Source organism: Apodemus sylvaticus, chromosome 3 (assembly GCF_947179515.1).
Source record: "Apodemus sylvaticus chromosome 3, mApoSyl1.1, whole genome shotgun sequence".
Taxonomy (NCBI): Eukaryota; Metazoa; Chordata; class Mammalia; order Rodentia; family Muridae; genus Apodemus; species Apodemus sylvaticus.
This window is the reverse complement of record NC_067474.1, coordinates 124,358,863-124,623,472: the sequence shown is the minus strand read 5'-3', so window position 1 is coordinate 124,623,472 and position 264,610 is coordinate 124,358,863. Positions and strand designations below refer to the sequence as shown.

The 264,610-nt window shown below is 42.1% G+C and overlaps 2 protein-coding genes and 1 non-coding gene across 9 annotated transcripts; 2 read left to right on the top strand and 1 right to left on the bottom strand.

Moving 5' to 3' along the window:
- Positions 1-37,670: 37,670 nt before the first annotated feature.
- Osbpl9 (oxysterol binding protein like 9) lies at positions 37,671-178,428 on the top strand. 6 transcript variants are annotated; one of them, XM_052176986.1, is made up of 25 exons: positions 37,671-37,813; positions 67,357-67,407; positions 83,036-83,114; positions 108,202-108,278; positions 132,950-133,018; positions 138,513-138,608; positions 139,875-139,922; positions 141,139-141,168; positions 142,334-142,384; positions 147,967-148,005; positions 153,359-153,449; positions 154,395-154,499; positions 157,758-157,917; positions 167,475-167,587; positions 167,690-167,808; positions 168,334-168,419; positions 171,744-171,915; positions 173,328-173,412; positions 174,076-174,186; positions 174,543-174,606; positions 174,712-174,852; positions 176,012-176,090; positions 177,183-177,274; positions 177,879-178,014; positions 178,178-178,428. In XM_052176986.1, exons 1-25 carry the CDS (start codon positions 37,703-37,705, stop codon positions 178,250-178,252), a joined length of 2,280 nt encoding a protein of 759 aa, XP_052032946.1. In that variant the 5' UTR covers positions 37,671-37,702; the 3' UTR covers positions 178,253-178,428. The 6 variants fall into 6 exon arrangements, with proteins under 6 accessions (XP_052032946.1, XP_052032948.1, XP_052032947.1 ...); XM_052176988.1 differs by lacking the exon at positions 132,950-133,018; XM_052176987.1 differs by lacking the exon at positions 147,967-148,005.
- A 957-nt stretch (positions 178,429-179,385) lies between these two features.
- Nrdc (nardilysin convertase) lies at positions 179,386-242,424 on the bottom strand. 2 transcript variants are annotated; one of them, XM_052176981.1, is made up of 33 exons: positions 241,903-242,424; positions 225,062-225,383; positions 222,142-222,275; positions 221,228-221,297; positions 221,003-221,084; positions 219,808-219,961; positions 217,305-217,378; positions 213,523-213,618; positions 212,214-212,336; positions 207,739-207,796; positions 206,901-206,974; positions 205,331-205,400; positions 202,627-202,704; positions 201,007-201,127; positions 200,872-200,930; positions 200,549-200,603; positions 198,025-198,129; positions 196,334-196,457; positions 193,517-193,603; positions 192,651-192,770; positions 191,347-191,398; positions 189,275-189,425; positions 186,254-186,381; positions 185,378-185,540; positions 184,527-184,558; positions 184,188-184,326; positions 182,357-182,404; positions 182,037-182,089; positions 181,627-181,710; positions 180,719-180,809; positions 180,404-180,520; positions 179,681-179,770; positions 179,386-179,602 (listed from the first exon to the last, which is right to left on the bottom strand). In XM_052176981.1, exons 1-33 carry the CDS (start codon positions 242,232-242,234, stop codon positions 179,408-179,410), a joined length of 3,681 nt encoding a protein of 1,226 aa, XP_052032941.1. In that variant the 5' UTR covers positions 242,235-242,424; the 3' UTR covers positions 179,386-179,407. The 2 variants fall into 2 exon arrangements, with proteins under 2 accessions (XP_052032941.1, XP_052032942.1); XM_052176982.1 differs by lacking the exons at positions 221,228-221,297; positions 222,142-222,275 and having other exon boundaries at positions 241,903-242,423.
- Positions 242,425-244,555: 2,131 nt separating this feature from the next.
- On the top strand, positions 244,556-244,667 carry LOC127681865 (U6 spliceosomal RNA). Its single transcript, XR_007977214.1, has one exon. It is a non-coding gene; the product is annotated as a U6 spliceosomal RNA (small nuclear RNA).
- The last annotated feature ends 19,943 nt before the right edge of the window (positions 244,668-264,610 follow it).

Sequence of the window (264,610 nt, the reverse complement as noted above, 5' to 3'; positions counted from 1 at the left end):
AAACCTCACATCAGCACACACCCAACACTGGAGCTGGCCGTTGTCAGTTCCTCTTACTCAGGGCCCAACTCTGATGACACAGCTGCTTCTCAGGAAACCCATGGGCTTGGGCTTGCCTTCCTAATTTTTTATTTTTATATCAGCCCAGACTGGCTTTGAACTCCTGATTCTTACTATGTCTTTGCTTCCTGAGTACAGAAATTATAGAGTGTGTTCTCTCTCTCTCTCTCTCTCTCTCTCTCTCTCTCTCTGTGTGTGTGTGTGTGTGTGTGTGTGTATGGGGGTGGTGGGATGGATACAGTTAGATGTACATTGCCCATGTGTTTACTTACAATGAAGATCGGACCCTCAGATGTCCTTACTCAGATGTTGAGATGTTGTCTTTGCTTTTTGAGACAGACTTTCTCATTGTAACCTGGGTCTTGCTGATTAGGCTAGACTGGGGAGCCAGCAGGCCCCAGGGACACTCTTATCTCTGCCTCACAGTGCTGTAATAGCAAATACATGCCACCATATTGACCTTTTACATGGGCACTGGGAATTGAACTCATGTCGTCCTAAAGCATGGCAAGTACTTTACTGACTGAGCATTTTACTGTCCTGCCCTTTCTGTGGCAGGGCTTTACTCTGTGACCTTAGCTGGCCTCAAGCTCATAATGATCCTCTTGGCTCAGATTTTTGAGTTTTGGGATTACAGGCACACACTATCAAGACTGTACAGTGGGGTACAGATGGTAGGCACACAATATTAGGACTACACAGTGGGATCCTATTTCAAAAATGAGAGCGGAGGGGGGGGCACGGAATGAGAGCGGGAGGAAGCAAGGGAGAGGGGGAAAGAGGGAGGGAGGAAGAAAGAGAGAGAGAGAGAGAGAGAGAGAGAGAGAGAGAGAGAGAGAGAGAGTTCCAAAAATACATTGCAGTGATATAATGACCATTTTGAATTAATAGCACTTAAAAAAGAGCAGGTGGCCACTGGTTAAGTGCACTTGCTGCTTTTGCAGAATGACGACCTGGGTTCAATTCCCAACACCCACATGGAAGCTTACAGCTGTCTGTAACTCCAGTCCTAGGGGATCCAGTGCCCTCTCCTGTCCTCCAGTGACACTGTATGCATGTGGTACAGAGTCAAAAATATAGGCAAAATATCCATACACATAAAACAAAAATAAATAAACTCTGAAAAGAAAGAAAAACAAGAGTAGGTGCAAGATCATTCCCGTCTCATTCTTTTTCCAAAGCAGGAATGACATCTCGGTGTGACCAATGTCTTCTCTATACAAAAGGAAAGTAACAGTCTTACTATCACGGACACCAGGCTAAAGCAGAGGCAATCTGTACACACAGACCTTGTCACAGTAATCTTTATCTTCTAATCACCTCCGTATCCAAATTGCTATCCTACTCTGAGCTCCTTCACCTTGCCTCAGTTTATAACTCACTGTCACTTGTCTAATTCAGTGCATGTGATTGATTGAATAACTAATTCATTGCTTGTTGGGACCAGGAGGAATTGTTTTCAATGTTTGAGTTCCGTGGAGCCCAGACTGAGAATTACCTTCAATGCTCCAATGCTCCTGCCTCAGACTCCCGAATGCTAGAATCTCAGGTGTGCACTGGCCCACCTAGCTTCCCACTGTTTGCCGTTTCTAAAGAAGGACTCTTGTATTAATATACTTTTTGAAAAATCATCTATATTAACTTTTTAAAGATACTTACATATTTCATGCATGTGCTGGTTAATTTTTGTCAACTTGACATAAACTAAAATCACCTGGGAAGAGGGAGCCTCAACAGAAGTATTGCCCCCACCAGATTGGCCTGTGGGCATGTCTGTGGGTATTTTCTTGGTTAATGATAGATGCAAGAGAACCTAGCCCACTGTAGGTGGTGCCACCCAGGAGAGGTGGTCTTGGGTTGTATAAGAAAGCAGGCTGAGCCATCTGTGGAGTGTGAATCAGTAAGCAGTATTCTTCCAAGGTTTGTGTCTCAGGTTCCTGCCTTGACTTGATGATTGACGACGGTAACCTATCAGCCAAATAAGCTCTTTCCTCCTTAAGTTGTTTTGGTTGTGGTGTTTTATAGCAACAAAAAGGATGCTGAGATAAGGGTAAAAAAAATTTAATAAATACATGCTTTTCCCCTGTTAATCTGTCTAAACATGTTGATTGAATTTTCGGGTTAAAAAATAAAAAATCATAAACCTACCTAAAATTAAAAGGGATGATGCTCAGGGCTAGAGGACTTGGTGAGCATGTACGTGACCCTGGTTTGCCAAGCAAAGAACCAGTACGTTGTAAAACATCCAGAAAGGGGAGAGATTAAAATTCCTCTTCCCACCCTCAACACTTTCCAAAGTCTTCCTCTTTCCCTCAGTGTCTCAGTGTTCAATGGGTCTTGGTGAATGAGTTTATCACCCCCTCTTAATAGTGGGGTCCCAGAAGAAGTCATAGTGGCTCAGATGAAGTGGATTCTACTTCAATGGTCATAGTTAAGCCACTGAAGGATAAGGATTGATACAAAAGCCAAAAGACAGATTGAAAATCAGTATATGTTAGATGCCCATGTGGCTTCCTGAAAACTTCACTCCATATTCATGGATGATGCTGTATCATTATTTCCACTTTGCTCTAGGTGTGCCAGCTACTTTATGTCATCTTGACACAACTGGGGTCATCTGAGAGGAGGGAACCTCGATTAAGAAAATATGTCCATAAGATTGAGATGTAAGCAGACAAGCCAATAGGGCATTCTTAATTATGGGGGAGGGCCCAGTCCACTGAGGGTGGGGTTACCCCTGGGCTGGTATTCCTGGGTTTTATCAGAAAGCAGGATGAGCAAGCCCTACAGAGCAGGCCAGTATGCTGCACCCATCCATGGCTTCTGCAGTAGCCCTGCCTCCAAGTTCCTGTCCAAACTTCCTTCAGTGATGAACAGTGATGTGGAAGTGGAAGCCAAATAAACCCTTTCCTCCACAAGTTGTTTTGGTGATGGTGTTTGTCACAGCAACAGTAACTCTAACTGGGACATCTAGTAAGTGTTGTACTTGAGATCTGATCCTAAATCTGTCTGATTTCAAAGCTATCTTTCCTCTGGAAGAGATGAAGAAAAGTGTTATGTAGAAAAAATGCACTATAATAATAGCTACTAAAAAAAGATTTTAAAAAATGAATGGTATTTAAGAAAGAAAAAATAGCTACTACTTAGCAGCCATATGCCAGGCATTGTTCTGAAGGCTGTGCATGCTCTCTCTCCCCACATTCTCTAACAGCCCCGTGATGATAGCCTATTTTTTCCCATTAAAGATGAAGAAACTGACATTCAGAATCTTGCTCAAGAGCCCAGTTTATGAGTAAGAGAACAAGCCAGGTCTGCATCCAGGTCTATGCCACACTGAAGTCTGTACTTTCAAGCCCTGGATTATATAACTTCCCTTGAGGCCATGTATGTGAAAAGCCCATTATAACCTAAGAAGTGTGTACTTAATAATAAGTCAATCGAGTGATGTTCTACAATTTCTGTATAATTTGAACGATGTCTATCTTTCCTGTGTTCTGTGGCTATTGAGTTGACCATTGTATCCCAGTGTCTAACACAGAGAAAATTGCTCAAGATCACTGCTGAACGAGTGCAGAGATGCATGGTTATGCCTTGTGTCTAAGCCATAACATTCTCAACCTTACAATTGAAGGAATAGCTCCTATTCACTCACTTGACAAATGTTGACTGAGTCCAACAACATTTCATGTAGAAAGAACTGTACAGCTTTAGCCTTGAGCTCCATGGTAGAAGAGATTAAAACATAATTTCAAAGTTCACAATCTTAATTATTTTTTAGGGTCAAGAATACTTATATAAGTCATACCTGACATAATTTAAGTCATTTTAAAACAAGGAGCTTCTCTTGGGGCCAGAAAGATGGTCAACAGTTAGGAGCATGTGCTGCTCTTCCAGAGGACCTATGTTTATTCTCCAAAGCCCACTTGTCTAGGGGATGTGATACCTCTTCTGACCTCTGCAGGCTCTTCCACACACATGGTACATACACATACATGGAGACGCATACATAGGAACTAAAGTAAGTATTTGAAAATAATAGCTTCTCCTTAGGAAAACATTGTCATATAATTAATAAAATCCTACTTAAAAAACACCATGCTTTTCTTCTTAATCTTAATCTTACTATCAGAAAAGGCCTAGGCTAGAATGCTTAACTAGTCATTTATTTTTACTTCTACTTATTGCAGATAGGGAAACTGAGGCCCATAGAAGGAAGTGACCCATTAATGGACACTTAGTTCAAAGTTGCAAATCTGATACTAGAGGCAGGTCTTCTGCAAACATTTATTGAGCATCTGCTTTGTATCAGGCACCTGGCACACAGACAGGAATCTGACAGGTCGCCTTCAGGGACCTGTGACCCCCAGGGGATTCAGGAAGTCTGGTGGAAGAGACCTTCCAGTATGCAACTGAGCAGTAACCAGAGGAGAGGAGAAGCATCCGGGCAGAGGGCAGCGCGGGGTGATGAGATTCCACAAGTCATAGGCTACTAAGCATCAGGGAGGGCTTCGGAGAAAGCAAAACTGAAGAACCTAGAGGGCAGGAAGGGGAGGCGTGGGTGTTCTGAACTGAAAGGTTGCACATCAAAAGACCAGAGAGGAAGAGGATGCGGGGGGAGAGGAGAGCAGTGCTTTAGCTGAGGTTGGAGGCTGCCAGCTCTTCTTTACCTGCTAAATCTTCCCTCTAAATTGACCAAATATTTATCTTCATAGAGCATTCTAACAAAAGTAATGTGTTCAGGAGCTGGCTCATCTAACTGATAAATGGACGCAATCTTCCCCGAACCTGTGCAGATATAGAAAGACAAGGAGGTCCTCCCATATCTGCACCTGCAAAAGATTGGGCTTGAGGCCTCATCTCCTCCGCCAGCTTCAGAAATATGTTTAACATCTTTGAGACTCGGTTTTTCATCAATAGAAAGGTATTACCTAACTTACAGAGTTTCTGGAAGATTTTTTAAAAATAGTACTGCAACACAGGGAAAGGGTCAATAAACTACTGGAGGTCATATTTTGCCTATATAAATGTATATATACATATAATATGCAAGAATGGTATATAACATTAGCAATAACATAACATCAGAGAGATACATAGCATTAGAGGCAAAATAATATGGATACATTTGATTTGAAGGTAAAAGTTGCTCTTTTTCCAGTGGAGAAAAAAAATCCATTATAAGCTTGAATAACTAGATAAAAATACAATTTGCTATATTTATTCAATACTGTTAGATTGTGTTCTACAGAGAATTTTTAAGACAACCACTCTTTCTTTGTGTATATGTATGTCTTTCTCTCTTCTCCTTTTCCTCTCATTCTCTCTCCTCCCCTCCCCTAGTCTTCCTTAGTGACCCAAGCTGACCTCAAAATCATGATCCTTCTACCTCTGCTCCCTGAGTTCTAGAATTACTGGTATACTCCACTGTGCCTAGCTTATGTCTACTGTTAATTTTCCATGGAAAATTCTAGACACTGTAGAAGATCCTGACCTTTTTAAAGATATATTTATTTATCTTATGTATATGAGTACCTGCTGTTGCTGTGTTCAGACACACCAGAAGAGGGCATCAGATTCCCATTACAGATGGTTGTGAGCCACCATGTGGTTGCTGGGAATTGAACTCAAGACCCTGGAAGAGCAGTCAGTGCTCTTAACCTCTGAGCCATTTCTCCAGCCCTGATCCTGACTTCTTATACAGAATTCTAATAAAAATTAAAAATTTTTTGAGATGGGGGTTTACTTTAGTTTAAGGTAGCCTGGAGTTTACTATCTTGTCTATGCCAACATCAAATTTGCAGGAAATCCTCCTGCTTCAACTTTTGGAGAGCATGGATCACAGGAGTATACCACCATGCCTGGCTTAAAATTTAAACTTTGATTTTAACCCTTTTATTTTTGCATGTATTTTAAAATGGGGAGAGTAGGGGGTGTCATTTGAATACTGTATGTGTAGGAGTTGATTCTCTCCTTCCTCCATGGGGGTTCAGGGGATTGAACTCAGGTCATCAGGCTTAATAGCAAGCACATTTGAAATGACCAGCAATGACCTGAAATTTAAATTATGAAGAAGATTCAAGCCGGGATTAGGCTGCATTGAGCAGAGGAATTCTGGGTCTAATTCTGAAGCTTCTCCACAGATCTGCCCTAAGTGCTTAGCTCTCTAGGGTTAATGACTTTGCCTCTAGTGATGTACCCAGCTTCTGAATGGGATCTGAGTGGGGCAATCCACTTTAGGTTGGTGCCTTCATCTCTAAAAACAGGACTTCATTGAAACTCTCTGAGGTAAACCATGTGTTGGTAGGGTGACTGGGGCAGGAATCATGAGTTCAAAGCCAACCTGGACTACATTCCAAGAAACCAATACCAAACCAAAAGAAAACCTTGCAAAGAAAATAAGAATACAATAATGCCTATCAAATAATGGATCAACACAATTAATTAAAACTATAAAAAATAATTTTTAGGCTGTTGAGATGGCTCAAAAGATAAAGACACAGCCACCAAGCCTGATGATCTGAGTTCAATTCTGGGAACAAGAGAATGAACTTTTACAAGCTGTCCTCTGACCACTAGACTCTTGCCAATGTATATGTATAACCCCCACATTACTTACATAAATGCGATAAAAAGAATCAATTATCACACTCGTGAGTACTCCTAAGCAGTCACTTCATCAGCTAAGCATTCCCAGTGCCGGGGCTTGTCATTTCTGATGCAGCATTTCCTAGGGGACAGCAATTAAGTTGCAGGCTACACAGTGGCTCCTGCCTTCAACCCCCACATTCAGGAGGCAAAGGCGGGCAGATAGATCGCTGTGAATGCAAGGCCAGCCTGGTCTATAGAGTAAATTCTATGCCAGGGCTAGATAGTGAAACTATCTCAAAAACCAACCAAACAAAAGCTCCCCCCAAAATAACAAAGTGCACATCAAATAACACTGTCTGATTATACTAGACAAGATGCTGGACGCTCACTAAAAAGAGAATGCCTGGCCTATGCTGTCCAGACACACATCTCCAGACACCAGGACAGGAAGTGTGAGCAAAGCTCCACTCCAGCTCTCATGGAGGGGCTCGCTGTTCAACAGGGGCGGGGCAGGGGTAAAGTACTTGCTTTTCTTATTTTCTATTGCCTGATTTTTTTTTTTGTAAAATCACATATCTTGCAACATATAGAAAGTACAAAGGAAACAAAAACACCGCAAAGTTGATGATCTCTTCCCAGAGAGGACTATTGTTAACATATTTTTTTTTTTTGAGACAGGATTTCTCTGTATAGCCCTGTCTGTCCTGGAACTCACTCTGTAGACCAGGCTGGCCTCGAACTCAGAAATCTGCCTGCCTCTGCCTCCCAGAGTGCTGGGATTACAGGCGTGTGGCACCACTGCCCGGCTATGGTTAACATTTTAAAAATGTAACTACATACTTTCCCTTTCTCTTCCCTCTTGTGAAACACCTCTTACTCCTCTGGAAGTCATGGTCTCTTATTCTTTAGTTGTTGTACGTTGTTAATGGTTTTACTGATATTTTTTCCGTGCTGGGGATCAAATCTCATGGCCAAAGCAAGCTCTTTATACCAATTTATAACTCCAGATGTCAGTCTTTTAAAAAAAGGTGAGTTTTTTTCCTATGTATACTAGGACATCTCCCTCTCCCTCACAACTTCAGGTCCTCAGTTTCCCTAGTAAGCACTTAACTCACTAAGCCATTGTCCCAGCCCTAATTTTTTTTTAACTAGAGCAGAACATTTGTTTTATTGAAATAGATGAACTAGAAATGTATAGCTTAACAATGTGTGTGTGTGAGTGAGTGTGTGTGTGTGTGTGTGTGTGTGTGTGTGTGTGTGTGTGATATGCTGGGGATTGATTCCAGGTCATTATACATCCCAGGCAAGTGCCTCTGGTAGTGAACTATACCCTCAATATCATTTAATGATTTCCCTCATGGTGAAGATTGAAGGAATATAGACACATATAAACACTTACTGGGACTTAAAGAGAAAAAGAAATGTTAAGGCAAATTATTCAGATGACTGAATTGCAATTAGTAAATGACATATTAATTAATTAATGACATATTAATCCCAAAATTTCAGTGTACCCTACTCTCACATCCTTCACTCTGTTTTTCTTTTTCAATAAAATAATCAGATCAGAAAGACTACACTGAACAAGAAGAGAGGTGGGAGCAGCTACGCCTCTTTCTTGGTGTGCGTTTATGTTTGTATGACATGTGTAGGTAGTTATGTGTGTGCATGAATTTATGTGCACACTACTATTTGAAACAGGGTCTCTCACTGAACGTAGAACTCATGAATTCAGCTAGACTGACTGGTTAATGAGCTTCAGAGATGTGCCTGTCTCCAAACAACCCCCACCCCTAGTTACATTGTTTCTGGGTGCCCCCAAACTCTGGTCCTCATGCATACTTGCACAACAAGAGCCTTACTAACTGAGCAAACTGTCCAGACCCTCTAACTCATCCTAGGTTTGTCAATATGACACAAGCTAGGCTATCTGGGAAGAGGAACCTCAACTGAGAAAATGCCTCCATTAGATTGGCCTAAAGGGAAGCCTGTGGAACATTTTCTGAATTAGGGATTGATGTGGGAGGACCCAGTCCATTGTGGGTGGGGCTGCCCCTGGGCTGTTGGTTTGGGGATGTGTAAGAAAGCTAACTGAGCAAGGCAGGAGGAGCAAGCCAACAATCACCGCTCCTCCACAGCCTCTGCTCCACTTCCTGCCTCCATTTCTTTCAGTGATGGACTGTGATATTTAAGTGTAAGATGAAATAAACTGTTTCCTCCCCAAGTTGCCTCTGCCTCCTGAGTGCCAGGATTAAAGGCATGCATCACCACTGCCTAGCGGACAACTTTTTTTTTTTCTTTTTTAAACAGAGTTCCTCCCTTCTTCCCTCTACTGACTCATTTATTTGTGAGACTAAATATGTACTGGGTGATAAAAATAATAAAATCTCTTCCTTCGTGGAGTTTATATGCTGACTGAAGAGTAAGATGACAAAGTTTAAGCAAAATAATGTGGAGATACAATGTATAATATAATAGCAGGGAAATTATAATTTTATGAAGAAAATTAAGAGGTGCTAAGGCGTTAGTTGAGCCAGGGTAGCCAGCCTCTGTGCTGAAACAGCATGTGATGAGGAGGCCAGTTGAGGAGAGCGAGGCATGTTCTAAGTGGGCTGCAGCTGCAGAATAGCACAGAGAAGGCACGGGAATGAGGGCTGTGCTCCAGAGCACAGAGTTCCCAGGCATCCTCCCCATTCACTTTCCACTGCAGCCTCATGGAAGGCAGGAAGATCACCCGTCTTATACAAGCTGACAATTGAGTGGGTCAGGGGCAAGGCTTAGCTTCCGAGCCCTGGCCTGGCACGTGCAAGACGCTGGGCTTGACTGACCACAAACATAAATTTTAAAACAAAAGAAGAAAATCAGAGAGATTAGTAAATGACACACAGCCACCCACTGAGCAAATGACAGAATCAGAACATGAATTCTCACACACCCAAGGCCCCACTCTCGTCTCCTCACCCCTGCAGCCTCCAGAGACAGCCTCGCCATCAGTTTGTACTTGAGCTCTGCAAAGGCCAGCTGGACCAGGTCCCTTTGGTCCGGGCATCTGTCCAGGGCGATTCTTCCCCAGGCTCAGCATGTCCAAGTGTCCCTGATTCACAGATGGTCTCAATTGCTTATCAGTCGGAGGCCTGAGCAGCAGGGTGTTCCTCAGTCCTGCTGGGCTGTCCCCAGTGTGTCTATGCCAGCTGGGCACAAAGGCCCTTTGTGTAAGAATGTCTCTCCAGCCAAGTTTTCATAGACAAGTCTGAGAGCTAACAGAATTAACATTCACATGCGAACATACCTTGTGACTCCTGCATCATTCAGACCCTCATTGGAATTCCAGTTTCTTTCCCCCCAGATTTTATATCTCCACAATGGTGGCTGCTGTGGTCATTAGTTTTCCCTCCATATCTGTCTGTGTTGTCAGTATGATGATTGTCCCATTTTCTCTGTCAACACTCCTGCCTATGGTCATGTGCCAGGCCCTGGGAAAGTTCTGGATTTCTGCATGCCCATGTTGTTCCAGCGGTCACTGGTGTTACTGTCTGCAGCCACACGACACTTGGCAGCTTCGAATGCATTACGAAGAAACAAGACCTGGGCTTGACAAGATTCTCTGCCACCATGCATTGTAGAACTTTAGGGAAATGACCTTACCTCCCTGGGACTCGGTTTCCCCATCTCTACAAAGCAGGGTGTCTTCTAAGGGCTCCACGGCCTCTCAGTTCTGTGATGCTCTGTAGCCTAGAGTACTCTGCTCTGTGGCCTGGAGTACTCTAAGGAGTATAAAGCAAGGGCCTGTATCTCACCTGCCTCTCGGGGACATTTGGACTAGATGACCAATCCAGATCCTTTTGCTTTTGACATTAAAAGCATGTCAGATGTACTTTCATGAAGGCTGCCAAGCTGGAAGGCCTCTAGCTTACTTGGCTTGTGGGGGTGGAGGCAGTGGAGGACAGCCAAAGCCGTGCAAGGAAAATGAGTTTTGAAATCCTATGGTGCTGGATTCAAAGTCTCCATTTGCCACTTCAGCAGCCACATGCCCTCTTCTGCGTCTTGGGGCGTTGGGAAAATAGAGAACTACTTTGGAGAGGCTTTGGAGAAGCTTGGGAGGCATCGTGCCTAGGGAACACCTGTGCTTAGTTTTTGTCACTTAAGGTATCAGGTACAGTTGAGCTAGAGCAGGGCAGGGAGGAATGCAGGAAGTTTGGGGTTTGTTTATATTTTTTCCTTCTCTTTGGTGAGGTTTTGTTTTTATTTTTTTTTTCTTTCTTTTGGTTCTCAAAAAGATGTAGCCCTGTTGACCTTGAACTTGCTAAGCAGCTGAGACTAGCTTTAAACTCCTGATCTTCCTTCCTCTACCTACTCAGTAAAGGGATTACAGATGTTCTGCTTTTTATAATTAAAATCATGAAATCATGACTGGGCAATGGTGACACATGCCTTTAATCCCAGCACTTGGGAAGCAGAGGTTTCTGAGTTTGTGGCCAGCCTGGTCTATGGAGTGAGTTCCAGGACAGCTAAGGTTATACAGAGAAACCCTATCTTGAAAAAAGCAACAACAACAACAACAAAAAACAAAACAAAATAAAATAAAATCATAAGTTTGTTATAGAAAAAAATTAAAGGTAAAACCATCTGTCTGTCCTTTATTACCTTATCAAAATGCAAATTATTACCATTTGCATTTTGGTATATTTTCTTCTATTATTCTTCCTATGCATAGACATATACTACACAATGACAAAGTATACCTTATATATATAATTTTGTACATTTCTATATAACATTAGATATATTTAAATATTTAGGCTAAACACTATTCTATAACATTAAAACTTCTTATTATTTATTCACTTATTTGGGTCTCATATAACCCAGACCCATCTCAAACTTGCTATGTTTTCAAGGATAACTAGAATTCTTAAGCCTTCTCTGCCCTCTTCCTAAGTTCTGGAATCACGAGCAGGCACCAACACGCTCAGCTTTTTCTATGAACTTAATCGAGAACTTCCAGCGTGTGCCAAAAGCTCGGTCCGGTACAGCTATCGTAGCTGAAAGTGATGCGGCTCCAACGTCTTCAGACTTCTCAGGACCCCTTTGTAAAGCTCTCACAGTGTATCCGCTGAACCTGTACTTTGCATCCCAAATTATCTACCTGAGCTCAACTCCTTCCTGGCAGGATTTTCCAAAATGTAACCAACACCCTTCTATTCACACCCTACTCTTTCATCTACTCTTCGGCCTCCAGTAGTCAGGTTTCCAGCCCCATCCCTCTGCTGAGCCAGCTACTGGCCTTCCTAGCTGTGAAATGGAAGACACTAGCCAGATTGTGCCTTTGTCTCCTGACTGCTTTTCTATACTGCTGTGGTGGAGAGCAAACCAGGGCATCATGCATGCTGGGCAAGTGTCCCGCCCCTGAGTTATATCCCCAGCCCTCCCATCTGCTTCCCCCGCCCCTTTCCATTTTATTTATATTTTATGAGGTTTTTGTTTTTTATTAGCTTGCAAATCCCAACTGCTGTTGACACTCACTGCTTAACCTTGGGGGAAAAAACAAACAAATCCTGAATGACATATGATTATATGTCCAAAAAGTTGATTAAAAAAATAAAGTTATTAAAAACTTAGGCACAGTAGCATACATCTGTAATCCCAGTCCTTTGAAGGCATAGGAAAGATTCAGAAATCAAAGGTTATCCTCAGATACATAGTGAATTTGAGGATACCATTCAGGGTTAGAGGATAGGAAAACGGGGGATACACTGAAAGGTGTCAGAGTATAAAGGTTGGGGGAGGTTAATGGAGAGGAAACTCCATCTACTGGTTGAAGGCTTTCTTGTGAGGTTGCTTTAGGGTTCCCCCACTCTCCTGCAAGTAGCCTTTCGTCCATACTCTAGAAGCAAGCCCAATAAACTCACTCATTCCCCAGTGGAATACACTTTAGTTTGTAGTTAGAGTCTATAAGGAGGGGACAGATGTTGTTTGTGTTTCCCTAGGTAAAGGATTATCCCAAGGCCTTCAACAGGAACATTGTGAAATGTATATCAGAAGAGACTGGGTGAATCTGGGCATGGTGCCAGACGTTGGGAGGTAGAGTCCAGTCATACAGAGTTCAAGGTCAGCCTGTGTTGCAAGAAACCTTGTCTCAAAACCAGACTAGGTCTGGTGGCTTATGCCTTAATTCTACCAAGGCAGGTGAATTCAAGATTAAGACCAGCCATGGGTACAAAGAGAGACCCTGCCTCAAACAAAACAGCCTGGTGCAGAGGCACACACCTTCTCAGGAGGCAGAAGCAGGTGGACCTCTGTGAGTTGGAGGCCAGCCTGATCTACAGCTAGAGGACAGCCAAGGAACACTGAGAAACCCTCTCTCAAAAAACAAAATCAAATCAAACCAAACCAAATCAACTAACCAACCAAACACCAAAAAGAGATTGCAGGGAAATAAAAGTAGTGGAGAAACTATCCAAGTCCCTGTAGTGTACACATGCGAGCCAGTAGGTGGGGTGGGGTGAGGGGCCCATGATGTGGGAGATTTATCATAGCACAGTCTGCATATATTCATATTCCCAGCAGTGGTGATGCTGGGAATTTCACAGTTATCCATCTGGCCTCAAACTTGCTAAATAGCTGAAACTAGCCTTGAACTGCATACAGATCCTTTTTCTTCCTCCTCCTCCTCCTCTTCTTCCTCCTCCTGCTCCTCCTTCTCCTCCTCCTTCTCCTTTTCCTTCTCCCCCCTCCCTCCTCCTCCTCTTTCCAAGTGCTACTGAAATTACAGGCAAAAGTCACCACACTATTCTAAATATATTTTGAAGACATAACCAGTTAGACTTGCTGATAGATTAGAGGGAAAAGAACAAAATTAAGGAATTAAAGATAATTCTCACACTAAAAAAAAAAAAAAAAAAATCAGTGGGTGAATGATCAGCTTAAGACAGGGAAGTCCAGAGGCCTAGAGGGCACCTCAGCTGTGTTTTCAACAAAAGTGTGGACGAACTGAACATCTGGCTTATAGATCAGTCTCTCAGAATCAGGATAGAACAAGTCAGTGCCTAAATCTTCCCAGTTCTGACTACTTTAACAGTATTGGGTCCCTGTAAACTGAGGAGAGGCTTCAGAAGAGGGAGACCCCACTATCTGTCTTCTCCAACTGCAGAACCAGTTCCTCAGCATGAATCTCTGATCTCTCTCTCTCTCAGTCTCTCTCTCTCTCTCTCTCTCTCTCTCTCTCTGTGTGTGTGTGTGTGTGTGTGTGTATAATTACATAAGATAAGCTTTTGACCTCAACAATTAGGTTTTGGTCCTTTAAGGGGAAGACTGCACCAACAATTTCTTAGGGCATTATTATTATTATTATTATTATTGTTATTGTTATTGTATGTGTTAAGAATCCAGTCCTTTCATTCTAACGTCCTACCCTGGGCTCCTCCCTAGGCAGCCACAGGATTTGAAGTAAGGAGAGAATCAGAGAAACATGTGGTCATGGAGTTCACAAAGTGTAAGCCAGTTGACACAGGCCAGACCCAGAGCCTGTCCAGCCTACAGCTGCTGTACTCCAGTCACAAGCTTGTCCTCCTCCAATCGTCTTGGAGCTAGAGGATAAAAGCCAAGTCCTTTCCTGACGCCAAGGTACACTTCAGAAACATTTATCAGTAAAACCCATGGGCATTTCCCTCCTTCCACATTGGACAAGTGGAGCTCTGCCCCTGGGGAAGCGCCTGCAGGCCCCTGCATGTTCTCCTTGCCTATGGCTGGAGGGATGAGATGTTGGGTCCCAGCCAGGCCAAGCAGGGAGGTGGCCCAGGAGCCAGTGGTCAGAAGCTGTGACCACACTGGGCTCACTGAAAGGTTAGTCAGGAAAGGGGCCACCAACCTGTCCTCAGTGAACAGGTTCCTCCACAGCAAATCAGGAGGTCGAGGGTCTTTGCCAGACACGAAGCACTTTTCTCCCTGTATTCTGATCTTTGCTGCCCCGATGCCATAACCCTCACTCTTCACCAACATTCCAACAGGCTCTTAGACGGCTTCCTATCTCTAGACTCAAATCTGAGCAGTCTCATAAGCTGATTTTCTTTTTCATTTTAGGAATTTTGAGATAGTATAGTCCAGGCTGGACTACAACTCTGTGTAGCTCAGGCTGGCCTCCAAGCCAGCTTCCCGAGTGCTGGGTTAGAATGATATGTCTAAGAACTGTCATACTTGCCTTTTACTTTAATTTTTATTTTTTACCTAGATAAAGTCTTCCCATTATGTCTGGCCTGTGTAACTCCATGCTGGGATTAGCACATGAGCCGGTACTCCAGCTCACAATCTAGCCTTACATGTGTGCTCCAGTGCTTTGCCAAAAATACAGGTCAGACCGCGTCTCTCCTTGCTTACCACTTCACTAGCTGCCTACTGCTTCCTGAAAGAGAGCAGGCTTCACAGCCTCCTGAGCTAGCCCCTCTCTCCTACCCCTCATTTCTAACCTCACCACACACTTGCCAAGTCTCCTAAGATGCCTCTGTAGGTCTGTCAGTCCTGATAAACTATCCATCTACCTATCTATGTCTATCTATCTATCTATCTATCTATCTATCTATCTATCTATCTATCTATCTAATATGAGTGTTCTGTATTCTCCTTGAAGCCTGCTGCCCTGCCCCTGACCAGGTCCATCCATCCCGTCTTCTTCACTATCTCTTCACATCGACATTCCTCAGTATGCTATTATCATAGGTCAAAAAAATTGAGTCTCAGAAAGCAGAAGGGGCTTGTCTACTTTTTCGAGGTGGAATATGGACTCAAATCTCAAAGTCCAGATCCTTTGGTGAGTGCCTTATTCACTCTTTTCTCCCCAATCACACACTCAAACACACACGGACACACAAAAGACAGAAGCTGTGTCACTGGACCTCTGTGTGAGCAAGTAGGCTCCACTGCCACTGTCACCGGAGACGTGGCTCAGCGGGTAGAGTGCTTGCTGTGGCTTTGCTCCTCAGCACCGGGGACAAACTGGACACAGTGACAAACGCCTGTAATCTCTGCACCAAGGAGGCAGAGTGTGGTGGGTTAGACAGCTATGCAGGAAGTTCAAGGTCAGCCTGGCAGTCTGAAACTAAGCTAACAAAGAAAGCCTATGTCATAAGTTAGTAGCCCTGCCGTAGTTCCTAGGTGTCCCTGAGACAGTCCAGGGAGAAGTTTGAATGAGGTGAACTCTGAGATCTCCAAGTGCTTGGATTTTCTGGAGCAGAGGGCTGACTAAACATTGATCACACCTGCTAAGTACAACGCCATGCACATCTTGTCTTTTTTATACTCTCATAATTTTTCAACCTCTATATTCTTTCACTAGAGAAGAAATCCAAAGACAGACAACCCAAGGCCACAGCTGGGAATATGAACTGTGGATCTTCTAGTTCTAATTGGGTCACAAAGAGGGAAATTTAGCCTGACCTCCTTTGGAGCTTGTGACTGAGAAGGAACAGAGGTGCCCTGGTCCGGGACAGCTTACCCCCATCTTCGAATTCCTCCCGGAAGTAGACTTGCCGTCTCTTCCCCCGTGTCCTGAAGGTGCAGGTAGTGAGCAGCAGCAGAGGCAGCAGCGACAGGCTCTTCATCTTTACAGTCCTGCAGAGAGGTCTCGGAGAGGTGCTACCCAGCCAGGTGCTTTGTGCTGCCTCCTACCTTGACCCCGGGATTCAGGCTGAGATCACCTGCTCCAGCACTTGGCCGCCTCCCATTCGTGGGCCTGGGTCAAGGCAATGAAAGCTGCAGCCAATGGTTGGGGACCACGAGCTGAGATTGTTAGAGGAGCTCTGACTTAGTGTCAAGGGAGCCACAGGGCAGGGTTCCCCAGAGACTGGGGGAGTGGCAGGACCAGCTGAGGCTGGCCTCTCGAGAGTCCTGTGAGCCTGCTCCACTGTGGAGTAGTTGAACTCAAAGTGTTCTCAACATGATTCCTTCTCTTATCCCTCCCTCCCTCCCTCTCTCCCTCCCTCTCTCTCTCCCTCCCTCCATCCATCCATCCATCCATCCATCCACTCACCTACCCACCATCCACTGGGCCAATGGAGAAACTATGATAGCAGTGTGGTGCCTGTTTATTTGAACAAAAGCATGCAAGCCCCAAGGTGCCCCCAGGAAGCATGAATCCAGGATCTCAAGGGCAGTGTCCTGAGGAAAGTAACTGTGGCTGAGCAGAAGAAGAAAGGGCTGGGCCAGGGCAGGGCATGAACAGGGCCAAAGAGAGGGGAAAACATGTCAATTAATCTTGCTCCTATGCAACCACTGCTATGCAGTCACCGCTATTTACCTGGTTGTGAGAAAAATGAGGCCAAGGGAAGGGAAAGGCACCGTTACTTATTGACCACCATACAGTGTGCTGAGCACTGAAGCCAGGCCCTCAACATGCACAGAATCCTTCAGCTCTCACACAGACGCATAGCAACATGGTATTCTGCTTACTCTACAGACGGACAAACTGAGGCTCTGACAGACAAGCGGCTCGCCAACATCACAGGGCGGTAGAGCAAGAGTCAGAGCTCAGGCCTTCTGGGTCCAGTGCTTTGGACACACTTCATTTATTTATTTAGTTGTATTCACCAAAGTGCTATTGCGTGTGAGGCAGAGCTGGGCATCAAAGCCACAGGAGAACATGGGAATCAGCCTACACGCATGGAGCCAAGAAATCATCACTGGTCCATTATAAAGCCGTGGAGAGAGTGATGTCATCAGGCGCTTGCTTGAAGCAGTCTCAGCCCAGAGTGTTGCTGTTTTAAATTTTATTTTCTTATTTAATGTGTGTGAGTATTTTGCCTGCATATATGTATGTCTGTGTGCCATGTGTGTGCCTGGTGCTCCGCGAGAGCCAAGAAGGTGCTTGATCCCCTGGAACCGGGGTCACAGACAGATGGCAGGTAACAGGAAATTAAGACCTCTGGAAGAGCAGCAAGAAGTTTTAACTGCTGAGCCATCTTTCCAGGCCCCCACCCCCACCCAGTTGATTTTTTTTTAACTATGGAGCTAGGGGTGACTTTGAACTCCTTATTCTCTTGCCTCTGCCTCCTGATCACTGGGATTATAAGCATGAGCCGGCATGTCCAGTATAAGAGTTATATTTAAAAATATCTCTGGGATCATGGCATAGTGGTATATGCCTATAACTTCTAGGGCAGAGGCAGGTGGATCTCTGTGAGTCCTGGGTCAGTCAGGGGTACATAGAAAGACCCAATCCAAAAGAAATTCTTTGGAGTTGGAGAGATGGCTTGCAGCAAGTTTAACCACCTGAGGACCCATGGAAAAGTTGGGCTGTGCACTGACCTCCAGGCATGTGCACTCGCTCACACACACACACACACACACACACACATACGGAAATAAAAGCTAATAAAAAATAAACCACAGGTCAGGCATGAAGGAACACACCTGCAAGTCCATCACTTATGAGACTGAAGCAAGAGAATATGGAATTTGGGGCTACCCTGGGCTACATAATAAACCCTACATGCAAAGAGAACATTGATTACTATATACTAAGTTGGGAATGTCAAATACATGATTAAAATTTCTTAGAACTGGTGGCACAAGCCTGTAATTCCAGCACTCATAAGGCAGAAACAGAATTTGCTGCATGTTCAAGACCAGCCCAGGGTACATAGCAAAACTGGATTCTAAACTAAAAATAACACAAAAGTAACAGTGACTGGAGATGTAGCTCAGTGGGTGGAGTATCTGTCTAGCACGCATTGCCCTGGGTTTGATGCCTGGTACCATATAAATGGAATGTGGTGGTATAGCTGCAACCCAGAACTTGGGATGTGGAGGCCGGAGGGTAAGACGTTCAAGGTCATCCTTGTCTATGTGTGAATTCTAGAATAACTTGGGATCCATGGGACCCTGTCTCAAAATAAATTAAAATTTATAAACTGGAACTCAGAAAGCATCTTGGCTGTAAATTATACATCTGAGGGATATAAGGGGTACTGTAGGCCAAAAAGCTAGATGAAAGAGAGAAGAGATTGGCTAAGAACTCTGCCAAGTTCCCAGCTCTGCATCAGCCCAGACCTGAGGACTTCAGAGCCTAAGCATTTAATCAGCCTTTCAAATTTTGCTACAGTCTGATAGAGCTGAGACATACAGTTCCCAGGAGGACGAAGGATTCAGAGACTGAGGCAGAGGGAACTATGCAGAACCACATTGGTCTAATCCTGGAATGCCAGCTGGGTGTTTCTCAGTTTGGTTCCTCAAGGCCAGAGCTTTTCAGTCTGTATTAGTGACATTTATGCAATACAGTTTCCTTCATTGCAAGGTCCCCTCTACACTGTGGGATGTTTAGCTGCTTTTCTTAGCAGATGACAATTACCACTTTCCCCAACAGTTGTAACTACTAAAAATGTTTCTACACATTGCCAGATGTCCTGTGTGTGTGTGTGAGTGTGTGTGTGGGTGTGTGGGTGTGTGTGTGTGTATGCGTGCGCGCACGTACAAATACACAAACTGGACTTCCACAGAGAACTATTGTTCTAGACACCAATGAGATTCAGGGATTGAAAAAGGCTGTGATATTATGTGTATAATTGATGCCCTCTCAACACTAATCACATTCTTCCTTCACAATGATTACTTCAATGTTTATAATGTATTAGTCTTAGTAAGAAATTATCAGGTCTCAATTCTGATAAGGTAGGATTGCTGTATGACTGGTAACTTTTCAGTGGGCCGTTGCTTCTAGAGAGATGGTAAAGCTGGGCATGGGCTCCTCCAGGACAAGGCCTGCTCTACCTTTTTTGTTTTTATATGTTCAGCTCCTGGCACAATGAGTGTAAACTGAATGGGTGGATTTTTAACCTGTAAAATATGCACAATTATATTTCTTTTTAAGGTATGCTGGGATCAGAAATATGTTGGGTCTCTGATATGGAATGGATGACAAGCATCTTTACTAATAAAGTATCTGCTCTAGACTTTCGGTGGGAGTCCTACAGACTGATAAAATGTGTAGACTCTGTCTTCAGATCTGTTTCTTTTCTTCATTCTTTCCCTCTTCCCTACCCCTTCCTCCCCTTTTCTCTTCCCCTTTCCTTCCTCATTTCCTTACTTCCTCCCTTTCTCCTTTAGAGCCCAGGTAGACTTCGAACTCACCATGGAAACGAGGCTGGCCTTGAGCCTTTGCCTCCATCCTTTGGTCTTCACTGTCACACCTGGCTTCAGTAGGATTTTCCATATGGGGAATCCATGTTCTAATTGCAGAACCTATGGAGGTTTTGTCAATCTCCAATAATACAGCTTTGTGAACATGCTCTAGTCTGCTAAGCTCTAACAAAAGAGTAGTTTTTAAGGATTGGAAATTTATTTCCCAGCTGAACAGCATGGCATATGCCTGTAAGATACACAGGAAACTGGGGCAAGAGGATTACTTCCTTTTGGAAGGAAGAAATGGAGGGAAGAAGGGAGGGAGGGAGAGAGAGATCCTTATTTCTCAAGGTTCCCAGAAGTGAATGAGCAAGGCACCATCCAGCTCGCCATTGACGAGGGCTGCCCTCTGTATACGGAAGGCAGAAGGAGGTAAAAGAGTTGACCGTTAGTCAGGAAAGCCTAGGTCCCAGAGAGAGATGCTGTCTTTAAAAATCAAAGTGGACAGTTTCTGAGGACCACCACCAGAGACTGACTTCTGACCTCTGCACCTGTGATCATGTGCACCTACATTTATATGTGCACGCCCTAGGAACATGCATATATGATTGTACACATATATGATTGCATTGGCATAAATATAATACAGGTTGGATTCATTCTTAGATACTCGTTGTTAGCATATTCATTTTTCTTCCCTTTAAAGAAAGGAATTGAAATCAGAACATTCTCTTCCCCCTGTAACTACTAAGTGCCATTGGCAACATGCCTAATGGATAAGTCATCTGTGGACTAACTACTCATCTCACCCAGTTCTCATTTCTCGCTCTCTTTCTCCCTTTCTCTCTTTTTTAATTTTTTTTTATTTATTGAAAAGGGAAGTAAAGAGAAATAAAAACACTTTGTGATAAAATTAAAGATTTACATGGAAATCTCCCTTTCTCTCTTGATTTTTATTTTTATTTTGATCTTTTGATACAGGGTTTCTCTACCTAGCCTTGGCTGTTTTGGAACTCATGCTCTAAACCAGGCTGGCACCAAACTCAGAGATCCACCTGCGTCTGCTTCCTGAGTGCTGGAATCAAAGTGCACCACCACACCCAACTGACAGTTTCAGTTTTGAACAGCTGCTATAAGGAGTTTTTGAGACACTCAGGAGCTACATGAGGACAGCGACCAAGTCTGATTTACTCCCCACTCTGAAACTAGAACAGTCTGCACAAAAAAATACCCTCAATAAGATCAGCGCCAGGACACAGTATACACTTGATAAATATCCTATTTATATCATCAGACCACCTAGGGAATAGTTCAGCACTTACTGTGACAGGGCAAAGGATCCTCCATCTTGTCTCAACTGCAGCCATCTTTGATTTAGGCTGAAACTGCCCCCCCCCCACCCCATGTAGAGTAAATGAGCCTTGCCATCAGACAGAAGAACTGGTAAGGGTGAGTGAGCTCAGAGCCCAGGAATTTTAGACTAGAGATTGGCAGGAGTCGAACCACTCCCTACTCATTTCTGTACCTGCTCTGGAACATGTAACCACAACACCTCACCAAGAGGACCATGGGCAGTCAGCCACATATTGCAATACCTGGACTCCTTCCCCATGCAAATAGAGCATCTCAAACCGGGCCAATAGGAAACAACTACCCCTAAATCCTACCCTTCTTCTCAATGTTTATATAATCCCTGTCCATATGGATTAAAGCACATAAGTTATTTCACTGAAGATTGTCTGAGAGTGACTGTCTTTACTCAGCTGTAACTCTTGGGGAAAGAGTTCTCTCTCCTGAAGCATTCACCACTGGACCTTGGCCCGGCTTGGCTTGCCAAAGCTCATGCAGTCACTGCTCCACCTCTGCTCCTACTGCTGCTTTGGTAGCAAAAGACAGGGATCCTGGCTGCCTGCCCAACACAGACCATCTAAGCCTCTTTGCTTCTCTTCTAAGAACTGTAACATTCCTGTTATCATCGATCAGACGAGAGCCCCATAGAGTCTATTCATCCCCAGCCCCACTTTGCCCTCAGTCTGATTTGGTGACTTCTGACACCCCAAGGAGGAAGCAGACAGACAATGCCCCTCCCCCACCTTTCTACCTCTGCCATGAAAAGTCCCATGGGAAAGTACCCAACCCTGTTCTAGAAACTCAGGTCAAGTTAACTGCATGGTTTTGGCTTCTGTTAAACTGATTGCTTGCTTTACTTCCTCTGCAACTGTCAACCAGGATGTAGTTTTTCCTGTGTTCTTTGCCTTTAAAAACTCTCTGTAAAATGCATTCAGGGCTGCTATGTGAGAAATGTTGCTCTCCGGGTAGTCAGCAGCTTAATACAGACCCTCGACTGTATGTCATGGACTTCAGCCTTGGTGAGTGGTTGTTGGGTCTCTACCCCACAACAATACATAATAGATATTTAAAAATTGCAGTGTATGATACAGACCCTGAATGCCACAGGAATTCAGGAAGACTGTGATCAGTGAGTTCACATGCCCTTTGGTTTTTCATTTGTCCAGTTGTCTGTTTCACTTAATTCCAGCCATAATCTGTAAGTTCATGGGCAGAAAAGGGAAGTGTTGGAGACCATCAGTTTTATTCTCTAGTATGGTGTAGTTATATAGACTGGGAGCTGCACCAGCATGGCCCTGAATCTCCAGGTCCTCTGCAGATTTAATTACAAAGCTACAAAGTGAGGACATAAATTATGCACTATGGCCCATGTTTTGGAAATCACTGTGTAGTCCTGGAAATTAGATAGGAGGTAAGATCCTTGTAATTGATACTCTTCCACTCAGGCAGAACGGTGAGATTTTTTCCCCTCTATCTTGAGGTAATGTGCCTGCAATTCTACAAGGCTAACTGGGCATTTAAACTTGACCGAGGCCTCCATCTTTAGCTTCCCTCTGTGGATATACAGGGTCCTCTCACTTTGCCACATCTAGAAGAAGAGGCTGCTTCCAGGGTGCACCAGAGGGAGTCTGAATCTTTGCATCTCTCCTGAGCTGTTCTTTTTGCCTGGAATGTTTCCTCTTTGTTCATTCTGGGAAGCCCAGAAAGACTGCCTATTCTTAGTAGTTCTGCTACAAATGTTAGTTTTTCTTCTTTAAGCCAGCCAAGATTTTATGCCTGAAAACTTAGTGTAAACACTACTTCCTTTGGAATTCTTTCCCACTTTCCCTAAAAAGAAGAATCCTCTAGATCTCCCTAGAAAGAATCCACGTGGATTGAACACTAATTATGCAGAAGAAGCACAGTGCTGAGTCCTTTGCACATATCATGCTACCCCAGGGAAAGTTGCACAGATTTTTCTGTGTCTTCAGGGTCTAAGTCAAGAATCTACTGGCTGGAGAGATGGCTCAGCAGTTATGAGCACTTGCTGCTCTTATAGAGGATTTGGCTTTGCTTCCCAGGACCCACACGCCAATTCATGACAACCTGTAAGTCCAGTTCCAATGAATTCAGTGACCGATTCTTCTGGCCTTGCAAGCACCAAGCATGCATGTGGCATAGATACATACATGCAAGCATCTACACATACACATAAAAAATAAATAATAAAAAAAGAATCTACTGTCTAGCCAGGTATGGGGCACATTCCTGTAGTTCCTCGACTTAAATTTTTTCTCATTATAAATATAATGACTCTTTCAGAAAATTCAGAAGTCACTGAAAGAATATAAGGAAAAAGAAGCAATTAGCCAAGATCTGACTATAGCTATTAGGTATATATCCTTACAGTTGTCTATAGGATAAATATATAAATTAAAAAATAAAGTTGGAATCATATATATTTAGTTTTTATAACAAAATATATTGTTTGATTTTGTAACCTTTTAATTTTTAATTTTAATGCATGAGTGTTTTGCCTGCTTGTATGACTGTGTACTACAGCATGGGTGATATTTGTAGAGGTCAGAAGAAGGAGTGGTGGGACTGGTGTTATAGATGATTGTGAACTGCTACGAGGGTATTGGGACTTGAACCTGAGTCTTCTGGAAGAACAACTAGTGCTCTTAACTGCAGAGCTATCTCTCTAGTCCCTATATCATTAAAAAAAACCCAGGTCCTTATATCTTAGGAATTTTTCTTTTGCTTTTTAGTGTGTTTTTTAGTACTCGGGGATGAGACACAGGGTGGGTACATATTGGGCTTGCATTCTACCCAGAATGTGCCTTCAGCCCTCAAGCATCATTTTAAGTCTCTCTCTCTCTCTCTCTCTCTCTCTCTCTCTCTCTCTCTCTCTGTATATATATATATATATATATATATATATATATATATATATATATATGTGTGTGTGTGTGTGTGTGTGTGTGTGTGTGTGTGTGCGCGTGTATACATATATATACATATATATTATATGAGGTTATTATGACTGCTGGACATTCTTATATTTTCAGACTTTTGTTAGTACAGCAGGATCCCTGCACACACATCTCAGGTAACTTCGTTGGTAAAAGACTCCTAGAAGTTCCTGATGTGATTTGCTGTAGTAGCTGGGACACACCCTTCTGCTCGTGTGAGTGAAGATCCTGGAACATTGGCATCCACAGTCATTTCTAGGGCTGTGGCTATAGCTCGGTGACACGGCACTTGCATGGCATGTTCAGGGCCTTCCTGTTCAATCCCTAGCTCTGAAAAGTAAAAGCAAAATTGCAATTCATGTCTACACATTAAGTTTAGCTTCTCTGTCTTCTGCTTAGGTCTCTGAGGAAATTTGAGAGGCACCCAGGATTCTTTTGTCTATGTCGATTGGCAGCTTCCTTTATGGACAGTGAGACCCTGCCCCACAGCTCTCCACCTAACCTCAACCCCTGCCATGGTGTAGCTTATGTCAACTTCCGCATAAATGGAGTGCCCAGCAGTACATGGTGTCCTACCCTCCAAGTTTTGCATCATCTCTACCATGCTACATGCCAGTACTCAACTTCTGATGTCATCTGTACTTTTCTCGACTCAGAAACCCCAAACTTCTTTTCTCTGATCACAATCTCTAGTCTCCCTCTGTCTTATATCCACTACACCTCTCTTTAATTCCATGTGAGATCCAACCCCACCTCTCAGTTCTTTCATCTGTCCTTCTCCTCTGCTACCACCAGCCTAGATTTAATGGTCTATCATCTCAATGAAGACTTTCCTTTTCCCTAGTCTTCTTAACCCTGGAAATCCTTCTAGCTTTGGTAATAGTCCAGGGTCAAGTTGCTGAAAACTGTTGGTGAAAAACCCCAAAAGATGTAGCTTAGTTGGTAGAGCTCTTGTCTTGTATTCATGAGGCCTTTGGTTCAACCCCTAGCAATGCATAGAGTTCAAATGATAGTTCATGCAACTGCAAGAGGATCAGAAGTTCAAGGTCATCCTCAGCTACACAGTGAATGCAAAGCCAGCCTGGACTATGTGAGATGCTGTCTTTAAAAAAATATTCCACCTCCTCAGAAATCAGTACTACTGATAGTTTCTACATACAGCAGAGCTTCACCATTAATTACCTTGAAGCTAGCACCACTTCAATAACATTTCATTTGTTTAATATGTAAGTGTGTGTGTGTGTGTGTGTGTGTGTGTGTGTGTGTGTGTGTGTGTGTGTAGGTCACAGGACAACTTTAGGAATCAGTTCTGTCTTTTCACAATGTGGGTCTTAGGGATACAACTCAGGTCTTCAGACTTGGTGGCAAGAGCCTTTACTGGCTCCCATTTTTATAATCCACCATTTTAAAGCTTGCTTGGCAGATCTTCCCACCCACCTACCCACATACATATCCTGTTAATAATTTTCTAATTCACTATGAAATACAGTTAACAGAGGAGGAACCTGTTTCATTTCTTGCATTTGATCTCGGAAGTTTTTTCCCCCTAGGTCTTGGCTTCACCCAAATTCTCATTCTTCTCTATCCTAACTGCCTGGTTTTGATGTTTCTCTCTGACTAGTCACCTTCTGTCATCCTCACTGCACTTTGGGCTCTATTCTGTCCCAGACTTTTCATTCAGATCCCATATGACCTCTATGCTTCCCCTTAGCTACCGCCTTTGAATGGAAACTCCCAAGTCTGGGTCTGTAACTCTTGTTTCCTCCCTAAGTTCCAAACAGAATATCCACTTGTTGGCTCAATGCCTACCATGTCATCTGATGGTATCATCTGAGTGTGCCACATCCTTCAAATTCAACACATTCAGCTTTACATATATCAGGAAAACTCCATTTTTCCTGTTCTCAGCCCAGAAATCTGGGGTCTAGTTGATTCTTGACTTTCCCTAACTCATTAACACATCTCCTCTCCTTCCTTCTCCCCTTCCTTCTCTCTCTCTTCCTCCTTCTGTTATTCAGAATTTGTCATGTCTCACAGGTTCTGGTCCTGATGCCATCTAAAACATTTCTGGGGACTGGAGGTCATAGAAGACATGCCTAACAAGTGAAAGTCTCTGGGTTCAATCCCCAGCATCAGACAATAAAATGAATTAATAATGATAATGATCATAATCACTCATATCTTATCATGTAGCATACTCCGTGACTAGCACCTGCACTAGGAATGAGCTCATCTTAATGAGTCCTTAGACGGTTTGAAATGACCATTATCCGTGTGTAATTTGTGGTGGAACATTGGCACAGGTGTGGGTGTTCCACAGAAACCTCAAAGAAGAACCGATGTTTGAAGTTGTTACCAGTGGTTGGAGTCCTGGTCAGGTGTTTTATGTTCTTGGCCTGTTGTCCAAAGAATTGGAAATAAGAACTCACACAGATTTGCAAAAGAATCAAGAAAACTTTATTTCAAAAAGAAATGATAGTATAGATCAAAGAGGGTTATATTGCCAAGATTGACAATGGGCCAAAGGAATGGAAATATTCAAGGGCCTCAATTATTGTGTGGGGCTTTTATGGGGTTCAAGAGGTGAAAGAGTTTGGATAATTAAGGGCATAGTGAGAGTGATTTTCTGTTTTCAATGACAGATTAGGTTCTATAACCATGTTTCTGTGTATATTCCTTCCATGATGCATCCAGTACGAATCAGATGCATACCCAGTTATGCAGAAGCATAATATGGTAAATAAGAGATTCTCACTAAAATTTGAGGACCGTTTGCCTTGCTGTGCATGCACCCCAAAGTGGTTCAGGCTGGATTGGCCTTCCAGTCTTCTACCTGGATGTATTGGGATCCAGGTAGAAGTGTAACTGCCCAAGTTCACTTATTATGAGGGTGGGGAAATTCAGCTGTTTTTCCAGAGAGAGGTGTTATCTCAGAGAGGGTCTGTGCATAGTATGTGCAAGGTACTGGAGCTGAGCTGCTGGGTGCAGTACTAGAAGAGAGGAGCTTTGCACAACCCAAAGAAACCGAAAAACAGGTTACTACATTCCCCATTCTTGCCTGCCTCTAAGTGGGACTTGTACAGTCCCTGAGTTAGCAGGTAGAATCTCACAGGGAAACACAGAGGAGCCCCATCCAGAGCGGTGTTCATAGTCACTTGGCTCTGTTGGCCATTCCCAGGTGGTGTGCTTCCTATAAGAATATAGGAATAGGCCAGGGGCCTTATGCATGGGCTGATGCGTGGGTGCAGGGCTGCCATCCCAGCCCTTAGGAGGTAGAGGTAGGAGGTGAGCCTCTCTTACATAGTGAGTTTGAGCCCAGACTGAGATACATGAGATACTGTCTCAAAAAAGAATAATAGCTGAACAATAAAAATGAGTTTTTAAAGTGTACGGCTGGAGTGCAGGGGCAGAGGGTCAATCCCACATAAGAAAGGAGGAGGCTTATGAAAAGCCCAGGTTAGCTGAGATGTGGGTCTCCAAGTGAACACCAGAAGGAACCAAAAGTGAGTTCATCCCTTTCCTGTTCTTTCTTAGCAATCTTTAGCCCCACATCGTCATAGCCGTATCTTCCTAAGCCAGACATTTCACTCCTGTTCAGTGAGAGGAATGGCTGTTAAGAACCAGTCCTTGCCGTTTGCAGACAAAATCAGATGTCTCATTTTGCCTTCCTCAGATTTAATCCCTCTTCATTTCCTTTGCACTCAGTTAAGGGCAGTTGCATTTTTGTACGTTTCTGGTTTTGTTTTTGTTTTTCTTAAGAAAGAAGCATTCTGGAAATGTTTTATTTGATGGCCAACAAATACTAATTAAGAAACACAACACCAATAGCAGCAATAACTAAAGACAGTTGGTGGCACGTTCAAGAGGAGAAGGGCGCAAACCAACAACAGATTGCATTGTGGGATAATCTGCACCTACACTGAGGGCTGGGGAAAAGGCAGGCACACACACACACACACACACACACACACACATACATGCATGCATGGTCGCACACGCGCGCGCGCACACACACACAGACACACAGACACACATTTCTAAACATCTGGGTACAGGAAGGAAACTTCCTGTTGAGAAACATAAGACATTTTTGGCCTTCCTTTAAAAAAAAAACCTGTAGGAGTTGGAGTGTTCAAAGAACACTGCATAGCACAATAAGACAAAGGTTTATTTTAGCTAGGAATGGTGGTATATAACTATAGTTTCAGCACTCAGGGTGGTGGGGTGGGGGTGCTGAAACAGGAAAATTGTCTCTGGATGGAGACCAGCCTGAGCTATATAGGGAAATCCTGTCTTATACAAAGAACCTCAAACAACATACATACACAGGTACCACCACCACCAAATTATCAGCTACTTAACTGATTATCCAGACACACAAATGAGACACCGAATTCCGTTGCTTAAGAGAATTAAAGCTTTGTATTAAAAACCTATAATCTGTTCTTGGAAGATGGCAGCCTCTGGATGAGGAGCTTAGGGTCACCCTTCACTTCCTGTCAACCTGGACTATGGAAGACACAGACTCAAAATTAATCCTGCAGAATAAATATATAGTAGCATATCTTTATCATTCTCTGTCCCTACTGTGATCGTCCAATTATAGAGTCGTGTTATTCACTTGGCGTTTGGTTGACACAGGGTCTACTTTGTAGCCCTGGTTGGCTTAGAACTTGCTTTGTGGCATTCTTCTTGCACTTCTTGTGGGCACAAAGGCTACAACGAGCACGTGCTGCCGCCTCTGTGCTTGGCTTCACCTCCAGTCTGCTCCCCTTTGTTCTAGCTTCAGCTTTGCTGCCAGGGTTATCTTTAAAAAAATCTCATCTTCAGGAGCTAGAGAGATGGCTCAGTGGTTAACAGTATTTGCTCCACAATCATGAGGACTGGAGTTTCAGCAGCCATGTGACAAGCCTGGTACCCAGTGCATGCCCGTAACCCCAGCGCCATGGGGGTGGATACGGGAAGATGGCCAGGGTTTGCTGGTTTACAACCTAGTCAAGAAAACATAAGCCTCCACTTCAGGGGAAACCCCACTTCGAAAGGGACAGGTAGAGTGAGAGAGGAGGAATCAAGGTCTCTTCTGACCTCTGTGCACACACAGGCACACTCCCCCCATACATGTGTCCTTACAGAGACACAGAGTCTCTGCTTCTTACAGAGACACACACGTGAGAGTCTCTGCAAGTTCCCCGCTGGCAGGTTAATGATGCAGGCGAGGTAAGAATGAACGTCCGTTCAGCCTGACTTAGCTGGTTTTGGACCAACTGTCTGGAGTCTATCAACCGGTGATTTAATTTAGTCATATTTAAGCAGAGTACAACTTTGGAAAAAAGTTTCGTGATGACAATGAACTCAACCTCATATATACAACAAAGCTTAAGACATGCTTACATTGAAACTCTTTTTTGTTGTTGTTGTTGTTGTTGTTGTTGTTGTTGTTGTTGTTTTTGGGGTTTTTTTTTGGATTTGGTTTTTTTTGAGACAGGGTTTCTCTGTATAGCTCGGGCTGTCCTGGAGCTCACTCTGTAGACCAGGCTGGCCTCGAACTCAGAAATCTGCCTGCCTCTGCCTCCCAGAGTGCTGGGATTACAGGTGTGCACCACCAAGACCCGGCTACATTGAAACTCTTTACAAAGTACTTATGTCCTCTTCCATAAAGATGGGTTCTGCTGACTCAGAGATAAGGCTCAGGATAAGGGTCTGGGGTAATGACTGAGGTAAACACAATGCCTGCAGGAGACAGAATTAGCCTGGCTGTAACACAACACTGAAGTCACTTAGGCGTGACATCTCTTGTGAGGATGGGTTTTATGGATTAAGAAGGAATGCTCAAGATTCAGGGATGGGGAGAAAGTCTGGGATAAAAAAACCAAAAACATACTATTCTGAGGCATTTGGCTGAAGCCTGGCCCTACAGATAGCAAAACATCACCAGGTTGTAAACTGCTTCCATTCCCAGAATTCTGGGTGGAAAAATAGGAAAACAGGCCTGAAGAGATAAGCCTGCATGTTTAACATTCCTGAATTCTCCCGTGCTTACCTGTGTGCGCAAGGACCTCTTGCCTTCTACTCTCTCTCTCTCTCTCTCTCTCTCTCTCTCTCTCACACACACACACACACACACACACACACACACACACACACACTTTTAAAACATCTTATTCTGGATTCAGATGTTTTTGTACAGGCTTGCAATCCCATTACTTGGGTGACTGAGGCAGGAGGTTCATAAATTCAAGGCCAGCCTGAACTATACAGCAAGAACTCCATCTTAACAAAACAACAACAACAACAAAAAACAAATAATTACATTTTGACTAGTAGTGTACATCAGTGGTAGAGTGGGTGCTTAGCACACACAATCCCTGAGTACAATTCCAGCACCAGTTACTGATCCTCTAAGTGGTAGGATGTCTTAGTCCCAATTCCTGTCCTCAGCAAGTTTATAGGGGATAATGGTTAGCATTATGTCTTCTTTTATCTGAGTCCTTTTCTGTTTCCTCTATACTTCAGTGGCCTTTTCTTTCCAGGGAAGGCCTGAAACAGAAGACTGTAGGAACAAGAACAGCACGTCTCTGCCTGCCGTGTTTAATTTTAGCTAATGAGTGCAGAATGTAGACAAAGTGCTGTGAGCTGGACTTTGTCTCAGTAGTCAAGCCTTTCCTCCGGCCTTTTGCTGTTGACTTATCTTTTCACGAGGGAAGCTAAGGAGAGCTTTCTGATGCCTGGCAACCCCGGGGAATGCTAAGACAGACTAAGAGGTTGATGATACTGTCCATATTATGTCTAAGGCAATTAAAAATTATCTCTAATTATGTGTATACGTGTGTCTGAGCACAAACTCACAGAGGTTTGTTTGTGTGAGTGCAGTGTCAAGAAAGGCCAGAAAACAACATCAGCTACCCTGGCGCTGGGATTAAAGGCAGTTAGTTGTGAGACCTGGGAACTGAACTTGGTCTTAATCACTGAGATAGCTTTCCAGCCTTATAAAGCATTTTACTTACGATTTGGAAATATAGATGTTAACTCTTGTTGACTTTTTAGAGAGGGGAAGTTACCATGAAGCCCAGGCTAGCCCTCCACTTGGGGCAGTCCTGCTGCCCCTGCCTCCCAATGCCTCCTTTGATCATAGACATTACCAGCATTAGAGCCACTACACTGTGCACAGTAATTCTGTTGTTTTAGTTTTGTCTGCTTTTTCGAGACACAGTGTCTCACCCACACTGACCTTGAACTAGATCTGTAATCTTCTTTAACTTAAATGTCTGATCCTCCTGCCTCCAGCTCCTAAATGCTGGGATTACAGGTACACACCCTTATGCTCCTCGGTGCTGTTCTAGGGATTGAACCTAGGGCTTTGCGTATGCGAGGCAAGCACTCACACATACTTTGTTTTCTTATTGATGCTCTCTTCCCATTGCTCTTCGCCACTCTCTGCCTTGAATCCTTCTGGAAGTAGTCCCATTTCGATTTTTCATGTCACATGCTACCCTCCTTTCCCCTCCCTCTTCCTGCCATGGTCCCCTTTCTAGTTACATAACCCACAGCCATACTCATAGACATGTACACATGTGTATAAAAATTAAAATATAGGATCTACACATGAGGGTAAGCATGTGGTATTCGTGTTCTGAGTCTGGATTATCTCTTTTAACGACAGTTTCTAGATCCACCCACTTTGCTAAAACTTTCATTTTCCCTCATATTTATTATTTAGTGTATGTATATGTGTGTGTTAGTGTGTGTGTGTGTGTGTCCATGCCAGGGCATGTGTGTAGAGGTCATAGAACAACTTGTGGGGCTGGAGAGATGGCTCAGTGTTTAAGAGCACTGACTGCTCTCCCAGAGGCCCTGAATTCAAATCGCAGCAACCACATGGTGGCTCACAACCATATGTAATGGGATTTGATGCCCTCTTCTGGTGTGCCCTGCAAAGACAGCTACAGTGTACTTATAATAAATAAATAAGTCTTTAAAAAGGAAAGAAGGAACAACTTGTGGGAGTCTATCCTACAGACCCTAAGTTTCAGCTCAGGTTGTCAGGCCTGGTAACAAGCACCTTTACCTGCTGAGTCAGCTCTTCAACCCTCATTTTTTTTTTTTTTTTTTGTATAGCAAAATAAAATTACATTGTGTATAAGTACAACATTATTCAGTATTCATTTGTATCTATTGATGGACATGTAGGCTTACTCATTTTCTTCATATTGTAAATAATGCATCAATAAAATGGGTATGCAAGTGTCTCTGCAGAGGAATTTAGGGTCTTTTAGGTGTATGTCCATGAGCAGCATAGCTGGTCCTGTGGTGAGTCTATTATTTCTTTATAGCAGGGGTGGAGGGGTGGAGGAGTGGGGGAGTGGGAGTGGGGGAGGGGGTCTCACTCACTGAAGTTGGCCTAGAATGGGCTGAATATACCAGGTCAGTCTCCAACTCAGAGACAGCTGTCTTCGGGGGTGGGGGGGCACACCAGAAGAGGGCATCAGATTCCATTACAGATGGTTGTGAGCCACCATGTGGCTGCTGGGATTTGAACTCAGGACCTCTGGCAGAGCAGTCAGTGCTCTTAACTGCTAAGCCATCCCTCCAGCCCTCGTTTGTTTTCTTGATGATAGTCATTTTTCCTGAGGTGAGGGGGAATCTCAATGTAGTTTTAGCTTGCATCTCACAATAGGGATGCTTTCTGAGAAATGGGTCATTAGGCTATTTCATCACTGTTCAAACATACTTATACCAACCTCCACGGCATTGGACACACCTGAATTACACACTACAGACTATATGTCAGTTACTTTTCTAGTCACGGTGAACAAACACTTGATAAGAAGCAGCTCGAGGGAGGAAGCACTGCTTTTGGTTCATGGTTTGAAAGGCTATAGTCCAGGGCGGTGGGAAGGCAGAGAGGATATGTGGCTAGGTCTCCTCAACCTGTTCATGGACCATAGAGTGTTCATCTGGAACTGAGGCTGGCTGTGACTCATAAGGTCTGTGATTCAGTGATCCACTTCCTGAGTTAGGCCTTATCTTCCGAATGTTTCACAGCTAGCTGGGACGGAGTGTTCAAAGACAATCCTGTGGATAGTGTTTCACTCCTAAACCACAACAGAGCATTTAAGCCAGGGTAAAAATATCAGTATCATTGTCTTCTACCGTAAAGTCTTCAGAGATGCTACACATAGAGTTGTCAAGTCCCAAGAGAGCTGTGTTTTCTTCTGGAATCCTTCTTGGAGGACCTGCCTGAGGCTGATTTAGTTAACTCCCACCGTTTTTTTTTTTGTTTGTTTGTTTGTTTGTTTTTTTTTTTTAAGTCAAGATTTTACTATGTAACTGAAACTGGTTGGAACAAACTTTTCAGCCACAGCTGGCCTTGAATTTACAGCAATCCTCCGGCTTCTTCCCTAAGTCCCACCAACGCTGGTATTATAGTCATAAACGACCACACCCAACTTTTAGTTTTTACTAGGTAGGCATGCCCTCTAAAATAAGGACTGGGAAATATACTGAGCACATAAACCGGTGCTGTGGTTGTTTACCACTGTCGAGCCTTACTCCATCTATGTGATTGCGTAAGCCACACTTTCAAAGCCCTGGCAGTGGACGTTCACTTACACTAGCATTGTCACGAACCCAGCAGCATGTCTGTACTATGCCATTAGGATAGTCCTAACACTACTGGCTAATAGGAGCTCCCTAATTTAGCTCTGTTGTAATCTCAAGGGACCACCACCCTGCATGCTATCTGCTGTCAGGTGGTGCAGGACTGTGCTGCTAGGCTGTGGCTTCACAGTCCACATCCTTAAATACTGAGCTCTAAGCGTCCCCTCATCCAGAGGAGGACAGAAACACTCCTGTAACTTCCAAACCTCTGTGGCACCTTGGTCATACTCTCCCATCTCCCCTCTGTTGGCATGAATGGGTATGGGTGCGTCCAGATCCTGGCAACCCTTTCGCTTGGGCTTGGAGTCCCAGGCTTACCATGGGCTTGACCACTACTAATTTCTCCTTTTTCCCATTCTGGAAACTATTTCTCCATTTTTCCCTATTCTGGAAACAAGCAAAGTAATATTTCCTGGTAGCTTTATCGGTGTTTCTATCTGAGACAGGGTCTCGCACTGAAATACAGGCTAGCTTGGAACTCAGTGATTCTACTGCCTTAGCCTCTCAGGGATCTTCAATCTTAAGAGAAAACATTAAAATAAAAAAGCCAACCACAGAAACAAAAACCAAAGAAAACTCCTACACAACCCAATCTCTTCTAGAAAGTATTCTCTTTTTAGCTCCTTCTAATATTTGCCAAGCTGACACTACCCATCCATTGATATTCTATCATATACTAGCTTATTAAATTCTCAGCAAAGCAGGGCTGGATAGGGTTTCTTTTTCTAAAAAAAAATTACATTGTAGTTATTTGTGTGTATTTGTATATGTGGGCACAAGTGTGTGCCACTATATATATATGGAAGTCTGCGGACAGTTTTCGGGAGTTAGTTCTGTCTTTTATCATGTGGGTCCCAGGGGTCACACTCAGGTCTTCATTGCTTGGTGGCAAATGCCTTTACCCACTGAGCCCTCTGTTTTTTTCAAGACAGGGTTTCTCTGTGTAGCCCTGGGTGTCCTGGAACTTACTTGGCAGACCAGGCTGGCCTCGAACTCACAGAGATCCTACCTGCCTCTGCTTCCCAAGTGCTGAGATGAAAAGCATGCTTCCTCCCATCTCACACGATCCCACCCCACCTACCTCCGCCACACTGAGCTCCCAGGCCCCACATTTTCTTTTTTTAAGACATGGTACTGAATTTATATCTTGCTAATTGGGCCAGACTAGCTGACCAGCAAGGCCCAGGGAACTTCCTGCCCCGTCTTCCCAGCACTGGGATTACAGATCTGCACCCAGACTTTTGTGGGTGCGTGGGATCTGAACTCAGGTCCCCATGCTTATGCAGCAAGCCCTGCAGCGGCGGAGGCATCTCTGGAGTCAGCACTGGGTGACTTTCCTGTTTACTCTCTTAGTATTTGCTTCCATCACAGAAAATCCCAGACCTTGAATGGAGTCTGGATATGGCTATGTGATCCATAACCACTTATAGCCCAGTTGTAGGCTGCCAGTGGTTTGTCCTTTCTGCCTCTGTCTCCTCCTACTTTTCCTTTACCTCACTGCTCCACTCAGTGAGTTTCTGTTTCTTCAACCTGCCTGGCTCACTCCCAACATCTGTTCTGTTCACTAGTCATTTTCCCTGGGAGGTTCTTCCCCTCACTCCATTACTTTCTTCAGGTCTTTGCTTCTGTCAAAAGTTAAAGAATGAAGATTGGGAAGATGACTAAGAGGGTAAGTGCTTGCCACACAACCAAGGGGACCTGATTTCAGATCCACAAAACCACAGAAAGCTGGATGGGATATTGTGTATCTGTATTCTTAGCTGTCAGTAGTCAGGAGAATCCTCACAAGCTCTTAGGCCAACCAGCCCGGTGTCTTAGTTTGGGTTTCCATTGCTGTGAAGAGACACCATGACCCAGGCAACTCTTATAAAGGCCAACATTAATTGGGACTGGCTTACAGTTTCAGAGGTTCAGTCTGTTATCATCATGACAGGAAGCAGGCAGACATAGTGCTGGAGGAGCTGAAAGTTCTACAGCCTTAACCAAAGGCAGCCAGAAGGAGATTATCTTTTGCATGAAACCAGGAGGAGACTGGAATTACACAATGGGCTGAGCTTGAGCATAGGAGACTTCAAAGCCCACCCCACAGTGACACATTACCTCCAACAAAGTCAAACCTACTCCAACAAGGTCACACCTCCTAATAGTGCCATTCGCTGTAGGCCAAGCAATCACACACATGAGTCTATGGAAGCCCACAGCTGGTATACACAGCTGGTATACACAGAGGTAAAAATTGAGACTGCCTAAAACAAGGTGGAAGGTGAGGACCAGCATGGATGGCTGTCCTTCGACTCTTGTGAGTGCTCTGTGTGTGTGTGTGTGTGTTTAATTATACAAAAAAATTGTGTATTTATACTTACATGACTTGAACACAGAAGCTAAACTGTCTAGAGGGGAAAATGACACTAATGGGAGGGGAGGGGCAAGAAAGGGACGAGTAGGACCTACGAGAGGTAATACACTCAACCAATACACAATCTATACATGTATAAAGCTTTGAGAAAGTTCCCTTCTCATTCAGGCCCAACCCCTCTTCCCTTTATTTTTTTCCCCGTAGAACTAAGCAATTTGTAACTCACACACCAGAGATTTTGTTGTTTAGCCTTGCCTTCCTCTCTCCCTTCTGCAAATGTTCTCAAAACCTCCCAAGTGTGCATAGAGCAAAACAGCATGTGTTTACGTGCAGGCCCCTGATTCTGGGAGTCAAGTTTAGAGACTCACATATGCTGGACAATCACTCTGCCACTGAGCTATATCCTAACTATGGTTATTAAGTGAATGGTTGTGTGACAAATACATAAATGGAGAGTGGGGGTGGTTGGTGTCCTTTGAGGTGTAAAGAATGACCTATGTGTTTTCTTAAGTGAAGGCAGGTCTGATAGCTATTCTTGTTGCCAGCTTACTACATCTGGAATTAACTAAAAGCCATAAAAGGCTGGCTTCTTCTAGATTTATTTATTTATTGTATGTGAGTACACTGTTAGTCTTCAGACACACCAGAAGAGGGAATCAGATCTCATTACAAATGGTTATAAGCCACTATGTGGTTGCTGGGAATTGAACTCAGGACCTCTGCAAGGTCAGTGCTTAACCAATGAGCCATCTCTCCAGCCTTTGCAAACACTAGGCTCTTAAAAATAGAATTCTTTTGCCTGGTGTGGTGACTCTCACCTTTAATTCAAGCCCAGAGGCAGGCGGATCTCTGTGAATTCAAGGCCAGCCTGGTCTACACATAGCAAATACTAGAACAGCCAAGGCTTCAAAGAGATTCTGACTCCAAAAAGCAAAACAAAACAAACCAACAAAACTTATGTTATAATTTTTTAAAAAGTTATATGTAGCCCACACTACTCTTGAATTCATTATGTAGCCAAAGATGATCTTGAACTTACAAAAAAGATTTAGTTTTAACTATATGTACTTTAGTGAGTATGTCTAAGTGGGAGGATATTTGCTCAGAAGTGCAGGTACCATCAGTTCTGATGCCCTGGAGTTACAGACAGTTGTGAGTGTCTCTACCCTTCAGATCCTCTTGAAGATGTTTTTCTCTTTTGTTCTCTCAGTCTCTCTCTCTCCCTCTCCCTCCCCCATTCCTCTTTTCTCCCTCTCTCCTTTTCGACAGTCTCACTTAGCTGAGTCTGGCTTTGAACTACTGATTCTCTGCTCTCCCAAGTGCTGGGATTACAGGTATCCACCATCACGCATGACTTGGATAAATACTCTTAATATTCACGCTCGCTTTCTCCGTTTTCTGCCTCCATAACAGCCCGTCCTGTATAATAGGCAAAGAGAGAAAGAAACAAAGAATGCTCGACTGGGATTGCTAGGGGCGTGGGTCCACCGGTTGCCCTGAGAAGCCGCACCTGGCCCCGCCCACTCACTCCCTGGTCCCGCCTTAGCTCTCGGAGGCCCCGCCCCCTGCATGCCGAATGCCATATAGGCGACTGACGTCAGGCCGTTTGTTGTCATTGGCGGCTCCCAAGATGGCGTCCATCGTGGAAGGGCCGCTGAGCAAATGGACTAACGTGATGAAGGGATGGCAGTATCGTTGGTTCGTGCTGGACTACAATGCAGGGCTGCTCTCCTACTACACGGTGAGTGGCTGATGCCGCGCTGCCGGGTCGGCGAGCTACGGGGAGCCGGGGCGGGGGTGCTCAGCTGTGGAGACCGCCGTACGCGAGGTTCCCTTGTGGAGGAGGGCTTTGCGTGCGGTTAGCCAATGACCAGGAGGGAGATGCGGACCCAGCCAGTGAGCAGCGCGGGCTGGCTGATTAATGGGCCGGGGGCGAGCCGGGTGCCTCAGGGAGTGGTTCTGGGACTAGGTAGGGTCTGCGCCGAGGCGAGGTACGGGTGGGCGTAGTCCCGGTGTGGCAGGTCAGCCGGGCAGTCCACACAGTGCGTCTCTGCTGTCCCCAGCCCGGGCACTGGCCGCACCCCTTAGCGTCCCTCCAGGGCTTGAAGAGCGCTGCCTTCTCCGAGCAGTGGTCAGAGGAACCTGGCCAGGTCCAAAGGTGACCCTCGTCAACACTATGGGCTCTGAAATCCCGCCAGTCTGTCCAGCTAGGCTGTCCTACTCTGGGGATGTACCCCTCTTTCAAGCGGGGCGCGGGTGTAACGGACTCCGCAACTTTTGAGAACAGAGGATTCCCTCTGCGCGAGTCTTCTGGTTACGGAGATGTAGAAAGAAATGGTGCGGTTGCCCTGAAAGTTGTGTTCTGGGGAGAACCGATTTCACTGTTGTTGGCGCGAGTTGGTGCCCCAGGGTAGGTAGATGAAGTGCTGTGGAGCCTATGTTCTGATTGCCTCTTCCACCCCCTTCGCATTGGAGAGGGAAGGTGGGCGGTGTTGGAGAAATTACTAACGGGGCTACTTTCTTTGAGCTATTGTTAATAATAGTCCGTGAGAAGAAGAAAAGCACTCAGGACAGAATATAGAATGTCTTGAAGGCTTTAGAAAATGATAGAAGAAAAAGGGAGAAATAAGGCTATGAGAGAAGAGTTAGTGTTGTGCAAAGTAGGGTTACATAGTTATTCATTCATTTAAAAAATATCTTTGGCTGGTCGGTGATGGCTTGCCTTTGATCCCAGCCCTTGGGAGGCAGAGGCAGGCGGATTTCTGAGTTCGAGGTCAGCCTGGAGTGAGTTCCAGGACAGCCAGGGCTACACAGAGAAACCCTGTCTCGAAAAAAACCAAAAAAAAAAAACAAAAACAAAAACAACAAAAAAAAAAACATTGAGTTCCTGTTCAGCGGGGTCTCTATTCCTGCAAGAATCGACAGCTGTGTAGATGCTGTCTCTGTTCTCAAGAGCTTTTAGTGTAGTCTAGTGGGCACCTTAATGCATTTCCTCTTAATAAATTTGCAAGGTAAGGTATTCATTATCCCCATTTAATGTTCCCATTTTACAGTTTTGGAATCTGAGGCTCCAGGCTTTTAAGTAATTAGCTCAAGATCGCATAGGCAGCTGTAAGTGGTGGAGTCAGGATTCCCATTAAATTTCTCTTTTACTACAGGAAGGAGAAAAGTACATGCTGTTAGGTGGGTCTGCAAGAGTACAAGAGTTGATCACCTTTATTATTCTTTGGATATGAACTTCTGTTCTCTGTGTCTTTGTTATTGTTGTTGTTGTTGTTATTATTATTATTATTTTGATGGAGCCCAGGGCCTCACACATGCTAGGTCAGCACTTTCCCAATGACCCACATTCCTAGCCTCTCTTCTACATAATTTTTAAAGGATCAACTTTTAATGAGACACAAACATATTGTTCAAAGCTGAATACAGTGGCCCATATATGTAGCCTCTTAATTTTATCACCAAGCCAGATTAGGGTGCCTAGGGTGCCTAATGAGACCTTGTCTCAAAACATACACACACACACACACACCACACATCATATTAAGATTATGTCAGATGGAACAGGAGCAACTACACATTTTATCCTGAAAAACTGAAGAATTGTGAAATACCATGACTAAGATAAATAAAGAAAAATATCAAGTTTCACTAAATGTGATAATCAGCAAATCTCGTGGAGCCTAGCCAGCATATTCATGATGGAGTTATTTCAAATAGTAGCACTATAGCATTAAGTTACTCTTCAAATCCCAAATTTGTGTGGTCTGAATCTAGGGCCATCCTAAAGAGGTCCCAAGTTAAGATTCTAGGGAGCTCTTAGCCCAGATAAAATGTCTCTTTTCCTTGTTTTCTTTCTTTCCTGTTTTTTTTTTCTTTTTAAAAATCTTTTCTGTCTGTCTCCTTGTCCTTGTAGTGTGTTCGGACTCCTTGTCCTTCTGACTAAATAGAAGTTTTTCATAGACTTCTTTTTTCTTCCTTAATATCTACCTTCCAAGATTAGATTCTATAAAACAGTATCCTTGTTAGAGGAGGATGGATCGTTTTTCTCCATGATGGCTGTTTTAAAACATTTCTCTTGTTGTTTACTTACAGGGGATTGTGCTATCTTGTAAAGCTAGAATGATAATCACAAGGAGAGAGTAGGAGTCGGATCGAATGTAGGCAGTGAGTTCTGTCACAGATTGAGTGCATTAGTGTTCTGATGGGTCTGTCTATATTAATGATTTGCATGTGGCTAATTTTTACAGCCACACCATCTAGTAAGAATATCTGAACTGGTTGTGCCGATTTTTTTCTAATGCATTTAATTTTCAAAGGATAAAACACTCAGACAATTTACATACAAACCCAGCAGAGCTGCTGTTAGTCAGTCATGGTGCCACTGAGTGTTCCTAGTTTCTCTTGTCTTCTCCACAAGGAAGAAGGCTCTGACCCTTTTTTTTTTTAAATATATGTTTTTTTTTTAAGATTTATTTATTTATTATATGTAAGTACACTGTAGCTGTCTTTTAGACACACCAGAAGAGGGTGTCAGATCTTGTTACAGATGGTTGTGAGCCACCATGTGGTTACTGGGATTTGAACTCAGGACCTTCAGAAGAGCAGTCAGTGCTCTTAACCACTGAGCCATCTCTCCAGCCCAGGCTCTGACCCTTTATCCATGTTTAAATTTCTTATCTGTAATGGAGTCTGCATTTCTTGTGGACACAAGAACTTCTCTGCATCTGTATCAGGAACTTCAAATCAATTCGTCCTCCATGACATCGACACTTGGTTCTTCATAAAACGTGAATTTACCGAGAGCTTTTCTAAGTCAGTCTCAACATAGAGTTTCAGGGCATACAGCCCTTGCTCCTTGATTCCCTCTAAGTCAAGGAGGTTTGTACTGGCAGTGCTAGTGTATAACCCTCCAGGCACCTACGCTTGCAAGCACTGAGCTGGCTGCAGAGCCCTGAGCCTGGTTTAGTTTCCCACAGGGCGCAGGGTTGTGCCAAGTGGCTGTTTCAAGGCCAGTGTTGGAAGCTGGGGTAGTGTGCGAAGGCCAAGGGCAGGCAACAGACATAGGCGGAAAGGCCATGAGCTGACATGGCCACACCAACCCAGGACGTACTTGCCAGTTGTGCCACATTTAATCAGGGTAGCAAATAATCACTTTGTTCCTTGTTTCCAAAATTACTTGAGATGTAGTCTGGCTCTGTGGTTGTTGATTCCTTCCAGGTTGTTCCAGAACATTCTAAATTATTAAACTAGATTGCCCTTGCTTTAGCGTCATCCTCTACTGAGAATCAGTGTGAAATCTCAGACCTGAGCCCAGGGAGAGTCACCGAGATTGAACTGAAATAGGTTCAGCTAAGCCTTTTTTCAGCCTAGAACTTAACAAAAATTTACCAAACTCTGGAGATGGATGGATGATTTTTTTTTAAATGAACAATTAAATTTTTTATTTGTGCATGTCTTTGTGTTTCTTTGCAGGCAGGTTTTATGCCACAACACTTGTGTGGAAGTGAGTTCTCTCCCTCCACCATGTGGTCCCAGGGGTAGAACTCAGGCTGTCAGTCTTGGTGGCAAGTGCCTTGACCAACTGAGCCATCTCCCTAGCCTGGGATGATCTTTTACTTTATTCTTTTCATTTGTTTCATAGTCTTTTTGCCAGACTTGTGGTTGAACCCTCAGCCTTGTATGTGCTAGGCAAACAGACTAATACATCCCCAGCCCAATGTTTTGCTTTTGAAGGAACACTTACTGTATTGTTACAGGGACTCTTTTTCAGGTCTGACTAATTGTGTGTGTGTGTGTGTGTGTGTGTGATTTTTGGGCCCTGGCTAACTTGGAATTCACAGAGATCCACCTACCTCTGCCTCCAGAATGCTAGGATTAAAGGCATACACCACCACCACATAGCCTTAAATCTGCCTCTTAATCATAATCATTAGTTACAATGTATTCCAGTGCTAGTCCACTCAGGAGACATTTTTGTAGGGCTGACTTTGTAATGGTGCAGTTAGTGGATATGCTTGGGAGTACAAGTGTTGGTTCCTTCATGGAAGAACCTCTGATCTAGCAGAGCAGACACCCAGATATAAAGCAGTATGACAAGTGGCTGAAGACATAGCTTAGAGAATAAAGTGCTTGCTGGACAATCACAACCAGAATTCAGATCCCCACATCTTATGTAAAACCTGATCAGGCATAATGGCTGCTCTAATTCTGGCACCCTGGAGTCAGATGGGGAATCCACTGGGCAAGCTAGCTAGCTAGAGTAGGAAGAATTAGTGAGCTCTGGATTCAGCAAGAGAATGATCAAGGAAGACACCCAGTGTTGACTTTGGGCCTCCACACACATGAACACAGACGTGTCCCCAAACATGTGAATACATGTACACATAGTGCACACACAACACACAAGTGCACACATATACACAAAATCATTGTGACAAGATCAGCAATAGAAATAGAAATCTGCAGAAGTGTTGCCCAGAAAAGACCAGAAGGACATTTGAACCAAGGCTTAAGAGACGAAGGTTGAGAAAAGAAAAAAAGGCTATTTTAGGCAATAGGAAAGCTTCAGAGCATGAGATGTATTAGGAAGGCTTACAAATTTCTAAGCAATAATAATGTAAAGATGTATTTGAAAGGTGGTAGGAGATTGAATTCTAGCAGGTATTTGGAGTTATAGGTTAGGGCTGGACTTACTGGGTGATAGCACAAAATTGTTTCACTGTTTTTTTATTGTGTTTCTATGGTACATGTATGTGCCCGCCTGGGTATGTGCCACTGTGAACACATGTGGAGGCCAGAGGACTGATGGTGTCTTCCTTGTTGAGTTCCTCCTTATTTATTTATTTAATTTTTAAAATTCTATGTGCATAGGTGTTTTGACTGTATGTATGTCTGTGTATCATGTGTGTGCCTGGTGCCCTGGAGGCCAGAAGAAGGAGTCAGATTCCCTGGGACTGAAATCTGAACCTCCATTTGGGCGCTGGGAATTAAATTCAGGTCCTTTGGAAGAGCAGCCAATGCTCTTAACTGCTGAGCCATCTCTCCAGTTCCTTCTGCCTTACTTTTTGAGACAAAATTGAACCTGGAACTCATCCATTTGGCTAAGCTGGCTGGTCGATGAGCTCTAGGGATCCATCTATTCCTGCCCCACCCCCATCCCACCCCCAGCACTGGTGTTGTAGATGGTTGGTTGGTATGTCTGGCTTTGATGTGAGTCCCAGGGACCCAAAGAGAGGTCTGCATGCTTGTGTGGCAGGCCGGCCACTGATCGAGCCTTAGCTTCAGCACCCCACACACCTTTCTTTTTGAGAGTAGAGTTTTGTGAGGATCAAACTGGGATCCTCCTGCCTCTATCTCTTGAGTTCTGTTTTTATATATTAGATGAGGTGACCAGGGAGAGCTAAGGATATAGCTTTAGAACACCGTGTGAACTATCAATTTTTAATGTGAATCATGGTTATAAAAGAGATGAGAAAGGAGGGAGGGTTGGAGGAGGTAGTTTTGTGAGAAAGTTGGTAGATTCGTGTAATTTGCTGATTTGGCACATATTTATTGTGCATTTGCTGTGCCAGGCTTTTTACTGAAAAGTAGAGCTAGCAAATGAGGCGGAAACCACCCACGTTGCTGTAACACTGCGGTGTGCTGGAGGGTGTACCAGGTAAAAGCTATGGGCACACACATGATGTTTGGGGTATGGGCCCTGAACGTGTATACCCGACAGTCTTAGCGGGTTTAGACAGGTTTTCTAGAGGAAACAAGATTATAGTGACCTGAGTAGAGAGGTTAGGTGAATGTGCAGAGAGGGAGAAGTGCTGGAGACAGACTGAATTCTGGGGGAGACAGCTGAGGAGCTTGTCAAGGGTGCAGCTCGGGTTGGAAGCCAGCTATAAAGAGGTGACCTTGAGTGCTGAGCGAGCAAGTGGGGGTGTGGTGGATCATGGGAGGCTTTCTTGGCAGTTCACCTTGAAATGCTAAGCAGTTTGAACTTTGTCTGTAGGGTTCTGAAGGGTCATATTCCAAGTACTTGTATTATTGAGAAGACTTTTACTGTAGAAAAAAATTGAACTTCTATAAAAGAGGATAGAACAATGAATTATTGACAACCAGCTGTACAGTTGTCAGCATATTGTTGAAGTTCTGCCTGGTTCTGCCTTCTAGCACCATGCTCCCAGGAATAAGACTCAGACTCAAAATATATTTACAAATACCTTGACCATATAGCTCGGCTCTTCTCTCACTACATATAACTTAAAATATCCCGTTTATTCTAGCTTACATTCTGCCACGTGGCTGGTTACCTGTACTCAGGTACCCTGTGTCTGTCTCTTCACCTCTTGGCAAATCTCCTGCCTCTCTCTATCCCAGAATCCTTTCTTTCTCTTGGATATCCCACCTCTATTTCCTGTCTAAGCCATAGGCATTGGCTTTTTAATTTACAGATAGTGCATTCATATAATACATAAGACATTCTATCTATAGCATATGGCTAATCTGGTTTATTAATCCTCCCAACAGCTCTTTTTCTGTTCTCTCTCTCTCTCTCTCTCTCTCTCTCTCTCTCTCTCTCTCTCTCTCTTCTTTCTTTCTTTCTTTCTTTCTTTCTGTAGCCCCACCTGTCCCCAAGCTCATAGTTACAGATGATCTTGAGCTTCTGATCCTCCTGCTTCTGCCCCCAAGCAGAGGGACCACAGATGTATGGTACCACACCCAGAATGTGTGTGTGTGTGTGTGTAAATAGACATATTCAGACAGGAAATAGAGGTGGGATAGCCGGGAGAGAGAAAGGATTCAGGGATAGAGAGGCAGGAGATTTCCAAGAGGTGAGAGACCAACACATGGTGCCTGAGCATACACACACACACACACACACACACACACACACGCACACGCACACGCACACGCACACACACACACACCCCATATACGTATGCACACACACACACACACACCCCATATACGTATGCACACACACACACACACACACACACACACACACACACACGTGTGTATATTCAAAGACAGGATCTCACTATGTAGTCCGAGCCATTCTTAAACTCATAGGATTGCAGGTGAGTGTTGCTGTGCCCAGCTCAATTGGATTATTTTAAAACGTACTCCAAATACTATATTAAGGTTTATTTGTGAATATTTCAGTGTACCAAGCATTAAGAGTTCTTAAAAAGTTTTTGAGAATTAAAATTGTATTGTGTATGCCAGTTTGTGCTTGGGTACGTGTATGCTCAAGCGGACAGGTTGCTTGTGCCTGGCCTCACAGTCAGAGGACAACTTGCCAGAGGTGGTTCTCTGTCCAGCATGTGGCTTCTGGCTCAATGGCTCAAAGATTTCTCGTTTTAAAAAGTGTTGCTAAAATACCTTTATTATTGTGGAAAGGTAATAATTTAGTAATGTCAAGTATGAAGTCTGTTGATTTCCTGGCAGTCTTAACTGTTACTCTGTCAGCAGTTGCTCTCTGAATCAGGGTTCCAAACAAGATCCACACATAAACTTCTTAAGCACCGGGGGCTGAAAAATGGCTCAGTCTGTAAATAGGCTGTGCAAATGGAGCCTGAGTTTGGATCCCAGCACACATGTAAAAGGCCGAGCCGTGGCGTTCCCAGCTCCCAGAGCTGGGGATGTAGAAACAGATCACTGGAGTTTGTTGGCCTGCCAGCCAGGATGAATGGGGGAGGAATAATAGTTTTGAGGCCTGATGGGTTGAAGTGCTGTGTTAAGGCTCTGGAGTTTGAGACAGAAATCAGGGCTGAAGATATTAATTTTTCTCATATGAAGAATTGAGAGACTGAAAACTGGTATCTTTGGAGACCGTTCAGGAAAATTCCATTGAATTAATTACTTATTGCCCTGTGACTAGTCACGTTAAAGCATAGCAACACGAAACATTGTCATTTTATAGTTTCTACAGCACAGAACTTTGTGTTTCAAGCTCAGGGTCTCATGACATTGCACTCAGGGTCCCTTCATCCCTTCATCTGAAGCACCCGGCTGGGCTTGCTTCTAAATCGCCATTGGCAGAAAGCCTTGGCTCCCTGCTGGCTGTTGGAAGGTGGCCCCAAGTTTCTCATCAGGTAGTGTCTCCCTTGGGATACTTGAGTGCTAACACGACAGAGAAGCTAGCTTCATCAGGAGAGAGTGATTCCAGTGAGATCAGGCAGGAGGCCGTCATTCACTTGTGACTCCTCTCTCGTCACTTCTGCTACATTCTCTTCATTATTTTACCTCACGCTTCTGTAGATGGACATTTTATACATGGGGACTAAAATTAGGCTTTGTCTTCTCAAAGAACTTGTGCTGCGATTGTAATCCATGACAACCATGTTTAAGTGAGTGATAGATGCTGGAGGAGGGGGTCACTTCTACAGGAGAGTGAGAAGAAACAGCCAGAGGTAGAAGAGGAAACCCAGCAGAATGTGGTAGTCTTAGAAGTCGAACTGGGAGGCATGAAGTGGCTTGAATACTGCTGAGAGGGTTGCACAGTGAGATCCAGTGCACAGACTCCCAGATTGATGGCCTTGGAGATCGCTGATGTCCACAGTGAGGGTGGCTTCTGTGGAGTGGTGGATGTAGAGGCCTGGCTGGAGAGGCTTGAAGACCAAGTAGACAAATGAGCGTAAGTTATTCAAGATAGTTCCCTGCAGAAACCGGTGCAGAAAATAGGTGATTGACGGATAGTTCCTGAGTTAGCTGTGTGTTGAGGTAGGAAGGAAGGTAACGAGGAGAACAAAGTGAACTTGAGTAGAGTGGGGATAATGACCTTGGGAAGTAGGAAAAGGAGAAAGTGATGGGTTAAGGAGGGAACTGGGTTCTAGTGTGAGTTGTTAAGGTCGGAACCAGAGAGGTAGTAAGTTACCTTTGCTGCTCTTCGTAGCTGTCATTAGGAAGGTTGTGTTTTTGCTATTGCACAGTGACTGGAATGGATTCCTGATGTCTTTGCATTAAATCCCTGCTAGTCAAAGCAACTCTCTGTTATTTGACAATTGATAGCCATCTGTAGACGATGATATTTTTTTTAAAGTCTGTGTAATTTACATGGATTTTTAGGTTTCTTTTTAAAGATGTAGTTTATTATTTTTATATGTATTCATGTTTTGCCTACATGTATGTCTGTGTACTGTGTGCATGCCTGAAGTCCACAGAGGCCAGGAAAGGGCATCAGATCCCCTGGAACTGGAGTTACAGACAGTTGTAAGCTGCTGATTGGGTCCTGGGAACAGAACACAGCTCTATCACAAGGGCAGCCAGTGTTCTTCACTGCCTAGCCATTTCTCCAGCCCCTGTATTTTAGGTTTTTGAAGCACTAAAATGTATCTGTGTCTCTTGTAACATCATTCTAGAATAATGTTAGCATCGGTCTCATCACATATTCAAAAGTAAATATATACCCTCCTAAGTAACTTCTTCTTTTCTTCTTTAATGAAGGATCTTGTTATGCAGATTATGCTGCCTTGGAACTCTTGATCCTTCAGCCTTGGCTTCCTGCATTCTGGGATTACAGGCACCCAGCAACCTGACAGTAAACTGACAGTAAACTGTTGCTGCAAATAGCAAATGAACTTTTTTATTATGGTTATGTGGCTTACTTCAGTGCAGGCTGAGTATTTCTTATCCAGTATGCTTGGGACCAGAAGTAGTTTGCATTTTAGAATTTTAAAAATTATTTTGGAATTTGTACCTATCATGAGATATTTTAGGGTTAGGGGCCAAGTCCAGGTTTAGTGAGAAGATCCTACCTTAAAAAATAAGGTGTGTACTTGTGGAAGACAGAGTGGACTTCTGGCCTCTATAGACAAGTGCACACGTACATACATATGCATATGTGAACTTGTATACACACAAATTTCAGGTTCTGGAACATTTAAATTTCAGGTTAGGGATGCTTATCTATATATAAAGTTGCTTTAGATTTGTAAAAGGAATGAAAGCAAGAGTGTGTCTGAATTTAGGTACCCCAAGGAAAACAAAGAAAACCCCTAAAGTAAATGTGACATCAATGGGAAGCAGTGGTGTAAATGCTGCATTGTCCTCTGCCTGTCCAGTTCTGACATTGTAAATCTGTGTTATCATCTACAAAGTTCAACATTGAGACCTGAGGAATCCGCTGCACCACTCTCCAGCTGCAGTGAAACCTCAGATTGTAAGCAAGTTAGGGTTACGTTAACAGCTGTTCTAAGGGTCATGCCCCACACTGGCCAAATGCTGGGCATAGCTATACCAGCCTTGTTCTTCTCTCTCCTGGGCCTTTCAACCTAATTCTTTTGGATATTTAACTGTTTATATCTGGCATAGTCAACTAGCCGCATCCCTAGTACATTCTTTATCTGTACAGCAAGCTTGTAACCTCTTAGCAGTTTGTAATGAACATTATAATCTTTAGGGCTAACAGTGTAGCACATTCCATAGAATGGAATGTCCCTATTCTTCAAGCCAGCCTTAGAGGTGAGATACAGGAGACAATTAGGGATTCTAGTATACAGAGCCTTGTAAGTACTGCAGAATACATAATAGCAAATATGCCCAAGTCTATGGCTTATGTAAAACTCACTTGCATTTATAGTAACAACAACGGCTTTTAATTAATCCTCTGGAGGCTGAAGAATCAGCTATCTGCTTTGTGTGTTAATTCAGATAGGCTGTCAGTTCTCACTGCTGTTGTAGGTAGGTGTTTTGTTTATTTGCATTTGCTTTAGTTTGGTCTTGCCTGTAGCCCAGGCTGGCCTGGAACTCATGGTGCATAGACATACTTGCAGGCAAAACATCTGTACATATTCAAAAGAAAAAAAAAGAAAACCAAAAGAAAGTAGAATTGTTCATTTTAAATATGCTGTGTATATGCTGGGCAGTGGTGGCGCACGCCTTTAATCCCAGCACTTGGGAGGCAGAGGCAGAGGCCGGTGGATTTCTGATTTTGAGGCCGGCCTGGTCTACACAGTGAGTTCCAAGACAGCCAGGGCTACACAGAGAAACCCTGTCTCGAAAAACACAAAACAAAACAAAACAAAACAAAACGCTGTGTATATGTGGTAGTTACCTCACATTAGATTTTCAGATATGTAATAGACAATTGCAACCTAAACTAGAACACAGAAGTGATTTAGATTAAGAATTACATTATTTTAATACAGGAAAAAAAAAACAAACAAATGGCCAGCTGAATAATTTATTTATTTTTCTTAATGACTTTATTGTAAAGGACTGTCTCTCAGACTAGGACCAGCCTCCTTCCCTCCCTCGCTCTTTCCCTTTATTTTGAGACACTCATAATTAATTTTTTTCTATTCATCTGGCAAGGTTAAGTTCATTGGAAGCTGTCATTGGAAGCTGGGGGATGTGGTGCCCTCTTTAGTTCCAGTACTCAGAATGGATTTTGTCCACATAAAGCCTCTGTGTTCCCTTGTTTGTGTGTTTTATTTTAGTAATATTTTGTTTTTGAGAGAGGGTCTTACTATATCGCTGATTTCAAACTTACCACCCTCCTGCCTTCACCTCCTGGTAAGACTTGGCTTACTGGACAGTAATTATAGCACAGCTGGGTATATAAACATCTGGGTGGAAATATGCTCTGTCCTTCTAAGGCTCTGCAGGCTTTTACAAACCTCCTCCTCCTCGGCCCTCACAGGAGCCCCTCACAATCCAAGGGCAGTAAAGCAGTCCTGCTGGCAGTGCGCAGCACTCCAGCACCGTCTCTGTTGATTTAGACACACTCTCTTCTTTCCCCGCCTCAGTGCACGGGGTTTCATTGTTTCTGAATGTTCAAGGCCTTCATTCTGTGGGTTTCATCCTCGGCTGTATTTTCTCTCTTTCTCATTATCTTTATGTCCTAGCTCCCTTGAGCTTCTGTTGCCTGTTAAAGATCTTATTAAGTAATATAACAAGCATCTTAGTTGTGACAGCTTTAAAAAAAACTTACTTTTTTAAAGATTCATTTTATTGTTATTTTTAGCTGTATGCAGTTGCACGTATGTCTGTCTGTGAGTGTGCACAGGAGTGCAGGTGCTGGTGGAAAAGAGGCATCAGCTCTCCTAGAGCTGGAGTTCCAGAGCTTGTGAGCCTTCATGTGGGTGCTGGGAAGCAAACCCCGGTCCTCTGGAGGAGCAGCGGGTGTTGCTCACTCCCGAGCCATCTTTCCAGCCTTTAACAGTTTTATGTCGATTTTAGGTTGTCTCCCCACAGATTGTTTTCCTCCATGCTGGGGATGGAACACAGGGCCTCAGGCTTTCTGCTCCCAGTTCCTCAATAGTTTTATATGATTTATGTGCAGCCTTAGACAGACTTGAAATTGGATTTAAATTAATGCAATTTAGTAACATCAACAAACTGTGACCATCACCACAGTTTAGAAACTTTTCTTCACTCTATAAACTGTTTCTTTTAACAGTCATTGGTTTCTGCAAGCACCTTTACTATTTTCAAGTTCCATTCAAGTTTAGTCTATATTAATACTTTGTATCACTGAGTATTTACTTAATTTACTGGAAGATGTTATAGCTTGGATCTCTTTTCCTCTTTTTTTTTCCTTATTACTTAAAAGCTTTTGCTCACAATATTTTTTTGATCATATTCTTTTCTCTCCTGCAAATCCTTCCAGGTCCTCCTCCCTACCCACCCAACTTCATGTTCTCTCTCTCTCTCTCTCTCTCTCTCTCTCTCTCTCTCTCTCTCTCTCTCTCTCTCTCTCCCTCTCTCTCTGTCTCTCTCTCTCTGTCTCACTCACTCTCTCTGACACACACACACACACACACACACACACAAACACACCAAAACATGAACATCAAAACCAACCAATCAACAAACATTTGAAACTAATGTGACAAAACAAAAACAAAACAAACCCCCAAAACCCCACAAAGCACATAAAAGAACATGGAGTAGCTTTTACACCTGACTCTGGAGCCTGACCTGAGGTGTGGTTGATAGACCCAGTGTTCTGTCAGTGGAGGAAGCCATTTTACTCCTTCCCAGCAGCTATCATCTACAACTAGCTTCTCCATGAGGGATGGGACGGTGTTCAAGTCACCTTCTGCTTACTGTAATTTTGTCTGGTTTGAATTTGTGCAGGTCTTATGTGTGCTGACTTATTCTGTGAGTTCATATATGTTCACACCTGTTGTATCTGGAAGATATCTGAGTATATAACTATGTGCATATTCCACATTTTATTTCATTCATCAGAGGTAGTTGATAGAGATGGAGTTGTTTGTTCTTTTGGACTGTTCTGACTAATGCCACTATGAGCTTTTATTTGCAGGCTTTGCTCTAAGTATCCATTTTCATTTCTTGGGTTTAGATGATGTAGGATTGGAATTGCCCAGTCATGCGATTATTCTTTGTTTAACCTTTTGAGGAACTACCAGGCTGTTTTGTAAATGGCTCTTACTAGCTGTATAACATTTGTTGGGACTGGAGAGATGAGATGGCTCAGTGATTAAGAGCACGGACAGCCCCAAGGTCCTGAGTTCAAATCCCAGCAACTACATGGTGGCTCACAACCATCCGTAATGAAATCTGACGCCCTCTTCTGGTAAAACAGCTATAGTGTACTTACATATAATAAATAAATACATCTTTTTTTTTAAATTCGATATATTTTTTATTTACATTTCAAATGATTTCCCCTTTTCAGGCCCCCCCCCACTCCCCAAAAGTCATATAAGCCCCCTTCCCTCCCCCTGTTCTCCCATCCACCCCTTCCCACTTCCCTGTTCTGGTTTTGCCCCATACTGCTACACTGAGTCTTTCCAGAACCAGAGGCCACTCCTCAGTTCTTCTTGTACCTCATTTGATGTGTGGATTATGTTTTGAGTATTCCAATTTTCTAGGCTTATATCCACTTATTAGTGAGTGCATACCATGACTGATCTTTTGAGACTGGGCTACCTCACTTAGTATGATGTTCTCCAACTCCATCCATTTGTCTAAGAATTTCATGAATTCATTGTTTCTAATGGCTGAATAGTACTCCATTGGGTATATAAACCACATTTTTTGCATCCATTCTTCTGTTGAGGGATACCTGGGTTCTTCCCAGCTTCTGGCTATTATAAATAGGGCTGCTATGAACATAGTGGAGCACATATCCTTATTACATGCTGGGGAATCCTCTGGGTATATGCCCAGGAGTGGTATAGCAGGATCCTCTGGAAGTGATGTGTCCAGTTTTCTGAGGAACCGCCAGACTGATTTCCAGAATGGTTGTACCAGTTTGCAACCCCACCAGCACTCCACATCCTTGCCAACACCTGCTGTCTCCTGAATTTTTAATCTTAGCCATTCTGACTAGTATAAGGTGAAATCTCAGGGTTGTTTTGATTTGCATTTCCCTAATGAAGTTGAGCATTTTTTAAGATGCTTCTCAGCCATCCGAAGTTCTTCAGGTGAAAATTCTTTGTTTAGCTCTGTACCCCATTTTTTAATAGGGTTATTTGGTTTTCTGGGGTCTAACTTCTTGAGTTCTTTGTATATATTGGATATTAGCCCTCTATCTGATGTAGGGTTGGTGAAGATCTTTTCCCAATTTGTTGGTTGCCGATTTGTCCTTTTGATGGTGTCCTTTGCCTTACAGAAACTTTGTAATTTAATGAGGTCCCATTTGTCAATTCTTGATTTTAGAGCATACGCTATTGGTATTCTGTTCAGGAACTTTCCCCCTATACTGATGTCCTCAAGGGTCTTCCCCAGTTTCTTTTCTTTCTATTAGCTTCAGAGTGTCTGGCTTTATGTGGAGGTCCTTGATCCATTTGGAGTTGAGCTTAGTACAAGGAGATAAGGATGGATCAATTCTCATTCTTCTGACCTCCAGTTGAACCAGCACCATTTGTTGAAAGGCTATCTTTTTTCCATTGGAAAGTATTCAAATTAACAAAATTAGAAATGAAAAGGGGGATATAACAACAGAAACTGAGGAAATTCAAAAAATCATCAGATCCTACTACAAAAGCCTATACTCAACACAACTGGAGAATCTGGAGGAAATGGACAATTTCCTAGACAGATAACAAATACCAAAATTAAATCAGGACCAAATAGATCATCTAAACAGTCCCATAACCCCTAAAGAAATAGAAGGGGTCATAGAAAGCCTTCCAACCAAAAACACAGGACCAGATGGTTTCAGTGCAGAATTCTATCAGACCTTCAAAGAAGACCTAATACCAATACTCTTCAAACTATTCCACAAAATAGAAACAGAAGGAACACTACCCAACTCCTTCTATGAAGCCACAATTACGCTGATACCAAAACCACACAAAGATCCAACAAAGAAAGAGAACTTCAGACCAATTTCCCTTGTGAACATCGATGCAAAAATACTCAATAAAATTCTTGCCAACCGAATCCAAGAACACATCATAACGATCATCCACCATGATCAAGTAGGCTTTATCCCAGGGATGCAGGGTTGGTTCAATATACGGAAATCCATCAATGCAATCCACTTCATAAACAAACTCAAAGAAAAAAACCACATGGTCATTTCATTGGATGCTGAAAAAGCGTTCGACAAAATTCAGCATCCTTTCATGCTTAAAGTCTTGGAGAGAACAGGAATTCAAGGCCCATACCTAAACATAGTAAAAGCAATATACAGCAAACAGGTAGCCAGCATCAAACTAAATGGAGAGAAACTTGAAGCAATCCCACTAAAATCAGGGACTAGACAGGGCTGCCCCCTTTCTCCTTATCTTTTCAATATTGTACTTGAGGTACTAGCTCGGGCAATTAGACAACATAAGGAGGTCAAAGGGATACAAATTGGAAAGGAAGAAGTCAAACTATCATTATTTGCATATGATATGATAGTCTACCTAAGTGACCCAAAAAACTCCACTAGAGAACTCTTACAGCTAATAAACAACTTCAGCAAAGTGGCAGGTTATAAAATCAACTCAAGCAAATCAGTAGCCTTTGTATACTCAAAGGATAAGCAGGCTGAGAAAGAAATTAGGGAACTTACACCCTTCACAATAGCCACAAACAGTATAAAGTACCTTGGGGTGACTCTTACGAAACATGTGAAAGATCTATATGACAAGAACTTGAAGACTCTGAAGAAGGAAATAGAGGAAGACCTCAAAAAATGGAAAAACCTCCCATGCTCATGGATCGGCAGGATTAATATAGTTAAAATGGCCATTTTGCCAAAAACAATATACAGATTCAATGCAATACCCATCAAAATACCAACTCAGTTCTTCATAGAGTTAGGAAGAGCAATTCTCAAATTCATCTGGAATAACAAAAAACCCAGGATAGCTAAAACTATTCTCAACAACAAAAGAAATTCTGGGGGGAATCAGTATCCCTGACCTCAAGCAATACTGCAGAGCAATAGTGTTAAAAACTGCATGGTATTCGTACAGTGACAGGCAGGCGGATCAATGGAACAGGATTGAAGATCCAGAAATGAACCCACACACCCTTGGCCACTTGATCCTCGACAAAGGAGCTGAAAACATCCAATGGAAAAAAAGATAGCCTTTTCAACAAATAAATCTTTAAAAAAAAAAGAAAATATTAAAAAAAAAAAAAAGAACATTGGTTATCTCCATTTTGACCATAGCTATCCCATTGGATAGGAAGTCTTTTTTGCTTGTGTTTTCCCTGTGGCTGTTCTTTCATGTGTTATTGGCCAACTGAATATCTTTGGAAAAGTATTGATTCATAGCCATGCCAATTTTAAAGTCAGGGTTTCTTTTTCTTTTAGCTTTCCTTTCCTTTCCCTTTCCCTTTTCCTTTCCCTTTCCCTTTCCCTTTCCCTTTCCCTTCCCTTCCCTTCCCCTTTCCCTCCCCCCTTCCTCCCCCCTTCCTCCCCCTCTCCCTCCCCTCCTCTCCCCTCCCCTCCCCTGTCCTCTCCTCCCCTCCCCTTCCCTCCCCTCCCTTCCCCTCTCCTCTCCTCTCCTCTCCTCCCCTCCCCTCCACTCCCCTCCCCTCCCCTCCCCTCCCTTCCCCTCTCCTTTCCTCTCCTTTCCTTTCCTTCGAGTTTGGGACCAGGGAGCTGGCAGAGTGAGTTAAGGTTGCCAAGACTGATGACCTGAGTTTGGTTTCCTGGGACCCACATGCTGGAAGGAGAAGTGAGAATGGAGTCCTGCATGGCCCTGGACTCTCGGATACCTCCTTACTCTCCTGTAACCACATTTCCCTTAAGCACCAACATTTGTGATAGAAATTCTTCCAGGAAACCTTTTCTGAGGAAGTTTTGAGTTCTTGAGATTTACCTTTGTTTTGATATTTACATTCTAGATTTCAAATGCTTTCCCTAGCTAACTTGAGAATCAAATTTAACAGTTTCTTTGCAACCCCCCCCCCCCCCAATCCTAAACCCCATTTAGGAACAAGGAGGTTTGGAGCACAGCCCCTTTCTAAATTGAGCTCTGCAGAATGAGTCCTGGGATTAGACAGAGCATGGAAGCTTCACTGTTCTAGCTGCTGTCCTTGTTAAGTAGATTTGTGTGTGTGTGTGACACATATTTTCCTGCATGTGTATTTTAAAGTTTTGGGGGACTGTCTGTTCATTTACAAGTATACACTATGCATGTGCATGTACGTGTGTGCAAATGTTTACCACACACATGGGGTCAGGGAACAACTTGTGGTAGTCAGTTCTTCCCTTTTGCCTTGTGGGCTCTGGGAATCCAACTCACCATTTTGCAGAGTTCCTCTCCCCACCAAGCCACTCTCTCTCTTCTCACCAGGTCACAGTTCTCCCTTCCTTTCTACCAGGTCATGGGGGGGGGTCCCTCTCTCCCTCTCCCCTCCCTCTCTCCCTTTCTCCCTCTGTCCCTCTGTCCCTCCGTCCCTCCGTCCCTCTGTCCCTCTTTCCCTTCCTTCTTCCCTTCCTCCCTCCCTCCCTCCCTCCCTCCCTCCCTCCCTCCCTCTTCCTCCCCCATTCTCCCTCTTTCCCTCTCCCTCTCTCTCCCTCCCTCTTTCCCTCTCCCCTCTCCCTCTTTCCTTCTCTCTTCTTCCTTCTCCCCTCTCCTCCCCACCAGGCCATGACTCACTCCTCCCACAGAGCCACACTCTCTCTCCCCCCAATAAGCCACAGCTTACTCTTCAAAATCTTAGAGGGTTTTCTTCTAGTTCTCGTTTTATTTTGTGCCCACATTGGTCTTTTTCCAAGTCAGGATAAAGTTCCTCAGGCTTTTTTTTTTTTGATAAAGATGTGAAATTGAATGATAAATAATAGATTATAATTTCACAGTTTAGTGAGGGAAATACTAATATTGAAGCACAAAGCATTTGGAGTTTAACACTTCTCCATTATTTTCCTCAGTCAACTCTCTTTAAAAAAACATGAATCAATATTTAGTGTTTTGGGACGGTATTTGGGAAACAAAACAAGTCTGCATTGAGGTCTAGCGCACATTACTGATGTGCTATAAATAATTTGCAAAGTGTGTGCTCCTCTTTAGTATTTAATATTTAACTTCATAAAGAATGCAAAATCCTAAGTCATCTTGGCTGTCCCTAATTGAACCTGTGATTCTCTTGCCTGAGCTGTTAGCCTGAAATTCTTCCTTAAAGATAAGATTGTCCTTTTAAAAAGAAGAGTGAAAGAGCCCATTGTCACATACCCTTGTCATCCTAGCATTCTGGAGGCTGAGGCTGAGGGATGGCTCAGAGTTCAAGGATAGTCTGGGCTACATAATTCCAGGCCAGCCTGGGCTATGGGACAATCATGTTTCAGAACCAAACAACAAACAGTGCAAGGCTGAGGCTGGAGCTCAGTGGTTGGATGCTTATCTAGTGTTCCTGTTGCCCTAGATTTGATTCTCAGCACTAATAACCAAAGACCAAAACAATACAACGAGATCTAAACCAAACGCAGCGAAAGCCTGCCACTCACAGTGCAGCAGATTCCTAGATTAAATTCCAGAGTGCCAGCCTTTACCCCTAATTTTGAACTCCCCAAAGCTTTGAATTTTGAAAGCCTTTTTTCTAAATTTATGACATTTTTGTTTGAAAGCAAAACCTGTTTTGAATTAATGTGTAGCTATTTATAATCTTCATTACACTTATAAATATTTATATGCTATACTGCAGAAATAGTAATGTGCTTGTGAGATTTGCATGCCTGGTTACCCCAGACTGTATCACAAGTCTGCTTTTTACTGTAATTTATATAATGTATGTATATTACCTTTGTGCATTTGTGAATTTGAAAAGATCCAAAAAAAAGTCTTATGGTTGAGTGATCTAGGAGTTTGCATGCCAGTCACCTGGGAAGGAAAGCAGGGCACTGTCCTCTGAGTCTACATGGGTGATAGTGACACGGGTGACATCCACTCACAGAGGACAGGCCAGCCACTCGTTCAGTCTCTGACACAAGCACTTTAAGGAAGACATGGATTAAGCAGGCTTCCCGTGACTGGTATAGATGTACCCGGGGTCTTCATTCTGTTCCTCTCACTTCCTATCTGTGAATGTCTGTGGTCAAGTTTCTTAAATATTTCCCTTTGATTTCTCAGTTATAATATAGTTGCAGTTAGGGCTGGTGTAATGGGACAGCAGGTAAAAACTTGTGCTATGCCAGTCTGACACCCTGAATTCAATCCCCTGAACCCATGGTAGAAGGAGAGAACTGACACTTAATAGTCTTTTGTGGGCTGGGCAGGCACTGCTGGAAGCAGGCAAGTATGTGGTGGAGTGATGAGAGAGAAAGAGAGGCCAAGTGCCTCGTGGGCTGAAAGGAGAGGTAGAACCTGAGACATGAAGGCAGTGAGCAACGACTAACATCATGAGAGGCCTGTGCATCTGTCTACCAGAGGCAATGGTGATGTCTGGGCCCATGCTGCTGCTGAAGGCCATGTCTGGGTCTGAGGTCTTGTGGCACTCAGTCCATGTTGATGTCCGTGGTCTGTACTACCACTGAAGGCTTTGAGGATATCTGTGGCTTGTTCTACAGCCTGAAACCATGTCAATGTTTTGTAAGACCCCCAAAAACCGAGGGTGCCCCAGTACCCCACACCTCAGAAGGCAACACCCAAATCACCCTTGAGAAACTGTCTCGATGCAATAACACGAGGATTTCTTTATTCCTGAATTCTGGGTTCCACAACCATACACCGCACAGGGTTAGAATACTGTGGACCACGAGTGCCAAATTGTGACAGCTTTTATAAGTTTACAACAAAGCCCTCGAAACACAAACCAATCATTTCTTAGCATGGAGAGCCCTCGAAATGCAAGCCAATCCATTTGTACCACTCCATAGTTTTTAGGCCAATCAGTTTAAATTATCGGAGCCTGCGCTCAGTGGACCAATTAGTTTCCTATTTTCTTGAATGTCTATAGCTGCGTGAACTCCTGCTTAGGGGTAATGGCGTAAGTTTACAGAAGCAAGATAAGCTTAGCCCATTTCCAGTTGCCTTATGGGGCCAGGATCACCTATTCAAGGCCTTTCTGCTAGCTCTAAACAAAGGGCGGGCTCTGGAATGTGACCTTTTACCTAGTTTCTAACAAAATGAGATAGCATTTTAAATTTCTGACTTCTTGGGGTCATTTGAGTTAGGCTGTATTATTTTCTATCCTTTCAGTTTGAGGGGTAGGTGGAGCTGGCTCCACTCCTCAAAGACATGAGCTCAGGAGAGTCGGCCCCTCTCCTTACCTGGCCATTGGAAAAGCCAGCGCTTGTTGGTGTGGGCATGGGAAAGCTGACAAGCAGCCCAACTACCACCTACATCTTCACCATCTATGAGCTGCTGGAGCACCTGAAGGGGTGGGGTTGGTCCTACAGATCCATAGCTGCAGGATCCCTGGACTCAGGGCGAGAGCAGGCCATCTGATAGTCTTCCCTGAGGGTGTAGTATTGATGCTGTAGCAGAAGTTGGAGGGCTTGAACCAGCTTAATTGCAGTCAACACTTGAACCTTTTTTGTTTTTTTTTTGTTTGTTTGTTTGTTTGTTTGTTTTCTTTTTTTGGCTTTTTTGAGACAAGGTTTCTCTGTGTAGCCCTGGCTGTCCTGGAACTCACTCTGTAGACCAGGCTGGCCTTGAACTCAGAAATCCACCTGCCTCTGCCTCTCAAGTGCTGGGATTAAAGGCATGCGCCGCCACCACCACCACCACCACCACCTAGCACTTGAACCTTTTTGGATGGAAGAGTATACAGCATCATACATTGCAAATTCCAATGCCACAACCCTGAATGATCAGGAGGTGGAGATTCGGGAAAGATGAAGGAGCCAAACAGGGCATACGCAGATGCCATGGTAGATAGAGGAGCAGGCCATTGCCCAAAGGGGTCAGTCAATGAGATGGGTTTGTTGTTTCTTTTTCTTTTCTAATTTCATTTTTTAAAATTTACTTTTAGGTGGAGTTACAAGGTTGGAGGGCAGATATGGAAGGCCTGGGAGATGAGTGGGACTAGGGTGTATGATGTGAAGTTCCCAAAGATTCAATAAAAAATTGTTTACCAAAAAAATTGTCTTTAGTAAAAACAAAAATAAAAAAACAAAAAACAAAAACACCCCAAAGCTGTCTTTTGAGCAAGACAAATCCAGGACAGCTTGGGTTATAGATTAGAGTGAATCTGTGCCTCAAAAAACTAAAGGTAAATAAGTAAAAAGGAGCCTGTCTAAGCTTATTGTGACAATTTAAATATGGCAGGAAATAAAGCACTAGCACTGTGTGCCCAGCACAAATGGTAATGGTGATGACACACCAGTGCCCAGCACACACAGGTAATGGTAAGAAAATGCTAATGGCCAGCACACATGGGAAATGCTAATGCAACGCCAGCATCGATGCATGCCATTTGGTAATACCGTGAAATGTGCATTGACCCCATTATGAAGGCAATGCGTCGAGTGGAGCCTTTGGTTGTCTGAGTGCTGTACCAGTGAGTTCAGTTTCCAAAAGTAGGAGATATAGGATGCCTCAGGGCCAAGGGGAGTTTCATGTTACAAATGTTTAATGGCTTTGATATTGACAGGAAGAGGCAGTATATCCATATTAGAGACACACCCATCACCAGAACCCAGTCCATATAAAACTTTTGCCTTGGCTTTCTAGTTTTAGTTTTGACCTGCTTTCTATAATGCTAACTGTAACAAGTAAAAAGAAAAACATTGTAAGTATACTTAAATGAGTTTTCACATTTATTTACGGCCTCATTACTGTATCCTAATCACAGCATAGAGAATTGTCATTCTGCAAAGTTCCTTCCTGTCCCTTTTTTAAAATCTATACCACTTCCAAGAGCCAGGGTTCCTGTATTGGTGGTTTCTGCCTTCATAGTTAGTGTGCTGGGACCTTGCTGCTGTGCACTAGGATTGATGGTCCAGGTTGCAGTGCTGGCGAGGCACACACCCGCATGGGGGATGTGCCAGCACGAGTCTTGGTGCTGACTTGTTCACATTCTGTTTCCACACGATGCCCACTATCATTTACTAAATGTTTGCTAATTCTATGCAGAAGATTGATTGGGTGCAAGATTAGAGAGAGAGATACAAGAATAAACCATACACCTTGACTTTTTAAAAAAAAGTGACAAGGCACGCATATCAGGCAAGATAATAGAACTGCCGTGAGTGGACACAGATCGATAGAGCTCAGATCTGAAGCTGTGAGAGCTTTGTAGCAAGTCAGGTAAGACTCATGTTTAAGATAAATGGTTTTTAAGCAAAGTAAAAATTAACACTCAAATACAAGTTTTTAAGTGTCTTTATGGCAGGCCGGGCAGTGGTGGCGCATGCCTGTAATCCCAGCACTCTGGGAGGCAGAGGCAGGCGGATTTCTGAGTTCAAAACCAGCCTGGTCTACAGAGTGAGTTCCAGGACAGCCAGGGCTACACAGAGAAACCCTGTCTCGGGAAAAAAAAAACAAAAAACAAAAAAACAAAAAACAAATCCCAAAGTGTCTTTGTGGCTTGGGAGGCGTGCTTCGCTCCGTGAAAGGACAGCAGGCGTGGTTAGGGGCGTGCTCATCTTCTCCCTGGCTTTACATACACTTGTGCAAAACGTTTCCTAACACATTTCCTTTGTGAAGCCATGTAAACCCACATGTATATATTAATTGAGCAGGTTTTCATAGATATCGTGGTATACTGTGATTCTGTGAGTCAGTTAACTCCCCCTCCTTTTGTTCTTCGCAGGGCTGGATCTTAGGATCCAGGACCTTTGCATGCCAAGCAAACTGTCTTATCACTTAGCCGCATCACCAGCACCTCATATTTTTGAGTATCTAATGCATGCTAAAAATATACTGAACTGATTTTCTTAACGTTCATAAAAAAGGTCGGAGAGCTAAGTAGTTACAGTTAGCATACGAATAAGTAGCAACTCAAGCCTTGAAGAGAGGGCTAGCAATTAAGAACATTTACTGCTTTTGAAGAGGGCCTAGCATCCATCCATACAGTGGCTCACAGCTGTATGTAACCTCAGCTCCAGGGGTTCTGATGCCCTCTTCTGGCCTCCTCGGACACTGCATGCATGTGTTACACACACATTATTGCAGGCAAGACACCTATATGCATAAAATAAGAAATAAATTAAAAAATATAAAAACTATTTTGACACTTTTGATTTTTTAATTGGATATTTTCTTTATTTACATTCCAAATGTTTTCCTTTTTCCAGGTCTCCACTTTGGAAACCCTCTATCCCATCCCTCCTCCCCTGCCTCTGTGAGGGTGCTCCCCCACCGGCCCCCTCCTGTTTTCCCACCCTGGCATTCCCCTACACTGGGGCATCTAACACCCTTAAGTCCAAGGGCCTCTCCTCCCACAGTTGTCCAACAAAGACATCCTCTGCTACATATGCAGCCAGCACCATGGGTTCCTCCATGGGTATTCTTTGGTTGGTGGTCCAGTCCCCATGAGCTCTGAGGGGTGTGGCCTGTTTGAGGGGTGTGGCCTGTTAATACTGTTGCTCCTTCCATGGGGCAGCAAATCCCCTCAGCTCCTTCAGTCCCTTCTCCAACTTCTCCATCAGGGAGCCCATACACATTCCAATGGCTGGCTGGCACTTTTGATTTTGTGTTTATATAATATTATTACTAACCTGTAATTGTTTTATTGTAATATTTCAAAGTACAATTGAAAAAAATGTGGTCAAAAACCTGAAATTAGGAGTCGGAGAAATGGTTCAGCAGATGAAGGCATTTAGCATCAAGCCGGATGACATTTTAATCTCTGGGACCCATGTGGTAGAAGGAGAAACTAACTCCTGAAAGTTGTTTCTGACCTTCACCTGCTTGCCACGGTGCACCGTGTCCCCCGTAAGTCAGTGTAATAAAGAGGAAAGACCACCTGGAATGCATGCTTGCAATCCCAGTTCTTGGGAGGTGAAGGCAGAAGGAGGAAGAATTCAAGGTTATCCTCAGCTAAGTAGCTAGTTTGAGACCAGCCTGGGCTACTCTGTCTTAACAAAACAACTCAGAAAGTTATCAGAAAAAGAAAAAAAAAGTTTCTTTTGTTTTGCCTGGGAGTATTGAATAGCCTGAATTGGAACTTCAGGAATAAGTGCACTTCAAGTAAATTATGTTTGTTAATGGGATTCCTAAGCGGGGAGGCCGGGACAGTGTACGCAGTGTACTGATTCCTCCACTGGCCCAGATGCTAACTGGGCTCAGGGAGACAGAGTGAATGTGATATTAGTAAAATTGTAATTAGGCTTCCTATGCGGCAAGGGAAAAGGCACACGTACAAGCATGTAACACAGGATAGCAACAGTGCGGGACAAACCTCTGCCAGCTGAGGAGGGAGGGTGGGGAATGGATTCACAGGGGAGAGCAGCTATGAGAGCAGGAAGGAGGGAAATTACAAACTTTTCTTTTTCCTGAAGCAGTCTGTGTGTTATTTAAGGCAGGTGTGTTTGTGTGTGTGTGTGTGGTCATGGCATGCATGCATGCTTAGTGTAGATTGGGCAAAGTTAACAAGGCATGTTTGAAAGGAAGCATAGAGAAGTACAGGAAAGTTTCCCTTCCTGTCATCTCTGTGTTGGAAAGTTCGATGAACCAACTCAACCTCACAATAAGAAGAGAGAGTGGGGGCAAATTCATTAGGGCACCAGGGACCCACTCATAGGAGACTCCAAAATCAATCAGCTGCTGGACTTGGTGTCTTCACCAGGGAAAGTAAAGTGAGGAGCGAGTGACACTTAAGGGGCTAAGTGACTTTGGGGGTGGGGAGCTTGAAGAACGGAGAGTGGCCTGAGACAAGGTCCCACAGGTTCTAGGTGGTTTGATTTTTTTTCAGCTTCTTCCTGTGTGATACACCTGATTTTTATCACCCCAGTTCAGTGAATCTGGTCCTTAGGAAGACAAGAAGACTTGAGAGTGACCTTTGGGCTCTTAGGTTTTAGGTGTCAAGGTGTCATATTTGGGAGTGTTTGTTCTTGTTACCAGAGTTATTAGGGTCAAAGTTTGTGTCCTGGAGCACTGACAAGGTAGAGATTCGGTCCACCTGCCCTCAGTGGGCCAAGTAAAGTAGCGAGTAACAGTGAGAAGCAGAAAGGATGTTTGTTCAATGTGGCCACCCTGGGACAAGGGACAAATGGAAAGGTCCAGGGACCCACTGGTTCCAACCAAGTCTGTCTTCAGGGTCCAGACTCGAGACTTAAATTTAAATAGAGGGCAAGAGACACGCTTAACTAAGCAGCTGAGTCATGGTGTGGTCCTGTCCATCACTGACTGGCTTTTGGTTCCTGGTCTGTCTTGCAAGAAGTTAGTGTGGTGTGAAATCTCTCTGATAAATATTTCTCTCTGCTGGCACCAGGGTTCCTGGGAAATTCCAATTCCTTGGAGTCCATTGTTTCAAAAGTCTGATAACGAGGAGGAGGCGGCCCATGTGCCTTTCTGTAGAGTATCTTTGCTCCTGTTTAGATAGTTACATGTTGATCTCTGATAAAATTTGTTGCTCATGAGAATTGGGCCTCTTTAGTTTTAAAGAGCATCACTACAGTTTGTGTTGCATTTAAGATAGGAGTAAACGGTACGGCATGATTTCCATATTAAGTACTTGGGACCACCTTTTAAGAGTGAATCATGTCCCCATTTTACCAACAGGGAAACTAAAGCCTGAGAACAGAAGGGATTTCAGCATCTTTCCATAGCCACCTTGTTTTATTAAACTGTGCTGTCCATAGTACATTGTTTGTCTGTGGATGTATGTGTGGATATATGTGTATGTATATTATATATTCTTATAACTAACTCTAGAAGTTATAGGTGATTGAAATGATTTTGTACATTTAAAGAATAACTTTCATATAAATAGTATCTGCAGCTTTGGAGCCTAAATGGAGAATATTTTGAATGTTTATTAATTAAAAAAATTTTTATTTATTGTAAGTGGTGTGTGTGTGTGTGTGTGTGTTATATAGCAGATGTGTCCGAGGCATAGGCTCAAAGACTACTTTTGGGAGTCAGTTCTCTCCTCCCACCAAGGGTTCTAGGTCAGGTTGTAGGGCTTTTGTAGCAAGTAGTTTTACCCACTGAACCATCATGTTGGTTCTTGAAGACTAAAAAATTACTTTAATATTTTTATTTTATGTATATTCTTGTGTGCATGTAAGTGCCTGATGTGTGTACAGTGCCCATAGAGGTCAGAAGAGGAACTTCAGTCCCTGGAAGTGGAGGTACAGGTGCTTGTGAGACACCATGTGGTGCTGGGGACTGAACCCAGGTCTCACTGAGCCACCAGTGCTCTTAGCTTCAGGACCATCTCCCCAGCCCCTATGGATGGCTTCTTAAGTGGAATACTGACGTTCACCTAATGTAAGAAAACATAACTCAGAGTACAGCAATTCAGAGCCCTTGTTGGGCAACAGATTTAGAACATTGAGCTGAGTGGTTCTTAGCATGCTCTTAAAATGACTTTCCTACTCCAGGATATAATTTTTCACACTCTGCTGGGAAAGAAAGTATTTATTATTCTTTGAGATCAGAGAAAAATGAAAAATTTAATTATTATGACATGCTCTATAGCTTTTGGTTGGAACACAGAGAAATCCAGAAAAGTTTTATTTCCCCACAGTATTAGGAAGGGAAAGATTGTCTTTAAAAAATGGCTTTTGGCATACTTCTATATGTAGTTCAGAGCTTCAGCTAGAATTCCCTGAGGGTAAGCAGGATTAGCTTGTTAAGGAACCTGGAACTTGTGCAAGCGATGCAGGCAAGAGAACAGTCTGTCGAAGTCCTTAGGCACGAACACTGGTTCAGGGTGCTGGAAAGTCAGGCTCGGTCACAGGAATGGTGGGAGCTTTTGGACTGCAAGATTGTTTTGTTCTAGTTTGTTTTACATATTTATCTTTATTTTGAAACAGTCTCTGTATATAGCCCAAGCTGGGCTGAAGCTCGTGTAGATCATCCGGACCTAGACTTGTGAGCGTTCGTGCTGGTCTTGATAGCAGAGTGGGGGCACCACCTGGCGTGGTTTCAGATTATTGTGTTCCGGAAGAAAGAAGCGAGCAGGCTTGTGGAGACAGTAACAGGCTAACGAGCCAGCTTACTGAAAAAGGAGCTGCAGCAGGCGGTGCTGGATGGAGCTCAGGTCCCCAGTGTGCTGCCAGTGGTTGCCCAGGAGCCAGCTTGCCTTCCTGCTGCAGCCCAGGCCCACACTTTCTTCTTTCGATCTCTGGTTCCTCCAGAGTTGCTCTCTGTCCTTGCTCCTTTGTGCTTTCTGGACTCTGTGTTCAGATTGTTTATGTGCTAGATTTTTCTTTTAACCTTTATATGAGTCTGTCAGTTATTTTGTAGAGTGAATGCTCCATATTCTGATTAGCTGAGCAGTTCCTCAGCTATTTGTGTAATGGCTTCCAGTTGTCTCTTTTAGTGTTTTGTAATTCGTAATCCAAATAGAAGCAGTATCATTGGCCTTTCTGGCCCTGTGTCTTGTGATCTTAAAAACTGCTTTACAATGCAGGTGACTCAAGGATGGGGGGGGGGGGGAGGGAGAGAGGGAGAGCTCACGTAGGAGTGGGAGATGGGGAGGAGAGTGTGTATGTGTGTGTGTATTAGCTTTGCATTCTAATCTCATTGGTTGTTTTCTAACCTAATAAATGTTTTTGTATCCTGCCTTTATTGTTTTGGGGAGAAGATAAATATAGGAACATAAAAGGGTTATTAAGTGCTTAAGGATGTCTCTCTTAGCAATGCTTTCATTAACTGTCTTATTAGTAAGGAACTCTTTGATCACGCCTGGTATTTTCCCCCTAAAATACATGTCTGTGTTTGCAAAAATAAAAGCAGACTGTCTTCAGTATATCCACAATCACTTCTGAGCATGAGTTCCCATGGCTTAGGCATTTGGAGGTTATAGGGTGTCTGGGGCTTCAAGCAGGACAATTGTACAATCACATGGAATCAACTTGTTTTGATTTTTTTTCTCATACAAGTGGAAATGGAAAATATCGGTTATCCCACAAGTATTACATCTGTATTCCATCACTCTCCTAGAGTTTATTTTGAGTGGCAGATTTACTTTCAGGAGCATTTATTTCCTAGATGTCAGTTCTATGTTTGCTGTGACAGCCTGAGTTCCACCCAGACTAGTGAGGGGACAGACGGGACAGCAGTATCTCATCAGGAAATGCTTGAGCACCTAATGTATACCAGTCACTGCACTGAAGCATAAAATAAGCCAAGATAGACTTCTCACCTCCCCACCCCCAGGAGTGCCCCAAAGGGTATACATGCCACAGCAGGAGGCTGGACACTCGGGATGGGAATCCAGACCAGATGACTAAAACACTTGGATGAGTGGCCGCAAAACAGAAAAGGAGAAATGACATCTGGGAATTGCACCAAAAGTGTGGTCCTTTGCCTTTTATCAGCATCATGGGGAAAGACTCTTAACACCTATAGGTGAGAGAGTGAAGGGACATGGAGAGGGAGAAACATTGCAGTGGCTTTTGTACACTGAGCATGTGTGCAAAGTTCTGTGTTCAGGTTGGTTTGAATAGAAGACAAACTACTTTCATTTAAAAGCTGGTAATTGGGCTGGAGAGATGGCTCAGTGGTTAAGAGCACCAACTGCTCTTCCAGAGGTTCTGAGTTCAATTCCCAGCAACCACATGGTGGCTCACAACCATTTGTAATGGGATCCAATGCCTTCTTCTGGTGTGTCTGAAGACAGCTACAGTATACTCATGCAAATAAATACATCTTTAAAAGCTGGTAATTTCCCTATAAGATGCAATTTCTTCTGTGGCAGGTGATGGGCGGAAAGAATGGTCAGTTCTATAAATGTTACTCAATTTTTAGTTCCTGGATGACTCTAAAAACACTTGTCTTAACCTTTTATTTATTGAGCATTTTGTTTTTCTTCTAGTCCAAGGACAAAATGATGAGAGGCTCTCGAAGAGGATGCGTTAGACTCAGAGTGAGTATTTTTTCATTTTATGAAGACCAATTTCAACAGAAAAGAAATATTTTGATGGAGCCACGGAGTCTATCTTTTTAACTTAATTTCCTTACTTAGCTATTGGGCCAGATAACCAAGTCCCAGGGAGGGGAATTGGGTTTCTCCAAGGAACTTCTAGGAAGTATCAGGACTAGGACTAGAACTCAGTTATTTTGGTCTGTGGTTTAATCCATGACTTAAAGCACCTCCTGGCTTTCATTTAAAACCTCAGTTTACAAACAAGGGACAAGGCTAGAACGAAGTGAGTTATACTGTTGGTGTCACAGCAGTAGTACAAAGGACTTAGAAAAACTCACCAGCTGCTGTCTTAGCACCGTATAATTACGTATAGCAGTGAGGTGCAGGAGACAATTTGAACCGTACATATAACTTAAAAACTGATGGTAGCCCACATTTAAAAAGTAAAAACAAACAGATGAAATTAATGAGCTAGTATATCCAAAATATTATTTTAACATGTAGTCAGTGTTAACTTATTAATAAGGTATTTTACATAGCACTTGGGTGTAGAGGAGATAGTTAATCCGCTTTGAGTTCCCTCCCAGTGGGTGATCAAGCCTCCCAAGAGCTCTAGATTTGTGAATGAAAGAAAGACAGACAGACAGACAGACAGACAGACACACACACACACACACTAGCTAATTTCGATATGCCTTGACTAGCTCAATGGTTGGGCACTTCTAAACCCCCCATGGCTAGCATACACTCCCCTCCAATATTCCTGGGTTCACATCTTATAAAATCTATATTTTATTCCCAGATCCAGTCGGGGAAGTGGCCCCTAGGACTGCTTTCCTGGATTCTTAATGTCAGCAGGCCTTTAAGTTTCATCTTTCTGCTTCCCCGTCATGGCGAGTCTCCTGTCCCTCTCTCCCTTGGCCCCTTGCCTGCGTAATCCAAAAGTCCAGCCTCTGTCTCCCTGCCCAGCCATTGTGTGTGTATGGCAATTCTTTATTACCAGTCAAAGCCAGCTGGGGGACAGGGACCTCAGAGTCTGGAAACGAGACTTTTGGGAGCCTAACCAGGCATTAGAGCCATTTCCCAACACTTGGGTTGCTGAGTTAGGTGCATCTCTCTTAGTTTGAGGCTAGCCTGGTCTCCATAGTGAGCTTCAGGCTAGCCAAGATTCTATAGTGAGGCCCTGGAGGGGAGGCGGGGAGGGGATATTGATTTGAAATGACATTCTTCATTCTGGGTCTTTGAAGTCCGGCATGTCTTTGGCACTGATTGTACATCTCAAGGAGTGCGCTCAGTATCTTTGTGGCTGTGGTGGCTGCATGGGCGGACAGTACGGTCCTGGGCTTTCACATGCTGCTCTTAATTGTACGTTCAGTTTCTGCCACTGTTCAATTAGGGAAAGCCAAGCAGGAGCGAATGGCTGGGGCACAGCTCCCAGACACGCTTCACTGTATTAATTCCTTTCTTGCCTGGCAGACTTCTCCTCTTCAGACTCCCGTCTGTTTGCGTGCTGTCACTCAGTCATCATTTTTTGTTGTGGTGCTTTAAACTGATGGTAGAGTATACCCTTACTTTTTGAAGATATGAATATATTTGGTAAACATTGTTACTTTCCTCATCAGTTCTAACAAGAATTGGAAAACAATTCTAAGCTTAGGTAGGCATAAGGGGGAGTCTTGAATCGAGGTGGGTGTAAGGATGGCTGTTTTGTAGAATGAAAACAAGGCTAACTTGTATATAAGACAGCATAAAGATTTTTTAAAAACAACTTAGGGGCCAGGCAGTGGTACCTTTAATCTTAGTACCTGGGAGGCAGGGGCATGCGGATCACTGAGTTTGAGGCCAGCTTGGTCTACCAAGTGAGTTTCAGGACAGCCAGGGCTACACAGAGAAACTCTGTCTCAGAAAACAAACAAAAAGCAACTTAGGATGTTTTTTATTTTTTATTTGGTTTCCTTTCTTGTTTTGATACAGAATCTCACTCTCACAGGCTGGTCTTGAAATTTGTGATAATTTCTCTCTGCCCCTGCTTCCCCAGTGTTGGAGTTATAGCATGATCAATCACACATGCTTCTACGTTTGTATTTTAACACTGTCTTGTGATTCCTTTTGTCTTGGTCTTGTTGCTTTTCTGAGTACTTGTTATTGATCTCAGTTCCCACTCAGTCTGGTTTTAACTGCTCTTTTTTTGGCTTGAGATAGGCCCAGGGTGAGGCTTTGGCAGGGCTGTGTTGAGACAACAGTTTGGAGGATTATATTTGGAGTTAGGCCACTATCTTGTCATTACAGTCAGTGAACTGCTTACTTCTTGGTTTTGGTTTTTAAGTATAGTTTAATTGTTAACTCTGTGTGTAGCTCTCAAACTAAGAAATAGAACTTGGCTTTGAAACCTTGGTGTGTGCTCCAGTCACATGCCTTCTGTCTCAGAAGTAATCACCCTTTGCATTTCTTTATAATTTTATAGTGTGACATCCTTAAATTTTATAGTTTTAAATTGAGAATTTTTTAGATACTTTTCTGTATCTCCCAGGCTGGTCTCCAATTCTTGAGCTCAAATGCTCTTTCAGTCTGCCTCTAAAGTGCTGGGATTACAATATGCCAGTACATAATAATTTTATAGTTGTTTTGCTTATTTTAAAACTTGGTGCCTTTTGTTCACAGTTTGCCCCTTGAAGTATTCTACCCTAAAACCTATGGAATTTGCAGAGGGTGCATTTACTGATAGCATTCTGGTCCAGTTTAGCACCTTCCTCTCTCTGTTTCTGCTCTGATTGGTAGCTGCATTCAGAGACTGAATCAGACTCACATTTGATCCGTTGACAAGACTGTAGGTGTTGTATTCTTGGAGTAGGAGACACATGGCCAGCTCCTGTTCCTTATCGATGATAGTAGAGAATGCTAATGCTTAGTGAGTACTTATTCTCTCTCCTTTTGTTTTCCTGAGACAGGGTTTCTCTGTGTAGCCATGGCTGTCCTGGAACTCACTCTGCAGACCAGGCTGGCCACAAACTCAGAAATCTGCCTGTCTCTGCCTCCCAAGAGTTGGGATTAAAGGCACACGCCACCACTGCCCGGCTGTGAGTACCTATTCTCACTGACTTGGCAAAATGGAGTTAGATAGTCTATAGTTATGTTAATTTTGTGATGCTTAATTTTATGAGAGTTTTCTTTTCCTCTATTATCTGTTACCTAACAGTATAGTTCAAATAGGCAGAATAACTGCTTAATTATTTCCTTTCACTTACTCAATTTTTAAGATAATGACTCCAGTCTACAATCATTTATATATTCAAAAAAAGTGTGCACCGTATTTGTAACATTAGCCCCAAAGCTAAACAAGTCAGTGTCTCTATATAGAAAACTGAATAAAATATTATATATATCATATGGGGATATACACACAAAATCAATAGAGTACTGTGATGGGTTACTTCAGTCATCACTTGATGAGTTCTAGAACCACCAGGAAGATGGGTCTCTGGGCGTTCCTCTTGAGGATTATTCTGATGAGGTTAATTGAGATTGGAAGACTTACCCACTGTGGGTGGCACCATTCCCTGAGCTGGGATCCTGAACTGTAAATGTAAATTAAGAAAGGGAGCTGCTGGGCATTAATCCCAGCACTTGGGAGGTAGAGGCAGGCGGATTTCTGAGTTCGAGGCCAGCCTGGTCTACACAGTGAGTTCCAGGACAGCCAGGGCTATAACCCTGTCTCGGACCCCCCCACCAAAAAGAAAAAAAAAAAAGAAAGAAAATAAAGAAAGGGAGCTGAGATAGACCCTTTATCCCATATGGTGCTTTTGTTTCAGGGTGTTTTGTTAAAGCAACTGGAAAAGAAACTAAGACAACTACTGAGCCCTAAGAAAAGAAAGGAAGATTTCACATATGCTAACATGTATGGATTTTGGGGTGTTATGCTAAGTGAAATAAGGTAGTCACCAAACACAGATACCTTTGTGAGTCCTATCAGATAGAAGAGTCACTAATTCATGCAAACTGGAAGTAAAATGGTTTTCAGACTGAGCATGGAGAAATAAGAAATTGTTATTTGGTGGGTATGGAGTTGTTTGAGTTTAGAAAGGGGATTTCTGGAGACAGATGGTGGTCCTCAATGCTGCAGACCTTGAATCCTAAAAATGACTAAAACAGTAAATATCAGGTTGATACGTTTTGTCACCAAATACAAAAACACACATTGAGTTTTACACAATTCTCCAGGCAGACATCTTAGTTGGATTTTCTGCTAAGAGCTACAAGGGTGAAGTCAAGACTGGGGTGGCCTTTATCTGGAGGCTGCAAGGAGAATCATTTTCTCCCTATTAGTTATACTTAGTTGCTTGTAGTTAAACATCTGAAGTCTCTTTGTTATTGTCACGTGTGACCCTTACTCTGCTTTTGGGGCTGTGCCTAACTGCCAGGTCTCCTACTTGTAGGAGCCAGCAATACACATTGACCTGTACTATTGTGAATCCCTCTGATTCCCATTTTGCTCACAGCTGCAGAAAATACTGTTTGAAAAAGGTTCCTGCAGTTAGGTTAGGTTAGGAAATCTTTTTGCTTTTATTAATCAAGGCACTGACATGCTCTCATCACATCCTGTTGCATCCATAGTCCCAGGAGAAGAGATTATTCAGGAGCAAGTGTCATTCTTAGACTCCTGCCTGCTGCCTATCAGGTCAGAGAAGGATCTACAGAAACCTGTATTTAAATCTCATTTTACCCTTTGATTGACTGAAAGAGGGAAACTGTAAGCTTGAGTTTAAGTTTGTTTTTTTTTTTTTAAGTGAGGATCATAATGTTTTTCTAGAAGAATTCTGTGAGCATTAGGTACTTGGCACATCATGAAAGGATAATGAAGAATGTATTTATGATAAGGCTGGGATGCAGTTCACTTGGTAGTGCTTCCTAGCATGCCCAATGGTCCTCAGAGCTCGATCCTCAGAGCTGCATAAACCAGACGTGACTGGTGCATGCCTCTAATCCCAGTACTGGGGAGGCCAAGGCAGGAGGAACACAAGTTCAAGGTTATCTCCTGTGTCTTTAAGGCCTGTTTTAGGCTTTGTATTGCTTGGATGAAACACCATGACCAAAAAGCATGTTGGGAAGGAAAGGGCCTATTTGGCTTACACTTCCACATTGCTGTTCATCCTTGAGGAAAGTCAGGACAGGAACTGCAGCAGGGCAGGGGCCTGGAGGCAGGAGCTGATGCACAGGGCGTAGAAGTATGCTTCTTACTGGCTTGCTCCCCATGGCTTGCTCAGCCTGGTTTCTTAAAGAACCCAGGACCACCAACCATGGAGTGGCACCACCTACAATTGTCTGGGCCCTCTCCCATCAGTCACTAATTAAGAAAATGCTCTACAGCCAGATCTGTGGAAGCATTTTCTCCAAGGTTTCCTCTTCTCAGATAACTATAATTTGTGCTAAATTGACAGATCTAGTCAGCACAAGATCCTGCCCCAAAAAGAAGGGGGGAAAATAAATTGTCCTTTGGGCTTCCTGTGTGAGAAACATCTGGGAAGTTATCAGTTTCCAGGAGCCCCCCTTCTACACACCTCAGTTTAGAGTAAGATCCTAGGATCTTTAGGTCTGAACAGATCTTCTGGTTGATTATGTTATGCAGACAAGTTGGGATCACTGCAGAAAGACTCCATGGTTCTATACAGGATCTCCGGGAGCCCACATGTCACCACCTGAGACACTTAGCAGATCTAGTTTGGACACCTTGTAAGGTGTCAGGCTTAGCAATTTTTTTCTGGAGTTAGGGATGAGTTCAGTGCTTGGTAACGCTTAGAAAGCACCACTTCCAAGCCACATCTCCAGGCACTCAGGGACTAAGTTGACTTTTAGTAATTAATCAAGGTCACACATTCTTGGAGAATCTGTCAGCAAAATTATGTGCCACTAGATGGCGCGCGTGCCCTGAAGAAGTAGTGATGTCGCTTGGATCTGATCTTCTCCTTCACCCCCCACCCCCACCCCGAGGTTTTATTTTTAGATTTTGGCCTTTTGAGACAGGGTTTCTCTGTGTGACCCTGGCTGTCCTGAAACTCTCTCTCTCTGAACACCAGGATGGCCTCAAACTCACAGAGGGCTGCCTGCCTTTGCCTCCTAAGTGCTGGGATTAAGTGCGCACGCCACCACTGCCCAGCTCCATGTTTTATCTGAAAGCACAATATTAACATTTTTAGGAAATATCTGTAAAATAGATAAGTAGTAGCATTAAAGAGGGTGTGAGGTAGAGACCAAAGCACGCCGTCTGTGGAGTGAAGGTTAAGAATGAGTTCTACTGTTACCTAGCCCTGTGAAGTGAGACAGTGCTTTCCATTGTTTCTGAGCTCTTAAAAAGGAAAAAGAAAAAAAAAAGCTAAGCCAGACATGGTATCAAATTTGTTAATATATTTGAAAAGTAGTAGAGATTGAACCTATTGCTTTAGAGATCCTAGCCGAGCAATGCACTGAGGGGCATCCCCACACCTCTGAGGGGTAGTCCCAGCTCCCTTTAATTTTTTGAGACCAGGGCCTACTGATGCCCAAGCTGGCCTTGAACTTGTGTTTCTCTGCCTCAACCTCCCAAGTAACTGAGCTCTTAGGCCTGGGCTGCCAGGCCTGCCTATAATAAGCATTATTGGTACAGATCTTGGATTCTGACATTCTGAAGAGGCTTTGGGCTCACCAGAGTGAGATGGATTGTAAGTATTGTGGCCTTAATCATGAAGCAGTGTGCGAGTTCGTGCTTTCTTTCTTTTTTGTAAGTATATATGATCGGAATGCTCTCGTGTCCGCATCGCTCTCCGTGTTATCAATAAGGCAGGCTTGCTCAGGTGAACTCTGACATTTCTGTGCTAGCCACTTTGCTCCAGGGCTCCTTTGCCTCTGCCATCAGATGCTGGCTTTGTAGGCAGAAGAGCGTTCATGTGCGTTCAGGGGATCCAAACTCTGGTCTTGGCAGAAGCTTTCACAGCACTTTAACTCCTAGGCAGTCTCCTAAACCTCATGTTCCTCATAAAGTCAGCAGCAAGAGAGGTACCTGCATTTGCTGCTGCTTCAGTGTTATACCCTGCAGGTCCAGAATATCACATGAAGAAAAAGCAAAAGATAAAAGGTGTTTGCGTCTGCTTCTATAAACTACACCACGGGTCCTGGCATGTGGGCATACGACAACAGAGAACAAAGAAAAAAGACAGGATAGGCGATGGGACAGAGTGGGAGAATTAAAGTTTATCCTATTTGTACATAGCATGGCTATGTGCATACAATCCACAAGACCCTACAGAAGCTTTGGAGGGGTGCTCAGTGGGTAACAATGCTTGCTGCCCAGTCAGATGACCTGAACTCACTGGATTCAGGATTCACACAGTGGAAGTAGAGGACCAACTCCCACAAGTTGTCCTCTAACCTCCACATGTGTGCCATGACACATATGTACAGCCCTCTGCCAATAAATAAAGCAATGTAAAAACATTACATAAACTTTATTTGTATAACTAGCCTTGAACAAAAATTTTGGATGTTGAGATCAATGGTTAAGAGTACATACTGTTCTTTCTGAGGATTGGAGATCAATTTCAGCACCCATTTCAGGTGACCCACAACTGCCTCCAAGGGTATTTAATGGCATCTATGGGCACCTTTACATTTATAGGATACATGTACAGTTGCACATATAGACGTAAATATAAATACATGTAAATAAATAAATAAATCTCTGGAGGCAGAGCCAAGTGCATCTCTGAATCTGAGGCCAGTCTGGTCTACTAAGGGAGTTCCAGATCACTCATTTTGTGTGTGTGTGTGTGTGTAGTAAGAGCCTGTCCCAAAACAACAGCAAATTGGATATGAGAACAACGTGTAAAAACTAGTAACATTCCTTAAAAATTCCTATAGTCAATTAGGAAAAGCCTTAAAGGACTACATAATAATAGGTGGGCGTGTTTAAAGGACGTGTGTGTATGAGTGCACAGCCAAGCTCCACTGTTGCTTCTGTAGTCAAGGACAGTGTGTGCTTAGTGTGAAGTGGGAATACCTATGACGTGTTGTGCTTAACAGCAGCCATGCTCCCTTTGGGGGGGGCGCGTGAGCGATTTATGGTCTGGAGTGGTCATCATGCCTTTATTGCCTTTGGAATCAGTTTACCAACTGTCTTAGTCAGGGTTTCTATTCCTGCACAAACATCATGACCAAGAAACAAGTTGGGGAGGAAAGGGTTTATTGAGCTTACACTTCCACGTTGAAGTTCATCACTAAAGGAAGTCAGGACTGGAACTCAAGCAGGGTTGGAAGCAGGAGCTGATGCAGAGGCCATGGAGGGATGTTTCTTACTGGCTTGCTTCCCCTGGCTTGCTCAGCCTGCTTTCTTATAGAACACAAGAGCACCAGCCCAAAGGTGGTACCACCCACAAGGGGCCCTCCCCCCTTGATCACTAATTGAGAAAATGCCTCACAGCTGGATCTCGTGGAGGCACTTCCCCAACTGAAGCTCCTTTCTCTGTGATAACTCCAGCCTGTGTCAAGTTGACACACAAAACCAGCCAGTACACCAACCTACTTTTCTCTTGTTTTGCAAACAAAACAAAGCACAAAACAACAACATGCATCTTATTTTGCTTTGATTTTTCCCCCCAAATCATTAAAGCCAAACTGATTCTATCTTAGGTTTTTGCATCATTATTCATGTTTAAAGTATTTCTGTATGTATAGAAAAAGGAGAAAAAGAAAACCAAGAAATCCATCCACTTGGAGAAGACTCTGAAGCTGTAGCTACTGTCTGCAGCATGAAGATGTGTGTACTATTGGAACATGAGAAACTGACCATTCAAAAGCCTCAGAGAAGGCCAGCAATGGTAGTACACGCCTTTAATCCCAGCACTCAGGAGGCAGAGGCAGGTGGACCTTTGAGTTTCAGTTTCTATAGGTCCAGCTGATCTATAGAGGAAGTTCTAGAAAAGATAGGGCTACACAGATAAACTGTCTTGAAAAACAAAAGAAAACAAAACCCAAGACACAACAAAAAATAAAACCTCAGAGAAAAAGAGCCTATGGATGATAAATATATATTATGTTGGTGTCATGAGCCTTAAAAACATCACAATAAAAAGGTTGATGGATTAGCTCAACAGTTTTCTTGATAATATTTCCTATGTGCGTTGCCAAGAGAAGTTTTACTCCAGAATGCTCCGTACCCCAACCCCCAACCCCCACCCAAAAAGCAGAGCAAACCCAGTAGGGGAGAGGAAGGGTAGCAGACAGAGGGAACAACTGGGGATTTGTGGTTGTGGGAAGTAACTTGCAACAACAGTAGACCTCAGACAGTTCAAGTACAGAAGTCACTGAGGGAAGTCAGCACCCTGGGGCCAGGCTGTGGTGGAGTGTGGCCATCTCTGAAACCTGGCCAGTCATGACAGTGAACGTGGAAGGTCTTCATTATTGTACCAGGACAACAGGAATTATACAGGATTGTTCTGGGCAAGTCAGGTCATAAAGTCAACTTAAGTGAGATGAAGAGTTGGTAGTTTGGCTGCTTCCATTCAAGGAACAGAAGAAAAGATGGATTACAGGCAAGAGATTTGGATGACCAGAACATCTTGCCTAGAAGGGAATTAGAGAAAGTCTAATTCCTGGAGTGGAGCAGACTTGAAGAGAGTCCTTGTTGCTGAGGAGACTTGCATATGTGCACCAGCAGCTGGGCCTGGTGAAGCGGAGAGAAAAGGTGATGGGGACTGTCAATCAGCGTGTCAATTGTAGGGAAGCTAGCCATCAGTGTGAACATACTCGCTCATGCATGGAACTTGCTAAGTCCACTTAACACTTTTAAAGGGTCAAGAACACCACTCCTGATTCAGATTTTCTCAGCCAGTTACATAGACCTCAGAAGATAGGTTCCATGTTCTCACCTACCCTCCTGTGCATGGCCAGCTATGACTGTGGTGTAGGTGTGATTTAGAACATAAAAAGGCCAAGAAAGGAGGACCTGTTTTCCCTAATACTGAAATGTAAAGGCTTCTAGAGCCTTCTAGAAGACAGTGCAGGAAAATATTTCCTTGGCCTTAGGACTGAGAAACACTTCTTAAAGAACACACAGAAAGCACAACTATAAAGTATAAACTGAATACATTGTAGGGAAGGAATTAAAAGTTAGGAACTGTTCCTCAGAAGACAGAAGATGCGAAGGGCAGGGGACAGATACTGTAAACAGTAGAAACCTGTGAATAGAAAAAGATGGTCTGGGTTTTTGCTTATTGACAACACCGAACTGTCATCGTACAGAGGATATTCAAATAGCAAAAAACATGAAAAGATATCCCATCAGGGTTTGGGAACTGAAGCCACTGTCGGCTTTCAGTGGTCACGACTGCGTGGTTTCAGCAGCAGTGCCCGTGAAGTGGGAGTGCAGCCAGCAAAGCTGCTCTTGGGACCCTTGGCAGTCACAGACCCGAGTGTGCACACCTCTGATTTAGGAGGTCCACCCCAAGGTTTGAGTCTACCCCAAGGTTTGAGTCTACTAAGCATAAGAAAAGAGTGGCATTGTCCAAACCAGCATTGTCCTGGTGTCAAACTGGAGCAGTAGAAATGTCTACAGTGAAGTGATGTTGTGAATAACCAGGTGGAAGCATAAGTATAAAAACAAAAACCCTCAGCAAACTGCTACTTGCATCGTAGGTGAGTTTACAAGCATTTTGTGTGAAAGCAGATTAAGATTCTTGAGCCCATTTGTATAAATGTCAAGACAGAAGGACTTACTAATGTTGAAGAACAGTGTTTATCTTACTGTGTGGAACCTGCTTGCATCATCTGTCATCCATGCTGTCTGGCTGCGACATCTGCCACCCCAGGGAAGCTCTGGTTGATCGGCCAGGCTGCTCCTTTCCTCCTTTACTGCATCGTCTTGTCTGGCGGAGGAGGACTCACCTTTGAGTTATGTATGAGTAACTGCCCTCCCTGCTACAATACAGCTTCTAAATAAATTCCTTTAGGATAGAGGTGGGTAAAAGATTAGGAAGAGTTACACAGGGGAGTTGCTCTTCACTGACCTTGTACACAGGATTGTGCATATTACATTTCAAAGTACTGTTTTTCCCAGTGAGTATGTGTAAAGTGCTCAGCACAGGGCCCCACTCACTGCAGATGTTCAGTTGGCTGCAGTGCTGGGTTTCTTCTCAGTGGCCAGACAGCATTGTCCTCTAGCTTATGGTGCCACCATGCTTCTAACTTCCAGAACAGTGACTAAAGTGGTCTGTATTTGTGCCGTCCATTTGTATACCTGCTAGCTTTCCCGGCCTATTGAGCCTACGAATCACCACTGTGCTTTTTTTCTGGCACTGGAGACGGGACCCAGGGCCTTATTGGTGCTAAGCATTGCTTTGCCAAAGAACTATACTTTTGGCTCCAGTTATTTCTAAATTTTGCTTGATTTTAATTATAATTAAAAATTTTTTAAAGATTTATTTACTTCATGTATGTAAGTACACTGTCACTGTCCTCAGACACACCAGAAGAGGGCATCAGATCCCATTACAGATGGTCATGAGCCACCATGTGGTTGCTGGGAATTGAACTCAGGACCTCTGGAAGAGCAGTCAGTGCTCTTAACTGTTGAGCCATCTCTCCAGCCCCCATAATTAAATTTAAGTGGTCACATAGAACAGAACAGCTACAATATCAAACAATGTACAGCTAGGGTATTTTCATGGGAAATTAAGATTTTTTTTTTTTTTTAACAGAAATGGAGAGGTTGGCGTGCAGGTCAGATGTATGTCCTTGTGTATGTTGAAGGACTCCCATAGTGGGAAATCCTGCCTGCAGCCTTCAAGGAAGTGCAGTGGACCCCAAAGGAATGCTTTCTTCCATATTAGACTAGCAAAGGTTCTTTGGGAGACCTCTGTGAAGTACAGCTGAGGCACAAAGGCCACTAAGGAGTAGCAGATGACAGCTGCACGGAAGAATACTGCAGAGTGGCCCTGCGGTGCAGTGAGAGGGAGGAGGCACGGATGCGGGGATGGAAAGTTCTTACAGAGCTGCTCTCAGGGACAGGAGGGGAGCTAAAGGGAGGTGAGTCTGGGGTGGGTTTTGTTTAGAAAATGATGGAGACGTGGGCTGGAAAAATGATTTGAAAACATAAGACTGCTTGCTGTTTTGGTTTGGTTTGGTATGGTATGGTATGGTATGGTATGTGGAAGAAGTGTTGAGACTGAGTATATATAGGGTCTCTCTGAAGGGGAGGGGTAAGTACACAAAGGGTCGGTCTCTCTCTCTCTCTCTCTCTCTCTCTCTCTCTCTCTCTCTCTTTGGATTTTGTTTTTTTTGAGACAGGGTTTCTCTGTATAGCCCTGGCTGTCCTGGAACTCACTCTGTAGACCAGGCTGGCCTTGAACTCAGAAATCCACCTGCCTCTGCCTCCAAGAGTGCTGGGATTACAGGTGTGCGCCACCATGCCCAGCTTATAGGGTCCCTCTGTAGGGAGTGTGTGGCAGGAGCGTGACAGGAGGAGGTTAGCAGAACCAAGTTTGAGCAGTCTTGAATGGCATTAAGAAGTAATGTTGAGCCGGGCGGTGGTGGCCTACAGAGTGAGTTCCGGGACAGCCAGAGCTATACAGAGAAATCCTGTCTCGGGGGAAAAAAAAAGAAGTAATGTTGACTTTATTAGTTATGGAAAACCAAGGAAGGTTTTTTAAAGTCTGTCTCTTAGAGTCTGCACTTTGGAAATACTTCTCTGGCAATAATAAAGACTGGTTTAGAAGGTAACCAGACTGAAGACAGATTGCATTAGTGAGCAAGAAGTTGGTGGAGGCTTCCATTATGCCAGTAGCTGTGGAGATGGTGAACTTAAGATACCAGCTCTGGGCAGGAAACAGCTCGGTGGAAGTTTGCCTAGCAGGTCTGAGGCTCTGGCTTCAATCCTCAGCACCAAAAGAGAGAAAAGCAAAGATGACAGCTCCAAATGAGCATGTTTGGAGCACAGTGAGGGGATGAGGGTACAGCTGGGTAGCCCTTGTGATACCTGTCTTGGGTGATTAGATGATAGGCAAACTTGGATTAAGAAACACAAAAGAGATGGCTCAGCAGTTCCGAGCACTGACTGCTCTTCCAGAGGACCCAGGTTCAATTCCCAGTACCCATAGGGCAGGTCATAACTGTCTGTAATTCCAGTTATTAAGGATAACCCTAAAGAAACCAAGAACCACTTAGAAGTAGGTCGATATAGTAGAGTGTGGCTGAGTTATAACTTCCATACTGGGCCTGGGGATGCAGTGCAGTAGAGTGCTTGTCTAGCGTGTATGAAGCCCCGGACTGCATCCTCAGTAGCACATGAAACTGGGAGTGACGATGCTTATTATTAATCTCATCACTCAAGAGGTGGAGGCATGAAGATCAGGAGGTCAACGTCATCCTTGGCTACCCAGAATTAGGTCAACCTGAGCTATATGAGAACCTGTATTAAAAGAAAAGAAAATTCACATACTGTACAGTCTATTGGTTTAACTATGTGGTTAAGTTTTGGTATATTCATAGGATAGTGCAACCAGTACAATAGTATGGTCAATTTTAGAATGTTTTCATCACTGAGAAGAAATAAATGCCAGCCAGGTATAGTGGTATGAACCTGGGATTCCAGTGGAAGACTGAGACACAAGAATTACTTGAGCCCAGGAGTTTGAGGCCTTGTGGGAAGACAGTAACATCTTGTCTCCAAAACAGCCGCCCTGCCCCTACTTACTAGCATTTAGTCCCTATTCACCCTGCCTCAAGGGACTGCTAGACTTCTTTCCATCCGTGTTTGTCCGTGTGGTTATTTCCTTAGTGACAAGCTTCTTTGATACTGTTTCCAAGGTTCCTCCAGGCAGAGCACTCTTGGTAGGATGCTGTCCTTCTCTTTATCCGCTCTTCTGGAGCAGAAGGGCCTTAAGGACCACAGTTACGTGTCTCAGAGCTACATCTAACAACATACTTGTCCTTGGTGTTGAGTATTTGGACCCAGGGAATGTTTGATTTTTCAGAATTTCATGAGGTTAGCCAAGCTAAAACCACAAAGTGAAGTTAACCAGAATGACTGCTCTGGTGGTGGTGGTGGTGGTGGTGGTGGTGGTGGTGGTGGTGGTGGTGGTGGTGTGTGGTGTGTATGGGGGGAAGGTGTTTGTCTGTGCTCACCATGCTGGACTGGGAGGTGCCATGCCAGTCCTGGTCCAGCTGTGAGCTTCCTGTTAGGACTAGACTAAGTCTGTAGACATTTCCTAATTTAAGAATGGGGACAGCCGGGTGGTGGTGGCGCACGCCTGTAATCCCAGCACTCTGAGAGGCAGAGGCAGGTGGATTTCTGAGTTGGAGGCCAGACTGGTCTACAGAATGAGTTCCAGGACAGCCAGGGCTATACAGAGAAACCCTGTCTCGACAAAATGAAATCCAAAAAAACAAACAAAAACAAAACAAAACAAAACAAACAAAAAGAATGGGGACAAAATTCCTTATCCATTCTGAAGCTGAAGAAAAAGTAAGTCAGGTGTATGGAACTTAGATTGAGGTGAGGTTTATCTGTATGGTCTCTGGGAAGAAATAAATCTTTGGCTATATTAATATTTTTAGAATAAGAGTAGTTACCCTACACACCACTTATTCTTGTGATAAGGTTTTTGTTTTGATTTTTTTCTCCAGTCTTTTGACTTTTACTTTCAAGGTATTTTAATAACGGACTGTGTGAGAGTAATGAGTTCCTGTGGTGTGGCATGTTCTCTAGCGTCTCTGGAATATGCAAGATACTGATTCCTTGAGAACACTGCCTAGTAGGCTTTGATTTTGTGTAGCTTCCCCCAACACACACACACACACACACAGACACACACACACACACACACACAGACACACACAGACACACACACACACACACATAATAATTCCTGTGTTTGAATATAAAAATAAGTCAAGTTTCCAAAACAGCCAACCAGCATAGCCCCCTGCCCTCTGGCTGCAGTCTGAGAGTCGTGTTTTCTGTTAGAAACCATGTACTACATAAACCTGAGTGCTGTGTGTCAAAATAAGAGAAAACTGTCCAGGGTTCCCAAAAATCTCACAGCAGCTTAGTGGGAGGAGGCAGACAGAGGCGCAGACAGTAGGACGTTGTGAAAGCTGCGGCGCCCACGGCAGCACGAGCGGCTAGGGGAGCATCTGGTTATTGGACAGTGTTTTGGAGTAAACGTCAGCTGGTGTTTCTGCACTAACAAGCGTGGTACCGAGGCAGCCCGGTGCAGAGCACCTGCCGCTTCTGCTCTGCACTGCACAACAGCCTGGGGCAGTGCAGGCTTGTGTCTGACTCCCCTTTTAGAGAGCAATTTAAAGCTCAGAAGGGCTCCGCGGCTGGCTGTTAACAGATTATAGATTGGGCTTGTTTGCTCCCTCCCACTGCATCCATGTCCCTTATGCAAGACATGGAAAGTCTCGGAGCCGGGTACTGCTAGGGTGCCCTGCCAGCCTTTCTCCTGTAGTTCCTCTTTGAGCAAAACAAGGGTCTCGGATTTCTCTGCTCTGTCTAGCCTGCTTCCAGCCTCCTCAGCGCATCGGGTGTCCCAGGGCTGTAGCAGTAGTGAATATTGCTGATGTCATTGTCTGCCTTACTGGGATTTTGCTCTTTGTCTCGCAGGGAGCTGTGATTGGTATAGACGACGAGGACGACAGCACCTTCACAATCACTGTTGATCAGAAAACCTTCCACTTCCAGGGTGAGCGGAAAAGAGAGGTTCTCTCCTCAGCCCCACCTGCTTCCCTTCTCTCGTGGGTTGCTTGCTGAATGACTTGAATGGTTTTGCAACTGATCCTGCATGAACGAGTGCACAGGAACCTTCTGGATGAAGTGGTACTGCAGGGTAGGCAGGGATTTGTATCTGCAGTGGATGCACATTAATTTGAAGCGACTGTGGATCTGGCTGCGATTGGAGATTAAAAATTTAAAGGATAAAAATCAGTGAAAAGCGAGAGTTATGGGCTGCTGCTGCTGCTGGCTTGTGCTTACAGAAGGTTGCTGATGTTCTTTATTGAGGAGTGTGGTTCTGCTTCTGCATGAAGAGTCGTAAGGACTGCTTGTGGAGGCTGCACTGTTTGTCCGTGTGAACCTCAAAATGTAAATTCAACTGAAGTGAGAGGCAACCTTTGCCTGAAAGGTTTTGCTCTGCTTCAAGAACTCCAAGTTTGTGTTCGTTCCATCTGCATTTGTGTGTCTTGTCTGCCAGCCGTCATTGCTCTGCTCTTATCCTTTCTGTAGTTAATGCCATCTTCCACGGCCATGTTCCGGCCTTGCATGCTTTGGCTCACCGGTAGAAGGGGTAAGGTACTGTGTGGTCACTCATTTCATCTTGCTCTGAAAGCTCTAAACCAGCAAGTAAAAGCTGATTTTAGTGGTCTGGTCCTAAGGACCTGTCGTCTGTTAGGAGTGCCTGTTAGTTTTGGTACTGGTGTTCTGTTGTGTTTTCTGAATATTGTCTGTTTTAGGTTTAAAGCAATCTTGGAGACTTAGAAATAAGACTGTTTGGAGCTGTTAGTACTTTCTCTGAACCTGTATGTGTGATCACTGTTATGGTTGCCAGATAGATCAAGGTGAATGAATACCAAGTATAGTTACAGCTTAAAAATGTTTTAGTTCTGAGGTCTGCTGGTGGCCATCTGTGCTATGTGAAGGTGCTTAGGTCACTGTCATCCTACACTGGGACAGTACATCACAGTTGGTTTTCTTCATTGTCATATTTAAGAGATCATCACATAGAAATGAAAGATGTTGCCTGTGAACTAAAGACAGGCCAGTGTACTCAGCAGTGACATTTTTAATGTGTCATCATGCTTATCCTTAACATATTAACTGTGTTCGAGAATATTATTTGTTTAGAATTTCTTAAATGATGGTGCTTCCCTGGCAATTTCCATCCATTTAACTTCATAAAACATTTTAGTCATATTATGAAACAGCTCTGATTTTTCCAGTTAGATATGCAGTGCTGCTCATAAACCAAAGCAGGTATCTGGGGCTCTTTACGCGAATGCTTTAATTGAATGCTTGCATGCAGTTCGAGTTGGAGCTGCTGGATGCAGGGCTGCAGCACAGGGCTGCAGGTGCTGGGGAGGCCCCTTTGGGCTCCAGAAGCTCTGTCTGCGGGTGGAAGGCCAGCCGTGGGTCTCTGAGCAAAGGCACCTTACCTTAAATCATTTATGTCAAACTCATCAAGACATTATTTAAATAATAAAAATAAATAGAATTTTCAAAATGAAAAATTTAAGTTTCTAGAATGTTAGATTGTTTTCTACTGTAGCATTTGTGGGGTATTATGCAGCACGAACTTATATGAAGAACTTAAACTGCCTATTTATTTAGGTGATTAGAAAAATTACTTCAGACTTAGGTATACTTGCTTAGAAGATCTACACATTTAATACAAAACATATTCAGTGTTTGATAGAGCTTACATTTTATAGTGTTTTTTTTTTAAAAATCTTCAGTTGCTGACAAGAACTGCAAGCAAACTTAGGTTCATACATATTATAACATGTTTGAGTGTTATCTTTTTCCTGTGCTGAGTTAGAACCCTGTGACTTTCAGGCCTGCCTGGGCTACAGAGTGAGACCGTATTGCCAAAACATAAAAATAAAAAAAAATAAAAATGAGTTTTATTGTTATGAAAGCCCATTAGGAAATTCTGATCAGATAGCGACATGATGAGATTGCTATTTTACTGTTTTGAGAATAAGGTGTGGAGGGACACAGACCTAGGAAACCATTTAGGAGCTTGTGGTAGACAAGAAATGAGAGAGAGCTAGTGTCCGTACTGCACCAGGTGGGAGTGGAGGGGGCAAGCAGGGGTAGACTAATCAGCTTTAGTAGAGTATAATTAACATGCAATAAAATGCAGGCCTGAGGGGCTGATGAGACTATGGCTCAGTGGGTGGAGCTCTCCTAAAGGCGTCCTCTGCTCTCCTCACATGTGCTGTGGCATCCATCATATGTACATGTGTGTTTCACATGCTCTGAAACACATGGTCATGATAATAATAGTAATAGTAGTAGTAGTAGAAGTGAAAATTTTCTTTTTATTGTTGTTTTGTTTTGTTGTTGTTGTTGTTGTTGTTGTTTGAGACAGGGTTTTTCTGTGTAGTCCTGGCTGTCCTAGAACTCTGTACATCAGGCTGGCCTCGAACTCAGAAATCCGCCTGCCTCTGCCTCCCAAGTGCTGGGATTACAGGCGTGCGCCACCACGCCCAGCTAGTGAAAAATGTTCAAGACTTTCAGATTAAAATATTTAAAAATATATGTCTCATATAACTCAGTTTTTGTCACCCTATTTATATATATCTGCCACCACAATCAACATATGGAGCATTTTTGCCACTCCAAAAGATTGTTTCCTTTTCAGATGCCCCCTTCTAAGCCCTGGGCCAGGCAGTCACTGATCTGCTTTCTGTCAGCCGAGGTGAGCATGCCCGCTAGGGAGCGTCACACAAATGGGGTCATACCATGTCCTTGTCTTCATTGCAGCTCAGAACCGTGCTTTATAGTCCATCTATATCTCCATATCATTGCATAGCTTAGTTACTTTTCTACTGTTAAGTCATATTCTGTTCAACGATGTTGTCTTTATTTTGAACATTGAGTTGTAGCACATGACAGAAAGGCAAGTTCAGGTTGACATGAGAGTTTTGATTGGGGTAAAAAAAAACATGGAGTTGCCATTAACTGAAGTGGATGGTTCCAAGAAGATCAGTTGGGAGGAAAGGAGAACTTCCTGGAGATGTTGAATTTGTAGTTTCTATATGGCATTCAGGGAAAATTTCAAGTTAGAAAAATAAATAGGGGGACTCATTGGCATAGACAGTGTTTATGGCCTTGAGAATTTGGTAATAACAGTAGAAAGAAAGCCTTCCAAACACTGAGCTGTAGGTCCTTGAACATGTACTTTAGAGACTTCAAGATGAGGCAGAATCAGCAAAAGAGACTGGTGACCAAAGGAGACGAAAAGCTAATGGAGCCTGGAGACAGTGCTTCTAGGAGGGAGAAGGACCTGCAGCTTGCCAGATGTTGCCGACAGCCCAGGGAAGAAAGCACTAAGAGAAGATGCCGTAATGGAGTTACTCATGAGGACAGCTTGCAGACCTTGAGAAGAGTAGCTATAAATCAGGACAGAGTGCTTCAAAGTCTCCTGAACAGATAGATAGCAGGAGCAGAAGAGGAGATTGCAGGCCTCCGGAGTTCGGGGAGATGTTAATTATGTGTAAGGACAAAAGGAACAGGAATAGTGTATTCTATATTGACAACAGTGATTCCATAGAGAGGAAGAGCTGACAATGCTAGAAGGGGTGGTGAGGGATAGGGATGTGGGGTGTGTGTGTGTGTGTGTGTGTGTGTGTGTGTGTGTGTATGTGTGTGTGTGTGTGTGTGTGTGTGTGTGTATGTGTGTGTGTGTGTTGGGGGTTAGTTGGATCAGTGCTCTGGAGAAGGCAAGAGCCAATGTGACCTGAACCAATGGGATCTACAACATAGCTGCAGGCATTGCTTTTGGCTAGGAAGATGGACAGTTTACCTGTGGTGAAATAGCTGTGGCTGGTGATGGACCCTGAACAGACCAAAGTAATGTCAATAGGGAAAGCAAAGAGGAACAGATTAGACATGTGTAGTGAGTAAATCAAGGGGAATTGGTGACTGGTTGGAGGAAATAGTATTTTTGGCTTGGTTTACAATTGAATGTTGTCATATCTAAACAGCCCAGAACAGGAGTCTTGAGGAATTTACTTTGGAGACACAGAGATGATGGGAACTGAATCTGAGCGTAAGTACAAGTGAAGAGAGAGCACAGTGCTGGTTCAGTCAAACTAGAAGCCTAAAGTCTGAATGGCAAAGACTGTGGTTTCAGGTCTGCATGTCTGATGATCAGAGTTCAACTCCTGGAACCTACATGATGGAAGGAGAGAACAGGCTCCCCAAAATTGCCTTCTGACTTCTGCACCTGTGCTGTGGCACACAAATGCACACACACACACACACACACACACACACACACACACAGAGAGAGAGAGAGAGAGAGAGAGAGAGAGAGAGAGAGAGAGAGACATCATATACATTCAACATGAAATAAAATGTAAGGATAATAATAAAGACTAGTAGTGTGGAAAGGGGAGCTGCACTTGGCCCAGTTGGTTAAGGCTTTCGGGAAGGCTTGCTGGACATTGCCATTTTTTTTCCACTTCTTTCCAAGAGAAGTCAGATTTAGTTTTTCTTACTCAGTGGGTATGCAAAATCTCCATGTTTTAAAACATTTAAGATTTATTTATTTATTTATTTATTATATGCAATTAAGTAAACTGTAGCTGTCTTCAGACACTTGAGAAGAGGGCATCAGATCTTATTACAGATGGTTGTGAGCCACCATGTGGTTGCTGGGACTCGAACTCAGGACCTCCGGAAGAGCAGTCATTGCTCTTAACAGCTGAGCCATCTCTCCAGCCCTTAAAACATTTTTTTTAAGTGTTGGCCAAACAGTGTACCTTTGTGAGCTAAATAAAGCCTTTGGATTTTCAGTCTTTGGATAAAACCATGGCAGTAGTATCTATAGTCTATCTAGGGGAACTCAACAAGCAAAGAACTGATGGTCAAACCATGGATCATATTAGAATGGAATGCCAGCGGGCTGGGAGGAGCAATCCCAGCAGTTAGAGATGCTCTTGGATCTGTGTCTACGTGTGTGCATGCATGTGTGTGTGCATGCTCCTGTGTGGACGTCAGAGGTCTATGTCAGGTGCCTTCCTCTGTCTATCCGTCTCTACATTACTTTTCTGAGGCAGCGCCCCCCACCCTGAACTTGGTGCTGTCACACTGGCTAGCCTGGTGGCCAGGTTAGCAAGCCCAGGGGAACTGCCTATCTCAACTTCAGTAGTGCTGGGGTTGGATCTGAACTCAGGCCCTCATGTCTGTGCAGCAAGCACTTACCCTATTGAGACATCTTCCCAGCCCAGAAACTAATCATCTGAAGTTACTGTTTTTATAGATCAAAAGTAGTCTCATATCAAGCTCAAACTAATAGAAGATGAGATAGTCTATAGCTCACCTTAATGATTAGGACAAGTCCAGTTGTTTGAATTTATGGTGCAATAAGCTAGGGGTTTTTTTGTTTGTTTGTTTTGTTTTGTTTTTGTTTTTTGGTCTTTATTTTGAGACAAGGGTGGCTTCGCAATGGGGCTTAGAGTGACCTTGAATGACTTACCTTTCTGCCTGGTCTTTCCAGGTACTTTGCAGGGTGAGCTACTATGCCTGTCTTATAAAAGTGTATCTTGATGATTTAATATATGTAATGACTTATGACATTTTGGATATTGGAATGCTAATAATAGCAATCATTTGTTGAACGTTTATTTTATAAGAGGCATTATTTGGAATTCTACCTGTATTAAATCTTGCAACTCAAAACTTTACAGAGTAGTTGCTAGTGCTATTTTCATCTTATAGTTAAGGAAACAAGGAGCTACACACCACTAACATAAAGCAGAATTGAAAACTGAACACAATACTCGGTACTTTTATCTTTTGAAACAGGTTTTCAAAAACTCTTGGCTGACCCAGAACTTGATCTGTGGCCAGAACTTGTGATCCTCCTGCCTCTACACCCTGAGTGCTGGAATTACAGGTGTGCATTACCTTGTCTGGTTTATGAGATGCTAAGGATCAAACCAAGAGCTTCATGCGTACTAGGCAAGCTCTCTTGTAGCCCCACCCCTAGCACTTGCTCTTGAGAGCTGTTACTATACACCTTGGTCACCTAGCTATAGTGCACTATCATCTTATCAAGAAGGAATTAATGTAAAATAGGAGGACCTTTAAATAACAATGCAGTTTAATGCAGTTACAAAATATGGTGCCCTCACTCAATGTTACTCTTGTTCCATTACTCAGAAGCAGTAGCAGTGTGGTGATGGGTCACACAGCTATCGGATTGCCCCTGAGTAACTGATAGGAACCAGACACTTTTCCACCCACTGTGAATGTTTCTTATGTAACTGCTAAACCCACAAGTGCAGATAGCTTAGCTTCTTGTTTTAGAGTTGGAGAAAGTGAGTTTTAGGAAGCCCAAGTGGTAGAGCCAGGATTTGTGCCCAGTTCCATCTAGGTCAGTGGTTCTGGAAGTGTATTTGCAGACAGAGCTTCAGCACCTTGGGGGAGTGTGATAGGAATGCCCTTATCACTCGGCACTCTGGAATGTGACCGCTCCAGTGACTATAATACACTTGAAAGCTTGAGATCCAGCGTCTGGATAAGCAGCTGTTCTTACGTGCAAGCTTACTCTTGCAACAGCCATAGAATCGTCCTCAATGTATAGATGAGTTTGGGGCAGTGTCAAGTGACTTGGTCTTGATCGTAGATTGCCCATAGTGTGTATGGTCTAATTTGTATTGAAGGGATCTCTTGGCTTCAGCAAACCTGATCTGTAAAACAATATTTTTTTAAAGGATGAAAACTATGCATCTAGGCATGATGGCAGGATTATAAGTTTGAACACAGACTAAGTTACATAGTGAGTCCCTATCTCAACAACAGTGGGGAGAGGGCTTTACTGAGGACATCTATTAAAAAGTATAAGCATCTGTTAAATTTATCTGGAATATTTTATAGTGACACAGTTTCCTGAGATAAAACATACCACTTTTAAGCATTGAAAAGAAGCTTCAATTAGAGCTATGTAAGTCTCAGTGGCAGAAGTCGTCTGTGGTTGGTCTGATAAGCCACTGTCTTCAGCTCAGTCCATTAAAACTTGATTATTTACTAAAGTGCAACTTAGTGCTCATTACTGAAGGAACGTATTTAATTAAAAAAGTTCTATTGATCAAATATATCAGTGCATCAATGCTTCACTGCATTAATATCAGTCAACTTAGTACAGTCTGCTTGGTCAGGATGCTTAGAATAGGCGGTAAGTCATCAGACTAAAGCACAGTTACAGGTCTGTCTGTCCTCTACTTTGAGAGCAGTGTTACCTCAGCATTATCACCAGCAAACAGATGCCGCTGTCTTGTGTTGACTTAAGATGCTTCCTCTGTTGTTATGTTTCTGATTGTTAGGTGGTAATGTTTCCAGTACAAAAAGTCACATATTTCATGTAAAGGAAGTAAATCAGCTCTAATTAATTCTGTAATCAGTTGGTATAATTTCAGTGGTGCTCGGGATGCTTGTGTGGGGCGGATAGAGCCGGATTCATGTGGTGGAGTTTGTTCTGTTGCTGTGGGAGGATTAGATCTCACTAGTGTATCAGTGTTCTTCTTAATTTGTTTTCTACTCTCAATCCTCCCTAGATCTTTGAAATTTTAATCTTCCCAAGTTTAATTATGGACTCCAGTACAGTGAGTTAGACCAACCTCTGATCCATTTTTAGTTTTGTTAATAATTTACATTTTATTCCACAATTCATTTTTCTTAATTGCTAATATAAATTTTCGATGTGACAATCTAAGGAGAGTATTGAAAAGATGACACTAATTATCACTCCAGTCCTTCTGCCTGAAGGGAAGAATGATAACATTTCCTTGACCCTTCAATCCTGTGTATGTTTAAGAACAAGTTTTCGTGTGGCTAGTAGTAACTTCTCTGTAGCCATGAAAAGATACCTCATGGAAACGACTTAAAGGGAAGGAATCTTACTCAGCTCATGGTTTCAAAGGCATAATTAGCGTATCATGCTGCAAAGGGCATGGCAAGTCGGTAAGTGGGGATCAGGCTTTATTTGGGTCACTTTGGGAGCACAGACAGCTGGAGAGCTGCTGTGTCATGGAAAACCATGGGCGGTGACTCCTGGGAGCTGTGGTTTCTAGTGCTCCCTGCAGGCAGCCATCAGTCTCCTGTCTCAAGCAAGTGCCTCTTATGTAACCTTGGGAGAGCCCTGCGACTCTTAGGAAGCAGTCCTCTCAGTTCCAGGTGCCTTGCTCAGTGTATGCTGGTGTAGATTCATAGTGGAAGGAATGCTTCTGCAAGTACTTAGAAACTTGGAGGGGAGCCTAGTGTTCAACTTATTTCATCCAGTTTGGCTTTGTTCTGGTCTGCTTTTTGGGTTCTGGAGACAGGGTTTGTCAGTGTGGCCTTGGTTGTCTTAGGAGTCACTCTGTAGTCCAGGCTGGACTTGAACTCAGAGATTGGCCTTTCTCTGCTTCCAGAGTGCTGGGATCAAAGGTGTGTGCCACCACTGCCTGGCTCATCCACTTGTTTTTTTAAAACGCCTATAATCCCAGCACTTGGGAGGCAGAGGCAGTCGGATTTCTGAGTTCGAGGCCAGCCTGGTCTACAGAGTGAGTTCCAGGACAGCCAGGACTATACAGAGAAACCCTGTCTCGAAAAAACCAAATTTAAAAAAAAAAAATGAATTTGGTTTTGTGATGTCATCAAGGACCCGAATGCATATTGTAACACAAGGAACTTGCTTCGCAGTGTAGAAGAGGTAAACAGAGCAGAATTTGATTAAGAAATTCAATGTTAAATCCTCATTTTAGCAGTAGCTTCTTGGTTGCACAGCTTTTGGTATTTTTCATATTATGGGTTAAATGAGCTAAAACTTGGGCAATTCTGACAATGCGTGGATTGCAGCGATCCTTGCTTTTCAGTTTCAGGTTTCTAAGGTTTCTTTTCAGCCCTTTTTAAACTCTACTCATGCAGGGTATGAGCATTCATCTTCATGACCATGATACTCTTGCTAATATGCTCCACATGTAATATCAGTGTGTCACATGGACTACAGTTATATTCTGCCCTTGCTTTTTGAATGTGTATGTGTGTCAGGTTCTCATGTGTCCCAGGTTGGCCTCAAGCTTGCAGGCTAAGGATGCTTGAGACCTGGTCCTCCTGTGCTTCCTCATGGTGAGATTGGAGGAGCACTGCCACACCTGGTTCATGCGGTAGGGAATTTCACTGATGTTTGGGAAGATCTCAAATTTAAATGAATTATAAAAAGCTCTATCTGGCTAGGCTGCTAGCTGCTTTGAGGACATCTTCTGGCAACTGCCCAGTTAGAGGAGTTGAGTGTTTTGTCATGTAAAAAGGGGTGTTGTTGACCTGAGCTCTTGCATGCAGGTGCTATAAGTCAAGTGGGCAGGGCTGTGATAAGTCTTTTTTCTTCTAGAGAAGGTGATTATAATACACCGTTGAATAAAAAAAAAAAAAAAAAAGGACTTTTACTGAAGAAAACCAGCCACTAAGGGCCATTATGCTGGTCCTTCCCAGGGACCCACACTAATGGGGTAGATAGTTTTATCCTCACTGTACAGGGAGATCTTGAGGCTTGTATAAATTTGTATTTATGGCCACACATGCAGGAAGTAACAGGGCCTAGATTTATATTTACAATTCTTATTATACAGTGCTGTTCATTTTCACCTTACTTTCTTGTGATTCTGGGGTGGTCACCCTGACTTACATTCTATCATACTGGAGCCTCTCTGAATCTGCGTCACTTCCCCCATTGCAGTATTATCACTGTTTCATGGTAGTAGGTGTCGCCAGGGTTCTTCTGTGCATCCAAGCAGAGGTTGACACTGCCTGGGCCCACTGGCTACGAAAGGTTAACTGGGACATTTGTCAGAGGAGATGGTGGTGAGTGACATCACAAGGCATGCTCAGATCCGTCGCCAGCTGTTATGGACCTTAGCCTGGCCACAGGACGCGTGGGAATGTTCCCTGAGTGGAGTTGATGACCAGGAGGCCAACAGTGACCTGTGCTCCATCGTCTTTCAAGTCTGGTCATGCTGCACAGTTCTCTTCTCATGCCAGCAGAGGGAGCAGTTCAAAGTGTTTGAGGGGAAAAAGCTCCAACATAGCTTCTTAGTTATTTGTCTTATTCAGAAACTTGGTTTTCCTAAGAAAACTAAAGTGGAGCCTGAGATGTTCATGGTGGTTTAAGCGTAGTGATCCAGCGTAAACACAACCCTGTGTGGGCATGAGTGCCGAGTCAGTGACATTGTGCTGTGTCTGGACTGTCCCGTAGAGGATGGGGCTGCAGCTTGCGGGATGTGCAGGGTTATAAGTACCGTCTTGGTCAGAAGTGTACCCTTTCTGAAGGAAAGGCAAAGATATTGTATTAACAGCTTCGAGCTAAATATAGAAGAGAGAGGAAGCGGCTGGCTGCTCTTTGCCCTGAGCAGAATTCCTTGGAGAAACTGGAGCCAGAAAGAGACCTTCAGATGGAATGTTATACTTGATAATTCAGAAATGCCTTCCTGTTTCTCCACAGTTCTCTTTTTAAGTACAAAAGCTTCTCCACCCACAGTATCTAAAGAATGTCTATTTTATTATAATTTCTTGTAGGATTCTGTTACTTTGTTAGGTCTTGTCTAATCTTGTTTATTTCAAAAGCAAGCAAAAGAATTAGTAGTTGATTTATTTTTCACATGTTCCTTGCCTTGTTTTAGTCTTTTTCATACATTTTATTTATTTATTATTTCATTTTTATTGGCATGTCTCACCCTGTAGTCTGGCTGACCTGGAACTCTCTCTAGACTAAACTGGCTTTGAACTCAGGGGCAATCCTCTGACTCTGCTCCCCAAGAGCCAGACACTCAACCTTGAGCTGCCACACCCAGCTCCTTCCCAGAGTGTTTGTAAATAGCTATTCATTTCCCCCTTTCTTTTCTTTCCTTTATTAACCCAAGTAAAGTGATTATGTAACATTTTCCCTTCATTCTGACCATCTGTGTGTCTCCTTTTGAGCTGAGACTTGGTTTAGCCCTAAATCACCTTTTTTCTCCTACTCTTCCTTCTCAGCCCAAAATCCATTAAAGAGAAAGTCTCATTTTTTTTTCCATGAGGGGATTATTTCCCCTAATAACATGTGTTTGAGTACTTCTTGTTCATAAATTCAGTAAACTTTTATTATTTTCTTAAAGATAAGTCCTGAAAAATATGGCTTTGGCTTACTTGATATTTGTTATGTATCCTAAGCTGGTCTTGAATTCAAATCCTCCCACCAAAGCTTCCAGAGTACTGGGATTTCAGGTATTGTACCATTAGTGTAAACTTCTAGGGCTAGAGAGGTGGCTCAGTGGATAAAGCACTTGCCACACAAGCAGGAGGACCTGAGTTTGGATTCCCAGAACTCATGAGGAAAGCTGTGTGATGAACTTAGAGTCATGAGAGACCTTGCCTAAAAACAGGGTAGAGCGTGATTAAGGAAAATGCCTGACTTCACACATAAGCACATTTACATGCACACATGTTCATACACACATACAAATGCAGACTCCCCCACAAATGAACCCCATGCACAACTTATACACATGTGCACACACATACATACATATATGCACACACATATACATACATACATGATAATGGAGGCGTATCAGATTTTAGGATTGGCTACATCAGAGGTTTTCAAGCTGTAAGTAAAAATTTTGGAGTAATCTTGTTTTTTATCTTGTATATTATTTTGTTGTGTTTTGTTTATTTAAGGCTTGGCTGGGCTGGCCTGGATCTGATAGTCCTTTCTGATTCCTGAGGGCCCAGCAGTTGGGGCTTGCCAGCCCTCTTCTCTGTGTCATGGAATCACACCTCCACTTTTCAAGCTAACGGAATCTTATCTTGTTCTGTGTCTGCCTCTCCTTGTATTTGTGTGATGGGAAAGACCCATCTCTGTCCACCGGCTGCTCCTCGTCTGTGTCCTCAGTGTGTGCCTGGGCTCCGGTCTTTATCCCTCTCACACTCACACTCACTGCCTCCCCATTACTTCCTTGCCCCTTTCCTGGTCACCATGCTATCTGGGCACTTTCCGGATTAATGCCTGTGTCAGTTCTCTAGAACCACAGCCTTCCTTTTTTTTTTTTTAAAGATTTATTATTTATTATATATAAGTACATTGTTGCTGTTTTCAGACACACCAGAAGAGGGCATCCAATCTCATTACAGATGGTTGTGTTGTGAGCCACCATGTGGTTGCTGGGATTTGAACTCAGGACCTTTGGAAAAGCAGTCAGTGCTCTTAACCTCTGAGCCATCTCTCCAGCTCAACCACAGCTTTCCTAAATGGTTCTACATTCCATGTCTTAAAGTCTTAAATGTCTTAAAGCTTTTTTAAAGTTAAGAAATAGTGACAAACTGACCCTTTTAGTCCTTTACAAAAACCTGAAGTTAAAGTAGTACAGTAAGTCCCCGCAGGAGCCAAGTGTTAGTATATATTTGCATATCAAGGATTTTTATTGAGTAGGAATAATTTGACTGAGAAGCATGTGATCAATGAATAGGAAAGAACTCATGGTTTTCATTGTCTTTGACTGAATGAGCAAACAGTTCCTAATATAATGCTAACTCTGTTCTGGAGACTCACAGTATTGCTTTAGATAGTCAAAACAGAAGTTGTGGAGGAGAGACACATTTGTAAATATTTGCATGCACATTGACAGTTTAGAGACTTCAGCTATAACTATTAATAAATCTTTGAAGGAGTCAATTATGGAAGATTTAATAAGATATCAAGCAAAAATAATTTCTTAGGAACTCTAACTTGCTGGGCATGGTGGCACATGCCTTTTTAATCTCAGTGCTGGGGAGGCAGAGGCCGACAGATCTCTTAGTTCAAGACCAGCCTGGATTCTATAGTGAGTTCCAGGACAGCCAGAGCCACATATTGAGACCTTGCCTCAATAAATAAATAAATAGATAAACAAACAAATAAATGAAAAAGAAAGCCCAGTAATACAAGTAGTGATTTGTCAGTTCTCACTCAGCAAACATTTTGTTGAGCAGTTGTTTCCTGAGGAGCTTCTAGCTGGTTAGGATATGTCAAGAAGTAAAGAGCCTGCTTCTGTGGAGCTTGGTATTCAGTGGCAGGAGAGATGGACAGTGAGTGACAACAGTGAGCTGTGTGTGTGTTAAAGGCATCTTGCTGGGGCTGGGGGGCCTTCTGCTACAAAGGCTTCTGATTGTTAGTTAATTGTCAATTTGACAGACTGTAAAAGAAGGTCCTGGGAGGCAGGCCTCTGGGCATGCTTGTGGGGCATCATCTTGTTACATTCAGTGATAGGGAAGGACACTTCTTAACTGTGGGCAGAACCATCCCCTGGCCTTGGGGTCCTAGGTTAGATAAAGAGGAAGAGAACTGAGCGGCAGCAGGCCTTGCTGCTTTCTGCTTGTGGATAGATGTGAGGAGCTGCTGTGAGCCCTGCTGTCCTGACTCCCTGCTGTGACTGGCACCCAGAGCTAAGACAAAACCTTTCTCCCTTAAGTGCTTTTTATCAAACCATTTTTATCACAGCATCAGGAAAAAACAAACAAGGAAAGGCAAGACTGGTCTGGAGACTTCACTGAGAAAAGCCTTAATTTTAATATGCAATTCAACGGCTGGGCCACTCCCCTCCCTGATACTTCTGAGTTATTATTTACTGAATTCTATATTCCATCATTGTTCCAGTGGGGAGGGGCTGGGACTGCTGTTCTCCGACTCTTACATGTTGGCTGTCTCTGCCCTGCCTTCTCAGTGTGGCACTAAACCTTTCCAGTCATGGTGCTTACTGCTCAGGCGTCCTAAATGTCCTGCCTCTGTCTACCTGCCCAGACACTGGCCGCCGGCAACTTTGTTTACCAATCAAAACAAACTGGGGACAGGGTCCCTCAGCAACTTACGAGCAGACGTGCAGATTCCAGAGTAATTTTGGGGGCCAATTTAACATAACTAGAATTAGATCAAATCCACAACACAGTATCAATAAAATCCAGGCATACACTGCTATAACTAAACTAACTCAAGGCTGAGGCTATAAGTTTAAGGACAGCCTGGTCAATATATTTGAGTTCCAGGGCAGCCTGGGATGCATAGTGAAACTAGGTCAAAAAAACAACTCTCAATCAATAACAAAACCTTGTGATATCAATAGACCCATTTCATTAATAGACATGTTGTGACAAGATAACCACCCCAGAGGGGCTCAGAGGTTAAGAATGTAAAATTGTTCTTGTAGAGAATTAGAACAGGATTCCCAGCACCTGTGTTGGCCACTCATAACTGTCTGTAACTCCAGCCTAGAGGCATCTGATCTCTGGACATTTCTGGGCTCCATAGTTGTCATGTGCACACACATAGATACTTGCATAATTAAAAATAATAAAATATCTTTTAAAAAGAAAAAAAAGTCAGATGTGCTAGCACATACCTTTATTCCCAGCACTTGGGAGATAGAGGCCAGATAGAGATATCTGGTCTACATAGTAAATTTCAGGCTAGCCATAGCTACATAATACCTAGTATTATGTATTTTTAAAAAATGGAAAAATGAATAACCACTCCACAGTCTCCCAAACAGTGAGAAAATTGACATCATATTATATTTTTGTACTTTTAATGTCAGCCTTATCAGAAGAGAGCCAAGCTCTCCTGACTGCTTCTTCATTTAGTCCATTGTTTTAATTAAACACATGAAAATATGCTCTCACATGGTCATATAAAAAGAAGTTTTCATAGCCTCTTAAGAGAATTCTGAGTATTATTCTTTGATATCTCACCAACACTCAAGTGATAGTCTCTATCCTTTTCCTCCTCCTCCTCTTCCTTCTCCTCCTTCTCTTCCTCTTCTTCCTCCTCCTCATCCTTTTCTTCCTCCTCTTCCTTCTCTTCTTCCTCCTCTTCCTTTTCCTCTTTTTTCTTCTTCTCCTCCTCCTCCTCTTTTGAGACTGGGTTTCTCTGTGAAGCTTTGGCTGTCCTGGAACTCACCCTGTAGACCAGGCTGGCTTTGAACTTATAGAATCTGTCTGCTTCTGCCTCCCAAGTGCTGCGGTTAAAGGTGTGCACCACTGATAGTTCCTTAAGCATTAGTTACATTTGGAATCTGAAGCTATTATTAATCAAATAGATGCATGTAGATATTCTAAAATTCATGGCTTTGGCATGTAGAATGGCTCCTTTACCTAGCAGGACATCTTGTAAAATCATGTACATAGATGCTGACACTTTTCATTGTATGATATAGAAAACTCACATTTGTTGAAAACCCGAACTCAGCAGGAAAGGCTTTGTAATTTTAGGAATTGGTCAGAGTGAGGATAGAAAGAAAATATTTATTTTTCTAAAATTCCATTGTTAGTTTGAAACCTTGAATTTTGTAGTTGGCACAGACTGTAAAATCTCCCTGGAATACAGGCTGTCTTTATTCATTCTGAGGGAAATACCTGCCGGATACCTCAAGTGTGAATAATTTTTCTGTTTGGGTTTTGTTTTTTGTTTGAGACAGAGTCTTCCTGTGTAGCCCAGGCTGATTTGAAATCACCATGTGTAGTCCAGGCTGGCTTTGAACTTGTGTTGATCTTCCTGCTTCTCAGACTCTCAAATGCTGGGATTATCCATACAGACCATTTTGTCATGCCTGGCTATCAGGTTTTTTGGTTTTTGTTTTTTTGTTTTTTAAATATAAAAATGATGTCCTGTGAGTGCCAGGCAGTTTACAACTCAGGTTTTTCCTCGAGGTGACCGTTGGTTTTGAACTGCACAGAAGTGGTAGGGGAGATTATAAGGGCTACTTGTTCAGTCTGGAGCTCTTGCCTTTACTCATGCTCAGGGGTTTTCATCAGAGCTGCCCTTGCAGCATCAGTACCGACAACACGGTTTAAAACTTAGGGTGTTTAGTAAGATCCCCTTGTCCTAATTGTGTCTCCACCGTGGTTGTATATCTTATTTTACCTGATTTTGTTGGAATCTGAAAAACCAAAACATCCCAGGCAGTCACAAGAATTCAGAAAGCAAGATCTTATTTGAATTAGGCAGCAGAAATTAACAAGACGGAGACAACAGCACAGACTCGGGAGCTTACTGTGTCCCCAAAGGCAAGTTGCACAGTATATTCAAAGAGTAAAGAGAAGTGGGGTCAAGGTGGCTCATTCTGTCTGTCATGGACTCTCCCTGAGTTAGAGAAAGGAGGGTCTCATTCCTAGTTGTGTGCTTTGCATAGCAAAAGGGGCTAAGAGGAGGTTTATTTAACAGTCATGGTTACTTGAAGCCTAGAGACTAAATTCAGATGCTGCTGCTGAAAATCCCTGAACCTTCCTATCTCTGGTTTTATATTATTGTTAAGACAGAGATTTGATATGTAGCTCCCCAGGATGACTGAGACAGGTGTAGCCCTGGCTGACCTGGAACTCACTCTGTTGTCCAGGCTAACTTCGAACTCAGAGATCCCCCTGCCTCTGCTTCACAAGTGTTGGGATTAAAGTTGTGCACTACCACCATCTGGCTGAAGTTGGATTCTTAATTCTCCTGCTTCAGCCTTTTAAGGCTGGGTTATAGATGTATGTTAGCATGTGCTAGCATGTACTAGCATGTTCAGGCTCAACTTTCTGTTTCTTTGTGCTAGAAAATAAAGGTAATACCTATTTCATGTAGTTGCTGTGAGGATTTGTTTAATATTTTTAGAACTCTTCGCATAAATCAAGTGCTCAGTAGATTTAGCTTTGGTTGTTTGCACAGACAGGTTCAGTCTTCAGCTGAGGGAACAAAAGCTGGGATTTAAGATGCACCCTAGCAGTAAGGTGAATCCAGGGTCTTGTGCATCATGGAAGGAGTGTTCTGGGAAGGGGCACTAACGGTAGACCTGGCTCGTGGGTAAGAGCTCTAAACTGGCTCAGATTTGTGCCCCTCCAGCTTAGGACAGTGGCTGGAATGTGGAGCATGGATTTATATAGTACCTGAGGAAAGGAATATTGACTTTAAGGAAAAAAGCACATCCCCTTATCATGAACCGCATGTGTGGAAGAAGAGACATTTCAGTGTAGCCTAGAAGAAGGGGTAGGGTCTGAAAAGCACGGGTAACAGAGACTTAGCATGAATGAGGTGACAACCTCACTATAATTATGTATAACAATGTATTTGTTACTTTTCTCATCATTGAGAAGAAAAACCTGAGATCAGCCACTTAACCTGGAGACTCGGTCCATGGTGGCGGGGAAGGAAGGCACTTAGTGATAGCTGCTCAGTCTTGGTAACCCATGGTGTGGCTTGTTTATCTCAGACAGGATACCAAGAATAGTCCAGAAGTGGGGAGGGTTATAATCTTCAAGTCTTCCCCTGGTGGCCTGCATCTGCCAGCTAGGCCCTACATCCCTAAGAATCCACAGTCTACCAAAATAGTGCCACCATCTGGGAATGGAGCATTGCAACACCTGGAAGTGTGGGGACAGTTCACAGTCTGCCTATGATACTAGGCATGTGATTATGTTTTCCACAAGATGGTAAGTTGCTGGAGATCATGGGTTGTCTCGCTTGCTCATATCCTAAACATTTATACTTCAAGCATTTGAGGGCTCAGTAGATATTTGGGAGTGTCTGAGCAATTCGTCTTGTGAACATGTTTTTTTGAGTAATATTTTATTTTGCAATTAATTGTCAGAAATTGAGTCCTTCCTATAAAGGTTGATTCTTCCGTTTGCTTAAGTTGCAAAGCAGCCAAATTCTACTTCCTTTTGCAAACAGGCAGTCATCTGCTCATAGTAGTTGTGTGTCTTAAAGGAGAAGAAAGTACATTGGAAAAGCAGGGTCCTGGGTAGAGGAACAGACATGGTCAGCTGCAGAGTGTCAGCCTTTGTGCTCAGATCTACTTTATGTGGTTTGGTCTGAATACTTTGGGAAATGCTGTCTTTTCAAAGATTTGAGATTCTTAAGTATGTTCAGTTTAGGAGCTGTGATAACTGGACCAATAGTGCTAAGATTTGGAGCTGGAGAGAAGGCTCAGTTGTTGAGAGCACCTGCTGCTCTGCCAGGGTACATGGGTTCAGTTCCTGGCACTCAGATTGTGGCTCGCTACTGTCTTAACATCCACTTCTAGGGCATCCAACAGCCTCTCTGACCTCCTTTGGCACCAGACATGGATGTGGTGCACAGACATATTGGTAAACAAAGCACCCATACACATAAACAATGCCTTTTTAAAAGAAAAATTTCAAAACCCCGAAAATCCATAACAGTGGACAAATATTGTTTCCCCTCTGGGCATTATATAAGCCAGCATTACTGGGAATTAGAATTACAAACAGTTTCTTAATGATTTTTTTCTGGCTGTTTGATTATTAAAACATATCTTTTTTTTTTAGGCTGTGTGTCTAACAATAATATCTAGATATTTCAGTCTACATTCTGAACTGGTGTAAATATATTATACAACTCTCTTAAGCCTCACAACCTCCTGATAGTATCATCTCACAGGCGATACTGTCATTCCACAGTACAGATGAGCACAACTTGTAGGAGTCACTTCTCTCCTTCCACTGAGTATTGGATATCAAACCTAGGTCTTCAGACATGGCTGCAAGCACCCTAACTGCAAGCCAACTCAGGAGCCTTTGAATCTCAGTAAGTGCAAGTCAGCATTCATGTGGGGAAGGGGAGGCAGGTGTGTGTGTGTGTGTTTGTGTGTTTGTGTGTATGTGGATGCTAGAAGTCAACTGTTAGATGTCTCCCTCTGGTATTCTCCATGTTATGTTTTAATACAGGATTCTCGCTGAACAGGAAGCTAGCTATGTTGACTAGCCAGGGAATTCCTAGGATCCCCATGTCTTCCATTTCCAGTGCTAGGATTACCTTTTGATTGAGTACAAGGAACCCAGTCTCAAGTCCTCATGTTTGTGTGGCAGGTACTTTACCAGCTAAGCCATCTCCTCAGCCTTGTTCCCCATCATCTTTTTTATTTTTTTCAAAAGTGAAATTTAAAGAGACATCATTGCTGGGCTTTGTGCTGTATGTATATCTTTAATCTTAGTACTTGGGGAAGGCAGGGAGGAGATTCCTACCAATTTTAAGCCAGTCTGGTCTGTAAAGTGAGTTCCAGGAGAGAGGGTGGGAGAAGGGAGGGAAGGGGAGGGAGAGAGAAAAAGAGGGGGAGGAGAGGAGGGAGGGGAGAGGGGGCAGGAGAATGAGTATCAATAATATATTGTAAGAGCAAGTATTGTTTTATGAATCTAATATTCTAGTTTTATATGTGCATATACATCCATACACCTGTATATGTTAACCAGGACATGTTATAAATATGTCTCTTATTGAGAACCATGGACAAAAATTGTAACTTCCTGGCTCAGAGGGTATAAAACAGGCTCCATCATGTATGAAGAGGCATGGTGGATGTTAGAGAACTTTTTGAGATGAACTTAATGTCTAAAAACATCTGTAAAATTCACCTCTAATCTTATCTCAAGAGCCTCTTTGAGTACACACACACACACACACACACACACACACACACACGGTTGGTTTTTTTTTTTGTTTGTTTGTTTTTTTTGGCCATTTTTCGTTGTAGTTAGTGGTTTTGTGTTCCCTTTAGGAGCTATTATTTCCTATATCAAAATATGAAGATAGTCTCTTTCACTTCAAATTTTGTTTTTTTTTTCTTTCAAAGTACAAACTAAAGAAAGCATTTGGATTTGATTTATGTATAATACAAGGTAGGATTAGATTTATTTTTTCTTCATAATTATCCTAGTGCCATTTACTGAAGAGTTGTTTCTTATTGCACATTAATGCACATTTGTCTCAAATCAAGTGTCTGCATACATATCGGGACCTGTTTCTGTTTCTAATCTCTTTCAATTTATTTATTCTTGCTCCAGTAGGCAACGATAACCTTGACCTTAGACTCGGCCTTTTAGGAAAACATTATCTATGACTTGAGCTTCACCTTTAGCCCCATATTTTCTTTTTGAAACTTGGACGGTTTTATTGGAGTTTGATGGAAAAGTACCATAGTGCGGGCAAGTGAGCTCCAGGAGAGTTAGAGGCGGTGCAAGGGTGGGCTCAGCATCAAGTCTGTGAGCAGCTGCCTGGGGAGGGGCAGCTCTTCAGAGAAATGAGCATGCTCAGTTCCAGCCAGGCTTAGGCTGTGGGCAGGCCCAGAGTGAGGGCTGGTAAGTAACTGCCCATGTTCTCTCACGACCATGTCATATGACTTCTTCCTTGGTGTAGAGTCTCCGACAAGGCGTCTGTCTCTTCAGAAAGGTCTGTGTTATCTGTACTCTCTGCAGTTCTAGAAAAGCTTTGGAATCACCTTTGCAAATCTCAAAAAATGTTTTTTTTTAAATTTTAATTAGCATTTTTTTATCTAGAAATTGAATTAAAATCGGATATTATGGAATGGGAATGCGTCATGAATGCTATGTTTCCATTTATTTAGGTTATGTTTCCTTTATTATAATGTTTGTTTTAAATTTTAAAAATCATATTTAAAAATCTCAGTCTTGCCGGGCAGTGGTGGCACACTCCTTTAATCCCAGCACTTGGGAGGCAGAGGCAGAGGCAGGCGGATTTCTGAATTCGAGGCCAGCCTGGTCTACAGAGTTGTTTCAGGACAGGTGGGGCTATACAGAGAAACCCTGTCACGAAAAAAAAAACAGAAAAAAAAATCTCAGTCTTGGACTGGTAAGATGCTTCAGTGGGTAAAAGCACTTGCCACCAAACATGGTGGGCATGGCCTGAGTGACCCTGAGACCCACATGGTAGAAGGAGAAAGCAACTTCTGCAAGTTGTCCTGAAAATGGTAAGTTTCCCACAGATGTGCAGTGCAGTCATTAGCACTAAAAATGCTAATGTAAGGAAATTGGCACTATAATTAACGTCACTTAATCAGCTGACTCTCAAGTTTGTGCAGTTGACCCAGTGATGTCCTTGATACCAAGAGAGTATAAGTTAGCGTCACTTGGTATGCCTGTGAGTGGACCTCAATCATACATTTCATTCTGGCGGTTTCCATCAATCGTTTTGAGGACTCTCCTTTCTTCCTCATCCCACTGATGCCCCCCCTCCTTGGTGTGAGTGTAGCAGGAGGGCAGCCCCAGCATGCCCGGTGCACTGCCTCCTTCCTCGGCACTCCTAAGACAGCCTGCAGGAGTTGGTCCTCTCCTATCCCGGGCTCAGGGATCAAACCAGGTCATCGGGCTGGCATGACATCTGTTTACTTAGGACGCACTCATTGGCCACCCAGTTCTAGGCGAAAGTGTCAAAAACAAACAGTGGAAAAATGACAGCCTGTTTAATAAATTGTGTTGACAAAATGCAATATCAAGTGTCAAAGGAAGTAGATCCACATCTCCCAACCTGCACAGAATAAGTTCAGAGTGAATCAAAGTCCTTAATTTTAAAACTTGGCCTTTTTACTTAACCATTTATCTGGGTCTCTCTAAAGAAATAATTCCCAGTCTTTTTAAAAAAAAAATATACCTACATAGTTCTCTATGGTTTATTCAGTCATTTTACTCCAGAGTATTGAGAATGCCTTCAGTATTTGCTCAAGGATTTGATTCTATAGTGAGTAACCTACCTGGGATTCCAAAGGCTTCTGAAGTCGGTGGCTTAATGCCTTTCATCAGTTTTTGAAAATTCTCACCCAGGTAGTGTCACCAGCAATGAGCAGTGCAACTTGAAATTGCCATGAGCCCTGGGGGCGGTGTCCTTTAGGAACGAACCTCCACCAGGTGAAGTCAAGAGCTTGATTCAAGTCTCATAAAGGCAATCAGTCAGCAGGAAGCAAGACTGGTTTATTACAAACAGGCAGCGTGTGTGTGTGTGTGTGTGTGTGTGTGTGTGTGTGTGTTTGGAGGGTACTGCACAAACTTAAGAGGAAACTCAGACTTCTTGAGAGAAATGAAGTTAAGTTTCTTAGCAGCAGCTGTGTGCATGACTTGTGGGTTTTGAACTGTAGCTATGTTTAAAAGATTAAACTAGGGAAAGCATATAAAGTAATTTCTAAGGTGCATTGTAGGGGGCTTGCAGATAAGGTATGCTGATTATATAAATGCTATGTATTATATAAAAGTATAGATCAAGAAAGGTCAGGAATTCTTACGACATGGGTCATAGGTGATAAGGTATCTTGAGTGTCGGCATGATTCGTAATTGTGGTAAGATTTCGTCAGAAAAACTCATACAGTATGTGGTTACTAAGAGTCATGGCGTGTGTTTTGACTGTAAACATGTTTCATAATCTTGTTCATGAGATTTCTCTTAGCACATGAGGGTATCCTGTTCTTTGCCAGCGTGGTCAAAATTTTTGACACTCAGTCACCTGGGAATGCACCCAAGACCCTGGGAATGATGGGCTCTTTTCCTTTCTCATGTCCCTATTTTATTCCTGTTTTTCTCTTTCCTCATTGGACTTTCACATCTGTTCTCTGTCTCCCCCAGTATTCCAGTCATGGACGCATTACATTTTCTTACCTTTTTTTTTTTTTTAGCCCTTTTATCTGTATACACACACACACACACACACACACACACACGAGTAGAGTCCGAAAGAAGGTGTCAGATACTTCTGGAGTTGCCCAGTGAGCCCTGGGAACAGAACTTGGGTCCTTTGGAAGGGTAGGGAGTTCCCTAATGTCTGACTCATCTCTCCAGCCCACTATGAGGACTTTATATCCCTCGACTGGCTGGCGCCATTGCTGTTTCTTACAATCTCTTTCAGGTCTCTAATTGTCTTAATTGCTATTAGAACTCATCCACCAAGTTCTTAATTTTGATTATTATATATATTTAAAATTTATTGTAATTCAAGAATTCATATTTGGTTATTTGAAAAATAAAATGAGGAGCCAAATAGATGGTTCAGCATTTCCTGAATGTAATTCTTAGAACATAGATCCTCTTACCTCCGTGCAGGTCATACAATAATACAATAATAAATAAATAAAATTTAAAAATACCTCTTGGTTACTTATAAACTAATCTCGAGTTCCTGTTAGTCTTGGTGTTCAGTTATGTGTGGCTTTATCTGCAGAAGCACCTCCATATGTATGTTTGATTGTATTTACTTGTTGCTAGGCTATATTTGAACAATTGTTTATAGAAATAGAAGTTAGTACCAGGTAGTGATGGCACACGCCTTGAATCCCAGCACTCAGGAGGCAGGGGCAGGCGGATTTCTGAGTTCAATGCCAGCCCGGCTAACAGAGTGAGTTCCAGGACAGCCAGGGTTACACAGAGAAACTGTCCCAGAAAATGAGGGAAGGAAACAAAGAAAGAAAAGGTCAGCAGCCTGTAGAGGAGATCTTTCACCCACTTTGCTAGTCAGACTCACTAATTAATATGGGAGGTTCTTTTAGTCTTTACAGGTAGTAAGACCTTCGGGGCCTACACAGATGCCCAAGCAGTTGCTTTAATTCTGATTTATCCTTAGTTCCACAGTGAAGCCATTTTGGGATCCCAATCCAGACATAGCCAAATTTACCAAAGTTCCTTTTGCTAATGCAGTGGTTCTCAACCTTCTGAATACTGTGGTATCCTCCAACTATAAAATTATTTTTGTTGCTACTTTATAGTAATTTTACTATTGTTATGAATCATTTTCCAATGGTCTTAGGCAACTTCTGTGAGTCATTCAACCCCCAAAGGGGTCGGTCACACCCGACGAGTTGAGAGTCACTGTACTGGTGGGCCCTGCTCTTCAGCTTTCTTTTAAAAAGACTTTTAGGTTCAAGCTCAAATTTGGCCCAAATACTGTTGGCACACATACAGACAGATCTTAAGTGCGTCATCCAGAACACAGCTCCTCCTTAGGAATTTATAACACTGCCAGGCAAAGAGCATCCCTAAATACTAGGCCTCTCCTCCAGATGTTTGCCCTTTACAAGATACTGACTAGGAACTCTTTACTACTTTGGCTTATGGTAACTGTCTTCTGTCGGTTTTTCCCTTTCCTTTCCTTTCCTCCCTCTTCCTCTTCCTCCCTTCCTTTCTTCCTCCCTTCCTCTCTTCCTTCCTTCCTTCTGTTCTGTTCTGTTCTGTTCTGTTGAAGCAGGGTTTCTTCATATAGCCCTGGCTGTCCTGGAACTCACTCTGTAGACCAGGCTGGCCTCAAACTCAGAGATCCACCTGCCTCTGCCGCCTGCGTACTGGGATTAAAGGTGTGCACCACCAGCACCTGGCTGACTGGTCTGTCTTTCTTTCTTTCTTTCTCTCTCTCTTTCTCTCTCTCTTTCTTTCTTTCTTTCTTTCTTTCTTTCTTTCTTTCTTTCTTTCTTTCTTTCTTTCTCTCTCTTTCTCTCTTTCTTTCTCTTTCTCTCTCTTCCTCTCTCTCCTGTCTCCTTCCTTCCTTCTTTTTTAAGTTTATCTAAGTTAACTTTATTTTTAACTGATACATAAAAACTTAAGATCCTGCATATGTCTTAATGTACATGATGTTATTTTAAATAAGCTAAGCATACCTATTTCTGCAAACATAATCACTTCTCTATGGTAAAAGCTTTCTAAATGCTTTCTTTTAGCTATTGGTATTTACAGTAACCTAGCAGTACAACAGCTCACCAGAGCTGCTAGCTTCTGGCTAATGTAGCTTAGTACCTACCAACCTGCCCTTTCTCCATCTTCCCCCACCCCCCACTCTATGCACCCTCTCACAACTGCACCCTCTCACAACTGCACCCACTATCAACCTCTGTGGCTTCCACTGTTGGGAGAATGCAAAGGAGATGGTGTGGTGCGTATGTGTCTATGCCTGGCTTATTTCATGCATTCCGTCCATGTGGCCACAAATAATGATTTTTATTTTTGTTAATGACTGAATGGTATTCCACTCTGGAATATGTGTGTATATGTGTCACATTTTAACCCCTTCATCTATTAATGAAGCAATTAAAAAATAATCAGCCCAGCTTTTTTGGTTGCTCCCCATGAGAATATTGGTCTGAGGCATAAGTAATCTATTATTAAACATACTTATTCCTTTTGTTAGAATTGTTGAGTATTTTGTAATTCTGCCTAGATATTGGATCTGTGTAAAAAATCAGATGCTCCTTAAGATGAGCCTGTAAAGGAAGTGACACTGACGTCTGATGTTCTGTTCTAGCTCGAGATGCAGATGAGCGAGAGAAGTGGATCCATGCCTTAGAAGAAACCATCCTTCGCCATACTCTTCAGCTTCAAGTAAGAGGCCTCACGTGATGTTGGTGCTCTTCTTTGGCGGTGGTGGGGGTGGGGGGTGGGAGGAGTTATTTTTTAAATAACTGATGTAATTCAATGAGAACTCTTAATTTCTTGCCTTTTAATGTTATTGATTATTCTTTTTTTTTTTTTTGGTTTTTTTGGTTTTTGTTTTTGTTTTTGTTTTTGTTTTTGTTTTTTTTTGGTTTTTCAAGACAGGGTTTTTCCTGTATATCCCTGGTTGTCCTGGAACTCACTCTGTAGACCAGGCAATTATTCTTAAAAAACAAAAAACAAACAAACAAAAAAAAAAAAAACAGGAATGAAGACAGTGTAAGGCAGTTTTGTTAAAATGAGCCAGAATCATTCTTAAATATTTTGTATCAATAATAGACTATTGATACAACCAGATTATAAACTTAGACATAATAATTAATAAGTGCTGAGAGTTTACCCTGTTTCTTTTTGATAGAATTTGACTATTACCACATACACGTGGTTTAATACTGATTAGGAAAAAAAGTAAAAGTGGACTCACCACAAAATGGGTCAAGAAAAACAAAAAATCCAGCCAGGTATGACGTTTGTGCTTAGTTGGCCTCAGACTTCCATCTGTTTGTGTATTCTGTTTACTCTGAGTAGAGCTTATGTTCAAGTGGGCCTTCCCTTGGTGGCAGTGAGACTGGTGGCAGTGGTTTTCAGCCTCATGTTGTAGGAAGTCTAGGTCCATAGTCAGTAACAGTGACACGTACAGTGGCTGATGGTGACAACATTCAGGAGGCTGAGCCAGGAGCCATCACTGAGAGTTTAAGGCTAGCCTGAGCTACAGTCTGAGATCCTGTCTTAAAAAAATTAATAGAGTGCTTTCACTTTAACTGCGGTAATGTGTCTGATGGTAGCCACTCAGAATTTCTTAGTCATGGACCTGAGATGTACTGGAGAAACACATTGCTAATAGGATAGAAGATGTCTCCACCCAACTCCTGCTCTAGTGGCTCCGGAATAGGAAACAGAACAGGGTGAGTAACAGAAGCAGCGCCTGCCTCTGCAGCATAGAGAAAAATGCTTGCTTATGCCTAGCTGCTAAGGAGCGGCGGCATTTAGAGGATTTTGTTTTATTTTTAGGTTTGAATTGTAGAAAACTGGTGCTTTATGACCCCCTTCTTTTTACTCTGTCTTACACCAGAAGTTGCCTTGACTTGGTAAGGGTCATCTCAGGTCTCACTGCTACACGCCGAGAGTGAGAGCTCAGGCAGAGGCTTAGAACGGCGTTGGATGATGTGAACATGGAGTTGAAGGGGGTTGTTTCTAGTTTAGGTAGTTCCATAAAGAATACTGCATACTTTGGACAGTCTTGCGGTCTGATTAGAAGGTAGCAGTTTTAAATTTAATCGTGTTGAATGTTACAGGCAAGATTTCCAGCTTGCCTGGTTGTACTGACATTCAAGTGTCTGGTGTGCGGTCAGCCGTAGCGGTCAGCCGTAGAGCCTCTGCTGTAGGACCCAGGTGAACCCATGGAGTGCTTTTACTTGCTCACTTTCCTAAGCACATTTTAAAGCTTTCTGGCCTCTGCATTCTTGTGAATGGTGTTCTCCCCGCCCGCCCCCCACCCCCCAGCACACATACAATGCCATTTGCCCTCCTCACAACTTAGCTCAGAACTGACCTCTTTGGTAGAACAGATGAGGACAATTGCCCTCCTCTAAGCCCAAGGACCTTCCTGTGCATTCCACAGCCATTGCACAGTTCACAAGTATTTTTGGCAGGCTGGTGGTAGCAGGATCTTGCTGTGTAGCCCACGCTGGTCTTGAACTCAAGATCCTTCTGCCTCTATTTCCTGAGGTCTGTGGCTCTGCTCTCTTAAAAGCACACGGAACTTCCGTTGCTAGGTAACTTCTTACATTCACGTGCCAACTTTGATCCAATGTTAGGATCAGAATTAGAGTTTGGTAAGAAGAGAGCTTAGATGTTTTGGGGACAGCAGGAAGGAAAAGATACTTTTGTGATGTTTTAGATTTGATAGCTTTGGCATTTTAAGAATAGATATAACATGGAAGTTCTTTGTATTTTTTTTAAACTTAGTAAATAGAGAGGATAGAACATTTAGAAATATGAAGTGAGTGTTCCCTTGAGTGGACAGGACTGTCTTCTCAGTGGCAGCGGGGTAAGGTAAAGAGCCTCACTCTGGAGCTGGAATGTCTGACTTGTAGCCCAGAGCTGGCTGGGGGTTAGCATTTTTTCATTAACATTGACCTCTCTGGCCAAATTCTGATGAGGACCATGATAATCCCTCTTCCTTAGCATCACTGTAATAGTTACAGGAGTCCAGTGCAGACTGGAGTTGCATCTTGGTTGGAAAAGCTACATAACTGTCAGTTGCAGTCATTCTTTCTCCTATGCCTGGAAGGCCACTCGTGCTCAACAGCTGTGAGTTATGTGAAGAGATGACTGAGGTGATTTGTGAGTGGGTGACGTTCCTTTCCACTGTTTGTTGTTGAGTACTTGGAGACTGTAACACACTGTTAGACACTGAGATTGGCTCTTTTGGAAGGCTGGGGTGGAGATTCAGTGGCCTGTTCTTGAGAGTCTGTATCGGTGTGTACTCCTTTGCTGGCTTCTTCTCTTTCATCAGTCTGCTTTAGTTACATAAATTCTGTGAATTACCTATTTTTGTCCCTATAGCTAAGGACGTAAGCTTATGAGGCACTTCTTCCTCATCACACCTGGTGGGCCCCCTTTTCCGTTGGACTGTGTTCCTAAGTTGACTAGTCAGCCGCACTGCTCCGTCCGGGCTATCACTAAGACCTGAACCACCTCAAACATCGGAGTGCTTTCTTAGCCCATCCCCTTTTCCTATCTTATTTCCTCCAAACCTCTCTTGCTCATGTTGGTCTGGGCCTTGCATTCATTTTTTCCCAGCCATTTAGTGTCTTCCTAATTTTGTTTACCTCATTTCTCAGTGCAGACATCATGGCCTGCCTCTTCAGCATTGCTTTTCCCAACACCATTAGAATTTGTCTCGGGACAGTTTGTATTGTGCGTTCGTTATTCTGTTCTCCACTCCTGCTACTGCCGCTGTCTGTTTCCTTTGCTTTTAATGTCTGTTATAAGGAAGCCACAAAAGTGAGGTGGCTGCATCTATCCCAATTGTAATTGTTTTCTATCTCTATTGGGACATCCACCACTATTTATAAGTCCTCCCCCTCTCTTTCTTTCATCTTTATTCTCTTCATTCTTTTTCTGGGTCGCCCTGTTTCTTTGTATCATCAAGTTGTGATAAAACCAGTCTGCAGATAGGAAGCACAGTGGAGAATCTGAGCGTTTAAATCTTGTGATGTTGAGTTTTCTACAGTGGCTCTCTGTTAACCTACACTCTTCTCTCTCCCTCTTATTCCTTCTTCCCTTTCTTCGAGTCTCTCCCTCTTCCTCTCACTCACATATCTTCTCTGTTGTCCTTTGTTATCTGTGTTCTCTGACATTTCCATGCACAGTTGCCCTCGTCCCCACTGCTGTCAGCTCCTTCTCCCTGCAGACTCCCTTGTCATATGCAGCGCTTTATCTTCTGTTTTGTGATTCACTGTCCCGGTTGTAACGTCTTTGTTGACTGCTAAGTTAGACAGCTCCTTGGAAAGAGCCAGAAGACCACTGAACCCTTTAACTCTCTCTTCTCGGCCTGTGAGCAGCTTACCTGGCTGCTGTACAGGTATAAAAAGCAGTTTTACAAACTTGAGTAAGTTCGGGCTCAAATTTTAGAAAAAATTCCACAGGCCCCAAAGGATAGAATATGAGTTTTATGCTGTAATATTAGTGTAGGCAAATATAAAGCAAGAGGTAAATGTCTCAGATTTAAACTTTTATAAAAACATTCCAAAAGAACTTGCAAATTAAGAGCAACTATAACACAAAGTAACAGAATCTAAGATTCATTTAAGCTGAACCCAGGGGCAAATGCCTACACTTCTAGATTCAGGAGGTAAGGCAAGGATTGCTGCAAGCTGAGGGCCAGCCTGCACTGGTGAATTCCAGGCCAGCCAAGACTTCAGAGTGAAACCCTGTCTCAGAAGGAAAAATTAAAATCAAGCAGTTAATACAACTTGCTGAACCCCACTTTACAAGGCTATTTACAATGAAGAAGGCAGGCATGATAACCACTGCAATATGGAAACCCAGACTGTCAATGAGGTAACTATTGACTGGGCATAGGCATTCTGTAAATCTGACTACACGTGCACGTGCATTTCAGTGTAGAATATGTTGACTTAGTCATCCCAGCTACTTTTCTCTGTTCTTACTGCTGGGGAAGCTTCTTTTATATGACACATGCCATGAGGTCATTTGACCTTTACGTGATTTGTCATGATATGGCCAAGTACAAGTGCCAGCCTCATCATAGACACAAACATAGGCAGCAGCATGTCTTGGAAGCCTTGCTTTAATGTTGCTACTAAGCTGATTTGATAGAAGTTCATGGGGCTGGGAAGATGGCTTAGGAGTCAGGACGCTTGCTGTGCAAGCGTGAAGACTTGAGTTTAAATTCCCAGCACCCACATAAGAAAATGCTGGACATAGCCCTGCACACCTGTAACTTCAGTGTTGTGACAGGGTTGCTGTCCAACAACCAGCCCAATTCAGTTCAGTTCAGTGAGTGACCTTCTTGAGAGACTAAGGTTTAGAACAATAGCACATGCTCTTCAGCCTCCAAATGCATGTGAAACCATGGGTATATGTAATATATATACCCATATGTATTACATATGTAATACACACACAGTATACCCACACATAGTCATACATACAGTCACATACATACATACACATCACCTTTTAAATAGGTGATTATGCATTGTTGTAGAGACTACTTTAGAGAACAGTTTGAAAATTCTCAGGCAGCTGTTTAAGCATAGACCTTTACATTCTTTTAAAGTCTGTGCTACAAATGAGTTGGTAATAAGATACTTACTTGCTGTAAGAGAGTTGTCAGAGGGTAAAGGTACTCACCATGCAAGCCTGGTGACCCAAGTTCAATGCCCAGAACCCATGTAAAGGTGAAAGGAGAGACCCTAAGTCCACAAAGTTGGTCTTTGATCTCCACACATACACTACAACACAACATCCCATAATGTGTGCACACATGTACATGTGTGATATGCACACTCACAGTAATATTAAACAAGTTAAAATAGTTTTATAGCAAATGGCTTCTGTGATTATGAGGAACAAGAAATAGTGCTTTAACTCTTCTTATATATACAGTTTGTATGTGTGTACTGTTCCTTAGGTCAATAACAAAACAGAATTCCCTTGCTGCTGTTCTACAGGTTTATAAGTTATTCCATGTAAAGGATAGTTCTGTCAAGTTGACACAATCTGGAATCACCTGGAAGGGAGTCTCAAAGAGGGATGGGATGGTCTTCTAGTGGCCTGGGCATGTTTTGAAGGACTGTCTTAAGTTAATTGATGTGAGAAAACTTAGCGAGAATCCCTAGGTGCAGGAGGCATTGAACGCTATATAAATAGAAAAATCTCAGGCTGAGCACACGCAAGGAAGCCAGTGACCTGGCTTGTGTATATTTCTCCCTGCACTTGACTATGGGTGTGGTATGACTAGCTGTTTGAATTCAGTTCCTGCTTTAACTTCCCCATAATGATAGGCTGTAATCTGAAAATGTAAGCCAAAATAAACCCCATTTCCCCCTGTGTTGTTTTTTGTCAGGGTATTTTATCACAGCAACAGAAATGAAATTAGAGTACCCTTTTTTGTGTTGATCTCAAACTCTTTGTAAGAAAGGAGGAAATAGCTTTTATAAGAGCGTGGCTGAGTGAATAAGAAAGGCTTGGTAGCTTGTATCCAGAAATATCATTTAACCTGAGTAAAACATCAGCATACAAAATGAGGTGTGGTAACAATTTTTACCATGGAAGCATGAAGTCCATGTGAAGCCTTTTTATAATGAGATACCGAAGCATGATCACCTCCCAGCTGCCAAGCTTGTATAGACACACAACACAGACTCAGCTTTTGCGTGCGCTTAGGAGACTGAGAAACTAGTCCTTTAGTAGTTCTCAGGTACTTTGATTTTTACCTCTTGACTTTCATGTCTAAGTCAGATTATAGAAATCTTTCATTTCAAATTTATTTATTTAATTGGTGGAGCATGTTCTCTTTCTCCTCCTCCTCTCTCTCTCTCTCTCTCTCTCTCTCTCTCTCTCTCTCTCTCTCTCTCTCTCTCTGTGTGTGTGTGGGGGGTGTGTGTGTGGGGGGTGTGTGTGGGGGTGTGTGGGTGTGGGTGGGTGGTTTGTATAGGTCATAAGACAACTTGTAGGAGTCAGTTCTCTCCTCCTATGTGGGTTTTGGAATTAAACTTAGGTTGTTAGGCTTGGTATAGTGGGAACAAGCAAAAGAAACTTATTCTAAGTACTACCATTTTGTTTTCCGATTCCATTTGATTAAGTGGGAAGGAGAACTTAGGGAAAAGCTAAGCCCAAGGTCCCAGGCCCTGGGAGAGCTGGAGGCTTCCCAATAACTGAACAGCCCCTGTTTAAGGAAATAGTTATCTGAATCTAGACATCTCAGGGGCATTTTATAAGGAAACAATTGTCTGAGTCCAGACATCTCAAGGACTACTTCTCCATCTTTCTGGCAGAGTCAAATTAAGTTCATGTTTCCAGGCCCAGGAACCCACTCCTATCCTGATTGATGGAAACTTCCTTGTTTACCCCTTACATCAAAATATGACCGACACCCAGCTTCCCTTGCTTTATGGTTTCATCCTCTAAATATGCTGTGCAGTGTCCCTCCAAGGTTGCAGTTCAGCTCCCAAGTCTGTTCTGCAGCCCTGATGGATCATTAGTGGCCTGATTACAATACATTTTTGTCATCTACATTTACCTGATGGTTGAGTTATGTTGAATTTAAGTGGACCCCACATTTGGTACATTGGCGAGGAATCCAATCACTCTACCAGCATCCCTGGTTTGTAATCATCCGCATTGAGAGATTTCATTTTGAAGCTCAAAACCTCCAGAGGTGAGCCTGTTTTTTTGTTTTCTGTTTACCACCTGTCGGGTTGGAATCCAAGAAAGGAGAAACTGGACACAGAATTGCTCCCAGGGTCAGAGGAGGTCGGCAGGCATACTGCTTCCTCTTTGGTTCTCACTGGAGGAACTCAGGTCTGGTTCTGGGTCCCCCCTTGGTGGGACATCTGGTTCTCTTCCCTCTCCTCCCCAACTCTATTGGCTGTCAGTCTGTCCATGTCTTTCAGTTTACGTCTGTGGTTTCGTTTAATTGCTTAATTGTTGCTCTTTGTTTCATATTTGGAGGAAAGGCCAGGCTTCATCTGCTGGCCACTAACCATTGACTTAATTATAACTTATTTCAAGGATTTTCAGAAAAAAAGTGACTGAATTGCGGCAACAAAAGCTGATAGACTGGTCTTCTTAGAGCCGGGCGCTAGCAGCTTGGAGGCAGGAGTGGCCTTGCCTCCTGCCTGGATCTAGTGTTCAGCAAGCCAGGGGCTGCCTGATGTGTACAAGCTGCTCTAGAGGGGAACCTGCGTCTTCTCCCTCAGCTTTTCTGGTAAGGAAGGGAATGGCTAGTTCTGCTGCGAAACCTCTGTGCCCAGGACAGCAAGGGTCAGCAGGCAGCAAGGTGCTCCTCCCTTGGAATCACAGCTGGAGAAAGGAAGGAACGTATCTGTCTATTTTAAATATATAAATGCATGTGCCCACTGTATGTTTGTTTCTGACTGTATTCTATATAGATTACAGATTGTTGGCTTATAAATTATTGTATATGGTTAAAAATGTATAACATTTCTAACAGAATGTTAGCAAGTTATAACTCAGGATTAGAGCCATTCTGGGCAGCAACAGATGGCGTGAACCAACCGATGAAACAGGTCTCCAAAGGTACTTTTAAATTGGGATAAGATTCTGTATCATTTCTGTTCTATCTTTTAAAAAAAAAGCTAGGTTTATAAAAAATAAAATTTAAAACTATGCTTGCTTAATGAGGTATTAAAGCTGCACCTCCATGCATTCATATACAGGAACTTTTCGTGCTGGTAGCCAGATTTTATAACATCAAAATAATCTGCTTGGTATTGATTTTAGAGACACTAAATTGTTTACACTGTTAAAACTTGGTTTTGCCTTCTAAAAAATATGGTTATGCTCAGTATCTTCTTCACTCTTTATAAAAGGTTCTTTATTTTGATATTGCAAAAACACACAATTAGGAGATTTTAAACTCCTTTAAAGAAAATTTTGGAGTTTTACAGAAAATTAAGAACTAGATTTTTTTAAAAAAAAAAAAAAAACCCAGCTTTTAAAAAACATTTAAATTTGTAAGGCTATATGGCATTTTTAAGTTTATCAGGTATTTTATCATAATGTCTTTATTAATATCTGATCTTGATATAGGTAATTAAAAAAAGGTAAAAAAAAAAAAATAGAGCCACAGTTAAACACCAGAGACTCAAGAGTTCTTACAATGCAATGAGATAATGACTTTGGGTAATCTGACAGAGAGCCTGGAAGTTTCTCACCCTATGGGTTACAACCTTTTGGGGTCAAAAGACCTTTTCACAGAGGAAGCCTGGGTTTCCTGCATTGTTTATTTTATGATTGAGTCACTACAACAATATCAAGTAGCTTGATATTGACCCATCTCACCAGCCTCGAGTTGCCTACCAGACTGACCTCAAACTTGATATTTCACTGAGGCTGGCCTTGAACTCCTGATTCTCTTGTCCTTCTACCCACCAAGTGCAGGATTATAGGTATATGCCACCATGGCCAGCAAATATAGGAATATTTTGAGAATTTTTCTTACGTGTTAATACACCAAGTTCTTTTTGAGTACGCAGTTGTTGTTTCCTTGGCTTTGGTAGGTTTATCTTTAGCATTACATAGAAAAATGGGTAGTGTTTTACTTTCTCCCTCAAGCGCCCCACCCCCACTCCCACGCAAAGGAAATGCCTGCAGTACAGATGTGTCATCTTCTCCACAGGTAAAGTAGTGTGAAGGAGAAGCCACCTGGTTGGGCTTCCTCCAGCCTCTCCTTGATGCTCTCAGCAGAGCCTTTGCTCTTTCTGAGGGGGAAGTTTTGGCTTTTAAGTTAGAATTTAGGATTCTCTAGAATTCATTTTTCTGATGAGTTTTCTTGGTCTAGTTATAGCTCATCTGTTCTGAACTCTGGGAAGCATCTAAGAACAGATGGTCCATTTTTACAGAAAGCTAGAGGTTATTGAGATAGCCAGAATTCCATTTCCACTGTGTATTTTAATAGAAATCTTGTGTATGCTTTTCTGCCTTTCCTTTATAAAAATGTTAAATTTTAATTGGTGCATGTTCAACTCAGAACATACAAAGAGTATAGAGAAGTTATGTATTTAGATGAGTATTTATTCAACATTCACTGTATTCTTCATATTATAATAGTTACCAAGAGTATGACTGTGTATAAAACTACCCATAGTCCTTGTCTCTATGGAGTCAGTCTACTATAAAGAAGAGAGCAGAAACCATAGTGGGAATTAGATTTCTAAAATCTACAGGCTCAGCAAGTCACAGCACTTGCCATGCAAGCCTGGTGGCCTGAGTTCAACCCTCAGAAACTGTAAATATAGAGGAAGAGAGCTGACTTCATAGTGCTGTCTTCTTCAAGTGTGCCTTGACACACACATACACACATACACACACACACACACACACACCAATAAATAAAAATATTTTTAAATGTGATAATGACATCAACAACACATGGCATAAAAACTTAAACTTAGGCATGGAAGTGCAAGCCTTTAATCCCAGCACTCAGGAAACAGAGGCAGGAGGATCTCTGTGAATTTAAGGCCAGCCTGGTCTACAGAGTGACTTCCAGGACAGCCAGGGCTACACAGAGAACCCCTGTTTCAAAAAAACCAATAAAATAATAATAATAATATAATCTCTGTAGAAATATATATAACACTATAATTTCCTCCCATACTGTTTTTCTAGAAATAAACACATTTTCATTTCTAACCTTACTAATCCTGATATACTTATAATGCACAGAGATTTAAAAATTGAGCTATATAATTTTTTAAATTTGAGAATTAAATAATAGAAAGCAATTTTATTTACCTGTGGCAAAGAGCTGAATATTTCTTACTGAATTTAGTAAGTTTTTAAAAATAAAATCTAGAAGTTCTCTCAGAATAAAGTTAACTGACCAATGCAGAATCTTATCTATGAAAATGAGGGCAATGGTATCCATCAAATATATAGTTAGAAATTGAAAAACTAGTCTCTTGTCCTCGTCTTCCCTTTATGTCCCCTAGACTGGCTCTTTTCTCCTCCTGTCCAGTGTGCCGAGGCTGCCCCAGCACACTGCCTGGTGTTTCATTCCCACAGGCGTTTGTTTCTAAGTGTCGTGCCAGGCCCTTGTGAGGAGGAGCTGCGGACAGCTGCCGAGCAAGCCTGGGCACTGTAATGAGCATCGCAGGCCCGTGGGGAGGCTGCTGATTCTAATTCCGAACAAAATCTTTCCGTGTGACAGTGTGTTAACTGTAGTTTGTTTCCCTTGGTGAAGCATGCAGCCTAGATTGTGAGATAGGTACTGCTTCTCCCACATGCCAAGCGATGCATGTGCTCCATCTGGCCAAGTTCCTACATAGCAATGGACTGGCTGACATCAGTTTTGACATTTCTGAAGACAGGCAAAAATGTTGAGGTTCTATAGCCCACTGCTGAGGCTTGAGTTGTATTACATCTGCTCTAGTCAGTTGCCTCTGTTGCAGGGTCAGTGCCAAGAGACAATTGGTTTGGCTTAGAACACAACAAAGTACCCTATATTTTAGTTTTCAGTTCCAAGCTATAGAGAGGAGGAGAGGGGAAAGGAGGGAAGGGGAGAGAGAGAGAGAGAGAGAGAGAGAGAGAGAGAGAGAGAGAGAGAGAGAGAGAGAGAGAGAGAGAGAGAGAGAGAGAGAGAGAGAGAGAGGAGAGTATTATTTGAGTGATTTCCTGTTTTTCATCTCCCTGCCTTACATATAATAGGCTTCCCCTATTATCAGTATTTCCTGCCAGGATGGTACATTGTTCTCACTGTTGATTTCTAGTAACACATTATTGCATAACACATAGGTTTTGTTTTGTTGTGGGTTTGTTTGTTTGTTTTTATGCACTCATGCAGCTCAGGTTGGTGTCCATCTCACTATTTCGCCAAGGCTGATCATGCTTCTGACTCTTAAGTGCTGGGGTTGATGGGGCTGGAGAGATGACTCAGAGGTCAAGAATACTGACTGCTCTTCCAAAGGTCCTGGGTTCAATTCCCAGCAACCACATGGTGGCTCACGACCATCTGTAATAACATCTGATGCCCTCTTCTGGTGTGTCTGAGGACAGTTACAGTGTACTCATATACATAAATAATTCTTTAAAAAAAAAGTGCTGGGGTTGCAGACATGTATCACCACCACCACCACTAGCTCAAAAAAAAAAAGTTTATTCTTTATATTGCTTATGAATTTGGACAAATTTGTATTGGCCTTACAGTATCATACATAGTATATTTCCTACCTTAAAAATGTTCTGGGAACCTGAGAGATGACCCAGCAATTAAGAACACCTGGGTGATCTTCCAGAGGACCCGGCTTGGAGTCCCAGCACCCACGAAGCAGCTTAGAACTGACATTAGCTCAGTTCTAGGGGAGCTGATGTCCTCCTCTCACCTCAGTGGGCACCAGGCTTACCTGTGATTTATGTACACACTTGCAGACAAAATCCTATACACATACCAATTTTTAAAAATATTTGACATTCTACCTGTTTATCTTTCTCTCTTCATAGCTATCACTTTTTATAGTCTCCAGAGTTTTGCTTTGTCCCAAAATGTTATATGTAGTATTTGGAATTGTACATTATTCTTTTGGGATAGGCTTTTTTATTTTTAAGATTTATTTCACGTATGTGAGTACACTGACAGTGTCTTCAGACACACCAGAAGAGGGCATCAGATCCCATTACAGATGGTTGTGAGCCACCATGTGGTTGCTAGGAATTGAACTCTAGACCTCTGGAAGAGCAGACAGTGCTCTTAACCACTGAGCCATCTCTCCAGCCCTGGGATAGGCAACTGCTTCTTCTTTCTTCTTCTTCTTCTTTCTTCCTCCTCCTTCTTCTTCTTCTTCTTCTTCTTCTTCTTCTTCTTCTTCTTCTTCTTCTTCTTCTTCTTCTTCTTCTTCTTCTTCTTCTCCTTCTCCTTCTCCTTCTCCTTCTCCTCCTCCTCCTCCTCCTCCTCCTCCTCCTCCTCCTCCTCCTTCTCCTCCTCCTCCTCCTCCCCCTGCCCCTCCCCTCCCTCCTCCTGCCCCTCCCCTCCTCCTCCTCTTCTCCTCTTCCTCCTCCTCCTTCCCTTCCTCTCCCCCTGCCCCTCCCCTCCTCCTCCTCCTCCTCTTCCTTCCTTCCTTCCTTCCTTCCTTCCTTCCTTCCTTCCTTCCTTCCTTCCTTTCTTTCTTTCTTTTTTTTTTTTTTTGTATAGCCCTGGATGTCCTGGAACTCACTCTGTAGACCAGGCTGGCCCCAACTCTGAAATACAACTGCCTCTGCCTCCCAAGTGCTGGGATTAAAGGTGTGCACCACCACTGCCCAGCTAGGCTTCTTATAGTTAGGAGAATGTGCTTGTTTCCTCTTGATCTTTACATGTGTGTTGGTTAGGTTTTTTATTAACTTGACACAAGCTATAGTCACCTGGGAAAAGGGAATTTTGAGTGATTGCCTTCCTTGACCTACTTGTAGGAAACTCTGTGGGGCATTTTCTGGATTGCTAATTGATGGGGTTGGGTAGCAGCCCTCTGTGGGTGGTCCTGCCCTTGGGCAGGTTATATAATAAAGCAAGCCAAGCAAGTACTGGAAGCAAGAAGTCAGCAGAGTCTTTCTGTCTTTTCTGCTTCCAGTTCCTGCCTTGTGTTCCCTGGTCTCCCTCAATAATGAACCATAACCTGTAAACTAAAATTTTCACCTTTCTAGACATGCTTTTTGGTCAGTGTTTTATCACAGCAACAGAGAAGTAAAGTATGATAATATGACTTGAAGGATCATTTTTATTACTGAGGATCAAATCCAGGGCCTCATAGACAAGCTCACACCCACAGAGCTACATTACAACAAGGCCACACCTCCAGACCCTTCACAGACACTTCAAACTGGAGACCAAGCATTCACACATATGACCCTGTGGGGGCCGTTCTCATCCAAACCACTATAGCTCCATTTTATCAAATATGAATTTATACTGTATGGCCCTGGCTGTACTGGAACTCACTCTGTAGACCATGCAAAGCTGTGGCAAGTTTCTTAATTGATGGTGAGATGCTATGGAAATACACTCTAGCTCTTATGTTGAGAGTGAATTTGTAGATTCAGGAAGGCTCTAGTGAAGAAATTCCAAGAAGGGCCATTATTTTGGATATGAGGAGAGCTGGAATTGAAAACACATTTAGGAGGTAAGAATTACAGAACTTGCTTCATAGATTTGAGTATGGACTAGAAGAGGTCCCTAAGGACTACTACATTTTTAGTTTGCACTTTAGAGTGGATTTACTGAGATAAAGATCATGGAAGAATTCCATGCTTATAAAAGTGGAATCAGAATGAACTTAGTGTTGAATATTTTGAAACAATTTACATCAACTAAAAATACCGTAAACAATGAGTACATCAGTGTAATTTTAGTGTAGCTGAGTATTTCTTGAACTCCATGTGCCACAAAAATTACAGCCAAAAATTGGATGCTTCAAAGAGTCGTAGGAAGGGTCAAGATACCAAGGAAAAATGGAACAGAAAGGTTAACTTGTTCCTCCAGATCGATAATGCCAATCATTGGTGTCTGTGAGTTCCTGCATTTTGGGCTTCTGTCCAGGTCTTCCAAACCCCAACTTCGCAGTTACACCATTTGGATTCTTGAAGTTCTTCACAAGCCACCTACACTCCTTATGGTGCTGTCAAAACAGCAAGCCCACGGACGTGTCACCTACAAGTACAACAGACACTCAAGCTCTTGTTTACTGGTAGGCTGTAGTGTTTCCTCCTCTCTCGCCTCCCTCGTGCGACAGAAACAACTTTCTGGAGGCACAATCAATTCTCACGGTGGAACTTCTGATCTCAGCAGCTGCCAAAGTATGGTGATGGTGAGCTTGAAGCCGCTGGCTGGCGCAGGTGAAGCCAGTTCCAGGCCTTTCCCCAGCTCTCGGGGGTGGGAGTCCTGAGGCTCCGGGGCTCCTTCTCAGCTCCTTCAGCCTTGACGCCCAACGGGGCCAACCGCCAATCGCCAGCCGCTCACCTCCCCTGCAGGTGACCCGTGGCCAATCGCCAGAGGCCTCTTTGCCAGGGCCAGCCAATCGGGGCTGCGCCTGGGCCGCGGCGCAGGGGGAGGGCGGGGGAGGGCGGGAGAGGGCGTCCTCCAGCGGCTCCAGGGCTGGGGTGCGGGGTACGGAGGGGCAGCGGGGCAGCGAAGGGCCCCTCCCCTGAGACGGCGGCCGGCCGCGGCGAATGGCTCTCCTGCTGGCCGCTTGTGGAGTGAGTAGACCCTCGGGTCCCCTGGCGAGGGGCCGCCTCCCCTCAGCCCACGCCCCCAAGCTCCCCTCTGTGGCGCCACTGCCCTGCTTAGGAAATACTTGTGTGGAACTCGGTTCTCCTTTCGAAGGCTGACTCACAATCACTTCAGTTGAGCTCTAAACTCGAAAGCTTAACTCTGACCCAGGCGCCTATTAAATGTAGAATCTTCCCTTGCAGGCCAAGTAGAATTTGGGGTGTTTAGGTGTTGTGTTGGAGCTTGACCCTGTATTTGTGTGTCAGTGATGGATGCTGCTGTTGTGGGTGGGTGGCTAGGGAAGGAGGCGGTTTTGTTTTCAAGTAGCTGCTGCAGATATTTTGTAAACCTAAGTATAGTTTTATGGGGTTCACGGGACAACTGTATGGAAGGTTTTAAGGTTGTCAGCCTTAGTTCAGTTGTGGAAAGTTGCCTGTGATTAATATAGCAGGAAGGGAAGGCCCCTGCTGGCCTTCCTGCTGTACTTAAAAAATTGTTTTAATCATAAAAGATTGAGAATTAGGTTGAAGAACGTTTTTTTAATGTGAAGGCTTGGTACTGCATGATTAAATTGTTTACTTTTTAGCTATATTATAGAAATTGAAAGACAAGTAACTATTTCCAGGCTTTTCAGTGGGAAAGCTGGCAGTAGTCTTAAAGTGGTAGTTGCAGTTTAAAACGTTCGCAGCGACTCTTAAAAAAAAAACAAAAACAGCTCTCATGAAATTACTCACAGGCCATCCTTGTGAACACGGCCAGTGTCGGAACAACCATTAGGGCCCCCGAAGTTACTAGTACTAACGTTTCTTGTCTTTTATTTGGACTTTTTTTTTTAACTTTTATTTTTTGTGCGTCTGTACAAGAGATTACTTAAATAGAAGCTGAATTGTTTTAATGTACTCCAGGGCAGGCATACATCACTAAGAAAGGGATTTTAGTTTGAGAATTTAAACAAGTAGCATTTTCTTTTTTTGAAGGTGAGCGCCCTGAGTTTGGTTTGAACAGGAATGACACTGGACTTGAAGCATGTCTCAGTAAATGAGAGTCTCAAAAAAATATATTGAGCACAGTCATGTTGAAGATTGGCAGGGAGTTGAGTTCAGTGTAGATTTGTTTGCTGTGATCTCTTCTCATTGGAAAGTTGGTTGTCTGGTTTGCACTTTTTGAAACAGGGCTTTGGTACTTGAACTCTTGACCTTCCTGAAGGGTTACATGTATACCACCACGCCCATATTTTTTATTTAGAAAGGTAATGATGATAATAGTAGTCATGTGTTTATACTAAAATATTAGAGGATGGCCCCTGGGATTTGTTAAGTTCTATCACTAAATGCTGTTCTTTGGAGAAGTAACAGATGTTTATAGTATTTTTTAAACTACAAAGAAAAGTTTTTATTGTTACTGTACTTAGAAATTATATTTTTGAATTTTTTAATAAAGATTTAGACAGTTACTGCTATTGTTAAAGCTAATCTTTCTCTTTAAATATTTTTAACAAAGGTTTGTACCTTACTCCCCATGTCTAAAGCTCTTCCAGCTTTAGTAATATCTCTGAGATTTGACAGGTTTTCTTGTATGATACAGCTCTGAGTCCTTTGCCCTCTCTCAGCTGGACTTTTGGGAAATCTGATGAAAGTGAGACAAGCCCCACCCATCCTCGGCACTCAAAAACACATTGACTGAGTCCCTCTGTGCTTCTGCTTTGGGTGCCTGCCCAAGCCCAGTTCCTGGCATCCCTCTGAGGCCCTCCACAGTGGGTGTGAATTCATCTCACAGCTGTCTGAAGCCAGTTGTAGGTGCTCTTCTCAAGGCGCTCCCTGTGAGCAGTTTCTCATTAGAACTGTCTAGCCTCTGAGCTCTTTCTCTTCATTCTTTCCTTTTTGCTTAGATTACCACGCACATTTCAGGTGGTTAAGGTTTGGGTTGGACCCTAGTGCATAGCACCTATTTATTACCTTTCCTTGTTCTGTAAAAGAAGGAGGCGAGTTACTCTGTGTGCCAGTATAGAATATGTTCATATCTCTTAACAGATTTTGCTAAATGAAAATTTTTCGTTCACCTGTGTGATTCTTATTAGGTTGTAATTTGCTAGAAATAAAGGTTTTACTCATGTCTGTAACCCTGGAGGCTTTGTCTCGAATGGAGGGCCTGGCCACATGGGCTGCTCTCTCCCACATGCTTCCTTACTCTGAAGAGAGATTGTTTACAGATTTATCAAATTAAAGTTTATATGACAGAAGATCCTCACAGTGAACACCCAAAGACTCAGGAAAAACTGTCTTGTTTCTGTAACTTGAGCATGGATATCTATGGATAGCTACATAGAATATGATTGGATAAAGAGCTATGATGTAATGCAATAATAGATGTAATGAAAAGCCTGTCTGGAGTCAGTCAGGGTAGCATTCCTTCTGGATAATGGGCCAGGACTCCTTCCAAAATGAAATATTTATGACTTACTGTCAGACAAGGGTCTCAAAAGAGTTTTTGTTTGTTTGTTTTGTTTTATTTTGTTTTAGTTTTTGTCTTTTTGGGACAATCCTACAATGAGGCCCAGGCTTGTCTTGAATTCATGATTTCCTTTTCTTTGCCCCTCAAATGCTGGGATTACAGGCATGTGCCACTGTACCCTGGCCTGATCAGAGGACTTCTTTAATGTATGGGAAAAGCTGAAAGCAATATTTCTGTCTGTTATGGAAGAGAAGGGTTCTGATTCTTAAGACTAGCTGTGGGTAAAGGAATTCTAGAGTCTCTTGCTGATTTGGGAGAAAAGGGGAACATGAGAAATTCAGATACTGTTTCTAAGTGCCCTTCCCTTCAAGAGTGTAGCATTCACAAGTGTGATACTTGGAGTTTGACTTTTTGAGCCCAGTAGAACATTGTAGGTGTTTAGCAAGTGGGTAAGTTGTATAAACTGAAGACATGACCACTTCATGATCTGGTTACAGGGAAGGGTTTTATTGTAGAAATGAGAGTCAAACAGCCAGAAGCATCTGGAATAGTCCACAGCAGAGAAACAAAGTTGTAGACTGAACATATCCAGCAGACTGGACCTCTGGCCATGAGAGAGGTCTAGTGTGGTGGTGGGGGTGGGGTGGGGGTGGGGTGGGGGGGGGAGATGAAGACCCAGAAGACCAAGTGAGGGCATAGCTGACATAGCAGGGTTATAAGGAGATTGAGAAGCTGAGTTGGAGGAAGTTTAGGGGAGATGTGTGTGAAAAGAGCTAGGATGTTAGCTTAGTGTAGACCCTGGTATGTGTAGCAGGTACTTGTAATATTGACGGAGCCCAGAGGCCAGCATGCAGTTTGGTGTGCTAATAGGTACCACATTTGTCCTTTCTGTCAGTGACAGGAGAAATGGTTCCTCTAGCAGAGGGGAACTGGCTTCACAAATTCCTGAGGAATGCTGGCATGTCTAACTGCCAAAATTTGGGGACATGAAATTTCCTTTGAACCTGACATAAATGATCAGACTATGAACAATTATATTGTAAACATAGTAACCTTTTATTCAGTTGTACTGGAAGTAGATTTTTTTTTCTACCATGAATTAAAATCATTGTTAGGTCATTCAACTAGTTGCTTACAAGTGTCACAGGGAATTGGAAAAAAATGTTTAGAAATAGTCCTGTGATGGTGGGCAGGGAGTCTTCCTAATCCCCATAGCTATGTGACTTATGATGTAGCTGAAATAATACTACTAGCTGTACTAGCACAGGTTGGTTTGGGTGCACAGTGTCACGGGAGGAAGCATGCTACTGGCTAGAGCAGTCAAAGTAATTAGGAAGGGGTGACATTTTTTGTTTCTTAAGACTAGGTGCCAGAGTAGCACATGCCTTTAATCCCAGCACTCAGGAGGCAAAGGCAGGTGGATTTCTGAGTTCAAGGCTAGCCTTGTCTACTGAGCAAGTTTTTGGACAGCCAGGACTACACAGAGAAAACCTATCTTTAAAAAAAATCAAACAAACAAAAAATTGGGCCCTGCTATTTCCTCCATTATCCTTAAACATGATCTTTGGAAATCCTAGTAAGCGCCTGGCCATATCAGAGAATCAGAATCAGCACATGGTTTTGCCATGAGTGGTAATTGTTGCTGCATATGTTCGTGTGTGTGTGTGTGTGTGTGTGTGTGTGTGTGTGTGTGTGTGTGTGTGTGAGAGAGAGAGAGAGGGAGAGTGAGAGAGAGAGAGAGGGGGGGGGAGAGTGAGGGAGGGAGATTGAGAGAGCTGGGGATGGTGGACACAAAGAGAGACAGAAAGACAGAGACAGACAGAGTGAGCATAAACGACAGACAGTCCTGATGTTGAAGTTTACTTATTTCTGTAGACACTTTCTTAGCTTTATTATATTGACTACAGCTTGTTTTCTTTTTCTGAAATGTGCATCTTCAGCTGAGTTGCTGTTTTTGTTTGTTTTGTTTCTTGGCATTCTAAAGCTTGTTTTAAACTCTGCTTGCATTAATGTTTATAAGTTTTGAGGTTACAATAGTTCATATGAGTTTTAGCTTTTTTTTGTCATACCATAGAAGACCTCATATATTTTTCTATATTCATAGAAGATCTACAGTTTCTTGTTTTTATTTAAATGAGATCAGTTATAGGCCCTCCAGTATAATGGAGTGTTTATTGTCTGCCCAAACCTGCATTAACCTGTAGGCATTTGCTTCAGGAGATCCTAGAACAGGAAGGAAGGAAGCCTAAAATCTAATTTATACACACACACACACACACACACACACACACACACAACCAACCCATCTTCTATAAGTAGTGGAAGGAGACTTCCAGAAACCAAGAAATTGGCCAGAGAGCCTGGAATCTAGGAATGTTTTCTTTTGTCAGTGGCCCCAGGATGTCTCACAGTGCCTGGCGCCATCATTGCTCCCCTTGCCTCTCAAACTCTAGGACTTTCCTGGTTCAGCCACTAATTTTAGTTTAATTTGAAGTTAGCATCTAGATCTGGAAAATACTCTCCAAAAGAGATCCTTCCTTTTCCCTGCTGTCTGAGTGTGTCAGAAGGCTTCATAGCCTGTGTTATGCAGGCATTCTATTCTTGGACTTTTGTTTGGCTTTAGCCCTTGGGAGGCAGTGACAGAAGAGTGAAGGAGACAAAAGAGAACTTTTAGAGTATTGCTGTTCTTTGGGGCTGGGCTTTGTTTTGTTGCTTTGTAACCATTTGTCCACTAGCTGTTGTGTAAGTCCCTGTTCTTCCTTCAGGCTCAGGGATAAAGCTTCCTTGAAGTTCTGTGTCCTTGAGTCCCCCAGAGTCTTTCTTTGGCCTGAGTAGTCCTGAACAGTTTCTTGAACACAAAGTTCAAAGACTGCATCACATGAGCCAGTGTCCTGCTCTAACACAGACCTTTGCCTCTGTCCAGAGCCTGGGTTCCCAAATGCTCCCCTTAAACCTCTCCTACCTGCTTTTCCACCGAGTCTTCCGGTGCCTTTCCTATCATCACGCCTCTCCCCCGTTGAGATGAGATACTCTAGCCCAGGGCTTCTCAACCTTCCTTATGCTTTGACCTTTAATACAGTTCTCATGTTGTGGTGACCCCCACCATAAAATTATTTTCATTGATACTTAATAATTTTGATTTTGCTACTGTTATGAGTCTTAATGTAAATATCTGATATGTAACCCCTGTGGAAGGGTCTTCTGGTCTGCAAAGGGGTTTTAACCCACTGGTTGAAAACCACTGCTCTAGATAAATGTTGAACTCCTCAAATTGATAGAAACTCTTTAAGTCAGGATCAGTGTCTGCTTCCTTCACCTTGGCATCGCCAGGGTGTCCAGCTCATAGTCACAGAAGATGCCCAATGAATAAATAATTACTGTAACAGGATTGTAAAGCCCAGAGTAGTACATGTAAAAATGAGCTCATGACAAGATTTGGCATGAGAGAATGAAATTTAGAAGGGGTAAGACAGTTGTCACAGCCTGCTCTTTTGTGTCACACCACCATTTGTTGTGATAGTCTTTTCTCCTGTTACTTCTTTTATATTAAAAATCTCGTCAGTGTCAGATCTCAGCATTCGTGTAGTCTTTAATAACTGAGCAAGGTATCATTTCAAGGGAAGCTGATCTAGAGCTTGCAGGAACAACTTTATGTTTAAGTACTATTAAGTAAGCACACTCCAGGATTCCATAGTCACCATCTCCCACAATAGAGAACAATTAATTAAGATTATCTTGGTAGACTTCCAACTATTTAAATTGGATAATTTTGTGTGTACTTTGAGCAGCTTTAGCAGCTGGGCCTGTGTTTCCTTCAAGTGGACATCCAGTAGACGTAGAAATCAGTTACCCAAAGACAGCTTTGACAAATGCATTTTTTAGGGATGAGGCCAAGACAGTTGTGGAATCTATCAGAGGTGAAGTCACATTAGGAGAACATAGTGTGTTTGTTTAAAAAACATTGTATAATCACAAGTTATTAGGAGATTTCTCAATTCTCGCTGAAATTCTCAGCTTATGGCCTTACACAGTTAATATCACTTTCTCCTGCTTATACATAGAGCATATTTCCAGGGAATTTACTTAAAATGATTGCCTTTGGTACATCTTTAAGAATATACTGAATAAAATGTTCATAATCTGAGACTGGGGAGGTGAAGAAGAATGTTTATTCTCTGCTTCACAGTTTAATTAAATGCTGAGTTAACTGAACCTGATTGATGACCTGAGAAATGGCTCAGAGGGTAATGCCCCTGCTGTGCAGGCCTGCTGACCTGAGTGACATCCCTGGAACCCACGCAAAGGTTGTGGGAGGGACAGCGCCTACTCCATGGAGTCATCCTCTGACTCCCACATGCATTCAATGACATACTCCTACCCCAAGAATAATAATAAAAAATCAAACCCCAAAAACCCTGCAGGTTAATAAAAATGAATAATAAAAAACAAACAAAAAAGACCCCAGCTAATTCAGTTGTCTCTGAAGAAAAGCTTTGTTGTGAAGTAGTATATTTTGTTCTTTACAAGTTTGCTTTGATAGACATTGACTCACGAGCATGTTGTTGACGGGAAGGTGTGGAACTCTCAGTGTCTTGTGTTTTGTTAAGGGGCACATTTTTTCCAGTATGACAGCAGGGGCTGTTTTCAGGGCTTCTGTGTTGCCTGGTGCTTAACATTTAAATGATGTTACAAATTTGGCCACGGTTTATTTTTCTTGGAACAGGGTATGAGTTTCAGCAATACCCAACCAAGCAATGCCAAGTTTTGTTTTGTTTTGGGCATATTTTAGGATTTCATAGATAATCTTGAATAATACTGGTGACTTTGCATATAAAACTTTGAAAAATATGTATAAATGGTGATTTCTGAATATTTTTACATTTTTATAAAATAAATACTTAGAAAAACTAAATATGTCAAACTAAAACTCTAAGAGTCTCTCTTGATTTCCCTCTTTCCTCTAACAGGAATTCATGTTTTTTTCCCCCCATGATTCAGGAAAGGAGGGAGGAAGAGGAGGAAAGAAAGGGGAGAGAGGTGGGCCTTTTGAAAACATAGCTTACAGCATTACAGAGTATAGTGGTTAGGCACACCTTTATTCCCAGCACTTTGGAAGCAGAGGCAAGTAGATCTCTGTGAGTTCGAGGCCAGCTTGATCTACAGAATGAGTTCCGGGATAGTACAGTTGAAACCTGTTTGGAGTTTGGAGACCTGTCTCCAAAACAAAACAAATACAGCTTACAATGTGAAATTAAAAATGACTTCTAAAATACACAGTTTTGATATCATTCATGTCTGTGTTGACTATTTTGTGTTGACTATTTTATGAAGGCCTGTAAACTCATGTTTCCATTATTTTTAAGTTTTTTTTTTAAGGTAATTTGCTCCTTCTGAATCTTCTGAGTCAACTTTACGCATCTTTCCTAAGTTACATGTGTTACAGAAGTTTGATGAAGAGAATAACCACATTGTCTCCACTAGGGCACTTCTGAGAAGGACGATAATTTTGCAAGATAACAGGCAAAAAGACCCCCAGGCAAATGAAGCCTACGGTTGTTCTGTTTGTAAATGTCAGTCTTTTCTTCATTTACTCTAGCTGCTTTTATGTAGTCTTACTGAATAAATTGGGAGAATTTTTTGATAAAAGTTATCAGCTATTTTTAATAGGGAAAAAAATCCTACATACCCCAAACTTAAATTGTTTTATTTTTAAAAACTGTATGACATTATGGAGTCTGTATATTTTCTTCTGTAAGTGAAAAGGTGCATAGAGTTTTATCATGAGCATTAGTCTAATGTGCCAAGACATGAATTTTAGCGCTGGTATCTGTACCTGCTTGTTAATTCTTGATCGACTTTTTGAGACAGCCTACTTCTGTCACATCCATGTGAATAGTTTTGATTCTGTAGTTCGTTTTCCTTTTAAAAACAAAACAGAAGCTTAAACATTAAACTATTTTCTGCATAAATTTAACACTGGAAATAGTTTTAGTGGCTTTTGTTGCTGTTTAGAGCTGTCTTTGACCTTTATAACCTTTGGTGGATGGGAAGCTTTCTTTATGTTACTTGAGTCTTGGTTACCAAGGTAATTGTTAGATATAACTTATATTTTATGCTTTAGGCAAAATAACTAACAGTTTGTCTGCACATCTCATACTGGGTTCTTTCTTCTGGTCTGTTTCTAGGCTGCACGTTTTGTTTATTGCTTTTACCATTTTATATCATCTGTTATCTTCTTCAGGGTTTCGTGAATTCTGGCTCCCAAGGCTCCAGATGAAATTAAACAGCTACCATTAGATTACCTGGCCTATCTTGTTAATGAGGATGTGGAAGCAGGGCCCAGGGCCTGTCCTGACCACACAGGCAGTCTGTTAGGAAGGTGCAGTCAGGGTTCAGAACATGTTCCTTCTGTCCATAGTGCTGGTTGCTCAGTCCCACTGCATCAGCCCCTTGTAGGGCTTTCAGATTACAAGTTCAGTGTCCTCAGGCTACAGACTCTTCAGATAGTATTGAAAACTTACTAGAAAAGTATAGTATTTGTATGTAGAGGATTGAGTTGAAATCCTAATTAAAAATCCTAGTTTGCAAGGAGTTGGGGGAAAGGAAGCTATAATCAGAATATATTGTATAAAAAATTCTATTTTCAATTAAAAAAAAAAGAAAAATTCTAGTGGAAGATCTGGATGTTCAGTAGGTCCTTGTAAATGTTCAGTGCCAGTCTATCTCACAGTTTTTTTCTTTCTTAATTTCTTTTTCTGTCTTCTTTTCTTTTAGACAAGGTTTCACTTTGTAGCTCAGGCTACCTTTGAACTTTCAGCTGTCCTCCTGCCTCAGCCTTCCAAGTGCTGGGATTCTAGGCCTGAGCCTTGCCTATAACTATTTTACAATGTCATAATGATGGAATGAAAAAGTTTGTGTATAACAGACCTTATAGTACTCTGAAATTTTTTCAATATGGCTTATTAATGGTGAATCCATAGTGTTAGTATTGTTTACTTAGAATTATGAGAAAAGACCTTTTAGGAGATTATTGGAATACACAGAAGTTACTGGTAAGAAACTTTAAGAGCTACCATGTGGATAAGAGAACTTAATTTGAAGTCATAAGTAGCCATGGGAAAAATGGCTTCCAGAAAATACAGTGGAGAAAAAGTTTAGCTCTATGCTCAGTTTTATGAGTATTTAAAAATTGATTGTCTTGACTCCAAATGAATTGATAGTTGAATATTATATCTTTAGGGTTAAAAGTACATAGAAATCCTTACCTTCAGTACTCCTCAATAGCTCCAAGGCCTGAGCTGTACCGAATGGATGGACCGTGAGGGCTATAAACATTTCAGGATGCTCAGCCAGCGGTCTCACTAATGTTCTTCACATGGGATCGTGGCATGTGGAAATTACTAAGTTGTTTCTTTAGTATGCTTTTTTGTTTAAATGAACTTTTAAGTCATCTGATAGGAAGGCATAGTAGTATCATTTCTCTAAGAGCTTAATATGTTAACTTAGTTTTCTAAGAAACAGAAAAGCCAGGCATACTGTTTGTTTGTAACTTGTCACTTGCTCACGTCCTTTCTCTTAGTCCTTTGCTTGATTATTGATATCACACTTGCAGCATGGTAACTTTCTACTCTCTCTCTTCTTACCTTTATGGAAGATCAGTACCACACTTGCTTTTTTCCAGTCTTCTGGTATCTCTCCAGTTCTTGAATTTTCAAAAATAATTGTAAGTGATTGAATCGTAAGTATTCCCTCTGCTTCTTTGATTGGGTGAGAGGTCATCTCAAATGTGTTATGCTCCAGTTGTTAACATAGACTTTGAAGGTGCTTTTACATTAATTAAATTGCATTTGCATAAAATTTCATTAATTTTAGGATATTTGTTTTGCTAGTTAAAAATGCCAATATTCTTACTTATTTTTTTATTAGGTGGGCTTTTCTTTGTTAAAATTTTAAGCTGTTTTCCCCCTTTGTAGTTTTCCTGCTAATGATGTACTCTATTATTTTAAATTCTCTAGGAAGACTTGTATGAACAATTTATTATATATTATATATATTTAAACAAATTGTTTAAGACTTATTTATTTATTTTATGTATGTGAGTACACTCTCACTGTCTTCAGACACACCAGACGAGGGCATCAGATCCCATTACAAATTAGTTGTGAGTCACCATGTGGTTGCTGGGAACTGAACTCAGAACCTCTGGAAGAGCAGGCAGTGCTCTTAACTGCTGAGACATCTTTCTAGCCCTAAACAAATTGTTTTGAGGCAGGAACTAATGTAACTCAGGCTAGCTTTGAACTTGTGAACCTCCTGCCTCCATCTAACAGATGCTAGGATTCTTTTTGGGGGAGAACATATTTTTTATTGTATACTATTTTTGTCCCGTTTAAGAAAAATACTGCATATAGCAAACTCAGTTCTCCAACTTTTCACTAAGAAATGCCTTTGATATAAAGTATGTCATTATTTTGAGTTTTGTGTTAATACACAGTCTTCCTTTCAGTGCTCCTCAGTTCCAGCTCCCCAGGAACTTCTTTTTCTCTTTCCTTGTTTGTTTGTTTGTTTTTCTAGACAGGGTTTCTCTGTATAGCCCTGGTTGTCCTAGAACAAGCTCTCTAGAACTGACTGGCCTCAAACTCAGAGATCCATCTGCCTCCGCCTTCCTGGTGCTGGGATTAAAGGCTACCCATAAGTTTCTTAATTATTGATTCTGGGAAAAGACCTTAAGTCATCTTTGATCACTTTGACCTTTGTTTATTGGTCTGTCACTGTCAGCAGGAATTATTTAAAAACTTCTACTACCTGCTTCAAAAGTCTTAACTAGGAGAGTCGCCACAGCAAGCTGTGATCTACATGTACCCGGGGTTGAGGAGGCCCCTTATAGTGTTCTTTTTAATGAGTGAAAACATTTTGTTCTGTGTTTTAGTGTCTCGCCTAGAATCATTAATAGGAATTGACTTAATTTGCCAACATATTAGCTTTTAAGTGTCTTCTAAGAATATTAAGTTAGTCCTGTATTTTACAAATTAGAAAATACTGATTAAACTTTTAAAAATGTGTTTTAGTGTTTTGAGAGAGTCTGACTGCCCAGAATTCTTCATCTTCCTTCTACATGCTGGGATTATGAATGTTTAGTTAAAATGTAAAGTGAATTCCTCTACACACTGAAATGTCATGAACTGAGGTACATCAGTATTGCAAACCAGAGAGTAGAAGCCTTGATTGTCAGCACTGCAGTATGGTCACTTCAGTTACTGCTGAAGGACATGAACAAGAGAAGAAAGGAAAGTGGGCAGAGAATGGACGTACAGAGATTCCAGGCACATGGGCAGCAGCAGTTGACAGTTGGTGCAGCTGGTGCCACATGCTTGCAGCTGGCACTGAGACAGTCCTGGAGAGTGCTAATGAGTGGATGGCACAGTTCCTGTCTGTCTTCTGTCTTTCTTCAGAGAAGTCAAACAGTACCGTGCATAGGGCAAGTGCAGAGTTTGACTTCTACTCTGCTCTCTAGAAGTATGAAATCATGCAGTTGTTCAAGTCTGCCCTGTTTGCAGTTCTTTCCAAAGGAAGACAGGCCACCCTCTGCTGGGAAACAATTTATTTTCTTAGTCTTGTTTAAAAAGAAGTCTCTAGAGCCACAGGATGGCCCCTGATGCAAAACCTGATGACATGATTTAAGTTTCCAGAATCTACATGAAGGAGAACAGAGCTAACTCCTGGAGGCTGCTTTCTGACATCCACACATGTTTAGCCCTCTGTGTGTGTGTGTGTGTGTGTGTGTGTGTGTGTGTGTACATACATATAAATGCACAATAAATAAAAGTATTTTATTTTGAAATGAAAATTTACTAAGAAAGGATCAGTATGAATAAGTATAATGTCTCACTGGTCTAATGTTGGCTGGAAAGAACAACAGGCATATAATATAGTTTTTAGTGTGTGTGGGTGCGTGTCTGTGTGTATGCATGTGCACATGAGCTTGCAGATAGACTCATATGTATATAGTGCCAGAGAGACTAGAAAAGGGCATTGAATCACCAGGAACTAGAGTTATATGAAGTTTCACTGTATGGACACTGGGAACCTAACTCCAGTCCTCTGCAAAAAGAAACAAAACAAAACAAAAAAACTGGCACTCTAAGTCACTGAGCCATCTCTTCAACTTTTTTTTTTAATAATTCAACAGGTTTTATCTCTTGTCATTCATGAGATACTCAAGGGGAAACAAGATGACTCAGAGACTGGGAAGATAGAGTCAGTGACTGATAGTGAAACTGGTGGTAATTTTAATGCGTTCTTAGTCAATTTAAGAACAGTGTTATTACTGTCACCTCATCCATGCTATTGATGAATTTGTAAGCCTTACTTCATTGGTTGTAGATGAGTTAACTGTAGAGGGCCTTTTAAAGCACATCTACAAACTTCTGGATTAATGTGCAGGGGAAGTCAGCTAGTTCTTCAATTTTAGGCTGATGAATTCCATTATAAACCTCTTATAAGCATTCCAAAAAAGAAAATGCATAATTCCATTATAAACCTCTTATAAGCATTCCAAAAAGAAAATGCATCGATGAGATCTTTGCCATGAGGTTATGAAGCTGGGTTTGTTCTGCTGGTGAAGGGAAGTTGTGGAAGGGTATCCAGGGCTGGGAGGGCAGTGTAATGGGACTCAGAGCTGAGAAACAACTAAAGGTTATTTCTCAAGAATAACTGAGGTAGAGTTCAGACTTGAAGTTTAAATATTGTGTTTCTCTTCTGTAGCAGAGTTTTATTGATTTGTTTAAAAGGTTCTGTTAATTTATTGTTGACAGAACTCTAAATGAATTTAGAAGAAGAGGAATTTTTTTTTGGGGGGGTGGGGTTCGAGCCAGGGTTTCTCTGTGTAGTCCTGGCTGTCCTGGAACTCACTCTGTAGACCAGGCTGGCCTCTCAAACTCAGCAATCCGCCTGCCTCTGCCTCCCAAGTGCTGGGATCAAAGGCGTGCGCCACCACGCCCTGCAGAAGAGGAAAATTTTTCAAGGTCACTTATCCTTCTCTTGTGGCCGATTCTCCTGTTTACTCTTGATTGTGCCATCGATCTTTTAACTGTTGAGTAAGAATCCATTTGGTAACTGGGTCTTGATTGTTACATTATTGCTAATTATATTCTTGAGATGAAACAAAACTAAAACCAAGCCAAGCCTCGTCCTCTTTCTGCTCTGGTATATAATGTTAGCAGGAGCTCTTGCTCCTGTGCAGTGTAATGTGTGAACTCCTCTCTGCTCATCAAACAATTTTAGTTCTCTGAATATCTTTAAAAATGGAAGCATTTAGCCAAGTGGGGTGGTTCAAGATGTTTAATCCCAGCGTTTGGGAGGTGGGTGCAGGTAGGTCTCCTGTGAGTTCAGGGCTAGCCTGGTCTACATAGCTAGTTCCAGGCCAATCAGGGTTGTATAGTGAGACCTTAGCTTAAAACAAACAAAACCCAAAAGATTGTGTTTAACCATGATTTTATTATTGATTATAATTTTTCTCAAATGTTTTATATAAATGTAAGTTACTAGGAAGGGATTTTTATTTTTCTTCAGGCAGTTTCTTTGTGAGTGTAAAAACGCAAGCAAGGCAAAATTTATCAGCTTTAAATTTGAAAAACAAAACAATTACAAGATAAATTGGCTTTTCTCACCATAACAGACTATAATTTTTAAAATTTTTAACATTTTATGTCAGAACTTTAATTTTAGTTTGAGGAGAACAACAGTAAATAGTAATAGTGTACTAGTATTTTAGTAGCTGGAGTAGCTGCTGCTGCATTAGTAATGTGAAGAGGAGGAGGTAGGAGACAGGCTCTGAGCTGGATTAGAACTGGAACCAGGTTTGCCAGCCCTCACTTGCCTTGATATGTCTGGGGCTGTGAAATTGGCTTGTGTCGTGCTTTAACAGTAACGGAGGTGGCATGTGTGCCCAGATGGGATGTTGCTGTGATACCAAAGACGCTTCTGTGTCAGCTCGCTAGATGGTGAATATAAAAATAAGCAGTGTGTGTTGGCCAAAGGCAGAAGAGAAGGCCACGAATGAGTTTGTTGAGATGCACTCTCCATCACTCCTTCCGTACAGTTTTGTGGGTGGGTGAGAGAAGCCTGCTGTGGCAGGACAGCTGCATGTGCAGGTAGACACCAAACACAGGCGGGCAGTGAGACTTCCTTCATGGACTTGATCTTTTACAATTAAGGTTCGTCATTTGGTCAGAGATGATTAAAAACTCAATTTCTTTTGATGGAAATCCAAACAGGACGCTATGGTCTTTGGGGAACTTGCTGTAGGTATACAAAAAGCAGGGTATGCCATTGCTGAACTTTTCAAATGAAAAAGAAATGGAGCCTCTAAATAAATAAACATTTACACCCTGTCCAGAGTGTAGTGTTCATGCCAAGGATGACAGTGGATAGGAAACTTGATGAGGTGAGAAGGAACTTGATGAGGTTGTACTTAGAAAGGGTTGTGAGGATGTTTAGTTGTGAGTTCATAATTCTCTGGTTGTAGTCTCCCTGGTGCTAGGATTTGTTGATGTGTGCCACTGTGCTCAGCTCTTGTAAAGTTTGTTTTGTTTTGTTTTTTGTTTGATTGTTTTAATCAGGAAAAAAATAGGCTGGAAAACTTGTGAGATGATGGAGTGGATTTAGAAGATATGGGCCAGTGAGTTAGCTGAGTGACTTAAGGCAGTTGCTGCAAAGCCCGAGTTCAGTCCCCAGGACCTGCATGGTGGAAGGAGAGAACTGATTCCCATAACTGTCATCTGACATCCACACGAGTTAAACCCCTCCACCCTCAACAATAAATAAATTTAATTAAAAAAAAAAAGAACATGAAGTTATCATTCTGGGGACAGGAAAGATTGGGGGAACGTTGGAAATGGTCTAGGAGTTTTACATTTTTTAGATAAATGACTTTGGCCCTGCTGGAGAGTGGAGCCGGTTGGGTGGGGTGTGTGGTGAACAAGGGCCAGGGAACCCTTTCCTTTAAACTGCAGCAGTGCATGTAATTGAGAGAGCTTGCGGCTGAGGACAGAGGTTGACCCAGCACTTTTCTGGGAAAATTTAGATAACTTATACAACATGCTTGCGTAAACACACTGTTTTGAAAGTTGAAAGTACTCATTTGTGAAGGATGAAGAGTTTTCTGTCATACTGTGTTGCTTGTGTACTGACAGATTATTCACTTTCTTTTTCTTTAGGGTTTGGATTCAGGATTCGTTCCTAGTGTCCAAGACTTTGATAAGAAACTTACCGAGGCTGACGCTTACCTGCAGATCTTGATAGAACAATTAAAGGTATGGCATGGTGTTTGGATGTAAAGTAAGACATATCACTAAGCCAGACTTAAAAGAAGTTACTTGATGGGGATTTACATCCTTCCAGTGGCTTTCAGCAGTTTTTAAAGTTGATTCTTTAAAAGAAGATTTTCTCTAATTGTATTCATAAAATTTATGTTCTGTACTTTTGATTATTGGGGGGAAAGCTAAGTAGGATATTGTGAGGCCTTGGGTTCACTCTTCCTTTCATCTTTGTCCCATTTAATTAAAATGATAGGTCATGGGAAGAAAAAGAAATTTTCATTAACTTAGAAGACAAAGCAGAAAAAGCTGTTGAGTTTAAACAGAAACTTGAAGCTATTGACACTCTTGTATGGCTAGTGTCTATAATCCCAGTCCTTGCAGGATCACCTGCTTAAGGCTAGCTGTGTAGTATACTACATAATTCCTGCCAGCCTAGGCTGCAGAATAAGATCCTGTTTTTAAAATTAAAAAATCTTGTTGGAGGTGCTGGGGAGACGGCTCAGTGTTTGATATGCAAACATGAAGGTCTAAGTTGGTTTCCCAGCACTCATGTCAAAACTTGGCACAGCAGTACATTTCTGTAATCCTTCCTTAACACACACACACACACACACACACACACACACATTTCAAACAAAGTTCAAAAAGTCATGGTTTTGAAGATAGCTGGCTCTGTCAGTAAAATCACTTGGTAAGAAAGCAGAGGTCCAGGCTGGAGAGATGGCTCAGCCGTTAAAGACTAGGCTCACAACTATAAAATATAAGAAAGCAGAGGTCCTAGTTGAGATCCCTAGCCTCTGTGTTACAAGCCAAGCATCCCCATCCATGCTTATTTCACACCACTGCAGGACTGAGATGGGCGGATGCTGGGGGCTTGCTGTCCAGCAGCCTACCTATAGCAGGTTCAGTGAGAGCCCTGTCTCACAACGTGGAGAGGGGCAGAGGAAGGTACTGGTCTCCTCTCCTGGCCGCCACATGTGCACACACATGCGCATGCATGGCAAACATAGACAAAAATTACTCCTGTCTTTGGCTGCAATTCTACCATAACATTTAGTAGCATTAGCACTAGCAGGTCACGCTCATTCACACAGAAGAATGTGATTTGATACAGAACCTTGAAAAAAAATTATGCTGTGTTAAAATGCATGTTAGCCACAGCAGAAATGTTTAGAAACTAAGGTTTACTTTTCTGTTTAGTAAGTGTACACAGTGGAATAAAATATCTTTCTACTAAAATGTCTTTTTCATATCCTGTAGCTTTTTGATGACAAGCTTCAGAATTGTAAAGATGATGAACAGAGAAAGGTAACTTCTATAACCATAATTTTACTTAATTTTGTAAAATTCAAAGTCTTTTTGGAAAGATAATGGAATTCCATCAGTATTTTATTATAATAATATTGTCGAAGCCACAGGACCTAAGGTGTGCTTAGAATCCTCGCCCTGGGAAGGGTGAGACAGGAAGATCAGGAGTTCATGGCCGGCTTGTACTACCTAGCAAGAGTCTATATAAGATGAAACAAAATGCATGAGGTGTGGTAGCACGTGTTTTTAAGCCCAGCACATGAAGCTTTGTGAGCTTGAGGCCCCGGAGGACTACATAGCGAGACCCCCATCCCAAAACAGCCAAAGCTCAAACCTGCCAAACCACCAAAACCAGAATTACTGATCTACTGTGTACTTCTGAAATATTTTCTCAAGTGGTGTTATCTGACAAGTTCTCATTTACAGTGTGATAATTAAATCAAAGGATAATATTCAGATTTTAATATAAATATGTTTTTACAAGTATTAGCTATGTGGAGTAAGTTCTCTATGTATGGTATATTGAAGATAGCAAATTATCAAATTTCCAGGCTCACACCATTAGTCCCAACACTCAGGAGGCCGAGGAAAGAGGTTCTCTGAGTTCTAGGCTAGCCTGGTCTACAGGGTTTGTTTCAGGCCACTCAGAGCTACATGGGGAGACATTGCCTCAAAAAGCAAAAGCCAACAGAAAGCAGGTAGAAAGTTACTAAGAGTCCTTGCAGTGGCTGTGTGAAGAGGACAGCTCAGCCTGCAGGGGGCAGCAGAGCAGCCCCTGCTCACCAGCCTCCCGCTTCTGTTCGCTTCCCTTGGGGTCTGTAGGTATTTATAGCTTACCATAGCTTTTCTTGCCCAGTTCCTGGTGCAGAATTTTTTATTCTTATTGTTGTTTTACTTTAGGGAAGGTGGGTTTTTTAAATCATGAAGTCTGTAATAAATATAAAATCTGTTTTCAGGAAAGTATAAAATTGTTTTATACTTTCTTAGAAATCTTGACTTGCATAAATTTTATGAGTGTTTATCCAGAAACTATCTGGAATTTTAAATTTAAATAATGGATTTAGATTAAAAACAAAAACAAAAGAGTATTTTCTTCCTAACTTGATTAGACTAACTTAGAATAGTATAAGTAAAATAATCTTTTAAATGCCTAATTCCTAAAAACAACAGTATTTAGTGATTCTCATTATTTTTATTTAAAACTTATTTTTCACAGAAAGTTGAAACTCTCAAAGACACAACAAATGTAAGTTATATTTTAAACTCTGATGTTGAATTAGAAGCTGCTTTTAAATGTCTCCTTTTTTTAACCAACTGCTGTTAACTAAGAACAACTAATATCTCAATTATTATGGATTTTCTGAGGGTATTTAAGAATTGTGCCAAGGATTTATTATCCCCATGGTTGAAATTGACTACTTGTACTATCTTATTTGTTTCTGGTCTTACTTCTGTGGTATCTTGGAACAAAAGTGTCCTCCATGTATGGGTATAAGGTGTGATAGGCATTGTAGCGCGTATCTGTAATAAAAGCACTGGGCGATAGGGGCAGGATTAGGAGGCAAAGGCCAGCTTCAGCTACATAGTGAGTCTCAAGCCAGCCAGTCTCAAGCTGGGACATTTTTGAGACCCTATCACAACAACAGCAGCAACAAAGAGAGGTGGGGGAGGGGGAAAGGAGGGAGGGGGGGGAAGATGGTACAAGTTCACTGTCCCATATCTGAGATACTGAACATTACAAGAATCTCTAACAGATCATTTGTACAGACATAAGATACATGGAAGCAAGGAACTCAGTTCTAAATACAAAATTCATTTGTTTCTTAAATACCTTACCCTGCAGTTTATGACTCTGACTGAATTTGGCACATGGGACTTGGAGGATTAGAGACATCAACCTGTACATAACTCTCACCTTTAAAATACAGGATGATTTGAGCTTCTTAATTCACTGCCCTTTGGTGTTATCTAGTAGACTACTAATGATTTTTGTATCTTGATAAAAGTGTTTTTAAAAAGTATTTTAAAATAGGGAAAACAATATTTTAGATCCGAGTGTTATGACCAGATCGCTTACTCTCTATTCTGGTCTTGCTGGAATTAATATTGGGGTTACTGCTATTGATCTAAACATTTGAGGGCTAACCAGTCTAACACATCTTTCTCTTTGAAAGAATATTGAGTATAAATCACTGTGATATTCCTTAACAAATAATAGAATTGCTAATAAATAACTTCTTTTCACAGTGTCAGCAATTTAGAACTTACCAGACACACAGAAGAGAGAGTATTTGATATGTAGACTTCACTCCTTTATATATTTGGACTGATTTTTAAAATATTTTAAGCTCTAATATTATATAACTATTTTATTTGCAACAAGATTCTAAAATCAGTGTTTTGTCTTATAGAGCATGGTAGAATCAATTAAACACTGCATTGTATTGCTACAGATTGCTAAAGTAAGTAAATTTTACTTTTTATTACCTTACAAAGTTTATGATTTTAAAAATTGTATTGAAATTTTTTTTAGTAAACACAAAATTTAGTTCTGAGACAGTTCTGAAACATTATCTTTCAACAGTAACTGAACTGTGGGGCAGTATTTTATTGAACAGCTAGTGTGTTTGGATGTCATCATACTCGTTTTTCTGTGTTCTGGTGATAATTTCTAGTAGTGGCTAGAAGGAGGAGCTCATCCTTTTCTTTTTACCATGACTGCAGCTTAAATGGTTTTTTCTTAGAAATCAAGAAATACGCTTTAGAACAGTTATTTTTCTTATGCATAATAAAGAATATAATAGAGATATTTTTGAAATTTGTGTTTGACACAGGTTTTTGTTTTTGAGGAATATACTGAACTACATTGTTGAACCACTTGTTAATTATTGTTATCCACGACAAGATGGATAGTGAATTGCTGTGGCTGAAAATAGTAATGTATATCTACTTTTTTGAAAGCATTTTGGTATACTAAAATACATAGGCCTGGAATTTTCAGAAAGAGAAATACATTGAAAATAAGCACTGGGTAAAACCGTCTGCCCGCCTTTATATTCGACATCTGTGCATCTGCCTCAGCTAGCTGGGAGAAGTAGGCAGGTAGACGTGCGGCAAGCAGACTTGAAAATATTTGATGTTTGTTTTTGATAAGAAAAGAAAACTACGTTTTGTTTGCCCAGTTATAGAATCTCTTTTTTACCTCACATTGCTAGTGACACAGCCTAGGACACAGTTAGAGGCATGAAATTCAGGCTAAGTTTGTGGTTTAGTTTTCCTTGGATCTCATTTTACATGACTACATTGGAGGGCAGATATGGGGGGTGGCCTTTCATATTCATCAAAAACTGTGTCTAGTGTGGTGATGGAGGAAACAGTTTAGATTTGTCGGGCAGTTTGGGTAGTCTCAAAGTCATTTAGAACTTTATAGAGAGCCGAGACTATGTGGCCTTCTCTTGGCTCAGTGTCTCAAGACTTTAAGTTTGTTACATGAAGTTATGTATTGTGTGTGTAGCTGTCAGAGGCCAATCTGTGGGAGTTGATTCTCTGGCATTCAGTCTTCTATTATGTGGGGCTCTGGTCTTCAGCCTTGGTATCTTTATCTTGCTGACCCTCATCAAGAATATTTTTGGCATTCTCTGTCTTTGAACTGTATTACTCAGTTTCTTTCCCACCCTTTCCCACAGTGTAATATTTTAGCTCAGGTTGGCAGGTCTACTTTTCAGGCATTTCAGACTGAGTAGTGCTTTCTGAAGTCACTTGAAGTTTGGCTCCTTATCAGTTCCAGGAGAAAGTTTTATGTTGCTAACACTTTTGTGGTTTTTTTGTGTGTTTGTACAAGCAGAACTTTCAAACCTGTTGGTACCACATATGACTGCATGTTTAAGCTTAATTTCAGTGTAAATGAGCAGCCTGCTCATACACCTTGCTTTTCTGTCACATGACTACTTGGCATTTGAGCCATCTGTCTCCTCTGCCTCTGTTTGATCCCACTGTTCCACAGCAGGGGCCTGTGTTGCCTTTGTTTTTCTCTCAGTTTCAGGGAACTTTGCTTCTGTTGAGTGGCTCCGCCCACAGAGTACTTCAACTTCATTCAGATTTCTGCCACAGGAAGTGTCTTGATTCTCTAAGATAAGCTCTGTATGTATCACAGCAGTGTTTTTTTCTTCATAATTTTGTATCACTGGCCAGGACTGCGTGTTGTGCTTACTCACACTTTCTGTGCTTGTGTTGAGCCTTAGTCTCCTTGAGGATTCAATGGCACTGGCCTTTATCCACTCAGACTTTTATAGCAGAATGTCATAGAAATTGGACAACTCTGGCACTCAGGAACAAGGCTCTTCCCTCCCTTCTCGGGCTGGTGAGGGCTCCCTTCTCAGCCTGGAGGCCCTCCCCCTCCGCCCTCCTCCTCCTTCCCCTTCACCCTCTGCTCTCCTCACCTTCCTGTGGTTGTATGTATAGAGGAAAAGATTCCCCAGCATCCATGATCAGAAACACTTTGCTTGTGGGTTTTTTGTCTTGTTTTTGTCTCTTACAGTTATGTCAGTGTTACACTTTGATTTTTGTTATGGTAGGAGTAAAGGATACAAATCCGTTATTTTTTATGTAATTTTTCTCTCACTAAAACCCCATTTTCTGAATGTCATGAAATTTGGATTATTTTTAGTTAGAATTTACATAGGTATATAATTAAGGCATTTCCTCATCAGAGAGAATGATCTCTTTAACCTTTTTAAAAATATGAATGGTTTAAAAATACTGAAGTTTGTAATTCTAGTGAAAAGTTCTCTCAGATCAGGAGGTGATTAATTTTTCTATATTAGCACTTCTGAGATTTTAGAGTGTCAACTGTATAGTTTACTCAGTTGTTGACATAAAGGGGGAATATCTTTGACTCGTGTAGATATTAAATGCAGTTATTCTCAGAGATATGTTAAAAACCTGTATCCTGGACCAAGAGCTCCCAGAGCACAGCTGGTGGCTAGAATAGGAGAACACAGCATTTGGTGGGTGAGCTACGGCAGCAAAGGCAGCACAACGAAAGGCACAGAAGCAGCTCAAGGAAACCGACACAGTTTCTGAGTTCTCCAGGGAAGCCCTATAGGATGTGCTCAGATCCTTTTGTGACAAATCATTGCCAAGCATGAGGAACTCTGTCTACAGGGAAGCTAAGCTCCTTAGAGACCCTGCGCTCTAGTTTTCACTAGAAGCTTGTCAGCAGGTACTTCTACGGCTCTAGACCATAAGTGACACCATACTGTTTACACAAGCAGCTTAGCGAGCCTCTCTGTCCTGTTTGGTGCTTGGGGCCCTCTTCAGACCTGAGTTCTGAGATAACAGTGAGCTCTTTATAGTGGCTTTTCCAAGAGCTGTCTCAGGTCAGATATAGTAGCTCTTTTCTGCATATGCACTTAAAGAAAGTTATGTCAGATATTCAAATTCTTCCTGATTGACACTTTGATGTATAGATTTCTAAAAGTCCATATTAATAGGTAAATATTTGAGATATAATTTTTTATGTTTAAAACAAAGACCAAAGATTGGCTTCTATTTACTTTTGAACCTTCTTGGTAGGCTAGTTTAAAATGTTAACATTTGAGCCGGGCGTGGTGGTGCACGCCTGTAATCCCAGCACTTGGGAGGCAGAGGCAGGTGAATTTCTGAGTTCGAGGCCATCCTGGTCTACAGAGTGAGTTCCAGGACAGCCAGGGCTATACAGAGAAACCCTGTCTCGAAAAAAAAAAAAAAAAAAAACAACAACAACAAAAAATAATAAAAAAAGATTAACTTTAAAATGTTAACATTTCATTTACTTGTATTGTCTTCATAATCCAAACTGCAGTAATTATCCTAGGGGATTGTGGCTGTGCTTGCTACTGTGGAATTATTTACATTATCTGCCACACTACTATGTACCTGGCTTCTCTTTGCATCATTGTTTTGGAATGTCTCCCAGGTGTCTAGTGGAAAAAGTAAAGGCTACAGCTGTTACCGCATCCCCTTCTGAGGCTCTCTGAGGCCTTCCTTTGGTACTACATGACCTAGTTACAGTTTCTACTGCTGTGGCAAACACCATAGCCGAAGGCATCTTGGGGAGGAAAGCCTTTGTTTCTCTCCATTGCTTGCTCAGCCTGCTTTATTGCCACATAGGACCACTTGCCCACAACGGTGGCACCACCCACAATGGGCTACCCCCCCCATCAGTCATTAATCAAGAATGTGCTCTGCAGACTTACCTGCAGGCACTCTGATATAGGCAACTTCTCAATTGAGTCTCCTCTTCCCAGATACATCTAGGCTTGTGTCAAGCCAACAGAAATCCTACAGGACACTACACTTACATTATGTACTTGAGTGAGGCAAGGATTACATTGCTTCCTTTTATTTTAGTTTTAGTGACAAGTGTGGTAGTACACACTTTTGATCTAACACTTAGGAGGCAGAGGCCACTTCTGTGATTTTGAAGACAGCTGGGGCTTGTTAGAGAACCCTTGTCTCAAACATACAAAACAAAAGACTTAGTTTTGTATCTAACTTTTCTCCATTTAATACTTTCCTGTACTTTCTCATTTTATCTTCATAAAAACTCTGAAATGGGGGGGGGCTGGAGAGATGGCTCAGCTGTTAAGACCACACTGGCTGCTCTTCCTGAGGTCCTGAATTCATTTCCCAGCAATCACATGGGGGCTCACCACCATCTATAGTGAGATCTGGTGTCCTCTTTTGGCCTGCAGGCAGGCATGCATGCAGAATGCTATATATATAATAAATAAATCTTTTTTTAAAAATCCCTCTGAAATAGGTATGATTTTACATGTGTGACCATGAAGAAACCCAAGAAAAGTAGTTTTCTGAGGTTGCAGATTTCCAGAAGTACATTAATTATAGTACATAAGCTTAACTTTGAAAAAATTTTAGAGGTTTTTTGTTTTTTCCAATTTCTCTCAGTATGTTGTTCTTCCAGAGATCTCTGAGGCTTCCTAGATGGTACTCAACCAGGTGATGTACTCCCATCCCTGCAGATAGGCCAGCCTGTGAGACTACTACACTATTGACACATGTGTTGGGCAGAGTCTGATAGAGAGCTGGTGGGAAGGAGGAGGCCGGAACAGAAGAGTCCAGGGCAGTCATCTAAGAGAGTGAACTGGTGTGTGTGTGGGGGGGGGGGGGTAGCGGATCAGGAGCTCACCCCATCACAGTATCAGTCCAGCTGTGACAGGGATGCTGCCTGTGGGCATGGAGGTAGAGTTCCCTTAGTAAAGTGTCTGCCTCACATGCTCCGAATCCTGGGGCCATCCCAGTTCCCTGGAGACCTGGTGTGAGGATGTGAGCCTATAATTGGAGGTAGGAAGATCAAGAATTCAGGGTCATTGTTTTAGTCCAGCCTGGGACACGAGACCCTGTTTCAAAATCCAAACAAACAGGCCAAAAACCCCTAATCAAGTTACTGATAGACTAAGTGAATTAGCATACAGAAAATACTTGCCAGGTAGTATTAGCTATTACATCATCATTCCATGCATACAGCTGTTCAGGTTACTGAAACAAAAATTAGAATGTATTGGTATGATTCTGAAAAGCAGATATATGAATTCTGCTCATCCTTGATTTTTCAGATACTATTTTATATAATGGTCATGCATGGAGTAGAATTAGGACTTGTGAAGTGTTGGCATAACTTACTGTAAAATTGAAACTTAGAAACTTTGAGGGTCTTCATCCTTACTTATATTAGTGTATCTGTAAGTAAGTAAGAAGGGTACCTCACTGAGTTTCTGTAAGGGACTGTCATGGTACTGTGATCAAGGCCTCTGGAAGGGACTGTCACAGTACTGCTCTTCCGTCCTGTTGGTTGTATCTCCATGATAGAATTGTGTCTGGTTAAGAGTGAGCACACATGAAAGGCGGGTCTCAGTGGAAGCAGAGAAGTCATGTTCTCACTTCATTGCTTACCTAGTAAAAGAAGTTTTCTTGTTAGGAAAAGTACACACGACATTACTAAAATGTGAGAATGAAGTTAATATCTTTAACATTTTTCCTTAAGGACCAGAGTAATGCGGAGCAGCACGCAGATGGAATTATAGTAAGTCTAATGCAGTCTTTGTTCCTTTACTCCTGCAGAGCCTTATAACCATCCTGTCAGGAGCAGCCTGAGTCTCTGTTCACTTCTCAACGCAAACTCTTCTCTTCACATACTCACTGCTTCTTGTTTTTATCTTGCAATCTTCCTTCAGCTCCTAATGTTGGCCATCTTTCAACAATCATTTGGAGGGGAAATGACAGTCTTAAAATTGTTCTAAGTATTGGTTCTGTGAATGAATCACTTTGCATGTGTCAACTTGAAGAGTTCCATGACGCGTCTCTCACTAAGCTGCATTTCTAATGAAACATTGTCTCAGATGGAAGGAGGAGTGTGTGCAATATCAAAACAGACCTTCATCTATTAAAAATGTTTTTATTTATGTTCCCCTCTGTTTCCTGTTTGGACTTGTTATTAGTACTATGTTGCATAATGTATTCTTGATAGAACAGATAACATGGATTCATGGACATAGCTGTTCTTTCTTCAGCTTTTTATCTATTACTCTTTAACATTTTATTTATAAATAAGAAAAATTTATGACAAGATTTCTCAGCTGGTAATCAAAGATTTTAATGATTTATAGTTGGAAGGCTGCGGAGCCAGCCACAAAGGCATGAGGACCAGAGTTTGGATTCACTGAACCCACCTAAAAGCCAGGCATGCTGGCATGCACCTACAACCCAGCACTGGGATAGGGGAGAGACCACATGATAGAAGAAAGCTTCACTGTTGGCTTCTGGCTGCTGTGTACAGGACGCAACACTCACCACACACACACACACACACACACACAGACTATACACATGCACACACAGACACACACACTCACCATACACACACACATATACACAGGCACTCACTATACACACACACAGACACTCACTATATATACACACACAGATACTCACTATACACATACACACACTCACTATACACACACAGACACACACACACTCACTTGCTATACACACACATACACACAGGGACCATACACACAGACACTCACTATACACACACACATACAGACACTCACTATATATACACACACACACAGATACTATACACATACACATACACACACTCACTATACACATACACACACACTTACTATACACACACTCACTTACTATACACACACATACACACAGACACCATATACACAGACACTCACTATACACTCACAGATACTCACTACACACACATACACACACACACTACACATACACGCACAGATACTATATACACACACACTATACACATACACACATAGACACTATGCACACACACATACACACACACTCACTATGCATATACACAGACACTATACACACACCAACACACACTCTCACTCACTCACTCTATACACACACATACACACAGACACCATACATACACACAGACACTCACTATATACACACACATACAGACACTATATATACACACACAGATACTCACTATACACATACACAGATACTATACACATACATACACACACACACACTCACTATACACACACAGACACTCACTATACACACACTCACTACACACACACACACACACACTCACTATATACATACAATATATATATATCTATATATACACACACACACACAAAAGTAAGTCAAGGTCTGTAGTTTAATAGATCAGTGACCTCTGTTGACTATCCCTAAAGTAGAGCTGTGGGTGCAGCAGTTGAGAGTTCTTCTCAGCATGAAGTCCTGGGTTTGATTCTTTCTTTCCCCCAGCACCACATCAACTAAATGTAATGGTGACACCTGTAATACTAGCTCTCAGGAAGCAGAAGGAGTATCATCAGCTATATTAGGGAGTCTGAGGCTAGCCCAGGCTACAAGAGACGTCTCAAGAGAGAAGCAGAGACTATTCTTAAAACAGTAAGAGCCTCTTTATCCTGAAGCCCAGTGTCAGCTTGTCTAGGGTCTGGAGATGGCACGTTAGAACTTCGACTATCGTGCCTGGGGAGGAGTGACTTGTTGACTTTACATCTAGTTTGAAATAGGAAACAAGTTTATTATTTATGAGTTTTTTTTTAAAAAATGTTTTAGGGGCCTGGAGAGATGTCTCAGTGGTTAAAAGCACTAGCTACTCTTCAGAGGACCCAGGTTCAATTCACAGCACCCACACGGCAGCTCACAACTGTCTGTATCTCCTGTTGCAGGGAATGTGCCTCCGTCATGCATGAAGGGAAAACACCATTGTACATAAAAGTTTTAAAAATAAATTAAAAAATATTTTTAGACAGATAAAGGAATCCTTTTTGGAATATAAATTAAATATATTGGGATTTTTCTTCCTCTATTCAAAGTGTTGACCCTGGTGGTATGGTACAGATGTAGTGCAGTGTGATAGCTCTTTCTGGGGTAGCCTGTGGAGCAGGAGAGTGTGTTCTGGTTCCCAAGAGACACACTTATGCAAAACTCAAGTTTTGGTTAATTTTAATCCCCTTTTCCTCAAAGGCCAATTCATGTTTTAGAAAGAAGACCACACACATTTGATCTTTTACAATTTAAGAACATTGGAAAGGTTCAGAAATTTAAACTTGTGGAAAACTGATTTGAATAATTTGCTCTGAAACTGTAGTCCTTTTGCATAAAGTTTGAGAAGACTGGGCCTGGCGATGCCGGCCGAGAGCCAGGATGCTGGGACTGTGCGGCAGAACTGCCACTCACCGACTGAGACTCTAGGCAAGTTACCCAACTGCTCCAGTCTCAGTGCTTCACATGTTACCAGCCTGAGGGGTTTACTCTTGCATTTTGTGGAAGTACAGTAGACACATTCCATAGCTGTGCACACTTTGCCCATTTTATTTACACATTGCTTTGTCTCGGATTCATTCATGTCCCAGCAGATTACAGCTGAGGGTTACTTGTTATATAAGCATCCTTTTAAAAGGAAGTTATGGAATGACTTTTTTAGCTGAAATTGGTCAGTATCTTAAGATAAACATTGGCAATTCTTATTCTATCAAAACAAGAAAAGGTTGTATATTTTTAATTTATATGCTATCAAAAAGGCAAAATTACAACATTAGTTTATCTGTGATTCATGGACTTTGGGGCCTCTACTTGATTTAAAAAGGGAGCTCTATGGGACAGTGTCAGAAATCATGAGTTTTAAAAGATGACGTGGACACGGACAACATGACTACAACCTCTAGTTAGTTTTCTTATAATCTGGCTCGAAGCAGACTCAGGCAAGCTTGAATCTCCTCTGAAGAAGAGGAAGTGGCCTATTTGAGCATCTGCCTGTCTCCTTTTCCTATTTTTTAGAAATCCAATTTATTTTTATTTTTGTGGCACTGGGGATTAAACCTAGGGCTTTACATATCGAGACAAGCTCTTTACCATCCAGCTGGGTTCCCCAGCCGTCGCTTCTACTTTTTTAGTTTAGTACAGGATCTCACTTAAGTTGTGCTTGAATTCATTCTGTAAACTCTCACAGGCCTTGAGTTTGGGATTCACCTTCCTCCATTTTCCAAGTAGCTGGGATTATAAACCAGTGCCAGTTCCCATGATTTGTTTTTAAAAAATTTGTTTATTTGACAAGCCCAATATTAGAATATTTCACCTGGAGGAAAGATTTCATCTAAAAAGTCGAATTCCAGTCCCTGATTCTAAATGGTATTTCATCAACTCTTCAAGAGAAAAAATAATATATTTTCGTTCATGTGGATCAGAGTACTAGTGAAGGACCTTTGTCTGTGTTTAGGTTTTGGTTACACCAGGGATCAATCCTGGCCTTATCCACGCTAGGCGAGGACTCCACCACTCAGCTGCAGCCCAGTCCTCTGTGCTCCTGCCTTGGGCCAGCCACCCCAGGGACTAGTTAATTCTCAGAACAGCTGCAAGGCTTGTGGTCGGAACTTCCTAAGTTAATAGGACTTATTCCAGACATGAACCATAAGGTACCAGAATCATAAGGTAGTAAGTTGCAAATCTTCCTAAAGCTATAACGCTTTAATACAGTTCCTCATGCTATGGTGACCCCCAACCATAAGTTACTTTTGTTGCTACTTCATAACTGTGATTTTACTATCATGAATCTTAATGTAACTATTTTTTGGAGATAGACATTTTTCAAGAGGTCATGACCCACAGGTTAAGAACTGCTGCAGTAGCAGCTATGTAATCTAGACTCTTGTTATATTTTATCCACGGGGAAAACTGAGACCCAGAGAGGACAAGGGCCTTAAGGAGTTCAAGAAATTAAAGTTCAGGTCTCTGTTTTAGTACATTCCCTAACTCACTTCACTAGATACTAGTAAAGGGTTATTTTCATGGTACCATTTGTAATTGTCCTTTGATCTATGATAACTAGAATCAGAATTATTATTTTTAAACTATTTAAAAAAATCAGATTGAATAGCTTTTTAAAATAGAGAGGGGTTTCAATAGTATGAAAATAATTTAGATATTAAATGACAGTACTAAAAAAGAAATCCCTTTACCACTCACAGTCTCAGTTTATGTTGCTAAGTGTGTTTAAGGTTTTGTAGATACATTTGGGGATCATTGAGTAGCCGAGATCTTGTTTAAACAAACCATGCCCACTAGCAAACCTCTATACTCACAGCATGAAGGGAGCTGAGGCAGGAAATTATGAGTCCCAGGCCAGCCTGGCCCACAAATCAACACCCTGTTTCAAAATCAATTATTTCAATGACTTGATCATCATAAATTCATCCATACTACCTCCCTCCTTAAATAACAATGTGAGTCAGCTGTGGAGTTTTGGTTTAAGGTACATCGTGCTGTCAGAATACTCTCTCAATTTGGAATCAGAGAAATCTACATTTTTGTCCTTGCCCTAACATTGCCATCACATGGTTGAGCACCTGGCCCAAAACGTCCTCAGCAAAGGCTTCTTCACATACCCAGTCCAAGGCCACACATGGCGCAGTGTACAGCCGGGTGCCAGGATTAGCCATAACGTGTGGTGCTGTGTGCTGCACAGTGGTGGGACAGGAGATGAGGTGGCAACGGTGCAGACCATCACCTGGTGCCTGGTATGGTGTTAGTAACATGCTGTGGTGAGGTAAGAGTTGGGAGTGCTGAGTTGAACTGAGGTTGTTGTTTGGCTTTCTTGCCTTGCAGGTTTTTCATTTAACTTCCTTCTGTGACAGTGATCCAATCATTCTTTCTTCCTTTCTATGCTGTATTGGGAGAAACTCTTACACCTCTATATAAAAAAGACATATCTCCCCTTTGCATTTTGACCAACTCACCTAAATGCTATCCTATGGATTTTGCTAGAAATGTGGCATTTTATTTGTTTGGGTGGGTCAGCATAAAAGGATATCTAATTAAAAATAACTCTGCTGTGTTTCTTATCTCAGAGTACTATTAATCCTGTAGATGCAATATACCAGCCTAGTCCCTTGGAACCTGTGATCAGCACAATGCCTTCCCAGACTGTCTTACCTCCAGGTACAGTATTTGGAACCATGTCTCACAGAATAATAGATAAGAAAAAACTTAATTTGATAATTATAGTAATCCTAGAGTTTCTATATATTTTGAAAATAATAGTCACAAAATAATCTAGCTGGAAATGAGCTGGAAGAAGAAGAAAGTATCTTGAGGAGTGATGTTTTTGAAGTAGAAGGAAGAGTTTTGGTTTTCAGAGGTGGAAGACAGCATAGCAGTGAAGGTACAGGTCTACTGGTAGGACTGAATTCTGTGACTCAGAATTCATAGATACCAAGAAAAACTGATACTGATGACCTAGTTAAGTGTAACCTGGGAATACGTAAATGTGGGGTACTCTTTATAATTCTGAGCAATATAAATATTTTACCACAGTGAACATTAATGAAAAAGGGAATGCATATGAAGTGTAAGATGCCTACTAGTTGAAAGGAGGATAATTAAGACAATTTAAAGGAAATAAAATGAACAAAAACCAGGTATATTGGCTCATACCTATGGTGTCAGCATGTAGGAAGCCGAGGTAGAAGGATCCCCAAGAGTGGAGGCTAACTGAGCTGAGTGAGATCTTTTCTCAAAAATCTGTTAGTTGCACCATACGTCTCTGTGTTCTCGAATGACAGTAAGACCAGAGATTTTTAAAGATACCACATGAAGTCTTTTATGAATTTCTACTCCTTCAGAAAATGAGCTTGCTATTACTTAGGGGGAGTGGGCTCTGTGTCTATCGTCTGTGGCTTGAGTTTCAGAAGCACTGCTGTGCTGGTTGATGGCTGCCCTGGCTGACTCTGCTGATGCTCATAGTGTCAGGGACTGGAGGCCTTGAAGCTCATAAAGAATTACTGTAGAAAAATGCATATCTAGGAGTTTTATACGCCAGACAGTTGAAGCTGTTGAGTATGTATTGGGCTATTCTTCTAACTTATTTCATATATTCAAATCTAGAACCTGCTCAGTTGTGTAAGTCAGAGCAGCGTCCGTCTTCCTTACCTGTTGGACCCGTGTTAGCTACCTTGGGACATCATCAGACTCCAACACCAAATAGTACAGGTACAGATCTGGGTAAACTTTACTTCTTATAACTTTCCATTAACATGTGAGATTTTTGCTTGGCTCCCAGTAGGGAAAAGGATGAGGGACTGTACTAGCTGCTGACACTAGCAATAACTTAGGTTTTCATTGTGTTCCTCCTTACAGAGGGTAGTTTTGTAACTGAGCCTAGAATATTAGTAGTTATAATTTAATTTTTAACAAAGGGCTTTGTTTGTGTACCCTCTGCCTGGGCTTCTGATTGAATCTTTTTTAAAAAACTGAATTGCTCACTTGAGATTCGCACATTGTCTCATGGATGAGGAGTCTGACAGACAGGGGTGGAGTACCAGGAGGAGTGATGGGAAGGCCTGGCGATGGTGTCGCTCATGTGCATGTCTACCAGCACTGCCACTCTGACCTGACCTCAGTGGAGCGTGTGCTTCTGTGACTGGCTCTCAGCAGAGACAACTAGAACTCCCCTGCTTACACGGTCAGGTCCGCAGCATTGTTTCCATGTCACCACTGACATAGCTGATGCCAGGATTTTCTTAATAGGGCAGTGAGTCACTATTCACCTTTGACTCATGTACTTTTTAGGAAACATTTATCAGTCTTTTGTCAATTTTGTAGTATTAAATATGTCATTTTAATTTACATTTTATTTATAGTGGTCTTTACCCTTTCTCTGATATACAGGGCTACACCCATGTTAGATACTAGATTTATTTCTTGTTTTAAAGTTAATAAAATTTGCATCTTGTTAACTGTAGAACCAGACACAGGAAATGAATTTACAACTTTAACTCTGTTAAATGATGAAGTTTAAAGGCTTCCCTGTTGTTTCTTGTCACTACACAGACACTTCCTTGGTGGAACTTTTCTATGTAACAATGAAAAATTATCATGTGACCTTAGTCCATATTAAATTTGGGGGCAGTGAGTAATGCTATACATAGGCTTTTTCATACTTAGCAGCATGAACACCTTCTAAACTTTGAAGGAAAAAAATAGGAGTCAACAGTAGTTCTTTTACTTGGGAAATGCTAATAAGCAATTTTAGTAAAGAGGTTAAGGGTTTTTTGGCTTTTGTGTTTTGTGAACTCTGTCATACCTTAACTTAAAAACAGAACCTGTAGGTGTGTGTTGTGGCACACAGCTGACATGCCAGCGTGGGGAAGCTAGAGCAGGGATTGATTGCTACAAGTTTGAGGCTAGCTTGGTCCATATACTGAGTTATAGGCCAGCTAGGGCTACAGAAGGACAAAAATTAACCTAAGAGCTTTGTTTATTCATTGTTTTATATGATCTGATTATGCTCAGATTGTAAAGTGGCCAAAATGTCTCCATTTGGAAATTCATAAAACTGGTTAATAAATGAAAATGTGAGGAACATTTCTGTATGTCAACCAGTTTTAATATAAATATTTTCAGAGGGTGAGGGTTATCTTCTGAGAATTATTTCTGAAGAAGGTACAATAAAGTATCTTAACATTTTAGAGATGGATTTAAGGAGATTAAAAAATTATGTTAGTTTATGATTTCTGTTTTGCTTTCATTCTGGTTTCCTATCTTCTCCATTTTTTTCCTTTTCTAAAGAAAAAAATTCTTCCTTTCACAATAAGTCATGTTGAAATTTTAGTACCTGGGCTTGCAGCTTACACTCACATCCATTTTCTCATGGTTTCCATTATATGGTCACAGACACAATTTGCCTGTTAATTGTTGTGATTCATGGTCTTTTTTTCCTGTTCCAACAAAAGTCTTTTGGTCCCTTTTTTGCCATTGAGGAACAGAGAGAATTTAGTTATTTGGCAAGGCAAGTTACCTTTGGAATTTCTACAATAAGCTTTACTTGAGAGAACAAGCCAGTCTGTCTAAAAAGGATTGTTGTGAACCTGGCACAAAGGATAGCTGGTTGGTTCATTTTATTAACTGAACCAAGATACAAGAACAGGCTAAAAGTCTAGAGGGGAGTCTTCATTTGCTTCTGTTGCTGATTCTTTGTTTTTCTTGTTAGTTGTTTGGCTTTTTGTAGTTGTGGGTGGCCCATAACTAGCTGTGTAAACTGGCCTTGACATCACAGAGATATCCTGCCTCTACTTCCTAAGTGCTAGGAGCAAAAGCACACAGCATCATCCCTGAGTTCCTTGGCTTTTGATTGGCAGCAATAACAGTAACTGAACCTCAGTAGAATCAGGTGTCTGTGGTAAATAAGTTACAAGTGACCTGACAGCCATCAGTCAGTAAGCTAGTGTCCCAGCCTGAGGTTTGTTTGTTCTTTCTCACTACTGGACAGTGTAGCAAACATGCAGAGACCATATGAATGTCTTTCCTCTGGCTCTCTTTTAATTCTGCCTTCTCTAGTCAGAGCCTGTTGTTAGAAGATACTCTTGTGCTGGGCAGTGGTGGTGCATGCCTGTAATCCCAGTACTCTGGGAGGCAGAGGCAGGTGGATTTCTGAATTCTAGGCCAGCCTGGTCTACAGAGCAAGTTCTAGGACAGCCAGGGCTACACAGAGAAACCCTGTCTCAAAAAAACCAAATCAAAAAAACAACAAACAAAAAAAAAAAGAAGAAGAAGAAGAAAATGCTCTCGTGGTCTTCATTTTCCACATGCTTTCCTTAGCTTTGCTTTATCTCTGCTCTGAGCCATATGCACCTGACTTAGGTTTAGGAAGAAGGACGTGGGTGATGTGTACCCAGGACTCTGTGGAAAGGTTTTCCATTTTCTGTGATGAGTGACTTGAAGACTGATTATGCGTGGTGTCCATCAATCTAGTAGTCCTGCAGTCTTGCATTTCCACTGCTGTTGGTATCTGAGTGTGTGGTATGAAGAGCCATGGCCCCGTTGGTACTGGTGTCTGCTGTGGGATGCCAAACACCAGCATGCGTGCAGTAACAACTCCCTTGCTACTACAGAACACAAGGTAATCTTACATCACAGAGTGGAGATACAAGATTGTTTCCCATTTGTTTAAAAGGTTGTACCTTGACTGTGGGTGTTACTGCTCGGTGGGAGAACATATTTTTAGTATGTGTGAATCTCTGGAATCAGTGTTCAGTACTATAAAGTGAATAAAGATAAAAAGGCTGTGTCTCCAGTCTATATCACAATTGGCCTTCTTATTTTCATTGTCTGATTTAACTATTGGTTAAAAAAAATAAGGTAAGAATTTAATTAGTTGACCAAACTCAGTCTTGACTTTAGAAAGGTCTGTTGTGGGCCCATCTCCCTAATTGCCACCATTTTCCCTAATTGAAAACTTTTGACTCCTAGGCAGTGGGAACTCGCCACCTAGCAGCAGCCTAACTCCTCCCAGCCATGTCACCTTGTCTCCAAATACAGTCCCAGAGTTCTCTTACTCTAGCAGTGAAGATGAGTTCTATGATGCTGATGAATTCCATCAAAGTGGCTCATCCCCAAAGCGCTTAATAGAGTAAGTATATGAATAATGTACGTATTCAAATTTTAAAAGATGGCGGTCTTCAGACTGCTGTTAGTGACACACTTGCCTCATAAAGGCTTGTTAAGCAAAGTCAGTTCTGTGACAGTTTTGACTTGTACTCCTGATTTAATAAATAATACAAACTGAATAAATAGCATTAGCTATGGTAATGTACTCGTAATGTTAGATTAGCTCCAGATATTTCTGTAGTGGCACTGCCATCAGGAAAGAGTCACATTACATGTTTGTATAGGAATGAGGATATTTAACAACTATAACCTGGAATTTTATTGGGTGGAGGAATGATAGAAAATAACTCAGTTTGTTGGGGGAAATAAACATATATGTCTATATCTGTACCTATCTCTATATCTATATATAGATATGTAGATATCTTATATAGATATAAAATCCATGATGCATGAGATGGTGTCTTAGTCTTTTTGGGTGATTAGAGACTGGAAGCTTATAATAATAGGATTTTATTTCTCACAGTGCAGTCCAAAATCTGGGTGCTGGCAAATTTGTTTTGTGGTAGGAGGCTTGCTTTCTGTTTCACAGGTAACACCATCTGGTAATGGAGGGCAAAGCAGATCTATGGAGTCTCTGATGCTGTGTGCCAGAGTAATTATCTCTTCACCTGGCTGCAACTCAGAGGCTGCACCTCTTAGGACTGCCACATTGGCAACTCAAGTTTCAGCATTAGAATTTAGGAACAGGGTTAGAAAGAGCTCGGAGGTTAAGAACATTAGCTGCTCTTCCAGAGGATCCAGGTTTGATTCCCAGCACCCACATGGCCGCTCACATCTTCCTGTAACTTCAGTTCCAGGGAATTCAATGGCCTCTTCTGCTCAGTAGAGTAATGCATATATGTAGGACACATACACTTAGACAACCGTATATAACTACATAAATGTTTCCCCATGGCATGTATTGTGGTTATGTATAGGAAACCTTTGGATACATTCAGGTGTTGACCTAGGGGAGGGTTCCCAGAGAAGAGAGAGAATGTGATTCTGAGGTGTGATGAGGTTATGTGTGGAGAACAGAAATGGGGGTAAGAAGAGGAGGGAGTGGACAGAGTGAACCCTGTTAGAAAGGCGTGGTGGTGGCCTGGCTTCTCTCCTCAGAGGGAGGGCCTGTTCTATCAAATTGACAAGCAGTCCTGGGAACAGTCAGCAGCAGTGCTTCCTTACCTGTTAGCCTATAGAAAGCCGGGAGGACAGGAGCCTGCGCTCACCGTTGCCCAGCGTGTCTTAAGGTTATAGAATGGGATTTGTAACATTAATGGATAGGCTCTGCAAGAGATCATGACATGGATAAACTGGCCCACATCCTCAGCTACTACATTAGCATGCTTTCAAGCACTAAAGAAACAGGAATCTCTGGTGATTTGAATTTCACTGGATGGTGATTTGCTTTGTTTTGGAGTGGATATTTAAAATATGGGGAATCTGAAACAAATCTGTGACATCATTACCCTGGTGGAATGCAGTCTAGAGATGTGGAAGAAACATTAGCATCTGAAAACATGGTGACAAACTGGCATTTCACATGGACAAAAGTATACATTTTTCCAATACATAATAATCATCTAGAGACTAAGACTTTACATAAGAGAAAAACAGGCAAAAGACATGAGCAAAAGATACATAGATAAATACACATAGTTAATATGCAGAATTAGTAGTCAGCTTCTTAATTCTCCATTGAGAGTACATTGAGGTCCTATTTAATAGGTAATTCAGATGGTGTGCAGCAGCTCTGCTGGTGAGGTGAGGAGTGACCACGCTCATTCTGGTGGAGGAGCCGTGGAGCAGATTGTATGCAGAGGGAGGTAGTCTGTATCGAGGGCACAAGTGCTCTCCTCAGCTCCACGGTTCCACTTGTGGACATTGATCCTGTAGCTAATCTATGCCTGTAAAGAAGTCTACAACTAGCTGATGACATCGTGGTTTGTGTAAGCATAGGAGGCTCCTGAAGGATGACAATGATATGACTATGAATGGCAATGATCATGCCTACTCAGTGGGACTCTCTCCATCCTTCTCAAAGTAGCCTGGAGTGTAGCGCTGCACACCTTTAATCTCAGCACTGAGGAAGCAGACACAGGCCAGTCTCTCTGAATTCCAGGCCAGGCTACTCTGTATAGCAGGTCCAGGCTAGCCAGGGCTCTCTGTATTGAGACCCTGTCTCAAACAAACAAAAGTAACTTGTTAATAAATGGTAAAGTCTTGACTGCCTTTATTGTAGGCCTATATACTCCAAAATATACCTAAGTGAAAATCAGGCTGCATTTAGTTTACTAACTACATTTTGTAGAAAGAGGGAAAAACACGTATTATATTAGTCCTTATACATAATTCATATGGGTGGTGGGTATAACTAAGCAGCTAAGTAAATGCTTCCCATCCACTAATACAATACAGGCAAAGCCAAAACAAACAAAAACAAAAACAAAACAAAACAAAACCCACCCAAATAGAGATCAGGATCGAGGAGGCTGGGAATTAAAAGGGGAGTCGGCCCCAGCTGCACCTTCTCACTTTAAGCAGCAGTAATGAGGAGCCCTGCTGTGTACACGGAGCTGCCATCTCTCTGCTCGTCGGATTTCCTTGGGTTTCTTGGTTTGTCTTATTTTATTTTTTATTCTATTTTTTGTTTTTTTGGTTTTGTTTTGTTTTGTTTGTGAAGGCCATAATTGATACAGTTGCTTGAACATTTGTGTACTTCAAACCATCAACAGTCTCAGGAGCACAGCCATGTCAGGGTTCTGTGTGTCCCTTTGTCCTTTCTCCAAACACATGTCTTCTCATCAACAAGCAACCCCTCATCTCTGCTGTCACCTGACAGTTTTCTTCTCTAAGGATGTAACAGGCCTGAGGTGTCTCTCGTGGTTCAGAGCTTGCCTGGCACACAGGAAACCCAGCCCCAGTGGGGCAGAGCAGGAAACAGAACAACCGAAAGGACAAGAAGAAGATTGTGTTCTTGGGGCCACACGGCAAACCCTTCTGCTTCCTTTCACACAGCACTGCACTTTAAAGTTCCCTCGTGCTAACCTTTTATTGATGTGTCACTAGCTCATTTCTTTTTATTCTGGGCATTTTTCTATTGTAGACCTATTACTGTACTACTATGTTCATTTACTGGTAGGCTGTCAATTTTAGTTTTAGTTAGATTTCAGTTGTTACAAATCATCTTTTGTGCCCCTATCCCCACCCCAAGGCATGGAGGGCAGAGTGCTTGGTGTATTTGTAAGCAGTGTGATTGACACGCAAGACATGCTGTTTTATTGTTAAGCTTTTAGGAATTTTGGACAGCTTCCCATGAATGCTGGCAGTTGCTGGCCAGGTCTGCATTTTAGGTGCCCCAGATTGTGTAGTATCCAGGAGAGACTAGACTACAGATAGAAAGAAGAGGCAGAACACCTCTGGTATTCAACAGCAGCTCAGGTGACTTTCCCTGTGGTGGTCGCTGGGGATAGAGAGAAGTGCTGGTCTTGAAATACTGAGCACAAAGGTTTGGCAGATCCTGCTGATAGGTTTTTCCTCATTTGAAATGGTTGACCTGTTTTACTGCATTAAATGAAAGCTAGGTATGTAGCATTATACAGAAAAGGCTTTCAGCCATCACATAGATGGTAGCTAATGGGGACCAGGCTTATCCGGTCTCTGTGTACAGGCAGGTTGCTATGGTTCAGGTGTCTGAATTCTAGAACCTCAGGTTCGTTGAGTTCTGAGTCAGTTTTGTTGGATGACCTTGGTCACCTTTCTTCTCCTGTGCAATTCTCAGTTTCCTGGTTGGTAAAATGAAAACAATAAGAAGTTCAGTGTGGATGAGTCACTGTGAACATCCACACGAGAGCAGTGTAAGTCAGACTGCAGCAGGGCATTCACCTCACCCGCGCCTCTCAGCCATGCACACACAGCTTTGTTTTTGCTGGGCACTTTGAAGCTGCTGCAATTGATGGAGCTTGGGTTTTGCTTTGTGTGGCAAGAGAAACCTGGGACAGATTAAATGTGAACTGCAAGCTGTATGTCAGCCAAGCCTTAGGCATTGAAAGTTCTTTCTTTCAGTAAGAAATGTATGCAGTGCTAGGCAGTAGTGGTACAGGACTTTAATTCCAGCACTCAACAGGCAGAGGCAGGCAGAGCTCTGTGAGTTCAAGGCCAGCCTGGTCTACATAGTTCTAGGACATCTAGAGCTACACAGAGAAATCCTGTTTTGGAGGTGGGGGGGAAAGGTTAAAAAAAAAAAGGAGGAGGAGGAGGGAGAGGGAGGGAGGAAGAGAGGCAGGGAATATGTGATCATAAAATAAGAACTGGCATTCGTCTGCTATAGTGACCCACAGGAAACTCACTGTTGGCTCGTGAAGCTCATGTTAGTGAGGAAAATCAGCTTTGTTTGTTTGTTTTTCAAGTCAGAGTTTCTCTATATAGCCCTAACTGTCCTGGAACTCACTCTGTAGACCAGGCTGGCCTCGAACTCAGAAATCTGCCTGCCTCTGCCTGTCAAGTGCTGGGATTAAAGGCATGTGCCACCACCACCTGGCGAAAATCAGCTTTTAAAGTTGGGGAAAAGTGAGTTGGAGGAAGGGGCGAGTGAACCGAAGGAGTTGGTTTACATGGTGGGCTCTTCTCCTCTTGCTCTTTGTCTCTTCTAATCCCTCCCATCCTTTAAATTTTTTCCTATGTTTACTGTTTTTACATTTTCCCTTTCTCAAATGCGTGACCTTTTTCTTTAATAGTTTCATATATATTATGTATAGTTAGATATGTGTGTGTGTGTATGAGTAAGTATGTAAATATAACCTGCTGAGTTCATTTATTATTGCTTGTTGAGGGGGGGGGGTTCCCTGGGGAAGACTCGAATCTCCTCCTCTCGGTAATTGTTAATTACTTGTGTCTCTTCATCTAGAGGAGGCCCAGTTAGATTTCTTCCATCCTGTCAAGGCTTGTCAGGTAGCCATGCTGTTGAGATATTACAGTTTTGCAGTACACATCCTGGTTCTGTGATTTTTAAATCTTCCTACCTATCCCAACCCCAATGGGGGCACCCTAGAGTCATTTGCTTTCTATAATGCTGTCTGTCTGCTACAAAATGAAGCTTTTTGATTTGAGGTGGGAACTACACTTCCCTTTGTTTATAAGGATATGTGTTTAGAATGCAGTTAGAGAGTGTGGTGGTTGGGGAAAGTAGCAGTAGTAGGTTCTCCTCAGTTCCATGGCCTCACTGACTGCAGGTAGTTGGCTGGGTTTACAGTATCAGACATGAATTCACTGTTGAATGGGTGTTAAGTCCAATCAGACAGCTCTTGGTTACCACCAGGTTAGGTGTGTGGGCCATCTCTCTAGACCCATATGTGATGTTTTCATATTATCTCTCAGTCCCTACATGTTCTTATGTTTTAGTTTTTCATCCTCTTTGTCCTCATGCCCCAATTCCTATAGTTTATCTTCAGCTCCTGACAGTGTCTTCTGCTTCTCCAGTCTACTTATATGGCTTCCCCTGAGTTTTCGCCTTGGTTATTGGAGTTTTCATTCCATCTTTATTTTTATTCAGGTTCTCTTCAGTAATCCAGTTTTTATCATTTCCTTCTGATGTTTGTGTTTCCTTGGGCATCAGTCTGTCGCCATTCTCTTGAAATTCATTGAGCTATTTGTATCTTTATTAAGCTCCTTGGATTCTTTGATGAAGTTCATGATTATTCTTCTAAGATCTGTTCATCTAGGTAATTCTCATTGGAGAGTATTTCTTCTGCAGGACTGGTAGCCCCAGGCGAATCTATACCATCTTGGCCTTTTGTATTTGTTTTGTGATAAGACCTGGGACATGTGGACTTCTTTCCGTGGCTGTGTCTGGTATGAGGCACTAGGCTGCCCACATTGAGTGGAAGCTTGGTCCGGTTTGGTTGTTGCCCATGCTTGGGTAATTTCATCTGATGTATGGGGCAGTAGTTGGTCAGTTTTCAGATACTCGTGTTGATTTTGGATGGAGGGACAGGGATGACTCCGATTCAGTGATAGTAGAGTTCGTGTGAGTGGGACACATGACTAGACCCGCTTAGGCTGCTGTGCAGGCTGTGGGAGTATGGGGAGAGCGGGTGCAGGACAGAGGTCTTGGACACCAGCTAAACTAGCATGGAGTACAGGCTGTGTGGCAAGGCCCAAGGGCTGGGAACAGCATAAATGGACAAAGTTATTGTACTTAGTGTTGCATGTTGTATCATAAACTATTAGAAATCATTACATTTCCAAAAGAATTATAAATTTTCAAAAATCTAACATAGTTATTCATCTTTGCCTAGGGATGGAAAAATGGATCACTAAACAAAATCAAACAAAAAATGATGTGCCTGAGTTAGTACTTCCCTAACATCACAGGGTTAGCAAATAGCCATTTAGAAAACAGTTCCAAAGTAAAAACTTGATTTTCTTTTATAAAGGTTCAGCTATTTTATATTTAAACAGAATTTAAGGAGTCTCTTAAACACTAGCTGTTTTCTTTTAAATTTCTTACTCCATTTTGTGTAGGGGGGAGGGGGCAATACCATAGTTACCTGTAGGGTCGGACAGCAACCTTCAGGAGTCATTTTTTCTCTTTTCACTGTGCATCTTCTAGGATTGAACTCAAGCCATCAGGCTTGGCAAATGTCTGTACAAATGGCTGAGCTACCCCGCCAGCCCAACATAAGCTATCACTCTAAATGTAACAGGATTAAATGTCTTTTACCAGTCAATAGAGTCACCTGTCTTTCCGCTAAAGTCCTCTAAAGTAAACCTTAGTCACACAGGATGAACTCTTTACAATGTCACCCCAGGTTTCAGGTCTAGTTTCCTTCTGTATAGTTTAGGCCCCTCCCACTCCTTCCTCTTTTTGGTTCTCTCTCTCTTTTCTCTGTTTTCTGCTCCCTAATAAACAGTGCATGAACCTACCATTTGAAATGACCCAAATGTAAGCCCTGTGTCCAGTCTGCATCCTGTGCCCCTCCTTCTTCTCTCCTTACATCTTATGGTTTTTTGAGACAGGGTTTCCCTGACAGCCGAGGCTGTCCTGGAACTCACTCTGTAGACCAGGCTGGCCTCGAACTCAGAAATCCGCCTGCCTCTGCCTCCCAAGTGCTGGGATTAAAAGCGTGCGCCACCACCACCCGGCCCTCTTTGCATCTTATGCTCTCCTTGGATATCCTCAGCTTGAGTCTAAAACTCATAAAGAATATAGATACTTCGGGCTAACCTGGGTTCTTTGCTTTTTTGTTCTTACGTACTTGCTTTCTCTTTGTTCATGATGTGAATATTTGTTACATACTCTCAAACTAGGTGTGTAGGCCAGCATTGCACATTGTCTCCCAGCCTGGCCCTGTTTGAATAGGGTATTCATATTCCCTGTTCAACCCTGTTGTCTGGGCTTTGAGTCGTGACACCTGTCACTGGCTTCTGCCTGAAGTTTTCTAACTCAGGTCAAATTCTTGTCCTTATGTGTTTCTCTGTGTATCTTGGATGAAAGAGCATTCCAGAGCCTGTGCCCTTGTATTATTGTTACCCAGCTCCTTGGGAACACATAGACCGTATAACTGGCAATGTGGTTCCATGTCTGTACATCAGAAGAGAGTGCATGTTCGAAAGAACTTGTGCCTGATTCCAGTAACCCCTCTGTTTGCCATTATGGACCAGGATGCCTTCATTGCTGTCTTGTGCATCTCTGTGTTCTCTCAGAATGATCATGCTTCTCTGGGCAGGTGATTGTAAATGCCCCGTAAATCATACTAACTTCCTTATGATCTCAGATGTACAAGCAAGTGTTCATGACCCCATTCTTTGCTCTGAATGAGGCAAGCTGTGGAATGGCTGGAAATTGATCCCATGCTTCTGTTTTCCACCTTGAAACTAAGTGTCTAACATGTCATAACTAGTCTTCTGAACCATAGGTAAAGAGAAAAGGTACCACAAGCCTTTGCAATTCTATCAAAATAAAACTCATGTGTTATAGCAGTTGAGGTTTAAAGATTAATTTGGTATAAAACTGATATAAATTTGGTGTAAAGTTGAGTTGGCTTAAAAGATTGATTATATTTTGATGATATGCTAAAGAACCAAATATTGTGACAAGAATTCTCATACAGTTCTTAAATGTAAAAATAATTTAATTTCTTTCATTCATTCTATCTATTGCTTCTTAAAACCTAAAGTTTTTTGCAAAACAGATCAAAACAAGGTTACCTAGGCAACTATATTTAATGTAGTATACATGCATACTCAAACCTTAATTCTTAATATATTAATATCAGCAGAGCCCAGCAGACTTTTAGGTGGTGAAAGTGTTCTGCACATGTCATTCTTCGCTTGTCTCACAGCTTAGGTGTTGAATAAGGTGGTGAGGCCTGAACTGTGTGCTCTGGGTAATCTATAGTTGAATCCTTCTACAGCTCCAGCGCTGGGTGTGGGTGGGAGGCCGTGTGCTGCCGGGCAGCAGCGTGAGCAGTCTGCACTTGCTGAGCATTTCTGAAATACTGACGGTTCTTAAAGACTGAAAACAGACAACAAAGTAAACTATCTAGACTCTATAATGTACATTGTTCACAAAGATATGTAAAAAGACTTGGTATTCTGTAGCATTTTAAGTGTCTGTATTATGCAAAACTTGGTTTATGATCTTATACTTTATATAATTACTTGCCTTTACAGATTTTTTTTTTGAGACAAGGTCTTATTATATAGCCCTAACTGGCCTGGAATTCTCAGTGTACACTCAACTGGTCTTAAACCCACAGAGAATGGCTTGCCTCTGCCTCCCAGGTGTAGGGATTAAAGGTCTGTGCCAGTATGCCCAGTTGGTTATTTAATTTATATATGAATTCTTAGGAAGATATTGATACTTTTTAGAGAAGGCTCTTTTTAGACCTTCTTAAACCTGTTCATAAAGCCATCTTTTTACCATAACCTGCTCATAAAGACAGTTTTATGCCAGTAAATTGCCATAAATATAATTGTAAAAATACTATACCTTAAAGGGTTATTTCAAATTTACTTATTAAATATTGAAAAAATATTAATCCTCTGTGGACTTTGCTCAAGAATCTCAGAAAATAAAGACAGGAACCCAAGACTTACTTACAGTGGATTACATTGCTGTTTTGAGTTTTGCAGAGTTAACGCTGTTGTAACTCAGGCTGGCCACAAACTCAGAACTCCTGCCTCAGCATCCAAAATGCTGAAGGTCATAGGTGTGATTCGCAGCCCCCAGCTTGAACTGTTGCCATTTTGGGGGAGATTGCCAGTCCCTGGCTCCCCTCCATGTTCACAGAGGAGTGAGGAAGTGAGCTGAGGTCTCAGATTTGGAGGCAGAGGCAGAGGTCTCCTGCCTCAGCACTGCCGTCAGGAAGGCTCAGTGTGCAGTGCATGCTGCGGGCTGCTGCTTGTAGGAGTCTGGCTGTTTGTGCCTCAGTAACTGGGCATCAATATCCGCCTTCCATATTGCTCTTTCACTAAAAAGAAAACTGACCTGTTTAACTATTTATTTTTTTTAATTTATTTTTTATTATTTTTCAGTTCTTCTGGATCTGCCTCAGTCTTGACACACAGCAGCTCCGGAAATAGCTTAAAACGCCCAGACACCACAGAATCCCTGAATTCCTCCATGTCCAATGGCACAAGCGATGCTGGTGAGGCCTCTGAGAACTTCATTTCCTTAGAAGTGTTTGCAGTCCTGGCAGGGCACCTCCAGTCAGTCCAAAGCCAGCCTAAGATGAGCTGTTCTGTTGTAGATCTTTTCGACTCACATGATGACAGAGATGACGACGGGGAGGCGGGGTCAGTGGAGGAGCACAAGAGTGTTATCATGCACCTCTTATCACAAGTCAGGCTTGGGATGGACCTCACAAAGGTAAGAGTGAGCCAGCGCTGCCTTCCCTCCACGGCATGCGTGGGCATGGGTGGGTGGGTCCTCACAGGGGAGCAGAGCGATCCTGCGTGGTTTGCCTGTGTCCTGTGTAGTGTGCACGGGGATGAGAGAGCTGAGCATCTATCTCTGTGGATGAACAAGGGTAGGGCTGTGCTGACTGTGGGCAGCCGCGTGGACGGAGACCTGAGATGGATTTACAGTGAGAGAGTCTGCCAGCCTCACCATGCTTAGATTCATGCCCTCCAGCATGAACATATCTGTTTAAAATTAAAACTTTGGAGTTGGATAGGATCCATACTGATTTAGGCTGGTACCTGTCACACGCTGGTTTTGTGTTTCCATCTAAGGGAGGGACTATTGTCCCCTCTACCACCGTCGTGTCTTACTTTCTGTGTCACCTCTGTTACAGCCTGTAAAGCATAACTGGACCTTGGTGGGTGTGGCGGGGTGGATGAGGGCTTTCAGCAGTGCAGACTGGGTCTCAGGAGGCAAACGTCTGTTTTACAGGTAGTTCTTCCAACATTTATTCTCGAGAGAAGATCTCTGTTAGAAATGTACGCAGACTTTTTCGCACATCCAGACCTGTTCGTGAGGTAAATGACGGAGCATGGCGGGTTGTACTCTTTAAAGACGGTGCTGCTCGGTAGCTTTGTGTGCAGGCAGCACGGCTGGAGCCCTCTGCATCCTCTCAAGAGTGTGGGTAGTTAAATCTAATGCGGGCATGCTGCTTAGGTTATGTGGCCATCAAGTGAGTCATCTATGGAACGTCTTTAAAATCTATTAATAGGCAGGGAACTAGAATTTCAAAGGGCAAGGCTATGAACTTATTTGAAATTCACTTAATCTTGCTCAGCAAACCTTTCTAAAGCACCTGTCATTTGGCAGGTACTTGTTACAACCTGAAGAAAGGAGAAATTTGAAAGTCCAATTCCAGTCTGAATCATGAGTTGTAATGTAATGTAAAGCCTTGGTCTGAATGCTTCCACAGGGAAAGAAGCGCACCAGAGAGAGGCCGACACAGGTCCATTGCTCTTCACGAGCAGCAGGCAAACGTCCTGAGCAGGGAATATGGAAGTCCATGTTCTCTGACCACATCCTTTGTTTGGAGAAGCCAAATGCGCATCACTGAGGTCTCAGAGCAGATGGGAGTGGCTAACAAAGAAGGGTGGGGGAAGTCAGAGCCGAGGGACGTGTAAGAGAACCATGTAACCAGTTCTTAAAGTGCAGAAATGTTAGACATCTATGGTAGTGATAAGTCTAATATATAATTGACAGATGAGGTCCATTGGGATCGCTGTTAGAGATATCAAGGGCTTCCGTGACAATAGCTTTTATTATGGAAATTTAAGGTTTGTTCTCCTCAGAGGATCCACTTTAGAATTTAAGGGTACAACTAAAACATGAGTAAACCAGATGAAATGGAATACTAGAAATGCATGATTAACTTCAAAAAAGGGAGAGAGAGTAAATAATGAGTCCAGGACAAAGGGGACAGGTAGAAGACAATTCCAGTGAGCTGGTGGGTGCCAGTGACCTCCAGACACAGGTAGAGCAAACACAGAGTGACAGCAGTTGTTGAACTAGATTAAAAAAATAAAAAGCAAAATGTATCATTATGCCATTTGAATACTGCTTGCTTAAAACTAAAAGGCCAGGATTGAAAATGTTGTTCTGTGGTAGCATGCGTACCCAACAAGCGTGAGGCCCTTGCTGTTTTGATTTCTAGTATTGCAAACAATAACAATTAAAATGACACTACAGCACCAGAGGGATGGAGATGGCTTAGTGCGTGCGAGTGCTTGCTGTGCAGGACCATCAGGTCCTGGGTTCGAGCACCCATACAAAGCTGGGCATGCTCACATGTGCCTCAGCCCTAGAGCTGTGGGAACAGAGAAGGCGGGTGTCAGGGCTTGCTGCCTGCTAGTCTGTATCCAGGTCTACCTACGGACTTTATCTCAAGGATGAGGCAGAGAGAAATAGAGGACACCTGACATTCTCCTCTGGCCCGTAAGACTGCTTCTAGGTTCACATATCTGCACATTTGTCTGTATGCACCATACACATTTATCTCACACACTCATAAACACCTCAGAAAAGGGGAAAATTACCATATGTCTTAGTCTCTGTTCTGTTGCAGTGAAGAGACACCGTGACCAAGGCAAATCTTTTAAATCATTTAATCGGGTGCCTGCTTACAGTTAAGGGTTAGTCCATTATTATGGTAGGGAGTTTGGTGGCGCGCAGGTAGTCATTGCGTTAGAGAAGTAGCTAAGAGCTTTACATCCTAATCTGCAGGCAGAGAGACAGAGACTGGGCCTAGTGTGGGCTTTAGAAAGTTCCAAGCCCACCCCAGTGATATACCTACTCCAACAAGGACACAACTCCTAATTCTTCCGAACAGTTATTGACTGGGGATTGAGCTTTCAGGGGCATTCTTTTTTTGGGGGAGTGGTAGGTGGCGTTTCGAGACAGGGTTCCTCTGTGTAGCCCTGGCTATCCTGGAACTCACTCTGTAGACTAGGCTGGCCCCAAACTCAGAAATCCACCTGCCTCTGCCTCCCAAGTGCTGGGATTAAAGGCATGCGCCACCACTGCCCAACTTATCGGGGGCGTTCTTATTCAAACCAGCATACCATGTTAAAGCACTGAGCACAGCAAAGTTGCTATAGCTGTGTTTTAGTATCAAAGGAACAAAGAAGATAAATGTCCCGTAGCCCCAGCATTTAGGAGGTCGAGGCAAGAGCATTGCTGTAAGTTAGAGGCCAGCTAGCATACAGAGTAAGCACCAAGCCAGCTTGGGCTAAAGAATGAGACCCTGTCTCAAAACAAACAAATAAGGAACCTAAACAGAGACAATTTGTAATGATAAAAGAATAAATTTATCAAGATATGTATATATGTGTATATATGTGTACATATGTACTCACACATACAACTTCAAACCACATGCAACAGGCCTGGAGTGTAGCCCAGTGGTAAGGTGATTCCCCTAGCCCATGTGAGGCCCTCACATGATTGTCAGCACCACGCCATACCAAACTAAACAAGAATAACCACAAGGAGAAGAAAGTCAGGCAGTTCCTCCGGAGTTGCTGGAGAGCATCCCAAGAAATCAGTAAGGGCTGGAGAGATCTCCATGGTTGAGAATACTGGATGCTCTTCCAGAAGACCCAAATTTGGTTCCCTGAACCCAGACATCTGTAGCTCAGTCATCTGTAGCTCCAGTTCTGGGGGATCCAACCCCCTCTTCTGACCTCCACTGGTACCAGGCATGCATGTGGTGCACAGATATAAATGCAAGCCAACCACCAATACATAAAATAATAAAACTTACAAAGGAAACCAGCCTATAGAATATCTGAACAAATTAAAAATAATTATTATATTGTTTTGACCATAAAAGAATTAAACTAGCTGGATGAGGTAGCACAAGCCACCTATAGTTCCAGACTCAAAAGAACTAGACAGGAGGATCAAACTCAAAGCCAGTATGGCCACAGATTAAAACCTCTCTCAAAACCAAGCGATGATTAGATGAAGAGATATAGAAAGTCTCTCTGTCAGTGAAGCAGCACTCTTGACTTGCATGAGGTCCTGAAACAATCCAAAGAAAGATGTGGCCCCAGAAACTAGCAGCAGTATTTACCTTGGGAGGGCATGTAGCCAACAGAGGGAGCTGGGGATGAGGGAGATACTGTGTTCTGATTGGGTGACAATTAGCTAAATGGATATAACCATCTGTTAGCATCTTCTAACCAAACACTGAGGTGAATTCATTAGTTATATGTGTTGTGCCTTGGTGTCAAACTGGAATTGGTATTCAACTGGTATCCACTAGTCCATGTGGCTCAAGGTAGATCATTCAGTGTGCATCCTGCCAAAAAGTGGAACATCATGTTTGTCCTTGTCTCTTCCAGCATTAGTGATCAGAAGGATCCCAGGGATCGAATGGTGCAGGTTGTGAAATGGTACCTCTCGGCCTTCCATGCAGGAAGGAGAGGATCGGTGGCCAAAAAGCCGTACAATCCTATTTTGGGTGAGATCTTTCAGTGTCACTGGACGTTGCCGAATGATACTGAAGAGAACACAGTGAGTCCCCGCCATCCCCACTCTGTGTGCGTGTGTCTGTCTGTGTGTCTTTATCTCTGTGACTGTGGAAGAGTATGTGTCATAAACGTGTGCTCAGAGGACAGTGCTCAGGAGGCAGTTCTATGTTGGTCACGGGAGTGGCCTCAGGTCCTCCTCACACTTGGCACCAGACGACTTTACCAGCTTGGCCTTCTGGTTTTCAGTCATTTCATACTGTGAAATAATTTAAGATTCACTTTATTAGGATCCAATAAAGATGAGGGCAGTGATCTCAGATGGTCACTGTGCAGAGAATATTGTTGATGAGTGTTTTCTGTAAGCGACAGGAAGATGAGAGAGAAGCAGCCTGACTTCGGATGGGCATTAAGTCAGATTGTGACAGCCTTGTACACCATAATGGTACATTTGTGACTTATTGGGGTTTTAGTTTTGCTTTGAGAAAAGGTCATTGTAATAATTTTTATAAAAACTAAATTTGGAACCCAAATGCTTTAAGAGGTATTATTCTAGGAAAAAAACTGCTGTTTACAGCTCCATTTGCAAGGTGGGGTAGATGAGTGTGTAGAAGAACGTGGGGAGAAGAGGCGGTGAGAGGCGGCCCTTGTACCTGGGCCTCAGCAGCTCCTTGCCTGGCAAACGAAGGATAAGCCGGGAGGAACTGAGACTGTCGGCCGTGTGAATGGAGCTTTCAGAATGAAACTTGAAGGCAGCACTTGCTAGAGCAGTCTGCTGGAGAGGGCTTCATGTACTTGGACACTTAGGAGGAGGCTGTATCAGGACAGTCGCTAGAGAAGACTGACCTAGAGCTCGGGGCTTATGTATCTGTTTGTTGGCGTGGGACGGTGCATGACAGATGCGGGGATCAGAAGACAACTTGGTGGATTCTCTCCATTTTTACATGAGTATTAGGGATAGATCAGGTTTCCAGTGGCAAGTATCTTTACCTGTTAAACTATCTTCCTGGTCTGGGGCTCTATAATAGAGTTGTTTTGCCGACATAGACCAACAACAAAGAATGTAGACCCATGTAGCTTCTAGGCATAAAAATGGAAATGTCCCCAGTCCATAATGCCTGGCCACCCATAATAATCTTGTGGAAATGTGACTCCTGTATCCTTATTTCCAAGAAACACATTAATATGTAGCCTGTCCTGAAAACAGAGGCGCAATGTTCAGTGCAGCAAGGACAGCCGTGCCAGGCCTGGCCTTATAGCCTCCCTCACATTAGGTACACGAAGCCTTCAAGAATCCTAGTGTAGTCAGGGAAACTACAAACCCCTAACTGGCAGCTGTTCAGTGCTGTAATGGAAATGTGTGTGTGTCCAGGAGAGACAAGAGATGCTGCTTACTAGATTCTGCATCGTCCTGTTTTATCTAAAAAGTTTTTAAATTGATGTTACAATTGCTTCCAGGAGCTCGTTTCAGAAGGGCCGGTTCCCTGGGTTTCTAAGAACAGTGTAACATTTGTGGCTGAGCAAGTTTCCCATCATCCGCCCAGTAAGTTACAGGTTTTCTACAACCTTTAGTCTTAAACGGTCAGCCAGGTCAATGTGACTTGTCACTTGAGCGCTGTCCTTCTCTCACCTCAACTGGAAATTAATGACAGACTCAGCATCACTGACTGTATAGAATGAAGGGGGTTGGAAAGTAACACTTAGTCACCTGATCCATGGCAACTTGGAGACCATTAGTTTGTAGTTTTGCACAGTGTATTCCAGACGTGGTTGAGAGAATACATATCCTCAACATTTTTGTTCAGTGTAACATTAAGAGTGGAAATACTAAGTCAGGCAGTAGTGGTGTAAAACTTTATTCTTAGCACTCGGGAGGCAGAGGCAGGGGGATCTCTGGGAGTTTGATCTACATAGGGAGTGCCAGGGCAACCAGAGCTATATAATAGAGAGACCTTGTCAAGAAACAAAAAAGAGTGGCGATGTTGGAGGGGGCACATAAGCATCCTTGCAGAACAGGACAGGTGGCCTTTTACATTTTAAACCTGCTGGAGTCACCATAGCCTCCTGCCCACTGGCTCTCTGTGCTTGCTTTGGGAAGAGGGGAAAAGCATACACACCTAACATGATTTGAGGCTCTTTTCTGTGAGAAGGATCTTCTAAGGAGCATGAGTTTGGAGCAGTAACTAAGAAAATGCTTTCTTTTCAGTTTCAGCCTTTTATGCTGAGTGTTTTAACAAGAAGATACAATTCAATGCTCATATCTGGACTAAATCAAAATTCCTTGGGATGTCAATTGGGGTACACAACATAGGTCAGGGTAAGTGTGTGATAGTGTGGATTCTAACATGTACTGGATACTCAAGGAAAACTGAAAAGTCAGGCTGGGTGTCATAATTAAATATGTAAACATATGAGTTGGGGGGGATGGGGGGGCCTATACTACATCACCTAAAGTCAATGGGGGATGGGGGGTCTGTACTACATCACCTAAAATCAATGGGGGATGGGGGTCTATACTACATCACCTAAAGTCAATGGGGGATGGGAGGTATATACTACATCACCTAAAGTCAATGGGGGATGGGGTCTATACTACATCACCTAAAGTCAATGGTGCTCCATACCCATCAGCAGCAGGCAGGCCCCGCCCTGACAGGTTTCTCTTCTCTGCAGGCTGCGTCTCCTGTCTGGAGTACGACGAGCACTACATCCTTACATTCCCCAACGGCTATGGAAGGCGAGTAGATGCTTCCCCATCAGCTGCAGCCTTGGTGTTCTTAAAGCCACGCCCTTCCTTTCTTTCCTAAGTGTTAGTCTTACCTGAGAACCTTTGATCTTGCAGGTCTATCCTGACAGTACCCTGGGTGGAATTAGGAGGAGAATGCAATATTAACTGCTCCAAAACGGGTTACAGTGCAAACATCGTCTTCCACACTAAGCCTTTCTATGGGGGCAAGAAGCACAGAATTACTGCAGAGATTTTGTAGGTATTTCGTTTTTCTGCCTCAGTATTCCACTTTTCTAAAGTACTTTTCTCTCTTGAACTACTGGGAACTAACCATCAACTGACTTTGTGAGCGGGTCTCCATCTTAGATGTCAGTTTCTTCCTAAAATCTCCTGTGAAAAGGAGACCTGCACCCTGGGCTAGAACCCTCAAGGGTGGTAGGTGGCGCTGCTACTGAGAACTGGTCCCTAAGGGCCAAGCTGTGTGCCATGGACTCCAACCTTGGCAGGTTGAACCAGGAACACATCCTGAAAACAGGCTCTGTGACCTCCAATAGAGCATTTGCAGACCTTCACAGCACCCCTCATTCTTCTGTTCCTTTGCTAGGGAAGAACAGTAAGCATCTCATACAGCTAGGTATCTAGCAGGACAGGACCTGGGAGGTAGCTGGGTGTGTCTGAGTAACAGGAGTTTGTGTGTCAATTTGGGTTGTGTACCCAACCTATGACAAATTTGTACCCATGTAGCCATGTTTGTCATTGAACAGTGGGTACAAAGGTGTTCCCATTGTACCCATGTTTGTTATTGACAAACATGTCAATTTGGGGTACACAAACTGCCTGCAAAAGGAGTCTGTCCTGTTATGCCCTGTGGCTTTTTCTCTGTCCTAAAACAATGTCCCAATGGAGTAATGCTTGACTGATTTGTTAATCACTTTTCCAAATGATTTAATCTGAATAAAAGAATCAGCCGCCAAATCCCCCCCCCCCCCAGAAAAAGGTGAGCAGTGCGTGGCCTGAACAGAAAGTTTGCTATTGCATTCAGAAAGTGTGGGCCCAGGGCACACTGTCATTCTGCTGCTCTTCAAAAAACAATGATAGACTAGCAAGGTGGTCAAAAGGAAGACATGGTTAGGCCTGTTCTAAAAACGTTTGGAGCATATCCTTGAGCTTTGACATGATTTATAGAAAACAGATGGATTCTTTTATATGGTATTTATGTTCAGTCCATTTCTAAGTCCCACAGACCTCTGGAGGACACTGTCCTGAGGGAGGGCAATGATGGGACCACCAGTCTCTTACTGTGAGGTACATCTGGCCTTTTGGATCTGCCCGGCTGCTCTTTAAGAGACCCCACTTGCTTGAGTAGAATAATTTCCAGCTTGAGACTAATGTAAATTGTTTCTTTTCTGTTTAGTTCTCCAAATGACAAGAAATCCTTCTGCTCAATTGAAGGGGAATGGAATGGTATCATGTATGCAAAATACGCCACAGGGGTAAGACCCGGGGTTCGCCTTTGCCTAAGCTGCACTGTGCGCAGCGCAGTGGGCCCTTGGCGCTTGTTCCCTTTGTCTGGCACTTTAACCCAGAGCAGCTAGCGCCTCTTCAGGGTGAGCTTTCCTCCGCCCCCACCCACTTTTCCTACAGTACAGGTAACAAAATGGCCCTTACTTTTTTCTGTTCTCAAAATAGTTGAGAATTTATTTGAAGCAGTACTTAGCAGTCACCTGGTAAATGTTGTCTGTTGTCAAAAGATTTGTAAAATGAAATGTGTCTTGGTTAGGGTTAACTACTGCTGTGAATAACACCATGACCAAAAGCAACTTAGGGAAGAAAGGGTTTATTTCACTCACACTTCCATGTAACATTTCATCATAGAAAGCAGTGAAAGCAGAAACTCAAACCGGGCAGCTGATGCAGAGCCCTGGAGGGTGCTGCTGACCTGACCGGGCAGCTGATGCAGAGGCCCTGGAGGGTGCTGCTGACCTGACCGGGCAGCTCGCTCAGCCCAGGGGTGGCTCCACCTGTTGGGGGCTTATGTGCTCCTCCTCCCCTCATTAAGTACTAATTAAAGGAAATGCACTACAGTTAGATCTGATGTAGGCATTGGGGGCTCCCTTCTCAGATGACACCAGCCTGTGTCGGTTGACATAAAATTAACCAGCACGAAATGCTAATTAGTGTTTATATACTCAGGTTAATGATTAATAAATTTTGACTGGCTTTGCCTCAGGGATAGAAAAATAGGACTGTCCTGTCATGAAGGAACTTGGATTTTATATCTACTCAGTGTTTCTATTAAGCCAGGTAATGGATTAACAGCGAAAGCTAGTGAATTGGAGTTTACAAAGGGTTTACAGCTTAATATAATTATTTGATGGTGGTCTAGTTCTAAGAGATTATATAGTGAACACACAGCCATCCTGAATCTATCTGTTGAACTGAGCTCTGAACTCAAGGCTTAGGATGGGGCCCTGAACAGAAAAGTTTGCTATTACATTCAGAATAGACTGGGACTTATGTGTTAAGTCTCCTGAAGTGACTGCAGTAACCCTGAATAATAAAGCATCATTCTGCCTCTTGTCTAGGAAAACACTGTCTTTGTAGACACCAAAAAGTTGCCTATAATAAAGAAAAAGGTGAGGAAGTTGGAAGATCAGAGCGAGTATGAGTCCCGCAGGTAAGGAGCCCTGACTGGAGCAGCTGCCGCATGCTTCCTGCCTAGACCAGGTACCTGTGGGTCTGGGAGACAGCGAATTCAAAACCAGTGCACACTGAACTCCAGCACCTGGGTCCCTCGTCAGTACTCAAATTTAAGACCTTTGTAACCCAAGTAGATTTCTCTCTGTCCCTTTCCCTACAGTAGAGAATTTATGCCTTTTAAGTTCCTACAATTGACCTCTTGACCCTTTTGAGATCACAATCTTAAACTGAGACTTTTTCTGAAATGAAAAATTTCAGATCTCATCAAAACGTTTCAATTTATAAAGACACTCAAGCCCCAGGAATAAACTGACTCCCTAGAGTTGTATAGAGACGAACCAGAGAGGGAGGCAGAGGCAGACACCTAACTCTTAGCACCTAAGGTTGTAGCTTGTCTGTTGTCCTCGCAGGCTTCCTTTGTTGGCAGTTAGCAGTGGGCTCTGAGAGCCTGCTTCCATGCTCTGTACTGCTCTGTACCTAATCTGCAGCCTAGGGAGGCCTGGGCTCCACTGCAGCACTCACACTGTCACGGCTGCAGCTACAGCCTCCAGCTCACAGCTCCCTCCATCTCTTTATTCTAGCCTTTGGAAGGATGTCACGTTCAATTTAAAAATCAGAGACATTGATGCAGCGACAGAGGCAAAGCACAGACTTGAAGAAAGACAAAGAGCAGAAGCCCGAGAAAGGAAGGAGAAGGAAATTCAGTGGGAGACGAGGGTAAGCTGTGCTTCTGCTCCTCTCTGGTCTGAGCAGTGGCTTGTCCGTGCCAGTGAAGGGTGCAGAGGTGGACCTCGGGTTCCGGGTTCCTACCTAACAGTAGAATGGGTGTGGCATGGATTAAAACGGCACTGCCTAACCAAATCCTCTCTTCCTTTTGTAGCTCTTTCACGAAGATGGAGAATGCTGGGTTTATGATGAACCATTACTGAAGCGTCTTGGTGCTGTGAAGCATTAGGCTGGCAACTGAGCCCACACCTGTGACCAGGGCAGTAGGCGTAATTAAGCAACAATCGATCTTCCTTCAGGAGAGCTTGTCACTTTCTTCTTAATGCAGTGGTTCCTATCTCAGGGATACTGGACTTGACGACACAGATGAACAATTAAAGTGGAAAACGCTTCCCTTTTCTCCTCTGTGGCAGTTACAATTTTGACTTCAGTCCTGAGAAAAACTTCAGGTTTCGAAACATGATGTCTCTTCCTTTTCCAGATCCCATGCTTTGAAAAATATTTATAGACAGTCCCAGGTCTCAGCTTCCTGTCCTCCAGTTCTGCTATTCAGACATAAAATCTTTATCTCCTAGTTCATATAATCTTGAGTTTTAGATATACACACACATAAGTAACAGCTGACAGTTTTTCACAAGTACACCCACCTGTAAATACTGTTTCCTCAAAGTTAGTGCAAGTATGAAAATCAAGTGTTAGGAAATTTCATGGTTTCACCTATAACCTTTATTTTAGAATTGAACTATGATTAGATTGTATCTAAACCTGAAGTATAATTATATGCAGTGCTTCTTAAGGCTTCATAAAATAATTTTCCAACCTTTTTAAAAATATGTTTCTTTCTTTGTTTTATACCTAAACTTGGAGACCAATCTGGCAACCTTGACTGAGGCTTCCCCACTCAGGCCGCCTCCGTCTCCCCTGCAGGAGTAGCTCGTCCTGGAGTGCCTGACTGCCTCCCAGGGCGGGAGGCCTACACTTCCCCCTCCCCACCCCCCAAAAAAGCCACAGCAGATGGCTTGATCTGAAGGGAAATACAGAACTATGTTTATTTTAAAATACATTAAAAAACAAAACCAGGGCAGTTTGGTGCTATAACAAGTCAATTACATATAGGCACACAAGCGCTGGGTTCTCCTCAGAGGACATGGGCCAGGGGCCCCCACGCTGCTCATTTAAGTGTTTGGGTCACGCTTGCCTGCTATCTCACTGCCATCCAGTGCAGTAACCCTGGGTTAGTCTTGAAGAGGAAAGTTAAAGAGTAAATCAAATCCTAGGTTGCCAACTGAAAAAACCCAATGGAAGCCCTAAGGCAGTGGTGTAACTCCACAAAACGCACATACGCCTTTCAATACACATCGCTTCAGGCCAATGAGACTGCAGTTTATTTGACTATTTTATGGTAGGGGAAGAGGCTGAGTGTTGCTGTGAAGGCCCTGATGTCAGTGATGGGGATGGTGGACTCGGCCAGGAGAGGAGAGGGTGGCAGGTAGGTTAGCTGCATCCCTTCACGAGAATTTGAATCCTCACCAAAAGGGGCACCATCCTCTTCCAGTTCATACTTCCCATATCCAACAACCTGAAAGAGGCCAAAGATGCAGGTGAGAAGTTTGCCAGCTGGATGTGAGCAGGACTCCAAATGGTTGGCCACACTCACATGAACGCTGAGCATTTTACTTCCAGGTCCTCTGTGAGCCTTGAACCAGCTGACCAGGTCTGACTTTGAGAAAGACTTCAGTGCTTCAATCTTGCCGAGGAAGAGAGTGGGAGAGCATCATCACAGGCAGAAGTCCACCCCCATCCCCAGAGTCTGTCCTCACTTGGCTTGGCCTGCCCCTTCCCTTAGTAACAGGCCTTTGTACATCCTCACAACTCTATTAACAAAGATTTGATTACAGCTGAGTATCACAGCTGGAGCCAGAAACCCAGCCTAGTATCACATGTCACAGGGCCACTGCATACTCCAGCAACTGTTGACTCAGGTCAGCTGGGATGATGCCTCACAGAATGTGATACACAGTGGCTGCCTGGACAAGAAGACCAAAGTCTTTTTGTGATGGTCTTATTTTAGATTTCAGCTAGAAGCTGCCAAAATCCCTGGAGAAACTCCATAAGCATATGAGCTCTCTATTCTTTAGAGAACTCCATAAATTATCCCCATAAAATCTCATTATAAACACTGAAACTGATCCATGTAGAGGTAAAGGTTGCATATAGAGCTACTACCCAGGGAGGAACTACACACAGTGACTCTGAAAGCAAAAGATTAGGAAAAAGACAAACCAGGGACACACAGCCTAAGTCTCTCCTCCACCGTTTGGACCTTAGTGTTAAAGTACAATCAGCCCTTTAGGACTGTCTTGGTCTGAGAAACCATTACCTCATGGGCAAGGCGGTCAAAGAGATACTGCTGTGTCACCACTTCGTTCCAGTTCCTGTCCACCTCCTCCCCAAGGTGGGTGTCCTCACACTCTTTCAACTTGATCAGAGCTGTGACCTGTCAAAAACATGTCCAGCCATGACATCAACTCAGAACCAACAGCTTGGGATAGGTAAGCCAGTGTGTATACGTGTGTTGGGGTGTTTGGAGGGACAATTGGTTAAATTAAATGCACTGGGATGTGAACACCTGGCCATTGTGCAAGCATGACTAGTGACTAGCTCTGCTATCCTGAAGGCTTACGAAGATAGTCACCTGAGTATTGAATGCATCTTCTGTGAGGTTCTCAATCTTCTCCTCAAAGCTGCAAAGAAATTCTTCTATCTTCTTGTCAACAGTTTCGGAGCTGAAACAATTTGGGTAGAAGCCAAAGGAATTCAGCCTCCCTCAGCATAAAGGCTGAAAGTTTCCTACCCTAAGCCAGGAGAGCAAAGAAAATGAAGAGCTGCCCCTCCAAGCTTCAGCCTCATTTCCTACCACACAGTGACACGACCACAGCCAGCTGGGCTGGACCACACCTAACACTTGGGCTTACATCTCAGAGGGTCTGTGTTTCTTTTTTTGTTTTAAGATTTTTATGTGTTTTGCTTACATGTGACCACAGAGTTCAGAAGGCTTTGGTTTTCTTAGAATTGGAGGTATACACAGGTGTGAGCTGCCATGTGGCTGATAGAAATCTAATCCTAGGCCTCTATAAGAACAAGCACTCCTGACTACTCCTGACTACTGAGCCATCTGGTTGTTTTGAGGCTTAAGACCGTCATGTAGCCCCTGGCCTGGCCTTGACTTCTTATCCTGACTGCCTCTCAACTGCTGGGATTATACGGCAATGCTCTCATGCCTGGCTTTATGCGATACTGGGAATCCAACCCAGGGCTTTGTGCATTCAGTGATGAGCTAATTTATCAGTCCAGCATCCTTCTCTAATGTCCCTGATCAAACATTGGTAATCCCTACAAAGTAGCCTGTAAGATTTGAACCATACCCTATGGGACCAGTAAAGCCTTTTGATTAATCCTAGGTGGGCTATCCATTATCCATCCACCCTTCCAACTACACAAAAGAAACCATGCTGGGCCGCAGTTGTACAGGAAGCACCTGTAGTACCCCACCCCTACCCCCACTGTCTAGAAGAACAGGGGTGGACCCATTTACTCTCTTACTTGTATTTGGTTGCCTGAGTCCCAACAGTTACAGAGAATCCTAGAATCCCAGATGTGTTCCTACAGGTCGGGTAGACATGGTACCTAAAGCCAGACAGACAAGTTACAGGAGTTCATGTGGAGACCTGGTTCCTGTCCAGAGAGGCACTGAACATGGGGTGAAGGGCTTCTGTATTTTTGGGAGTCCCAAATGGAACATAAGCTTGTGTGCAGCTGCTTGCAGCAGGCTGAAGTGTAGGTACCACCGCTGCTGAACTGGGAACAAGCTCCTGGCTCATGCAGATGTCAGAACAAACTGAAAACATCACTGTCCAACACTCAGACAGCACTGGAAGGTATGGGAGGCCTAAGTAGACTGGCAAGCTGCCTGCGAGGGGCCCCCAGGCCCTCAGTGTTCTGCCAGCACTTACCCAAGGGTCTGCTTGGTTCGAAGGAAGTCAAAGCAGGGCTCTTCCATGTGCATCTGTAATTCACCGTACACATCAGCCCAACATTCAGAAGAGAAACCTTAATTTTCTTACCCCAAAGTATTCTATATACTTCCAAAATCCAGCCTCCCATATAAGCCTTTTTCCTAAATGGTCTAAGACCCCGACTGCTCATATTGGATAAGAATAGACACCTAACCTTCCAATTACAGGTTTCTGACTACCACAGGTCCACAACCCTCAGGCATAGTGCTTAGCCTCATAGTAGACCAGGAACTCCTGAACCCCACCCCGGTACTTACCACCAGCAGCTCCATAAGAGTGTATTCTCTCAGACTCCTCGTACCTGACTGTAGGGAAAATGTGATCAGACAAGCAGTGACTCGGGGGTTTGGCCTTGGCCGCTACTTTCTTGGGTTTCACGCCCTACTTTCTCGCCCCACATTCCTATTTATTATCTACCTTCCCAGCAGCCGGAGAACCTGAGAGCAGGGATTCTGCTGGAACTCTTGTATTATTGGCACTAGTGTAGACTTCTAGATAGACACGGATGACACCAACAATCCCTAGCCTAACAGCTCCTGCCTACAAGGCTCAGGATACATTGTAAAATCAAATGCCTTAGTTCAAGGGCCTAAGGAGGACAGCGAGAAATGGTTAGTAATCGTGAAGGCTCTGAATCTGCCAAGCACGTAGGTCCAAACCAAGTACTTTAAAGTGCTCAAGAAGCCTGGAGAGCACAAACTAACTCAGAACAAACGTGGATGAGGTCAAACGAGGACTGCCGTGCTTGTTGGAGTAGGTCCGTCTCTCAGGCTTCTCTGACAGATTACAGAGGAAGAGGATAGAACCTGTACCTCCTAGCACCTCAATTAACAAGCACCAAGATGTCCTCTTTCCCTTTAACCAGTCAAGTGTGTTCTGTGGAGGGAAACAGTTTCCTAAAAGAAGGAGTTTGTATGAAATAACCATGGCATCCTTTGATGATGAATTTGTTCAGAGGAAGACAGGATAGGGAGAGGAAGGACCGGAGAGACAGCTCAGATGGTCAAGTGCCTGCCTTACAAGCACAAGGAGCTGAGTTTAATCCCAGAAGCCACATTTAACAAATGCTGGGGTTGGCTGGGTGGTGGTGGTGCATGCCTGTAATCCCAGCACTCAGGAGGCAGAGGCAGGCAGATTTCTGAGTTGGAGGCCAGCCTGGTCTACAGAGTGAGTTCCAGGACAGCCAGGGCTACACAGAGAAACCCTGTCTCAGGAAAAAAAAGAAAGAAAGAAATGCTGGGTTAGGGCTGGATTTAATTCCCAGCACCCTAATGATAGCGCACAAACATCTGTTCCAAGGATCCAGCACCCTTTTCTAGCCTCTGCAGGCATACACATGGTATATAGACACAAATGCAGACAAAACACTAATAAATGTTGTTTTGTTTTGTTTTTTTTAAAGAATTTTGGTATGGTAGCTCGTACTTGTAATCCTTGGGCTCCTTGTTAAAAAAAAAATTTTTTTAACAGAAAAAGGATGGGGTAGGGGGATGGATGGGACTGAGGACTGATACTGAAGGTTGACTTCTGACTTCCACATGCATACATACAGACATGTGTGCGTGCACACATACATTCATACACACACACACACACACACACACACGTACAATAAAGGGGAGAGGGGTGGTACTCAGACCCAGGATAGGCAACACAATACAACACAATACAAAGTCAAAAAAAGTAAACAAATCCGTGTTATCCAAAGGCTAGATAGACCACTGACTGGACAGGGCAGGTTTAGACAGGATGTTCATAAATTAGAAGTGAGTGGGATCAACCAAAGGCTAAAGCAGGCCCTGAGCTGACTGAGGGCTGTGAAAAGCACTTGTTTACAGACCTCTTCCCCTCTACTGTGGAAAGACACAAAAAAAGGAGGTCTAAGTCCCAAAGAAGAAAGAACTCTGCCTCGATTTACCACCCCACTAAAAGCAGGTGATGGTACTTAGTCATTCTGGTTGTTCTATGCTGGTTGCTTAGCTAGGTTTACTTTCCAAGTTGTCCTTTAACAAATCTTCTTACTGCCTGGGCTCTGTTAGGGGAATAGACAGAAATTTCCACCACACCATAGTGTGTAGGCAAGCTCACCTGGTAGTACACGGTGACTTCCGAGTTAGCATCCCCTTTATTCAGAGCTCTGACTTTGCATAGGTGGTGGCCGCTCGGCAGCTCCACCACCTGGAACTGCACAGGCATCTCACGCTCCAGGGGCAGGAAGTTCAGCTTGCTGCGGAACAGTCAGCGTGAGGGAGGCAGAGGTAGAGGTAGCCCATGCTCGCTCTCCCCGACCCCCACCCGATGCTCAGCCTTCAGCTCCCTGGGCTGCAATGGGTCTGCAATGAGCTAAGTAACAGCTGAGCCTCAGCTTAGAGCTGCTTCTGGGAAGGGCACATCGACCTCAGAGGGAAAGTTCAAACCAATACTTACTCAACAACATATTTTAGGAAATCCATAGATTCCTAAAAGATAAAAGATAAGCAAATACATACCTCAGAACTTGATAAATGCAATTTTCTAATTCCCTGCAGCACTCTGGAAAGCAGAGAGTCTGTCACCTAAGTGCTGGCCAAGCTATTTATCAGACCTGTTGTGTTTATCAAATACTGACTCAAGCCGCCCCTCCCTCAGCCTAGCATGTTTACATCTCAGTTTCCAGTCTCACATTAGTTTATCCAGCTAGACCATGCTTATGGGCAGTGCTGGGTTTTGGCAGTCTGGGCCAGCTGACACAGCCCTGAGACTCCCCACATCCCTTGCGCTCTGCAGGTAAGCCCCCAGTGAAGTAACTTCTTCTGTGGCTGTTTCATAGCACTGTGCCCTCAGTCCAATGTCCCAGTTGGTCCTCGCACTGTCTGACACAGACAGCTTGCTAGTCCTACTTTTCTTGATATTGAGACTCTGAAGGTCTTTCTGTTGGTAGAACAGAAACCAAGACTGGTTTTGTGGTTCTATTCTCCCCAGAAAGAGAGGGGAGGACAAAAGACACAGTATAAGAGTGACCATTTTTATATTCTAACAAAAGGCCACCCAAGCACAGATCCCCTCTTTCCCTCCATGCCTTCTGAGTCACCCAGGGTCTGGGCGTCTTCTTCCTGGTTGCCTCCTAAGTACTTCTTTTCATTTATCACATTGCTTATATAACATAGCTTATCATTTTGCCAGTTTTAAAAATGTACAAAAAATGTAAAGTCACACTTGTGAGACTTTAAGAAACTCTGCCTTGTAAAATCAGAACTCTGTACTCACTTCCTTTCTCCCTCCCAGCCCCGCCCACTCACCGTGCTGGTGACGTTCCCTTGGACCAGGCCCTCAACAAAGAGTTGGGATTTAAAATCCTTGACAAAGTTTAGTAGAGAATCAAGGGAAAGGCCATCCATCAGAGCTCGGTACTTGTCAATCATAGACCAGCGGGAATATTCCAGAATTAAAAGCCGCACATCTCTGTACAAAGGGCATTTTAAAAAAAAATGTTGCAAGAAATGTATCTTAAGAAAAATTTTAGGTCAAGATGCTGTAGAACTGTTTCCAAAGACAGGTGATTCGCACCATAACTTAAGATGAAGAAAACCGCCATAACAGCCGAACCAGGCGCGAGCCGCGTGCCGTGTCAGCTGGGCTCACGCACCAGCACAGCACGGCCTTCCCACTCGCTGTAATTACAGTGACTTAGAGGAATGGCCCTAGTTCACTTTCAGACTAACTTCACTGTCCAGCACCAAACCACCTTCTTAGTAGCTACTGGGTTTCTCGAGTTCCTAATATCTGTAATTCAATTTCTTTGTCACTTATAAAACAACATCAGGGTCTGTGTCTAAGATCAGGCTGTTTTATGACCATTTACAGATACCCAACAAGGAAATCGTGAAGGTGCTTAAAGCCACATGGAAAAGAAAGGGCTGTGTTTACCCATAGGAGCCTTCCCTGCCCTTCCCACGAAGCTCTCTCCAGGCCCCAAAGGCACCTTTGTCTGACCCGTACAACTATGCCCATGTAATCTACAGTTAACCCCGGGGGGGGGGGGGGGGGCATGCCACAGATGTTATGTTTTTTGCTCCCTCTGGACTCTGAGGCACTGGCATGTGAACAATTTACTTCAGCAGTGCATACACCTCCTCTGACGTGCCCTCCACACACAGCGCATCATGTGTACCTACTTGGCCAGAGTCTCAGGTTTGATGAGGATGTTGAAGTAGGTCTTCTTCAGTTGCTCAGTGATCATGGTAAAGACAGCGGGTGTGGAGCTGAACTCAGTCAGGTAGTCGATAATGAGCTGAAAGAGCAGCTAACAGCAAAACACACTTTAAGCAACGAAGTATGGAAACACTAAATTTGAGGGAGGAAATGCTTTTCCTCAGTACTGGGCCAGGGAGGAGCGAGCTCTGCAGAGGACCCAAGGGAGAGGTCAAGACCCAATCCCTAGAGGACCCAAGGGAGAGCTCAGGACCCAATCCCTAGAGGACCCAAGGGAGAGCTCAGGACCCAATCCCTAGAGGCCAAACCACAAAGTTACCCAAAGTTGAAGCAATATGTCTTCAGTTTTTGTCATTTTCCTTAAAAACTATCTTTATATGTGCCTTTAACTGGAAGAGTATTATATCTGCACACAAATTTTGAAAGCAGTAGTAAATGTTTAATCATCTTATCCAAGTCAAGCATTGTGGCACATTGTGCTTTAATCCCAGCACTCAGGAGAAAAAGGCAGGCAGATTCCCAAGATGGAGGCCAGTTTGTCTACACAGCGGTCTACACAGTGAGTTCCAGGACTCCCAGAGCTACATACTGGAACCCTAACTCAAAAAACGAAAAAGTCTTAACCCAAACTGTGAAGCCTTTTCATTTTCTTTAGATAGAACTTAAACTGTTTCCTATTTCTAGGCATTTTATTTTTTTTTTTCCCCAACATGTAACTCAAACACTTGTTCTAACCATTTCTGGAAGGTAATACCTGCTTCAAAAGGGAGAAGGCCACTGGATCGACCACCAGTTAAGTCATTAGCCTCCTAACACTAACGACCCTGCCATTCAGTAACTTAGCCAAGGTACATTCTTTATTCTACAATGTCATATTTAATTTTCAATTTTTTTTAGAAAGCTTGCATCTATATTCTGTAAATTAGTTTTTAGCTCTCTATATATTCTGTATTATTTTTAAGTATTAAGGTGAGGTAAACCTCAAAATGAAGAACATCAATTTTCTAAGGTTTGTATTTTTAAACAGCTTTCTAAACTTACTTCCCAAACGACATCTATTGTATTCTGGGATTTAATCTGTTTGAAGGCAGACCAAAGTGAATACTTCCGCAGTGCAGACAGAGGCAAAGGTATAAAGGGAAGACTTATACTCTTCAGAGTTACAATGACAGCACAGGGCTGGATTCTGCCAGGTCCTTTCCTGTGGAATTTTTTTAATATGAATACATTTCCAAAAATATTAATATCCTTCCTTAAATTTGTTATTACTCTTTTGTGAGCAATAACCTCAAACCAAGCCTATATGCCAAGATGAGCTTCAGAGAAACAACAAATGGAGGTAAGATATACCTAAAACACAGGCTGTTTTCCACACACTGCCAGGAATTGCAAGCTTGCTCGTGCACACACACACACACACACACACACACGCACACGCACACGCACACGCACACGCACACACACACAGAGCAGGAAGCCTGCCTGAGCACCAGTTCTCTCTGGAAAGCAGCCATGTGGGCAGCACTGGTGATGTTCAGGGGGAAACCTAAATTTTGCCAGGGCTAAAATGTTATTTATTCTGTAATATTTATCTTTCTTAATTCTTTGCTATTCTGAGGCCAGTTTAACAGTAGGGGATTCAAAAAACAAGTGATACCTCTGGATCTTTGTTCTTTTATCTTAGCTAGAGAGGCTTGGAGTTTAACTCCTTGAGAGCCAGGAAAAGAATGTCATACATGAAGAAAAAAATCGTTTACACAGGCAATATGCACAGACTCACACACACACACACACATGCACACACTGGTAGAACTGATCACCTGTCTCAACTCCACAAAGTGTTCATACATACACACATGTATGTATAGACATGTAGACATATACATATATATATTTAGTGGATGGGGCTGAGCCCTAGATGCCATGCTTTATTCCTTCTCCCTGGCTTTTTTTATACCTTCTTAGGCAAAAGTTCTTTACAAAATTACCTCATGCATAAAATGCTACACAAAAGGAGAGTTACAGAAGATGTTGATACTTAGTTCAAAGCAGTGTTTAAGATCAAAGCCACAGTTCCCCATGGCCTTGCTTTATCATAACATACCTGAGGCTTTATCCTGGGATTTGACCTAGAATGAATGTTTTTCCTTGATCATAAATTGGTCCCATGCCTAGTTTTCTTTTTTAGTGTAATTTTGAGTTTACTGTATTATTTATTATGCAGTCTTTACTTACTATTCTATGAGGAGTGGGCATATTCTATTCAATTCTAATTTAATCTTTCTGGCAAAACAACTAAAACCACCTCTTAAAACTTTCTTCTTAAAATTTCTTGAATCAAATAAGGAATTCTATAAAATCATATGTCATCTAAACAGCATTCATTGACAAAAGTTCATCTTTATGTTGATCTGTAGGAAATCTGCCCAATATGGTAGGCTAATACCCAGGATTCGTTAGGCTATGTAACAGTGACAGGAAAGGCATATCAGCTGGGAGAAGCAGTCCTGAGATGAAGTCTCTTGGGGCCTTGCCTCTCAGAGCTCACCCATCTCAGGCCATGCAAAAAACAGTGGGCACATCCAGGAAAGTCACCTCTCCAAGATGGCTCCTGAAACACACACACACACACACACACACACTTCCTTCCTAGGGATGGGGAGATGGCTCAGTCAGTGAACTGTTTGCCACAAAAGCATGAGGACTTAAGTTCTACCCCAGCATCCATGTCAAAATAAGCCCCAGATTCAGGGACAGCTCTGTTCTAGTCTACTTCTCTGTTGCCGTGACAAGACACATCACAGTCTATCACCGGGGAAGCCAGGGCAGGAACCTTATGCATGTTCAAAGATAGAACAGCTGTCATACACAAAGGAAACATGCCCATCAGGATGCGTTTCAGGCAGAGCACCACGTGCACACCTCTGCATAGTGCTTTGGGACAGCGAAGATAAACGTGAGGTCTTGAGGCCTCAGACACTTACAGGTAGTTTGTGGTTGAAGCCCTTCACTCGAATAATTAAGCCATGTTCTCCAGCTACCAGTTTATACTCCAGCTGTGCCACATCAGCTTCATAGGCTGGTTCAGCAAGGTTGTGAGTGAGAATATTCACGAAGATGTCAAAGAGGACAACACTGGGAAGTACAAAATGTACTAGCATCATTAATCGGCAGGGAAGACAAGAAGTAGCTTTATTTCTATCAGACTAAGAAACTTCACCTTGAGTAAGATGCTAGTTCTCTACCCCAGAATGCCCGAGCATGAGGTCTGAAAGGAAACGTAGCTTCCTCAGGGCCCAGCTCACAGGGATAGCAAGAGCCACCCACAGTGGTTTTCCTAATCTTTTCCTGTTACATACCCATAGAAATGACAATGTGTAATGTGAGGGAATGAACCAGCATGAGAAGCATGCACCCCGACCAGACAGCAGCCCTAGCTACCGGCCAGACTGAGGCTTCCAGACTTATCAACTTGGACTTAAGAATGATGCATTTTTGAGGGAGGACAGGACTGATGCTTCTCATCTGGAAGCTGGATTTATAGTTGAGAGGCAAAGAAAAAGAAATGCACCAACACTTTATGAGCCTTTCTTATAACTCATTTTGGGGCCCCTGCTCTCCTACAGTGCAGTTACCTACATAAATAAATGAATAATTTGTAAAGAACAGGTATAATTAAAAGTCTGGAAGTTGGGTTTGGAGAGACAGCTCAGTATGTTCAACCCCCAGCATCCACAACAGGCAGTTCATACCTGCTTATAATTTTAGCTCAAGTGGGTATAAGGTCCTCTTCTAGACTGTTCCAGAACCTACGCCCACATGCACCATCCCCCCCTGCCACCCACTCCCAGATGCATACATGCACATACAATTTAAAATAAAATAAATCTTAAAACACTGAAGGGCTTTAAGTACTAGATAGCAGAAATTCAGCCAGTCTTCTATGCAGACAAGGAGCCAGCGGGCGATGGCTATATTCCTAGTTCACAGTAAGGACTGAACTTCAAGGCCTTTCCCAATCCAGTAACAGAGATCTGCTTACAAGTTTTTCTAATTTGTTTAGAGCACAGAAAAAAATAAATAAAACAGCTAGCATAGCTCAAGTGCTGAAATAGAAAATCACCAACTATTCAGACTGAACTAAAACAGCTTTCCAATAATGAAAAGAAGTCAGTGTGTGCGGGCCGCGAGGAAGCCCTTCCCAGAGGAGTCGGCCTCCACCGTGTCATCTCTTCTCACCACAGCCGCTTCTTCAGCTCCAACTAACCAGACACTACAAATTCAAAATATCACACAAAAGGCCCAACAGAGTCTTTGCTTCTCTTGGGGACTTCCCGAGCCAGACACGTCGTCTGCACCACTCACAGTGTCATCCCTCCAAGTGCCCAGAACAGCTCACCAAACTTTGAACACTAAGTGGCTTCTCTAGCCCAAAGTTCTAAAGTCCTTCCAAAAGCATCCCGTAACCAGGGTCCAGTTTGTCACAGCGATACACCCCTCCTGCACCAGCTTCTTACTCTGGGTTATTACTGCTATGATAAACGCTGTGACCAAAAGCATCTTGGGAAGGAAAGGGTATATTCTCTCACACTTCCACATCACAGGAAGTCAGGACAGGAGCTCAGGGGGGTAGGAACCTGGGTGCAGAGGCAGGGAGAGGCTGCATACTGGCTTGCTTCTGATGGATAGCTCAGCCTGCTTTATGAGCGTGAAGGACCAACAGCCCACGGGTGGCACCACTGACATCAACTGTACTACAGGCTTTCCCACAGGCCAGCCTGGTGGGGGCATTGTCACAATCCAGGTTCTCTCTTCTACTAAAGAATTCTAGGTTGTGGCAAGTTGGCATACATAAAACTAGCCTGCACAGCCATAATTTATTTTTAATGCTCTTTCCTTTCTTTCTTTCTTTCTTTTCTTTCTTTCTTTCTTTCTTTCTTTCTTTCTTTCTTTTCTCCCCCCTCTCTCTCCCCCCCTTTCTCTTTCCTTCCTTCCTTCCTTCCTTCCTTCCTTTTTTTGAGGGAAAAAAACAAATAAACAAGAACCAAACACTCACTTTACAGCAGATTTCTGTATCAAAGGTGAAATCAGATGAAATCGTATATAAGCTGAAAGAAAAAGACCATGGATAAAATATAAAAGGCCAGAGGCCTCAATTATCTTAACACCTATTTTCTTTTAATGTGGCTTTTAAGTTCAAAATAAATTACTAGGGTCTAAAGCCTTGTTACACATCTATTCTTTTATCTCTACATTATTTTTATTCTTAAAGCTTTTAAACAGTATTTTCCACCATTCCAATTAAGTATCATAAAAGGCATACTTTAACCTACAGGACTATCAGACACATACGGAGAGGTCTATGAATAACCATATTTATCATTAACTTCAGACAAGCAAAAATATTTTATAGCAGTTTACATGTTAGGAACACTAATCAATCAACTCAATGTTCATGGAAAGTTGGAATAAAAGCCTTTTTCTAAAGAGCAGAATGAATGTCAATAACAATTTTTAAATCTTATAATTCAGTCAAGAAAAGCTGTAATGATACAGCCCCAAATCCCAAACCCTGGAAGCACAGGTTTGCCATGTGTCAACCAGTCTGGATCACATGTTACGTGACATTCTAGAGAAAGGGGATGGGAAGAGAGGCTTGGTCAAGGTTCACACTAGGGTTCCAAGAACAACAAGGTTTGTCCATCACCTAAAGTATAAGGAACTTACAGAGTGTGCATTCTCCACACTATACATGCTTTATAGTAAAAGCAAAATGTAGAAATAAACATTTGGGGAAGACCTTCCCTTTACAGTTCTAGATTAGGCTTCCTATCTATCTAGAAATGATTTTCCACATATCTTACTCCATTTTTAGAAATAATGTCTAAATAATACTATTAATCCTGTGAGTAGGTCAAATACTTTTTCTAATTTCATTTTTTCTGAAAGGAAAAATCTTTAAAAATAGTTTCTTTCTAGAACTGGATTTTTTTAGTTATGTGTGTATATATGTAGGAAAAAGAGAAAGAGTATACTCATGCCACAGTGTGTGTGTGTGTGTGTGTGTGTGTGTGTGTGTGTGTGGTCAGAGGACAATTTCTAGAAGTTGGTTCTCGCCTCCTACCATGCAGGTCCAAAGCCAGGGCATCAGGCTTGGTACCAAGTGTCTTTAGCTGCTTGGCCAGCTCACCAGCCCAGAGCTGACATTCTACTTCCCAGAAGGCAGTGTCTTTAAATCCACTCCTATAAGCGCAGGACACGCTATTAGCCTGTAAGTGTAAAGGGGGCTTCTAAGGGAGACGAGTAGGCAACAGGAACAGAGGCTGCTACAGAAGAGAAAAATTCCCTGCTTCATCTTACCTTTGGGGATTTTGAATTTGTTGTCTTTCTTGTACCACAGGCAACCTTGGGAAGTATTCACAATTTTAGCAGGGTATTCAGTTTCAGGGCAATCAAAAGCCTTCAATGTAAAGTCCGTGGCTAACAACAACAACAAAAGAGTGATCAGCTTTTCAAATATTGGAGTACAGTGTACACATGGCCTTAAATTAGTTCCCAGTTCCCAGTTCCCAGCAGCTGATCCTTATCTCTGTTCATTCAGCCCGCTCCCTTCGCCAAGGAATGGTTAACTAGGACAGGGTGGCCTTGGGGTCTGGACACTGTAACTCAACTTCTGAATGAATAGATTCTTCAAGAAGAATCATCTTTTGCCAAGTTTAAGGACCTTGAAAGGTTCCCAAATAGTTCTGCTCAAATATCACCTATTTTGTCATTTCAAACTACTGGCAAACTGTTTAATTAACAGGTAGGTAAAAGATAGTTAATTTAGGGGCTAGAAAGATGGCTCAGAGGTTAAGACCGCTCGCTGACTGCTCTTCCAGAGGACCTGGGTTCAATTCCCAGTAGCCACATGGCAACTCCCAACTGTCTATAACTCAAGATCCAGTGGATCCAACTCCCTCACACAAACAAAAAATTTTAAAAATATAGATTAATGACCTTTTAAAAAAGAAATAGTAAATTGTAAAAAAGGGGGAGAATAAAGGATGGGGCTGGAGAGATGGTTGTGCGTTACCATGTGGGAGCCGGGAGCTGAACCCTGGTCTTCTGGAAGAACAAGCTGTTACTCTTAACCATCTCTGTAGCCTCATCAGTACTTGTGAATAAATATGTCATGTGCACCTTTCCCATGTACAGGCACACGCGGGGATTCCTATTACACTGACCTATGTACTTGTTTTCAGCTGGAAGATGAAGGTCTGGATTTAAGTCAAAATTACTCTTCCACAATTCAGTCCAAGAGTTTTCAATATCTGTAGAGAGAAAAACAGACAGAGCCAACAAATACAACCTTTGGAATTCTCTTAACGAAGCAGCCCTGAGCTGGTCTTCCCCACACAGTGCCTCCTCAGGCATGGCTATCAACTAGACATGCACTAGTCAACGTAGGGCTCAGTCAGTCTCCCTCCCCGCACGTCCCTCCCACTTCCCTTCTGGAGACAGTCTCATCACACAGCCTGCACTGCTCTTGGAGGAATCCCTCAGCTTCCTGCCTTGTGTTCTGGGTGCTGAGATCATGAGCATGTGTCACCACCACATCTGGCCAGAGCCAGGTGACACACAACTCAGTGAAGTCTAACAAGTGCCTGCCTGCCTGCCTGCTATCTGCCTGCCTGCCTTTCTCTTTCTTTCTACCTTCCTTCCTTTCTTCCTTCCTTTCTTCCTTCCTTCTTTCCTTCCTTTCCCCTCCCTCATGCCATCCCTCTCTTCCTCCTTCCTTTTCTTCTTTCTTTTCTCTATTTTTAGAAGAATAGTTTGGTATCCAGGTCCATTGCACAGAGCAGAGCAGGGCAGTGGCCCCCAGAGAAGCACTTCTTCAGAACAGAGTAAAGGCAGAGGCCCAGGCAGGTCAGCCAGGCTACACAGCAAACCTTGCCTCAATGACAGCAGGTAAGGAACAACAATGAACACAAAATACAATCTACCTACCAAACAACCAGTTAAGGGGGATGTTTTCACCAGGCGGTGGTGGCACACGCCTTTAATCCCAGCACTTGGGAGGCAGAGGCAGTGGATTTCTGAGTTGGAGGCCAGCCTGGTCTACAGAGTGAGTTCCAGGACAGCCAGGGCTACACAGAGAAACCCTGTCTCGAAAAATTAAAAAAAAAAAAAAAAGAGGATGTTTTCAGTAATTCATAAATATAAAGATAGTGAAACGTACAAAATATAAGTACGTTTTACCTCAAAATAAAATTTTTAGGACATATACTTTTGGCCAGGCACAGTGGTGCCCTCCTTTAATGCCGATACTCAGCCCTCTGTGAGTTTGAGGTCAGTGTCATGATTTGGTTTTGTCAACCTGACATGAACCTAAACAAATCTAGGAAAAGATAACCTTAATTGAGAAAATGCTTCCATCCAGGTTGCCTAAAGTAAGGTCTGTAGGAATTTCCTTGATTGACAATTAGTGAGAGGGTGGTGCCCCTGGCTGTGGCTGGGTGCTACAAGAAGGCAGGCTGGGACAGCCATGGACAACAAGCCAATGAGCAGCCCTCCTGAATGCTCTGTTTCAGTTCTGGCTCCCAGGTTTCCAGGTGCCTCAGTCTCCTGCCTTGTTTTCTCTTAGTGATAGAGTATGACTTCAGAGTTGTAAGAAGAAATAAAACCCTACCCAAGTTGCTTTGGCATGATGTTTTATCACAACAGAAACCCCTACCTATGGTTCCAGGAGTGGAGTATTGCTGTAAAGGACTAGGAAAGAACATTGGAACTTTGGGCTAAAAAGCCATTTTTCAGAGCTTAATAAGCTCCTATGGGAGTTAGAAGGTAAAACATAGAGCAGCACTGATAGGAGAAGTCTGGTGACAGCTGTCCCAAGCCCGGCATGGTAGTGCAGACCTCTAATTACAGCACTTGGACACAGAGGCAAGTAGAGCTCTGTGAGTTTGAGGACATCCTGGTCTACACATAGTGACTTCCACAATAGTCAGGGCTATGCAGAAAGACCCTGTCTCAAAAAACCAAAAACAAAAATTAAAAAAAAAAAATCTCTCTCTCTCTCTCTCTCTCTCTCTCTCTCTATATATATATATATAGATAGATAGATAGATAGATAGCTATACATATATATATATATATATGTATATATATATCAATCCTGGTCTACATAATGAATTTAAGGATGGACATATCTAAAACAGTGAGATCCTGTTTAAAAAAATAATAAATAATAATAAAAATAATAATAAAATAATAATAATAAAATAATAAAAAATGTGGTATATCTACACAATGGAGTACTATTCAGCCATTAAAAACAATGAATTCATGAAATTCTTAGGCAAATGGATGGAGCTAGAGAACATCATACTAAGTGAGGTAACCCTGACTCAAAAGGTAAATCATGGTATGCACTCACTAATAAGTGGATATTAACCTAGAAAACTGGAATACCCAAAACATAATCCACACATCAAATGAGGTACAAGAAGAACGGAGGAGTGGCCCCCTGTTCTGGAAAGACTCAGTGAAGCAGTATTCGGCAAAACCAGAATGGGGAAGTGGGAAGGGGTGAGTGGGAGGACAGGAGGAGAGAAGGGGGCTTACGGGACTTTCGGGGAGTGGGGGGGGGGCGCTAGGAAAGGGGAAATCATTTGAAATGTAAATAAAAAATATATTGAATAAAAAAAAAAAGAAAAACAGCAATCAAATAAAAAAATAATATAAATATACACACACACACACACACACACACATATGCACACACATTTTTTGTGTCCATAAGAACCACCAAAGGATAAAAATTCCCAACTGATGGGGCTGGAAAGATGGCTCAGCAGTAGAGAGCACCTGCTGCTTGTGTACCCACATCGCAGCTCACAACGTCCTATAACTTCAGTCTAATAGGATCTGACACCTCTCAGCCTCCGCAGGTACACAATTGCACATACACTCATACATGCACACATATAAATACTCTTTTAAAAACATCCCCAGCTGAGTCAAATATACTTAAATAAAGGAGAAGCATCACAGTAACTTACCTTCTATGCTATATTGAGTCCCAAACCACTTCTCCTTGAGGTCACATCTTCCCTCATTAGCACCAGACAGAAGAACGAGATTTGCCTTCTGAGGAACTAGCTGATTAAGAGCCTCAGCAATGACCTAACAGGACAGGAGGGGAGAGAGACGGGGATTGTAAAATGGAAAACACAGTTTAAGATTCAGTCATAATTTAACTTACATTTTACTTTTTTAAGTAACAGTTTAAGTAAATAAACTATTTAAAAACCAAAAACATTTGCATGTTATTACAGTGTCATGATGTTCTGTTTCTAGTTCATGAATCTCCTAATTTATAAAACTCTGTAAATTTATTACTTCCTTTTTCCTTCTATTGAGGTTTAACTGACAAACATCAAACGCGTGCCCTCGCGGTACTTTGCTCACTTGGACCTCGCGCTTTAATGGGGCTGACAATAGGCAGCAGGTGCCATCACTGTACCGTCACCAGGTGGCAAGAGCAGTGTTTACCATAAGCTGGGTCTTGATCCAGATAATTCTTTATTGTTGAATCCTACCTTGTGCATTTTAAGATAGTTTGTACCATCTCAGGTTTCTACCCACTAAGTCCTAGGAACACCCCACCCCTACCTGTCTCAAGCAAAATTTCTCCAGACACTGACAAATACTGACTGAGAGCAAATTAACCTAAGTTGACAAAAGCTACCCTATAGGGACTAATTGACTTGTTCCCCAGTAGAGGAAGAATGGCTAACCAACTTCATTTGCATACAATACTATAGTAAAGTAATTTTTCTCTTGTAGTCCTAGGGAACTGAACTTAGGGCCTGTGCATTCACGCTAGGCAAATTCTCCATTGAGCTTCTTCCCCAACCCTCTTCCAACTTTTTACTTTAAGACAGGATCTTTACCAGAAGCTCAGATAGGTCTTAAGATGCTCCTGGACCAGCATCTTAAGCAGCTGTAATTAAAGACGTGTGCTGCCGGGCAGTGGTGGCGCACGCCTTTAATCTCAGCACTTGGGAGGCAGAGGCAAGTGGATTTTTGAGTTCGAAGCCAGCCTGGTCTACAGAGTGAGTTCCAGGAAAGCCAGGGTTACACAGAGAAACCCTGTCTTGGAGGGGGGGGGGAGGACCTGTGCCATCAGGTCCAGCTCATAAGTAATTTATTTTTAATACAGGGAGACCCTTACATTTTTCTTATAAATATATTAAGTAATACAATTTGTGATTGACCTGAGTTTGCACTTGAAAGCTAGACAACTTTTTTAAAAGAATGCTTAGAACCAACTACATAAGTCTTAGAAACTGCCTTAGTTATTTTAAGTGTTTCAGCACTCAAATAATTAGAAATTATGTGTAAGAATCTCTGGTTTTCATCTTTTACATTAAAAGATGAACATGCTGGGCTGGAGATGTGACTCATTCACACACACCAAGCCCAGGACAGCTGCTACCACAGGAACTCAGCACAGAGATGGAGATGCAGCTGAAAGAAGCAAGTTTGGGTTTTTGTTGGTTTTTCTGTTTTGCTTTGTTTTTTTCCTTTGAGTCAGGATTTCTCTATATTCCCTGGTTGTCCTGAATCTCATTCTGTAGACCAGGCTAGCCTTGAACTCCCAGATATCTGCTTGCTTCTACCTTCCGAATCCTGGGATTAAAGGCACGTGCCACCACCTAAAGCAGTTTTGAGTTGGAGTGCTCCTTACTTCTGGCTTGTACTCAAACAGAAGCTGATCGCCGGTGAGAAAGTCCTGACGTGGGTACAGTTGCATGTTCTCACACATGTTCTCCACGTACTCGACTGGGTCTGTCTGTAAAGAGGTACAATCGTTTTACACCAGAGTCGCCATCGCTGTCCTTAGTCTGTCACAGCATACACACACACACACACTTGAGACAGAAGCATCTGAGCCACTCTCTAACAGGACACAATGCACTGAAGACAATGCTCAGGAAACCGAGACAGCAAGCCTACGCCTCGGTGCCAGGGAGCTTCCCCGGCAAAGTGCCACCCTGAGCTCAAAACCAAACTACTCTGCTGCAGTCAGAGCAGCTCGTCACGAGAGCAGTCCCACACTCAACTGTCAGGTGCCCACCATGACCTCTATGTCGATAAGGATGGGACCAAGCACTAAGCACTGCAGTGTGTCACGAGGTAAGAGTGGTGACAAGCAGAGAGTAGAGAGTGGGTATCAAGAGCAGAAGGCAGGGCTGGAGACGACTGACGCAGGCACAGGGCCCACAGGACACGGGAGTAATGGTGCTCTGTAGAGAAGGGAACCAGGCAAATGGCAAATGCTTCAAATGACCAGAAAAAAAAGAATGTGAGTACTCCCCAAACAAACCTAATACTCTGATCAGAACATTATATATTGTATACATGTACTAAAATATCACACTGTACTAAAAAAATGAACATTTATTATGGTGTATAAAAATAAAATTTCTATGAAGAATTATATTAATCAGTATGTTATCTCATTTAAAAGTGAAAAACTGACAAGTTTCTCTGGTTCTTAAAGTAGAAATAATTTTCCAGGAAAAAAAAAAGTAATCAATTCAAGTCTTTGCTGTGTACCCACATTATACTATAGCGGTCTGAATGGGAAAGACCCCCAAAGACTCAGATGTCTGAATACGTCATCCCCACTGGAACTATTTGAGAAGGATTAGGAGGTGTGGCCTGTTGAAAGAGATGTGTTATGAGGGCAGGCTTTAAGCTCTCAAAGGCCTCCCCCCCCCAATGCAGTATGCCTCCTCCTAAGTTTGAGATGTGAGCTCTCAGATGGTCATGCCGTCATCTACCACCCACCATCCACCAGAGCCAATTAAATGCTTTCTTTTATAAGTTGTCTTGGTCCTGGTATTTTATCACAGCAAAATAAAAGTAACTAATACATATACAAACTCTTTTTTTTTTACTTTGAGACAGTCACACTAAGTTGCACAGGATAGCCTTTAAGTCACTCATCAGTAGCCCACACAAGCCTTGAACTTAGAATCAATCCTCCTGCCTCAGCCTCCAGTGTAGTTTAGAGTACAGGCTTATGACACCAGGCCTGGCTCTGTTTTACGTTTTTAATAAGTTACTCTTACCAGCTTCTTCCTTGTAACACAACTGCTCTTACCAACATAGTAGAAACCTGAGAGATTCAAAGGATTTGCTATGACAAAAGGATCCGACCTAAAAGCTAATCTGTGATGCAAAAGCAAGAGTGGGTACAGGGCAAACAAGCAGAGCAGAGCAGCGGCCCAGCGGGAGGCGCCTGCCTGACAAGTTGAGTCCCCAATACTAAGTAAAAAATAATTATATCAATATCAGCAATATACCACAATAATACGAGCAATGTCTATAACTACCACAAACAGGAAATACCACTCAGTTGTTACAGATGTTTAAAATATCATCTATACTCACTGCTGAACAACTCTGAAAATCACTACACATTCCAATGGATCTTATTACACAAGAGAAACACGTTACTAATTATTATTCTGAGCATTTTCATTCTAGTTTTTTACACAATTATACTTTTACACAATTCAAAACACTATTCTATGGGCTGTGCATTAACAATTTCTCATTATGGAAACATACTTGACTGAAACGTAATATAAGAGAATTCCTGTATAACAAATATGATAAAACATTGAGAGTCAAATACAGACCATGTAACTGTAAGTGGGCCAATAAAAACTACACACACAGAGAGAAGCAAGTGAAAAATATCACCAGTGATTCCGAGGTGACAGAATAACAGTGATCCCTGTGCAGTGACAGAAACTTTTCTAAAGCTAGGGAGCTGGGCACCTGTATATGTGCACATACGTGTGTGTACACACACACACACACACACTCACCCCTTCTCTAAACTCTTCACCATCAATATTATAACAATATTTTCATTTGTATGTCCTTATACTATATATACACAGGATCATTAACTTTTTCACAGTCCCCAAGCTTCTGCACATATGCATGTCTGCACATGGGTACACTCAAGTGCATGCCAAAGGTAGAAGTTGAGAGAGAACTTCCTACACAGGTCAGGCCAGGCCTACCTCTGCCTCCCAAATTCTGGGATTAAAGATGGCACCCACTGTGCCAGCAGTGAACGTACAGAGTGGTACAATTAAAATTCCGGTGACACTTCCATAAGGCGAAACAATGGACACAGCAGTTCCAACCTGTTCACAGATAACATGTAAAAGGAATCTGAATCCTAATACCTGTTCTTGGTAATGAAATTCATTATCCTCGATTTTCTGAATTTCTTCAAAAACTCTGTGAAAAGAGAACACAACAATTAGTAGATATATTAAAATTTCTCATTGCAATCGCCCAAAAGAAGAGAGGTATAAAAATCCAAAGGGCTGAATAAATGTGTGCAACACAGCAGTGTACACACAGATACAGGGTGACGGGGTGGAGCCAATAGCGGAAACAGTTAAGAAATGACAGGACACCATCTTGGAGAACTAATCATGTCTGTTGGCAGCCTGAAATCAGAGTTGTACTAGGTCTTAGTTTCATCCTTAGAAATATTTATTACCTTTTCTCTGGACCTAGCTTCTGCAGCATTTTTAAATACTGAAAGACAGTGTGAGCAACCTGGAAGTAGAACATTTCATTAGTTTTTTGCATAAAGTGGTATCTAGAGAAAAGAAAAGTAACTCCACCTACTTACCTCATAAAAATGCTCATAACCCTCATCAGTCAACGTGATAGAAATGCTGAACACTGAGTAAGTAGAATTTTGCTCAAAGCCTGTCTCACCATTTCCACCAAACAATGCAAGAGCCCAGCACCTACAGTGGGGAAAATTAATCTAATTAGTAAGTCTTTAAACTAACAAAGTCAGCAACATTTCTATGTAAAATTTTGGAACCTGAGCTTTTGATGTAAACATATACTTTTAAGGGTTAAAGGAGTTTTGTTTGTTTGAGACTAGAGCCACAACATAGTTCTGACTAGGCTTGAACTTACAGCAAATCTCCTGCCTCTATCTCCTGAGAACTGAGATTACAGAATTGTGACACCACACCCAACACTGTTAAGTTTTAAAGTTCAAATTTTAGGAGTCCGAGGAATTAAAGTACATTTAGAAGTCAACAGAACCAAGAGTAGTCACCTCCTCCTGTTTAATGCAGGCTACTTGACATCCATGTGGTTACTAATGAAAAGGGAAGGGAGCACATACGTTAACTGCAGGACATACAGTTACTAGGCCATTTCACTCAGCATTGCTGATCTTGTCTGCGACACATCTTAAAGCACATAAAACATAACCCAACTTACAAGCCAAGTGAGGTCTTTGAGACTACTACCTAGCCTACACGGGCACCCAGCAAAGTGAGGTCTTTGAGACTACTACCTAGCCTACATGGGTTACCCAGCAAAGCAGCAATGGGAATAGATTGTTCCTGATTAAAACAACCCCAAAACTTAACTCAGAGGACATCAGCCAAAATAAAGAGCTTGCAAGTCCTAAAGAGCTTAGAAAGAAGAGCCATGCATACAGCAAGGCTCACTGCGCAAACCCGACGGGATCACACACACACCCACTGCCACTACTGTTCTCAGTAAAAACTGCCCTCTCAATTTCTGGAACACAATATATCTTAAATATTATTTCTATAACATTCTCATCTATCTTTTTATTCTCAAATTAGTACAAAGAAAAAGACAAACTCCAGTACACTCCAGATTCTAAAGTTCTACTTCTACTGTCTGGTTAGAAATGAAGCAGCGGCTTAGTGCACCAGGACACACTCCACGAGCACAGCTGCATAGACTTCTTAACTCCACATATTCAGGAGGATTCCACAGTCCACCTTCTGGGCTTGGAACCCTAAAGCACCACAGCATTTAAATAAGTGAGTTACTTATTCAAATTCTTTTATTGGAACTAAAAGATTAAGGAATTAACTGTTAGTTTTACATATAATTTTGTTTTAATGTTGAAATTATTTCTAACATGAGCCAAAAAGACAGCTCAATAGTTAAAAGCACTGGCTGCTCTTTCAGAGAACAAACCTAGGTTCAATTCCCAGCACCCACATAGTAGTTTACATCTGTCTGTAACTCCACTTCCAGGGGAGTTACAAAACACCAATACACATAAAATAAAAATAAATAAAATTTTAAAAATACTGTCATTAAAATGACCTAGGTTGTTATTATTATGATTGATTACCATTTTGATTCCAGACCATATAACAACTAAAGCAAAGGAATGCAAGGTAAAAAACCTATTGTTTATTATTTAGAGATTGTTACAGAAAATGCTTAATAATTGAATACTTGCTTTTTTCTAAGGTAAGAAAGAATGCTGCCTTTGCCTTCATGTCCAACAAGCCAGGAAATATAATGAAGTGGTTTCACCCTGGAAAATATAATTATAATAAAGGTCAGATGTCAAAATAAGGTTTAAATACACAAGGCTTGAGAATCTAAGCTTATTCTTATGAATTCAGTAAACATGAAATTGTAATCAGCTAACAGCCATAATGTAAAAACAGAAAAAGGTAAGACATTTCATGTAAACTCACTGAAAGAGAAGAATAATTCCAAAATGTAAGTTTGCTACCTTTTACAGGAAAGAGGGGTGGTATTTTTTTTGAGGTTTTCTTTGCACATGCATGCGTGTATGGCGAGTGTGCATGTGCGTGTGCGCGTGTGTCTGTGTGTGTATGGTACTTCTTTTTTTTTTTTAAACATTTTTTTAATTTATTTTATGTATGAGTACACTGTCACTGTCTTCAGACACACTGGAAGAGGGCATTAGATTACATTTCAGATGGTTGTGAGCCACCATGTGGTTGCTGGGAATTGAACTTAGGACCTCTGGAAGAGCAGCCAGTGCTCTTAACTGCTGAGCCATCTCTCCAGCCCGTCTGTGTGTGTATGAATGAATCTGTGTGTATATATATGTATGTGTGTGTGTTCGTGTGTACTTGCTTGTGTGTGTGTGTGTGTGTGTGTGTGCAGGTACATATATGCACATGTGCACATGTGGAAGCCAGAGAGAAGTCTTAGGTATCAGCTCTGTGGTCGCTATCGCCTGCTCGGAAACGCCCTCTCACAGGCCTGAGGTTACTGATTAGATTAGACTGGCTGGCCAAGGAGCCCCACAGATCCTCCTGTCCCCCATCTCCCAAGATCCCTCTACCATAATATAGACTAACATTTTAGAACCAAATATATGAATCAGTGTCCAAAATCAGAATTTCACAAAAGCTTTCATTACTGTATCAATGATTTAAAAAAAATAGTGCTATGCTAAAGGTTGGAACGTCTAGAATCTATTTTCAGTTTAAGAACATTGGGATCTTGAACCAAAGATACGATTTCATGTATTTTTTTTCCTCTTCATCTGACTAACCACTCACAGAATCTCATGCAAATGTAAAAATATATTATTCAAACTCTCTCGAAATTCATTTAGGTGGTATTTTTGTAACATAATAAACATGGTTCTGGCTATCATGTCCACCAAAATGTATTAAGTTCTTGAAAAATCAAAAAAATATATTAATTCTGATACACAATTCTCAAAGCCTTCACAGTATAGACATACTAGACGTACATACATATAGAATTATACATATCCTAGACTGGCTCAAAGTAAAGGCAGCTGTGGACTATGCCCAGCTGACTGAACATCTGCATCTGAACAAAACTAAGAAGGCTGCATTTAGCAACACTGAAGGAAAATCTGTGAAACTGTTCTCTGGTAAAGCTAATTTACTGGGGTCAATTTATTTGGGGTATAAAAATGACTGAAAATGAAATGGTAAATAAAGCATCAGGCCTTACAAAATAGCTAGATGGCAACAGACAAACCCCTACAACTTGCCACTTTTTGTAAATTTTCAACATTTCTTCAATATTAGTGACTAAAAGGATAAAGTCTTAGATAACAGCATATGCTGAGATCCCATCTCCATAAGAGATGCTTAATATTTGGTTCTTTTTAGTTTTTAAAAGATTATTTTTACTTTATATATATGGGTGTTTTCTCTCCATGTGTGTCATCAGTGTACCACATGCATGGAATGCTCACGGAGGCCAAAAGAGGACCACGTATCCTCTGGGACTGGAGTGATGAACAGCTCTGAGCTGCTACAAGGGTGGAGAATCAAACTCGGGTCCTCTGCAAGAGCAGGCAGTGCTCCTTACAGCTAAGCCATCTCTCCAGCCTCATACACTCAATATTTTAATGCCTGAACAATATAAAATAAGCTACTAATGTTTGATACATCTTTGAGGACAGAGACAAAGACAGACAACATTTCAGCTAATCTTCCTTAGCATTAGTTTAACAATGTCAACATTTCTTAAGATATTCATAACTATATATTCCATATATATTGCTTTTTGCTAGATTATTCTTGTAACATGCACCTTCCTGCTTTCTTTCTCTTCTTTTTTTTTTTTTTTTTTTTTTGTTGTTGTTGTTGTTGTTCTTTTGATTTTTGGAGTTTTTTCAAGACAGGGTTTCTCTGTGTTTCCCTGGCTGTCCTGTAACTCACTTTGTAAACCAGGCTGGCCTCGAACTCAGAAATCTGCCTGCTTCTGCCTCCCAAGTGCTGGGATTGAAGGCATGCACCACCACCGCCCGACTCCAAATGTCTAATTTCAAAGACTCAGGTAAAGTTATTCATTATAAGAAAAATCTACGTGTTGGTTTTGGTTTTGGCTTTTTGAGATAGAATTTCAAAATAGCCCTGGTTGCCCGGAACTCTCTCTATACACCGGGCTAGCCTCAAACCCAGAGATCTAGTGCTAGAACTAAAGGTATGCACTGCTACCCCTGGCTGAAAAGTCTAGTTTCTATACCCAGAAAAACCATGAAATACCTAAGACTTGATAATCTAGTATTTAAATTCCAGGCCAAAAAACATTTGTGTTTTAAATATAGAAACCCTAAACTTCAACCACCCAGACTTCTCTAAAACTACAGCCATGATTTTCAGATCTAATGAAGCAAATCTCTCTTGAAGGCTTACCTGTAGTGTTGCTGTTGAGGAGGAAGTGCCCATGTGATGGTCAGAGCATGGATTTTTCTGATTGGAACAACTAAACAAAAATGTTACAAGAACTAGTTAGGGTAAGGTTTTTCCATAACATCTTCTGTTACAAGAGCATATTTTTTGTTCAACGTATTTCATCCTCCAGCAATCACAGGATGGTTATAATGCAGCTGTTACTTCAAGTTGCCAATTTTCTAATTTGAATAATTCTGCTTCAAGCAAGAATTAAAAAGAGCAAGTAGACTGTGACATGCTACAAAGGATAAACCCCTTCTTTCCAAATATGTGTAAGTCTAAGGGGTCCATGGCAAAATCCACTCCACAACTTCCTGGTTACAGTGCTTGCAGGATCTTCATAAAACTCACTTGCATTTAATTTGAATTTTCCTGCTTCTGTTTCTCATCATAAAATATGCACACTGACTAAAATATTTCTGGAGATTATGAGTCTATGAATAGAAAATCTAAAGCTAGAAACAACAGAATATCTGGCTTAACAGGATGAAGCCTGAAGCCGAAAGGGTGTCCTAAAAACAGCCACTGATGAGAGAAGAGACTGACCCTGGAGTAGAGGAGACGCAGAAAAGACCAAAGGGGGGAAGAGAGGGAGGGAGGGAGGGAGGGAGGGAGGGAGGGAGAAAGGAAGGAAGGAAGGAAGGAAGGAAGGAAGGAAGGAAGGAAGGAAGGAAGGAAGGAAGGAAGGAAGGAAGGAAGGAAGGAAAAACAACTACCATGATTAAAAGAACAGAAAGGAGGAGACTTTGAATGTCTCTGTAATATTCTCTGTTGGCAAACTGGAAAGTAAATTATAATGTAATCATGTAGCAATCCATTGTGCAGTTACTACAGATGCCAAATTTAAAAAAGAAAGATCACTATATATATTTAGCAAGTATCTATTTTCATAATCTTTGATATTTTACATAAATTTACCTATAAAGTAGCAGAAGAAATTTGCCCAAACTGGTTCTCTCTAGTAACAGTAAGACTTAAAGATGCCCTTTCCAGTTCCCTGCCACCTGAGGTCCTCTTAATTTAACAAATACCATTATATGTAACTAAGTTTTAAAAAACAATTTTAAGGTCTTTTCTCTTTTCTACTTTTGCTTTCTTTGTTCTTGTTGTTGTTGTTGTTGTTTTTGTTTTGTTTTTTCGAGACAGGGTTTCTCTGTGTAGCCCTGGCTGTCCTGGAACTCACTCTGTAGAACAGGCTGACCTCGAACTCAGAAATCCACCTGCCTCTGCCTCCCAAGTGCTGGGATTAAAGGCGTGCGCCACCACTACAGCCTACGGCCTACGTTTGCTTTCTTAATGGAAGAATGAAAAAGTGAAAGGGAGGAGACAAGAAGGAAGATGGGAAAGACAGGAAACAGGACACAGACCAGCTGCAAACACCACAGCTCGCCAGGGCTGCTGTCTGCCCCTAACTAGACCCCCACAGTCATGATTTCTGTTGTGTTTGCATTTTCAAGAAAATTGGCAGTCTTAAATTTTAGGAAAGGTACTAAAGTTATTTCAAGCAATTTTAAGCCTTAGATTCACAAACCTCTATAAAGTTTGTTAAATGCTGGTGTGTCAAAAGGATCCGTTAAATGGCTAAAGTTTGGTTTAGGTAGCCCACTGAAAATAAAACAAACACATTAAGATTAAATTAGGAAGAGCCTTTATGAACAATATCATTAGGGGCGCTTCCCTGACTGACATTCCTAAGCAATCCACCCTGTGCAGTCTCGCTCTTCGTGAGCACGGGGTATCCCTAACCACAGTCATTTTCTTTTCCACATCAGAGGGACCCTGCCCGAGTATTTACAGCCTCTCTCCATGCCATTTACTCACGGCTCTCCTCCTGTAAGATGGACGGTTAGGTAGTAAAGCGTCCTAGAAATAATACTTTTTAAATGTAACAATTATATGTGGAATGATAAGATGTAAAAACTACTTCTTTAAAGGGAAAAACAGTCCGCATTCCAAGCAACTGACAAAAGGAAAGAACAATGGCCTTTCTAACCCAAATCCCCTTAGTGAGGTAGGTGTACAGGACATGCTCTCCAGTGTGTTACTCCCTTAAACAGTTCCAAACACCCTGGGCAGTAACAGAAAAACAAAAAATAAATGCAAAAACAAACATAAAATCTTCAGAAGTATTGCTTAATATAAATTTATAAGCATGTAATTTTGAACTACAGAAATTATGGAAATAGGTTCCTATCTTAGCTTTTCTACTCAAAAGCTAAGCTTGACTAAATTAGTAAACTTCCTTAGGTGGTAGTATTACAACCTTTGAAAACAAAAACAAAAACAATAATACCTTTGGGAATCACGCAAAAAGGTATGTTCTTTAAGTGTGGAGATATGTAACTTACAGAAAGCAACCTTTATCTTACTTGTTTGGTATCTGAGAGAAGATCTCCGTCACCCATTTTTCCAAAGTGTCCAGGGTTTCTTGAAGGACAATAAGGGGAAAGGGTGTGGAAGAACAGGACACAAAATATCGTTAGTCAGCGTAGAACACTGTAGCCACGCTACACTGTTGTCTTTTATACACTTGTGAATTAGGCTAACATCAACTGCTATTAACCAGACGTGAGTAACAGGAAGGCTATCAACAGACAAGCAAACTATAGCACACCCACAGTTCTGTTAGATTCTAACTGCTCACTGACAAGATCAGAAAAGGCATGCAAGTTTAAAACACAAAAAGGTTTTGTTTGCCGGGTGGTAGTGGTGCACGCCTGTAATCCCAGCACTCTGGGAGGCAGAGGCAGGCGGATTTCTGAGTTCAAGGCCAGCCTGGTCTACAGAGTGAGCTCCAGGACAGCCAGGGCTATACAGAGAAACCCTGTCTCGAAAAAACCAAATCCAAAAAAAAAAAAAAAAAAAAAAGTTAAAAAAAAAAAACGGTTTTGTTTACCAGCAGGCAAGGGTGAAGAGGCAAGAGACATGAATATGCCAATTGTCCTCCCGCACCCATTCTAAAATACATCTTTCAGAAAGATTCCTGCTTCCTCCAGACTAGTTCTTCTCTCTTTGGCATCTATAATATGCTTCCAGGCCCCATCTGCATATATACTTTGGTAGTGTACTATATCTGCTAAGGCTTTACCCACAATTCTTCTCAGGTTAAGGTATGTAGGTCATGGTTAATCTTCAGTGTCAGCTTGGGTCCATTTAGAATCAAAAGGAGACCCACACCTCTGGACATGTGTAGGGTTATTTTCTGAGACATCTAATGTAGAAGATCTACCCTGAATGTGGGCAGCACATTCCATGAACTAGTTAGTGGTCCATACAGAATAACAAAGTGAGAAAGGAGGGCACCGGCTGAGAGACAGCCTTAGCCTTTGTGTCTTCATCTGCAGGGGATGTGAAGACCAGTCACACACTCTCACTCAACGAATCCCACCCTTGCCACAAGCCAAAAACAACCTTCCTTAAGCTGCTTCTGATGGTAGTCTGTCACAGGAATGAGAAAAGGAACAAATATACATGATTTCTAACTTTTGATTCCTTTCCTCAATTGCATAAGAAATCTTGAATTTTCTAGTAAAACACAAGATGAGAAAAAGAAACCTTTCAGATGCATCTAAGTGTTCTATCACTAGACAGTATTGACTTCAACAGATACATAAGTTTCAGTAACTCTGAATAAATGAACTTGAGGTTTTGCTAGTGACAACCCATGTGACTATCATGAGAAAAATCTTGAGCTTAATTCCCAGTAATTTGAAGAAAAGAAGCTAAAGACAAAATTTTAGAAAAAAGATACAAATTAGACTAATCAAGTTTTGAATTTAAGCCAAACTTTACTTATACAGATAGTTTGTAATTAGATTTATTTGTGTGTGTGTGTGTGTGTGTGTGCCGTGCACGTGAGAAGTTTGGAGGACAATTTGCAGGAATTGGTTTCCTTCCACCTTATTGATCCCAAGGATTAAACTCAAGTAACTGGGGTTGGCAGCAAGTGCCTTAATCTGCTATGGCAATTCGTTGGCTCTATGTACATATCTGATATTGTGTTATGATGTGTGTGTGCAAGTGGAGACCACGGGTTAACATCTGCTGTCTCCCTTAACTAACTGTTCTCTGTCTAATTTTTCTCTCATATATATTACATCCCAATACCGTTTTTAAAGTTACCCCTAAATACCTTCAAAATTCTACTTTTAATTATATTTGTTTATTTTGTGTGTGTGAAGTCACCGTGTAGATGTTGTAGACTGAACTAATACTTGGTGTCTTCCCTGCCAAACTATTTCACTAGTTCTTCCTTCTTAACACTCTCAACATGGCTTCCTTGAGCCTGGGGCTTACTAATTCAGCTAGCCTGGATAGCCAGCAGGCCCCAGGGATCCGTCATCTCTGCCTGCCCAGCACTGGTGCAGGCCATGGGTGCTAGATATCTGACTCAGATCCTTATGCCTGTGAGACAAGCTCTTGTAACTGGACATCCATCTCCTCAGGCCCAGAAATCTGACTTTTGCTACAACAATATAAAAGCAATTCAGAATCGATTATTTTGAAAAACGAAAACTGTTTCATATATTATTAGCTCTAATCTCAATTTTGAAGAGGTTAGGGCAAAATTTTATAGAAGGGAGAATCATTTGGTAAGAGGATCAGCACTTCAAGAGAAGAAACATGTAAACTATAATGTCAAAAGGACTCCCAAGACAACAGAAGTTACTGGAGTCTCCTCAATCAGCCACTCACACCAGTCACTAAGACAATCAGGACATGGAGGGAGCAGAGATGGTCGTCAGTCTTGCAGGTTTAGGATGCTTCTATTATTGCTACAGGATTGCTCTTAATTATCTTATAAGACTTTTATATGGGGATAAACAAACAACTTGCCCTATAAGTTTATGAGCAATATGAATTAAATATAAAACCACAAATATGAATCATCTGAAAAGAAAACACAACAGCTGAGGTAGGTGTGGTGGCACATGCCTGAAATCCCAGGAGGTCAAGGCTACATGAGACCCAATCTCAACCACGCATGACATATGTGTACATCAGTATACTCAAGCACTTGAAGTTAGTCCATAAATAGACTTATTTGTTTAAAAAAAAAAGATTTATTTATTATATGTAAGTACACTATATCTGTCTTCAGACACTCCAGAAGAGGGTGTCAGATCTCTTTATGGATAGTTGTGAGCCACCATGTGGTTGCTGGAATTTGAACTTAGGACCTTTGGTAGAGCAGTCAATGCTCTTAACCACTGAGCTATCTCTCCAGCCCAATAGACCTATTTCTATGAGAGATAACTTGTATGAGATGATCTTATGTTTCTGTGAACTTTGCCATTATTTTGTAACATACTCATTTCCTTCCATTTTTAAAAAAATATTTTTATTTATGTATAGTGGTGTGTGTGTGTATATTATGTGTTGTATGGTATGTGTACTAGTGTGTGGGTGCTGGTGGAGACCAGAAGAAGATGTGAAATCACCTAGAGCTGTAGTTATAGGCAGTTATTATCACAGATGCTAAGAACCAAAGTCTGACCTACTGCAAGCACAGCAAGCAGTCTGCCGAGTCATCTCTCTAGCTCCAGGGAGCACTTAATGCCAGATAATGGAGTAACAATACACCATACTGACTCAGACATCCTATATAGAACATCTAAGTAGAACAGGTGATCTTTGAACAACATGTGGGGATGTTAACCCCGGCACAGTAAATACACACACACACAGAGAGAGAGACAGACAGACAGACAGACAGACACACACACAGAGAGAGAGAGAGAGACAGACAGACAGACACACACACACACAGAGAAAGAGAGAGAGAGACAGACAGACAGACACACACAGAGAGAGAGAGAGAGAGAGAGACAGACAGACAGACAGACACACACACACACAGAGAGAGAGAGAGAGACAGACAGACAGACAGACAGACAGACAGACACACACACATACCTTTCTATACAGGAATATATGTGCATGCTCTATGATTGTACATGTGTACATGCATGTGTTCATATGTATGGAAGCCAGAGGTCAATGTCGTGTCTTTCTCAATTGTCTTCCATCCCATTTTTGAGACAGAATCCCTTTCTGAACCTGGAACTCAGTTCAACTAGACTATCTGGGCAGCAAGCTCCTGGGAACAGCCTTTGTCTGACTCTCAAGCACAGAAGAGGCAACACATTGGATTTTTCACATGGGAACTGAGAGCAATTTGCCTACTGAGCCATCTTTCTAAACCCTGTTAGAAAACTTCCACCTATCCCGAACAGTACTAACAGTCAGCTCTTGACAAAAGCCATAGCAATAATATACACGTCCTATTGACACGTACTTTAGATCTCATACACATTATATATGGTGAAGACTATTCAAGTACTGAGACCTTAAAAAAAACAACAAACAAGCCTGCAATACAGTTTACTAGAGCAGATTAGCCCTCTGTGTGAATATGATCAGCAGCTTTATGCAGATGTCACAACAGTGGAGAATAAACTATGTCAGTAGTAACTTACTACCATTAATTTCATGTAGTCATGCTTTAATATAGCATCTTTACATTTGTTTACATTTCTCTCTGCTGTAGCTGATGTAATGTATTTATCAAGGTTTAGATTAAATTTACTTTTATAGATTTATGTATATTTTATGAAGTAAATAAAATATTATGTACATGCATTTTATGTATTCATGACATATAATTTTTTCTTAAATTGTTTTTAATCTTTCTAGGCTGTGTGTTTCATCTGCAAGTTTTTCCAAAATGCTGTAAACTTTCAAAAATAAACTGCATGTAAGTGGATTCCTGCTACTTAAGACCTGTTAATCAGGGGCAAATGATACTTCAGAGTAACTCTAGGGAAGGAACAAATAACACTACCTTTGGACTGAACAACTAAGGTCATGTAATGAGCAGAGTAGTAGCGCATCCAGAATTCTCTCAGCCTGGCATGTGTATCAATGTTATTCTTCTTTGGTTCATGCTTGAGTGTCTCAGCATTTCCTACAAGAAAATTTTTAAAAAATTAAAAATTTGTAGAAATAACTGTTAAAGGTCTTTGACAACCATGAAATTTTTACAAGCTTACAAAACCTATGAAATTACCCAAGTGACATGTAGTAATAGCATAAGCCAGGAGACAATTCTGAAATAGACTCATAGGAATTGATGGTTGGAAAAACCTTAACTGACAGTAACTGCCTGAATTCCCTTGCTTGATAGTCTTGCTTGATTAATTTGGTTTTCCCCTCTGAATTATTTTACTAAAATTCTGTCTAATTCTTAAAAACAAAACACAAAGAGCTAGGATGCCCTAAGTCACACAACAGATACAGAACAGGATTAAAAACGGCCTGAGATTAGATCAATTCATCCTGGCCTCCACGCTATGACGGGAGTAATAGATTACAAATGACTTCTACCAACAATAAAAAGCCATTATGAAAGCAGATACCAGTTCAACAACTTACCTATTAAACAAAATTAGGCCACAGATCAAAAAAGTATTAGAAAACCATTCCTGAGTGTCTCTTGATAAATGGAAACATCAGGTTGGGTGCAGACTTTACAATCAGATAAACAGATACTCAAACCCCCACTAAATATTTATTACCTGTGTAAATTAAGCAAATCACTCAACTTCTGGAGCATGTTTATCTTTAAATGGAGATTATAATGGTATCTATCTCTTAATACTTGATAGCGAACAAGGCTACAATGCATACATAGCCAGCAGTGTCTGGCACCTAGCGAGCACTCACAGAATGGCCACCTTTGTAATAGCCACACTCAGTCCTAGGCACCAAGCACAAGCCACACTCACTATTCCAAGAGTTTTCTGGTTGCACTCTTAGAAGGTAAAGAGCACTTTGCTACCCCAGTGTCATTAACTGTTCTTTCATTTTAGGTGGTCTGGGTAGGGTTTGCTTTTCATTTTATTGTTGTTCTTCCTTGGTTGTGACAGTGTCTCTTCTATCCCAGGCTGGCCTGTGTGTGGGCTGAAGATGACATTGAACTTCTGATCCTCCCACTTCTACCTCCCTGAGGATAACAAGAATGCACCCACCATACCCAATTTTATGCAGTTCTGGGGATCAAATCCAGAGTCTTATGCTTTCTAGGCAAGCACTCTACCAACATTTCTAACCCTCTTAATCAGTTCGTCTTAAAATAAATTATAGTATCTTACCCCAAAAAAACTTCCCCATAGGATGTCCAGGTCTAGCGAGGCTTCCAAACAACATTTCTTTTCTGTTTGCATCAGAAGGTCTTGCAAGCTGATACTCTGTAAGTTTTAAAGAAATTTTCAGTAAAATGAAATTTCATTATTTTCTTGATTGACTGGGAAATTCAAGCTTACAGAACTGAAAGCAAGAGAGTAATAAAATTGACTTTAAAAATATGTTATAAGCCAGGCGGTGGTGGCGCACGCCTGCAATCCCAGCACTGGGAGGTAGAGGCAGGTGGATTTCTGAGTTCAAAGCCAGACTGGTCTACAGAGGTCCAGGACAGCCAGGGATACACAGAGAAAACTCTACTCGAAAGACCAAAAACAAAAAACAAAAACCAAAACAAAACAAAACAAAAGTTATAAAACTGAAGCTGGTAACTCAACAACCTAAACTTGGTCCTATCACTTAATCAATCATTCTGAGTAAACTGATCACCTTTCTAGAGGTTTTTCTCTTATTTTCAAATGAGGGAATGTAGTTAATGATCTGAATGTTTCAGCTCTAGATTTCTAGGTCTAAGAATTCCCTGAAGAAGGTACTAATAAAATGCTGTTAGTCTTCAGATCTGAGGCCTAGGTCATATATTTTGTTTAAATATCATCCAAAGCAACTATATTGACAATAAAGTCTGATGGTCAACAATTGCTTGGAAGTCACAAGTATCATTGCTAATGCTATGGTTGCAATGTTTTTATCTCCCTAAAATCCGTTATGTTAAAACCCCATCTCTAAGGTGACAGCTTTCAAAGATGAAGGCTGTTAAGTGCCCTCATGAATGAAATGAGTGTGCTTATAAAATGATCCCAGAGCTGGAGAGATGGCTTTGCACTGAAGACTCAAAACCAAAACAATAGAGCTACCCCTGGGAGCTACCCCCCCTTCTATTATGAAAAGGTGGCTATCTACAAATCAAGAAGCAGGCCATGGCCAGACAGACACCCAATCTGCAGGCTCCTTCGCACTGGATGCCTTACCTCTTAGCCTCTACAACAGAGAGGTGCTGACTCTGTAAACCCCTTCAGTGTTCTATTTGGGGCAGTGGTGGGGCACGCCTGTAATCCCAGCACTCTAGGAAGCAAATTTCTGAGTCTGAGGCCAGCATGGTCTACAGAGTGAGTTCCAGGACAGCCAGGGCTATACAGAGAAACCCTGTCTTGAAAAAAACAAATCCAAAAAAAAGAAAAAAAGAAAGAAAGAAAGAAAGAAAGGAAGGAGGGAGGGAGGGAGGGAGGGAGGGAGGGAGGGAGGGAGGGAGGGAGGGAGGGAAGAAGGAAGGAAGGAAGGAAGGAAGGAAGGAAGGAAGGAAGGAAGGAAGGAAGGAAGGAAGGAAGGAAGGAAGAAAGAAAGAAAGAAAGAAAGAAAGAAAGAAAGAAAGAAAGAAAGAAAGAAAGAAAGAAAGAAAGAAAGAAAGAAAGAAAGAAAGAAAGAAAGAAAGAAAAAAAGCAAGCCCGTCCAGACAGGCTAGGACAGCCACAATCCCAGCTATATCACTGAATGGTACAACTCTGAGCAAGTTACCTAACTTCTCTGATCCCATAAAGGGACCTAAAAGGACCAAGAGCTCATGACTCTTACATAACATTACATAAGATGCAGTCTTTAAAAAAAGTATTTGCTGAACACCTACTGCATCATACACACACACACACACACACACACACACACACACACTAACTAGTTGGTAGCAAAAATGCCAATAAAAGTCCTGTACTAAGTTTGTATTTCCATGGGGAAGATAAGCAATAAACAAGAAATATGTTTGTTAGTGATGGATACTGTAAAGAAAGGTTTTTTAAGAAGCAACTCAAGCTGTGTTGAAGGACAAATGAGAATTTTCTGAGTAAAGGAAGAGAAGCATAAATAGGAATGTTCAGAACAAAGGAAGGAAAGAAAGCACGGCACCTCTGACAGACAGACACAGGTCCATAAGATAGAAGAAAGGTGAAAATCAAAAGATCACATAAGTATAGCTATTCAGTCATAAATGACTACAGATTTCTAGGGAAACCACTGACTCTACAACACTGTTCTCAAACCCTCTAAGTCTAGTTTCAGCAAGGACAATAATACAAAGAAGGTGTACTCAATAGATGCTAATTATTAATTATTATGGGGTAAAGCACTGTAGAAATTTGACAGGGATTGAGGGATATGAGATCTGCATTTTAAGAAATCTATTCTTTATGCCAATCTGATTGATGAGAAGCAAAAGTGAAGTCAGAAAAACTCGTTAGGAAGCACAGCTGATATAGGGGGTTAGAAACTAAAAATAGAAACATTAACAGAGGTCAGTATTCAAGAATACCTTGGTTATAAATTATAAAGGTGACCACTAAAAATATGTGCATTCTTTGAACGCACATATTTTTCTTAAAAGTCTCTAAAAATATGAAGATGTGGCTATAACATAAGAGAAACTATTTTAAAGAAGAGTACATTTTGGCTGAGGTGCGCTATTGCCAAGTACACAGCAGTACAGGGAAGGATGTCCCTAATCTTTGACACGTGTGAATTTGTTAGCTTATATAGAAACAGGAACTTTGCAGATATGATAAAGTCATGAACCATGAAAAGGAGAGGTTACTCTGGATTTCTTGAATAGATTCATTATTACAGTAAAGGGCCTTAGGGGTATGGGAGGATCAGAAAAAGTCTGTCAGAAGCAGAGATCAGAGAGCAAAGGGTAAACACTATTGATGGAAAGGATGGAAAGGAATGAAGAACAGTCTCTCTTTGAGTCCAAAAAACCGGCATGCAGGCCTGAGGAATCATTCAGACTTTGGACCTCCTCAACAAGAAAATAACTTGTTTTACTTCAAACCACCAAGCTTCTGGTAATTTGTTCAAGAGTAACAAATGGTTAACACCCTAGACATGCAAACACAGTCATAATAAGCAGCTGGTTGGTAAATAACAGTTTAACTATATGAACACTCAAAGAACACACTCTACCACTTGACAGATAAGTGGGTTTTGGACATACCTTTTACCCCAATACCTCAACCACTAAGACGTATTATGTAAGGAAGCATGCTTACAGTAAAAGTAAGAATTATCATTAAAATGATTAACTTTTTTTTTTGAAACATGATTACAAATTGTACCCAAGCCTGCCCTGGAATTCAAGTCTATCCTTCTACATCAGCTTTTCTAGTATAAGGATTACAGGAAGAACCAGTTTAAAATAGCTAATGTTTAAGAATAGTTCCTCCCACAATTTTCTTTTAGCAACAAATAAATCCCATTAAAAGTCTATTTGACTTTTAGCATGCAAATAAATTCCCAAAATTGAGAGAAATCGTCAGAAAGCAAAATGAAGTACACTTCCTGCTAGGGATTTAATTTCTTCATCCACAAACACATTACAGTTCATTTATAGCAAAACTCAAGCCACAAATAATATATGCAACTAGCTGGCAGTAGCAAAGGACAAACCGCAACAATATACACTTGAAAGGAAGCCTCAGAGAAAGTGTCTCTTCACACACTGAGTAACTGAAGTTTTGAATCTCTAAGGTTTAACACTAGTTTTAGGAACCTAGTATCCTTATGGTTTTTGGCAGCTTGACTCTGAATGAGATATTTACCAAGCTCAGGATTAAATATGATGTTGTATTTCAATGCTGCTCTTTGAAATATACAGATAAATTGACTTAGTTTTGAAAAGAATGAAAAATGCTAACAGCCAGTTTGAATAAGAGAAATACAAATTGTTCGAAAATATGAAAAGTTTCTTTACCACTGTCCACAGCCTCCACCTCCCGGTCAATTGCATCTCTGATCATCAGTGGATGGATGAAGAACTGGGCCCATCTGAAAAGGACATATAACAGGTGTTTCCATGATTGTTCAGTTCTTTCAAACAACATCCACTTTAACAATTTTTACTCAATTGGAGAATTACCTCAAAATCTACTTGATCAAAATAATAATAACCTGCAATTTTATATTTTAAAGTCCCCAAACCACTTTGTTTCTTTGTGAAATAAAGCACTCATTCAGAAGAGTTCTTAAGACATACACAGATTAGAGCCTTTCAGAAGTTTCCTATTCCACATACTGCTCTTTCTTTGTAGTGCTAAGGATCAAACTCACAACCTCCCACACACTAGGAAAGCACTGAGCTACATCTCCATCTTAAGAGATGAAATATTGCTGCTATGTTGCTCCTGCCTCAGCCTCCCTAGTAGCTGAAACTTCAGACATCCAACAACCCCAACTTTCTCTAATATACAATCTTTATACCAATCCATACTTTTGTACATAAAAAATAAACAAAACTCGTTCTATTCATTTAATAGTATTATGCTATTTTCATTTAATATTCATTTTAACAGTATTAAATATTAATTTATAAATATTCATTTAATAGTGTTAAAAGTGCTATTTTTAAACCACAAAATAAAATTGGAATTTTAATTTTAGATTTTTATTTTAACTATATCAAGATTTTGCCTACGTGAAATTGATGTGCACCATGAGTGTGCCTGGTGCCCAAAGAGGTCAGAAGAGAGGGTTAGACCCCCTAGAACAAGAGTTACACATGGTTGGTAAGCCATTTTGTGGCTACTGGGAATTAAATGCAGGTCCTCGGCAAAAGCAATAAGTGCTCTTAACCTCTGAGCAAACTCTCTAGACCTTAAAATCAAAATTATAACAGCTATTGATATTTAACTTCACCATAGAATTCTGTTATTTTTTTCGTGTGTGTGTGTGTGTGTGTGTGTGTGTGTGTCTATGTGTGAGTGAATATATATGTATGTGTGTATGTGTGTGTGAGAGAGAGGGACAGAGAGACAGAGACAGAGAGACTATGAATGAATATGCAAATGCACACATGGGAAGTCTTAGACAACTTTTAGCAGTCTACCCCGTTTCTGAGGCGCTCACACATCAGACTAGCTGACCCTGGAGCTTTTAAGCAAAATGATTTTGCTTCTGAACTTTATATAGCTGTAAATACGTAGTATGCAACTGTCCATGTATTGTTCAAGTCAATGCTATGATAGTCTATTCATGCACGTGGACTAATGCGAGTGGAGTTGATTTCAGCTGCTCTCTAGTGCCCCGGCTCTCATCCACTGAGCAGTGCAGTCCTCATGTCAGAACCACATTCCTGGGATCTCTGCAGCTCTAAGTCTAGGAGAAATGAGAGTTCAACTTGTTCTTAAATACAACTTGGGCTACTTTTGCTTTTTACTTTTCACATATGAATTATGGTATCACTCACAGAGGTAAAGGGATAGTTAAAACTGTGAAGTGATTAGGGTGAACCATAAATCAGTTTGGAAATTGTTGTCATTCTTCTTTTTTTTTAACTTATTTATTTATTATATGTAAGTACACCCCAGAAGAGGGCATCAGATCTCATTACAGATGGTTGTAAGCCACCATGTGGTTGCTGGGAATTGAACTCAGGACCTTCAGAAGAATCGTCAGTGCTCTTAGCCACTGAGCCATCTCTCTAGGCCCATTGTTGTCATTCTTAACAAGAAGTCTCCCGTGCTCTCACACCTAACACAAAGTTGTCTCAGGCACACGGCACAACTCCTCAGCCACTCTTTACTTGCTAAGTACCTACTACTTATTTTTTTGACTTGCCACTATTATAAGTCTTTTAATTCTCTTTAAGTTTATTCTGAAGTATTTTATTCTTTTAGATGTCATTATTAAAGAAGTAATGTTCTTAATTTCACTTTTGGATTTTAATGAGGAAGAGCTGGGGAAATGGCTCAATCAATAGAGTGACTGTCACATAAGAATGGAGACCAGGTTCAATCCCCAGCACTACACAAACGCCTGGCATTGAGCTATACAACTCTCTAATTTCAGCACTACGAGGGCAGAAACAGGAAGATCCACGGAGCTTGTTGGCCAGCAAGTCTAGACAACTAGTGAGCTCTAGACTCCTGAGAGCTCAAGCAAAGGCTGTGGAGCCAGGTGTGGTGGCACACACACCTAATCCCAGCACTCAGGGGCACAGGCTAGTGATCTCTGTGAGTGTAAAGGCCACCTTAATGTATATAATGAGTTCCAAGACAGCCATGCATATACAGTGAGACCTTGTCTTAGAGAGAGAGAGAGAGAGAGAGAGAGAGAGAGAGAGAGGAAGAAAGACATTTAATAGTTTGCTCTTTTTCCCCCAATATTCTGACAATTTTAGAGAAATAGACTACTTCTTGAAAATACCATAAAACTTGACCAATATTTCCATATGCATAATGGTATTAAGTCATAGTTACCTATCCAGGGCTTCCTTGAAATACTTTCTCTGGACATCAAACTGAAAGACTGTGCGTTCACAATCAGTTGAGGCATTATCACTACCTCCATGTTTCTTGAGGAAGGCATCAAATCCATTCTCATCTGGATATTTCAAACTACCCATGAATACCACTAAACGGAAAGAATAAAATGTCACACAACAGAAAGAAATAGACAGAAACTTTTATTATTAAAGATGAACTTTTCTATGCATAAAAGATAAAGTAACACATCAACAATGACTGTGTCTAAGACTTTGTTACACTGGTGCTGTGCAACATTCTACAATGCTCATGTTATTTCTAATCCAAGAAAACCCAAATATCCACTCATATTATATTTAAAAACAGGTGAGTAATTTGCTTATAAAAAGGGTAAAACTTATACATAAGTTTATGTGCAGATTAACTACCACCATTAAAAACTGTCAAGTAAGAAGTTTACTTTAAAATACTTAGAAACTAAAAATAATAGAAAAATGACAAATGCAGAAAAACAAGCACATGCGTAAACATTTGTAGCTGTGTAACGTCCACATATTTTTACTGATGCATAGTCATAGCTAAACATATGTTCCCTTGCGTGGCATATTAATCACACCTTTTGACTGTATTTTTAACACTCTGGTGTCAGTGGGTGCTAGTAACACTGCAGCAGACTAGTCCAACCAGAGCTAGCCAGTTCCTAGAGAACGGCAACTGTATCCTGCTCTGTTGACTGTGCCACAGTCAAATAATGATGTCTACAGGAAAACAGGGTTGGGGCTGGAAAAACGGCTCAGTGGTTAAAGCACTAGTTGAACAAATGTGAGAACAGGGTTCAAATCCCTAGACCCCATGTAAAGTGCATTTCAGAAGGCAGAGACAGAGGCTCCCAGAGCAAGGTGGAGAGGGAAACTAGCCATACTGGCAAGCTCTGGGTCTGACTGAGACCCTACCTCATGAACAAAGTACAGATTGAGGAAGATAGCACTTTTTATTCAAATCCATAATATAAGTATACTTAGATGAAAATCTTTCCCTATGATCATTCCTAAATCAGCAGTTTCTTCTTAGCTTTTTCTTTGTTTAAATGTACTTCGGTTAACCAATTACTAATCTTCAAAATCAATTAATACAAATGTAAAGGGAAAAAGGAAACCACACCCAGGAATGATATTTTACAAGATCTTACTGTGCTCCAAAAAGTGGGCCAGCCCAGGCAGGTCATCTGGATCAGCAAAGCTCCCAACGCCAACACACAGAGCCGCTGCAGACTGGGGTAGGTAGAACACATACAGACAGGTGAGTCAGTCCGAAAGCAGTAGCAGCACCTCAAGGATTCACTTGGAGAAGTTTTCCAACAAAAAGGAACAGAATTCTCCCTGGGAATCAGGAGGAGCAGCAAAGTGAAACTCACCAGAACTGTGTCAGTTTCACCCTGCTGCTCCTCCACTTGCCATCCTGCCAAATGCTCAACAGGCGCAGACCTACGGGAGAAAGCAGAAACAGACAGAGAGAGACAACCGAGGGGCCGGCCCCCCAGGCCGCCCAGACCGCACTCATGCTGCTGGTTCAGGACTCTGAACCTCGCTTGTGCCCTGAGTTACTAGACTTTGGAACTCTGCAGAACTAACAGACTGGGGTAGAATGAAGAGCTCTAAGCATTTTAAAATGTTTACATTGAGTAACTCAGTTACAAAACACTCAAGACTTCTCAGTGTGCTACTCAGAAAGTTTATTACTAATATGGGCTGGGGATGAGGGTAAGATAACCATTTAGGAAAATAGCTAATAAAATAGTAGGTAAATGGTCAAAAAAGAAAACTTGCTATTAAAAAGCTACAGCAATAGGATTTAAGAGGCCCTTTAGTTCTTCCTTTTGCACTGAACACACACATATAAATCATGTATTAATTATCAATGTGCACTTGCCAAATTCCTTGGAAAAATTTATTTTTAATAAAACAGATGGCCAAGATGTATACAAAACTCTGTTTAAAATGACTGAGACATACTAGCATCATTAGTTAAAAAAATTTTTTTTAAGTAAAAAATAGTAAATTTGAAAACAGGAAAGTAAATATTAACTTTTCCAACTTTGTATTAATTTTCAGAAGTAATCCATTGTGTGAAGCATTGTTTGATAAGGTTATCCTTATAAAATAGTATACACGGTAACCTTGTATTTTTAGAAGAACCAAACAGCCTCACTTGGTACTTCAAGTCCCCTTTTTGAAGACTTAGCACATAAGCCCATTTAAGACATGGAAGAACAGCCACTTCGTCAAAGCACAGTCTAACCTGTTCTGTGATGGTTAATAGATGCCTAACCTGCTTTCAGCTCCAACTACCCCATAAAGATTTCTTGTCTCGACCAGCAGGGTTGAAGACATTTTTGAATAAGATGACTTAAACCACAGTCTATCAGTCAGCTTTGACCACAGCAAAAACAGGTTCTGCGATTGCTAGAAAAGAAATTCATACTTGAGAATTTTCTACTCAAGAAATTTATACTTGAGAATTGAGTTATAAAACTCAAAATTATGAACAAATCATAATTCAAATATATCATACTTAAATTTCAATCTTGTTAACATTAACTTTTCAAATCAAGAAAAACTTCTTTTCAAAGAACAGAAATAGGAATTATTTTAAAAAGGTTTTAGGAAAGTAATTAACTTCTAATTAGATAAGGTTCCCCAAAAGCTAACATTTTTTTCCATTTCATTTATTAATGAGAATTATTTACCTTAAATAAGGCTCACATTTCTCAAATAAAAATTAAATCCCAAATTCCCCAGAGCCAATGCAATTCGAAAGTCACCTCTCACCTACACTAATGTGTTCACTTTCCCTTCCAGGTGCTTATGCACCTTACATAACCACTAAGTAGAAGCCATTTTCCACTCTTAAAATCATGGAATTTTTCCTTCCACTAGAATACCCACTTCCTTAGAGCCAAAATGATTTGGTCTCTTCAAGCCTAATTGCTTTATCAAAAGAAGTCCACGACACTGGGAGAGCTACTTGTAGTTTTTTATACAGAGAAAGACAGATATAGAAACTTAGAGGTAAGAATCTAAGATTTAATAATTTCATTTTTAAATTTTAAGATTTAATTTCATTTTTGGAGCTAAGTTAGAACTCACAATTGTGTGAACCTAAAGGTGGGCATGAAAGAAAGAACCAGTCAGCATAAGACCCCCCAGAAGCCAGGGGCCTACCTAGAGCTGGAACTCAGGAGCATCTTAGGACGTCTGTGATTTCACCATCATACTACTGCTCTATTAACAATTAGAAATAATCCTATTAATTCCCAATTTGCCTATAAAAAATTTAGAATAGTCTACCAAGTGGCATATATACATATTTATTCCGTGTCTTGAGTCTCACCTATTAAGTTCTCCAAGCGAACACAACTCAACCTACTATCCTACACACACACACACACACACACACATAAAGCTTCCTAAAAACATAACTCAATCTACCCAAAATTTTTGTTAAAAAAAAAAAAAAAACTGGTACAACCTTTCTTAAAGGAAAAAAAAAGAGGCTGGGAGTGGTGGAACACACCTTTAATCCCAGCACTCTGAAGGCAGAGGTATGACTCTCTGTGAGTTCAAGGCCAGCCTGGTCTACACAGCAAGTTTCAGGCCAGTCAGGACTACATAGTAAGGATTCTGTCTCATAAAACTAAAGAAGGAAGAAGAGGAAGAGGAGGAAGAGGAGGAAGAAGATTAAGAATAGGGGGAGAGGATGGGGATGGGGAGAAGACTCTCAAAGAATTCATTTAAGAGAATTATTGAAGACAAGAGCAGTGGGGCATGTCTGTCGTCCCAGCTACTGGCAGTACCACTTAAACCTAAGACTTGGAGACCAGCCTGAAAAACCAAGTGAGATTCCCATCTCTAAAAATGAGGAGGAGGATGTGTATGTATGGTATATGTTGAGTACAAGTGAGCAGATGGAGGTCAGAGAAGTTTCAGAAGTGGTTTCTCTCTGCTGTGTGAGTTCCAAAGATCAAATTCAGGTCACCAAACTTGTATAGCAAGTACCTCTACCCACTGAGCTATCTTATCAGTCCCATGGGCTAACCACTTTTAAGTATTCTTTTGAGATCTAAATTAATAATCTAGCAATAATCCTATATATTAAGACTATACCATGCTGATGTATTGATATTCAACTCTAAGTTGAGCATGCTTTGCGTGCCTGTAATCTCAGCACTTGGGAAGTAGAGTCTGGAGCAGCAGTTCTCAATCTGTGGGTCATGACCCTTCTCACAAACCCCATCTCCAAAAATATTTACATTATGATTCATAACAGTTCCCAAATTACAGTTATAAAATTACAGTTATAAAGTAGCAGCAACAGAATTAGTTTTATGATGGGGGGGGGCACCACAATATGAGGGTCACAGCGTTAGGAAGGTGGAGAGCCACTGGTCTAGAGGATGAGGAGTTCAAAGTCATCCTCTATACAAAGTTCAAGACTAGCCTAAGATACATCACACTATCTCAAAAAATAAAACAAATCAAGAAAGAAACCAACTTTAACAAATAGTTGCTGGTCAGTTCTACTATAATATCTCCAAAATGTTACCTACCCTCTGATATAGGAATTCCTTCCTGCAAAATGGAAGCATTCTTCAAAAGATATATTGGAGAAAATATCCCTATCAAGACTCACATACCAATTCACTGATGCTTAAGTTCAACTCTCTCACTTAAACTTCCCTGATTACTTATTTATTCCAGTGCTGACACTTTCGCACAGGTGAGATCAAATTCAATTCCCTCCGCAGGAACTACCCACTTAGTAACTCAGCACTCAGGGTCAAGGGGAAATGTCGCCTGGCCTTGTTCTTCTTTCTCCCGTCTTCCAAGGATGATAATGCTCGTATTCCTCTAGCCTCAGCTAAGAACCGTTCAGAGTCTCACCTTCTGATATTTTTAAAAGTATATAATGTACATAATACATATGCATTCAATTATTGCCATTTTCACCTCTAATGAGTGGTTTTTACAAATTTTTTTTGTTTTCTTTAGTTTCTATAGTAAGTCACTTTTATAACCAGAGCAAGTTGTTTTCAAAATAAAATCTTAATATAGAATAATCACTGGCCAAAAAAAACCAAATCAAAAGATAGCTACATACTTCCTTTTTACTACTAAGAAATAAAATACAAGTTTGATCATTACCCCAGGGAGTTCCCAAATAAGACGGACAATACAGACAGGACTCACACCTGTTTCTCAGTAGCTTTCTTCCTGGCTTCTACCCTCTCTTCCAGTTCTTCCAGTTCATGTTCCTCATTCTCAAGATCATCATCATCGTGGTCATCATCATCAAACTCCTCTTCATCATCAAAACCCTCTTCATCATCATCCTGTATCTCAGCTCCAGAGTCTTCATCATCATCGTCATCATCGTCGTCGTCGTCATCATCATCATCTTCCTCTTCCTCCTCCTCTTCCTCCTCTTCATCTGTTGCATTTCCTGTTTTACCCTCCACATTACTTAGATCTGAAATCAAAAGTGCCTGCAAGCCATTCTGTAATTTGATGTATCTGGGGGGAAAAAAAAACCACACAAAGCTTTTTGATTCAACTCTTCTCAGTAAGAAGTACCTACATTATGTGTAATAAACACACTGGATACTATGTGAGTACCCCCACTTACCCCAAGTTTCATTATTCACACTCAACTCTGGTGTAAATATACGAATTAATACATTTTTAATTGTGCACCACTCCATCCAATCAGGGTGTGAATACAGATTTCATTAAGATAATGATTATTTATCCTAAGTTATAAATATACATTTGTATATTATGCACATACATACACACAATCTTAGTCACTTAATAGCTGTCAGGTTTCTGTTGTTCTTTTGGCTTTAGTTGGTTTGATCTGGGTTTTGAGACAGGGTTTACCTCCATAGCCTTTGCTGTCCTGGAACTCATTATGAAGGCCAGGCTGGTCTTGAACTCACATCTGAGTTCTGCCTGACTCTGCCTCCAAAGTGCCAAAAGGCACATGTCCAGCAATAGCTGTCAGTTTTAGCAGATGGACATTAATGGTATATCCCAGTGCTTGTGTTCAAAACTAAGCTTTAATTACTTAACAATGGCCTCCAAAGTCTAAGACAGGTAATGCTAGTTCTAGACACACCAAAGAGAAGCCATGAAGTGTCTCCTGTAAGAAAAAAAATGCTGCAGGAACCCAAGAGATCTACAGTAAGAGCAAATCTTGTAGCCATGAAATTGTGACCTCAAACTACAAATGTTACTCTTATTTTCTAAGCATAAACACAGAAAGGCATTCGATTTTATATCCATGTATAACACACACAGGTTTGCCACTATTTATGGTTTCAGACATTCACTGATGGTCTTAGACTGAATCCTCCACAAACCAGGAAAGGCTATCACAGTTGTAATTAATCAACTTGGTTGATCTGGGGAAGGAACCTTGAAAGCAAAATTAGTTTTAGCTAGAAAGAAATGAAGAGACACACTTTGTCTTGTTGATGTTCTTTGGGGTTTTAAGTCATAAAATACATTTACATATTCAAAGTACAGGTTTATAGGGTTAGTGATGGTATTAAGATTAGCTCTAGAGCATTTGCTTGTATGTGTAAGGTGTTAGCTCCAACCCCTAGGACTCAAAATAAAACCTATGTGTTCATGCCTGCTATCCTGGCACTGGGAGGACTGAGGCAGAGGGTCATCAGTTCCTGAGTTTTGATATGGAACGCACAAGCATAGAAAGCACCTGTCTCAACCAATGAACAGTTTTTAAAAATTTAGAAACACATAACCAACCACCTCTTCCTGTCCTTTAGTTTAGAAATTAACATTCTACCAATAGAAAGACAAATAGAAGACAGCCTGGGAAAACAGCTCTTCATACTCAAAGCAGCCATACTAGGTCAGCGCCAAAGCACGGCCACACACATATAAACTTACAGCTTTGCTTCTACAGAATGCACTGGACATTGTACAGGTTTCCAAAACTGCTTTTAGAGACTGTAACAATAAATGGGCTTTATCTCTTAAAAAAAATTTTTTTTTAATTCCCCAGACTTGTAGCCATGTAGAAAAACTACTCTGTTTGTTTTTGTTTTTGTGTTTTGGATTTGGTCTTTTCGAGACAGGGTTTCTCTGTGTAGCCCTGGCTGTCCTGGAACTCATTCTGTAGACCAGGCTAGCCTCAAACTCAGAAATCCGCCTGCCTCTGCCTCCCAGAGTGCTGGGATTACAGGCGTGCGCCACTACCGCTCAGCGAAAAATTACTCTTATTTAGTAAAACTATTTTGTCATTTGATGGCCAAATGTCAATGATAGCCTGCTCTCATTTATTCTTTATTTTTTATTCTTTTATGTATTCACTCAATAAACACCTGCTTAACAACTCCATGTGTCAGACATCATGCTACAATACAAGAAAAAAGTGTAAGACCACAGTGCTTGGTAATGGTAACAAAATCATCAAACTAAGAATAGTAGATAAACACAAAATATTCTTCAAAGATCCTAGGAAACAATCAGAGAAAGCCTCTGAAACAAAATATTTCTCAGCCAAGCCTTGAGGTTCAAAAGGTGCTGCCCACTAGGGAGATAGCTCAGTGGGTAAAGCACGCATATACATGTGTGAGGATAGAGTTTAGATCGCCAGTCTGCAATCCCAGTGCTTCTACGGAGAGACAGGAGGCAGAGATAGGAGACTCCCCAGGAGCTTGTGGGCTGCTAGCCTGTCAGGCTCTGTAGCAACAAGAGGCTCTTTATCAAACCAACCAGAAGCAAGGACTGACATCACAAGGCTTTTCTCTGCTCTCCACAGCATGTGCATCTACACAGACAGAAGAGAAAAATGTGGATTTGTCTCCCTACCATATCAAAATCATATTTAAACACTAAAGAACAGTTAGTGGCTATGTTTTGTATTTGGGAATAAAATCACAAAATTTAAAAAGCAGAAATGGCCATTAACAGATCATAAACTTTACAAATTAAGTTATGAAAGACAACAGATGTAAATATATGATAGTGTACGAATTTTCCCCAACACCCAAAAAATGTCTGTTTCAGATCAATTCATAAAATGTACAGGAAGGCTTGGGATAAGCTCAATTATTAATTGTGGTGTTTGAATGAGAATGGCCCCCACAGGCTCATCGGTTTGCATATTTGATCAATTGGTAGGGAGTAGCACTACTGAAAATGATTAGAAGGTGTGGCTTTGTTAGAGGAAGTATGTCACCAGGGGTGAGCCTGAAAATCTTTAAAGGTCAAATCAAGCCCCGTGGCTCTCTCTCTTCCTGTTGCCTGTGGATCTGAACACAGGACTTTCAGCTACTCCTCCAGTACCTCTTCTCTCTTGCGGCCATGCTCCCTAACACAGTTATAATGGACTATACCTCTAAAACTGTAAGCAAGCCCCAATTAAATGTATTCTTTATAGTAAGAGTTGTTGTGGTCATGGTGTTTCTCCACAGCAACAGAACACTGACAAAGACATTAATCAACCTGGAAAGAATTTAAAAATCTACTAACAGAAGGATAAATTGTGACTGAGTCACACAGTAGATGTCCTCCCTATGGTGACTTACTATAAAGCAAGAAAATATATTTATCAACAAGCTACAAAACTGGGTAATCTTTAGAACATAATAAGGAAAAAAAGTAAGTCACAAACGGCAACATGCCACATGAATGTCATTCAATAAAAGTAAGTCACAAAAGGCAACGTGCCATGTGAATGTTATTCAATAAAGCCAAAAGGCCGTCAAAGTAAGTGTCAGTACTTAGGCTTTATATGCCATGAAACTTAAAAAAAGAGAGAAAGGGGAGGACATTTACCAAGCAAAGCAATAGAATAATGCACCAAAGGCTTTAAAATGGTGTTAGGAAAGAAAGGCAGCACACAAGAAAAATAAAAGTAAATACTACTTCTTGGGCTCAAAGAAAAAAAACAGATAAGATGCTATGCCAAGAATAGCCATCTGCAAGGCAGTCTGTGCTGAGGTTAAGAGCACTGACTGCTTTTCCAAAGGTCCTGAGTTCAAATCCCAGCAACCACATGGTGGCTCACAACCACCTGTAATGAGATCTGATGCCCTCTTCTAGTGTGTCTAAATACAGCTACAGTGTACTCACATATAATAATAAATAAATGTATATTTAAAAAAAAGAAATGTGTCCCCTTACCACTCCATAGCACACCAGTCAAACTATATGCTCTTTAATCTTAGTTTAAATGTTTTTGTCACTACTTTTTTAAATTTCTTTTCTGACTGCCTCATTAGAATGTTACAAAGATTTTTTTTCTCCAAAATATGCCATCATCTGGCAAATACCAAATATTTTAAAAGTATTTCCTGAATGCACAAAACAATGTTTATAGACAAGTGTGCTGGTTCCTGTCTGATAACCACAGCCCTAAGAAGAAAAAGACCAGAGGAGCCTACCTCAAGGCTAGTCTGGGATATCTCGGGAAACAATGTTTCAAACAAATCAAAAAAGAAACTGTTGAGGCTGCCGGAAATGGCTCTGTGGGTAAATGTGCTCGCCACCAAGCCTGAGAGCCTGAAGATGGATGTCCAAGACCCATATGGTGAGAGGCAAGCACTGACTCCTACAAGTTGTCTTCTGACCTGTCCTGGGTGAGTGCTTAATCACACACACCTCTAAATTTTTTTCTTAAAAAAAAAAAAAAAAAAAGTGGCCGGGCAGTGGTAGCGCCTGCCTTTAATCCCAGCATTGGGAGGCAGAGGCAGGGAGATTTCTGAGTTCGAGGCCAGCCTGGTCTACAGAGTGAGTTCCAGGACAGCCAGGGCTACAGAGAGAAACCCTGTCTCGAAAAACCAAAACCAAAAAAAGAAAAGAAGAAAAAAATAAGTGAACCTCATTTCCTGAGGGGCCTGATAATTAAACAACTCAGAAATGTCCAGCTGGTTCCTAACTAGAGCCTTCACCCCTACTGATTAATTTTCATAGTACTAAAAATTACACTCCACATTACCAGAGGAGAAAGGTAACCACCAACCCAGCTACAAACCCTACAATTTACGGCAGTGACCTGCCTGCAGGATAAGCTGGTGCGCTAGTGGCACAACGTGAAAGCGACCAATCACTAACTGCAGTTAAGGCTAGACACTGCTATCTATATTCCAAGCCAGACACTGCTCAAGTGGCCAAGAACCTGAGACCACACAGACCACCGGCCCAAAAGAAAACCAAATAAAGGAAGACAGCAAAAAATGACTCCTGTACATTCTGCTACACCCACAGATCAGTGTCTCACTCAACCCTCACTGAAGAAGCTTTCTCTTGCAATAGATGGGAACTAATAGAGGAAGCCACAACTGGGCCATGTGCAGAGTGAGGAACTCTGAAACACTCAGCTCTAAATGAAGTGTCTTCCTCAAACCCCTCCCGTCTCTGGGCTCAGGGAGCCATGTGGAAAAGGAAGAAAAAAGATTGTAAGAGCCATGAGGATGGAAGACTCCGAGGAAACAGGACATCTAGGCACAACAGTAATAAAGTACACATGAACTCACAAGAGACTGTGTCATGTGTGCAAGACATACACAGGCTCAAGCCAGACGGGGTCCCAATGCTGAGAGAGGAAACTAAACACTGTTCCCCATCTCTAACTGAGGAGCTAGCTCCAACTGACAACTGCTTACAGAGGAAAAGGTCAGTTTTCTCCAACCGAATCTCACAGGGCATATAAACCACACTTAAGGGTAAGCCTTATGCCCAGAGTAGATGGCCAACACAAAATGAACCCAATATTTTTGTAGATTTTGGGGGAGGGGGGTCTCATATTGCTTTATTTGGACTTTTTTTTTTTAATCTTACCAATCTTTTTCTTGGTTTTCAAGTTCCTGTTTTTATATGTTGTGCAAGTGTCTATGTGTATTTGTTGTGAGGTTTGTTGTTGTTTTTTAATTGCCTGTTTTCTAAAGAGAGAAATAAGGAAAGCACTGAGTTAGATAGATGAGAAGGTAGAGGAGGATCTGGGAGATGGGGAAGGGGAAACCATGATCAGAATATTGTATGAATTTTCAATTTAAAAAGGGTGCCTGACACATTGTAGATACTTAATCTGTGCCAAATAAAGCAGGGTATCAAATAAAATCTAAAGCTGGTTTTGTAAAAAAAATCAATGAATAGCAAATTTTATATATCTTAAATGCATCTAAAAAGTATACCCAAAACTTAAAGGTCTCAAATGAAGCCTTCATCTGTACCTGATTAGACAAAAGTGGAAAAAAATACAGATGTCCATGCATCTTAACCCAGCATTTTGTGATATGATAGTGTGCATTTATATATACTATATATGTATATTATAGGAAGCTAAAAAGAATGCTTTAAAAATATTTTGGAAAAAAAATGTATTATGAGTGGAGAAAGTTTACACTCAACCACATACTAAATGTAGAAGCTATAAAGAAAACAATCAAGGGGCCAGTGAGATGCTCAGAGAATAAAGGCTCTCACTGCCAAAGCCTGATGACCTCAGCTTAATCCTCAGGAGCCACATGATGAACCCCACACACATACCAAAGTGTACTGAACCCCACCCATCCCCCAGCACACACAAATAAATGTTTTGTTTTTTAAAGAAAATGGGGACTATACAGGGGTACCCTTATCAAGTCTACATATCTGATAACCGAGACTGAGCTACCAAGGGGAGAACAGTGCTGACCAAATAATGAGCTGCATAATACACACTAGACGACAAAGGGACGGATTTCATCACAATACTCCGAATGGCATACAACTTTATGACAAATTATTTCTGCCAATTCTACTTAGTTTTGGACTTCAGCTGGCAAATGTAAATGAAACCTCAGAATAGAAAAAAAATAGGAAGAGGCTTGTTGACTATTAATTTAAGATGGTTATAAAGCATCACAAGTTAGGTGAAACAACACACTGGATACTGGCAGAAAGGATTAGCAGTGGGTCAGAGTACTTACTACACAGGCGTGAAGCCATGAGCTCAAATCCCCAGCACTCACATAAAACGCTGAGCATGCTTACATATGCCTGTGACCCCAACAACGGAAGACAGAGACAAGCAATTGCAGGGAACAGCGCTTGCTAGCCAACCTAGCCAAAATCGTCCAGCTTTTGGTTTGGTGAGATACTGTGTCAAGGTAAAAACCCATGCATGCTTGGACTACATACATTATACTACGTACATTCCCCGGCCCAAAAGATATATTATAAATGCATAGAAAATACACACAAAAGTTACTTGCTGGTTAATAATAAATATAATGATTGTGGGGAACCTTAAACTTTTCTCTTTGTTACCTAAGTTTCCTACAATGACCATATATTTGTATTTACTGTTATTTAACATCTTTTACCTACTAAAAATGAAATACAAAAGTTCTATCTTAAGTCAGGCAGTGGTGGTACACGCCTTTAATCCCAGCACTTAGGAGGCAGAGACAGTTGGACTTCTGAGTTTGAGGCCAGCCTGGTCTACAGAGTGAGTTCCAGGACAGCCAAGGCTATACAGAGAAACCCTGTCTCAAAACAAAACAAAACAAAACAAAAAAAAACCAAAAAACAAAAAACAAAACAAAAAAAACAAATCAAAAAAACAACAAAGAATAGAGGTGCTGTTTTAGTAGGTTTTTCCTTTTAATAGTAAAGTTATGTAATGCTTTGTTTGACCATTCATTGTAACTCAACAATAAGTTATAAGACATTTTTCTGTGTCAACACATAAAACCCAACCTCCATGGGTACTTCAGGGTCAGCCTGATTTACATAGCAACTCTAGACTCAGTCTCAAAATTAAAAAGAAAAGAAGGAAGGAAGGAAAGGAAGGAAGGAAGGAAGGAAGGAAGGAAGGAAGGAAGGAAGGAAGGAAGGAAGGAAGGAAGGAAGAAAAGAAAAAAGAAACAAAGTACTTCTTTTCATAGCTTGAATTATCTTCATTGTAGAACTGTACCAAACATAACATGACCCTTTACAATCAGTGATGAGACTATTGGCAACTTTTTACTACTACAGAAACCATGCTGCCAGCTGGCTGTCACAGTGGTAAGCCCAGCAGCAAGGAGAATCAAGGTGAAGAGCAGCCTGAGCTACACAGTGAGTTCCAGGTCAGCAAAGACTAAATAATGACACCAAACAATGAGCTTATACAAATATCACTTAGTAACTTTAAACATAAATAGTTAATATTTAAGTACTTGTCCTAAGCTAAGCATAAGCTTCAATAAATTAGATATACAATATTGCCATGGGTTATTATTTCTTATAATCTGTACTTCTTGTTTTGTAACTTGCTTACTTATATTTGTTTTCTAGGACATAAAGGCATTTTTTAGAAATTAGACAGATAAAAATTAATCTAAGAAATTTCTAGGGAAACTATTACTAAGAGTTCTACAATAATGCCTAGCAGTCACGCATCCACACATTCTTTAAATGGTATTAAAGAACCTACAATGTGCTAGCCACAGAGTGACTAAAGCAGAAAGGGTTTCCATGTTCATGAAGTTTTAGCCTACAATCATTTAGTAAATTGAGTTAGTAGGGGAACCGCTAAAAGAAAACCGAAGGGCTGGAAAGATGGCTCCGTGGATAAGAGCGCTCGCTGCTTCCAGAGAAGAGGAATTAGATTCCTAGCGCCCACATGCAGCTCACAGTTCCAGAAGATCCAACACTCCTCTGGCCTCTGTGAGCACCAGGCATGCACATGGTACACAGACATATACACTTACAAAACACTCAACCACATAAAACATTTTTTTTAATTTAAAAGTTAAAAAAAAAAAAAAGAATTCAGGTGTTATGGCACATGCCTTTAATCTCAGCACTCAGGAGGCAGAGGCAGGAGGATCTCTGTAAGTTTGAGACCAGTCTGGTCTAGAGTGAGTTCTAGCAGCCAGAGCTAAACAGGGGGAAAAAGAGAAGAAAGGAAAAGGAAAAAAGGAGAGGGAAAAAGGGAGAAAAGGTGAGGGAAGAAGGGAGGGAGGGGATGAAGGGAGGAAGGGGATATCGGGAGGGAGGGGATACAGGGAGAGAGGGAGGACAAAAATCAAAAGAGGGGAGCACACTACTTAGAGAAAGACTGTGCCATTTGTGTTAGCCCACAGCTCTGTCTCTTAAACCCGTCTTGATGCACCCTAAGAATCTAACCAGCAGCCCTCAGGTTCATCTTAAAACGTCATTCTCCTTATGCTGTCTGTCACAAGGAATCCAGAAATTCTGACTTGGCGCTCACCAACTGCCACCTGTCACTTTCCGCGTTCTCTGTGTCAGCTAGCGGACTTCTATGACCTGCCCTTCTTTGTATTACTGTGATAAACAGCTTGAAAGGAAAGGGCTCCTTTCATCTTATCATGAAAGAAGCTCATTATCGTGACAGAAAGTCCAGGCACGAATCTGAAGACAGGAAACAGGGACCATGGAAGAACACTGCTCACTGACTGCATGTCTTCATCAGTCTGTTTTCTGATACAGCCCAGGACCACCTGTCCAGGGTGGTGCTGCCCAGTTGGCTGGATCTTCACACATCAATTATCAACCAATAGAAAGGCCCATAAACTTTCCTACAAGCCAATCTGATGGATGCACTTTCTCAATGGAGTTCCTTCCTTCTTCCCAGATGACCCTAGCTTGTATTAAGTTGGGGGGGGGGGCTAACCAGCAAAGCTAACTCCCTTATCATTAAACCATAACCTCTCCTTTCTTGTTTATCTCTAAGATCTCAAGTTAATAATGAAATACAAGACAGGCTTTAAAATTTTTCTCTTGCCGGGCGGTGGTGGCTCACGTCTTTAATCCTAGCACGTGGGAGGAAGACAGGCAGATTTCTGAGTTCCAGGCCAGCCTGGTCTACAGAGTGAGTTCCAGGACAGCCAGAGCTACATAGAGAAACCCTGTCTCAAAAGGGAAAAAAATTTTTTTTCTCTTTAAAATATCCAACCTCTTTAAAAATCCAAAGTGCCTCAATTGTAATTTGTGGCACTCATCACAGTAATAGAAAGAGGAGCAGGACACTGACAGAAGTCCGATAGCTGATACAGAGAAACGGAAGATGACAGGTGACAGTTGGTGAATGCCACAGTACATATTTCTTATTCCAAGAGTTCCCTCCTGGAACCAGGTCAGCTACAATTAAATCAAAGCAAAGCCAACATCCGGCACTGTAAATCAAACCCTGTAGCTCAGCTGGCATGATATCCAATCATGATTTCCTGGGTTCCAGTGTGTGAGGGCAGCCCACTTTCCTGACTGTCGTTCACAGCACACGAAGCTTATCTCATAGGCTCAGGCTGGCTCCACTCCACAGCTGCTACAGTTCTTGGTAGGAGTCACATGTTTCACCCATGTTCAAGATCCTGCGGTCTCCACTGCAACTGGGTTCAACCAATGGCCTCCTGGACCACATCAGGGATTCTAACCTGCCACATGGTGCCAAACTTCAGTATCTATGACCCTTCAAGCCCTCAAAACATCAAGTGGGAGACTTTTACACATTACTCAGTTTGGCTATAAGCTTAAGATCAGCCATCTTCTGGACTACAATGTCTGCGTGTGACCCTAAGGAAACACTTTCCAGAAGATTTCACCTCAGTGATGCTGGTCTTGGATTAATCACAGCTGATACTTCAGGACCAGTCAACTAGCATCAACTGTCCCACTAAAGCAATGGCTTTAAGCACTGGTTGTTAATCACAGCTAATATTTATGCCTCCGCTAACCAAAACCACTGATTCTTAATTCAAAATAGCATACAAATAGCCCCAATAGAATCTCTGAGGGACTCTCAAACTTCGCTCTGAAACTTCACAAGCCAGACCTCTATCACCTGCACCTTTCTCCACATTATCTTCCAAGATCCTCCCCAGAACAGCCCATTAATGTCTGGACATTCAAAGGGTTTTCCATCCCAAGTTCCAAACACTTCCATAATCCTCTGAAAATATGGTCAGGCTATCCCAGCCACAGTCCACTCTCTGGTGGACTCTTCTGTCCTAGTTGGCTTTCTACTGCTGTAATAACACGACCAAAAACAACTTAGAGTGGAAAGGGCTTATTTCATATTACAGCTTACCGACCATCTTGAAGGGACGTCTAGGTAGGAACCTGGGAGAAGAAACTAAAGCGGAGACAACAGAGAACCACTGCTTACTAGTTTGCCCTCCAAGGCTTACTCAGGTATACAGCCCAGGGCCACCTGCCCACAGTGGGCTGGATCTTCCTGTAACAAGCATCAACACAGAGAAATGCCCCACAGACTTTCCTACAGACATTCTCTCAATAGCAGTTTTCTCTTCTCAGATGACCTTAGTCTATTAGGTTGTCAAAAGATTGAGCAGCACAGCCAGTCATAAGTTCTCTTCATACCTGCCTCTGCTTCCTGTAGCCAACCACTTGAACACACTGCCACGCCTACGGGGAGTGAGTCAGCTCTCATCATGCTGTGTGCACACTGCAGCTTCTTTTCTTATACTTTCTCCAATTTACCCACTCCTTCCTCCACTTCCCAGATTTTTCTATCCCTTCAAAAACCAATTTTTCCATAGATAATATGGATCTTGTCACTTCCCAACCATCTGAGGATTATCTTCACCTTCAAATTCTTTAAGCACTAAACATGTGATCTCTTCCACTCTGAAACAGTTCCCCCTCTACTCTAGGCAATGCCTTATCCTAAAAGTTCTCATCCCTTCCACTTTAAACAATCTTCTTGGATAGAGATGGTTCCTCAGATAAGAGCACTGGCTGCTTATTCCAGAGATCTGAATTCAATTCCCATCACCCATATGGTAGCTCACAACCAGGATCTCTGAAGCAGCCTTCTTCCACCCTCTGTGGGTACCAGGAATACATGTGGTGCGCAAACACACATGCAGGCAAAATGTCCATACACGTTAAAAAATTAAAAAACAATTGGTTTAATCTTCTTGGGAGGCTGAGAATAACTGAGTTAGGAGTGTTTGGCACTTACAAGGCCCTGGGTTTGAGTCCGAGCACTGCATAAACTGGGCATCGGAGCATATGCCTATTATCCTAGCACTTTGAGAGGTAGGGGTAGGAAAATCAGAAGTTCAAAGTCATCATGGGCTTAAGGCCAACTTGAAATATGTGAAACTCTGAAGGTAGGTAAGTAGGTAGACTGACTGGCTGACTTTTTATAAATCTTGAAAAGTATCTCCCGGGTGACCTAAAATGTCATGCTTCCCATTCATAATTAAAGTAGTACAACATGGCCTCTGTCTCCTTCTCATTCCGTTGAAAGTATTTTCACCAGGAATGATTTATGTCTCTAAAAGACTTCAATCTTCTGTTACTGTACAGTAATCAGTACTGACAATCACTTCTTGCTAAAGTGTTCTCTTTCAGTGGGTCTATATTTAAGTTTTCCTTTTGCTTCTTCCTGACTACCCAGTTTCTACTTCAATTGCTTGGGATTGTTGTGCTATGTCTCTTCAAGGTCCTGAGCCTTAGAGAGATTAACATAGCTTAGACTGGAAACTAAATACACAGCAACTGAAGCCACCATACTTTACACATAACGCCTATTGCATCCCTTTTCAGTATCTGCTCCTGATTACCAGTGCAGACAACCCGGGCCCCAGTATGCTCTCTTCTGACCTCTAAGAGAATCAGGCATGCACATAGTCCACATACATACGTACAGGCAAAACAGTTATGCACATAAAATTTAAAAATCTAAAATAAACAAACAAAATTTTTAAGGAAATTGGAGTCAGATATCAGACCAAGAAATTGAGTGTTTCAAAGTACTTAAACTTTAATAAAGGAACTACACAATGATTTATTTTGTAACTCTAAGGGCCTATGACTGTATCATTAATCTGTATGTATACATACAAAGAAAATTAATCCCTTACATATTCAATGAAGCACTTATTAGGCATTGGGTGGAGATAAATATATAGATAGATAGGTAGGTAGATAGATAGATAGATAGATAGATAGATAGATAGATAGATAGAGATATAATCAATACAAAAGGAAATTTTCTCTTAATTTTTGATACATGTCTGCTTTCTGATGACTTGGATTTGTCTATGGTTTCTGCTCTCCTGAGCAAGTTACCTCACTTCTAAACTAGGAAATGAGTAGACATTAGTGTCCTCAATGCAGTTGTTGGATTGTGCCCTTTCTGTTCAACAGCATGTAATAGTAAACAACATAATCAATGCTTTACTTCCTATAATAAGCATACTGAGAACTTATTAAAATAACCAGGCCAGTGGGCTGGCTCAGAAGGTGTAGGTACATGGTGAGCCTGACCAACCTCCTGGGCTGTGAGTAACCCCAGATCCCACAAGATGGAAAGACAGAACCAACTCTGCAAGTTGTCCTCTGATCTATACACACACACACACACACACACACACACATATCCTATCACATACACAAAAATAAATGTGATTATTACTTCTAACAGTGTGAGCAACATTTCGATTAGAAGGGACTGCTTTTTCAGGTTTGTTTTCCATCCCCATAGAAATACAGAAAGAGATTAGACAACAAAGTCTTTCATCCTTGTTAGAATCAACCTAAACTTCCCAGCATTATGTAGTCACTGTTAGAAAAGTGTCAATCCATCTAGAACATCTATCCTAACCAACAAAGATCTGAATAAGATGTTGACTTGTACGAGACCTTTCTGGCCAAAACTGATTCTTTACATTGTTTCTGTAGCTTTGTCCAGGATCCTTTATAAAACACAGCCATCACATTAAGTGTTTTGAATACGTGAATGAGCACCAGACCTGTTCAAAGGAACAGAGGAAAAAAGGGGGGATTAACACTTCCCTGGTATTTAAGCAAAAAAACTTAATAAGGGCTGGTAAATTTGCTCAGTGGGTAAAACCACTTGCCATCATGTACAACAATCTGAGTTCAATCCCCAGTACTTGAACAGTGAATAGAGAGTTGTCCTGACCTCCCCACTCCTGCAATCCACACATACACACTAAATACTAAATAAATAAATGTAATCCTGAAGGAGTCCTGGAGGTATTATAAACATTTCAAAAAAGGCTAAATACAAATTATATACAGAGAGAAATAAACTCTGCTGACTCTTAATAAATGCAAGCTGATACGTCTTTGACAGCATTATTCCACCACAATGTTCCTCTGAACAGCTCTGGTGCTCATTCACATATTCAAACCACTTACACGGCTATCTCCTTCCTATAACAGATCCAGGACAAAGCTACAGAAACACAATGGAAAGAATCTGTTTTGGCTAGAAAGGTGTCGCACAAGTCAACATCTATACGCAAGAATTAGAAATGCAATTTAGTTCTAGAGGCTACAGACACTTGATATGTTTGTCTCTAGACAAAAGTTCAGACTTTAAAGATCTAATTCCGAAGCTTTCCACTTTTTTTTTTTTTTGAGACAGGGTTCCTCTGTTTAACAGTCCTGGCTGTTCTGGAACTCACTTTGTAGACCAAGCTGACATCTAATTCAAAGAGATCCATCCACCTGCCTCTGCTTTTCTGCCTCTGCCTCTGCCTCTGCCTCTGCCTCTGGAATGCTGGGATTAAAGGAATGAGCCACCACCACCCAACTTTACCTTTATTTTAAAGTAAAATAAATAAAAAATTTTCAGAAGTCAAACTGGAAAACAATGTGGTGGTCCATGCCTATAACTCCAGCACTCAGAAAGCAGAGGCAGAAGAACTCTCCCAAGTTTGGATCAGCCTAGTCTACATAGTGAGTTCCAATCCAGCAAAAGAGTCTAGGGTGGGTGGTATCAATTTGAAACTTGAGTACATTTAAAAAAGGTAAAGGTGGACAAAAAGGGAAGATTGCAATTTAACAAAGGCCAACAAAAATAAATGCAACAATTTACTCAAAGTAACTTTTAAACATTATCTTTGTTGTTGGATTTCTGGGGGTTTGAGGGAATTGTTTATTTGGTTGGTTGGGTTATTTATTTATTTATTTAGTTGAGCCAGGGTTTCTCTAGATAGACCAGGCTTTCCTGGAACTCACTTTGTAGACAGACTGGCCTTGTACTCAGGGTCCCTGCCTGTCTTCCTGAGAACTGGGAGTAAAGCTGTATACCACCACACACATCCAGTTGCATTATCTTTTTTTTTTTTTAAGTCTTCCTTGTACCACAAACTAGCTCAGAACTTCATTCAGGCAGGGTTTGAGTCACCATTCATTACAGATGATTGAAACACTGGAAGATTAGAAGGGATCTTACAAGTACCCATTCAACCAGTTGAGGTCTGAGTCTTCTCATACATTTTTAGAAGAAGCTATCTAGGCATTCTATTTATCATTTCCTACTTTATTCTTCAATCTACTCTAACATACATACTTCCATTAGGAATTCCATAAATGTTAGGTGCCTGATTTTGCTTCCACTTTCCCAGGTTGTTTTGTAGAGTCAGGGTCTTATGTAGCCCAAGCTATATAATCAAGGATATCTCCTGACTTCTGATCTTCTTCCTCCACCTCTCTAGCACTGGGATTACCACACCCTATCCTCATTTTAATTTTTCAAATGTCTGCATCCTCCTACACTGTAAATTTAATCATCTTTGTATGCCACCCTGTGCAGAAATGCTACTTTGGGACCTGATACAAAGTATCAGTATAGTACTTAACAAGTATTTGTTAAGCAATTTATCTGATACATAGTATCAGTAAATTATACCTGATACATAGTATTAGGATAGTACTTAACAAGTATTTGTTAAGCAATTTACCAAAAAAAAGTCAAAGAATATCTATCTAAAGCAATCAGAACAGTATCTGACATTTAGCTATTATTGGGTAACTATGTATGGACAGGAATACACACAAACAAACAAAAAACCACCACCTGTACTGAAAATTTAACCTGGGAGGCAGAAACCAAACAATGTTGTTACCTTCAACTTGCTCACTTACAGGTTACAACTACATCTTTGACAAGAAAAATTATCCCTAGTTTATAAAGATATCTTGACCCTGAAAACCTGAAGGGACCTGAGTGTCAGTTGTTTATAAAATAGAAAGGGGGCGGGAGGAGGAAAGATCTCTGAAATTCTTTCCTTCTTTTAACACACTACAGGCTCATAATAAATTTGGACCTAGACTACTCAAGCTTCTAATGAGTAAGAACCTCATAAAATACCAGCACATACTGCACTGGCTTTTGTGTCGGATGGCTAGTTTCATACAAGCTCCAATACTATTTAGCTGTCTAATTCTGAGTGAGAAAAACTCTGGGTTTCAACGTGGTCAAACAGGAAAACAAAGCTGAAAGATAATAGAAACTATTTCAAATACAAGATATTTTATGAAACAAAGTAGCTCTTAAGTTTATTCAGGTAGGCAATTACTCACCATTCATTCATTACAGATGATTGAAACATTGTATAAGATGGGAATCTTACAAGCCTGCCATTCATAAAACTGAGGCCCAAGTTCTCTCTAACACGTTCTGGAAGAAGCTATCTATCTAGTCTTTCTAGTTGTGGCTATATCCATCGTTACAAGCCACTCCATCTTAGGCTAGCTAAGAGAGGTAAACCGGAGTGAAAATTATGAAGGGGGTGCTGAAAGTTCTTTTATTAAAAACACACCATCCTCTTCGAAATTTTCACTCCGTTTTACCTCTCTTAAGGGACTCATATCTTTGGGTTGAGATTGAAGAAAAATAACACACACATCTCAAATATCCTCTCCACCAAAATCCAGATCTCTGTCAAGCTTTCCTTGTAACAACCCACCCTCCTCCCCTTTACCATCCATCCATCCTGCCTTCCTCACGGAAACCTTAATTCTTGCTTTAATGAAAGTCAAAATTAGCCGGGTAGTGGTGGCGTACACCTTTAATCCCAGCATTTGAGAGGCAGAAACAAGCAGAACTCGGGAGTTGAAGGCCAGCCTGGTCTACTCCAAATGCCCTTGCCGCCTCACCCAAACACACATTAGAGATGGGAAGTAGTAACACCCTGTTGCTCCTCCCGGAGGCATGGAGACCAGAAGTCACTACAGCACCAACCGAAGCCCGCACCCTGTTCTCCCCAGTCCGAGCCTCCTCCCTCACCGGTACTGCTTGGGATCGCTGGGAGACTTGATGATCTCAGGGTCCCCGACATTACTGAGAGACCGTCCCTCCTCCTCTGATTCATCTGCTCCTAGACGGGCAACCCGGCCGCTCTCGCCCAAGTCCTGTCCATTGGGCTGCAGGTCCGGGCAACTGCAGGTGGACTTCGCCTTGTTTCTTCCAGGCATGGTCAGCGTAGGAAAGGGTTTCGCTGATTCTTCGCACAGACCCCGTGCTGCGATTCGCCCCAGAGCCGTGAGCTCCTGGCCGGCCTCACACCGCAACTTCCTCCCGGTGGCACAGACTGCAGCAACCGCGACTCTCCTCAGCATTCACCAGCAAGTCGTAGCGCTGGACATCCCGCTCCCCAGGCCCACCTCCTCCTCCTACTCCTCCAGCCACTCCTCCTCCTCCGCGTCCCAGGGGCGACGGCGGCGGCCGGCGTTGTTGCTGCCCCAGCCGCTGGGGAGGACAGGCCTGAACCCCTCCTCCAACCCGGCCTCGCTCACACCGACTTTCTTCATCCCACCCTCCTGACAGCCGATGACGCTATGGACTCTAGCCAATCACAACGCACAACAGCCGTCACGTTTGCAAAAGCAGCCAATGGGAGCAGGAAGGCGAGAGACCAATAGGAATAGGCCGGGTTCCTGGCGCACCCAGAGAGCATTTCGAAACCTGACGTGGGCGGGGCGAAGGAAAAGAGGCGGAGGATGATGGGAGAAGTTTTGCCGCGATTGTGACGTGCGTCCTTAGCTGTTTTAGGAAAACTGCGTAGTGCTCCTGTCTGAGAAAATATTCCCCAGAGAGACGAAACAGAAGTGAGTCGCGATAGTGGATGCTGATCTTCTTCACCCACTTGCTGTGTATTTTTTGCACTCTATTCTTAGAGTGACTCAGCGGGTCTCTTTTTTTTTTTTAAAGAACAGAGCACCGGAAGTCTTTTCCCACCCTATCCTGGGATGGATGCTGTGCTTGTGGGTCACTAAGCACCGGAAATAACAATTGCACCTTTCCGTCCTGTAGGCTGCCAAACCGTTGGTGCTTTTCACGCTCCAAATACGATAGAGTGCCTAAAAGATCGGTTTCAATATGCTCCCTCTTGTATGCGAAATGGTTTTGTTTTGTTTTGTTTTTTTTAAAGCTTGCCCACAGACTGAAGTAGTCAGCCTACCGTTTAAGTTTGGCCAACATTTACAAAACATGTTAGGCTACTACCCTCAAGTTACTTTCCCAAGCTTTTTATTTTGCCAGTGCCTTTGCTGCGACTGGATCAGACACAATATAAAATAAAAAGCAGCTGACCAGATACAATAAAAAGCTGGGAGGCAGAGGCAGGCGGATTTCTGAGTTCGCGGCCAGCCTGGTCTACAGAGTGAGTTCCAGGACAGCCAGAGCTATACAGAGAAACCCTGTCTCAAAAGACCAAATCCAAAAAAACCAAAACAAAACAAAAAGCTGATAGATACCTAGATACCATTGGATGAGATCATACCACATGGAAGAGATAAACGATAAAAAAAAAAAAAAAAGACTTTAAACCAGTAGATACATTAGTGGTTATCTTTCCTGACCCTGAACCTCAGGTGCTGAAGATAAAGCCATAAAACACAAATCTTTGCCCGTATGGTAGCCCAAGCCTTGAATCTCAGCACTCAGGGAGACAGAAGCAGTTGAATCTCTTAAGTTCGAGGCCAGCCTGGTTTACAAAGCATTTCGAAGCCAGCCAGGTCTACCTACTAAGACTGTCTCAAAACAAAAAAACAAAAAATCCTTGGCTTTAAGTTTAGTTTCTTATAGGAAGAAACACCCATAAATGATACATTTACAAAAAACAATAAATGCTAAGACTACAAAACAGGATAGGGGCCGGGCGGTCGTGGTGTACACCTGTAATCCCAGAACTCTGGGAGGCAGAGGTAGGCAGATTTCTGAGTTCGAGGCCAGCCTGGTCTACAGAGTGAGTTCCAGGACAGCCAGGGCTATACAGAGAAACCCTGTCTCGAAAAAACCAAATCCAAAAAAAACCAAAAACAACAACAACAACAACAACAAAAACAGGATAGGAAAACAAAGTATTGAGGAGGAAAATACGTGAACTGGGACAGAAGTATTTGAAAGCATTAAGATATCCTGGTTTCACTATACTTTTAATAAGGTTTATCAGTTTTTTGTTTTGTTTTTTTTTTCTTTGAGTTTTTAAGCAACTCCACTAAAGTCCTTATTCAAAGTAGCTTTATCTGTGTCTCTCCAGTACTAGAATGGTTGCCTAATACATAAAAACACCAATAGTAAGTGTTGGATATATACCTGAAATCTATGCTTTGAATAAGATGGGGGGGGGTGCGCGCGCATGCTTTATACAGGATACAGGATTGGTGTGTATGTGTGCTTTTTTGACTCCCCAAAGCAATAATACCAGAAATAAGAAACCTTCAGCTTTAACTATCATTTTTGTTTTCCTAAGGAGAGAATTTATACCCATAATTGCAATTTGCTGGGTTTTCCATAGAGTGAAACTTTCCATTATCCATTTGACTAACCAAGTGAGGTGCTACCTTGTGCCAGAAATTGGGAGTAATGAACAAATATTTCCCCTCTCTCTGGAGCTTACAAGAGAGCTAGTGGGAGAAACTCATTTAAAAAGCACAGAGTACTCGATTCAGCAGAATATATACTAAAGCTGAACTGATACAGAGAAAAAACAGCATGGCCCCTGCTCATGAGTGATAGGCAAATTCATGAAGAGTGAGTTCCATGCTTTCCTGAAGTATCCTGGTACTGTGATGACGTGCTTTGTAGCTTTCCTGTCTCTTCCCCAAGAGCAGACATTAGGGGCAAAGATGGTATCTCTATAATTAGCATTTTTACTTTTCTTTTTCGGTGTAGACATTTGAGTATAAAGCCCTACCCCCAAAGAAGCATACAAATTTTAACTCTATAATTACAAATAACTCTAGATGGAAATACACAGATATTCCCTTTTCAGAGTGTTTTCCCAAAGAAGGGAAATTTAAGCTAACATTTGGAAACTGTAGACGGATCAGTGTGTAGGTGAATTAATGAAAAGATCTGAATGAGCTTCGACTGGTGATCTGGAAAGGGAAAGGGGTCATTGGCAGATATCACAGAGAACATTCTGGAGACTAAGACACTGGCCTGCCTGTTGAATGCCTCAGTAAACTCCCAAATCTTAGAATGGTTTCCAACAAGCCGTAGGTGCCCAGTAAGTAATGTGTGAGCAGACGAAGAGAAGGAATGATCACAATTGTTTTCTAAGTAGATCACTAGGGTTGGTGAGCTATTAATAAACAAACCCACTGAAGGCCGAAGTGACAGCAAGCTTGAGGATCAGAGGTCTGCTCCCCATGGTGGCCACCTGAAAGTCCGGCCATGGAAGATGGAGCCCCAAGATAAGCTAACCAGCTAGACCCTCCAGAATCATCAAGCTCTGGACTCAGTGAGAGCCACTGCCTTAATGAGTTAAGAGGGACTGACATCAACCTCAGGCCTCCACAGGAGTGTACACATGTCCCCACATGTGGAAACATGCATCTTCATGCAACTTCAGGTCTCCACAGGAGTGTACACATGTCCCCACATGTGGAAACATGCATCCATGAACAAAGGAGAGAACAAAAAAATAATGAATCAAAGCAGGGAGGAGAGAAGGGCACATTGAAAATGAAAAAATACAATAGACATGTCAGTAACCTGACCTGGGACTATTCAGGAGGCTGAGGCAGGAGGATCACTTGAGCCCAAGAATTGAGGAGTGGGCGAGGGAAAAAAAAAATACTGAGCTCTCCCAAAAGCAAAATGACCGATTTCAAAGCTATTAAAGTAATACAAGAAATAGAAGCGATTTACAGCAATAATGATGGGGATAGAAAATTATAGACAGACATTCATTTAGGAGGTTGAACTGGCCAGGTTTCTTTCTCTTTTTTGTCAGATTTATATATTAATCTTGTATTGGGGAATTTTGCCTGTGTATGTATGTGTGTGTATATATATATATATATATATATATATATATATATATATATGCACTGTGGGCATTCCTGGTACACTCAGAGACTAAAAGAAAGTGTCAAATTCCTTGGAACTGGAATTAAAGATGATTGTAAGCAACCATGTGGTTGCTGGAAGCCAAATCCAGGTCCCTAGCAAGAACAGCAAGTGCTCTTAACTGCTGGGCTAGCGATCTGTCCAGTCCCAGACTGGCTGATTTTAGTGGAAGTGAAGCCATCAGATCCCGTGGCATTGAAGTTTAGGAAGCCGTGAGCCACTCAGCTGAGTACCGGCATCTGAACCAGAGTCCTCTAGAAAAGCAGTGTTTTCGTTTGATTTTTCCATTTCTGTGAAGAGACACCATGACCAAGGCAACTCTTATAAAGGACAACTTTCATTGGAGCTAGCTTAAAGGTCCAGTTCATTGTCATCAAGGTGGGAAGTATAGCAGTGTCCGAGCAGGCATGGCACTGGAGTTGCTGAGAGTTCTACATCTTGTTGCAAAGGGAACCAGGAGAAGACCATATTCAGGCAACTAGGAGGATGGTCCTAAAGCCTACCCTCACAGTGACACACTTCCTCCAACAAGGCCACACCTACTCTGACAAAGCCACTCCCGCTAATAGTGCCACTCCCTAATTTTCTGTGTTGAGTAGATGTAGTGCTATACTCTGTCATAGTCAGGGTTTCTATTCCTGTGCAAAACATTGTGACCAAGAAGCAAATTGGGGAGGAAAGAGTTTATACAGCTTACACTTCCATGTTGCTGTTCATCACCAAAGGAAGGTCAGGAAGCAGGAGCTGATGCAGAGGCCATGGAGGGATTTCACTTACTGGCTTGCTCCCACTGACTTGCTCAGCTTGTTTTCTTATAGAACCCAACACTATCAGCCCAGGAATGGCATCACCCACAATGGGCCCGTCCCCATTGATCACTAATTGAGAAAATGCCTTACAGCTGGATCTCATGGAGGTATTTCCTCAACTGAAGCTCCTTTCTCTGTGATAATTCCAGCCTGTGTCAAGTTGGCACACAAAACCAGCCAATACAACCCCATCCTGGCAGAAGAAAAGATATTCCAAATAGAGCCTCCCTTTGGCTATTAGCCTCCCTCTGGCAATTTCCACAGTGGTCCCCAGGAAATTGGATTTCCCCAGTCATCTCAGGCTAGATGACCTGATGCCAACCAGAAGAGGAACCTATCTCCCAGGAAGAGCTTTCACACAATTGTGAAAGCTTGTCTGATCACCTTGCAGAAGAAGCTAGACCCAGGCACTAAAGGGTCAGAGATAGATGGGACCACACTTGAACAGGACTAGTTAGGTGCACTCTATGTAAGCAGGGACCTCTGGTCAGGATGCAAATGATGGAACTTGGTTAGCCATTGGTCTTCTCGGGAGTTTCTCTTCTCAGTGTCACCATATTGAGTAAATCTCTTGTCTCTACACTGTCATTTGTCTTTGTAAGTGGCCTATTGAGGTCTAGTGGCTGAGCTGAGCTTGTTAGACCAGCCCAGATCTTGACCCTCCAAATTCTGCTAGTAACTTTGAAGCCAAGAAATTCTGGAAGATAAACAGTTTGGAGAGGAGAAAACCTTAACTCAGTTTGGGACAAATTGTTATTTGTGTGCCACATAGATGAAGTCAGATTTAGAGTCAGAAAGGAAGCGTAGCTTGGGGAAAATTAAACTAAGACTAGTCGTTTCCTAGGTGATAAACTAAACATAGAGAGGGAGATCACACTGAGCTTGTGAAGGGAAACAAAAGAATGGAGTGTGGTCACTCTCATTTGTAATCCCAACATGCAGGAGGCTGAAGCAGGAGAACCTCTGAGTTTAAGGTAAGCTTTGACCATACAGTTAGTTCCAAGTCAGCCAAAGCTACAGAGTAAAAGGCTGTCTCAAAAAAGATAAACAGGTGATCTGGAGAGATGGCTTAGTCCTTAAGAGAAATTGCTGCTCTTGCAGGGGACCTGGGTTCTGTTTCCAGTACCCCGTGTCAGCTTCATGCAACTTCATTTCCAGGGGATCCAACATTCTCTTCAGGCACTCAAAAGCACTTGCATGCATGTGGTGCACATAAACTCTTGCAAGCAAGCATACATACACAAATAAATCTTTTCAAAAAGGAAAGCAAGCAAAAAAGAGTGAAGGACCCCAGCCCCTAAGAGCTCGTAGAAGAGGACAAATTCATAAGGAAGAAAATAAAAAGAGAGACAGAGATACAGAGACAGAGAGAAAGCTTCCAGAGTCATAATTCAAAAAACCAGAAGACTGTGGTATCACAGGAACAATCCCTCTTTAATGCTAGAGCCAATACAATTCTGAGACCCCAGCAGATGTCAAAATGCCAAATTAGTTGTCAAGTTAGGTGGCAAAATTAGGTGTGTAAAATATAAGAAAAGGGGGGCTGGTGGGATAGCTTAGCAGGTAAAGGGTGATTGCTACCACATCTGACAACCTGAGTTTGATCCCTGGGATCCATATGGTAGAAGGGAAAAAATTCTCAAAAGTTATTCTCTGACTTCCATGTGGTGTGTACTCAAATACACATAAGTGTAATGAAAATTGTGGATTGAAGTCACAAAGTACTTTTTAATTGTATTTACCCCCTCTTCAGTCTCGTTAACGTCCACCCTATACTTCTGTGTCTTTTCCCCTCTTAAGTCTAGATTTCAAAGGGTGTGAGAGTCAGGATATTAGAAGTGTGGTGTGTGGATTCTCCATCGAGTACATGAGGGATGGTGTGAGCCTGTTTTAAGTTTCAAGCTCAAATTATTCCCTTTACTATACAAAATTCCCTCACTAGTCATTCATTAGCCTCAACACAACTCCTCCTAAATGCCAGTAACACTCTTAGGAATGTAAAACGCTATTTTGCAAATGGATTTGTGTTATTTCATCTCTCTCCCTCCCTCCCTCCCTCCTTCCCTCTCTGTCCCTCCCTCCCTTTCTCCTTCCTTCCCTCTCTCCCTTCCTTCCTCTCTCCCTTTCTCCCTCTCTCCCTCTTTCCTTCTGCCTCTCTTCCTCCCTTTCTCTCTCCCTCTCTCCCTCCTTCCCCTCCCTGTCTCCCTCTTTCCCTCTCTCCTTCTTTGAGCATGCTTTGGGCAATCTAAGAATATCATAAACTTGAGGTAGGCAAGGAGATGGCCAAATGTGGAAATATAGAGAGGAGAAAAAGGAGGAAATAAGGAAATTATTATCTTCAGTCCTGTCCAAAGCCTACCCTGTAAGAAATTATATCTTTAGAGCTTTAATTAATAACTGTGCCATCATGGACTACTATTCATACGCATCAGTCGTGTATCTAGGTTAAGGAGTAGGAGTAGTCTTGTGGAGTTCTGTCTTAGGAGACTAATTATATATGGCACTAGACCAGGGAGTTTGTGTGATCATAAAAAGTGCTGTACCGTAGACTATTGTGGCGATTAGCTTTAACTGTCAACTTCAGATGAACTGGAATCATGTGGGAAGAGAGGCTCCATGAGAGACTGTCTACGCTGGCTCTGCTGTGGCCATGGGAGATTAGGTTAATCGATCTGGAAAGACCCAGCCCACTGTAAACCACACCACCCCTGAACTGTGTAAGAATGGAGAGATAAGTTAAGCGCAAGAACGCGTGAATATATGTATATTTTTCTTCTCTTGACTAATTATTAGATGCACCTTGACTTCCACAATGAGGGTCTGTACCCTGGAACTGTGAGTGAAAATAGAGTCCTTTCTCCCTGAAGTTGTTTGTTGTCACAGTATTTTATCACAGTGACAGAAATGAAGCTAGACTGACTATAAACATAGTTTAGCATTCCAACCTTAAGGGAAATTTGCAAGGACTCAAAAAACACATTATGTCACATGAAGGATTGCGCTATAATAAATTCAGCTAACAGTTCCTCATCTTTGTTCTAGAGACATTCATTCGGAAACTCCCTAGAAGGAAACTGTAGAGACACAAGAATGGTATTAGTTAAACTAACTCCCCCTTTAAGACCAGCTCAGAGGCTCCCCTGTGTACTTTCAATGAACACGACCTGCCGTAGCCTGTAGGCATCACTTGGACTTCTGTTCTACGTCTATAATCTTAGCTGCCATTCAGGCTTTTGCTCATCACTCCAATGCTGTTTTATTTTCACTATTATTTTTTTAGAGTCTCTAGCTCAGGCTGGCCCCAAACTCCCTGTGAAGCTGAACAGGACATGGACCATCTGATCCTCTTGCCTCCACCTCCTGGGTGCTGGGTGTATCCACCACCACACCTAGTTTATGTGATGCTAAAGCTCCAACCCAGGACCTCAAGCACTCTACCAACTGAACTACATCATTAGCCCTCACACCTGGTTTCTTGTTGCCCAGCAACAGACAAAGGTATTTATTTCATCAAGGCTATTACTTGTGGTTCTCTGCCTGTACTATTTCTTCCTTTAAATTTTATACCACTGGCTGGGCAGTGGTGGCTCATGCCTTTAATCCCAGCACTTGGGAGGCAGAGGCAGGTAGATTTCTGAGTTCGAGGCCAGCCTGGTCTACAGTGTGAGTTTCAGGACAGCCAGGGCTACGCAGAGAAACCTGTCTCTAAAAACCAAAAAAAAAAAAAAATATATATATATATACCACTGGTTTCTCAGCATCATATGACATCTCAAATACCATTCTTGTGCATGCATGTGTGTACCCGTGTGTGTGTGTGTATGTGTGTGTGTGTGTGTGTGCCTGTGTGTGGGGGGGGGGACTTGATATCCTTCAGTGTCATTCTTCATGTGATATCCACCTTTTTTGTAGTCTCTCACTGGTCAGGCTTTGATATGGCTGAACCAGCTGGCCATCAAGCCTACAGGCCATCAAACCTGAGGGATCTGTCTGCCTATGCCTCTCCAGGACTGGAATCACAAGTTTGTGGCATCATGCCCACCTTTTTTAGGTCCTGGAGATTAAATTCAGATCCTTGTACCTGCACTGCAAACACATTACTGACTAAGCCATCTTCCAGGCTCCTCAAATACTATTTTTAGAGAGGCTTTCTCTTACCATTCTGAAGATTGTTCATTATCTATTTGTATATCACTTTATCTCTATATAAGTCCACTGGAGAGGGGATACATCATTTGTCTTATCCTAAAATCACGCCTGGAACATATTGGATATTCTATAAGTAATTTCTTTTTGAGACAGAAAAACCGAGTCTCACTGTGGCTGGCTGTGGTCCATCTGGACATGGCTGGCCTGGTCTATAAGTAACTTCTGAACTGATGAATTTTTGAAATAGAATCTGGAATCTCAAAATCCCAGAGGAGGTAGAAGAGTAAAATTAGCCCTTAAGTTGGAGAAAAAGATTTCTACCATTGGATCTGGTGGGAAAAATTAAGAGCCGGTTGCCAGCACGCTTTTAAAATTAAATAGTGTTAGGAAGGGGAAGCAGTGTGGATTTGACTGTTTTTATTTTGCAGCCTCAGACTCCATTTTCTTTTTGAAATGTGCTATACAATCAGGCTAGAACCAAGAAGTAGGATGCTGTCTCTTCCTATTATGGGCTTAATACACAGAGATATTTGCCTCGGGGGCTGGAGAGATAGCTCAGTGGTTAAGGATACTTCTGTTCTTCCAAAGAACCTAGGTTCAATTCCCAGCACCCACATGGCAGTTCACAATTGTCTGTAACTCCTGTTCCAGGGGACCTGACACCCTCATACTCAGATAAAAACAGGCAGAACACCAATGTGCATAAAATTTTTAAAAAAAGCATTTGCCTCAACTATAGTTTAAGTTTCTCACATCTCGAAGCCAATCCCAGGTGACAGTTTCCATTTCCTGAGTGGCTATAATATTTTATGTCCAGCCATGAATCTGGTTTGACCTTGAGTCAAGTTCCTTAAGCTCTAAGGGAACTCCTCAGACTCCTGAAGATGACAATGGGTCATGTGCCTCTTTCACCTGTGCCCCAAACCCTGACACGATGGGATATTTATGTCATTTAAAACATCTCTTCCAAGACAGATATTAATTAAGAAAAGGTAATGAATGTCTTTATAGGGGAAAAACCTTACAAACTCACTTATGCCAAGAACACAGTAATGGGACAACCCAAATTATTACCACAGCTAAGTTTGCAATGAGGAAAAATCCTCCTCATTCTTCTGAGCTGTTCCTGCCAAAAATCCATAACCTAAATTTGATTAAGAGAAAATATCAGACTAATGAAAACTGGGAGACAGTTGATCAAATAGCTTCTATACAATCTGGAGATATGTCAAGGTCAGATCAAGGCCTGCTGAGATGCAACAATCGTGCCATTACTGGTAGAACTGACTAAACTTGACTGAGTTCTAAGGGTTAGATAGACCATAGCAACTCCTGTAGCATGGTCTTTTCCTTTGGGTGTCACGTGACTGTCCTCTCACCATCTGGAATAGAGACAACTCTGGTCCTGATGATGACATAAACAGAAGAACACAGTGACGGCAATGGCATGGCGTGGCCTGTGGTAATGGTGATGAAGCTAGTTGTCAGGAGGAAGGACCACAGGACCCTGCCTGGGGTTCCAGCCCTTCCTTGCCCTCCCAACCCCTGGAGCTACAAGTGATGTTGGGAGATGCTAGAATACTTAGAACATGGAGGGCTGGAGCCAGAAGGTGGTGGCTACATGCAGATACAGTCTAGTAGAATCTCCAAGGAATACACTGGGGGAGGCTAGAACATGGCTACCAGGAGAGGTGATAGAGATTATGTCCCTATTAAACCTCCCATTTAGCAGCAAATAAAAAGCAACACCTTATGGAGCAGAACAGGGTTTGGGGGGACAAAGGGGGGATACCAGACTCGGTTCTCAAGAGAGCCATGGGTCTGTGACCCTCTCCCCTCTCAGTGGAAGGGAATGACTAGAGCCACTCTTAAGACAGTGACTGTCAAGAATCTGACACTGAGATGTCAGTGGTCGGTGTCTTTAAAGACAGAAGAAAACAAGGGAGGAGAGACAGTACTAGTACATGGCCACTGAGCAGCAGCAGAAGTCATTGTCGAACGAACCCCATGGAGTCAGCAGCTTAGTCCTGACTCCCCCAACTTCTGTGAACCACGCCCTTGCGAGGTTCAGAGTAAATCCTCACAGTATGCTCTGCTGACAGTTGGCCAACAGATTACCTCCAAGCTACAGGGCTACAACCAGACAAGTATTCAGCAAAGCCTGATTCAGAGCCTCTAGCCCCTAGAGTCAAAGATACAGACTCTAGGATGCTTGCCCAAATATCAAGAACAGCCGAGGAGCTAAGGAGCTGGCTCACTGGTTAAGAGCGCTGGCTGCTCTTGCAGAGGACCCAGTTTGATTCTTAGCACCTACATGGTGCTAAGAAATCACAGCCATCTGTAACTCCAGTTCTAGGGGATCCAGTGCCCTCTTCTGGCCTCCACATTCACCAAGCACTCAAGTGGTACACAGACAGACATGCAGCCAAAGCACCTACACACATTAAAATTAAATAAATTTTAATTTAATATCTTTTTAAAAGAGGATAGCCAAGGAATCAGGGCCAGCATTTGCAACCTGACTACTGAAGGACTGCTCAGAGATGTGACTAACACCTATGGTGCAACCTGTAAAGGACCACCCACTGACAGGAATAGTATCTGTGATCTGACCTCTCAAGGACTTCCCAGAGGTGTGCCAGGCATTGAGGGACCTAGGAAGGAATGCTGAGGGAGTCATCGAGGCTGAAACCTGAAAGCAGGCCAGACTGGACTCAGGCTGTATGCTTCCCCGACATGCTCCATACTTATTTCTCCTTTATTTAACACTCCATGTCAATGTCAATTTACTAGACCAATTCTGCTCTGTTCTTATGTGCATGTTCTCTCTCACTCTCTCTCTCTCTCTCCCTCCTCTGTGTGTGTGTGTGTGTGCATGCACACATGCACATGTATATATCTACTCTGTCTTTGCTTTTCATTTTTCTTTTGATAGATTTCTTTTTCAAAGGACATAGTCTAGCCTGATTTGTGTCTAACTAACTCTCTTGAGTTCCAGGGGTGTTTCAGATGATCTTAGTATTTCTCTCTCTCTGGGTGTATAGTGGTGGTCACAGAGCTACATACATGCACATGGGTGGATGGAGGCCAAGGGACAACCTCAGATATTGTTTCTCTGTTGTCTTCTATCTTGAGTTTTGGAGATAGGGTCTCTCGTTGACCTGAAACTTGCTAATTGAACTAGGCTGGCTGGCCAATGAGCCCAGAGATCCACCTGTCTCTGCCTCCTAGTACTGAGATTAAAAGTATGAACCAACAAATTTGATAAAGAGAAATACTGAAGAAAAGAAAAAAGCAAATTGAAAAGTTGGAAGGGAAAATTCATCAACTCACACTGTTGAGCTGGCTCAGTTGATAAAGATACTTGTCACCAAGTCTGATGGCCTGAGTTCAGTCTCCAGGATCCATATAGGATCAGAAGAAAACCTACTCCATACTTGCACATGTACACATACGCACACACATACATACACACAGAGTAAATAAATAAATAAATAAATAAATACTAAAAAGAAATAATTCAATGAGCCAAGTGAAAAGTTCTGTGGAAAACCTCACCAATAGAATGGACCAAAGGGAAGACAGACATCAGGGTTGAAGATAAGATAGAGGAGTTGGAACTTTCAGAAGAAGAAGAAGAAGAAGAAGAAGAAGAAGAAGCAAGCAAACATGTAAGCTCTATGGAACACTATGAGAAGACCAAATACACAAGTAATGACCATAGATAAAGGAGAAAAGTTTCATTCCAAAAGCATGAACAACATTTTCAATAAAAATTATAGGTGAAAAAATTCACCAACTCTAGGGAAAAAGATGCTTACCTAGACCTATGAGGCACAGACAAAATCAGAAAAGGTGTTTCATATGTCATATCACAGTTAAAACAGTAAATATACAAAGTGAACTATATTGAAAACTACAAGAGAGAAACACCTCCTCTCACACATGAAGGTAAATCCTCCAAAATAGCACCAGGTTTCTCTAAAGAAACTTTTAAAAGCCAGAAAAACTTAAAATTATATATTTGAGACTCTGAAAGAAACTAAGTACCAATCCAGCCTAGAATATGCAGCAAAACTATCTGTCATAAACGGAAGAGGAAGAATAATTAAAACAAGCTAAAGGGATCCATGACCGTTATAGCCACTCTGCAGACAATATTTAAAAGGAGCTGGTGACAGCTAATCTGGGTTAGCAACTTTGCATACTTGGGAAGAGGGAAGCTCACAGCCTGTGGTCATGTCTATGGGGGCATTTTCCTAATTGCTAATTGTTGTCGGATGGCATCCTGGGGGCAGTGCCATTCCTGGGCAGGTGAAGGGGAGCATGGGAACAAGCCAGTAAGCAGCATTACTTTGTGGATTCAGCTTCAAGCTCCTATCTAAGTTCCTGCCCTCATTTCTCTCAATGATGCATTGCAAATTGAAAGAAGAAATGAACCCTTTCCTCTCTCAGCTGTATTTGATTACAACAGAAAAACCACTTTAGAGCAGTAGTTAAACAGGAATGGCACTGCCCACAGGATGCCATCCGACAATGATTAGCAATTAAGAAAATGCCCCCATGGACATGACCACAGGCTGTGAGCTTCCCTCTTCCCAAGTATGCAAAGTTGCTAACCCAGATTACCTGTCACCAGCTCCTTTTAAATATTGTCTGCAAAGTGGCTTTAATGGTCATGGATCCCTTTAGCTTGTTTTAATTATTCTTCCTCTTTCATTTATGACAGATAGTTTTGCTGCATATTCTAGTAGTACTCCAAACACCACAAGACCAACAAAGTGATATGTATGAATACATCTCTTTTCAATAAAAACCAAATATCAATTTTGCAACCAAAATACTCAAATTAGCAGATTGGTTTAAAAAAACAGGATTCAAGCCATGTACTTGAGAGGGGAGGAAGGAAGATCAGGGGCTCAAAGTCAGTCTCAGGTACGTAGCAAGTTCAAGACCAGCATAGGCTATATAAGACCCCATCTCACAAGCAAGCAAGCAAACAATAACCAAATATCATTCAAGGCCAGCAAGATGGCTCACCAGGTAAAAGTGCTTCCCCCTCAAGCCCATTAGCCCAAACTGGATTCCTGGAGCCCACAGTAGAAGAGAACCAACTCCCAGTTTTTCCTCTGACCTCCACACACTCTCTGTAACACACACATATGCACACATATACAACAATAACAATAGTAGCCATAAATAGGGGCTGGAGAGATGGATCCGTGGTTAAAAGTACAACTTACTCATTTTGCAGAGGACTTGGGTCTGAATCCCAGCCTCACATGACGGTACCCAACCATCCGTAACTGCAGTCTCAGGGATTCAGAGAGCTTCCTCTAGCCTCCATGGACACCAGGTACACATGGTACATATACATACATGCAGGCAAAACACTCATACACATAACATAAATAATAAATCTAAATATATGAACAAAGTTTTATTCTAAAAAAAATTATCATTGTCAAGATTAACCTTATTCCAGAGATGGAAGGATGGGTCAACATAACTAAATCAGACCACATAAAAATAGTTCATATTGGGGCTAGGGAGGTGATTCGGGGTATAAAAGTACTTGCTGTACAAGCATGAAGATCTAAGTTCAAATTCCCAGAACTCAAGTAAAAGGCTGGGTGTGGCTATGTGCACCTGAAACCCAAATGCTGGGTATGGTGTTGGGAGCAGAAATGGGAGGACCACTGTGGTTTGCTGATGACTGATCTAGCTCCAGGAACCATGTCTCAAAAGAATAAGGTACTCACTCACACACACACACACACACACACACACACACACACATACAGAGAATAACACATAAAAACACAAAAGTAAAATTTAAAAATATAAAATATATCACATAAATGTATTTCAAAGACAGGAATCACATGATATCTTTGTAGAAGCAGAAAATAAACATTTTTATGTTATTTATTTGTGTGTGGGGGTGTGTGTGTGTGTATACACTCAGGTTGTTAAGCTTGGCTGAGAGCACCGAGTCACTTCATCCAGCCAGAAAAGGCTTTTCACAAAATCTAACATCCCTTCATAATAAAAACCCTGAAGAGGCCAGAATATACCAGGGTGCACGCCTTTAGTCCTCACACGTAAGAGGCAGAGGCAGAGGCAGAGGCAGAAGGATCTCTGTGAGTCAAAGCCAGCCTGATCTACACAGTGAGTTCCAGAACAGCCAGGGCTACACAGGAAAACCCTGTCTCAAAAAGCAAAAACTGAAACAATTTTAAAAAAAGCCACCTTATCTACCCATAACAAGCATTCTGAAGTAGAAAAATGGGAAAGCGGTTGCATCTACAATTACCTTAAGAGGATGTATCCTGTGATAAACTTAACCAGGTCCAAGACCTCTACAATGAAAGCTTTAAAATAGCAAAACATGACATTGAAGTAAACACCGAACAATAAGAAGACCTTTCATAAACTTTGTGGAAACGGTTGTATTTCTAAAAGCCATCTGCACAGTCGGTGCAATCCCCATTAATATTCCCATGTCACCATTCACGGAAACTGAAAAACAGCCTTCAGACTCGTGTGCAAGCATAGAACACTGGGTAAACAAAGCAATCCTGAGCAAAAGGAATCATGCTAGCATTACCACTGTAATTTTAAATTATACTACAAAGTCAGAGTGATAAAATGCTGGGACAGTAGCTCAAAACAGACACGTATATCAATGGATTAGAAGACTCAGATATAAATCTCCACAGCCACAGACACACGAGAAACCAAGACTAAGACGGCGGTAAGATTCCATTTCACCCTAGGCTGTCGTTAAGAAAGCAAATAAGGACTTGGAATGTAGGTCAACTGGGAATGTAGGTCAGTTGGTAGAGGGCTTGCCCAGTATGCATGAAACCCTGGTTCAGTTTCCGGCACCTCCAAAACCTAGGTGTATGTATATACCTGTGATCCCTCAGCATGCGGATGCAGGAGGCTCAAAGAGTTCAGGGTCATCCTTGGTTACTTAATAATGAGTTTGAAACCAGTCTGGGCTGTATGAGCATGTGAAAAACAAAGACAACAACAACAAGTTGTGGTGATTATATGGACAAAAGGGAACCCTCGTGTACTGCTTGCTGGTGGTAATGCAAGGTAATCTAATTACTATGGAAACCAGTATAGGAATTTTTCTGAAAAACTAAAGCCATTTTAAGTTGACATGGCATGGAGATACTTACTCAACAGTGCTTATTACAGCACCAGGCACGATAACTAGGTTAACAATGACTTAGCCATCTGGTAACATGGGAATGGGAAAAAGAACTGTGAGATATACGTATGTGCATGACAGAATGGAAATTTTCAACTGTAAAGAAGAAGTGATGTCATCTGTAGATGAATGGATGCGACTGGGGATAATCATATTAATTGACTTTAGCCAGTCTTGGGAAGGCAGGTATCACGTTTTCTATCATTTGTGGTGCTGAGATTTTATGCAGATATATAATGTCATACATGTCTATATGCTATGAGAATACAGTGGAGCTGTCTGGGGAAATGAGAAGGACTGATGAGAGAGATGGGTGAGAGGCAGGTTGTGGGGGAGGAACGTGCTCAATGCACAACACAGACTTACACGCAAACGTCTTCTGAATTATAGTCCACGCACAACAACTCTTAAATAAAAAATGGAAATTTGACTTAAGGTGGGACTCTATGAGCAGCTTCCATGAGACTATTATCTGTGATGCAGTGTGGCTTTGCAGGGATGAGCTGTTTGAAGGTCACCCACATGGATAGAAGTAAGTCCAGTAAACTGACTGGCTGGCCAACTTGGACTTTGGTGGACTCCTTACTGTTCTATTATTGGTGCCCTATGTGGGGGTGAATAGGTGTTTGTCTGTATCCAGTAAAAGTAACACAGTGGGCTGCAGAGATGGCTCAGTGGTTAAGAGCACTGATTGCTCTTCCAGAGGTCCTGAGTTCAATTCCCAGCAACCACATGGTGACTTACAGCCATCTGTAATGGGGTCTGATGCCCTCTTCTGGTGTGTCTGATATATTCATATAAACAAACAAATAAATAAATCTTTTTTTAAAAAAAAAAGTAACACAGCAATAATGTACTGATGTCAATTTCCTGATTTGGGACTGGGCCTGTCTGAGCATGGCAGAGTATATGTTTTGAATGTACAAAGGCCTAAGTTTGATCCTTATTATCAAAAAATAAAGAAAATGGGAAGGAGAAGATAAGTCTCTGTTTTGATCATTTGTGAATGAGAGTCAGATGGGGACTTACTCTAGAAGACTCGGGAAGACAGCCTTTGTACTGCTCTTGCACCTCTCCTGTAAGCTTGAAATTGTTACAAAAAGAAGGAAGAAAAATATTGCTGAATGGAACAAGATTAGTGTACCACTTAACATAGTAGAAATAATTGGGGGTGTCATAAATACACAGTGTGAGTCTTGGGGTTGTGGGCAGACAGACAGTCCTGGGGCGATTAGCAGGGAACCTCCATCTAGCCACACCCTCCAAGATCCTCCGGAGGACTTTCCTCCCACAGGCTTTTGTTGAGCACTCAGATCTTAAGTCCAGAATAGCTTTCCATCTACTGATGCATACACCCCACCCATTCTGCTCCTGGGCTGTTTGCATTGCTTTCTTGGTAGCCGCATATAACCTTGGGACTGCTCCTGTACTGCTTTCATTTTATACACAGTTTAAGTTCCTGTTTAAATCATGAATCATGTTTAAATCTCATGAATGTTATCTTCCTAATTATATTGGGAACCAGTTTAGCAGTAGACAGCATATATAATATCCTTTTCTCCTCAGTTTGCCTAATATATATTTTGCAATTGCATTTCCACATCCCAAGGACTGTCAAAGAATAATTAAGTATTTCTTGCAAATCACATATAAGGTACTGTAAACAATAATTTATTACAAGCATAGGATGTGTTGCAGCTTTATAAAACACCTACACACCCATGATCTCATTTGTTTTCATAGCAACTCTGTGAGGTAGGAGCTGCTCATGATAAACTCAGAGAAGAACTAATTACTTGTAGTCACACAACTATTGAATGGCAGAATTGGAATGTGGACATAGCTTTTGGAATCTCCAGCCCAGTGCTTTTTCTGCTCCAGCAAAAGAAACAGATAATTAACAAGTCTGCACACAGCGACTGTTGTAGATGTTGTTGTATTTGTGTTCTTTTGCATATGAAAAAAATTGACACAAACTTAGTGGCTTAGATAACATAGGTGTGTTATTGTCTAGCTTTACAAAGCAGAAGTTGGACACAAGTCACAATGAGCTAAAATTAAAAGTTGAGCCAGGTTAAGTGGCTGGAACATGCCTTTAATTGCAGCAATCAAGAGCCAGAGACAGGAGAATTCCTGTAAGTGTGAAGCCAACCTGGATTAGAGTGAATGCCAGACCTGCCTGGGTCACAAAGTAAGATGCTATTTCTGAGATAAAAATCTAAAGAAAAGAAGTAAAGCACTAGGATAGTGTGTCCCACCCTTGTTTGTGTTTGTCTTTGTTCTAGGCACTAGGAATCACAGTAGGCAAGCGCTCTGCCACTGAGCTAAGCCCTTGACCGTTCGCATTCCTGTCTTAATGTTCTAGAAGGGCTGTTCCCAGCTTTTAGATACAGCTTGAATTCTTTGGCTTGTGTCCCACTTCCTCATCTTCAAAGCAAGAAGGGGCATCTCCCTATAGTTATGTCTTCCCCTCCCTAGCCCACTTTGAAGGACCCCTATGCTGAACCCAACCAGATAAGCCAATATAATCTTCCTATTCCAGGATTAGCTACCTAATAACCTTAATTCCTTCTGCAATCTTAACTCACACCTGTCATTTATACCAATATTGAAGATTCCAGGGACTGGAATATGGACATCTTTGGGAGGTCATCATTTTGCCTAGTGTGTGTGTTCTTCCAATTCCAAGTCCCAAAGATCCACTCAGCACATTCAGATCTTAACTCAAGTCCAGAATAGCTTTCTATCTACTGAACACTCATTCTATCCCAGTATGACAATATGTTTACTGGAATGTTAACATTTGATTAGTAAAAATTAGTACCCTCTGAGTCAACTCAAACCTAACCCAACAAATAAGGTCATTGGGATCAATGACTTTATTTGCCAAGGATACTTAGTTAGTTAGTAGTTTAAAAGGAAGAGAGAGGGTGGATGGAGAAAAGGAAAGAAGAGAAGAGAAGAGAAGAGAAGAGAAGAGAAGAGAAGAGAAGAGAAGAGAAGAGAAGAGAAAAGAGCAGGAACTCGAGCTGTATCCTCATACTGTGCTCACTCTTCCATTCTCCCTGATATTAACTATCGAGGCTTACACATAATGCTTGCCATTTAAGCCTTAATTTGTCCCTTTATCCACTTACTATAGACTATGTTTAAATGCAAGCCCACACAGTAGAGGCAATACTATTACAGCAGATATCTGGCATGTAATGGCCCCAGTGCTGTACTTTCCATTAAGCAGAAGGAAACTCCAAGAGTCCATGACCTTTTTTAAATTGCTAAAATGGCACACTCTAATGCTATTATGTGAGGGAAAGCCCCTTGGCAAAGCAGGCTAACCAATCTCTTTGCCTCTCGGTCTTAAGCTACACTGGACTCTTCTGGTATATACATGCACACACATACATACACATACCTAATTTGGAAATTATATTCTGGGATGGCATTATTTCTTTGATTTTCAGTTGCATTTAGAAGTTTATTTATTTTTTCATACAATATGTTTTTATCATGTTTCCTTCTCCAGTCCTTTCCAGGCGCTGCCCACTTCTACCCATCCAACTGTGTTCTCTCTTCTCTCTCTCTCAAAAAAAAAAAATACCCCAAATAAACATAAAAACCAATAAGACAAAAAAGACATGCCAAAACAAAACAAACAAACATAGAGTTTGATTTTTGTTGGCCAAGACTCTTGGACATGGGACCTAATGACATTCTTTTTTTTTTTTTTAAGATTTGTTTATTTTATATATTCGAGTACACTGTTGCTGTTGTGGTCTTCAAACACACCAGAAGAGGGCATAAGATCCCATTACAGATGATTGTAAGCCACCATGCAGTTGCTGGGAATTGAACTCAGGACCTCTGGAAGAGCAGTCAGTACTTTTAACCACTGAGCCATCATCTCTCCAGGCCCCTGATGACATTCTTTATTTTTTGTTTGTTTTTGTTTTTTTTCTTATTTTTATAGTTATTTTATTTATTTACATTTCAAATGTTATCCCCATTCTCACTTTCTCCTCCACAGCCCCCTATCCCCTCTTCCCTTACCCTACCCCCGAACTCCTGCCTCAGTGGCCCAGTATTCCCCTATCCTGGGACATCAAGCCTCCACTGGACCAAGGGGCTCCCCTCCCAGTGATGCCAGATAAGGCATCCTCTGCTACATATCCAGCTGGAGCCATGGGTACCCCTGTGAACTCTTTCGTTGGTGCTTTAGTCCCTGGGAGCTTTGGGGCGTCTGGGTGGTTGATATTGTTGTTCTTCCTATGAGGATGCAAACCCCTTCGGCTTCTACAGTCCTTGCTCTAACTTCCCCATCGGGGTCCCTGTGCTCAGTCCAATGTTTAGCTGTGTACATCTGCATCCGTATTGGTCAGACTCTAGCAGAGACTCTCAGGAGACAGCTGTATCCTGTCAGCAAGCACTTCTTGGCATCCACAGTAGTGTCTGGGTTTGGTGTTTGCACGTGGGACAGATCCCAGCTGGGGCAGACTCTGGATGCCCTTCCATCTCTGCTCCACTCTGTCCCTGTATTATCAAGTGTGTTCATGTTTTAGGACAAAATGTTCTATAGATATCTGTTAGGTCCATTTGGTCCATAACATATGTCAGTTTCAATGTGTCTCTGTTTAGTGTCCGTGTCCATTGATGAGAGTGGGGTGTTGAAAACTCCCACTATTATTGTGGGAGGTGCAATGTGTGCTTTGAGCTTTAGTAAAAGTTTCTTTTATGAATGTGGGTGCCTTTGCGTTTGGAGCACAGATGTTCAGAATTGAGAGTTCTTCTTGGTAGATTTTTCCTTTGATGGGTATGAAGTGTCCTTCCTTTTTCTTTTGATAACTTTTGGTTGAAAGATTTTATTTGATATTAGAATGGATACTCCAGTTTGTTTCTTGGGACCATTTGCTTGAAAAATTGTTTTCAAGCCCTTTACTCTGAGGTAGTGTTTGTCTTTGACACTGAGGTATGTTTCCTGTATGTAGCAAAATGCTGGGTTCTGTTTATGTATCCAGTCTGTTAGTCTATGTCTTTTTATTGGGGAATTGAGTCCCTTGATGTTAAGAGATATTAAGGAAAAGTGATTGTTGCTTCATGTTATTTTTGATGTTATTTTTATGTTTGTGTGATTATCTTATTTTGGGTTTGTTGAAAGATTACTTTCTTGCTTTTTCTAGGGTATAGTTTCCCTCCTTGTGTTGGAGTTTTCTATCTATTATCCTTTGTATGGCTTGATTTGTGGAAGATTTCCAGTAAATTCTTTGGTGACATCACAGATCTATCACAGCAATAAGCAGTCAAGTCTGTTCACAAACCAGTCCAAGAGGTTTCAATAAGACAGGAGCCTGGATAAAGCGTAGTTCTTAAGAGCTATACAACCCAGAGAAATGTGTCACATTCTAAGTCACAGCTTCTTAAACGCGGATATTGAGACTCCATCAAGTTGTAAGGATTAATCAAAATGATAGATATGTGTGCTGTTGGGGGCACTGATAGGCATGTACAAGGGTATGTGGGCAATGGTTGTAGAAGAAAGGAAACTGCAAAAGAGCTTGGTAAATCTTCCCCCCTAAAATCATAAAACCTTGGTCTTTTGAGCTTTTGTTTTGTTTGAGTTTTTGAGACAGGATTTCTCTGTGTAGGCCTGGATGACCTGGGGCTCCCTTTGTAGACCAATCTGGCCTCAAATCCAGAGATCCACCTGTATCAGCCTCCCGAGTGCTGGGAGTAAAGGCGCATGCCACTATGCCTGGTCATTGGACAACCCTCTTAACCTTGGTTCTCTCATCTACAAAGCACACCTGCATAGGGCTGTTATTAGGATTCTGTGACATTATAATCAATGAGCATTTGTTATATAGTGTGGCCAGTAATGGTGTGTTCAAGAATGGTCACAAAAAGGAACCAAGCATGACCACACTAGGGAAGACCCAACAAGCAGCTGAAAGAGTCAGATGCATTGGTTGGGTGCATTGGTCTGCACCCAACCAATGGACAGAAGCTGCTGACCCCTGTGGTTGAATTAGGGAAAGGCTGAAAGATGCTGAGGAAGAGGGTGACCCTGTAGGAGGATCAGCAGTCTCAATTAATCTGGACCCCTGAGATCTCTCAAACACTGGACTACCAAACAGGCAGCATACACCAGCTGATATGAGGCCCAAAACACATATGCAGCAGAGGACTGCAGGGCCTGTGTTCAATCAAGGATGATGCACCTAACCCTCAAGAGACTGGAGACCCCAGGGAGTTTAGAGGTCAGACAGGGGGGTGGGAGGTGGGAGGTGGGGACATCCTCATGAAGACAGGGGGTGGGGAGGAGCTATGGGATGTGGAGCAGTTGGAGGGTGGACAGGGTGGGAATAAAATCTGGAGTGTAAACAAGCAAGTAAGCAAACAAACAAACAAAAAATAGAACAGAACTATTACCTCAGTTCTTGAAGTTTAATGCCAAGACCCA

Excerpts from the sequence above, each read along its gene's own strand:
- Osbpl9 (XM_052176986.1), top strand. The coding sequence starts at position 37,703 with ATGGCGTCCATCGTGGAAGGGCCGCTGAGCAAATGGACTAACGTGATG. Across the intron at positions 171,916-173,327 it reads ATGATACTGAAGAGAACACA|GAGCTCGTTTCAGAAGGGCC; the intron begins GTGAGTCCCCGC and ends AATTGCTTCCAG. Across the intron at positions 174,607-174,711 it reads TTCCCCAACGGCTATGGAAG|GTCTATCCTGACAGTACCCT; the intron begins GCGAGTAGATGC and ends TTGATCTTGCAG.
- Nrdc (XM_052176981.1), bottom strand. The coding sequence starts at position 242,234 with ATGCTGAGGAGAGTCGCGGTTGCTGCAGTCTGTGCCACCGGGAGGAAG. Across the intron at positions 213,619-217,304 it reads GGTGGAGGCTGTGGACAGTG|AGTATCAGCTTGCAAGACCT; the intron begins GTAAAGAAACTT and ends TAAAACTTACAG. Across the intron at positions 182,090-182,356 it reads CTCTTATGGAGCTGCTGGTG|ATGCACATGGAAGAGCCCTG; the intron begins GTAAGTACCGGG and ends GGTGAATTACAG.